At 38.3% G+C, this 288358-nt stretch overlaps 14 protein-coding genes across 23 annotated transcripts in view; 6 read left to right on the top strand and 8 right to left on the bottom strand.

Annotated features, from left to right (window-relative positions):
- The window catches only part of aicda (activation-induced cytidine deaminase), a 2675-nt gene extending 171 nt beyond the window's left edge, over positions 1–2504 (bottom strand). Inside the window, exons 1-5 of the mRNA XM_053495112.1 lie at positions 2454–2504; positions 1492–1657; positions 1053–1332; positions 111–226; positions 1–21 (exon numbers count right to left, since the gene is read on the bottom strand). The exon at positions 1–21 is cut by the window's left edge and continues 171 nt beyond it. Of these exons, the coding sequence (XP_053351087.1) occupies positions 1–21; positions 111–226; positions 1053–1332; positions 1492–1657; positions 2454–2473 (603 nt within the window). The 5' untranslated portion in view covers positions 2474–2504. The remainder of the gene's footprint in view (positions 22–110; positions 227–1052; positions 1333–1491; positions 1658–2453) is intronic.
- Positions 2505–6704: 4200 nt separating this feature from the next.
- nat14 (N-acetyltransferase 14 (GCN5-related, putative)) lies at positions 6705–9335 on the bottom strand. Of its 2 annotated transcripts, none has more exons than XM_053494864.1 (3): positions 9087–9335; positions 8397–8512; positions 6705–7809 (listed from the first exon to the last, which is right to left on the bottom strand). In XM_053494864.1, the coding sequence occupies exons 2-3, from the start codon at positions 8475–8477 to the stop codon at positions 7021–7023; spliced, it is 870 nt and encodes a 289-aa protein (XP_053350839.1). In that variant the 5' UTR covers positions 8478–8512; positions 9087–9335; the 3' UTR covers positions 6705–7020. The 2 variants fall into 2 exon arrangements, with proteins under 2 accessions (XP_053350839.1, XP_053350840.1); XM_053494865.1 differs by lacking the exon at positions 9087–9335 and adding an exon at positions 8836–8942.
- A 1220-nt stretch (positions 9336–10555) lies between these two features.
- znf628 (zinc finger protein 628) lies at positions 10556–19743 on the bottom strand. The gene is made up of 7 exons (XM_053495220.1): positions 19491–19743; positions 16747–17304; positions 16592–16664; positions 15302–16366; positions 14774–15140; positions 14345–14499; positions 10556–13497 (listed from the first exon to the last, which is right to left on the bottom strand). Exons 2-7 carry the CDS (start codon positions 17124–17126, stop codon positions 11236–11238), a joined length of 4302 nt encoding a protein of 1433 aa, XP_053351195.1. The 5' UTR covers positions 17127–17304; positions 19491–19743; the 3' UTR covers positions 10556–11235.
- A 1080-nt stretch (positions 19744–20823) lies between these two features.
- Positions 20824–27444, bottom strand: il11a (interleukin 11a). The gene is made up of 5 exons (XM_053493657.1): positions 26940–27444; positions 26107–26267; positions 23383–23475; positions 22961–23122; positions 20824–22376 (listed from the first exon to the last, which is right to left on the bottom strand). Exons 1-5 carry the CDS (start codon positions 26944–26946, stop codon positions 22203–22205), a joined length of 597 nt encoding a protein of 198 aa, XP_053349632.1. The 5' UTR covers positions 26947–27444; the 3' UTR covers positions 20824–22202.
- Positions 27445–51326: 23882 nt separating this feature from the next.
- Positions 51327–68263, bottom strand: rasip1 (Ras interacting protein 1). Of its 2 annotated transcripts, none has more exons than XM_053494659.1 (16): positions 67877–68263; positions 66797–66931; positions 65795–66246; positions 65335–65595; positions 64448–64680; positions 63887–64033; positions 63261–63465; positions 59579–59877; positions 58865–59026; positions 57706–57746; positions 55349–55503; positions 54725–54837; positions 54328–54622; positions 53971–54134; positions 53541–53682; positions 51327–52534 (listed from the first exon to the last, which is right to left on the bottom strand). In XM_053494659.1, the coding sequence occupies exons 2-16, from the start codon at positions 66916–66918 to the stop codon at positions 52356–52358; spliced, it is 2970 nt and encodes a 989-aa protein (XP_053350634.1). In that variant the 5' UTR covers positions 66919–66931; positions 67877–68263; the 3' UTR covers positions 51327–52355. The 2 variants fall into 2 exon arrangements, with proteins under 2 accessions (XP_053350634.1, XP_053350635.1); XM_053494660.1 differs by having other exon boundaries at positions 66797–66927.
- A 6798-nt stretch (positions 68264–75061) lies between these two features.
- Positions 75062–82418, top strand: LOC128520555 (cytochrome c oxidase subunit 6B1). Its single transcript, XM_053494841.1, has 4 exons — positions 75062–75148; positions 75774–75905; positions 79792–79892; positions 82188–82418. The coding sequence occupies exons 2-4, from the start codon at positions 75800–75802 to the stop codon at positions 82239–82241; spliced, it is 261 nt and encodes an 86-aa protein (XP_053350816.1). The 5' UTR covers positions 75062–75148; positions 75774–75799; the 3' UTR covers positions 82242–82418.
- A 5924-nt stretch (positions 82419–88342) lies between these two features.
- LOC128520347 (solute carrier family 2, facilitated glucose transporter member 3-like) lies at positions 88343–100542 on the top strand. Its single transcript, XM_053494545.1, has 12 exons — positions 88343–88470; positions 89067–89167; positions 90088–90189; positions 90679–90839; positions 93171–93411; positions 94332–94494; positions 95031–95218; positions 95525–95629; positions 95856–95960; positions 96892–96984; positions 98757–98960; positions 99358–100542. The coding sequence occupies exons 2-12, from the start codon at positions 89141–89143 to the stop codon at positions 99583–99585; spliced, it is 1617 nt and encodes a 538-aa protein (XP_053350520.1). The 5' UTR covers positions 88343–88470; positions 89067–89140; the 3' UTR covers positions 99586–100542.
- A 12587-nt stretch (positions 100543–113129) lies between these two features.
- Positions 113130–133815, top strand: LOC128520348 (solute carrier family 2, facilitated glucose transporter member 3-like). Of its 2 annotated transcripts, none has more exons than XM_053494546.1 (11): positions 113130–113220; positions 114720–114812; positions 114993–115153; positions 116415–116655; positions 116776–116968; positions 117180–117367; positions 117988–118089; positions 118300–118404; positions 122533–122595; positions 123020–123220; positions 132449–133815. In XM_053494546.1, the coding sequence occupies exons 2-11, from the start codon at positions 114720–114722 to the stop codon at positions 132674–132676; spliced, it is 1575 nt and encodes a 524-aa protein (XP_053350521.1). In that variant the 5' UTR covers positions 113130–113220; the 3' UTR covers positions 132677–133815. The 2 variants fall into 2 exon arrangements, with proteins under 2 accessions (XP_053350521.1, XP_053350523.1); XM_053494548.1 differs by having other exon boundaries at positions 113161–113220; positions 114720–114798.
- A 1200-nt stretch (positions 133816–135015) lies between these two features.
- On the top strand, positions 135016–196430 carry ephb6 (eph receptor B6). Of its 2 annotated transcripts, none has more exons than XM_053494472.1 (19): positions 135016–135125; positions 160029–160093; positions 163384–163650; positions 168756–168919; positions 169266–169561; positions 175689–175844; positions 177828–178099; positions 179555–179636; positions 181402–181526; positions 182212–182374; positions 182946–183060; positions 183194–183249; positions 184601–184717; positions 186271–186518; positions 186648–186866; positions 187650–187799; positions 188462–188646; positions 191490–191645; positions 195272–196430. In XM_053494472.1, exons 1-19 carry the CDS (start codon positions 135068–135070, stop codon positions 195375–195377), a joined length of 3000 nt encoding a protein of 999 aa, XP_053350447.1. In that variant the 5' UTR covers positions 135016–135067; the 3' UTR covers positions 195378–196430. The 2 variants fall into 2 exon arrangements, with proteins under 2 accessions (XP_053350447.1, XP_053350446.1); XM_053494471.1 differs by having other exon boundaries at positions 160029–160099.
- A 6562-nt stretch (positions 196431–202992) lies between these two features.
- On the top strand, positions 202993–212878 carry trpv6 (transient receptor potential cation channel, subfamily V, member 6). Its single transcript, XM_053494423.1, has 17 exons — positions 202993–203079; positions 203729–203890; positions 204778–204875; positions 204966–205088; positions 205179–205319; positions 205479–205577; positions 206301–206476; positions 207879–208025; positions 208173–208252; positions 209312–209447; positions 209617–209703; positions 209942–210018; positions 210144–210309; positions 211520–211586; positions 211700–211968; positions 212078–212184; positions 212610–212878. The coding sequence occupies exons 2-17, from the start codon at positions 203760–203762 to the stop codon at positions 212872–212874; spliced, it is 2169 nt and encodes a 722-aa protein (XP_053350398.1). The 5' UTR covers positions 202993–203079; positions 203729–203759; the 3' UTR covers positions 212875–212878.
- Positions 212879–212979: 101 nt separating this feature from the next.
- Positions 212980–223818, bottom strand: LOC128520265 (CD209 antigen-like protein C). 4 transcript variants are annotated; one of them, XM_053494429.1, is made up of 8 exons: positions 223691–223817; positions 222630–222842; positions 220050–220160; positions 216084–216182; positions 215125–215202; positions 214832–214983; positions 214566–214666; positions 212995–213590 (listed from the first exon to the last, which is right to left on the bottom strand). In XM_053494429.1, the coding sequence occupies exons 2-8, from the start codon at positions 222730–222732 to the stop codon at positions 213440–213442; spliced, it is 795 nt and encodes a 264-aa protein (XP_053350404.1). In that variant the 5' UTR covers positions 222733–222842; positions 223691–223817; the 3' UTR covers positions 212995–213439. The 4 variants fall into 4 exon arrangements, with proteins under 4 accessions (XP_053350405.1, XP_053350404.1, XP_053350401.1 ...); XM_053494426.1 differs by having other exon boundaries at positions 222630–222818; XM_053494428.1 differs by having other exon boundaries at positions 222630–222795.
- A 6717-nt stretch (positions 223819–230535) lies between these two features.
- LOC128520057 (cilia- and flagella-associated protein 58-like) lies at positions 230536–232962 on the top strand. The gene has a single exon (XM_053494074.1). The coding sequence runs from the start codon at positions 230536–230538 to the stop codon at positions 232960–232962; it is 2427 nt and encodes an 808-aa protein (XP_053350049.1).
- A 4781-nt stretch (positions 232963–237743) lies between these two features.
- Positions 237744–247296, bottom strand: LOC128520264 (natural killer cells antigen CD94-like). 2 transcript variants are annotated; one of them, XM_053494424.1, is made up of 10 exons: positions 247138–247296; positions 246894–247034; positions 246190–246321; positions 244777–244908; positions 244085–244195; positions 242223–242321; positions 240683–240760; positions 240358–240509; positions 240143–240240; positions 237744–238472 (listed from the first exon to the last, which is right to left on the bottom strand). In XM_053494424.1, the coding sequence occupies exons 2-10, from the start codon at positions 246994–246996 to the stop codon at positions 238322–238324; spliced, it is 1056 nt and encodes a 351-aa protein (XP_053350399.1). In that variant the 5' UTR covers positions 246997–247034; positions 247138–247296; the 3' UTR covers positions 237744–238321. The 2 variants fall into 2 exon arrangements, with proteins under 2 accessions (XP_053350399.1, XP_053350400.1); XM_053494425.1 differs by lacking the exon at positions 244085–244195.
- A 34537-nt stretch (positions 247297–281833) lies between these two features.
- LOC128520020 (CD209 antigen-like protein D) lies at positions 281834–287808 on the bottom strand. 2 transcript variants are annotated; one of them, XM_053494029.1, is made up of 7 exons: positions 287681–287808; positions 286076–286208; positions 285777–285875; positions 284373–284450; positions 284031–284182; positions 283808–283905; positions 281834–282348 (listed from the first exon to the last, which is right to left on the bottom strand). In XM_053494029.1, the coding sequence occupies exons 2-7, from the start codon at positions 286173–286175 to the stop codon at positions 282192–282194; spliced, it is 684 nt and encodes a 227-aa protein (XP_053350004.1). In that variant the 5' UTR covers positions 286176–286208; positions 287681–287808; the 3' UTR covers positions 281834–282191. The 2 variants fall into 2 exon arrangements, with proteins under 2 accessions (XP_053350004.1, XP_053350005.1); XM_053494030.1 differs by having other exon boundaries at positions 281834–282342.
- Positions 287809–288358: the final 550 nt, after the last annotated feature.

Here is a 288358-nt window from a genome sequence, read left to right as displayed (position 1 = left end):
CAGGTCCTCACACTCGCTAGGCTGTAAAGACAAAGACATGGTTAAGACGAAGACAAACTCTAAAAGTTAAAGGTAGTTAAATTAGGAATAATTCATTTTTTCATTCGTACCTGCAGGATTCGCTGTAGTTTCCGGGAAAGTCTGATAGAGTTCTGGTGAAGGCCGTCCCAAGCCTTAAAAGCCCTCTCATTACGAGCCACAAAGGTTTGCCAACAGTAGAAATAATCTGTGGAGAAAGAGAATATGGCACGGAGGCACAAACTTACAATCTCGTAATTAGAAATTTGTGCTGACAGTAAACGTCCATTTGTGCTTACAGGAAATTTGTCAAGAGTAAATTTAAGGGTTAGGAATAGGGTTTTGCCCTCTGCGTGTATTGCCCAGGCCCAGGACTTACCATATAGTAAGATTCCCCGAGACACACACACAAACACAGACATACACCCAAGCTGAAAAAAAAAATGCCTGTCCTGACGCAACCCTCCCATTTTATCCGAGCTTGGGACCGGCACTGCATCCAGTGGCAGGGGTTTGGGCACTGGCTGGGAATCGAACCCCCAGGCCTTTTGTATGGATATAATAAAATGGGTAATTAGCCATAAAGGTTCCAGTCTCACTTCTACATGAAATGTGAAAACACAGCAAATTAAACCATTTTCTAAAGTGGTGTAAATATTAATTTATCTGATCATTTGCAAACTATGGGTCTTATACAGGCCTTCATTTTAATTAAATATATGTATTATATGTACCTTATCGCTGATCAAATCTATGTATTTCACTAGGTTTTATTATACATCTGGAAGGATTACAGAACCCTCCCAGGACCCTCACATCACCTTCTCTACAGACAGCTTCATGTCCTGGTTGGGGTTAATGTTCATCTTATAGCTTTATTGATGATATTGCACACTGTTTGAGTTAGGTTTAAATGTAGTCATCACTCCAACCTTGACACCATCTAATGTATTTCAGTTCAGCTTAGGCATTCACAGTTGGCTGTTCACAAAGATTCAGAGAAAGCCAAAGATTAAAAAATATATATATTTTACCTTTATAGGTCATAACAGTCACCTTCACACCTGCCCTTTGCAAGCAGCGGAGTCCCTCTCGCTCCCGACTGTCCTCCCGGTCGCAGAAGTAGAGGCGAGAGACAAAGATGCGTAGCCTCAGGTTGGGAAACTGAGACATAAAGCGAGAAAGGCGTTGGGCACAGTTTGAACAGGGTGACCAGGAACAGAACCAGGTGATCGCATAGGCCACTCTAATACCATCCACACCAGAACCTAAGAAACCCGGACACAATACCCCAAGGTAGCTCAGGAAGAGAAGCTGAGGGGAAGAAAAAGGATTTGATGCATTATGTACTGTTATTAATATCTATATAAGGGTTTAAACTAACAAATTACAGGTTAATGGCATTGCATTTGACTTTCTCCTGCAATCTATTTTTCTTCATGCAGTTGCATATTCCTACCATTCACATCTTACCTCCACGTGACAGCCAGAGCGATTGCGCAGGTGCCCAAAATCAAGGGAGAGCGAGTCGGGACTGTTGCGTTTCTTGACCACAAAACAGAGGTAGGTCTCGTTCCTCCCACGTGCCCAGCGTACGTTCTTATAGTGGTAAATAAACTTCCTCTGAGTCAGCAACACTCTGCAGCAAAGAACAATAGTTCACATACCTATTAATAGTCATGAGTGGTGATAAATAATATCATATTTATATGTTGTAAAAAGTTGGAAGATGATCTCAATTTGAAAAACCATTTACAATATTTTACATAATTAATTTTTTTAAAAATGTTTTTAAATACTTATTTAATTTAATAAATTAAAATATTTTCAGTTTTTAATTATTTTTAATTATTGTAACTTTACATATATAATTGATTTATAACAAGAATCATAAATATTATAGTAAAATTATGATACATTATATGGCACAATTAACAGCAACAACAACAACAATAAATATTAATAAATAATAATAAATAATAATAAATAGTTAATAGTTTTATAATTTGTTAAGTGAAAAGTAAAAGGCTTTGCGCATCTGAGGATTTGGCTTTTTAAATTTAAATGTCTCAGGCACTCATGCATGTAGGAAATGCTACAACATAACAACAACAGCTATACGTAGATATAGAGATTGCGCTGTGCAAAACAACACACACACACACACATGCACATGCACACACATCTAGCACTCTCAGTTTCATCTTCTCTTACTGTAATATTTAAGAAATATTTAAAAATGCATTGGCATTCAGCATTGGATATATTTCCATTCATAAAATATTACATTTTAAATGCTCCTTTTTTTATATATATATATATATATATATATATATAATTTCTGAACTCTCCATCAGCAGCTGGTTTTATGGCATGCACAGCTGCAGCATTTACACTAGCTTTCACAGTATTAAGGGATTTTTTTTTTTACTCACCTGTCCAGTTTGCTCATCATTCCGAAAGATGAAACCAACTCAGTGGTTGAGTCATGCAAAAATGAGTGAGAGTTTTGAAAGTGAAGTAGAGGAAGAAGGAGGTATAAAAGACGTGTGACATATTGATACAGTCGACTGAAAGGTGGTCCCTGATTGGGTGATAACAGTTTTCAAACTCTAGTTAGGAGGGCTGAAGTTAATTCTAACCGACAATTTTAGAGAGTTGTATTAATAACAGCTGTTATTTAAAGGGACTTGTAGAACAGTTCTTACCGCATTATGAAACAACAAACATTGGACAATGCCTGCATGTATTAACAATCACGTAATAGTCTGTTATTCCGGTGGACGAACAAATGGATTTTTATATTTTTATATTCACACACTGATCAGTCATGCAATTAAAATCACAGAGAAGTGATATGAATAACATTGATTATCTTGTTATAGTGGCACCTGTCAAGGGTTTTTTGGCAAGATATTATTAGGCAAGAAGTAAACAGTCCGTTCTTGATGTGCTCGAAGCAGAAAAAAAATGGGAAAACTTATCTACCTATACGTCCTGCAACACTGTAAAAAATGTTCAGAAATGGTTGGAAGTACATGACAAAGAGTTTAATGTATTAAAAATTTCCCAGATCTCAATCCACTTGAGCATCCGTATGATGTGCTGGAGTGAAGCTTTTGTACGATCAGCTTTTTAAAATACATTGCGCAACCAAAAATAAATAAAATAAAATAAATATAATTATATAAAAATAAGTATAATTATATAAAATAAATCAACACCTGGATTTAACGAAGCAAATAGATAAGAGTCTTCCATTGGATATTTACTGCAGGGAGTAGTTTTGCAGTTTAACTGCAGTTTCAGCTGGCACCAAGTTATTTAACCGTTACTGGTACTGTAGGTGAGGGCTGGTGTAGTGAGTGGCTTCTTTTTTCTTAAACAACCATGTCCGAAGACATATCCTGTGGTCGTGGTAAAGATGTTACTCTGTTTCAGAAGGGTCAAATTATTGTTCTGCACCAAACAAAGAAAACAACTAAGGATAAACTAACAACTCACGGCTATGTTTAATAGTAAAAGTGAGAGCATGCACACAATGCAAAGAGTGCTAATGGGATTGGAACTAAACAGCTGTGGAGCCTTAAGAAAACCACTTATCAGTGAGGCTAATCTGAAAAAGACTTCAATTTGCTATAAAGCATAAAGAATGGAAGTGATCCACTCATCATGACTAGTGCCTACTGTACAAGCCAATGGAGGGAAGTGTTATGATTTTGGAGTTTCTTCTGTTAGTCAATTCTAGAGTTAGCATGTTATGTGCCCAAAAAATAAGGTCAGCTGACTACCTCCTGAATCACCAGGTTATTTTATTAAGCATTTTTTTCTTTCCTGATGGCACAGGCATATTCCAAAATGACACATAGATATTCTATCATTTATAAATGATAAAGGAATGTGTTAGGAAGCATGGGACATCATTTTCTCACATGGATTGGCCACCACAGTGTTCCGAACTTAACCCTATTGAGAATCTTTAAGATGTGCTGGAAGGCTTTACACAGTGGTCTGACTCTTCCTTTATTAATACAAGATCATGGGAAGAAATTAACGAAACCCTGAATGGAAATAAATGTTGACATTGAAAAAGCTTATCTGTGTGATGCCATGGTGAATGTGTGCCATGATCAAAGCAAACCATGATGCAACAAAATACAGTGCGTGACTATTTTTGGCTGGGCAGTGTATTTATAATGTTTTTTTTTTTTAAATAGAAAGTAGTGTTAAATACTTTTTTTAAATAAACATACACAACACTACTTCCTTTTTCCTAATGATGGAAAGAATTTACTTATTTATATAAATATTTAATTGCAAAGAATAGGATATTTTTACACAATGGCTCTTGACCACACATTAGTCTCTTAAGTGTTTGACGTGACTTGTAACCTTTTTTTACTCTCAGATGTGCGTCACAAAACGCAGCCTGTGGCGTAACCATGGAAAGCTGGAAATTTCCAGAACCCTTGCACCCAACCAAGGAAGACTCCAATTCACTTTTCCCACACGGCCTTTAATCATTCCCATTATACCTTCTTCAGCATTCTGTTTTTTTTTCTTTCGCTATTGTTTTTATTTTATTTTTTTTTACCTGGGTCTTTCCCTTTATTTTTTTTCCCATGAACATCATGTGAAGTAAATCCAGTAGACAGCTAGATTACCTTCCAGACAAAGTGTTTCCAAAGAGCTAGATTACATTCTTTCTTCAAAACACACATTCCTTCACTCACTTGAGACCTCTTCACCACAAAGAAGAGCCTAGAAATTCAGCCTGACCACATGACATCACAAGTACTCAATGGAATGCATAAGCACACATATCGCTGCTATTATGGATCCTATTCATTTTGACTGGGTGCAGTTGTTTTCGAAACTCTCTCCTAGTTTCAGTACAGTTGGCATCATGTCTGAGTCTCACTCTAACTTACCCTTTAATGCACTCTGTGGCCAGGGAAATCACCGTTTCCCAAAGAGCTCCCTCTGATCTCTTAATCTTTATTTGTTTGTGTGTGTGAGGTAGACGAATGAAAAGTGTATGTCTGATTTTTTACATCTGTCTGCTCCCACGATTCAGCCTTAAATCTTTGAGGTCCAGCTGGATTGCTGGTTGTTGTGTTCATTTGTGTAACAGAGAACAGTGGCAAAAGAGAAACACTGTGCCACACACAATGTAACCTTCATATCATTGCTCTTGATAATAATAATAACAACAACAACAAGAAGGTGAACAGTCACTATGCATAAAGAAAAACAATACTATTATATAAATTATTTTTATTATATTTGTAACTGACACTAATAACGAATATTACTGATCAGCCAAATCTCACCTTTCTTCAGTTTCTGCCTACACCTACACAGTCTGTTTACACACATTCACACACACACACACACACCATGGGCAAGAGCGGCTTAAATGCATCAATTGGCACAGCACGTATGAACGAATTAGGGCAGGAAATGCAGAGTCATTCTTTCCGAAACCCACCCGCCCACACACACACACACATACACACACAGACACACCCCCGAAGACCTATCGTGCAGACAAACTCAACCACAGCTCCAAACACACTTTTCCAGAGCTGTGAACTTGCATCTGTTTCCTGAAGACAATAATAGGTATACTTTGGTTAGGGGACACACTTGCAGGTGTTTACTAATGCGGGCTCCGGCGCGGCAGAACAACAAAGCCCACAACAAACAAGGCACGGTGCCAATTCATGCGAAAGGAGATACTGCAGTGATAGCCTTACTAACTACGAACTTGTTGATTACCTAGCTGTATGCTGTGACCTGTTTAAAAAATTATCCAACCTTGGAATGAGTAAGAAATTATTACTCAACTCAAACTCTTGTTACTCAAGTCTGTAATCTGTGTCTCGCATAACTAAAACCTACAGGTATTTCTGATTACAGTGAACCAAGTCTTGCGGGAAGCAAAAAAAGTCCATCGCTGTTCACTACAGTCGGCCATATGCGTTTGCAAATGGCAATAAGTATTAAAATAATCTGCAGATTTGTAACTAATTTATGTGATTTTTCAGAGTGACATGGTCATTAAATGGTTATTTCTGCCCTATCATGCAGGCATCATTTTCGCTGTTACAACTCTCAATGAAATTATTAACAATGAACTCAATTTTGTCTGAAGATTAGCCTATAAAGATCAATTTTTATATCATGACACTGATGTTTAGTGCAGCTCCAGGTGCACTTTCTCACCACATACACATAACTGTACAAACATCCGGTGGTGAATGAGGTAGTAGGTGACACATATATTTCACAGAGTGTGGTTAAGGTAGAGAGATAACCACATGCATCAACTTCAGAAACATACATGCTTGCTCACTGCTGTTTAATGGCAAACACAAAGACTTGCAACATATATAGTATATATACAGCATGCTTTGTTCTCTTTTCTTCAAACGTTTGTTTATCGATGTTGACATCTATAGTAGGTCTATCGCTGTTAGTCAGTTTACCACAGCACAACCACAGTCTGCACATATCTATACCTTTCAAGCGTGAAAGAGAAAGCTTTACATCTTGAAAAGCCTACGTCCAAGTCATATTGATATTAAGACACTTCACAGTTCGGTTTGAACCCATGCATTCAGATAAAAAAAACATTTTGTGACTAGTAACGCTACTGTACATCATTAAAAGCAGACTGTGAGTAAAACCAATCTCAGAGAAAATTTATTTAAATCTTTTTTTTCACAGACAAAAAAAACATGGCAGTTCAGTACTAGTCTGTTACAGTGCAGCAACATAAATAAAATGCAATGAAATTAATAAATAAAGACAAAAATAAGCAAAGAAAAAAATGTCACACAACAAATAAACAGTAATAATAGACATTTTAAATTAAGAAATTGTGTCATTTTACTCATTGTAGTGATTTTACAGAAATTTAGTAATCTGTAATGTCACAAATTACATAACTACTTCATAAGTTCAAAATGTAGTTAGAAAAGATATGCCCGCTCACTGCTATAGCTCTTTAACGAACACCTTTGTCACTGGAAAGCCCAACCAGCCTTTTCCTGGCTCCTCATAATCCTCCTCCTCCTCCTCACCTTCCACCCCAGAAGTCTCTCCCTGGAGTCGGTAGCCCAGTTTTCTGAAGAAAGCCTCTCCTAGTTTAGAAGGGAAGGGCACGTGAGCATAGACCCTGTGCACTCCACACTGCTTGGCTCTGGACTCCATGCTCTGGACTAGGAGCCTGCCGAGCCCTTCTCTACGGTACCAGCTCTGCACTACCAGCCTACAGATACGGTACACGCCATGCCGACTCCAGCCATCTCGTGCGACGCATCCAAGCACTTCACCATCCCTGTCTGCGACCCAAACTTCCCCTGCAATACGGGCCCGTTCCTTTAAATCATCTTCATCCACCATCTCTCTGTCTTCAGCCTTTCCTTTTTCCACCTCTTTGCTTTTAAACTTCTCTTTACCTTTTTTGCGACGTTTGGCTTTCTCTTGGTCAGTCATAAGCTTGGCTTTGGCAGCATGTGGGTTTAGTATGTCTGGTTGGGAACTAGCATGGTAGCTGCTGCCCAGGTAGTCCCAGTAGGGCCTGCTGGAGCCCAGGATACCCATGGACCGCGGGATGGTGAGCTTGAGGTATATGATGAGAAGGAAAACAGGGATAAACAAGGCTAGCATAAAGGAGTGCACTACAAAGCGGAGCACAGAAGAGACTGTGGCGAGCAGAAGGACTGCTAATGGTCTAGTAATGAGGTGCAGGATAAGCCGGTTCTCCATCCCTTCACATCCTTGCTGTACAGACAGAAAGAGGAAAGAGTGAATGAAGCAGAAATTATGCACGATAAATAAAGATTAGGTAATTGTTACTTTGTAAAAACAAGCCGAAGACAGGAGATTTGAAACAAATATGCACTATATGGACACAGTATTTGGCCAAACTTGTTAATTATTGAATTCTGGTGAGCCAATCAGACCCCTTATCCTCTGTGAAGAGCAATCTTAATGTTGTAGCACACCAAGACATCATGGACAATGCTATGCTTTCAAATTTGCTTGGTGAAGATCCTTTTCTATACCAACATGACTGTGCCCCAGTGGACAAAGCAAAGACTATAAAGACACATTTTGAAGAGTTCAGTGTGGAGGAATTTGAATGGCTTGAACAACCCCATCGAGCACCTCTAAGATAAACTGGTACGGAGATTGTGAGGCAGACCTTCTCATCCAACATCAATGCCTTCCAAGAATCGCATAGCTGCAAAAGGGGGGACCAACTCCATATTGTATGGAGTATATGTATGTAGATACAATGTTATTGCAGATTTGGCAAAATAACTTTGGTCATATAGTGCATCTTCATGATTATATTAAAAAATTACCTTGATGAGAGCTTTTACAGCCTCAATATCCTCCTCTTTCATCCGCCGGAGCCCTACATCCCCCAGGTCTAAGTGCGCCATCTTATTCAATCTTTACGGTGATTTAAAGCCGGGTCCTAAAGAAACAGAGAAACAGGATCACTGACTGAAAGTGTACTAGAGGTTTACAGATGCCCTTTATATTTCTGTTACATAGCTTTTCGCATATATCTAATGGATGTGCATTGTGTCACAATATGTTTCGCATCAAACGAGAATAAACATTTTTGTGGCTAGTTATAACCCTGTCAGTAAATCGCATACTGTCCCTGGTTCTATGCGTTTACGGAGCAGACTGCGTTAGGCCAACGCGATCCAATCGTGCGGTACCAAATATAGACCCGAGGGTTGAACTAGGCGCTAAGACAACACGATATCAATGGTTTTAAACCCGACTTACTTAAATACAAATAACGCATGCACAAAAAACCGTCATGCACTTTTATTTCCAGTAAACTTCTTTATCCGGCATGAAGACGCTCTAATAAGAAGCTCCTGTGCGCATTACGCTTGCAGCGTGGTATGATTAGGAGTCTGTGACTAGCGCTGTTCCTCTAACAAATGTTTTTTTTTTTTTTTTTTTTTTAGGAAAAAGCTCTTGTTTAAACCGACATTGTGCCGTGGACCAGTCACTGCGACTCACCTACTTACCTCAGAAATCAGTTTTCATACAAGCCTGCATAGTGTTTACAAGCTGTAACTGCGCTGGTGGTACCGCTATACGCTAAGCGCGCTTTCGGCGTATCTGCTTTCGTGAATCCCAAAGTAGCGTAAACGCAGCAGGCGCATCATACCGAATCAGCAGCGTGACCTTTCACGAGCCTAGGGGTCATCTACTAGGGCTGTGGATCAGCACCCACCTCCCGTTACGGTATTCTCAAATTGTCATTCTGTATGTATCACGATTTTTTAATATTCCGATTCGATATTACACCCCCCGCGTTTTGTTAAAATTTGGAACCTTCAAAAAAGTTTAATAAGTAATTAAATGTAACCAGCTCCTTATAACATTACTTTTCTTCAAATACAAGAGTATCTCTGTGATCCGCCATAAGTGTTGATTAGCATTTATTATTGAGCGCGCGAGTTGAGTGACTGCGAGCACGTGGGGCTTCTAACGCACGCGATTTTCAACTAATTGGCGCGCGCAGTATTTTCAGACTGGTATAAGCGTACTGTATGTAAAGCGTGAGTTTGAAATTACAGTGGTACCTCGGCATACGAAGAATGCAGCATTTTGTAGCCTTAAGTATTTTCGCCCTTTAGAAAAGAAATTTTGGAAGAAATCATTTTTGGCATTTGAGCAAGCCGAACCGAGCCCAACCCAGTAAGTGGCGCATATGTCCGGGAGCCGCTCAAAACGTCAGTGGGAAGCCAAGCAAAGCATTTTTACATATTTTTTGTGCATTTTGTGCAAGATTGAGTAAAGACATAGCACCATGGGTCCCAGGAATGTTAGCAAGGACGGTAGCAATAAGAAAAAGGAGACACTTTCAGTTTCATTTTTAAAGCAGCTGGTGCCAAGAGGAATCATAAATTAAGGTTAAGTGAGGGTTAATGTCTATTAATGTTATATTTTACTTCATTTTTTAATGTTTTGATATTTTTATATGCAATAATATGATAGTAGTGTTGGAAAGTCGTAATATTGGTAATATTTTGGGGTGGCTGAAAGGGCTTATCTGCTTTTACATTATTTCCTATGAAAAAATGCATTTCACAATATAAAATTGAAAGAAAAGGTAGATCAAAGCTCTTACCGTGCAGAATTTTTAATAATAAAAAAAAAAAGCTCTGAAGCTTCTGCACTCTGTACAGTATCATTTATATCTGAGACTGATCGTCCAATTACCAGCCATGGCCAATCAAACTGAAAACCAGCCAATTCTATTCACTGGCCGATCTACTTGCTCTTCACTATTATAAAGGTTTTGAAGTCAATGTGGAGATACTGTACGTAAATCGTCTCACAAAAGAATCGTGATTTATCACCAAATTGATTCCCCTGATCTTTATCATCCACAAATAGCATTTACCCCATATACCTCTTACACAATTACAAATTATTACATAAATAGGATAGTATGTGAGAATAGTGTAATAGGTACTGTTTTTGCTTATTTATTTTTTTTATTTGACATTATTTTTATGTCCAAAGTGCAAAATTAACTTTTAAAAAATGACTGACAGTTTGTTGAGCATGATAATTTACTAATATTAACAATTATAGTGAAACTAAACAGACTATAGACATATTCACAGTTCTTGTTCATGTTACACTTTGGCCGTCAACATGACAGCATATTAGTTTACAGTTGTCCAACATTCTTCAGCACATCATCTTGTATTGATGTGTATTCTTAAAAAAAAAAAACATATCTGTGGTGTGTGTGGTGTATGAAACAACTCCCTCTATGGGCTGGTGAGGAAGTCTCACCTAATTCTAGGTAATGCAATGTCTAAAACACTTCAATACTGAAGGAAGAGGACAACATAAAAAACATTAACCATTGCACCGAAAAACTATTTTACCACACACATTTGCCAGTCGATTTTTGCTAAGAAGCATGACCTTCCCTTTCATTTCATTATCCTGATAGCTGAAAGTTACAGACCTAAATGACTGCTTTAGGTTAAGTCACCTGGATCATAAAAGGCATAATTAAAAATCGGTGTCTCATCAAAGACTCAGGTTGCTGGTAGTTAGTAGTGTGCATTGGTTAGTAGGAGCACGTGCGTGTGGGTTGTGTCTTGGAGCTCTTCACAGGCTTCATTTGGAGATTCCTTCAGTGCTTAAGTGTTAGGTCCCATTCACGCTGGCTGATAGTCTGCTCTCAGTTTCCAGCATCTTCTGCTCCTCAGATGCCACTTCAGGTGATGCAGTGCCTTCTTTGTCCATGCTCCTTAATCCTACTGAAACTCCTTCTGTTCCTTCCGTCAAACTGCTGGTACTAACCTCAATAATAACTATACCTTCCCCTCCCTCTAACTGAAAAATGCTTCCCATTTGCCCTGCTCCTGTCCCAGTGACTCCACCAGGACTGCTAAAACTGCCCCCTGTCTCAGAACTGCTGCCCCCACCTTCTATTACTGCAATCATTTGAACACTTTCTCCACTCCCTCCGCCTGCATCTATTTTGGCCTCACTGCCTAATTTGAACACAACCTCCTGTCCACCAAGAGGCATTAAGGCTTGGGCAGAATGACAAGAAAGACCCAAATCTTCACTAGGGCCATCAGGAAAACCAGAATTTGGTGGGATGTCATCATCACTTTGTGCATCTGTTTGGAAATGAAGAACAAATGATTTCTCTTCCACCCCAACACCTTCTTCAAACCCTTCCAATCTTTCACTTTCTCTTGCTGCACTCCAATCTTGAAGCAAGTTAAGAGAAACCATGCCAGTCTTCTCCTTATCTCCATCACCCTCCATCTCTTCCTCTGACTGAAATCGAAGGACATACGATTTCTCCCCTCTGTCTTCACTTCCTTCTGCCCCTTGTTCACTTTCCCCTTCAAAATGCAACACATACGACCTTTCTCCCTCCACCCCTTCATCCATCTGTACCTTTACCTCCATCTCAGCTCCTTGCGCCCTCTCCTTATTCTCCTTCTCAAAACATAGAACAAAGTGCTCCTCTTGTAGAGGATCAGTAAGCTTCTCCACTTCCTCTGCAGCAGATGCATTTTTAAGGTCACCTGTCAAAATACAGTGGCTGTTGGTTGGAGAAGTAGTGGGTGTTACTGCTGATACAGTGACTGTAGCAGGAGTAGAAGGTGTGTTAGGCACAGGGTCTAAGTTCAGTGGTGGTACAGATGTTTGAATATTAGACAGCTGGGACAAGGTTGTTGATGATGCAATAGAAGTAGCAGTTGTGGATGTTGAAATATTGGAAGGAACTAAACCTTGAGTTGCTGGGACAGATGCTGTCTGCACCAAGGACCCTGATTTCTGAGTTTTAGTTTTGCGCCCACGTCTGGTTCTAGGGCTCCTGGTGTGGCTTAGGGTTCCTAAAATTGGTTTAACTGTTGTGTTTTGAGATGGGGCAGTGATAACAGGAGCACTGTTGTTGGTAAAAATAAACCTCTGCTGGGTCTGGAGTGGTTGAAACTGTGATAACTGGGTTTGGGCTGGAGCTAAAGTGGCTATCTGTGGCACTGATGATACTGTTTGCACCAAGGGGAGGGCCTGTGGTGTTGAGGGAGCAGAAAGAGGATTCCCATTGGATGCTGTGGGAACTAGAATGAGACTCGGCTGGCTCCCATTGGTGGACTGGCACTGAAGAAGCAGGAAGTTCTGGGATGGCAGTTGTGGTGGTGGAGGAGGTGGTGGAGGTGGTGGTGGTGGTGGAGGAAGAGGAGCAGGCCGTGTGGGTGTTGGATTGGACAGTGGGATCAGCTGCAGTCCTGTAGGTGTCTGTATCATGAAATAATTTTGTGACGTGTTTGGAGGAATGTCCAAATTTGATGGTGAGAGAATAAGTGTGGAATTCCCTTCATTAGAAAACAGAGAATTAAGCCCTCCTGCTGCATTCATGTTTAGACTCAGAGTAGTGGTTGACATGTCTGAGGTCCCGCTGCCGTTCTTAGCTGTTTTTCCCGCTTCTTTAGTGCACGTGGCCCCTCCACCGCTGCTATGCGTCCGCAGATGGCGCTGCAGGTAGGAGTGCATGACGAACTCTTTGCCACAGCGCTGACACTTGTAGTCTTTGCGTGAGGAGTGTGTGCGTAGGTGAAGCTGAAGATTAGAGGAGTGTGTGAAACTCTTGTGGCATTGTGCGCATTGGAAAGGCCTTTCACCCGAGTGTGTGCGCTCATGCTGCTTTAGGTTGGAGGTTTGGGAAAAGGCCTTGCCACACACAGAGCAGGCGTGTGGTCGCAGGCCTGAGTGCAACTGGCTGTGTCGCCTCAGACAGCTGGTGTTCTTGAACGATTTGCCACATTCTTGGCACACATATGGTCGCTCGCCAGTGTGCTGCCGCAAATGGTACTGGTAATGCGAACTCCACTTGAAGGTCAGAGGGCAGTAAGGACATTGGAAGGCTCGCACTCCTGTGTGCACCTGCACACACAACAGACAAGAAGGTGAAAGCCTGGATTTGTATTAGCATTTGTAATAGTTATAAGTAACCAGGTGGAAGAAAAGGCATCACATAAAGTCAGCAAAATAATTACATCTGATTAACAAATGCTAACATTAATATTTGTAAATCCAAAGTGTGAACAGAACTCAAAGAAATCCGAAATCCTACTATACTCTGGTCATAACATGATTACATACTTTGTTAATTGGCATGGTTATCACCATGGACCACCCGATACGATATTATCAGTATACCTAGGTGCCGATTAAATTTGTGTGATACAATAAGTATTAAAATTTTATCAATATTCTGACTCGCTGTCTTTTTTTTTGTTTTTCAGATTTCATTACAAACTTAGCAGCTAATTCACACCTACCATTCTGGGTTGCTGTGCTATTATGGAAGTATAACAGTGCCAAAATTGCTCAAAGTAAAAAAGCACGTTGAATTACATGAACTGAACTAAACCTTATTGCAATAAAAATGTTTAAAAAATCTTTACAACATTTCCTGTAAATGTAAGTCAAGCATTTAAAATTATATAGAAAAATATTGAACCAACCAAATAGCTGTTCGAAAATAAAATTAATGGTTAATGTTATTTTTCAACCTCACAAATTCAGGCTGCCAAAGTCAGGTATTAAAATTCAAGCCAAATTTCAGGAAAAAAAAAAAAATTCAGGCCATCACATCTGGGATATCACAGGAAGATTCCTGCTTTCTGCTCCCTGTGCAGTCTACTACTCGGGGAACTAACTACAACCTTCAATGTAAACATATATCAACTTAAAATTTATTTTAAAACATTGATTTTGCAGTGTTTACCCTTTGATGTATGGACAGTAGAGAAGATCTCTTAAAGCTTTTTCCACACTCTGTGCAGCGGTATGGCCTCTCTCCTGTATGGTCTCTCATGTGGTAGCGCAGACCTGAAGAGCCCTTAAAGGATTTCCCACATTCCAAGCACCGATATGGCCTCTCTGTGACCAAGAAAAAGAAAAACAGTGACAGAGAAGTCTTAGACATTTTAGGAATTAGACACTCAGGAATTATTAGCAGTCCAAGATAAAACACTCTTCATTTCTTTAATAACATTTTTTGCCTTGAAATAAGGCATAATAACCAGAACTAAGTGAAAATTAGCAAATAAAACACTAATCATTATGGTTGCATTTTCTTGTTTTACCTTTTCCCAGATTCAGATTTAAGAGCATTTAGGCATCCACTCATCTTTTAAGAACTCGTATAACTCACCATTATTTGCAGCAGAGCCTTTGCTCCCACCTCCTCTTCTTCCAGTCTTCCCTGATGCCCTGTTGGTTGGTTTCACAGCTTGCTTCTCTCCCTCTTCTGTGACAGCAATGAGGCTGACATGGATTTCCCTTTCTCCCTCTGCCTCTGGCTCCTCTGCCTCTCTCTTGGAAGAGGATGATGAAGACAGGGGCAGTGAAAGAGACAGTGAAGGAGGGCAGACAATTTCAGCCTCTGCCTCAGTCAGCAGTCTCTGCTCCTCGGTGTGTGAGAGCTGGTGGGTAAGAAGGGACGAGAGTAGGGGGAAGGAGCGGTCACACACAGAGCAGCTGAATTGAGATCTGGACTCGGACAGTGCCAGAGGGTGCACCTGGTTGAAGAAGAATGCAGAGAATATTTCACCCATGACAATCATGATAATAATTGTATTTCTATTCTTTTCTAATATTAGTATTCTCGCACTGACTCTTGAACCCCAAACAGGACCTTAGTGGTCATGCAGTGTTCTCCATATCAATTAGTACCACTTACCTGTGCAATATGTCTGCTCAGTGAGCTGCTGTTCTTGAAGCTTTTACTGCAGTAGGCACACTCTGTTGTGTCCACTATGGAGGTGGGGACATCTGAGGGCATCTGGGCCACGGAGCTGGTAAAGCTCTGAAGCAGGTCATATTGAACCTGGCTGGCTCCACCCCCAAGACCACCCAATCCAAGCAGTTCTGTTCCCTGCCCTGTCTCTGCCACTGTTGTGGTTTCCACAACCTCCTCAAAGTCTGCCAACAAGGGGGCCATCCCAACTAAAGAAACCCCACCTCCCTGAGCCTCTATGTCATCACACCTGGTGTCTTCACCCCCATCAGCCACCCCCAAACTATGTAGATGCAAGGCTTGATGTTCTTCCAAGTGTGTTTGGGTTCCAAATGTTTCGCTGCAGCTACCACAGCTGTACAACAGCACGTTAGAATCCGTTTCCGTTGACTCCTCTATGCTCACCTGTACATGCTCTGAGCCTGTGGCGGTCAAGACATTCTGACTGCCTTCAGCTGAGGACTCGGGCACAGGGTGGGATAAGAAGACCTGACTGGTTCCCCCTTCCTGCCCACCTACAAGGCCCACCATGTCTGATATTGTCATTTCAACCGCCTTCAAATCGTCTGAGGTTGCCCCTCCGAGCACCACCTCAACACTTGCCGGTGACCCTACCTTTCCTGTCTTCCCCACACCTTGAGCCTTGACCTCTATGTGAGAGTTGCGATGAAGTGCCAGGTTGGAGGAGTGTGTGAAGCTGCGACCACACTCACCACAGATGTACGGCCTCTCGCCGGTATGTATGCGCATGTGTTGCCTCAGGTTGGTTGACTGGCTGAAAGCCTTGCTGCACACCATACAAACATAAGGCTTGACACCTAAATGCACGTTCTTGTGTCTACGCAGGCTGCTGGAGTTCTTGAAGGCTTTGGGACATCTGTCACATGGATAGGGGCACTCGCCTGTGTGTTGCCGTAGGTGATATTGGTAGTGAGAGCTCCACTTGAAGGTAAGAGGGCAGTAGGGACACTGGAAGGTACGCAAACCTGTATGCACACTGCGATGAACCTAAAAATAAAATGAACAGAAAATAAACCCAATTTAATTGGCATCAAAACATGTGTTCTCTCCCCTCTTCCTCCTCACGTTAAATCCTAATAACAAAGTAACTGTTAAATTATACATTATCGATGAAACAAAATGCATCTATTCATATGCATATGGTAGGTCTGCTCTGTATCTGTTGTTTTACAAGAAATGCTGGTGGCCTTGACACTACCAGGTATTGCTTACCTGGAGGAGAGATGACCGCTTAAATGCTTTACCACAATCCTCACATTTATAAGGTTTCTCTCCTGAATGAGACCTAGTATTAAGTGGAAAAAAAAAATTGTTAAACACATTAAATCATCATTTAGATTTGTAAAGTAAACCGTTTAATATCTTACCTCTGGTGATAAAGCAGAGCTGATGAGCCTTTGAAAGCCTTGGGGCAGAGGTTACAGCGATACGGCCTTTCGTTGTTATGGCTACGCTGATGGTGTGCCAACCTGGAAGACCACTTAAAACTCTTCCCACAATCTAGACACTGGAAGGGGTGTTCAGGATTTTGGGATCCCATCGTCCCAGGAGACGTCGACGACGTTACCATTTCGACGCTTGTAAGCACGACAGTTTCTGTCCCCTTCTCTTCCTGTCCACCTTTCTCTTCATCGTTCTCCTCGTCGTCCACTGGGGGAAGGAGCGATGGAAAAGGAGAGAGGGAAGAGGGAGTCTGGCTGGGAAGAAGCTCAGTTTGGACAACCAGGGTAGCGACTGAGTTGGCCATCGTACCCTAAGAGCAGCGAAGGGTGCTCTGGGTTGGAGTGCAACTGACTAGTTTTGTGGACCCTCCTGATTTACGGTAGCCATTCCAGATGTTTAGTGAAGTGCAGAATATGATGAGAATGATGATTTGTATCCCAGCTGAAATAAGTACTGAAACTTCTTTACTTCAGTTTCCAGAACTATATAGATAAAAATAATAATAATCGAGCAAGTCACATTAGTACACCATTTCACACAACTCATGAATCATGTGCTTAAACCAAACATAAATGTAGAGATGCAGCTGTAGCCTAATTCTCCCATTAGTCAATTATACCAAGTCTTGTTATAAGCAGGTAGAAAGGCTGTTTAGCATTGTGTGTATTCTTGTTCAACTCATTCTTTTATGCAATGGTTCACAGCACCACATGGGTAATGATGTCATACTTCACACTTCTATTATAAAGTTTTTGATTTTTTTATGAATGGTGCTTTACAAGTGAAAATTTTATTTTATTTGTATAACGTTTTTAACAATGATAATGGTCACATCTACAAAGCAGCTTTATAGATTGAAAAAATATGGAAATAAATTAGAAAGAAATATGAGGACATAAAAATATATTAAATTTAAATATTTAAATATATACTAATACAATTAGTTTGTCCCTAATGATTAACCCGAGGGTGACAGTGGTAGGATATATTCCCTAAGATGACAATAGGAAGAAATTTTGAAAGGAACCAGTCTCATTTGGATAATATCAGACAGTATGATCATAAATCATAAAATTTCTGTCCCTAACTTTTTTTAGACTAATGTTTTGTTCTGTTAATTTTTGCCAAATTTAAAGAAAGAATACTAATTTAGGTGAACATCGCAGCCATGCTTTATCAGCAGTAAGAGATTATGTGGGCTTTAGTGTTGAAAGAACACTTCAGAGAAACAACTAAAAGGACAATGAGTGCATAGTCATGTAAAATATTTCCTATAAATGTTTTCTAAAGCATGTTTGCATTTCTTTGAATTCAGCATAAAACAATAAATTTTTTAGAATTTATTTTTTTGTACCTGTAATTAAAAACAGTATCAATATAATTTTTTTTTTTAATTGCTTAACCTTATGTGGTGTACGTACAGTATGTTTCTCTTTATTGTTGCCTAATGACTAACGGCAGTAAGGGGTCTGGGTTCGATTTCCACCTGTACGCATGGAGTTTGCATGTTCTCCTTGTGTTTGATGGGTTTCTTCTGGGTACTCTGGTTTCCTCCCACAGTCCAAAGACATGCAGATTAGTTCAACTGTAAATGAGCGTGCGAGTATTTATGTGTGTATGTGTGTGTGTGTGGCCTGCGAGGGATTTCCTCATGCCCTGTCCCCTGTGATAGGCTCCAGGCCCCCCGACACTCTGTATACAGGATAAAGCGGTATAGACGATGAGTGAGTATAATGTGAACTGTGAACTTCATACTTTTTATCGAACAGAAAGAGGTCTGGATCTGACAGTCCTCATATGAAAATCGCACAAGCATACACATTCATAAATTTTCTCCTGAATTAAGAAATCTTATCATTCAGGCAAATATAGTCAGGGAAAAATTTCATGTCTTTAAATGGAAACATTCAGTTCTCAAGAGGTTAATGTTAAATCTGTTTGATTTCTATTTCCCTTAAAAAAAAAAAAAAACTTCAACTGAGACCAATCTCTCTACATATAGGGGCCCAAACATATTTACACATACTTTAACAGTTGTTAAATTGTTGAAGCCCTTTTTATTAAACTTAAATTCAATTATGTGTAGTATTATATTTCCACTAAAGACGTCAGTAGTCGTATCATCGTTAATGCAATGATGCGACAGTCGGAAGCGAGGCATATATTTTTGCATGTTGAAGTGTGTATACATTTTTTATATTTCATGTATATTAACTTTATTGTGTTCATGATAGGAAAAACATATATATATATATATATATATATAGTGCAATAATCTCTGTATAACATGTGGCTTTTCACAGCATATTTATCATTTCAAAATGATCACTATCTTAAAACAACAAGGTCACGTGACTGAACATTTACCCACAATCCACGTGCTTTAAAAGCTATTCTGTGCTGTACTTCACCTAAACAGACTTTGACTGTAAGGTGTGTAAATGAGTAAAATGATGTAAATAACCAGGCTGATAAGTGATGAGCATTTCCCCTTTAAACTCCCTCCTCCTCCTCTTCCTCTGTCCCTCCCTCCTGTTCTGTATCGGTGTCCCTGCTGCGTTGTCTCGGGGAAATGAAAAAACCCAAAGATTAAGACAAAAACAAATCAACTGCCAGACACCTACACTCCGCGTCATATATAATATTGTACGAGTAAACCTTTGCTCACCCAGCCTGGCGGATTCCTGCCGGTATTAGTGCAGTCCCGAGCCGGCCTTCCCGCATCCATCTCACTGCCCGTCTGGGTTTCTCACGCCTCGCGGTATATCTCCATATTTCTGCACGTCCACGATGCACGTTATGACTTAGCGGTAATTACTAATTGTACTAAACAGTTTTGATGTATTGAAATGAGGCTGGAGTCCGCAGTGATACTCCATACAACCTTAACAATAATGTCGAGCACAAACTAACCAACAGTCACCCGCCTGCTTCCGGCTCTCAGCAACGCGCCACGCGATTGGTCCGTTCCTCCTCCTAACTCGCGCATGCTATTGGTCAAAAAGCTCAGCACTAATAAATTGATTCAAAAGGTCTACAAATGTTCTCCAAGAGGGTTTAAACTCATAATAATTTTAGTTTGGGATTATATCCCGTTATTGTTTAGATCTTAACAAGCTGTTAACAGTGTGTCTGGGAAATGTAGTTTTTAAGGCGAGGCCTGTTGCTCATCATAGTGCCCACTATCCTGTACATTTGAACATTTCTTCACTGATCTAACACACCCACCTCTCCCTGAGGAAGGACTGTTTAATCGAGTGTGTTAGAACAAGTGCTAAAAGTGGGTATTCCAGGGCGTGGGTGTCGCTAGACCTCTTTAACTGGAACACCAGTTAAAGCAAATCTTTTAACAAGCATCTATATTTTGGCCAATTATTTTTGTTCCATCCTCCATAGACCTTGAGTCTATCCCCGGAGACTTTGGGTACAAGGCAGGGTACACCAAATCTGCATGTCTTTGGACTGTGGAAGGTACCCGGAGTTCCCAGAGGAAACCCATCTAGCTGGGAGAACATGCAAACTTTATGGACATAGGAAACCTGGTGCTTACCTCTAAGCCTTGTCTCTCGCACACACACACAACGGGCAATTTGGAATGTCAGCTTAACCAACATGTTTTTAAAATGTGAGAGGAAACCAGAGTACTAGGAGAAAACACACTTAGTACAGGAAAACACGCCATAACCGAGCCCCCAACTTGGAAGGTGCACGGCCACAGTGCTACGCCACCATGCCGCCGAAGATTAATTCACATTTCAAATTAGTATAGTATTTTATTCAATCAACAATGTCAGTGCAATACAGTTTAATTCAAAATACATCACAGCATAAGTGTGTTTAAGTCATGCATTAACTTCCCCAGGATTGGGTTATATCTAGCATCACTTCTGCTAGTAATTGGTACTATAGATTCAAGGTTTCCACCAGGTTCAACCAGCAGTGGTTCCTCACTAGATGGCACTAAAACAGGTCAAAATGTATTAAGTTTAGGCTTTAACCACCAAAAGCTGACAAAAGATAAAAGCTAATTCTGAGACAGTCTTTGCCATTAAATCCTTTATTGTATCTGACACATCCTTGACACATTTTGGTCAAACAGTAATGTCATTTACAGCATGTGAGGCGATGCAGTTGAACATTAAAATTTCATTAGCAATGATAAAGTCTGATTATAAGTAGTATAAAAGTATAAAAATTACAGAAGGCTTGCTTCTTTTCAGTGAAAATAAATAACACGAAAACATAATAAATAGTATATCAAAATATGAAAAAAAAAAATAAAAACAGAAGAATTTTGATATTGCGATACAATTTCCAGAGCAAAGGGCCTTATATTATAGAAAACTATAATATAAAACACATTTGCACTGTACATATAACAATTTACATTCAGGGTGTTGCCTGTACATCAGTACATTACCAAATAATCACGATAACACAATACATAGTATTTTAAGGCTTGGGTTGGTTTTTTTTTTTCCCTTTCATTTAACATTGCCTAAAAACATGTTAGCCGTCAATGCGTTTCATCTGAATTGGAGGATCCAAAACACAAACCCAAATATACTGTGCAAAGAAGGAGACAAAAAATGGGAGAAAAAGGCAGCAATGGTGTAAGGTCAGTGCTTTGTGACACTTTTTTCCCCCAGTTTGCCAATTTATCTTACGCTAACAGACACCTTACAAACCCAGCAATATTGCTACATCTAGTGGCAAAACAATCTAGGTAACAATCGTGAGCACTTGCCTCTCTAATAATAATAAAAATAATTAAAAACAATAATATAATAATAATAATAACAGAAAAGGGACAAGAGGAAAAATAAAAATTTTTTAAAAGAAGGCAGTTTTTTTTTAAGAATGGCTAGAAGACAGTATTATAGAAATGAAAGAAATATGGAAAACAGAAAGACAGTACATTTTACTTTTAAATTTAAACATAACTGGTAAAGAAAATGACGGTGATTTTTTTTTCCTCAAAGAATCAAATAAATAATGACACCAAATAAATAACTAAATAACCGCTTAATAAATAAATAAATACATAAATAATGAATAGGCTGATTTAAAAAAAAAGATAAAGAGCGAGCAAAGAAAGTGAAATTTTGATGAATTTGCGCAGATGATCAGAAGCAGGCTGTTGGCAGTGATGTGTCGCTGTAGTCCGAACACACACAACAGTGGCAGACAGGTGGCGCTCTCGTGTTTGCACTGTGGCTTCAATGTGCCTATGACTACAGATCAGTGTCGACACCGTCGCTGCCGTTTGATCAGCTCACATATGCACCAGGCTGGTAGTTCATAGAGGGTTGAAGGAATGGTCATTTGCTGTAGTGTAGGAATGGTGAGCCGTGATTGGCTGCGGGTTTAACGGCAGCCCTCATGCCTGCATCTTAGACTTGAGGCTGAGGAAAGCACGTGCTGCCCAATCACAGAAATGCCTGAACCTTTGAAGGAGCACCTGTGAAGACTGATTCATCTCCCACTGCGAGGAGGGTTGAGGCGGGAGGGAGGGAGAAGGTACGGTGATCCGAGGGGCATCTACTTGCAGCATCTGAAAACAGATATGCAGAACGGCATATGTCAAAGGAGACTAAAAATGTTATAAAATTATTATTATCATCATTATTATCAATGCCTTAAGCTTGGGTTTTAAATGATGTCTTACAGTGCTATATATACCACCAGTCAAAATTTGTTCAATATATGCAATATATTTATCAAATATGTATCAAATATATAAAAAAAAAAGTTTGTTCAATATATGCAATAATCTCCTATAAACAGTGGATCTTGAGATGCGTCTACTATTTATGCTTTGTAAAGCCTCCATAATGGCTCTAACCTGAGGTCATCATGTATCATGGTGCTTGGTGGGTTTTGCAAATGCACAATACTGTTCTTTTAGGAACTATTCCAGAACAGCTGATCTTTGTGTCTTAAAACAACAACTACTTGTTGGTGTTGATGAATTACCCATCACCATATGATATTTATTTCAAAGTTAATGAAATGTTATTTCAAAGTAAAAAACAAAACATAATTGCTCTAGCAGATGGAGAATAATTCCAAACATTTGTCCAATCTTTTGACTTGTACAATATATACCACAATATAGTGTTGGGCTTTTTTTGTTACCTGGCGTTGTAGTAGGCCGATGAGACTCTTAATGTGCGAGATCATCTCGCTCAGCTTTGATGCTGTGGAGTGATGGTGCTTCTGTGTCACCTTGTTCAGCCACTCAAAATGGTGCTCGAAATTCTTGAAGTCGGCATGGAGCTGAGAGAGTGTAGGCTTTAACTGCAAAAAATATAAATAGTACATTTGATTAGATTAGGTATGTACAAATTCCAAACCAAACTATTGTAATTCAGCCTCGAAAAACACTATTAGCCCCTTCTTTTATAGCCATGATGACATATATAGTTACTTTCAATGACATAACATTTTGCAAACAAGCTACTTATGTTATCTTACAATCAGTCAAAAGTCGCGTAACCGTGTGCAAAATTAAGAGATTGATAAACCACACAGCAGACAGAGTCTGGCTAAAAGTTTACCTCCAGTGAGCTGAGGTCATTGGCTCTGCTGTTGATGGCTGGAAGAGACTTGAACCTGTGGTGGTCGATCACTGGCTCACCCTTGTGGTCGTTCTGAAATAGAGGGCCAAAAGGATAGAAAAGCCTTCAGTAAACAGATAAAACACATGCTCACAAGGGAAACGCTGTCCACAAAAGCAACGTCATGATACTGTGCAGAATTTCCCATGCTTAGAGGTGACCTGATCCAAGAACAGCACCCGGTGACCGAAGTGCTAAAACTGGCGACCTAGCGAAGATGCCTCCCGCTCTCGAATCAGTAGCAGGAGGCATCATCCAGCAACACCACAGAATTACAGTGCATCAGAGTCACCGAGAGTTCACCAGGGTACAACCCTTGAAAGTCAACAAGAAAAGTTTGTGACCTGAAGCCACAGGATGTTTTGTAGAGGAAGAATAACAGCATTTGCAATGAGTAAGGCTCTTGGAGCAGAATACACAACATTGGGATGTAGGGAAACTCCAGGGTCAGGCCTAAAAAAAGGAGCAATGACATACAGACCCAAAACAGGCCCCTTTTCTTCATTCCGACCACTAGAGGGAGACAGAAACATTTACAGGAGAGGTTGTTAGGCAAGCAGTGGTTGGTTTTGGTAGGATAAACTGCTTAGCTCCTGTTTGTTAATGTGTTTAAAGGGCATAAACAAGAGCTAAACTGTATTGCTATGCATGTAGTTACTCCATTCATGGCCAGGAAAAAAAATACAGACATCAGGAGCACATATGTAGTGCTGATCAGCTGATTAGGCGACAGGTGTAACGCACACTATGCGTCATCGAGGTGTCATCAGATGAGAAAAACAACATTATGAGCTTCTCAGGGCATCAAAATCCAATTTCCTCTTCCATTCCTTTACTGTTTGTCAGTGTCAATGTGTTTTTTCCTTCTTGTGTTGTTGCTGTTTTTTTGGAAAACATTCCACGATGCCTTGTTTTCTTTCTCTCATTACGAAAGACGCAATCACACATTCCATCCACTGCTTTCGTTCATTACTCATTGCTCCCTGTCACTGCTTTGAATCTAACATGATCTTTCCTCCTAGACATCCATAGTGTTCCCTGATCCACAACACACATAGGCGTTCACATCCTCCTGGATGCTCGCCTCACTCCACTGCTTTTTGTCCCCCTCTCCTCCTATGTTCCTGAATGCAAATCTGACAACGTGATAAATCTACCTGATTTCTATCGGAACCTTTTGCTGTGACAACCGAAAAGCTAAACAAGTAATCCCACACCTACACAGCCCACAGCTATTTACAACACATACACACATATATATACACAAACACACAGCCAGGCAAGCACCGAATGGAGTAAATACACCCTCACAAACTAACACACATTAACACATTCTGTGCGTGCAACCACAGCAGGCAGCACACATCGTTTTTATTGCTTTCTTGTGGGGACTTTCCATCAACTCCCAGCTATTTTTCTTTCCTAGGCTTGACCCCTGTAAAGTATAACTCCACGCAAGAAGAAAAGGAACCGAAAATAAATCCGACTTAAAAACTAACAAACTACTTCCCAGAGTGGACAGGGCCTTTTGTCGCAGGTTGCGTCTTTGATAATCATCTGCCTTCACATCTGGCGTGCAAGCACAAAGCGATGCAAACGAACACACCAAACATGACTGCATCTAATCTCCCTGGAAGCACATAGACAGTCAGGTTCGCATCAGTCTGGCTGCATCTCGACGTATTGCATACACTGGGAGTGACAGAATCCCTGATCTGATCTTGCATGTCATACCTGAGTGCATTCCCAAACCATGAAAGGGAGCAATATAACCTCAGATACAATCAAATTCAGCAAAAGAGGATGAGGTCAGAGTTTTTCGAGCTTCACAAGAGTTTTGCAGTCTGAGGGAGGCAAGGAACATCAGCGCCGCATAAAGCAATGCTTATGGTACTGCCTCACCTTTACAAGTCAACCAGAATGGAAGACTGTACTGTAGATTTTTTTTTTTCGCCTGGCTTGTGCTTGTAAACAGGCCTTCGGAAAAGCCATGGCAACGCAAGGGAGGACGTGCTTATGTTTCCGTGAGCGAGTTATAGCAGGGAGGCCTCTCTGAGGTGAAGGAAGGGTAGAATGAATGGGTTCAGTGCCCCCTAGGCTCAGACAGACCTCAATCACCTAAGAACCTGCCAAAAACCAGACCAAAAACCTGTCGCCTACTGGCACACGCTCTACGACCCAGCATAGGAAGGAACCCCAGTAGTGGATTCAGCAAGGTTCAGTGTTTAAGGCTTTACTACTGTTCTAGGTTAAGTTAAGTTTAGTCTGGGATGATGGCCAGTACCGGGCCCAAGTCCAGATCTCTGTTGTTTTAGCCTGATGGAAATGAGCGTTATCTGCACCCTCACGGATTCAAAGCCACCGCAACCTGCCACCCCTGCACTCACCATGATTAATGCAGGCCAGATGAGTTTGAAAGGCCACATGTGTGAGCTCAGAGAGAAAGAAAGGGAAAGAGTGCTGTAGCTCAGCCAGATCCCACATGCTGAATGAGGCCAATTTGAGATCTGAACACCATCAGCATTATTGAGAACGCACTGAATTCCCCCTTCTCTCACACACACACACCTCAGTCCCTTGTGCCAGGGGTTGCTTTTGTTGCCTTGGCTTCACGCCAAGCTCCAGCGTCATGTCTACTAATAAAACAATGATTAATCAACTTACGATCAGGTCGTGGGTCATCTTCTGCAGATGCCTCGTCTGGTTGGTCAGCTTGTCGAAATCGGCGTGCGGACGTCGCGCATGGGCGGGGAGCGCCGACGTAAACAACGGCAGCTGAGCCAATAGGACGGAGAAGAGCAGCGAGGAGGAGGAGTCGAGCAGCACTGCGGGGGGGAAGAAAACACCGATTGGTTCACGTGCGTCCGTCTCATCAGCGAGCGCACTGCTTACAAATCCACGCGGGGTTTTGTCCCGGCGCAAACACACACACACACACACACACACACACACACTATATCTATATCAGAGCTGGATCATGCATCACTCTGATAGATATGAGTTCTGCCAGGTGATCCCTGCGATCTGGAGACTTTATTTCGATGTGTGTTCCGATCTAAGACTGTATGAACATGTTCTGTTACTGCTGATAAACCTGACTGAACCGTGAGTGCATTTCGCTGTCATCCTGTCAATCCTGTCTACTTGTCTACTCTTTCTCTCTCTCTCTCAGTCTCTCTCACACACACACACGCCCATCAAACTGAAAGCATCACACATTGTCTTATTTAAAAAAAAAAAAAAATCGCAATATAAATAGATGGTAATGAACATTACAAAAAGAAACATTGTTATAAATATAAATAACACAGTGAGATGAAAGAGAGAGAGAGAGAGAAAGAGATCTTGTATTATGACAATAAATAATAAATTAATCCAAGAAGCAAGAAACAAATAAATGCAAGTAGCAAGAAACCAATAAATGAAAAAAGTGTTCGATAAATCATAATAATAATAATAATATGAATAATGAATAATGAAATATATTGAACACTTACGTTTCATGTTTGTTCAGATCCTTGACGCAAATAAATATGTTGCAAATAAATATTGAGTTGGATAAATAAATAAATAAAAGAGCGTTTAGAAATAATAATAATAAATAATAATAATAAATAAACGGAGTTCCGGCTCTTTGTCACGTGCTCCGAACTTCGTCCTCTTCTAATTCTTCAGTGTCCGAGCGGCGCGTGCAGAGTTAGATAGAGAGAGAGAGAGAGAGAGAGAGAGGGGGAGAGGGGAAGCCTGAGGGACTGAACAGAGGAGAAGATGGAAAGGTCCTGAGTGGATGCAGAAGTGTCTAATTTCTCCCTTTTAGAACATTTCGATTGAGCACACCAGCCTGGAACAGACACGCGAACACAAGAAAGGATGGAGAAAGAGAGAAAGAGAGAGAGAGGGAGGTGTGGAGACAGACAGACAGAGAGAGAGAGGGAGAGAGGGATGCGAGTGTGTGTGGTGCAAGTAATTTTTTGCGCAGTGAAATGTTTAGGCTTGTTTAAAACTTCCTTTTATAAAGACGTTCTGTATGACACATCCCTGAGTCACCGTGCTTCATTCATAAAAAACACACACACACGCGCACGCGCACACACACGCGCTCCTCTCTTTCTCTCTCTCTCCTCCCGCCCCTTGCCTTGCCTCTCTCTCTCTCTCTCTCTCTCTCTTTCTCTCTCTCTCTCTCTTTAATTTCAACATGTAAAAAAAATGAAATAGTACATTTTTTTGCTGCCAGTTGCTGCCGATCTCACTTTCTCTTGCTCTATCTCTCTCCCTCTGCTATCTCTCTTCCTCTGTGTCTATCACAGCAATCTTACTCTTTATCTTTTCTTCATTTATCTCCACATCTCTTCCCCTTTCTCTGTGTATCATTACAAAAAATTAAAAGGCCCATTGTTTCATGTTATATCTGTCAATCTGTGCTGCTCTCTCTCTCTCTCTCTCTCTCTCTCTTCTCCATTCACACACTCTTTCATTCTCTCTCTTTCTCTCACTCTCTCCTATTTTAACCTCAAGAATATAAATAAACAGTTAGTTCAAATACACCACATGTAGTCTAAAATAGATCATCTAATTCACGTTGAAATATAAGGAATGGACATGCACAGACACACACACATATACACACCTTTATCCCCCCCAAAATTTTATTTTAAATTTGAATCCCCTTTTTCTGCGAGTCTTTCTTTCCAGGTTGAAATAATGATTAGGGGGAAAGGTGTGCTGTCTGGATACAGCAGTGGGGTCTATAGGTACTGTACAGTAACAAAAAGACTGATCCCACAAAACAGACAGAGAGACGGAGAGAAAGAGAGGGGGCAAATTTAGCATATACCAACACACAGCTCTGGAAACACTCAGTCACATGCAGTAGAGCATAGGAGGCAAAAAGAGGCAGCGAGGAGTTTCCAGAGAGTGGGAGAGGAAGAAACAGAGGGAAGGTTAATTCAGCAATATACATATATCAAATGTGGAAGATTATACCATTAATAACCCTTAAGACATCCATACACACACACACATTCACAAAGGACTCATACTCAGACACCTATGTACACACATTTTTTGCTCACATGTAATTGTTAATTCTCTCACTGTCTCATTCACACACACACACACACACACACATGAGGGTGTGGTAAAAAGGTCAACTCTGGTTTGTTAGGTCAGAGAAGAAAGTGAGTGAGCATGGGAGAGGGAGAGAGATGGAGGGAAGGAAATAGATGAGTGTGCAGGAGCAACGGAGGAACGGCGGGAGATATTGACACACTCTCTCCTTTAATTTCCCCACATCAAAGGCCCGTTTGAAGACACAGCTGGGAAGAGAATAAAAGAAAGAGTGAAGTTAGTCACTCCAGAACTCTCTCTCTCTCTTTCCCTCTCTCTCTTTCTCTCTCTCTCTCTGCCCTGATGGGGGTCTCTTGGGTGGCTGAGTGTGTTTAACTCTATAATCAAGTGGTGGCAGAGGTGTGTGTGTGTGTGTGTGTGTGTGTGTGTGTGTGTACATGTGTGTGCGAAACTGCGTTTGTGTGGTCCTCATGGTCAATCACCGATCACTTAAAACCCACGAAGGAGGAGCAGACCCATTAGTGCATTAGTTGTGTCATGTCATTCTATCTCAACACACACATAGATACACACACACACTCACACACGTGCACACACACTGCCACTCATACCCTCCTCAAGGGGGGAAGTGAGCCACAGGTGGGCAGCAGTTAGTGTCCAGACATCCTGCTACCTCATTACAGTATGACACACACACACACACACATTCATGTAGCAGCGTTTACACACACACTTACACACCTAACGTAGGTTCTTGCCCACACACAGCCAGACCCCCACGTTCAGCAAAAAGGCCCCCCTTTCTCACACCATTTCCACATCCCTCTATCCACACACACACACATACACACTTCTGTAGACCAGTACTTTTTAAGAGCTTCTTTTGAACTCGCATCACCTCCGGCGAGAGGGCAGAAGTTTAATCGTACTAATTAAACTCCTAATTAATTCATACAGATGGTTAAAAAGCTAACTTCAAGAGCTTACCGTCAGGGGAAAGCCTTTCTTTCGGGCCAACTTGCAAAATCTAGAAACATTAAAAATTTACCTTTATTAAAATATACCTGTCCTGGCTTTGGGAGCAATAAACATATCATTGTGGGCCAGCAGAGTCTGTATGTGTATAGGAGTGTATTCCAATGTTACAATACAGTGTTGAGTAATATACACCAATTAGCTATTAACATTAAAACCAGTAACATTAAAATCATCAAGCTTTTTTTGTCTGGCACTAGGACCTTGGCAACTGATCTTTGGGGTGCTGTAGGTTGGGGAATGGGGCTTTCGTGGACCGAATGGATGTTTGTTCGGATTGGGATCTGGGGAGTCTAAAGGCCTGGTTGGTGACCTTGGGCTCTTTACCTGCTGTGCCATGTGGTGCAATGGGCGCTCTGGTGCTTTTATATTGTGGCCAGCACTGACCTTTTTTCTGCGATTTGTGCTGCAGACGGGCTGGCCTTTGGTGATCAGTTTTGTCAGCTCACATGACAATTATAACGCCACACATTACATTTTAAACCAAACTCTTACCTCTCTTTTGTACTCTTTTATACTCTTTTTATGATCCTCACAGGGGCAAAATTTATGGAAGGTCCAAACCGTCAGATATTCTGGAAAATGTTGCTAGGATGCTAGTATATATATATATATATATATATATATATATATATATATATATATATATACATAAACACATGCCCACCACACAAATTGCACAATGTAACAGTCACATTCCAGTAGATCTGAATGTGTCCACTCTGACTGTACTGTACAGGAGGGCTGCCAGTGGTATTCCGAAGATTATTTGTGGAGCCACTGAGTAGGTCAGCTAGCATGAAAGCCCTTTAAAAATGTCCCGTCTAGACCTGAAAAATGAGCATGTATGTGTCAGTGAGTGTGAGCGTGCATGCCTGCATGCGTGCGTGACCTATAAATCATTGCACTGTTTTGAGTCAAATTTCCACCAGCCTAAATAAGATGGAACACATAGCTTGATAAAATGAAATGGAACGTTTCAGACTTTCTCCTGCATCAGTAAATAAAACACAGTGTTTAATGTTACCCTGTTCTTTAAAGCTTCAAAACACCGAAGCTCTTAGGCCATCAGATTAGACGCTCACATAACGCGAAGTCGCACGCATTTTTGTTGCTTTTGTCAGGAACACAGAGACACATTCGCACACACTACAATGCAAACAAATGTCCAAATGATTGCTATGACACAGCTCAGGATAACAGGAAGAGCACCTGAAGGAGAACACGCTCATAACTTATCGTTTCTCAACACTTGCGCATCATTTCCTGCAGGGAATGTCCTGATGTAAAGAAGAGGAAAGAGGATGAGTGAGAGTGGGAGTCGGAAGTCTTCCACGAGCGTGCGTGTGCCTGTGTTTGTGTTGAGATTGTGTTAATATTTACTCTCATATTGCTACAGCGCTACTTTTCCCTTCTGTCAGATCTTACAACACAGGGAAGATGAGCGTCCCAGCTGGCTCTGTCACCACGACAACTTGTGCCCCCTTCCAGCCCCGCTTCCTGCCCCCTCCTCCCTTTCTCCCTTTAAAGACGTCAGAGAACATGTGAGTGTGGAAATGAGTCTGGGAAAATAGAAAGGGAAAGGAAGAGAGAAAAAAAGAATGACAAATTGTGGGGGGATCATTGGGCAATTATGTGATGTCTCAAAATCTTCTCTTCTCACACATAAACACGTGCACACACACACCACACACCACAGAGACACGCAAACACAGGCACGCACAAACACAATTGGCATGTATGTAAACTATCCAGTCACACTAGGTCAAAGGCGGAAAGGGAACAAGAAAAAAGAGAGAGAAGCCTCTGTTGTGGTATAAGCAATCTACATCCCACCGCACTCATAAAGCAAAGTTAATGAGGACTGTTACTGAGCCAACTGCTTCCCTCACACTCACACACACACACACACATAGACACACAAAGAGGGCTGGATGTAGGCCAGGCAGCGCTCGGTACCACCGGGTGATACCCCTCAAACACTTTTCTGCAGATGAAAAGTCTCTGCTGCCGGCTTATTCTGATTACACTCCCACTAGATCAAGTTACAAAAAATTTTCTAAACGGTACAAATCATCCAAAAAATCTGGCTTCCGGTCTCCAGAGTTTGGCAGCCAGTGTTCTCTGATATTGCCCTGACGCACACTCGTACGCACTCGTACTTGCCCTCGGTGATGCAAGTCAAAACCTGGATGCAATCTCACTGGTACAGTAGGACACCGCGCCAAATTGCTAAGCACACTGGCGTTTACCATTACACTTTCTCTGTCTCAGGCTGGTGGAGAAATGGTGGAATGACCACGATGGAGCAATAAGACAGAGCATCGGGAAGCCTGGGGGGGTGCGGTGGTGGGAAGAAACAGTGTGGAGAGATGGAGTAGTAGAGGCAGCGCACGCAAAGGGAATTTTTTTACTGGATAGACAAGTCTTTTCCACCCTCTCTCTCTCTTTCTCTCCCTCTCTCTCTATTCCTCTCCACAGAGCCCTCGCCATCTCCAAAGCCTGGTAACATTTTGCAGCCTGGATTTCAGTCTGTGAACAAGCCGACACACACTTTCACCAACACACCCCTGATCCCGGACTACCACACACACACACACACACACGCACACACGCAAACACACACAGTTGTGCATGTCCCTTCTCCACTTCTCAGCCTGCCTAAACATTCTTTCCTTGCCTGTCATTGTATGTGGCGTCTAATACTTTTTCTCCAAGTCTTTCCCTCTGTCTGTCTGACTCTCCAACACACCCCGTCTTTCTTCACATTTGTCGATCTTTCCTGCAATCTCTCCATCCTTCCGGCTCTCATGGGAAGAGTAGGTGTTGGACGCAGAGGGCTTCACATAAACAGTGGGCAACTATACAGTAACAGCAACAACAACAGCCGGATGTCAACAAGACTGAAGAATGTAAACAGGTCTGGCCATCGGGCTAAAACTAAAAGGACAGTGAAGCAAGATTTGATTATCATCTCAAATCCCTCTCTCTCTCTCTCCCTCTCTCACCCTCTCTCTGTTGTAAATGTACTCCAGGAATTCTGCTAGAGTCATGGACTGACAGGGAGCCAAAGGCTAAACAGTGAGAAAAGAGCTGACAAAAGGCCGAAAACGAGAGTGAGGGAGTACAAGAGGGGTTATTTTTAGCACATTCTTTCTTGTAAAGAGAAGCTCCTGGGAGATGATACTTGCGCATTCTCTACGTATTTGTCAGGCCTTGCTGTATGTCTGGTAAGGCACAGAGCATGTCAATGACCCCCTGGTTACCCTCCACTTACCGGACCTCAAGATAACACATATATACACTCACACACATACACAGGGTACTGGGCAATACACTCCCATTACTGGACACCTTCTTGTCTCTGCCTGCGTCACAGTCCCAGTCTGCGTGTTATTCTTTAAAAGAATCTCATGACTGAAAAGCAGAAGAGCATAGTGGGGAGGGGTGATAAAGAGAGGGAGGAGTAGAAGGACAAGATAGGAGAGCCAGAGAGAAAGAGTTAAAAGCAGTCATTTTGATCCAAGGGGGCCAAAGAGACAAAAGAGTGGAATGCTCTGACGTCACACACTTGTCCCATTGACGAAGCTTGCCACATTGCCATGACCCAAATAATCTGAGAGAGTACCCTTTAGAGAACGACACAAGCGCATAGACCATCCATATGCAATCAACAGAAATTGCAACAGTGTGTGCCAAACCCAGAAAGTTATTCCCATAGTAAAGTCATCATTTACATACAGAGAAAAAAGGGTACTAAACTGGACCTTTCCTTGTCCCTGGCGTTGTACAAGAGCTTGGTGGTGCAGTACAACATAAACAAAGTAACCTCAAACAAATTTAAGACATTGACCTATCACTCTTAGCTTATCATATAGGCTACTCACTGTTGTTGTTTGTACTGTACGGTACTTTGACGGTACTGATCTTTTTTTTTCAATCACTTTTAGCTGTGATTGCAGGACACAATATGTTAGCCAGTTCATGTCCGGAAAGGATTCCTCATGCTGCCAGAACTGCTTTTTCACAGTTCGAGGCCTGGAATATGCCTGTGTCATCATAGAAGAAAAACTCCATTAATGTGATAACCAGGTCATTCAAAACATTCCGGGCATTAGCTTCATTTTATTGCCAGCATTACTGAGACTAACTGAAGCATTAACAAGTGATTTTCTCATGGCAGCTTTTCACACAGCTGTTTAGTCCCAATCAGGTGAGTTCTTATAATAATATTGTGTGATTATGGAAATGCTCTTACTTTTAATATTAAACATATTTTTGTGGTGTTAAAGAGTTCTTAAAAAAGTTTCAGTAACTCTAAAATCTCCTTAGATGTTTTCTTTGCTTGATGCAACTAAATTATTTGCCCATTCTGAAATGGTAACCGATTTTTTTTTTTTTTTTTACCAGACAGTGTATCTTACAACAGAAATGCTTTAGTACATTATAGACACTTTGCATTTAGATTGTGTCTTTGTTTGCCAAAAACAAACAAACAAACAAAAATATTCTCTGGCTGCAGAGAGTTTCTAAATTTGCCTGGTATGGTGTAAAAACCATGACCCTGTCATGGATATTGGAGCAAGTTTGGGGCACTATGATTCTAACCCTAATGGGCCATTACTGGAGCTTGCTGCACAGCTTTTTTTGACCACTAAGTCTAATAATAACTTTGAGAAGCTAAATAAGGAAGTAAGTAATACAGATGAACAATGGAGTTGTAAATAAGATCATTTTACCAAGATTAACACCTAAATGGCTGACGCACTTTATACAATGTTGCTCAGCCTTTCCTGTGAGTGACTGTTACACATAAGGTACATATTTTGATATTTTGTACCATTTGTATAAGTTATATAAATGTAGAACCTAAAATCTATTAATTGTTTATTTAATATTTTATTTAAAAAACTAAAACATCAGGGATAACAGAAGTTAGCTGTTTTCAGTAAGTGTTTTTGTGTTACTGAGAAATATATTTTCTTTCTAACATTACATCTGTGCATGATGAGAGGAATGAAAATAAAGCCTGCTTGACTTGACGTGACTTGTTGTATCCTTTACCTGGAAAGGTGCATGTAGACTACTATTATAGCTTTAATCTAAAAACTAATTATGGTTCATTAAATGTACTTTAAATCATTTTAAAAGTAGATGATATCAATGTTTCCAGGTAAAAGTTATATATTAAAGGTACAAAATATGTATTATACTCATATTTTTTATGTACACCTAGTCTATATCCTAATTCACTGTCATTAAAAAAGTATTTTTTAGCCCACATTGGCAGTATAGTTATATCATTGCTATAAGCAGCATATTTATTGCTGTACACAGGCACATGTGGCACAGGACTCTTGTTAAACAGATCAGGGGTGATCAGAGGATAATTGAGTCCACCAGGCAAATTGAAGTTTAAGTGTGCTTGCCCTGTCCCATTTATTGCTTCCCTCCAAAAAAAAGGTTGTCAAGTTGGTAGCCAAGGATGTGTAGTAACAAGTGGTAAACTACATGTAGTCAACTAGATAAGTGCATTGATAAATACTAGTTCAATACTAGAATCAAGTTACTATCTGTTTATTACTTTCCACTAACAAAGTTTCTAAAGTAGTGCCCTGTTTGTGCCCCTTTCAACAGTCTTTTGGCTATGAGATGTGTTCTGTGTTTGTATCACAGTTAAAAGATATTTCTCAGGTCTTGATAGCATGTTTTTTCTCTATCTCACATTTATTTCCATATGCCTGCATGTTCTAGATTCTGAAAAGATCTTATCTCTCTTATCTGTGCATTATCCACCTAGTACACATCATTCTCCTGCCAACCAGACCACACCTCAGAGAATGTGTTTAGTAAAGCAGGTGGTGGGACTTAGAACAAGGAACATTGCACCACTGTTAAACCCATTGAGCTTAAACGTTTTATTGTAAACGTGTTACCATGTATACAAAGTTTTGTGGAAGTCAGTAAGGAGTAAGGGTGTTGAATTTACTTGTGCATGTAGCTGCTATGAAAACTAATAATAAAACTAATAACCTATTAAGCATTTGCTTGTATCTGGCTACTAATTAAGCAACCCCTGCAAATATAATTTTGGGGAGTGAACTTACTCTTTATACCTTTTATCCTGTATGGTCATGGGTGGGTTGGAGCTTATGCCAGAGGACTCTGGGCATAAGGCAGGATGCACAGTGGACGAGATGCCAGTCCATCGCAAGGTGGAAGCATGCACACACTCAGACATTCAGTCTTACTTAATCTACATGTTTTTGGACTGTGGGAAGAAACCAGATTACCAAGCACTTGGGGAACATGCAAGTTCCATGCACACAGACTTGAGGTGAGACTCGAATGCTTGACTCTGGCCACAGTGCTAAATCACTACGCCACCATGCTGCCAAGGTAGTGAAATATTCTCAGCAATTATCCTGCAGGGCAGTGGCATCTTAGTGTTTTTGGCACTAGTATATTAGGGACAGTGGCGGATTTAGAAACAGTCTCACAACCAGACTAATCTTGGCAAATACAATGCTGTGGTCAAATACTGAACACAGACAAAGTGGCAAAAAACAATTAACACTTGTGTATAAAAAGACATAAGTTAAAAATCCCTAACTTTACACCTATATGGTGGCTTAACAACCTGGGTTTGTCTAATATTGAGGCCATTACTAGCAAACTATGTAAACATTTTTACTGTGTCTAATGCTGAACCAGCAGCACACACGCACTATCGTGCCAGTGTCACAGCTGTGCTGTAAATGCTCCACTGCATAAATAATATCTGATCAGCTGTGCTTCTTTGGTGGTCGCTTTCTTTGATGGACAATGTAGAGTCTGTAATTTTATACATACAGATTACATCTATTTGGTAGGCGCATCAAAGAAAATTACCAATAAGAATAGGAACAAGGTATACCCTTTGGAAATTTGCCTGGATTTGTTCCTAATAAAATGAGTGTGATCACCATCCAAGTAATAATAACAGACAGACAAACATTCAGCTTTAACTAATAACACACAAACCATTGTGCTTTTTTATTGAACATGCTGCTTAATCATTTACAGTCTGGCCTGGAGCATGTGGAGCCTTGTACTTAATAATTGGTAGCTTCTCCTTTACCAGCAATAACCACCACTGAACCACCATCAGCTGCCGATCAGAGTGATGTGGTTTGTAGTCAGAATAAGGTTTCATTGTTGAGTAAAGGAAAGAGACCACAGACGTAACGACTGTCTAATGTCTCAGGTTTTGCGAAAGATATATGTAGATGTATATTACAATGTACCAGTCACTTAATAGGAAAACCAGTACACCTGCTCCATTATGCAGTTATCCAATGAGCCAATCACAGGGCAGCAGCATTTATAAAATCATGCAGGTCCAAATAAATCTCAAAACATCAGAACGTAAAAATAAAGTGTGATCTAAGTAACCTAAACCATTGTTGGTGCCAGATGGTCTGGTTTGAGTATTTCAGAAACTGCTGATCTCCTGGGATTTTTTCACACAACAACTTCTTACACAGAAAAAGAAAAAAAAAAACATGTACAAGTTTTGCACGGTAAGGCAACTTGTTGATGAGAGAAATCAGAAAAGAACCAGATGCTCCGAGCTGAGAGGAAGTCTATAGTAACTGAAATTTTAATTCTTTATAACCACAGTGAGCGGAAAGCATCTTAGAATGCACAACATATTTACCTTGAGCATGTTTAATGCTAAAAAAGAATGAGTTTTATTTCCCTATCTGGATCTGTCCAGTTTTTGTGAGTCAATGATTCCATCAGATTTTTCTTCTTGGCTGATTGGAGTGAAACCCGATGTGGTCTTCTGCTGTTGTAGCTCATCCACCTCAGGGATCACTGTTTTGTGCATGATAAGATGCTTTTCTGTTCACTACAGTTGTGAAGAGTGATTATTTGAGTTAAACTATATCCTTCCTGGCAGCTCAATTCAATCTGGTCGTTTTCCTCTGACCTCTGTAATCAACAAGGCATTTCCACCCACAGAACTGTATCTCACTGTTTTGTGTTTTTCCCACACGATTCTTTGTAAACTAAAGACGTTTCGTGTATGAAATTCCCAAAATTCAGCACTTTTTAAAATCCTCAAACTAGCCCATCTATTGCCAACATCTGTGCCATGGTTAAAGTAACAGAGCTCACAGTTTTTCTTTATTTTGATGTTTGAAGTGAACATTAACTGAAGTTCTTGTCTTGTATCTGCATAGTTCTATACGTTGCACCGCTGATAAATGATTGCCTGATTAGATAACTGCATGAATGTGCAGGTGTACAGGTGTTCCTAAAAAAAAAAATGTAAAAAAGAAATCAGTGTTGAGCTGAGGGTGGCATTCTGCTGTCATGTTTTAGATACACGTCTTCACTTAGTATGATGCATCACTGCAAATGAATAAGTTATATCTTTTACCCCGTGATGAAACGTGACTATCTTCATGGGAGTAGTCTGGGTACAAGGATTCGCACTGGGAATGGGAACAAAGTTGGGACAAAAAGGTTATTTGTGTTGGGGAAGAGTCAGACGTGGACAAAGAAAGACCATATATTGCAAGCCGTCAAAGAAAAAATGATAAGTGCATGAGTGGGTGGCATTGGTCAAACTTTCTGAGGGAGTAAGATTAACAAGTCATTGTCACCCATTGAAGCTGTTTTGTCTGTTAAAACATTTTATGTATTTTACCTTAGTCATCTGTCAGAGTGTATATATTTGTGGTTGATTGAGTACAAATAATAAAAATTTGTTTGAACTCAGGAATGGATGGAGGCGACAGCAAAGGCTCTTGCCTCATCCTACTTTGGTAAATAACCCCCTCCTCTTTGCTCATTCATTCAGTCTGCATCATCACTGGAATGTGTTATGTGCCCTGCATATGGACAGATTTATTTTTAGAAGTCAGTTTACATTCCCAATTACCCTCCCACTCATGGAAGCTAAAGGTTCACCTCCATCACTGTCCTCAGCTCTTAAAAAAAGATTCAAGTATCTGGTTCTTATTAATTTCCACTTGGTCTGTCTCTTTCATCCTCTCTCCCTCTTTCTCTATCTCTTTCTCTCTCTCACACACTCGGTTTCCTGTTTTAACCTCTCCCAGGTATGGTAGGAATGAAGGGAATGACACAATCATGGATCAAGGGAAATTCCCTAAGGGAAGGACAGGAGGAACTAAGAAGCTGACAGAAATTTGGCAGTAGGATTGGAACAAGGGATGAGAAAAAGGGCAGACGGAGGGGTCGGCCGGATGGGCGAGGAGCGACAGAGGATGAGAGGGAGAGCTAGAAGGAAAACAACCCTCTTTGATGAAGCCATGTAACACTATGCAGAAGCTGGGCGGCACGCAACTTGGCCTTGGAACGAGTCAATTATCCAGGAATGAGTCAGTACAAATGAAGCCTGTATCAGAAGCTTTACCTCTGTCTGCACCTTCAGAGAGATGGAGACAGAGAGAGGGTGTGTAGCATGAAGGGAGAGTCTGAGAGGGGAAGTGAAAAATCAGAGCAGGCAGAAGACAAATACATCAGATTATAGGACCGCCAAAGTAGTTTCCCCCTGTTCCCTCACGTTACATCACCGTTTACACTGCCACAGGCCGTGCGCAGACGCATGCCATATTTCTCCCACCCAGCACAGAGGCCCAGAACACACACACAGGTCTGACATCACACCCATCAGTCTCTGATCCCACTTTAGACTCCTATATTTGGGCCTAATGTGATGAAAGGAGAAAAAAGAGTGAAAGAAACATATTTTGGGAGGAGGCAGTCTGTAGTGACAGTGAAGAATGATCTGGTACAATAGTATGAGATAGACATACAAAAAATGGAAGAAACGTGGGAGAGAAACAGAAGGAAAACAGATCCACCAGGAACAGAAGATAATAAATGAAAATTACATTATGAAATATTTTTCCCAACACATAGAGCAGGTCATTATGATAACTTCAAATTTTTCAAAAGTACCGAGCACTAGTTAAGGGAACAAATAAAACACTGCAAATGAAAGAGAAAATCTCATTGTGTGAGTTTTTTAATATCCTCTCTGAGCTTTACTAATGTGTATAATAGGTTTATGTATATAATTATTATATACAGTATATATAATACTTCCTTAGATACCCTTTTTTTTCCTTCATGACAAAACTAAGTAAGAAATAATCTATAAGAAGAATTTTAATTATCAAAATATTCTGATTGACAGGAAGAGCAACATCTGGCCTGCTCTTATTACATGTTTTATAATTCAAGTAAAAATGTATTAATTTTCAGTTTAATCTTTAAGGTTTAACTTAAAGGTCAGGGTCATGGGAGGATCAGCAGTCTATCCTAAGAACACTGGACATGAGGCAAAATGTCCATTGGAGAGAACCATTCACTCACAAACACACACACACACACACACACACACACAAACCCACACGCTCATTCCACCTAGGGTCAGTGTCACAAGTTCACCTATTGGCAAGTTTTTGCAAAGTATGAGGAAACCGGAGAAAACCCACGCAGACAGTAACCCGAGCTAAGAATTGACGAGCACAATTCTTTCCTTACAAATTGAGCGTGCAAATTCTGCCAAGTCACATGAGCAGCAGATCTTTAGTGGGCGAGTACTGTTTTAAATTCGGTTTTCCTTCTCAAAATATGATCTTCATTACGGATATACCTTATAAAAAAAAAAAAAAAGGTGAGTAAAATACAGTCAGTGTTTCAAATATACAGATCAAAATCATCGTTCGCGATCGTTTGCATATAATGACTCACAAACGTGACTGCAGCGTTTCAATTTGTCTCTGTCATTCAAGTGTTGGGTAATGATATATTTCCTGACAAATCAGGAGGAACAAACGGCCATGTTATCTCCCCATCAGGATGAAAGGAAGAATGTAACGATGGCTTAATGTTTTCTTTATCCAGTAGTCACTGATGTGGAGAGAGCTGTCTTTTGGCATGGTATTAAGCCCCACCCTCTCAGTGATTTACAAATGACACGCTGTAATTTACTTGAATGAGAACGCATCACGGGAGTTCAGCAGATGATGTCAGAGGGCTTTCCACAGTTAAAACAGAGCCGTGAACTTTCGCGCACATACACGTGCGCTTACATGCACATGCTGACACACACACATAGAAAACTTTTCAATAGACTTCAATAAAACTAAGACGTCAGCTAGTAAAAGAGGGCTATTTAATTCACCTGCATGTCTCAGGTTACTACCATGACAGCGCCACAACAGAGTTCAGTGAATGAGCACAACACAATAACCCGTTCTTCGGCACCTATCACCCTAAGTGTAAATGAATCAGAGTGGAAGTTGTTCCATGCAATGTGTTGTAATGATTTCAGTTACAAAAAGACATGTTATGTGTCGAAGCAGAAGCATTGAATGTGGTAAAAACATACTGAAGGTCATTGACTCTTTCAAGCTTCCAGCACTCTGAAGGGTTTAAGTGCCTATTAGAGGATTGTGGACGCCTAATAAGACTTGGACATGGACATGGCTGCAGTCATAGCCAGGACCCAGAGATCCTCCTTGTATTTTAGAAGGAGAGGAATGGACAGTGTGTGTATATGTGAGTGAGCGAGAGAGTGAGAGAGAGAGAGAGAGAGCTCCCCTTTCTGACACTAATATGGAAAAACTTGTTTGGAGTGAATACGAGTGCAAATATTATTCTTCCTTGGCCCAGGCGGCCGAATCGGGCTGGGACAAAAAGCCCAAAGACTTTCTCAGTACCTTCAAAGGGAGCCTACATAAAATAAACACGGCCATCAGATTACAGGCACTAACTCGGCTCAGTGTTAAAACCGGGGCAGGCGCGCGCCTAGCCGGTAACTGTGGGGTCCGTTCAGTCAACACGATGACGCAGGATGGAACAAAAGTGTGACAGAAAAAGCAAGTCTGTCGGAACACAGCCCCAGCCCACATCACCGCTGACCCTGCTGCCCAGACCTGAAGAAAAGAGGAGCGAGGAGGGGAGGGGAATACAAATCAGAATTGCTTGTACTGTTAGAATATACAAGCTATACTAAAGGGTTAGAAAAAAAAAAGAGAAAAAGGAGCCACAGGAATAGGTCGGGAAATGAAAGCAAATGAAGAGTAAGGGTTAGGGCGGAGTGAACCAAACCAGATGAGAGACATAGGGAATGAAGGAAAAAAGGTGAGAGACAGCAGAAAGGTAAATGGATAGACGAGGACAGGCAGAGACTGCCCGAATAGAGAAAGTAATCATATTTAAAGGTGTGTATGTGTGTGCTGAGGTTTTTGAGGGTAACCCCAGTCACCCCTTCAACACTGGACAGCCTCTCTCTGACAGTATGACATCACAGGGCTCTTTTATATGGCAGGCCGTGATGACGTAATCAACCTGGCTGGAGGAGAAAGTGAATGTGTCCCAGGAGAGAGGCTGGGTGTTTCACTCGCCCTGAGTCTAACCCCAAACAGACAGACAGACAGACAGACACACAGTATTATAATCCATGAGTTGCTATATTTCCAAATGCAAGAGTCATAAACATTGATTAAATAATTACTCAGATGCAAAGAAATGCTCCTCACACATGCAGTAAGTGTCATCCGCACGCACACACAAGCGTTCGTGCACAGCAGCAAAGGAAACTCTGGGCGGTTCAACTAGACTGACCACAGTGGCTGCAGACACAACCAATGTGTGCAAGCACACACATGCACACACACACTCTAGAAGAGTATACTTTCCAATCAAAACACTCGTGATCTAGAAATGTTTTGATATTCTGCATTTTATGGAAACATGATTCTGTTTATTAAAGACATATTTTTTATAAATTCTTTCCCACTGTACGAACTATACAGTAAGTTCTTTTTTATCCCTCACCACCTTATTAGGAATATCACTGTATATAATACGTCATAAAGTCAACTATTTAAACACACTATTTAAATATCTTTCGAATATTTATAACAGAAAGAGAAAGAAGTCAGTCATACTGGACTTTTTCATGTTTTTGGCAGTAAGCAAGCCATGAAGACATTTCTTCATTTCAGCTTACTATGTTGTCAGAGAGAAAGAAATAATTGATTGCAATTGCATGTTTGTTTCCTGTTTCACACAGAAGGGTTGAAATCATTAATGTCGTCTGTGATTCAGAATGACCCTGTGATGTCTCAGTATGCTCTATGTTCATCAGCCCTGACTCGACCCCGCCATGGCCCAGGCTGAGGGAAATTTTATTTATAAATAGCAAAAGAGGACTTTATATTTTCACTCAGTGTCTGCCGCCTTAAATGAATTTATGCTAATGAAATAATGATGTAATCAGCACTTGATCGTCTTGTCACCCTTATGACACAGCAGCTTAAGTGCTAATTAAGTGTTACTTTGGTGCCGTCACCTGAACAATAAAGGCCTTGGCCTGGAAATTCCCTCTGGTGCCTAATCATGGTTTTGGAACTGGAAAAAAAAAGACTAGGGCAGATTGCTACAGATTCCCGCAGTGTAGTGCCTATTGGCACTCAGGCACACACAGAGTGGGTAAGCATCTGATTATAGCTGCTGGGCAGAATAGACACACTCACACCAAAGTTCACACAACAAGGTCAAGACACCCAGCCCTACAAATACATACTATGCCCAATCATTCCCCGCCTCAAGTTTACTGACTCAGCTGTTGTGTAGGAAACTGATGGCCTTTGAAGACGGGAAGAATCTATCATTACTTGAGAGATGCAGAAAAGGGAAGGAGAGGGAGAATAAGCGCTCCATTGTCTACCCAGTTACCCCTCCTTCTGTCCGCCATATCCGAAACATAATTGTATTGTCCTAATTACAGAGAGGTTCTTGAACAGGTGTGGGGAGCTGCACCTGGAGTGTGCAAGTGTGTGTGTGTGTGTGTGGGTGTGTGCGTGTGTGTGTTTGTGGTAGACTCACAAATGCGTGTATGGCTGAATGCACATACACTTGTGTTATTGTGTACCATCTGTTAATGTGGCATGAGACGTAATAGTACGTACAACACTACTGCAAATATAACAACTATAGTAAGCAATGTTACTGATACATGACTAAGGCTACATACAGTATGAATAAGTATAGTAGCAAACTGTTTCAGATATTTTCTAAAAGAGTCCTAAATGCTCACTTTAATAAAGTCTCTTGTCTCAAAGAATACAAGCAAGATAGAGACATCCTTTAATGGGCAAACTTTAGTGGGCCAGTCTAGCCCGACTTAAATTGACAAATTAAATGATAATTTTGCTTTAAAAACTTTTTTTATTTACTTGAATTTTGTTCATTTACTTTCCTAATATTAAATATTTTTTTTTTCCTAATATTGGACACTTATGAAATGAAGAAAAGTTGACTCAGTGTACTCAGTACCTAACGCAGTGACAGCCAGAAAAAAGCTAAAGTAATTTCCTGATTTGATAAAAACTTGATGGTTGTGCCCGTGCCCTCCCATTTTATTTTTTAAAAGCAAGGAGACCTAAAGTAAATTGTCATAAATGTTACTAAGCCTTGTATACCATGCTTTTTGACCTGTTTTAACCCTTTGATTTTAATTATACCTTTGCCCAGTTCAAATTCAAATTAAAAGTTTTATTTGTCACATACACAACCATACATATAAAGTATGATATACAGTGAAATGCTTACATGACTGTTTGTGACCTTGAAAAGGAAAAAAGGAAGTAAGCAAGCAACGTGCTAATAGGAAATAATAAGAAATATTGAATATATAATCTACAATTATTACAATCAAATAAAATGAAGTAGAAAGTATGTAAAGTATATAAAAATGTAGGAATGTAAAAAAGTAAGAATTGTATAAATAAACTGTATTAAGGATGTGGAATGTGAAAAAATTTCAATCAGCCTTAACAGAATACCTCGCCTGGTATGGGCACAGAGGACGAGATCAACATTTAAAAAGCCCTCCTGAATCATACATGAGTTTCTTCAGGATCTTGTGCAGGCCCAAGTAAAAATACTTTAAATCCAAAAGGTGCAAGACAACCTAAAATGACTCGTGGAACAAATTAAAATGCAACTTTCAAACCAGCCAAAAGGAGCAACACCCATACCCACTATCAACCCAATTTCCCTTAGCCTGTTGGTTGCATGGCCTGACAAGTGTGCATGGCCTACCTTTACTTTGTAGGACTAAACAACATGAGAGAACAAGAGACAATAGCTCGGTTCTTTACAATGTCTACAGGGAATGTATTAAAGTGGACTACTGCAGCTTGGAACCAGGGTGTTGACCATGAGTCTTTGATCATGCACCAGAATGCAAGGAAGTGGCAGAACAACTGCTGTCAATATGGCAAGAAAAGCGTCAGAATGTGCTCTCAACTTCTGCATACTTGCGGCTGGCAGCAAGTGGGAAGAGCCGCATTGTAGGGCGGGGAAGGGACTTAACCCGGAAATCCTCTCTGAGTTGGCATGCTGGACAATGTTTCCCTAGATGCCCTTATGATTATCTGTCTAGACACTGATGTCTAGGAAACCCAGCATTAGCAGAGTGGCGGAAACCTTCAAGATTTCAGCACCGGAACCAATGCAGCTAGGAAGGGTTTGGACGACAGAATCAGAGAAACAGCACAAACGATGAGAACAGCTCTGTTACTATTGTGGCTGCCAAACGCGTCATAACCCATTGTCCTATTAGACTTGATCAGGAGGATCACAAGTCTGCGCCAGAAAGAACTTCCACACCATCAGTTTTTAAACCGGTGAGTCAGACACTTGTTAACTCTCTTTTTAATCTCTGTTTAAGAGTACAAGTAGAACACTTAGCTATTACGTTTGTTGTTTGAGGGGTAAATTGACTTGAGTGCAACTGAGAATTTTATGGACAAGGACACAGCCCTAAGACATCACATTTCATTAATTCCACTACAGAACCCACTACAGATGTAAAGCTGTAGATCTACAATAAAATCTACAGCTGTAGGATGCAAAAACATGATCCTGAAAGGGCAGAGAAATTACACAATGTTAAAAAATCTGCTTGGCGTGTTGCGTCTCTAAACCTCAAATTATAGTGGCACCCACCATCATTGAAAACCCGAAATCCCAAACAAGGACCTTTATTTCCCCCAGGGTATAAATCATTTTGAGAAGTATTCAGCAAATCAAAGGTGGGTAGTCTACCTCCTTATTGACTGTATGACTATAGCATTAAGCTTCTCAGTGGAGTCACCTATGTAACGCAATTTCTCCACTATCACAAAAAGAAACCAAGGCTATGGAGGAATATATTTCCTAAGCACTAAAGCAAGGGGGCATATGACCCTCCACATTACAAAGCTCTCAAAGGGTTTTTTTTTTTTTTGTTAAAAAAATATACAGCAGATTAAGACTGTGTATGGACTACCAGAAGCTGAATAAAGTCCCAGTGAGATATCACTATTTGCTGCAATTTGATACAATTACAAGGAGCTAGGATCTTCACTAAGCTGGATTTGCGCAGTACTTATAACCTGGTCCAAAGACTAAAAGGAGGCAAGTAAAAGAGTGTTCATCTGCTTTATGGATTACTGTATATTCTACACCAGCAATCTTTTAATGTTTCACTAATTTGTAATTGCCTACATAGATAATGTATAGATATATGTATATACTACACATGTGGAACTTGTAAAGCAAGGTTTTACCTGCCTGCTGAAAAATCGACTGTACATTAAGAAAGCAAAGTGTGTGTTCCATTACAAGAAAATATATGTTCTGGGATATGGTAATAATCCAGAGGGAGTCAAGATGGACAAAGACATAGTGGCATTGGTGAGGAATTGGCCTACACCAGGCTCAATAAAGGAACTATGATGTTTTCTGGGGTTTGCAAACTTAGACTGGCATTTTATAAGGAATTTCAGTATAATAGCTGATCCACTTACTAATCTCTTTTTTGAAGCTAAAATGATGTGGAATGTAACTGCACAACAGGCATTCTTCCAATTAAAGAAAGCATTTACAACTGCGCCAATACTGAAACATCCCATTCATCCAGACCCTTTGTGGTAGAAGTAGATGCCTCTAAATTTGGAATCAGCCCAATGCTATCACAAACATTTGTTACACCCAGTCACATTCATGTCTAAGAAACTCACGCAAGCTGAACACAACTATGATGTGGAAAATCCCAAACTGTTAGCAGTAAAATTTGCATTGGAGAAATGACGGCAGTGGTTGGAAGGAGCTGAACATCCATTTATTATTCAAACGGATCATAAGAATCTGGAATATATCTAGTCCGGCAAGAGAATAAATGCTCGCCAAGCCAGGTGGGCAGGTGGGAACTTTCTAATATCTTATATACTGTACTGGAACCTAAAAATAAGAAAGCTGATGCCTCCCAGAAAGGGCAACAAAGATAGTATTGTACTGAAACAACAAATTGTGCAATCAAAAACATAGGATATGTGAAAAACAGATTAAGGGCTTTTCAGTAACTTGAATTCCAAGACAGAGCCCCAGGTGTAAAAAAAAATTAATTCCTAAGAAATGACGCAGTCATCTAATCACGTGGGCTCATTCATTACCCACAACATCCAGGGTCTCTCAGAACCTATACCCTTTTACAGGGATCTTATTGGTGGCCCAACATGACAGCAGATATTAAATGGTATGTAGATTCCATTCATCATTGTACACTTCATCCTGTCCGCAAGCCCACCCGCAGGTAAATTGTTACCTCTACCAATACCAAGGAGACCTAGGCCAAATTTGTCTTTGGACTTTATTGATGACCTATCCACATCACAGGGGAGCAATGCTATAATGATATTAATTGATTAAGCGTAAAAATTAGTATGCCTAATCCCACACCACACCTAACCTCTGCACCACATGTTAAACAGCAGAACTACTGTAGTGTTTAGTCAAATGTGCTCAGATTCTTTGGAATTCTAAAAGACAGTAAATGTCTGGGGACCTCAGTTCACATTAAGAGTGTACAGGTCAGCCTGACTTCAGGTTGTCATCCCAAAACAAATGGTCTAGCAGATCATACAAAACAAGAAATTGGTAGATATTTAGAAAAATACTGCGCCCAGAAACAGAAAGATTGGGCACAATTTTTACTGAGTGGAATATGAATAAAAATCCCTCATTCAGACATGAACTAAATTCCATCTACTCCAACAGACCAGGCCCTTGTCAGAGAGAAAGATCAAGAAGAAATAGAGTGCTGGGGGTGTGGGGTTCTGTCAGGACCGAGTCCTGTGCACTTAACAATGGCATGCAGCATAGAAACATGGTGAACAACATTCAAGGGCCAAAAGACTTCTAACTATCACATCTGTACACAATTTAGAGTATTTAAGAGACACTCCAATCCATTCTCAGTGTAAAGTATATATCCTGTTCTGAATAGGTCATAACAAAATAAATCTTTTTCACCTGGTACAATTTCTTCATGGTCTACTACTGTTCTAACTATTTAAATAATTTAAGCAGACTAGCACAGTGGCACGGATTGTAGTATTGGCGCAGTACAAAGGATTCTATGGTAAGATGTAGTTTTGGTACATGTTCGAGTGGATTTCCCCATCCCCATATACCCAAAGGAAAGACAAACAACCCACAGGTTGTCGTTGGTCTTCCGGCTGCTCCCGGCAAGGGGTCGCCACAGGGGAATATCCAGTCCACACTACAACTTGGCACAGGTTTTTATGCCGTATGCCCTTCCTGACGCAACCCTCCCATTTTATCCGGGCTTGGGACCGGCACTGCATCCAGTGGCTGGGGTTTTGGGCACTGGCTGGGAATCGAACGCGGTCCTTCCGCATGGCAGGCAAGACACCTACCACTGAGCCATCAGTGACCTACAAAACAAACCACAGGTAGACTGGTTAAAAAAAATGCCTCTTGATGTGAATGTGTGTGTGTTCATGGTGCCCTGCAATCATTCAAGTTGATTTGGGAAGGCTCTGCACTCACTGCAACACCATGATAGGGCGGTTTCTGAAAAATTAGAGGCTCTAATAGTAGCAAAGACTCGACAACTCCATACTAATATCATCCCTTTAGAATTTTATGTTCAGCAAGCAAAAATTTACCAAATAATGGTTATTATTTAGTGTACGCTAGCTTGCAGTTAACAGTGATGGCAATCACTGTATGATGATGAAGTCCCTCCAAAAGTCAAGGTTCTTTGGTTGAGGACCCTCTAACACCCACTCGGCTTGGAAATATTGTGACTGCGTAAGGTTAGTAAGTCAGCCCTCGCCCACAAAAAACATATGAACCATTTTCAACCAAGTCAGAAATCATCAATCCCATCCATAATGAGTGGATGACCTGTTCCGAACAGCCGCCGGCACAAAGTCTCGCTCACAAACCACACAGACTGTAGAATCAGAAATGGCATAGTCACTTAATTGATTAAAGTTCGACCACAGGGCCACGAAGTGATGATTCACAAATCTACAAGTGACTTACGTCTGAGACTGAGCGTGCATGGAGCTTTTTTTTATTTTTTTCAGGATGAAGCCTGAGGGAGATCAGCTAATCAGAGTCCACTATGATGTAATTAGCTCTCATGGGATTGAGCGTTGCTTACCGTAAAGAGCGCAAGAGTCGAGTTGTCAACAGGAAAACAGGCTCTGCACTAAGTACAATGGGTGAAGTAACAATATCTTTAGGCTATCTGTCAAACACTGAGTCTGGAAAGATATAAGCTGAAAAATAGTTTTGTGTCGTATGTAAAACCGTCATTTCTTAATCATACACAAGCAAATACTGCTACCACAGTGTTACAGTGCTATAGCATTCTGCCATTAACAGAGTTTGTTTCTGGTAAAATGAGGGCAAGATGCATATTAGTTCATTTTGACTCAATATCAGTGCAATAGAGCTACAATACGACATGAACTGCTGCATGTTCTCGCCACAACATAAGAGATAGCTTACTTTCACAAGTGTCTTGACATTGAGCTGCTTCCTATCTTTATCTCCTGATGAGGCACAACCCAGAGAACGTTTGGCTGTGTCCCAACTGGTACTGAGATTACGTTAAGGCAATATAGGTGATTTTAAATGTATTGGGACAGTTTTGGAATATTTGCAATGTGTAAGTTTTATTTCCATCAAAAAAGGAAATATTATAATTTATATCCCTAAAATTCTTGAGGGAATGAGAACCTAGGATACAAATTGAAGAAAAATGTTTCTATTGTATTCTAAAGAAGCATATCAGTCATTTCAATGGCAATTTGAGAGATTTTCTTATAAATTTCAACTTGTATATCCACTAATTATGTTTTCTAGGATTCAATCCCAAATAGGATAAAATGCAAAGTGTATGGTGTACAATGCCTTGTTCCACACACCATGTAGTCAGAGGGGGTAGAAGATATTTAGCATTGTATCACACGTTAGCTGTGATCAGAACAACATGGGCAGTTCAAATGCAATTCAGAATGACCAAACCTTAACCCTAGTGATTACTAAGGAGAATAAATGTTGTTTAAGATGACATAACATTAACAGATGTGTTTTCTTGCTGAAAGTGCTTCCGGTTTTGGCACACAGCTGCTCTCCCCTCATTTCAGTACTGCAGACTATACAGACCTACTTTCACACATGTTGTGACCAATAGTTAGTCTAATTAATGATTGTAAAAACGTGACACACAATGATACATAAATTTAAACATCCCAGTGCTGTTATGCTTTATACCACCACTCGAATAATGTCCCTCATCTGATCCGATTACTTTGGTCAGAACTAACTTTGGAAAAATTTAACTAGTTTTATTGTGAGGCCACAATCACATAAGTTTTGACTTGCATTTACCAGGTCAGAAAAAAAAGTGCTGTACAATTGACAGGTCAATAACTTGTATAGTAATTTATGGTGTTCCAATTAACTCAAAGTTTGAATCTTCCTAAATTCTATGTACATAACAGAACATAACAAATCTTTAGACTTTTACATTTTCATTTACATCCTGTCATTTGTCTTTCGAACAATTATCTATCTCGAGAAAGAAGAGTCAATGAAGTAATTGTGTTGTGGTTTGTGACAAGAAAGTCCATTCAGTAACCTTAAGGTATGTCCCAGCTGCCATGTATGACACTTAGACCAATGTGAACATAAATCTGTTATAATCATGCAACTTTAAAACAATACCAAGTAAAATGTGTTTAGAGTTTATAGTGATGATATGTCTTCTACCCACCAATGGCCAATCCAATTCTAGGCCTGATCCTATCAGCACTGACGTGGAAAGATGTCAATCCAGTACAAGCAGATATATTGAGTAATTAAATTCTGGTGGGCCATGACAGTAAGAGCTATTATCAATATCCTGCTTTTATGAGGCTATTAGATATGTGCATTATTTTTTAAAAGCTGATAATGTTTATTGTTTATTACGTCATAGGCGTATTTGTCATGCTTTGTTTTGGTTCTTTGATTCTTGGTTTGAGTTTAAATTTAAACTGGGTATCTTTGGTTGAAGTGATAAGATCGCCTATCTGTGCAAATAGAACAGTATAAAGTGTCAGAATTTATTTATGCCTTTTTAAATTGGCAGGGCATTATTGAATCATGTTCAGGGATTAGACTCCACCGAGTGAATTTCACTTTTGTCTACTGACGACAGACTGGATGAGCTCATCAGACCTCACAATTGTCTTGCTGACCTGTTACTCAGCAGGATCTGTTGGTAATAATTCGTCTATTAAACCAGTGTGTATTGGGACTGTGCGTATTGCTATCACGCCCCCCAGTGTTCATTAACAAAATGACACATGCAGCGCCACAGATTAAGAACAACCTAAGACATATGCAAAAATAAACTGGTCTCATGACAATCATTTTTATTGGCAATATGTGAACATATTAGACATGGATAAAATATTTAATGCATCTAGGTGAACCTTGTCAGTGTATTATGAGGTCAGTGTATTAAAGGGAGAAGCAGATGTTTGAGATGGGTCGGGAGTCGAACATGTTGTCAGGGCGGGTGAGATCACGGATAACTCTGAATCATCAACTTTATAGTGCAGAGAGGGGACCTGAAGGGGGAAACTGGGACACCCTTAACTATAAGTGAGGGTGAAAATTCTTACACCACAGGGAAAAGGATGTCAGGTGTGTTGCACAGTGTATCTATAGTAACAATAAACAACATAAACAACTCAAATTCTTATTTTAAATATGGCATGTGTATACTATGATTATAACCTTTCTCTCTCTCTTTCTCTGTCTCACTTCTCTATACCGCTTATACTGTCTCGGGTTGCGGGAAGGGGACTCGTGGCACCAGGGAGGGTACACCCTGGATGGAGTGCCAAACAATTGCAGGGCATTTCATATGATATTAAGTGTTATACTGTGACCTTTAGTGTGCATTAGTGTTTATTTGGTCTAGTTGTCATCACCAACAACAATGTCTACATTGCTTAAAAAAAAGGTAAAAAGAGTGAATATACATTAAATTCGTTAAAAACTTAAGTAAAGTAACCACTGCAACCAGGCAATGATTAGTCAACTTTATGTGAATATGTAACATGAGAGATAATTATTCAGCATCATGCACAAGTTATACAATGTATCATGATTCTATTTGAGTTTGATTTAAAACAATAATGCGGGGACCTTATGTAAAGTGTAACTTTTATAGCATTTTGTTCCTTTCTTAAAAATTTTACCACCCATGTCTATAAAAAAAAACTCAAGCATTTTATACTTACTTAAAAAAAAAACTGATATGTATTGCAATCTTATTACAGATGATATGTATAAGACAAGACTTTGGTGTGTGTTTGCATAAATGTAAGCATCGCTAACCCCATAGATTATGTATTCTACTACTATAACCTAGTTCTCTGATTGGCAGGAGGTTCTTCCTGATCCAGACCCCACAGGAAAGTCCGCAGACGTGTTACTTCCTTTTGGAGCTCAGGGTTTGGGATTGGCTGAGTAAGGTCCAAGCTTGGCGTTTCATTGGGCAGGATGAGAGGTGGATGATCTAGGAAGCTCTCAAAAATATCTAAATGTAAAATATATAAATATATAAATAAATAAATAAATATATATATATATATATATATATATATATATATATATATATATATATATACATACACACACACACACACACACATACATATATATATATATATATATATACTCAGCAAAAAAAGAAACGTCCCTTTTTCAGGACTGATAACAACAATAATGTTGTAAAAATCCAAATAACTTTACAGATCTTCATTGTAAAGGGTTTAAACAATGTTTTCCGTGCATGTTCAATTAACCATAATCAATTAATTAACATGCACCTGTGGAATGGTCGTTAAGACCTTAACAGCTTACAGAAAGTAGGCATTTAAGGTCACTGTTCTAAAAACGCAGGACACTAAAGAGACTTGTCTACCGACTGTGAAAAACACCCAAAGAAAGATGCCCAGGGTCCCTGTTCATCTGCGTGAACATGCATTAGGCATGCTGCAGGGAGGCACGAGGACTGCTGATGTGGCTAGGGCAATAAATTGTCATGTCCGCACCGTGAGACGCCTAAGACAGTGCTACAGGGAGACAGGAAGGACAGCTGATCATCCTCGCGGTGGAAGACCACGTGTAACAACACCTGCACAGGATCGGTACATCCGAATATCACACCTGCGTGACAGGTACAGGATGGCCACAACAACTGCCCGAGTCACACCAGGAACACACAATCCCTCCATCAGTGCTCAGACTGTCCGCAATAGGCAGTCCATGAGGAGGAGATGCACTGCAGGACTTCAAGCAGCTGGTGGCCACACCAGATACTGACTGGTACTGGTACTTTCATTCAGGGCCACATTGTGAAACATTTTTAGTTTATGTCTTATGGTGTTGACTCTTTTAGTGTTCATACAAATATATACACATTAAGTTTACTGAAAGTAAAAACAGTTGAAAGTCAGAGGACGTTTCTTTTTTTGCTGAGTATATATATATATATATATAAAATTTGATCGATAATCCGTTGAGCAGAATCAGCTACTTACCGCCTCCAAGGTCGGTGCCTGGTGGTGGAGCCCAACAGGAAGGTGGAGCTCTGGCTGGTCCTAGCTTATAGTGAGTCAGTAGATGGTGAAGCTGTGCAGGGCTTAACAAGGCATGCTCGTCCTGTAGGTTGGCCCAGGATGACTGACAAGAGAGCCAAAGACATGGAAAATTAGATTTTGACGCTTGGCTTTGAAGATCTTACCAAACTTCTGTAAAAAGTGTTTTCTAAGGCAACGACTTTGCTTAGAATTTGGCTCAAGCCCTAGGCCTGTACCCTTTTAAACACATTAGTTCAGTGTTTAAAAGAAAGCTCCAGTTTGGGTCCATTCCAAGGACACTGAAATGACCATTCTCGAATGTTCTGTTGCATTTATCCATATGATATAATTTATCACAGAGGATATTCCACTTTTGCTCTTAGACTTTTACCTGGATAAGGCGAGTCTTAGGAATGCACAGGAAGTTGACAGTGTTTGACAGCTTTTTAAGGAATTCTGAGGCAATATCTCCAAGTCCCGCTCCCTGTAGCCAATCTAGAACCAGGTCCAGATTAGTGCGAATCTGCACCGCACGTGACCAGGAAAACAGACTGTCTGGAACAACAGGAAGAACACAAGCATGTTAAGAACAGCAGTAAACACAATACACATTTTTCATTTTATATGCATAAAAGTATGGATTTTTGTGCACTAAATGAAGCTTTATCATCACTCGGGTTCTTTCTCTCTCTCTCTCTCAGCATATACTAAGTTAACAAAGAAATATAAAACACTAAAGTGATGCTACCTCTCTCAAGCAGGGTGTTAAGGAGCGATGTGTTGGTGAAGAAGAACAGGTAGCCGAAGGTCTGGGAGGTGAGAGGGGGAGAGAGGCAGGCTTCACGTGTCAACTGCAAGGAACAGCGATACACTTCCACCAGCCCTGCTACAGTAGGGGGTAGGTTCGATACATCACTTTCCTCACTGCCCTCTCCTTCACTTTGGTGACTATCTCCATCTCTCGCGCCAGGCTTCTCCTTCTCTTTTTCTTCACCGGAGAAAGGGTTGGTGTCAAGTAGAGCAGGGAGGAGGGAGTACAGGGTCTAATGAAGAGCAAGAACAAGAAGATGCAGTTATTTCCTTTGAGCTGTCAGTTAAACCTTTAATATCTTAAGGCACTATACTGTACATGAACTGCCTTTTACCTTGGTCAGGTGATAAACACACTGCTGGAAAGTGTGCATGATGACATCATCCAGCTGCGCCAGTGCATCAGAGCAAGTGTCCATATCAGCTGACAGAACAGGGTCACCAGGCGCTAAATGTAAGCACACGACAGAACTTACGTATTTATGAAAATTGGAAGAGATCCATGGGAGTGTATTTACAAATCAGAGATATATTTATAAAAGTATATGAGAAAGGAAGAAGGTCAGATTAGGCCACAGTGTGTATTTTAATGCCTTCCACACAATAGAAAAAAATAAGCAGCAATTCAGCACACTAGATAGCCGATTATTTCCATATGCAAGTAGTTCCAGCACAGCTTTGTTTGTTTTACAGCTGCAAATAATTAGATAGAGGAGAATATAAAGTGCATGTCTGTTTTGACTACTGTGTTGAATACAAACAGCAGCATGAGAAAATGTGATGTGGAGACAATGATTCAAGCCTACAGAGACATAACAGTTTTATCTTGCCAGATAGCATGCTGTGTTTACTTTTTTTTTTTCATATATTACGTATTTATATTTTTAGACTGAATGCACATTGTGTAAATGTACAGTATCTGTTAGCTGAGATAAACTGCTTCTGCTTTTTTTTCTCACCCTCAAACTCCCATTCCTTCTCCAGAGTCTCCACTTTGACCTGGAAGAAGTTAAGGAGCTCTGTAGCATTGGACATCCAGAACATGAGAGGTCGGAGGTCAGAGGAGAGATTCTGCACGCTAGGCGGAGGAACGTCAACCTCGGACTCCGGAGAGCTACACACACATATATACGCGCATGATTATGACCTCAATAAAAATGCAAAACACATTTATTTATTCTATTCATGGAGAGTAGTGGACTGATGATGATCCAAAAAATTAAATATGTTACTGATATTAATTGTATTAATCAGAAGGCAATATAAAACACATAAAAGAATGTAGATTTGAGTTATGCAGAGAGGGGAACAAGGGAAGTTTAAAGGGCTTTGAACAATACAATTCTAATTCTAATACAATCATTTGCTAAAACTAGCTATGAGGACACATACTGTAAGTCTAAGAACCTGCCAATTCAGAAAGTTTTATACTGCAGCCTTCCAATGCAACAAAATCAGCAGTAATGTCTGATACTCAACTGACCCAAGGACCTGAAATAAGTAGGGTATTTAAGTTTGTGCTTGGACTTAATCTTCCGTTACCTTTAGCTCCTATGGTGCTATTGCAGAATAACTTTTTGTTGAGAACCACCAAACATCTGAGATATCTACATATAAAAAGTCTGTGGACACCAGACTATCAAACCCATACATGAGCCTTCCCTAAACTGTTAAAAACACAATTATATGATATGTCTTTGTATGCTGTAGCATTCCAGCTTTCCTTTATGACGACAAAGAAGAACTCTAAACCTGTCCCTGCATGACAATGCGCCGGTGCACAAACCGAGCTCCATGAGGATGTTGGTTTGGCAAGATCGGAATGGATGAACTCAAGTGACCTGTGCAGACTTCTGACCTCAAGCCCACTAAACACCTTCAAGATGGGCTGCAATTCCGAATGCAGCCAGTGTCAGACCTTTGTGTATGTTCTTGTGCTTGAACAAGCACAAAAAACTTACTTAATCACCCACTCATCGTCTATACTGCTTTATCCTGTCTATCTCAGGAGACTCAGGGCATGAGGCGGGTACACCCTGGACAGGGTGCCAGTCTATTGAAGGCAACACACATACACTTACATGATCATTCACACACTAGGGGCAACTTGGGAACACTAATTAACCTAATCAGTCTTCGGACTGGAAACCCACCCGGGAGAACATGCAAACAGTGCATAAGTGTCTAAAAACTTCTGGCCACATAGTAAATTATGTAAAATGGAGTGTGTATCTCCCATAATAAAAAATATGAGCGTTTATGAGGACACTTAGTGTTAGTTGCGGTAATGTTAGCTGGTTGCAGTAATGTTAGTGGATAAATTGTACGTGCCATTTCAGTATGCTTTTACAGTCATCAATGATATGCAAGAAAAAAAAACACAATGAGTACATGCACAGAGAGAGAAAATTGTTAATGCAACACAACTAAGTAGTCCAATCTAGGTCAAAATGGAAGCAATGTACTGTGTAATGCACATTCAGCATTACGATATATTTTTATTGTATATTTCATTATTGTATAATTAATGAAATAGGTCACATTTCCACAGCATGAAACTTATTAAAACTTTAAATGCAATCTCTCAGGCACTACAGTAGGTTAGACACATAACCCACTATTACAGTATATTCTGTAATATTCTGTCTATATTGTTTTATTTTTTAGAATAAGGCCAGCCCACTGACCCCTATTCCACAGAAAAGCCAATGCAGATAAGTTGCCGAAAAAAAGTAAATGCTGGATATATATCTTAGAAAGATATCAGAACACCCAGTGCATCACAGCCTGCTGCGTATAAGGTTTAGCAGGCAAGGAGTTCAAGGTGGTTGACCTGTCTTCCAAATTCCCCACATCCCAATCTAAGCACCAAATTGAGCTCCTGGGGGATGCGGCTAGACAAACAAGTCCAATGCACGTAGGCCCCACGCTGAAACTCACAGCATCCCAAGGATCCGCTGCCAATGTCTCGATGCCAGACATTCCGGCAAGTCCCCTTGTGGGTTAATGCTTCAAGGGGGCCAGAGCTGCCCAGCAACACAAGGGAAAACTAAAACCTGCAGTATGTGGGTTTTCACTGAATCAAATTAATCTTCTAAGCATAATGTATGTTTTTTTTTTACAGTTACATTTTTATTCTAAGGTTTATTATTCAGTGAAGCTACATTGCATTGTAAGTGTGAGGTGAGAAGGTGTGGAAGCATTCACTGTTTCTTGTAGTTTAGAAGGTGAAGGTGTTTACGGATGAGGCTGTGATAAACAGGATGGCATGTCAAGCAATTCACATACAAAAATAAGATTCAGAGGTCGTTCTTACGTTTGTGTGGGATGTTTGTCTCCAAACTCTTTAATGTTCTCCTGAAACATGGATAATAACACATACAGAGAAAAAGAGAGAGAGAGAGAGAGAGAGAGAAAGAGAAAAGATTAGAGCAGACTGGGATAAATGTTTGGGTGGGTATGTTTGGCAAATGTGTCCGGACAATGACAGCACATTTTCCAAATGGGTGGAAATGACATCAGTCAACCTCTGTTTACAAACTCCAGCAAAATACCAGTGAAAGCCCATGTGTGTGCAGCTGTGGCTCCTCAAACCACAGCCTTCTCCAGGCCCGGCTCTTCATAGCACACACACATGCAGACACGCACACACACCCTGTTGTCATCAAAAATCTTTTTGCTGCAATTCTGTTTCAGTTTTATCATTTCTTTTCTTTACTCTAGATGTCCTTACATGTGGTCTTAACAGAACAGTGGCATAACAAACCAAACATGTATCGAGGGTAACAAGTGCTGTTTATTCCACTGTGCTGTTGAATCCTCGGTTCTGATTGGACCGAAAGAGTTGGTCAATATTCTATGACTCTGACAGTACATAACATGTTTATGTTAATGTGTGCATTTTTATACATAAGTGTTTCTATAGCAACAGCTTACTTGTTTGGTGGATGCTATAAATAAGCAGAATTACAAAAAAATGGTGTAAGTTTTGATCCGGTTGGATTTTCTGTGAGGGGACATTTATTTAGCATTTTTGGACGGATTCTCCAGTGTAAGTGCTTGTAACTGCCGGAGGTAATGATGCAACTTCAACTTTCTTACAAGTTTTCAGAATGTGTTTTTCAGTTTGAGTAACATGACAAGATGCATCTTTTGTATTATGAACATTAACTAAAACATTCAATGTGTTGTTCTTTAATAAATTTAAATGTATAGGCAGGTTGGCAAAATGCTGTGCTAAACAAGAAGTAAAACACTGTCCACAAAGTGGATATACTGAATAAAAAAAATCACTTTTTAAAATGATAAAATATAATCAACTTCATGGTGATAATGATATTGCACCAATCCACAGTTGCTTATTTGTCTATAAAAGCATGCCCAGAAATGTTTTATTCCTCCTATACTGTATAATTTGTAAAAACAAATTGTGAAAGTAAAACAAAAAGAGATGATAACAGATTCTATATTCTCACCCACACAATCGCCTTTATCTGATTGGCTGCCTTCAACAGCAGCTGGGGTGTTAGTGCAGGATCCAGATGTTTGGAGGCATGGTCAATCATGAGTGACAGCAGATAAGCTGGTGCTAACGGACCTCCACCTGAATCTGGAGTCGAATTCTTTGAGATAATTTCCTAAAACAAGAATATAAAGTAAACAAGAATGTAAAGTCATTGTTTGGTAGCTGTTGTTGTAGTACTCTGGTCAAATAATGACGAATTAAATTGTACTGTAGTTGTAGTTTTTTTTCTTTTAAAAAGTATTACGGTAAAGTAACCTCACTTACTTATCTTCTATACCGCTTTATCCTGTATTCAGGGTCGCAGGAACCTGGACTGCAAGGTGGACTACACCCTGAACAGGGTGCCAATCCATCGCATGGCCCATACACATACTATGGGCAATTTGGGAATGGCAATTAGCCTTATCTACATGTCTTTGGACTGTGGGAGGAAACCAGAGTACCCAGAGGAAACCCACCAAGCACGGGGAGAACATGCAAACTCCATGCACACATAGACGGGAATCAAGCCTGGCCGGGAATCGAACCCAGATCCCGGAGGTGCAAGGCAACAGTGCTAACCACTATACCACCTAAAGTAACCTAATTAAAATAAAAATAACTATATATACATGTATACAATTGCAGCTATAACTAACAGTAGCATGTATACCAGTTATTGTACCTGTAAGAGGACATCTGCATGATGTGCTTGAAATTTCAGTACTGCCTCAGTCGATCCCAGATATTTTCTGAGAACTTCCTGTCTGTCCATCATGTTCCCAGGGCCAAAGGAAATCGTCGCGTCAGCTTGCACCGGTAGAGCCAATGCTAGTGGTGGGGCCGGGGTCACTCTGGGGTCACGATAGAGGAAGACGAAGTGGCTGCCGAGACCAATGAGATCTCCAGGCTTAAGGACAGCCTCTCTGTACAGCACAACTCCATTATGACTGACAGCCCCTCCTCTGAATGGGCGCAGCAGAGCTATGGGAACAATAGCGAGTAGTTTAATGGATCATGAGTTCAAACTGATTTGCCGTTTAAATATTTTTAAAGAATGGCTCTAAACCAAAATGTTACTAGGCCAGGAGTGCACAGCTGTATTTTTGGTTCACTAACAGTTTTCTTGGTCTAATGCATCTAATTCAAGCGTACCAGTTATTCAGAAGACAAACTGATGTCTCCAGCAAAACAGCTGGACTCAAACAGCTGGAGTCATTGAATCAAGGTGGCTCCATAAACACAAAGTAATAAACTGCACTTTTTAAATGCATATAGTGAAATATATACAAAGGTCTTAAATGTTCTAACAGAAGCTTAAACATTTACATATGCTTAATCATTTCACTGTGCTATGATATCTTCACTGTGCTATGATATCTTTAGTGAAACAATACAGGTGTCTAGGAGAAATTTTATGTAGAGTTGGTTCATGTTACAATAACTGATTGTCTGCCATAGTAGTACATTACTGTAGCATTTTGTAACCAATCTATTTGTAGTTTTAGAGCAAAAAACGTATCAAAAGAAGCAAGAGGTATTAAAGGCAGTTATAAAATATTTTTGCATATTTATGCATGGTTTCTTTAAGTCACAAAGGTATTAAATAGCACAAATGGCAAAAATTTATGTCTATCGAAACACTAACTATAACTCCAGGTTTTTTTAATAGATATATATAAAACAATATAAAGGTTTTAATTTTCAATGCAACAACAGACTTTTATCACGTTTCGCTGTTAAACCGTGCAAATGTGTATTATCTTGTTCAGAAACTGTCCGATGGCTAAATGAAATAGGTTTCATTTGCTAGGGGTCAAAATATCTAAGACCCAAAGCTGAAAAAAATGTGATCAGTTTGTTACAGTGGGTAAAAAACTCCATTTTAGTTTTATATTAATGGTCAACTTATTGGGCTAAATCAAGCAAATAAAACAATTTAGGAGATTTTAGATTATTGGAACTGGGTTAAAAACCCTTCAAAACATTATCAAAAACTGAGAGGTTAATGCAGAACCATCTTGTGAAAGAAATGTGGTCGAAAAATAGATTATAAATGAAGATCACTTAAACACGTGGTGAATTTGCATGGTAAAATAAAAATCTACAGTAACCATAGCTCTTTTTAATAATGAAAGTAAGAGCATTACCATACAAACACACAATGTTATGAGATCACACAACATTGGGACTGGATAAGAAAACCACTTGTTAGTGAGACTAATCAGAAAAGGCTCCAGTTTATTAGAGAGCTTAAAGATTGCACTTTGGATGAATGGGAAAATGTCATGTGGTCTGATAACCCCAGGTTGAGCCTATTCCTGTAATCAAAGCTAAAGGTGAAATGTTAGAATATACAATTTCTTTTGACCAGACACTGTATGTCCCTCAATCTAGATTAACCTAGTTTAATCACTATATAAGCAAAGTACACAACTGACAATAACACCCAGTTCGCAAACTGTTGACACAAATTTAGAAACACACAATTGCACACAATATATTTGCATTACAATTGCCCCACAATGGAACTAAGAAACTGTTGTAGCATAACAATAGCCCTGTTCATATACTGAGGTCAGTAAAGACTTGGTCTACTAAGGCTGGTTTGGAAGAATTGGCTTATTTAGAATCCTGACCTCAACCCACTTCACACCAGGCCTGATTGCATGATACCAGTGCACAACCTCTTTTGTGTGAGGCTAAATGCAGTCACAATCAGGGCTGGTGCCAGGGCAGGGGGTAAAGGTCTCCAAGGGAAGCAATGCTTACAAAACCAATGAATCCCTCAATTTCTAATCAAGTAGCATTACACTTGCAATTTAAAACAAACCCCTTGAATTTTTCCACACATAAATGTATTTTATTGGAATTTCATGTGATAGTTCAACACAAAGTGGTGCATAATTGTGAAGCAGGAGGAAAACGATAGCTGGTTTTCAATTTTTTTTTTTTTTTTTTACAAACAAATATGGGAAGTGTTGCATGTATTTGTATTCAGCTCCCTTGAATCAATACTTTTCAGAACCAACTTTTGCTACAGTTACTGGTACAAGTCATTTGGGGTGTGTCTGGCAGCTTTGCACATCTAGATGGTAAATGTTTCGCTATTCTTCTTTACAAAATAGCTCAAGCTTAGTCAGATTGGACGGAGAGCATCTGCGAACAGCAATTTTCAAGTCTTGATACAGATTCTTAATTGGATTTAGGTCTGGACTTTTACTGGGCCATTCCAACACATAGATGTGCTTTGATGTAAACCATTCTATTGTAGCTTTGGCTGTATGTTTAGTGTTGTTGTCCTGCTGGAAGGTGAACCTCCACCCCAGTCTCAAGTATTTTGCAGACTCTAACTGGTTATGTTCTAAGATTGCTATATATTTGGCTTCATCCATTTTCCCTTAAACTCTGTCCAGTTTCCCTGTCCCTACTGAAGAAAAGCATCCCCGCAACATGATGCTTCCACCACCATGCCACTTATGGCTTACCTTCAACAATGGCTTTCTTGTTGCCATTCTTCCATGAAGGCCAGATATGTGAAGTACATAACTAACAGTTGTCCTTTGGACAGATTATCCCACCTGAGCTGTGGATCTCATGGGCCTTATGGCTGCTTCTCTGATTAATGCTCTCCTTGCCTTGCCGCGCCATGTCTTAGTAGGTTTGCAGCTGCACCACACTTTTTTCTGTTTTCAGATAATGGATTGAACAGTGCTTCGAGTTGGTCAAAGCTTGGGATATTATTTTATAATCTAGCAATGCTTCAAACTTTTTCATAACTTCATCCCTGACCCATATGGTGTGTTCCTTGGGCTTCATGATCGTGTTTGTTCACTAATGTGCTCTCTAACAAACCTCTGAAGGCTTTACAGGACCGTTGTATTCATACTGAGATTAAATTACACACAGGTGGACACTAATTACTAATTTAGTGACTTATGAAGGCAATTGGTTCCACTGGATCTTAGGGGTATCAGAGTAAAAGGGGCTGAATACAAATGCAGACCACTCAAACTTTTTAAACAACATTTATCATTTCTTCCACTTCACAATAATGTGCCACTTTGTATTGGTCTTTCACATAAAATCCAGATAAAATACATTTTACGTTTGTGAATGAAACATGACAAAATGTTTAAAAGGTCAAGGGGTATGAATTCTTTTGCAAGGGATTGTATCTGAATGTACTAGGTGAGCATTTGGGGGCATTGCACTCCCTGCCCATGTGTAGAACTGTAGATATTCGATGATCATCTGTCTATATACCTTTGACTATACCGTCACAATAAGAATGATTTCTGCTATACTGTGTTTGGAATTTATAGATTTATGATATGTGTTTATGAGGTCTGGGACAGCTGTAATACCTTGACCGAAGGGCTGCTCAGGGACAGCTGTGTCCCTCCTGACAAGAAGGTGACGGACGAGCAGGTCAGGAGCTGAGAGGAAAGTATCAACTCTAAGAGCCCTCTTCCCTTTCCGTTCCCTCTCTCTGTCCTTCTCCCTCTCGCGAAATGTCGGCTTCCGTCCGAAAACGTGGGTGTGGCTCGCCATGATGTACAAAACAAAATCCTGATTGAACAAGATGTAAAAACCAGAGTCAGAAAGAGAAGGAACAGAGGTGAAAGAGAGAGGGATGTAAAGAAAAAATATTGTTGCTATTTTTAGTGTGGTTGATAAGGAGTATCGAGCCAATCTTCAAACTTAAGTTGATCAGAAAGGCAGATGCGATATGCAATGAAGTGCGTTACAGTTTTCAACAATGTGGTCTTGTGTGAGATCATTGTGCAGTCAGGCAATATGGAGACACAGCGGGTTTATAGAGCTATTGTGTAGCCTGTGTGGGCACTGAAAGCTTCTGTTTAGATGTTGTGTGCTCTGTGCTCAACGCCCCATCCAAATGTATGAAAGAAAAGATGGTATGCTGTGATAATGGGGATGCAGGTATGATGTCAGGGGGAGCAGTGTGATAGGGTTGTGCTGCATGTCTAGCCTTGCTTTGGTCATAGCCCTGTAGTAACAGGAAGTAAGGACGGTCTGTAGGTGGAAGGATCAGGCTCTGGGACATCACTTCTAGGTCACAGGCATCTTTATCGTCTTCAGCTGTTCGTGTCTCATCCCCAACCCGTGGTCCAGTCACCTTTGGTGCAAAAGATATATGCTGCTTATTAAAATATTTAAAATCGCCACATTCAGTAAAACAGATCAATTAATGCAAAACAAGTCTTCATCAGATCCTATATCATTTTTTTATATATCAATTTATAACAAACTAAGAAAGTAACGACTCATCTGAGATTGCCAGTGACATCTTAGAAACCTGACTTGGAAAACATGATCCAAATATTCAATAGTGTAAAAATGTGGGATTTGCCTGAAATGGTACATATATTGTTGATTTTTGTACTTAATCAGGACCCAAGTTTAAACAGTAACAAATGTTTTATTTTATATGTAAAACTATTCTGGAGCCACAGGAACCCAATCCCAATGCAGTTCATTGATACTTTTGTATTTCCCAAGTTCTCCTTCTGTGACCCTCTGTAACTCTCACCTGTCCTGGCTCTGTTGCAATCATGCTCACAATGTTCTTCCTGTCCTGTGCTCCACCACTGCCTGTTGCATTGCCACTACGTCTGGAGTCGTTGTTGGCCTGGTTTCCTTGTCGACGTCTGAGTGTCAGGTTCATGTCACTGATGCTCCTTCTGAGTTCAGTATTGCGCCCCCGATGACCTCGTTCCTCATCTGGGCCACCACCTGAGGCCATGCGACTCCGTCTCCAGCGCACTGTATGTAACAATACAAACAGTACATAGCATGTTTCATTTCTCTTCTATCAGTTCTACTCGCTCATTCTCTATGCCAGAAAGAACATGCACATCCCTGAAGACTCGGAGTGCCATAAGAAAACACACTCACACACCACAGGCAACTTGGAAAAAATTGAATAGCCTAATCTGCATATCTTTGGACTGTGGGAGGGATCCGGAGTACCCAGAGAAAATCCACCAAGCACACACAGACTCAAAGGCACACAGACCTCAAATCCTTGACCTTGGAAGTGCGATTACACAGTACTAACCACTGTACCACTGTGCCGCCTCCTTTGTTTCTCATTTCATAAAATTTTAGGCTTAAATAAAATAGAGAAAAGAGAAATACTCAATTACAGTGGAAAGTTTGCTTTTGTGTTTTGCAGCTGTTTTCAATTTCTTAATCTGTGTGGTATATAAACAAAGTTCCATATAAACATTTGTGTTTATGCATAGAGATGTAATACATGGGCATTTATTTGCGAAGGTTTTTAATATACTCTGCCCCCATGCTGCAAAAGTTTATACATTTTTTTTTTGTGTGTGTGTGTGTGTAAAAAGGACATTCATAACTGTATCTGGAGTTTGTATCGTAATTCCAATACATTCACTTTGGTCCTTTTCTCACCTTGGTAGTTCTCTCCTTCCCTCTCCCTTTCCCTCTCTTTTTCTCTCTCCTCCCTCTCATACTCGTCACGCCGCTGGATCTCGAATCGACGTTCGAAGCCCTCCTTGGGCCTCCACATGTCGACTAGCAGCAGGGGACATTCCCAAGGTGCTACACCTCTCCGGCATTCAGTCTGCCATTGTAGAGCTCCATCTGCCTGCTGAATGGGCTTTCCAATGACATCACACAACAGGAAGTCCTCTGGAAAATGCTTCTGAAGAGCTGAGCAGGTGCACAGGACATTGTGACATTTTAAGGAAGTTACATTAATACTGGCAGGTAGAAGATCTAGTACAAGTTGTAGTTGAGCTACGTTGTGTTCTCAGGCGAATTTTTGGGTTGGGTTTTTTAAAAAGCGTTAACCTATGATACCCAGAACTCTCTATGGTCTATAACAAGAAGTGATGTCTGGCAAACTTACCTATGTCATCACTCTCGTTCTCCCGCTCTCTCTCAGTGTATCGGGTGATGACTTGTTGGATGAGCTGTTGTGCTGTAGAGTGGATATTAGCCAGCAGGCTACGGTAGTTAGCTCCACTTGAGAGAGCATCTCCATAAATTTTCACTAGACCTGGGGCAGATGATGATGCAGGGGGCAGGTAGTGATGCTGTGATGGAGTGGCTGAATGAGCCCACAACTCTCTCTCACGTTCTCCAATGGCTCGATCACGATCGCTGTTGGACCGCCCTCTCAAAAAGAGGTGAGACAGTCGCTTGGCACGAGACTGCTGATTGGCTGGCCGAGGACGAAGGACGGTGGGGTTAGGTGAAGGAGAGGGTGGAGCAACAGAAGGACTAGAGAAAGACAGGGCAGCAGGAGGTGCTGGGGGCGGGGCCTCAGGCACAGAGGCTGCATCTGAGCTAGTAGTAGATCTGAGGAAGCAAATGTAAAAAAATTTAGTTTCTTATAAAGGAACGACAAACATCCATATACAGCAAAGTTTGGGTTTCTCGTTAGAACATTTGAGTTTCTTCACTTCAGAAACCCTACATCATACGCAACCACAGTCATAGCTTCTCCCTCACAAATCACAAGTCATAATGTCCTTACCAGCAAGAAATGCATTAAATATACGCTCGCATTTAGTGAAATTAATATGTTTCTTCTGTGTGATCAAAACCAGGCATGTTTTTAAGAGAGTTTGAAAGTCTTGCCTGCATTTTTGAACAGCTCAACAGCTATTAAGTTTCTGTTTAGGGTTTTGGAAACAAATTAAGCGTTTGGTGAAATGTCTCTTAGGGCCTCACTGTTTGCTATAAAATCTGGAGAGTACTGGTGCAGGAGTGGAGAAAGACATTCACTGTCCTTTGTGTTTCATTGCATTCCATCACAGAAAGAAAAACAGACATATGTATTACAAAAACACAACACCACAACATTGCAGATTCATTTTCCCCTCCCTGTTACGTCCAGAACACTGACTTGACTGATGCTGCACTTGGCCAACGTGCTCCCAGCTTGGCAAAGTGTTTCCGCGGGGAATTTATCCACAAACCCACAGGGAAATGGAGCTTGCTGAAGCGAGGACTACCAGACTCCTCCATCTTGGTAGTCTAGCTAAGAGAAAACAACAAAATATAAAACAATAGAGGAAATTGTAAGATTAAGCGAGTTAGATCGAGCAGATAAGGACGAAGATAAAAACATGAAAACTCATGAAGGGTAACACAACAACAACAAAAGAGTTCACTGAGCTCATAACATGAGTCATCTTTTAAGATTTTAATATCGTTAGGATTTTTTTTCTTTTTGCTTGTGATTAATCTTTTGCTCCATTGTCCTTGGTCAAATCAGCTTACAGTGTCTGAGTTATTGGCAGTATATGACATCAGCCAATAGGCGACAGGAAATCCTGAAATATCCTTTCGAGTAATCAGGACGTGCAAGGTCGAACATTTTTCCTGGTATTTTCAGCTTTAAGTAAAACCTCAGGAAAGCAAAAAAGTACTTTGATGTTTTTATGAAAAATGACTTTTATTATTTTCCAATCATGTCTGCAAATTGAAGAAATTGGTTTGGCTGTGCAACTCCTGAATTAGGCATACATCTGAGATAAAAGCTGTCAGTCCACACCAAGGAACCAACATAGTGTTAGTAGTATTGGTATTTTATTAAGGCCTTACCTTAAAAACCAGATATAATAATTACTAGAAACATTAAAACATGACAATATCATAACAGTTTAATAGTATTAAAATTGACAGTCTGAGGCCCTGAACAGCTGCATTCACATTGCAAGCACTTTTATTGATCAGTTTGCCTTTATTTCGTATGAAAATCTTTTTAAACATTTGTTATCTGACTCCTACTGACATTTGAGACTTGATTTTTGAGACATTTTGACACTTGACATTGATATAAAAAATAAATGTCTATATAAAATTTAGTCTAACTTCAAAGTAACCAATTTAAAAACAATTAAACATTGAAAAATCAAATGAAAATACGAATTACATTTCAAACAGTTTTTATATGAAGTATAAAGTAAGCATTTCCTCTCACCAGCGGATGACACTCAGTCTGACTCACTCACTGCGACACGTTTGGATTAAATCTGATAAAATCTCCTTAAACAATGCTGTCGTCCTGATGATTCTTGCTATAGCAAGCAAATATATTTAAAACCTTTCGACTTTTAATCCAAGTTTTGTGTCCTTATTTCAAAGAAATGATGGTTGATAAGTCCATTTTTTTGGAACGGCCTTACTATGCTTGATCCCGGATTCTCTCCAGGCCAAATCAATTTTCTGGTTCTCCAACCATTTCTTTAAAAAAAATAAAAAATACTATTTTAAACACATTTCCCCACACTTCTAAACGTCTTCTTTTGCTTTTTCTCTGTTTGGCTGCCTCGTTTGTTCTTTCACTCCTGATTTGTGCCTATAGATAGAGAAGCAGGCCCATTGTTCTTAGTGACAGAATTTCCTTCCCCCCTTTCTGGACAACACCTATATCCTGAGAGAGAGAGAGAGAGAGAGAGAGAGAGAGAGAGAGACGTATAATGTAGAAATATTATTTTAAATAAAAATGGACATGATGTGAGCCAGGAATTCAATGTCACATTAAATACCACATTATAGTGTTGTACTGGGTCAGACTGGACACATGTAAGCTCTGTAGATTATATATATATATATATATATATATATATATATATATATATATATATATATATATATATATATATTATATAAGATGGTTTAAAACTGCAGGTGCAATAAAGCTTTGCTACAGTAGTCAAACATATCACTATTTATTCATATACCACTTATCCTTATACAGGGTCACAGTGGCCTAGAGCCTATCCCAGTAGACTTACGACACAGGGGGTGGGTACACTCTGGACAGGGTGCCAAACCATGGCAAGACACACACACTGTTGGTAATTTGGGATCGTAAATGAGCGTATAATTCTGCATCTGGCTGTGGGAGGAAACCGGAGTACATGGAAGAAACCCACCAAGCATTGTGAGAACATGAAACTCCACACACAAATAGACCTAAGGTGGGAATTGAACCCTCAACCTTGAAGGGCCAAGGCCACAGTGCTAACAACTACATCATCGTGATGCCAAATCTATATTTTGCATTTATGCTGAAAAGGTCTACTGTTGCCATTTAAGCCCCCAGAGAAAGGATATTTTACATATTGGGTGAAAGTATTGATCCAGTATTGATTGTATTTTTTTATTTTTTTTTTTGCATTTTTACCATAATCTTCCCAGTCACTGTACCTGACCAGTTTGAGAGGAATGTTTTTTTGCTTGTTGAGGCACCTATCAATCATTTAAGCATAGAAACATCTAACTTATGGCATGAACCAATGAAAAACAAGTGCAGATGATGACAGATGATCAGGCTGGTGTTTGGTATAATAATGATGCTGAATGCTGAGCGGTTGGAACAGACAAGAGGGGAAATGAGGTTGCTGCTGAGGTTTTTACATTTTTTAATTGTATCTTTTGGCACTTTACAGCCTGTCACAATAAAAAATTATTCCCATTTATTTACATAATTTTATTTAATAAATATGAAGAAATTGGGGGAGGTTAAGGACTTTTGCGCAGTACTGTATGTACAGTAACAGTAACAACAGACCATACTTAAGTGCTTCAGTTTTTTTTTTCCACAATATGGTGAACTTCATTATTTCCTCCAAGTGACAGAGCTACAGGTGGGAAAGCTGTATCTTTCTGCACATATTAAAGAGAGTCCACTAGGGACACTAACAACCCTATTGTAGACATTCTGCTTGCCACAGCATGTGTTATACATAGCATGTTTTATTTAAATCAGGTAGGGTTTTTTTTTTTTCTATGGATTTTTTTCTATAGGAAATAGGAAACTGACAGGAAGTTGATGAGAGAAAGGGACCTGTGACCTTTGACTTTGGCAACAACAGGATAATGGTGACAGGAAGGAGGGATTGTGTGTGTCTGTGTAAAAGATGAAGAGAATGAAGAAAGAAAGAAAGAGCAGTAGAAAAATTCATGTATGAAAAATAATTTGTACCAACTTACACTCCACTCTTAGATTTTTTGTTTTCCAATTGATTGGTGTTAATGTTATACCTGATCACATCACATCACCACGCACACAGACACAGAGACACACGCACACACACAGACACAGAGACACACACACGTATACGGAGCATTGCCGGTCAGAAATTCAGTGAGCTGCAGGATCCTCAGACAGGAAGCTCTGACAGCAGGCTGCGAAGGCTCCTGTGCGTCATTCAGACTCGCTCCTCCAAGTTTGTTTTTGGCAAAGGAGTGAAAAGTTTTCCTGACTGGATGGCTGGAGGAGAGAATGTGCATGGAATGAATGAGTACAGTACAGTTGTGTGTTCACCGAGCTGGTAAACGCCAGACTTTGCAGCATATTGCAGCACTTTCCTATTTTGGAAGGATACTGTCCCGTTGGTAGTTGATTTAGAAGCTGACAGTGCCCTGCAAAGGCAAAGAACAGTTACTACACACTGGCTCAAAACACATCGTTCACCCAGAATTCTTTGGTCAGTGCTAATTTGGAATCGGCTGAATATTTTAACCCCTTCCACTTTTTTGAACGTCACAGTCTGTGTGGGATCACAGCAGTTCAACTTTAATGATTATTACAGTGGCCAATCCTCACAGAAGCATTTACATTGTTAAATAATATTTTCTAATTTTAAAGAAATTTTAGTCTGATCTAAAATACCTCATATTGGATATTGGATTCAAGGGCTTGAGTATCTTCAGGCCAGGTTCCAGAGCAAGATTGTTTTTTCCCTTACTTATATCAGAATGATATTTAAAACCAGTGATATAATGATATATAGTACATTTACATTTACAGTACAATACATTTAAAGTAAAAAAAAAAAACGACTCAAGATGACCAGCACTGTGTTTTGATGGTTAGCAGAATGGCCTCACATCACCAGGTTCGAGGGTTTGAGTCCTTCCCCTGGGTTAGTGTAGACTTTGTATGTCCTCCCACAGTTCAAAGACATGCAGATTTAGGGTAACTGGCATTTCCAAATTCCCTGTAGTGTGTAAGTAAGTGTGTTAGTTTGTGTACGTTTGTGCCCTGCGTTGGACTGGCTCCCCATCCAGGGTCCATCCGAGTCCCCTTCGACAGGCTCTAGGCTCATGTGTGTGTGTGTCAACTGCTCAGGATATTAGAATAAATTAATGTCAAGGTATATTCAGAGAAATTTTGACCTGTTGTGTATGTGAATTATATCCATATGAGTGAAATGAATGAAAAATGAACATACAAAGAAAAATAAGACAATGTCAGGATTTCAGGAAAATGTTCATCTTTGAGAATGAAATATTATCATTATGTCATTTAAGGACCTGCAGGATACGTACAAAGTTACAGAGTGCGCCAATGACTGAAATGTCTGGTCATTCTGATGTTGCTGGAATGAACGAAGATATGTTGTGGTTTCTCCAGTAAAGTTTTTTTTAATATATTGTGGTGTCTAATGTGATCGGCTCTCATACTGGAGCTTCACACACCTCCTGTGCCTCTGTGGGAACTAGTGAAAAAGGCATTCATGTTAACTGTCTCTTTCTGATCAGACATAGCTCCCAGGCTCTGTGTCCAAAAAATACACACACACTCTGGGTAATGCATTTTCCCCCACACTGTTAAAAGATATGTGCTGTAGGTTGATTGATGTTTCCAAATTGTCCATAGTGTATGAGGGCATGCATGCTTGTGTGCCTTGTGATGGTTAAACACCTCATCCAGGGTGTCCCAGAGTTACGAATGACAACTGCCTAAAATGGAAATAATATTAAGGGACTTAGGGGGTTGGTTTCACACCTTCATTCTTTAGAAATTTCACCACAAGTTTTTCCCCTCTTCCGGTTTGCCTTAAATGCACCTCATATATTATTTCTCATTCTATGGTATATGTATATGAGCTATTTTGGCGGCTTGTAAGATATTTGTAAATATTGTATATTGAATTTGAGTTATTATAAATAAAATAGTAAATATTCTTTGCTACTTATTTGTCTTAACTTTAACGATATGACATTAAACATGAATATAAAATTATATCCAACATTATGTAAGCTAGCGATACAGCAAGGAAGGTTAACAAACATAAATGTTACTGGCCAGAACAGCATATATTCACAGTGTAATAAATAATATGTGGTTTATTTCGGAGCATTTCATAGTGTGAGTAATTTTACAAATTGCATTGTTAAGATTAGATAAGATAAGATAAGATAAGATAAGATAAGATACGATATACCATTATTTATCCCACAGTGGGGAAATGTCTTTGTCACAGCAGCATAGAAAAAAAAACATGCAAATATAAAGAAGGGGCAGTACAGTGTATAAATACAAAATAAAATAAAAAAACAATGCAATAGTTACACTTTTGTTAAAACAAATCGCACTTTGTCCAACACATTACATTTGGATAATATTGCACAGTTTAGAATGGTGTAATTGCACATTTGCTATTGGAGAATTTAAAAAATATATATTGTAAAAATAGTATTTAAGATATTGCAACTATTGTAACTATATTGTAAAATTGAAGATATTGTAACAGTATGTAACAGTATACCACAGTGTGTAATATGGAGACTGGTTTACTGGGAGCAGCTGGGGGTACAGGCTTATTCAGATGTAGCAGTAGGGAGAAAAGACCTTCAATGTCGCTCTTTTAGACACTTAAGATGTAACAGTCTGTAAGTGAAGGAGGTGCTCAGAAATGAAACTGTTTCATACAGGGGGTGAGAGTCATTCTCCAGCAATGATGATAGCTAAGCTACCATGCTCCTTTCTCCCACCTTCTGTACAGTATCCAGGGGAATCCCCAGAACTGAGATGGCCCTTTTTATTTTATCAACTTTATTAACTCTTCCTGTCTGCAGTAGAGGAAGGCTGAGGCTACCACAGACAACACAGAGTCAAAAATGCTCTTCAGTATAACCTTAGTCTCCTCAACAGAAACAGTCTGCTCTGCCCTTTCCTGTAAATTGCATCTGTGTTGTTTGTCCAATCCAGTTTGCTGTTCAAATGAACCCAGGTATTTATAATAGTCCTCTCTTGCAATGTCCTTTCCCTGAATTTTCACTGGTGATAAATAAGTGTGTTTGTGCTTGTGGAAGTCTACCTCCAGTTCCCCTGCTAAAAAAAATCCAGCATAGACCGGCATGATTTATATGCTGGATAATACTGGTTAATGCTGGTTTGATGCTGGTTTAGCTGGTGAACCAGCATAACTGATGAAAGACCAGCATATCTAAGATGATGAAACCTTACCGCCAGCACCTCTACTGCTGGATAGTGCTGGTCTGGTGCTGGTTTAGCTGGTGAACCAGCATAACTTCTGGAAGACCAGCATGCCTGCTAAAAAATCCAGCATAGGCCAGCATGATTTATATTAGATGGTATTTGTAACCATTTTAGCTCATTATCTTGTTTTTTAATAGCTAGTACTGAAAATAGAGTGTGATGTAAATACATGGACCGTGTAGTGTTAGCTTTAAATGCATTTACATACAAGAGACAAAAATAATCCAAAAACATGTAAAAACAATTATTTTACATTTATTAAATACCTGCAGGCTTGACTAAAACACAACACAAACCTTTTATATAAATGCACTGACAATGAATGGATATTTGTAAAAAGGTGTTGTTGGTCTTCCGGCTGCTCCCGTCAAAGGATCGCCACAGCGGAACATCCAGTCCGCACAACAACTTGGCACAGGTTTTTACGCCGGATACCCTTCCTGATGCAACCCTCACATTTCTCCGGGCTTGGGACCGACACTGCATCCAGTGGCTGGGGGGTTTGTAAAAAGTAATCAATTGACATCACTTAAAACTAAAAAAAAAAAAACAGCATAGACCATCATAGCTGGTCACCAGCTTGACCAGCAATTCTACCAGCATATGTATTGTGTTTTGGTGCTGGTACTGTATGCTGGTCACTATGATGGTCTATGCTGGATTTTTTTTTTCAGGTTTAAGTGATATAAAACCGTTTTGAATCAGTCCTCTGTCCTCCATGCCACCATTTTACTTGAGATCAGGCTGACAATGGCAGAGACGATGGCAATGTTGTACAACGTTAGATGTAGCTTTTTTCTCCCTGCTCCTCAGTGACCTGAGTTGATGTCAACTCACCCCCTGTCTCCCATGTCTTACTTCTGAGTAAGAGACCTTCCGAGTCAGTCCCCTGTCTCACTCACAGACTAGTATCAAGGCAATGACAAGGTTAATTAACCCACACAGAGACATGAAAAACATGATGTACAAATGAGTGTCAGGAAACCGATTGTGGATAGATTATCATCATTCTGAAATGTTTTCATTTTATTCACTGACTGTTTGCTTCTGTCATACAAAGCACTCTATCTTAGTAGTCCAACCAATAATGATTGTTTGCATAAATTTCACTGAAATGATTTTCAAAAATACAGAACAAATGGCGTTCCATATCGATTCAATACAGAATAGGTCTTTTAGTCTTTTAGTTTCCAAATATGGGACAATTTTGTGTTTTACTGGACGGATGGCAACCCTAACCTAACCCTAAGTTCTCTGGAATAGGCTCCAAGGCCCCCTGTTACCGTGAACGGGACAAAATTTGGAAAATAAATTAAAGACATTTCTTCATATACTTAATGTAATTTGTAACACAAATACTCCTTTATCCAGGATACAGGCTCCCCCAGGAGGGGCTGGAGTCTTTCACAGGGGACTTAGGCCACAAGACAGGGTGCCAAACCATCACAGGGCACACAGACACACATTTTTTTTTTAAGAATATCTAGCCTGCGTGTCTTTGTACTGTGGGAGGACACCGGAGGTCCCGGAGGAAACCTACCAAGCGGAAATTGAGCGCGGACCCTGAATGGGCAGTGCTAACCACTAAGCCACTGTGCTGCCATTTGTAATGACTCGTTCACTTTAAAAAATAAAAATAAAAATAGCAAACATAATGGTAAAAATCCTGAACCTAACAACAATTGCTTTATCCAGGGCACATAAAATGTCTAGTTATCAAATAACTAGACAAGCTTTATCACACTGGCGATATCTGATATTGCATGCTATAACACTAAACAGTATGTCACACAGTAGATTCAGTATCACTATTCTGGCACACTATTCAGTATGGTAGTGTGCATACTTTGCTTCCGCCGCAGAGGAGAAGCCACGCCCCTACTTTCCCTCAGAGTTCCCATAATTCAGTGCGGTTCACTGTTCTTTCAAGGGGATTCTTCGCTAAGGACGCGTTAGGTAGGCCCCAGCCCTGGCTAATTTTAAAGCTTTGCTGAATTTGAATTTAATTCTTTGCTAGTAATTCACAATAATTAATTGATATTTAAGTCAGTCGGCTACGTAATGCTTGAATCGTTCAAAATAAAATCATTTTTCCGGAATGAGAGCAGCACAGACGTTAGGTAGTAGCTAGCCGGCTAACTGACGTGGTTAAATGGCGTTTAACGTTAGGGTATGACTCGTGCTGATTAAACGAGATAAACTTTGTTCAAAATACGGCGGAATTCTGTTTAAAGCAATTACATTTTATATGCTTAAGCTACTTACTCAAGGTTGTTTCACAGTTTGACAGTGTATGTTGACCTCTAATCATGACCCGTTGGTGCTAAAGACAGTAGTTCTACCGTACACAACGTCCTGTGACGTCTCTCAGCTTGGTTCATTTAAATAGACATTCTTTGTATTTATATGTGGTGCCTTTATGACTATGCACTGTTGAAAGGAAAAATACAGTTCGATTTAGTTGTTAAGTTATACGATGATTTTATATAGGTAAAGTAATATATAATCCCTGGTAGAAACCAGAATCTGGTGATATTGGTTGTAACTAAATCATGTGTGTTAACTGTGTACTTGTTTGTAGTTTTTGGACCTAAGTTCTGATCAATCATGGCTGGTGTGATTGAAGAGAAGATTAAGAGTTACAGAACTGCTCCGTTCGATTCTCGCTTTCCCAACACTAACCAGACACGGAACTGCTTCCAGAACTACCTTGGTGAGTTTAGAATGTGTTAAATTAATTCTTAACCTCTCAAAGTCAAAACTGCTGATGTGTTTGAAGGTCACATATTTCTAAGGTTTAGCTTCCTTAAATATACACTGATCAGCCATAACATATCACCAAATGAATTAACTAGCACTGATTACTGTATATACCAGTAAACTTGTAACAGGAACTTGCGCACCCAAAACTTATTTCTATTTGTGAGGACTAAAGGCCAGCTTGGCTAGTCCGATCTCACAGAAAAGCTAATGCAGCACAAATCACTAAAAAAAGTCAGCACTGGCTACAATAGAAAGGTGTCAGAACACCCAGTGTATCAAAGCCTGCTGCATATGAGGCTTAGCCGGAAAAGAGTGTGAGGTTGTTTACCTGGCCTCCAGATTCCACAGGTCTCAAACTGACAGTGTATTCATGGGCCTAAAATGTCTCATCCATGGATGCCCTACCGAGCAAACCTCCACCGAAAATATTCGCTGCTAACGTCCCTGTGCCAGACATCCTCCAGAGGTCAGGTGCTATCATTCCCCCAAGAGTCATACTTATGGTTACCCCAATGACACAAGGAGAACCTTGTTTTGCATGTTATTGCTGATCGGTGCAGGTTTTTATGATTGTTTTATATGACATTACAATCATTTTATTCACCTCCTTTTAAGAGATACATTGATTTCATTTTTGTTTTTCAGGAAATATTTACCTCCTCTCCATGAGCAAGCCAACGCTATAAGGTTCTTTGGCTACATTATGTAAAACCTCAGGTGTTTAGACAAGAGGTTGCATTAGACTTTCTCAGTGTCTGTTATTTTAACAGACATATTTCTAAAAAAAATGTTACCTATTTTAATAAAAAAATAAGATCTTTTATTTCATTTTTTTTGTCATTCGAATTCGTAATGATTAATTAACCCTTTTATGCATGAATTATGAGAACCTCAGTCAAGATTTATTTTTTCTTAATTGTTTTTATTCCTCTCTTGGCTTACAAATAAAATGCAGTTAATTTTTTTCATAAACCTATTTTTCATGGAGTTAAAAATATGTCTACTCAGGTGGACACCATGCTTTTGAACCAAAGAAATATGCAATTAACAACCCAATAGAAGAAAATGATATACTGTGTAAAAATAAAATTGAACCAGTTATTATAATTTGGCGTAACATCCAGGGCACAAACAAAACATATATGTTTGTTTTCATCAGTTAACAGGTGCTAAACATGCCCTTAGAAAAAGTGCCGACTATAATATATTGAACTAAAAAAAAGAAAAAAATATGGTTTGTGGGTCATCAAATGCTCTTTCCTTTGCCTTGTTTTTCTGGCAGCCATTCATCATCACTGCTACTGGCATCATCCTCACTTGACTCAGATGGTATATGCTCCAATATCCTGTAGACCTTCCTATCACGCCCTACATTATAATAACAAATATCAGTTAAATTTATGAAGAAAATATCACTGCATATCAGGTTTATCAAGCACTACAGGGTGCGCAGGACCCTCCTGTTTTCCTAAGGATTTTTTCCCCACCCTTTTGGGCTTTTTTGGGGTCTTAACATGCTAGAAAATTGGCAAACAGGTTGGAATCTGCTGCCATTAGAATTCCTGATATGCGTGCAGTTTGCTGCATAGCTCATACACACTTGCACGTATGCACCCGAAACTCTGTACCCTTTACGGTAGAGCTCATTGAGCCGAACAAGTTTCGCGCTGCATGTCTTGGGCTCAACTCAACAGGAAGTCAGTTATTTTGGGTTGTTCACAGAAACGCACCCGATAGATTTAGATATACTCCTCCTAAGGAATTTATACCATCACCACTAAACCAGGCTGATGTGATCTAAAAACATTGAGGATGCAAAATTTTTGCATTGAGGATGCTGGATTTTTGATATCTCAAACGGGTCAGTCGTAACATTATATTCAGTGACGCGTTTTTTTTTCTTTCTTTTTACTGTTTTTATTTAATTTTTTTCTATTCTACACACATACACATCAAATGTTAACACATGCGCGCGCACACACACACACACACACACACACACATCTTACACACACTAACGCTCTCAACATATTTAGGGGCCAAACTGACATCAGCCCTATATAGTGTGTGACGTGTGCAAGTTCTGTGGTGCACCTGGAGGGCGATGGGTTTTTGTAGGTCTTAACCCACTCAAAGAACGCACAGATTGTGCAGTGCGCCTGGGTGGCAATGGCGCAGGGTGCTTTGGAACGTCATTGTTGCTTGCAACTATATTAGTATGAATTGCAGTTAAAATATAGCCAGTGATGCATGGCGTCCAATAGAGTGGACATGAGATTAATTGCAAATTTATCCATACACAAAATAAATGTTTGGACATTTTAACAATCTTAATTTTATTTTAATCCTTAGATGTTACTTGATGCTAGCATATTTTTTTTTATCCAGTAGTGGTGTCCTGCTATAGGAGTTACAAGATATTCTTGGCATGTTCTGCATTTCTGACTTGTGGTGGCCATCTTTGATTTGAGTTAGAAAAAATGCACTTACCGTGATTGGCCAATAGGTGGCAGTGTATGGGCTGATGGGATGCTTGTGCTCCACTGTTGTGGCCTATATGCAAATATAACAACAAAACCCCTGTATACACAAGAGAACAGCTTTTGAATAGCTGTCCACTGAAGTGACCGTTATGCATGAAAGGGTTAATAGAGAATAAGGTTATAATGTCCCTTAAGGGGCATAAGAAGAACAGATGAACAGACTCACTGACCAAGGTTGATTTTTATTTTATGTATGCACAAAGCAAAGTAATACTGTATATTTTATTTTAAACAATGGTGTAGGGATCCAAAATATGCAATAATCTCCTTTAAAAAGTTGATATTAAAATGTTTGTCTATGCTCTGTAAAACCTTCATAACAGCTCTAACCTGAAGTGCTGTTATTTGGTGACTTTTGAGGCTGGTCCCTTTAACTGAACCCTCTGCTCTGCAGCAGAGGTCAATTTTGGTCTTGCTTTCCTGGCATGGTCTTCATGAGAGCCAGTTTCATCATGGTCCTTGATGGGTTTTGCAAATGCACTTGACACTACTATTCTTGCAAATACTATTCCAGAACCTGACCCACATGTTTTAAAATAACAAACTGTTTTTACATAATTACCTAATGCCAAATGTTTTGTGTTAAAATCTCCAGTATTGTTTTAGAATGTACAAAATACTGTTCCTAACCTGTCAACTAAAGTTTTTCAAAAGTCTAAGCATTTCTCCCAGTAAATTGAACAAAAATTTGCAAGACTAATTTGTGCTCTTGACGTGCCAGTGATGCAAGCAGCTGCCCTTCTTGGTGCAAACAATTAGCCTACCAGTGTGATGGTTAAAGCCAGCCATACAGTGAATTTATGGTTGTGAGATCAAGGTCAAGACTTGACAATTGCTAATAAATATACACACAACCAACAGATGTGTGAATTACTTTAAGTTCGAATGAGTGTTTTGAAAATGATAAACAGCCCTCAGGTTTTTCCATCATTGTTGGAAAAAATTCAATCAGTGACTGACGGCATTTAGTGAAAGTAACCCACTTGGCTGACTCCAAGTGTTATTCTGTGCAATCGTGTATTTGAGATCAATATTGGGTCAGTGAGGGGAAAAAAAGGTATTTCTTGCATCTGTTTCTGTTAAGTTATTGAAAAATGCACTTTCTTGTCCAGAGTTACTGTATTTATTAATTTTTTCAATTTTCTTGTTAATGTTGCAATTCAGTGTCCTGCATCTTTGGCTAGTTTAAAACAAACGTGTTGCCTTTTTATCCAATGTCTCATTATTACATACATGAAAAACTGATACTGATACTCTTTTTGTTAATTTTGGTGCACTTTTTTTCTTCTTCAGACTTTCACAGGTGTAGTAAGGCACTATCAGCAAAAGGACAAGATGTCACTCCTTGTGAGTGGTACCAGAAGGTCTACAAGAGTCTGTGCCCTATCAGCTGGGTAAGGCTCTTTTTTTATGATCTGACTTGGCACCAAATATTAGTCAGTGGTAGGAAAATAAGCCATCATTATCCCTATGGAAATTAAAGATTTTTTATTTTTTTTTCTGTGCCGTTATTGGACTGTTGATGTTTACTGGATGGACATGTTCAGCTGGAAACAATACATGCCTTGAATGATGTTACTGTAACCTTGTTAATTACAGTTGGTGGCGACAGGAAGAATAACAATAAATTACCCAAATGCAATATAGACATAACAGGCACAAGTAAAACAGATAGTACAAAATACTCACTAAACATCTAATTAAAAAAAAACTTAATATGAGATTCCCGTCCAGGTCAGCAAAAATGCGTCACACATTTAATGCGGATCTCCCCTTATACCACACCCCGAAGCTATTTTATTGGATTCAGATGCAGTGCTATGTTCATGAATCCAGTTTGAGACCAATGCTGCTTTGTGACATGGTGCATGAAGTAGCCATTAGAAGATGGTAAAATATGGCCATAAAGTGGTGCACATGTTGAGCAACAATACACAAACGGGCTGTGGCATTGAAGTAATAATTGGTATTAACAGGCCCATAATTTGGCTGGAAAACATTCCGTACATCATAACACCACTTGCACCAACCTGCTCTGTTGACATAAGACAAGTTTTTTGTTCACGAATTCATGTTTGTGCCATGACAAACATTGTGTTCTCTGTAGTTTAGCCAAAATAGAGGTTCATCAGACATTTAGTGCTTTCTCGGATCCTAGCACACCTATTTTAACTATTCAACTAAGCCACAGTCTTATATGAAATGGATAGGGATGCACCGAAATGAAAATACTGGGCCGAAAACGAAACCGAAATTTTTGGATGCACTTGGCCGAAAACCGATACCGAAACCGAAAATGGCTTCATTAAAAAACACGTTTAAAATATTTTCTTTTTGTTTGTATTAAAAAAACTACAAATTAATTAAGCAATCAAACTTTTATTGATAATAAATAACAGTAATAAGGCTGTTTAACAATAACAAAACTTGCTTCCAAGTGCTTCCAAACCGCCGACATACTCCGTGTTTGATGCGTAATGACAGCGCGAACGAGACGGGAGGATGGGAGAGGCGTGGCGACAATTTCGGCTTTTATTTTCGGCGCTTTTTTACGTTTCGGCCGAAACCGATAACGCTATTTCGGCCGAAAATTTTCGGCGGCCGAAATTTCGGTGCATCCCTAGAAATGGATGTTGTAGAGCAGGGAAACCACTGAAATATGCAGGGGACTAGTCCTCTAGGAATAAGATTGAAAACCATGGCACTAAAAACTGTGTGAAAATCACCAAGATTACATTTTCCTCATTCTAATAGTTGATATGAATATGACCTAAAGCTGCTGGCGTGTATCTATATGATTTTTTTTTAAATAATTTTTTTTATTCCTTTACTGTGCTCCTGTCATTATTGATCAGGTTAACAGTTTTTAAGCAGCAATTGATTAAAGGAACAGTTTATCAGTGTTTAGTAAGTGTAAATCGAGTTTTACACACAGACGCTCTCATACAGTATGACCCATTTGAATCACCATCTATTGTGTTAAATCAGAAAGACTATGGTCAATTCTTCAGATAAACCAGTGAAAGTCCGAGATTTTTCTATCCATCAAATCTTAACAAATGTTTAGACAAACTTTAAAGCTTTCAGCCATTGTTTCTGTATTGAAAAACTGCCATCATGAAGGAATTTTTATGTAGCCTTTGGCCAAAATGCTTTAAAGAATAAACATTACAACACTTAAACTGACTGCTAAATACAATAAAGGTTTTCCACCTGGAAAGTGATTCTCTAAAGCCATTTAAAATTTTGCGGGTAATTTTAAAACTTCTTGTTCATCAGTAGCAATACTATAGGACTATTTTCTGATGATATAAGACTGATGTCACAAAGATGTTACCGACAGTTACCTGGCTTATAATTCATTGTCTCACCTTATCCCCATGACTCCACTTATGCTCTGTGATTTAATGTTAATGATCTAACCTTTGTCCAGAAACTCTGCTTCCCTGGTTAGGAAGAGAGTGCATGAACTCAAAGTGGGGGCATGACTGTTTCTTTTCATAATCCTGTAATTTCCTGTAATCCAAATTTCCCTCTTTAGGCTGTAGTTGGTAGCAGAGGTGTGGTCAGTTAAGCTTTTATTAAGAAACACGTTTATCATCAGAGTTACCAAACATCTAATCCTAAATAAAAAAAATACATTTCTTGCAGTTTTTACCATTAATACATGTTTTCCCCCCTTTCTGCAGGTTGAAAAGTGGGATGGACAAGTACAGGATGGAAACTTCCCTGGAAAAATCTGAACAGCTTGTGGTCACCTTAAAATTTTTTTAGATTACCTCATTTCTAAAGCATGGTAACTTTGGCTTGTGACATCTTGTGATCTTTGACCTACACCTTTCAAAGGTTCACACTGTTCAGTTTTGTCACTGTGTCTTGACTCTGGTTACATAATAAAGACGCACAATGTAATTCCTTTATTTCTCAGAGTATTTGTACATTTGCTTGGAAAAATGTATCTGTTATTCTTAATAGCATTTAATGAAATGGGTCTAACTAATCAAACTTGGATATGAATAGATTTATTTACAAGTCTTTTAGTCTAGGTCTGGGAATAAGTGAGACTTTTCCTTCTAAGATTTTTTTAAGGGCAATTAAAGAATATAAAACGGCAACTGAGTCAACACAACTGTAAATTAATGCTTTATTTATAAATGCTTTATTATATTTTCCATTATTGGATATCTTTGGCATAATGAGTCTAAACATTTCTCACTTATTTTTTGTCTTGGCTGTGATCTTTCATTTTGAGTCAGAAATGCTTCACTTCTGTTTTTCAGTCCCTTTTTTTAAGGGTTTTTTTCTTTGGCTGCCATTCGTGCCATCTGTGCGCTCAAACTTTGTATACAGTTTTGTGGGTGTCAAGATGCAACTAAGCTGTGTCGGGAATAGTGTTTCCATGTTAGGGCTGATCAATTTACGGGCATGTACAAGTATGAAGGAAATGAAATCAGCTTTTTTTTTTTTTTTTTTTTTAAATCTTCAATTTAGACACAGCTTACTTGAGGATTCTCTTGGGTTGGCAGTTAATGCGTGCTGTGGTCAGTATAAAGTAATTGTAAGCGGTAAAAACCTGCTACAGGTGCTGGGGTCAGAATTATTTGGTGCGTAGGGCATCTAGAGGTTTACTAGGATTTTTAGAGGTTAACTGGGGATTTTTTTTTTATTTTATTTTTTTTATTTATGCAATTATTTTGGACATTCATCCAATTCTTATTTTTATTTATTTTTTGACATGCATAATGATTAAGCTTACTTAATGTTTACATACACTAAGGTGTCTATCTGTAAACCATCGGTCAGTTTCCAGAAACTGAAGTACAGTAATTTTTTTTTAAAAAAAAGGAAGCTTCTCATTGGCCAGTTCTAACAATTAGGAATTAATGTAAAGTAAACCTTGCAGTCATAAAAGGACTGCCTTTACAGTCTGACTTTTTGCTTATGAAACGATGGGTTAGTCGGTCTAACTTATTTTTCTGAGCTCAAGGCTAAGTTAAGAGTAACTTTTTTTTTTCTTTATAGAAATCAAAGAAGACACAGACACAGCATTGTTAGGAAAGGGTTAAAAGTGCACTCCTAGGGAGGAATGAAAGGCTCAACTGATTCTTAAGACAAACTAGTTATCAGGTACCAAAAAGTCTATCCCCTGAACACTTTGTCAGATCCTCAAACCATTCCTACATTATTTTGCAGAATGCATTATCCTACTGAAAGTGTCCACTGCAATCAGGAATGCTTGGACTGCAAAATCTTTGGTGTTTTGTGTCAAGTAACATCCACATTGCACAATGCCCGGACCCAGAGTTTTTCAGCAAAACATTTCCCAAAGAATGTTGTGTATGAATCCTTCCTGTAGTGGGTCCTGCTGCCATCTATTGCCCATGGTGTAAAAAAGTGATTTATCAATACAGGCCACTGCTGCATGGTCCAGTTCTGATGTCTATGTCCCCATTGTAGGACCTTTTAGTAGAGGACAGGGGTCAGCATGGCACTCAAACTGCTCTGTGGCTGCTACACAGCCCCATAGACTGCAAGATGGGACACTGTGTGGGTTCTGACACCTTACTATCATAGTTAGAAATAACTTTTTAAAATTGTGTCACAGTAGGTCTTCTGGGGAATTGGCCCAAACATGGATCAATGAGCCTTGGAGACTCATTGAATGCTTTAGGTAAGTTTTGACTACTGTACACCAGGAACACACGAAGACCTGCTGTTTTGGAGACGTTCTAACCAAGGTCCTTAGCCATCACAATGTGGCCCTTGGCCTCTGAGCACCCTCAGATATTTATGCTTGCCCACTTTTTCTCCCTTTAGCATATCAACGTCAAGAACATACTGTTTACTTGCTGCCTAATGGAGTATCTCACCATTTGACAAGTGTCAATGTAAGGAGGTAAACGATGCGATTCACCTCACCTGTGCCATACATGTATGGTAAAATTAAATTGTTTTTTGAAAAGTCTTAGCCCTGGGTGAATTTAACCTTGGCTTTTCCTGCAACTTCTGTAGCAAATCAAAATACAGGAAGTATAGAAGAAAATAAACTGACCTGGTGCTTGCTATGCTTTTTAAAGTTCAAACTCAGAGTAAATGGAAATTGTATTATCTCTTTGCCATAAGGTCAGTTTAATGGCACTTTTTTGTCATATCGAACTGAACTTTTCTCTGCAATTCTGATATTTTGTTTTATTAAAATTAATGAACCATTGCCTTTCAATCAAAAGCATAGATAATCATCTTGGCATAGGCCATGTAAGTTGCTTCCAATTTAATTATGAAATATTATGTATTCATTTTATTTTATAAAAGTAACAGAGTTGATGTTTGCAACGAAACAAAACATTGAATATCTTTACTGTACCCTGCTTTATCCTCTTAGTCTTCAGGGATCCTGTGACCCTTATGTAGGATACAGTGGTATATATGATGAGTGAGTGAGAATAATAAATTGACATAAATATTAAAATTTGTACCAGAATAATGGAACGTGAAAGGCAAATGCCTGATTTTTTTTTTTTCATGTTACTTTTGAAGCATCACTTTATGAAGTCGTTATAGAAATTGACTTGAAGATTTTTTCATTTCGGTACATAAATATCTGGAATGACGATGTAAAAGTATTTTTTGTTTGTTTAAATTCATTAAAGTAGTTTCTTTTTTAAGCTTTAAGAACATTTTGATACTCATCAGATATTTTACAAATGGTACATAACTGAATCAGGTGAGTTGGTTAATGTAAGATGTGGCTTACGGTTAATGTAAATCATAGCATTGCTCAAACCAGAGGCAACAGGAAGAGAAATTCTGATTCACTTAAACTTACTGTTTAAAGTTTTTTCCCTCTAGTTCTTGTTCCTGTGCTCCAAACTTGGCACACAATGTCTTAAGAAAGCTCGATTCCCAGAAGCATTGGCATGCTGGAACAGGTTTGGACCCATCAGTTCAAGAGAAGGAAACACTGTAATGCTTTGCAATGCATACAAATACTTTCTAATCATATGAGGTTTGTAAATTGTGTATGGTGTGGTGGTGTGTGGGTGGTTGGGTGTTGATTGAGTCAGGTGTCCACATATCTTTGGCTCTTTAGTGTAGTTCTAGTAGCAGAACACAAATGTGACAACAATGCTATCTCCAAAAAAAAAAAAAAAAAGCTGTTAAAGGGGAAAAAAGGTTTCAAAACTTCTCGGTATTACTTGCAACACCTAAATGTTTGTGCAATAATGAAACCACAAAGATTGCAATATTTCTTTACACCATTTAAGACTTCATATTGACCACGCTGGCGGTCCTACTGTATGGCAGCAGTATCCCAAACTTAAATATTGTGATTAAAAGAAAGGAAATCTCCCCCCCCCAAATGCTTGGTGGGTTTACTCCAGGTACTCCACAGTCCAAAGACATTCCCATGTGTGCACAGTGATGGATTGGCACCCCATCCAGGGTGTACCCCACCTTGTGCCCTAAGTCTCCTGGAATAGGCTAAAGGGCCTCCGTGACCCTGTAAACAGGTTAAAGCAGTATAGACGATGAGTGAGTGAGGAAGAAGAGTTAGGATGGAGGGGGAGGGGAAGTGGGGTGGAGACACTGGACATTCAATTCAAAACTCCTCAAAAGGATAGTGGGTACATTTATGAACTAAAGTGAACTGTAGTAAAGTGTAGTTCATCTCATCATCTATACCACTTAGTCCTGTATACTCTATGCCAAGAAAGCACTGGGCACAAGGAGGGATACACCCTGAAAAGAATGCCACTCCATTGCGTGGGCACACACACATGTACATGCTCATTCACACACTACGGGCAAGTTGGAAACGCCAATTAGACTAATTTGCATGTCTTTGGACTGCGGGAAGAAACTAAAGTACACAGAGAAAACCCACCAAGCACAGAAAGAATATGCAAATTCCATGCACACAGACCTGAGGTGGGAATCGAATCCGGGCTCTGGAGGTGCAGATGGACAGTGCTAACCACTAAGCCACAGTGCCACCTAAAATATGGTTACATTATATTATTTTCTGTTTATTTTATATGAAACAGTTTTTATACCATATGTCCTTTATGACACAACCCTGCTTTATTCAGCACTATTAATGTAACCACAGTGACCGGGTGTGGTGCATTGGCCAGAAAAAGAACCAGGGCACCTGTGTGGCAAGTGAGGATTTTACCACTGAATCATTAATGCCTACAGTCTTTGGGCATAAATAATAGGTAATAATACTTAATAATAATTCAAGATCTCAGAAAAGTGCATTCCAAATCAGTTCAGGCTCAAATCATGATTACAGTCAGACATGGGCTGGGGTCCATGATGGGCTGATGTCCAATGTAACAACGTTTACTTAAAGTTTATAGATTTTGTTCCTATATTTTTCCCTAACCGAGTAATAATTATTATTAATATACTACTACTACTAATATGAAAAAGGAGATGAAAAAATAAGAGGAAGAAGAAATAAGGAAAGTGTTTAAATGGTTTGTTGTTTTTCCGAGAACACGCTCGATGCAGCATCCTGCCTGGTGTCCATCCCCATTTTAGAGTCAAGACTTGCCATAAAATGCATGGTGGTTTCTAAGAAATTTCGAAACATTTTTTCCATCACTCTCTTTCTTAGAATTGTCCCGCAATATTCATGTGGCAAAGACGTGAAAAAGGTCAGTAGTGTAATGCATTATAAACAAAAATGTCCGTCAATTATTTCACTTATTAACATTTTTTTTTTTTACTTAGCTTACAGTTGCAGAAAAATTATCACACTTTGCAATCTGCGAATCAAAGGCAGCAACAGGCTAAATTTAATCTTACCCAACTTAACCATATCTAACTTCTGAAATATAAGACTGTATATGGCCAGTAAAGTTTTTGAATACTGAATCAGTTGCAAGTATTAGTGCATTTTGAAATCCTATTCCACATTTACTCCCACTTTTGCTGTTATAATAACCTGTGCTCTACTCAAAAGAGTCTCCACTAGATTTTAGAATGTGACTGCACAGGATTGCATGTTCAGAAACAAAAGAATTAGTCTTAGAATTAGAAGTCTGATGTTGGATTAGGAGTTGCAGGAATGTCAGGTACTGAGACTTGGTACACAGTCAGATGTTCAGCAGGGTTAAGATCAAGGCTCTGTGCAGGTGTTTAACTTCTTCAGGGTTGGAAAACCTTCTTGAACCTCGTTTTGCGCACACACTTTGGGTACTGTCATGCTGGAATAGGTTTAGGATTCTTAGTTTCAGTAACGTAAACGGTTGGGAAAGGTCCACATATATTTTATAGTAGATGTCAGAACTGCATGCCTATTTTGTATTACAACCATTATAAATAAATGGGCACTAAGATCTAAATGGAAATATACATTTTTTCCAAAAATGTATAAGGGTGTAACAGAGGTTGGGGTGGGGTGTCACTTTGCGACAGAACATATTAGAGACAGCAGATTTGAAATTAATATTTCACATCATGCAATTAAAAAGGAATTTATAGACATCACTGCCCCAATGCATCCAGGGAGTAGTAAGTCACTCTTTTGCCTGAAACACATTGTTGATGCTACTTAGCCTTCTAATAGAGAACTGTTTGTTTACAGACCTCTGATCTTCCTCCTACAGGCTCATGCACATGACTCTAATGCACGCCATGTCGCATTGTTGTGGATCTGAGAGTCAAAAGCTTTAATTCATACAGCAATTTGAAGTGGGATTGAGTGTAGGAGGCCTGATTACACAAGTGACATATCAATGCCTAGTGCGGACGTGGTTGACGTGACCAAACTTAACTTCCTACATTTTGACGACATGCTACATCCAGACAATTTAGTGCGCTCCGAATAAAAAAAAAGGGCACATAACTTGCACAATAGGAAGTGTACCAGGAAGCTTGTTGGTCTAACATCATATAAAAATAAATGTGCACGAAGTCAGTCATCACGTTATAACAAGGGACAGTGCGATTACTTCAAATCAGGTATGTCTTTGATTTCATTCTGATTTATTTGCTTTTCGCTCTCCATATTTGTAATTCTCGTCACTGCAATCTGGGGGACATCCTATGTGTTTAATAATCTTTCTCAAAGAACTGTGAATATATTATACCTTTAAAATGATATTGTGTAAAGAATTGGATCTTAACAACTTTAGATGTTCCTTTAAATCTACTCCAAAAGCTAAGGCATACCACATACAAGTTCTCCAGGTAAAGTACATACTCAGGTAGCAAAAGTTGTGCCCCCATTGTTAGCATCTAATTGGCACATAAAAGTACAATATGGTCAAATTGTTTGAGATTGTACCAGGACATTGCCAGGTTATATCGATTATTATATCCAAATTTCTGTTATTGTTTGACTCTTGATCAATTAGTTACCTTTCACATAAACTGTCAGGTGGTTTAGGTATTAGGTTAAAGCATTAATAGTTACGTCTGTAAGGTTGAATGTGTTGTTTTTTTCAATGCATCTTTTATCTTTTCATACGTTTTCTGATGCAAGACCAGCAGCTTGATGCAGACATCAGTTAATAGAGGAAATAGCTCTTCTTCTTTCTTTGCCATTTCTTTTTTAGAGAAGGAGCGTGTGCAGCTTGACAGACAACTAGGGATTAAACTTCATAAATTCGGATTTATAACCAGTGTGAAGATGGAGAAGGTGGGAGATGGCACTAATGTAAGTTGCATCACATTGCATCAATATTGCTTTGTAATATGCATCAAAGGACGTATGTGAAGTACATGTACTCTGACCATATCACTTTTTTCTAAGTTGGTATGCTAGTGCTTATGCTTTATTTTTCATGCATATTCTTATTCATAATGGTGGACTTATGCACTGCAACCACACAACAGCATCCTTCCTTAGTTGATGAAAGTCTTATCACATCCTGTCACCGGAAGTACAGTTGCTCTGAATTAGATATCAGACTAAAGCACAAGCATTTTCTTTTTCATTAAAACCTATGTAAACAGCACATAGTTTTATTATAACACAATATTGTTTCGAGTATGGGGGGCATGGGTATCAGCATTTTTTATTAGGTTGGGAAAATTATGTTGGACAACATTGCAACACAGGACAGACAATGGACTTTCTTCATAGTTAAGGGATGTGTCTTTACTGAAGCCCAAGAGAAGATCACTTTTTTCAAGATAAATCTTTAATTTTGTAAAGATTCATAAATGCAAAAATGTTTTTAAGTGTTGAATATGTTGAATAGTTGAATAGTTTTATGTACAGGATGGAATCATTTTAACGTAAAAAAACAACCAGGCAGAGTTTCTTTCAGTTCTTCCTATGTTTGTCTAGATTGCTTACTGTAATTAGCTTTCTAGCTTGCTGTAAAAGAGATGTTTTTTCCCAACAAAATAGGAAATGCAGAAATGAACAATGTCTACACTGCCAGGATTTTGGAACAGAGAGCGGGAAAAGATAGAGAAAAAGAGCAGTACACATGCATATACAATAGATATGTAGACATACATGCTGCGTGTGTACCTTCCTTACCAATCAACTCACTTCCTGCTCTCACATTTTCTCATCCCTTATCTTCTTCTTGTGCATTGATTTTATTTATTTTTCTTTATTTGCAGAGAAAGAAGATCACTGGTCATTTGGTTTTCTGTGTCTGCACGGCAGTCATCGGCTCTTTGCAGTTTGGCTACAACACAGGGGTCATCAATGCACCTTATGAGGTATAAAAATCATCATCATATGATGTGTATATATATATGTTTTACATATGTCCTTCTTTAGACACCTTAAACTCTAAACGTAGAAATCGCTATTGATGGTCTGGCCCCTGGGGATGAATTCTCGATGCACAATGTTGTTAATGTTGAAAAAGTTGATAGGCATAGGAGCTGTAGACCTTCTTTACCTTGTTCTGTCATGGAGATGATGGGCTATTGCTTCGACTCAGAGTCGAAGCAAATTTTCCCAGTTTAAAGAAAAATTCACATTCTCTGGTCAAAATAGCATCGGTTGCACAGCTCTCAACGTACACAGGACGATGTCTTTCTGCGCACTGACTTATGGCGGTCGGTGCTCTCTGTGATCTGTGGACACGTTACAAAACTAGTCACCAAACATTTTGATACCACCTCATATGTCTAGGTAGATGTTTGCTTGTGAGATTTGACCTCTCCCTCTCCGTCTCTCATTTTCTTTGCCAAAATGAACAGAAAGTACAGTCCTTCTTCCAGGATGCACATAGGGAGCGCTACGGGAAAGCTATGGATAAATCCACGGTTACTACTCTGTGGAGTTTCGCTGTAGCTATATTCAGTGCTGGTGGTATGATTGGTGCTCTCACTGTAGGAGCTCTGGTCAACAAATTCGGAAGGTGAGTGATTGAGAATAGCAGTTTACTATGTGAAATAAAGTGAACCATGTGAAAGATGTTTTTTAGGCTGAGTAAGACACTGTTATAAAGATATGCGACTAGTGTACTTAAAAATAATCCACTACAGTGTAGAGTGATAATACAGTGTTGATGTAATAATTGTTACTTGATCGTATCTATCAGTAATCCATCTATTAAGAAATAAATATACTCTAAGCCAGTGGTTCTCAAACATTTTCTGTCATTCCCCACTTAAGGGGGTGGGCGAATTTTCAAACCCCACTTGTCAACAAAATGATAACGAAAACGACCAAGTGTATTTTTTATTGAAATATCAATTTCTAAACCAATAAGATCAAATAACGGCAAGTTCAAAACAGATAAAATACACGTGCAATTGTTATAACAGGCTTACTTCGTCACTTATCTTTAGCTTTCTTTCAAAGAAGTCGAGTGGCTTATTAACAAGACTGGGGTGTGTTGTCTCTAAGTGTCTTCCTACTTTGTTGGGTCTCATGCTGTCTGCTGCCAGCGGTTTAAGACACAAAACACACACAGGTCTCTCCTCTGCCCTCACCATCCCCACCATGAATCCAAGCGCAACATATAGGCTTCATCATAGGCTTTTTGGTTGATTAGGCTGATAGTGCTGAATCACCTGCTTTTTTGTGGTCCATGTAACAAATGTATCCATTGACGTTATTATGCTCACTACATACAGTACGCTACTGACCCGGTGTTATGCTCTAAAATGCCCCCCCTGCCACACATAATCTTTTTCAAATAATATATTAGAACATAAATTCATAGGTTTATGGTTTACAAATTACAAATTATAACAAATGAATTTAATTATAAAATAAGCAATATAAAAAATGTTGTATAGGGGAAAAATATATAATTTATTAATTTTTTTTTTTTATATACAACATGTATATTTTTATATTGCTTATTTTATAATAAAAATCGTTTCCTATAATTTTTCACCACAAACAATATTTATTTAGTGCAATTTGTGATAAACAATTTGTTATTTGTACATTGACAAACCCCTACAAAATAAATGTGCCATAAAATAATCATTTTTGGGGATTTGTATTAATCGTCTCGACGGCTGTCACGTGCCTAGGGTTAATTATAATAGTAATAATATATTTGATAATAATAAACCTTTGAATGTATGTCCTAATATAATAATTGATAGAGATTATGTAGGGGGGGGTCAATCCGTGGCAGGGGGGCACTTTAGCGGATAACACCTGTTTGAGTCCGCGGTAAAGTTAGTTTGATATTCGCATCTCCGAATTCAATAGCTGCGTAAATAAACCCATGAATAAGATACCCAGATATATTTCCTCTCTACATTGTCTTTCAGCTACATCCGCCTTAAATTATACAAGTTTAAAAGCATAAACACCATTATTATCTACGGCGCAACGAATGATTTAGGGATCATCACAAAATGCCGCACACCAACAAAAAGCGTAGAACGATACTGATTTTCCCTTCTGTTCAGCGCCTGAAGGATCAAAAAGCAACTTTGTTACCACACTGGAAACTAGAAATGCCAGACTAGTACTGTCTGAAAAAATACAGAAACATCAGCATACACATTGGAATAAATAAAATTACATACATATTACCGAATGTTTCCTTATATATATTGTTCCTCTGCAATTAACATGCCGACGTTAAACCGTTATTGTTGCACTGTGGTTCCACTTTTTCTCTAAAGTTATTTTAATTTACTTGTATGAATGATCCATTTCTTTGCACATGATTGTTTAGTTTCGAGTATCCGATGTTTATTGTCAATAAAGAAAAGCATGAATTAGAATAGGTACTTTCCTATTATTTTCCACTAATTCCCTCCCGTTCATTGCGCCCCACCTGTCATGCCTGTATTCCCCACTAGTGGGGCGCGCCCCACACTTTGAGAACCACTGCTCTAAGCTATGACAAGTGTGACAAGTGACAAGTATTTAAAATATCAAATAATCAAATAATTTAATCAAATATTTCTTGATTAAATAAATAAACCAATGCATTTAATACATGTGGGGGTGACGTGAAGACTTTTTCCCAGAGGAATCCAGAAACTAATTAAATGCAGTGCAAAATTTGTAAAATATATGTATGTGACTCACACTCATAGGACTGTCTTAAAATATAGAAAACCTTTGCAAGCTCATTATTTAAACACAGTTGAACCGTTATCACATTTTGATTATTTAGAAACTATACTGACTTAAACAATCATAGAATACTTTGCACTACCCAGTCCTTAAGTCATTAAAATACCCAGTCCCTTTTTTCTGTTTTTCCACGCAGACGCAAGGCGATGATCCTGTCCAATGCCTTGGCTCTGATCGGGGGTGCGCTCATGGGCTTGTCCAGTGTGTCCCGATCATATGAGATGGTGATTCTCGGACGCTTGGTCATCGGCGTCTTTTGCGGTCTCTGTACGGGCCTGACTCCCATGTATGTGGGGGAAACTGCACCAACAGCACTAAGAGGAGCATTTGGCACACTTCACCAGTTAGGGATTGTCATTGGCATACTCATAGCGCAGGTGAAATGGGCATCTGAACAAACCGCCATTACAGACATGTTCCTACATTCTCACTTTAAACTTTGTGACCTTGTTTGTATGTATTATTGCTTAATTGTGACTTAATACTGTATTACACACCTAGGCAATTTCATTTTTTGAAAAGAAAAACTGCATAGATGTGATCATTCAGGTCACATCTGACTTCATTTTATTGCCACATAACGTTGCTTAATCTAGACCGGACCAACGAAAGCATAATCATAACACTGCCTACAGAGACTAGTACAGTGGCCCCTACGCATGACGGGGGCATCACTTTATGTGCTTTTCTTTTTACCCTAATATCTTTTTTTACCATTGCTCCAAAGTTTAATCTTTGCCTTGAAATTTTCAATAATAACCAATTATATTATGGCCAACCAGCTGTTTTACCCCAATCATGCGTACTCTCAAAGCATTCTGTGCAAGACCATAATCTTGTGTGTGAGTTCTACTGTTGAAGCTTTGCAATGCAACTTCTCCAAAAGCTTAACGACATCATACACATTTTTTTCTTAACCACACTTCTTCTGTGACAGCTCATCATATTTCCAGATTTTAATAATGCATTGGACAGTTCTGAACCCTGTTTTAGTAATTTCAATGTTTTCATTGCTTGATGTAGGCCAATAATTTGGTGCTTTTGAAATTGCAATTTTTTTTTTTTTATCAGGCAGTGTATATAGTGTACTGTGTGTATATATGTATATATATATATATATATATATATATATATATATATATATATATATATATATATATATATATATATATATATATAAATTCTAAAATGTAATCCTATGCTCCTTCATTATGTTACCTAAAACTTCACCGTACTAATTCTACTGTTCTATGTTTATAGTACTAATTGTACTGTTATACTTATGTCATTGTGGCAGATCCTTGGTTTGGAGAAGTTGTTAGGTTCTGCAGATCTTTGGCCATTGTTGCTGGGACTGACGATTTTGCCTGCAGTACTACAGAGCATAATGATGCTGTTTTGTTCAGAGAGTCCCAGATACCTGCTCATCAACCTGCAACAAGAGGAAAAGGCTCGCATGGGTAAGAGGTTATTCTTTTCACAATTAGAGCTCATCCAGAGCTTAAGCCTTTTGCTCTGAAACCAGAGAATACCAAAGAAACCTACATGGACATTAGAAGATCAGGCAAAAAATGAAACGCAGCCAGTAGCTTTGGGATTGGTGCGGAGATGAGCTATGGAGTGGCTATGCTACCTTCTGCACCAATGTCTATAAACTGAACATGTAAAATAGGTTCATCTTGATATTACAGAGATCCTTTGAATGTCAATTTGGTTTAAGGGTTTGTAATTATAAAAACAATAGTGTAGTGTGATAGATGGAGTGTTTTCCTCCATCCATAGAAGTGCTTTTATGTATATTGAATGTATATAGTATATTTCTATTAAAAAGGCAAAAAGCTTACAAGAACAAATGTATTGCTATAAAGTCTCTAGATTCAGCCAAAGACGTATCTACTGTACTGCTGAATATTACTGGCTATTTATCAAAATCAGGCTAGCACAGCTTTTTAGCATTTAAATAATAATTATTTATATTATATTGTGTATGTGTCAGTTTTGGTGCGTCTTCGTGGGAATGATGATGTCGAAGATGATATTCGTGAGATGAGGGAAGAAGCCAGTAAGATGGCCATGGAGAAAAAAGTTTCCATCATGGAGCTGTTCCGCAACCCCGTATACCGGCAGCCTATTATCATTGCCATCGTCATGAACCTCTCTCAGCAGTTTTCTGGAATCAATGCTGTAAGTGTCATATGATTTACCTCACTAAAAATCAGCAACACAAGTGATTAGAGTAGCTTCTAAAATTGCTCTAAAATTTGTTATTCTACTCAAGACAGCAGTTAAGATGTTATTGAAATTAGGGATATGGGAGCCATCAGATGCCCTCTTTAAACATGATCTACTGGGTCCTACTTAAACTCCTTTACATGATCTTAAAAATTTCCAAAGTGTTAAAACTGCATGGTGTATTTCTGTCTCACTCATTACTTCCACTTTCCCTTTTTTCCTTTAGCCCATCACTATTGTTTTTTTTTTTGTCTTCAGGTGTTTTATTACTCTACAGAAATCTTCAAGAAGGCAGGTATCACTGAGGCGATATACGTCACTATTGGAGCAGGAGCAGTCAACACTGTCTTCACAGTAGTCTCTGTAAGTGCATGTCACTTCTGTTAGCTCATGTTGGGGTGCGCTGATACAGGCTTAAACATTAAAAAGAATATTATTATAGATGATAATAATCATTTCCATTTGTTCTTTTTAGCACTCTTGTGTTTTAAATAAGCCATGCACAAGATATTTTGCCATATAATTTGAGCACAATTTAGAAAAATCCTTAGAACTACAGTGTCTTAATCTTATCTCTGCTGGACATCAGCTCTTTCTGGTGGAACGGGCAGGACGAAGGACACTTCAGATGATTGGATTAGGTGGAATGGCTGTTTGTGCTCTTTTCATTACCATCTTTCTTCAGCAACTGGTGGTAAGTTAAAGATAACATTTAAATGTCAGTGATTGTCACTGTTTCCACACTTCCTGTTTATTTGTCACGCTTTTACTCAAACATTTCTCAGTTTCTCATCCACTACTAAAGAAATAATCTTTTTTCTTTTAGCCCTTTCAGGCATAATTATTTAGACTCTTATTCAGATTTTTTTAAATTTAAAATCGCATGAAATATAAATTTAGTTTTTGTCTGAATATTACTAGTATTAAAAACAAATGAGTAAATGAGTTCATGAGTAAAAGGAACTAAAACTTTCTAAAACTGCCTATATTATTATTATTATTATTACTATTATATTATTATTACTATATTATTATTATTATTATTATTATTATTAACAACAACAACAACAACAACAACAATAATAATAATAATAATAATTATTATTATTATTATTATTATTATTATATTTTTATTTTAAAGCTTTCTATCAATCTTTCTATATCCAATTTCTTTTACATGTTGTTTTATAAAATGTACTGTGGAAGAAAAATATATTTTTTACATTTTATTTATAAACATTTAAAATTTACACAGTTGGACTTACAAAAAGAGGATAAAAATAATCTAAAACACCACAACAACAAATAATAGGTTCTTAAAAAAAAAAACTAATATGACAAATATAAGACAAATAATTTGGAGGTGAAACAAGAGTCATTAATAGAAGGTCCACAAGTGTGAACACTATGCATGAAAGGGTTAAACTGCTAAACCTAGTCTTACAAGATAATACTTAAATATTGAATTTGGTTGAATGCCCTAATTGAATAGTTGAATTAAATGAAGAACATACTATGATTAATGCACTTCACATAAGCTTGTAAAACATTTACTCCATTACTTATACCTGTATTGTTAACTTGTATGCCTTTTTGTCATTGGACTTTTTCATGACCATAATTAGGACCCATGTGTACAACAAGCAGACAACCTTTCTAAAGTTCCAGTCGCGAACAACTGCAATGTCAATGGGACATTGGGACCAACATCAGGCGAGGTTAGTGTTCACACACATAAAACATGTATTATTTACTTTGAAAATGGTCATGACCTACAGTATTTTCACGTAAGTATTTTAATCAGAACAGACTGGCAACATCTGGCCTGATCAGCAGTAATTTTCTTTTTGAAAAAGAAGGGTGGTGTAAGCCTTCAATAGGAAACGATTAGTCACGTAAACACTTCTATGCTCGTGGTCTGAAATGGTACTGAATTATTGTAACTAATCTTAATGCAAATACATCAATTAGTTCTAACCGAGTAATCTGATTGGGCAAGAGGCATTCCATGAGTGGGGGATATAGAGCATAACAGCAGTTGGGACATTTAACTATATACATCACTCCACGTCATCGTTAGGAGGAAGAGCATTTACCTGCCAAAACACTAGCTTTCTACACTCTTTGGGATTCAACCCCGGAACCCGGAAGTTAGCTGACATTCAACATGGCTACAAGTGCATTACAGCTGTGCTGATATTTAGAACAACAGCACTCCCTCTCATGTGTTTATTGCTTGAATGAAGTATAACTATTGACATGAGATACAAGTATAACTAATCTAAGCTAAAGTTTTGAAAAAAAAAAACCCTCTTACCATTATACTATGACCATCAGTCATTAGATTCACAATATATACAATACCAGTCAAAAGCTTGGACACAAGTTTGGATTTATTTTCTTTATTCTCGAACAATACTGAAAAAATACATATGGCATTAGACATATAGAATAGATTTGGAATAGTTCTTACAAGAACAGTATTGTCAAATGCATTTGCAAACTTTATCAAGCACCATGATGAAATTGGCTCTCATGAAGACTATCCCAGAAAAGCAAGACCAAAACTTACCTCTGTTACAGATGAGAAATTTTATTAAGAGTTACCGGCCTGAAAAATCACCAATTAACAAACGGCACCTCAGATTTGAGCCGTTATAAAGGCTTTACAGAGCGTATGTAGCAGACACATTTTAATATTAAATGCATATCACATTATTGCATTATCTGGATGCCTTCAGCATTGTTTTACAATGTAGAAAGAAATAAAAATCACAAAAGAACATACCACAGAATTAGAAAGTCTGAACTTGCGACTGGTAGTGTATATGCACAATATTTCACTTTCAAAAACATAATATAGAGATTTATAGAAGTTATAGAAACTTTGTCAGTTACTTATTTAAAGCTTAAATACCCAATAACCATCAAAGATTTGGTTTAGTCTGTTCAATTTTTCATTCATCGCTGTTAAAAACAAGCCCTTGACCAATCCAAATATCCACTAGAATAACTGCAAAAATACATGAACAAATGAATGATTGAATGAATGAAATTTGAATCTAAATTTTAATTTGAAGAATTCAGGTGCCTTCCAAGCTACTATTGAAGACGGTAAAATATATATCATCAGGAGGTTTAAAACTATCATCAAAGTGGGCATTTACAGTACCTTCACCAAGATGAACATCCCCTTTCAGCTGTCAAACACAGCAGTGCTGAATAACAGGAACCCTTCCTGCTTTAAACAATTGCACAAAAAGAATGGACCACTTATGACCATTATCGTTTAAATTAATAAAACTTATCGACAAATGGTAAAATTCTTTATTAGACTTGGATGGTCTAAATCTGTGTTGCTGCTTATTTATTAAATGGATCAGTTCTAATGTTGGGCCTTGCAAAAGAATTTTTTTTTTTTTTTTAAAGAAGCCCTGTTTTAAAAGCAAAGAAAATAATTTTTGTTTTGTTTTTTTTACTTATTTTCCAGAATTCAAGCTCAGTGATAAGCTACTTCGCCATCATTGCTGTTTTTGGGTTTGTGGCAACTTTTGAGATTGGCCCAGGGCCAATCCCATGGTTCATCGCAACAGAACTCTTTGCTCAAGGTGCGCGACCAGCTGCTGTCGCTGTAGGCGGCTGCTCCAACTGGACAGCCAACTTTCTCGTGGGTCTGTGCTTCCCACCTCTGCTGGTAAGAACATTACATTTTTTGTTAATGGCAAAATTATTTAACATTCTTACTAAACATGGGACAATACCCAAAATATTTTCTCTTTCGCCAATTTTTTTAATTTTTTTTAATGATTTTTAAAAAATCCACGAGTGTTATCTTATCACGTGGGTGCCTAGTTCCTCTCACATGATCAGACAACACTCATGCGTAATTTTATAAAATGGTGTTAATGTGAATGTTTATATAAAACAAATAGGTGACTTAACTCCTTAAATCCTAAATAAAGATTATGCACTATACCAAATGAAAGCCTTAAAAACTTTTGTTAGAAAGAACTTTGAGCATAAACACAAGGACCGAGGTGATGGAGAACACCAGGGTGACCCTTTCGCCTTACTTTCTTTCTTTTCTCCAGAGCGTGTGTGGACCGTATGTCTTCATCATTTTTCTCGTCCTTCTTGTGTTGTTCTTCCTGTTTACCTACTTCTGGGTTCCTGAGACCAAAGGACGGACCTTTGAGGACATTGCCAGCGCATTTGCTAGAAAGGCAGCTACCAGCCCCACCGAGTTTACTCAGAAAGAGGGTGTGGCCAGTGTGTCAGTCTCCTCCCCCACAGAAAAAGTTGCGATGGTGGAATTATAGTTGTCAGGAGGTCAGCCAGACTGGAGTTAACCCATAGAGCTTAGACCAAAGATTTTATTTAAAATTCTCACTTCATCACTCCTCATTACAAACAGTTGATCTAAAGTTTAGTTCTAAATGAGAAAGCCTGTTGTAATCCTCACATTGTAAAGACGATCCATAAGAGACATGCACGCATTACAATATAGCTTTGCCTAATAAAAAAAAATAAATGCCTGAAGCAAACATAAACTGTTTTAAATGCAAGCCTTTGTGTCTGAAATGAAGCAGGAATTATACTGGTCTTACTGATTTTGGAGACCTAATGTTCATGTTTTCTTGTTTTCAATGAATTCTTAACAATTTTTAATATTTTAAGCTACTGTACACCACTGTCCTTATAATTGAGCACCTTTAAATCTGAAAATAGGAAATTAATAAACATAAACAACTTGGAAAGTATTTAAATAATAATTTTCCTTGCTATTTTGCTAGCTTCCGGCATTCTGGAATAGCTTTGGGGTATTTTCTTCATCCAATAAAATTATTAGAGCCTTGCACTAAGATATGCTATATGGTCCTTTTGCTCCTAGCGTGCTGTAATCTGCATTTAACTAGTGCAGTGTACTGAAAGTCATTCCGTAGTTTTTTTCTTTATTACTTAAATTACACTGAAGTTAAGATCTTTACCTTTAACCATTTTAGTTTATCATTAGTTTCATTTTAAGCTTCACAGTTTGTAGATGTTTGTGTACCTCAGAGTAAAATAAAGCTGGTGACCTTTGCAGAAAAAAACCTTATACTGTACAATACCTATAATAATACACATCTATTCTTTAAACTTAATCAGGTTGTTTGCTGAAGCTAAGAGACTGCTTAGAAACAAAGATTTGTAAATATTTTCTGTATGACATATGATGATGTTTTTATAAATAAGAATGAATGCATATATGCATAAATAAACAAACAAACAAACAAACAAACAAACAAACAAACAAACAGGAAATGTTTTACACATATAGTTTACACTGTGCACAACTAAACCAGTGCTTCAGTCTAAATTATTAACTTAAACTTTCTTTTTTGTTGTTGTTGTTGTTTGTTTGTTCAATTAAATTAAAGTGTTCGGGTCAGTCTACAGTTTCACATAAGCAGACTATATATTGCAGTATTATTTCTATCTTTCTTGATTTATAAGCATTTTTATCACAATATAGATCAGTAATGCTACTGTATGTTAATGTTCCTTGGTTAAGACACCATCATGGATAATGAATGTTTGGAAACTTACCATTTTTTTATTGGTAACACATTAATGCAGACAAAACAAACAAACATTGTATATAAGAATATGATGGTGCCTAAGACTTTTGAACAGTACTGTAATTCCTGTGGTGCCATTTAGACCAACAAATAAACGTTTTGATAATAAAATCATCTTCTCAACTGTTTGAAAGATTTGACAGAGATGTGGGCTAAAGGGAACTGTTCCCATTGAGTCCACTAGGGGGGCAGAATAAAGCAATGAGATTTAATGTACAAATGAACTAGGCTTAGGGTTTTACAGCAATGAAAGTGAAAATTCATACTATCACGTTGTGTTACCTTTTATGCTATTTGTAATCATATATATGATATAGGGGAGGGGGGGGGGGGGTTATCCCAGTTAACTCAGAGCAGAACACATGGATGTGATGCCAACCCACTTCTGAACACAGACACATGCGCACATACTCACACAGGCATCAGTCAGCCTGACAGTGTGTGTGTGTGTGTGTGTGTGTGTGTGTGTGTTTAAATTGTGAGGGAAACTGGAGTACCCAGAAGAAACTACCAAACATGGGGAGACATTGAGGAACATAAAACTCTAGATTGCCCTGTTATTTGTCACTAAACTGACTTTTTTGATCACTCGATGTAGTTTGGCAATATTGTACTTCGTGTAATGTGGCCTGTTGCCTAAAACGTTTTTGACAACTACATCTTCAATGCTCACAGTTGTAGTACTGGTTATGTGCAGCAGGGGGCTTACTTTCATACTCCAGTATGAGACCCCAGTACAATGCATGAAGTCTGTTTTAAATCAAACTTGCAAATAATTAAATTGCCGTTCTGTGGGGCTAAAAAAACACATCTCGATAGGGAAACAAATTCGAAACAGCACACACCAAAATGTGCTTTTAGCAGCAACTTCAGTTAGAATCAGTGCAAATAATATTGACGTGATGGCACTGGCACTCCTCATAGCTGTTAATCATTTTAAAATAACACATAAGACTACCTAGTCTGTCTCTCACTGAAGGTTTAGTTATGTACAGTAGCATAGTGGAAGCTTTAAACATGATGATTATCTGTTTGAACCTTCCTGCACAATATTACAATAAAATGTGGTATCTTTAGTGTCACTATGGAGCAACAATATTCAGAATAAAAAGCACACAAAATAAAACATAAACCTGTTAAAGATTAATAAAAGAAAATAACTGCTATGTAAAGTTATGCGTGTTTCCAATGCACATGGCTGGTAGGGCTGGTATGCTTTAGTTAAAAATCCCCATGCTGTAAGTAGAGGGAACACAAAGTGTATCATGTGAAAATTAAGTTTTCTTGTTTTTTTTTTTTTTTTTAAAGATGAATATAAAATAGTAAATTAATACATTAGTCCCCAACATACAAATGAGTTTCATTCCGTGAGTTTGTTTCTAATACCAGATTGATTTTATGTCCAACAAACATTGTATAACACAATATAAAACTAACATGTTCAGTGATCTTGTCCTTGTTCTTTAAAATCGTGTTGATGGTTGAATGATTCATGTTAAAAGAACAAGCAATGTCTGCCAACTTTTCATCTCGCTTCATTCTCTCAATTATTTTGTCTCCCTCATTATTGCTTGCCGCCTCTTAGTACACCGGACATGTGATCTTACTTTCAAGATTTAAAATGCTTGAACACATGTTTGTATGCTCGAAAATTCATAACTCAAATGTTCATATGTAGGGGACTTACTGTATTCTTAATATATCATTTGTTCAATACATTTTGCTTGTTCATATATTTTTAGCTCAATTAATATCATTTATTTACAGTACAGTGGAACCTTGGATAACGAGCACAAACCATTCCGGAAGTGGGCTCGTATTCCAAAACACTCGTAAACCAAATTTATTTTTCCCATAAGAAATAATGGAAACTTAAATTATTTGTTCTACAGCCCAAAAATTATAATACATAAAAATTATTAATAAAAAATATTAAGTAAAAATAAAAAAATTTAACCTGCACGTTACCTTTTGTGCACGCAGGCGCTGTGTATGTGTGTGCGTGTGTGTGAGGATAGAGTAAGTGGAGACTCTTGCTTTCAGCCCCTCCTGTCTCTATCACCGAACATGTTAGTTTTATATCCTGTCTCTCCCTCCTCATCTTACACATTAAAACTTTCTTCTCTCGTTTGAACACACTCACACACACATTAACAGAAAGACTGTTGTTCTCTTCTAAATTATTTAAGCTTTTCCGTTTTTTTTTATGTTGCTCGCGACAGTGTAACAGCCCGTTAATTCATGCTCGTGTAAAGATGAGATGGACAAACTCATCGATGCCTGTCCTTTCTTTTATGTTCTGCATTGTCAGGTTATAGTACAAACTTTCGGTGGATCCTGCACTTAAATCCAACTAAAGCAGCTTGCTCAGTGAATAAACAGACCAATAGCAGAATAGGATATACAGTGGAGCCTCGGATTACGAGTAACGCGGTTTACGAGTGTTCCGCAAGACGAGCAAAGATTTTTTATACTGAAGAACAAAACTCAGGCTCTATATCCTAACAAATCTCGCCTTCGCGTTCACACACACCGGACTGCATTACCCACAATGCATCTCCCGCACTGGACTACACTTCCATAAACCGATGTCATAAATCAATGTCTCTCCCCCTACACTGTTTTATCTAAAAAAAACAAAAGCAATAAACATCGCTAAAGACACTCGTGTGAGCGCAAACTAACAGAATCACTGCTGTAAAGTAAAACAAACAAACAAATGACCCAGCACCTTACCTCTGAAAATATTTGCGACAGAGTTTCTTCAGAGAGCAGGGTGTGTGTCTTTGGCCTTCATTTCTGTGTGTGTTTTTGTGAATGAGGGTTTCACACACACACACACAGCCGCCACAGTGTCTAATTACGCTCACATGCGCGCGCACACACACACACAAACACACCGTGATGAGGAAGAAAATCGATTTTTAACCTCGGTATTGAGAATTTCTTTTGCCTTACTCGCGCACACACACGTATTATAAGAAACAGTACACGCGCTGTACACACACGCTTCCGAACACAAAACAAAATATGTTTCACACACACACACACGTAGTCACAGTGTTATAGTAAACAGTACACGCGTGCACAGATGTTGATTATACCAGTAAGAGACGAGCACTAAGACCCAGCAGGGGAGACGATTCCGCAGCGCAAGAGAGAGAAAAACCGTTGGCTCAGTTGTGATCACGTGACGCTCGGCATCAAAACAAGAAGCGCATGCGTGAAACATGATACTCAGTGCTCGTAAACCAAGAAAATACTCGTTTTTCAGGTTAAATTTTATTAAAAAAATCTTTGCTCGTCTTGCGGAACACTCGTAAACCGCGTTACTCGTAATCCGAGGTTCCACTGTATATCCTATTCTGCTATTGGTCTGTTTATTCACTGAGCAAGCTGCTTCACAGGAAGGAGGATTTTATGGAAGCACTGGGGTGTCAGGGGAACAGGTTGGAAGTATAAGTGCCTCTTAACAGAATTTTGCTTAGTGCTCCAGGAAGGTTACATTCATCCCTGTGTACATGCCTTGGGCATTGTCAAGCTGGAACTGATTTCTGCTTCTTAGTTCCAGAAATGTTATCATCAGTGTTGTGCATGAATGTGAGTGACACAGTCTTTACTTATTCTGTTTGTAGCATTTAAAATGAGCTGAAAAAAGCAGTAAAGGCAAATTCTGTGTTTTTAAATACTATACATTGTATTGACTGTCCATCATCTATCTAGGAAACTCTGTAGTCCAACCAAGGATCGTGGAGACCAATGGTGACTATAGTATTTATTCCCATTTTCACAACAAGTGGTACAACCTTCCATCAACATTCACACACTATGGACATTTTGGGAATGGTCATTATCCTAATCTTTATGTCTTTGGGAAAATTTAGTACCCAGAGTAAGATGGGGAGAACCTGCAAATTCCATGCACACAGACAGGAATCAAACCCGGACCATGGAGGAGCAAGACAACAGTGGTATAAATGCAAACTAGTTTCTATTAAGGTGTGAACTGAACTTTGAGCTACCTTTTGTGTAATGTGAACTTGCACAAGTGGTTATTACACACAAAGTCACCCTCTGCAATTGTGTTCCTGTGTGGCAACAGGTGAAAGTCCACATTTGGGGATGAATGTTATAAATTTTTACGTAAATCAGTTTTTTTTCTTTTGTGTCCACATTCTTTTCACTTTATTCTGCATGTGCCATGTCAAAGCCGCATGTCAGTTGCAATAATACACCCTAAAAAATACTGGGTTAAAAACAACCCAGTTTGGGTGAGACCAATAACATAGACCAATGCTAGGTCTATGTTACCACATAAATTGGTCAAATGTTCTACCCAGATATGGTTAATTTTAACTGGAATGTTGGGTTAATACTACCTCACAATAACACAAATAGGCTGAGGCAACTTCTACAGTACAGAGCAGGATCTCTTTGTGACTTCAGATATCTTTTCTGCAGAACAAAACTATCCAGCCCTGGTCTCATTTTAACATACAAACACTGTCTATGACTTTTTAAAGTAGGCCTCACGATTTTATAGCAACATTACAAAAAAAGTTTTATAAAGGAGCATCTAGCATCATGCTAGCATTACAGTTAACACTTCACCATCTTCGTACACCCTGCAAACATTCTACAAAGAAAGCTAAAAAGCTCAAACATCTTAGCCGTTTCTTTCATACACTGGTGGGGTTCTTTGGCTAGCTACCAGCTATTGTCAGCTAAATTATCTTACCTCAGACCAGCCTGAAAGTTTGTGTGTAACCTTAACACGGTAACAGTAATAAATGTTACATATAGTGATATTTTTTCAGTCATATGTGACTTAGGTGAGTGAACATGTATATACAGGCCCTGTATTTAACGTCATTTTCCCTTTAAAGCACGAGAAGGATAACCGTCATCAGCGGTGTGGGAGCTCAAAAGAGAAGACACGAAGCTGACAGCCGCTGAATACACTGGTGACCTTTGGGGGAAGGACCAAGCAAACTTCAACCCAGCAGCTGGGTTACACAAAAACTACCCAACTCTCTGTAAATAACCCAGAAAAATGACCCAACAGAGGCTACCCAGCGTTTCTTAGTGTGTACCATTATGAAACAAGGGTACAAGAAGGTCAAAATCAGAACTTTATGAAATTCGCATTCCGGCAAGTCAGTTGCGACCCAACCAACACCTCGTATAAGGAATTCAACAATTTAGGCTAATAAAGTTTATTTCCTACTTTTGTAAAAGAATATATACCTATCAATAAGTCATTCGTTTCTAATCTATTTGGAGATCATGACAGCGATCCTGGCCTGAGATTACAACCAAACTAAATAGTTTGCATGTTGGCATCATTGTAATGGTAACGATGATAGCCGGGGAGCGTATGGTGTTATATTAAGAGTTCAAGTTGAAGGTTATCACAGAAATCAAGTGTTCATTATTCAAAATTAGCGAGTTGTCTTACTATCTATCAGGTGTTCTAAAGTGTTCATTTTCCATCCTCAGTCAGTGTACATCACATCCCCTGTGTGGTGAGGATTTGGCGATCCAAATACGCAAAGAAAATGTCAGTGTCTCTGACGCTTTTTTGTGCCAAGGTTCAGGCAGCCGATTGAATGCAGACCGTGCCATTTCCCAGACTAGGCTGCTGTGTATTTTGACTGTCCAATGGGCCATTTACATGTTGCATCTTTTGCCTGCTCAATTTTGTTATTTTAAATATGTCGCTGCAAGATGAAAAAATGGTTCAAGCACACCGCACATCATTTGACAATAAAATCAATCCGCATTACTCTTTGTCCTCCTGGATCAGCTGGTGAAATTCTCCATGTTTTCCCTTATGTTTAAAACATGCCTTTTTTCCTCACTTGATCACAAATAACATTTTTAGATGAATGGCAACTTCGGGCACCATGTGACTTTTACTTCTAAATCATTTTAATATTACAGTGTCTTGTGTTATCCTTTAATTTATCTTTTAATCCTTTATTTGTGGTTGCTGACGTAGCTTCCTGTTTTCGTATCGTTGCCGCGAAAGTTTGCGTTTGTGTTAGCGTTTAAATTACATACTTTTTTTCATTTATACAATAATAATATTAATAGCAACTAGTTTTTGCATCTCACACTATTTGGCTTCGCCTTTTTCTGCGCTTTTTGGAGAACGCGCGAGTTTCTTTTTCTAAAAACAACAAACGGAATTCAGCTCCAAACAACTACAACTCCGACTCAGGTACGTTATCATGCCCACTATTCAGCTTGTTCAGTGTGTAGAGTGCAGGATGTTTAGACATTCTTCCTCCGTCGTTAGTAATAATTTTATTTGTGATAGGTGTGTGTTAGTGAGCACTCTGACGGAGAAGATATCAGCGTTAGAGGAGCGCATCCAGACTTTAGAGAGGGTTAGAGAGTGTAAGAGCAGTGTTATTCCTGCAGCGGACAGTCTGGGTGCCACAGGCGGAGATAACCAGCCCCCGACTCCGGCATTAGAGCCCTCACAGCGGGGCGAGTGGGTGACGACTCGGCGGCATACTCGTTCAGCCAAAGCTAACGCTAAGGCTAGCCCACCGAAGCACACCTCTTCTGCGCTTCACGTGTCCAACAGGTTTGCTCTCCTCAGTGATGCACCCACTGAGAAACCTGAAAGAGCTCTGGTTATAGGAGACTCTATAATGAGACACGTGAAATTAGCCAGACCTTTAGGGGCACCAGCGGCAGTGGTTAGGTGTATCCCGGGAGCCAGAGCACCGGACATAGCAGGTAATCTCAGGGCTCTAGGACAGCACAGGTTCTCCAAGATAGTAGTACATGCTGGAGCTAACGATATACGCCTTCGTCAGTCAGAGGTTAGTAAGAATAACTTTATAGAGGTGTTTAAATTAGCGAAGGCGATGTCCGATGGAGTAGTATGCTCTGGTCCCATCCCAATGAGACGTGGTGACATAACTTACAGCAGGTTATGGTCGCTGAACCGCTGGATGTCCAGGTGGTGCTCCGAAAACAACGTGGGCTTTATTGATAATTGGAAGACCTTTGAGGGCAAAGCTGGCCTGTTAGGGCGGGACGGTGTCCATCCCACTCGGGAAGGTGCTGCTCTCATTTCTTGTAGTATAGCTCATAGTCTCAGAAGAGGCCTAGTTAATCGGTGACAATCCAGAGCCCAGGCCAGGGAGCAGACAGACAGGCTAAACCAACCGTCTGCTAGCTGCATAGAGTCGTCACTCAGGGTTCACTCTATTGAGACTGTGTCTGTTCCCCGAGCTAAAAACAAATTTAGAAAGACTCAGAAAGTCTGTTTTAGTAATTTAATTAGCATAAAGACCACAAACTTGGATCAGACTGAATGCGCAGCCGGCACCTCTGATCTGAAGCTAGGACTGTTAAATATTAGATCTCTCGCATCTAAAGCAGTTATAGTTAATGAAATTATCACAGATCAGGAGTTTGATATACTCTGTTTAACAGAAACCTGGATTAAACAGGACGAGTATGTAGCTCTAAATGAAGCTAGTCCTCCTGGATACAGCTACATACACCAGCCTCGGTTAACTGGTAGAGGAGGAGGCGTCGCAGTTATTCACAATGATAATTTGACTATTGTACAAAAACACGGACACAAATTTAATTCATTTGAAATTCTTTATAGTAACATAAGTGTATTTAACTATATTAAGTCAGCTCAGTCGATCCCGCTAATTGTCATTTACAGACCTCCAGGGCCGTACTCGGAATTTCTTAGTGAATTTGCAGATTTCCTCTCAAACCTAGTCGTTTCTGTAGACAAAGTGTTAATTGCTGGAGATTTTAATATTCATTTTGAAAACCCAGAAGACCCTCTGAGAACTGCATTTATGTCTATACTGGACTCGGTAGGAGTAAATCAGTGTGTAGTAGGACCCACTCATAAAGCAGGTCACACTTTAGATTTAATAATATTATTTGGATTAAGTATAAGAAATTTATTCACAATACCACTATCTGAAGTTATCTCAGATCACTATCTTGTCTCAATTCAAGTGTGTCACAATAATAATGTACACACAGCGCCGCGCTACCGTATGAAACGTACATTCACATCAACTACCAAACAGAGTTTTATCAGTAATCTCCCAGAGTTCCCAACTTCGATTAGATCACCGTCTGACCCCACAGAACTCGATCAGGCGACTGAATATTTAGAGTCGACATTTCGCTATACCCTAGATAATGTAGCTCCAGTCAAAAGAAAAATTATTAGAGATAAAAAACTTGCTCCCTGGTATAACGATCACACGCGCACTTTAAAACAGACCGCTCGGAAATTAGAACGTAAATGGCGTCAAACTAAATTACTAGTATTTCAAATAGCATGGAAGGAGAGCATCCTGAACTATAGAAAAGCTCTTAGTGTAGCTAGATCAACATATCTCTCCACTCTTATAGAAAATAACAAAAATAATCCTAGATTCTTATTTAATGCTGTAGCCAAATTAACCAGAAATAAGACCACTGCAGAAATCTCCACAACAACATCATGCAATAGTGAGGACTTCATGAACTTTTTTAATAATAAAATTGTAAATATTAGGCATAAAATTGAGGTTTTGAAACCGAACAATGTAATTGATGCAGATGTTAATCTAGCCATGTCAGACCAGAACCTAGAATACTTTACTCCCCTTGAAGAGAATGAACTAATTTCACTCATCTCTTCTTCAAATTCATCAACCTGTATATTAGATCCTGTACCGACACATTTTCTTAAACAGATAGTACCAGCAATAATAGAACCCCTGTTGAGAATAATTAATTCTTCACTCAGCATTGGATATGTTCCAAAATCTTTTAAATTAGCAGTTATCAAACCAATAATTAAGAAACCTGACCTCGACCCCTTTCAGCTGTCCAGTTACAGACCAATATCAAACCTCCCCTTTATCTCTAAGATCCTGGAAAAGATAGTAGCGGAGCAGCTATGCTCATATATACATAGAAATGGCATACATGAACTGTATCAGTCAGGATTTAGGCCTCATCACAGTACAGAGACAGCGCTCGTTAAAGTAGTAAATGACATTCTATTGGCCTCTGATTAGGGTTGTGTAACTATGCTTGTATTACTTGACCTCAGTGCAGCTTTTGACACTGTTGATCACGCTATTCTTCTTCACAGATTAGAAAATGTAGTGGGAATTAAGGGTACAGCCCTCTCCTGGCTCAGATCATATCTGACCCATCGTTATCAGTATGTAGACCTAAATGGTGATTATTTTGCATGTTCTCTAGTGGAGTTTGGCGTTCCGCAGGGTTCAGTTTTAGGTCCACTGCTTTTTTCCCTTTACATGCTTCCTCTGGGCAACATAATCTGTAAGCATGGTATTAGTTTTCATTGTTATGCTGACGATACTCAGTTATATGTCTCAGCAAAACCTGATGAGAAAAAACAGCTTACTAAAATTGAGCAATGTGTGCAGGACATAAGAAATTGGATGCTAATTAACTTCCTTCTGCTAAATCCGGATAAGACAGAAGTTCTAGTCATAGGACCGCATACAGCTAGGAGTAAAATTTTAGATCACACCGTAACTTTAGATGGCCTTTCTGTTCCATCAAATGCAACAGTGAAAGACCTTGGTGTGATTATTGATTCCAGCCTTTCATTTGAAGCACATGTAGATAATATTACCAGGATAGCATTCTTTCACCTCAGAAATATTGCCAGAATAAGAAATTTATTGTCGCTAAACGACGCAGAAAAACTAGTTCATGCTTTTATCACCTCTAGGTTGGACTATTGTAATGCCTTACTGTCTGGTTGTTCAGCTAGATGCATAAATAAGCTTCAGCTAGTCCAGAATGCAGCAGCGAGAGTCCTCACCAGAACCAGAAGATATGAGCACATCACCCCTATCTTATCTTCACTCCATTGGCTTCCTGTGAAATTTCGCATTGATTTTAAAATACGACTCTTGACATATAAAGCATTAAATGGTCTCGCGCCGCAGTACCTGAGCGAACTGCTAGTGTCTTACGATCCGCCACGCCTACTTCGATCAAAGGATGCAGGCTGCTTGTCAGTACCGCGTATTATGAAAAATACAGCTGGGGGCAGAGCTTTTTCTTACAAAGCCCCAAAGTTATGGAATAGTCTTCCAAATAGTGTTCGGGACTCAGACACAGTCTCAGTGTTTAAGTCCAGGCTAAAAACCTATTTATTTAGCCAAGCATTTTTATAAATAGATTTGCCATAGGTAAAGGAGCAGATCTGGGGGACTCATGGACGTAGAGTATTATGGTGAACTGGTATGTTTGGATGCTGTCTTCCTCACTCTCATTGATCACTCAGGTTTGCTGACGGTGAGGTGATTGTTTGCTTTACATGTCAGGAAGCCCTCATGTTTGTGTTTCCTTCTGGCTCTCCCTTTTAGTTATGCTGTCATAGTTAGTCCTGCCAGAGTCTCTGCTTGCACTCTACAGTTAATATACATTCACATTATACATTGTGTGACTGTGACCATACCTAACTGCCATCTCTCCTCTTCTTCTCTTTCCCCCCCTCTTTCTTTTTCCTCTCTCCTCCTGTCCCCCCCTTTCACTCTTTCTCTCTCTCTCTGTCGAGCTACACATGTCGTTCCTGAGCTGCCAGTGATCCAGACTCCCTCTGCCCTCCGGACCTGTCTGACCCATCCTGGTGCCCCGCTTCTGGCTGAAGATCTTGTCACATGGATGCCCCGTGTGTCTCTCTGGGATGCGTCTGGTGTCTGGGAATGATTCTCTCTACCTAGAAAATGGTTCTGGCCTTGACTGGTGTTGGCAACTGTTTCTCTGGGGACTTGACAGTTCGATAGTTCATGACTGGAACTTCTTACAAGTCTACCTGGGTCTTCAATAACTACCTGGACTCCATATTAACATCAGTTAACATCAGCTATTATAGCTGAACTGCCTCCCACCCTACACACTGTATAAATGCAGATCATTTACTGCTTTCTGTTTCACCCAAATGAGGATGGGTTCCCTGTTGAGTCTGGTTCCTCTCAAGGTTTCTTCCTATTACCATCTCAGGGAGTTTTTCCTTGCCACTGTCGCCCTCGGCTTGCTCACCAGGGACAAACTGACCATTTTGATTCATACAAATTCACATTTCATACAAACTTAAATAATTCTTTTGACTATGTAAAGCTGCTTTGCGACAATGAAAATTGCTAAAAGCGCTATACAAATAAAATTGAATTGAATTGAATTGAAATTATTCAGGCATGAGAACAAATACACTTTGCTTATTTACTGTAGTTTGTTTAGGCATGTAAATCATGTAACATCTTTTTAATGTTAAAAGGTGGAGCTGTTCAGGTTTACAAAAAACATTTGCAAGCAAACAGTGCCATTACTTTTACAGTAACTTGGACTATATTTTTAAATGCATAGAATGTATAGTAAGTGGCTTTAAAGTTGGAGATGCTTTGATTTAAGCACCTGATTGCAGTGAAACAGTGGCATTTTTTTCCACTAGCCTTGAATATATTGTTTAGGGATGCACCGAAATTTTCGGCCGAAATAGCATTATCGGTTTCGGCCGAAACGTAAGAAAGCGCCGAAAATAAAAGCCGAAATTGTCGCCACGCCTCTCCCATCCTCCCGTCTCGTTCGCGCTGTCATTATGCATCAAACACGGAGTATGTCGGCGGTTTGGAAGCACTTCAAAGTTTCAGATGAGGACAGCAAAGTTGCAATATGCAACATTTTTTTAATACAAACAAAAAGAAAATATTTTAAACATGTTTTTTAATGAAGCCATTTTCGGTTTCGGTATCGGTTTTCGGCCAAGTGCATCCAAAAATTTCGGTTTCGTTTTCGGCCCAGAATTTTCATTTCGGTGCATCCCTAATATTGTTGTCTCAGACTGCCTTAAACATGAAAGTGCTGTATGTTGCTCACCGTTCGGTCCAGACCTTAAATAAAATTTAGATTTAGACCTTTGAATATCAAGTTTTTGATCTCATGCTGTAGGGTGTAAGATTTGCCCCAATGGTAGCATCTCAAAAGCAAGAAAAAGTACAACTTAGTACCGTTATTTCCCAAGGTGCACTGGTATGTTACAAGGATGTTTAATTTTTCAAATATCTAAAATATCTTATGTGTTTTTTCCCCCCAACATTTTTGTTTTAAATTCATCTCATGCAACAGGAGGTCAAAGTAGAAACCTGCCCGATGATATGAGTTTCTTTTAGCTCTATCCCCCTCCCATTTCATTTAAAGCCTCATGCCATTTCCTCTTTCAGAGAAGGAGTTTATGCAGCAGACACAGAACTGAGAATTGCACTTCATAAGTTTGGATTTATAACCAGTTTGACGTTGGACAAGGTGGGAGATGGCTTTTTATAACTTCTAGGCTATAATTAATATTAGTTTTCAGTTATTTTTGTATGCAACAAAATATTCCTTAAAGAAATTTTAAATATAATTCTCTTTATACGAGTGTAAAGTTTCAACAATTTTGTTACACCTTTTTTTTGTGTGTGTATTTCTTTGTAACATGTTTAACTGTGTTTAAATCATGAGCATCCAAATCAACTCTTAGAAAAGCCCTTTGTGCATTTCAGGTTTTAAACAGATTTTAACACACACTAAATATAGTTTTTTAAAAATATATCACATTCTATGTCTTACCTATATAACAAAGCTTAACAGATTTATTTTTCAAAACACTAATTTCAAAAATTACTCTTGTAACTGTTCTATAGTTACCTCTATACTGTAGTTACTTAATATTTCATATTTACCCCAGAAATCGTCATGTCCCCAGGACATAGGACATGGGAAACTGCAACAGTAGAATTACTGGAAACAATTTATTTATTTATGGGGAATACATAGGGCGTTCAAGTCAAACCAGGACCTTTAATAATGTAAAATAACAGAACACACCATTATTTATCTATATAATCCCCTGCTACACTAATCTACTTATTCCAGCCATATGCCTGCTTCCTATTTAAAACGCTGTCTTCCCAGGAACTCTTTTAACAGCCCTTCTTTTAAATGGCCTGGTTTGATCACCAAGGGTTTTCTGCTTTTGCAAAACAGTGCATGACCTCATACTGCCAAATTGACCACTTGCACATTAAAAAAACTCGGCTAGGAGTTATTGCAAAATCCATGTACAGTACTGACTTTGCTCCAAGCGATTTCCGCATATTTGGGCCATTAAAGGAGTTCTTTGGAGACCAGCATGTCTAACGTGGAGCAGACAGTCCACTCATGGCACAAGCGCACTGAGAAAACTTTCTATCTTGATGTTATCCAAGCACTAATAAAACTCTGGGATTGGTGCATTAGTGTAGCAGTGGTTATTATAGAGATAATCAAAGCTTACTTGCATACTTGTGTTCCGTTATTTTACATGTTTAAACCAGTTGCACTTAAATGCACCCTGTAAATAAATAGAATAAATAGATTTAATAGTAAGGGGATATGTCTTTAATATAAAGGTCATTCAACTCATTTAGATGATTATTGTTATTTTCCCTTTTTTTCATCTTTCATCTTTTTTTTTTAATTATAAATGCGAAACCTTTTCTAGATAAAAATCCCAAAGTATTTAAGTATTCAAAACCAATTGGAGTCTGTTACAGTTCCTATTTAAAATTTCTCATTGTTTAATTTATTTTGTAGATGCAGAAATAAGGAATGTCTAAAATATTGTATGTTGTATGCTGTGTATATTGTATGTACAGTACACCATAATCAAATCTCTTGGACACCTTGTGTTTTATTCAGCTCTTTCATATTTTCTCATTCCCATTCTTCTTGTGCATTTATCTTTTACTTCATGAATTCTGTTTATATTCCTTAATTTTCAGATGACTGGTCATTTGGTGTTCTGTGTGATGACAGCATCCATTGGTTCACTGCAGTTTGGCTACAACACAGCGATCAACAGTATATTTTTTGTGGTATAATAATACAACTACCACTACCACTACTACTAAGAATAATAATAATGCATTGTCTAAGTTAATATCTTACAAAATATTACAAAATGCATGTAATATATAGATAGATGTTTGCTTGGGAGATTTACTATGCTCTCTCTCTCTCTCTCTCTCTACCATTTGTCCTACTGAAATGATCAGAAATTAGATTCCTTTTTATTGAGGACATCGCTGGAGCGCTATGGTCAACCCATGGATGAATCCACTGTGACTACAGTGAGGTCTTTGGCTATAACTATATTCCATGCTGGTGGCATTATTGGTGCTCTCTCTGTGGGAGCTCTGGTCAACAAGTTCGGGAGGTGAGCAACTGAGGATGAAATAAAGTGATCCAACAGTTCGTTTCTAGGCTGAATGGGCCACTGTTAAACAGCCTGGAGAAAAATAATCTGCTACAGTTTGGAGTAATAATACAATGTAAACGTGTAGTATTTAAAGGGGAGATAAAAAGTAAGCTACAGTAAGTCATTCAATAAGAATACTGTAATGAATCAAATCATTTATTTTATCCCTTTCTTATCTACACTTCTAATACATTGCCTGGCCAAAAGAAAACTCACTGTTTGGATTTAAATAGGATAATACTTATAATGCAATAATATGCATCAACTGTTAAAAAATATTTTAATCCTAAATGATGAAGTGAGTAGCTTTTCATTTTAAGCAATTTCCCTCTGGGACTAATAAAGATTTTTGAATCTTGAATCTTGAATCTTTAAACAACCATTTTAGAAGACACATTCCATGATCGTGAAAAAAGACTTGTGTTTTAAAAGGGTAAAATGATTGCCTTACATCAAGGGAATAAAAACAGCTAAGGAAATTGCTGAAATTATTGTAACTGGATTAACACATAAACATTTTAAGAAACAGATGTCGCCAGAAAAACATAAAAACAGACCGTGATCGCAGCTCAAAAACAAAGATCTTACAATATCACTGCTCCATATAAAAGTAAAACCTTGAATTGCAAGTAACCTGATCTGTGAGTGTTTTACAAGACAAGCAAAATTTTAAAATAAATTTTAACTTGTTAAACAAGCAAGGTCTTGATATACGTGTACAGTAGTACGCATTTGCCTGGGCTGCCGAGTGTCACGTGATCACAACTGAGCCAATTTTTGTGGGGTTCTCCTTTCTCTCTTGCGCTGTAGAATTGTGGGTAATCGGCTCCCATGACCAGTCTCAGTGCACGTGCGTCACTCGTATAGTCAACATCTGTGTGCACGTGTACTGTTTACTGTAACCTTGTGACCAGTGTCTGTGCATGCAAGACACAATGCAACTCTTTATTACCTTCTCTGTACTTCTCAAAGCATCCTCAAAGCAAATACTGCATCTAATGTACTCTTTCTAGGCATGAAACCATATTGCTGCTCACAAGTGCCTTTACAAATGTAAATAATTCATTTGATTGTGTAAAGCTGCTTTGGTTAAATGTCTAAAATGTTATTTAAACTAACTAATATTTAGATTTTTTAAATAGGTAAACTATTACATTTTGATAATTTATAAATATTATTGACTGAAACCCAGGTGTCCCCTTCATCTTTTTTTACACAGACGTAAATCTATGCTCCTTTCTAATGTCTTGGCTCTGATCGGGGGTGGGCTGATGGGCTTGTCCGGTGTTTCCCGATCATATGAAATGCTGATCCTCGGTCACTTCATCATTGGCGTCTTCTGTGGTCTCTGTACGGGCCTGACTCCCATGTATGTGGCGGAAATTGCACCGACAGCACTAAGAGGAGCATTTGGCACCCTTCACCAGTTTGGGAGTTTACTTGGCATGCTAATAGCCAAGGTGAAATATGCTTCTTTGTGTGAGTGTGTGTGTGTGTATGTGTGTGTGTGTGTTTGTGAGAGAGAGAGAGAGAGAGAGAGAGACTCACCATAATTATATTTACTTTCGTTATTGTTGCAGATCCTTCTTTTCAAGGAGGTGTTAATTTCTAAAAATAAATCTGAAGGAGATGAAGATGATTCTTATCTTTGGCCACTGCTGCCATGCCTGACAGTTTTGCCTTCAGTAATGCAGATCATAATGCTGCTGTTTTGCTCTGAAAGTCCCAGATACCTGCTCATCAACCTGCAGCAGGAGGAGAAGGCTCGCATGGGTAATTCAAGTCTTCTCTCCCTTGGGTAAATTTAGTGTAGATAATCTATCTACTGTATTGTTTTTTGAATAGGGTCAATGGCACGTATATTGCACTTGTAGCTCACATAACATGGCAAGACATTTGCCATAACTAGACTCACACAGCTTCATTGTATTTTTTTCTGCATTTGCATAATATTTATGTAGCCTATGTATACTGTATATCTCAGCGTTGGTGGGTCTTCATGGGAATGACTGTATTGAGGATGATATTCAGGAGATGAAGGAAGAAGCCAATAGGGTGGCCATGGAAAAAAAAGTTTCCATTCTTCAGCTTTTCCGTAACCCCATTTACCGGCGGCCTATCATCATCACCATCATCATGAATCTTTCTCAGCAGTTCTCTGGAATTCAGGCTGTAAGTGGCACATCATTTAGTTAACTAAGCTTCAGCAACACAGATTATTAAAGTTGTTAAAAGCCATTCCTATTACTGTATTAGTAGCCCAACTGCTTCTCCCCCTGGAAATAACTTCAGCTCCCCCTCAAAAATATTAGTTTGTAAACATTAGTTAAAATTAATCTACTGTAAAAAGTACTGTTTTTAAGTCAGGATTGTGATTCGGTTTCTTGGAGTAGACTGTAGACACACCATGTCTCATAAACTATAACAGTATAAAGCTTAGCCTTTTCATTGTTTGCACCAAGAGATCCAATGCATCATCTCCTACTTCACAATTTCCCCAGGAACTGTCTCAACTCCTACTGTTATATAACTTGTTCTTTTATCTTAGATGCCAGTTAAGATCCTAGTAACGTTAGGGGTATGGGAAGCACCTGATGCATCCTTTAAACATTATTCTTAACATAGTTCTTTCCATGATATGGAAACATTTCCAAGATATTAAAATTGGATGATGTATTAATAATGGAATTGAAAATGCATGGTGTATTAATAATGGAGTACTGTTTTACTCACTTTTCGTTCACCACTTCCTTTTTCCTTACCTACTGTACATTTTCCCTCTTCGCTTTCAGGTAGCTTATTTCTCCTGGTTGATATATGAGAGAGCATGCATCACTAAGAGTGAAGTCTTCATTACACAAGAAGCTGTTTACATTATCTTCATATTGTGCTCTGTAAGTGCATGACACCCCTGTAAGCTTCAAATAAAAATTATGCCTTCAATGAAAGATGCCATTATTTTTAATGTGCAATGTTTGTCAGTTCACAAACAGAATGAAAAAAAAAAATGTCCTCTTCTGTCTCTTACACAATTTACAAAATTACACAGAACTATCCTGAAGTCTTATCCTAAATCTAATCCTAAATTTGCTGTTGGCCATCAGCTAATTCTGGTGGACTTCGCAGGACGAAGAAAACTTCATTTGACTGGATTGGGTGGAATGGCCATTTGTCTTCTTGTCATTATCATCTCTGTTCAGCTATTTGAGGTGAGTTACTGCTGACATTTCTTTGCATTGGCTACAGTTTACAGACCTGCTGTCCAACTGTCAGGGATTTTAGTCAAGCACATACAGTGCATTTGAAAATTTTATTTTATTTTGGGATTTAATTCAGAAAGTAAAACTCTCATCTATTCTAGATTTAATACATACTGTATAACGTGTAATATTTCAAGCCTTTTTTTTGATAATTACTGCTTATAGCTCACGAAAAATTCTCTATAGCGTTCATGGCAAGAAAGTAGACTGTCCAATCAAGTACAGTACATTATATCATGGTCAGCAAACCAGTTAGTGGTAATTTTGACAGGGGAAAGTCCAGCTGGAAAAGGAAATGTGGCATCTCCCTAAAGCTTGTCATCAAATGTAAGCATAAAATCTCCTGTTAGACACAGTGCATCAACACTAGCAGATAACATGGCACCTCACATCATCACCAGTTGTGGAAACTTCACTCTGGACTTCAAGCAACATGAATTCTGTGCTCCTCGTTCCTCTGGAACCTTGATTTCCTACTCAAATGCAATATTAACATTTATCTGGAAAGAGAACTTTGGACTGCTATATGTTTCCCGATAACGCACACGATTAGTGCGAAGAAGACTTTTAAGATATAGCTTACATAAAGTGATTACTTTTCGAACTGTGTTCGAACTGTCCCTGTTTTAAGTCGCTGCCTCCTACGTTTAACATTACAAGGCGCTGTTTACAGTGAAGGTACTGAATTAGCTGACATTGATTGCTCAGGAATCGATTTTTCATTCCTTTTGCATGACAGCATTAAGAAAGACAGCACTTTCTATGCAAATTAAACTTTGCACAAAATTATTCAAATAACATTTATTTCAACATGGGTTACTTATAACCCATAATAGACAAATATGTAAATTAAAACACCAAACTGTCGCTAATATTCGTCGCACAGGTGCGGACTGGGACCAAAAAGTGGCCCTGGACTTCCTGGCCCACAGCAACCCAAATCATAATACATTGGCTTATTAATGTAGAGATAAATTTTTAACAACAGTTACTGGTATAAAAATATACCACAATACAGATATCAATGCTATTTAAAAATATTATTTAAAGTATCACTGAACATATATTGGGTCATATCAGTAAAACAAAGAAACAAAGAAAATAACATCAAGACAAACAACATATAACATTATAAAGACAATATTTTAAAAGGAATGGCAATAAAACTGAACAGGTAAGCTGAAATAAAATCAGTAGCAGCATTAGCTCACGCTAGTAAACAAGTTATTTATTTAAATTATTATGGTAGTCAATATTGATTTGAAATAATGCTGCAAAACATTTTTTTTTATTAATATTGACTACCATAATAATTACTAGCACGAGTTAATGCTGCTACTGATTTTATTCCAGCTTACCTGTTCAGTTTGATTGCCATTCTTTTCACATGGCTCTGGTAGATCAGGGGAGAGGTGTTGGTCATCATCAGCAGGCACTGGTTCATCATCACTGACCTGCTGCACTTACAGCTTACACTGATGAGTGGTTTATCTTACGCTGCATCACGATGACCCCCCTGGGAAATGTTCATGATATCTCACAAACAAAAAGACAAATTTTTCTTTTCCTCATAAAGTGTATACTTTTTCATGGCACTGCACATGTAGTCGGATTGTTCCACTTATAGCACTTTTAAAATCATACTAACTTTACTGATATGAATAACTTTAAATGATGAATGCTTTTTAACACCCTTGTGACTTAATAAGAGACAATGCACAGCATATTTTCTAACAGCCTATAAATGATACATTTTTGGCACACAATACTGCCAAAATGTCTCATTTTGCTGTCAAACTGTTTATAAGTCTCCTGGGTCTCTGTGAGACTGGTGCTACTGGACACTGAAAATATTATCTTTATCTTCTTCTTTGTCTTTCGGCTGTTCCCTTTCAGGGGTCGCCACAGCGAATCATCTGCCTCCATCTAACCCTATCCTCTGCATCCTCTTTTCTTACACCAACTAACTTCATGTCCTCTCCCACTGCATCCATAAATCTCCCCTTTGGTCTTCCTCTAGACCTCCTGCCTGGCAGTTCCAACCTCAGCATCCTTCTACTGATGTATTCACAATCTCTCCTCTGAACATGCCCAAACCACCTCAATCTGGCCTCTCTGACTTTATCTCCAAAACATGTGCAATTACATCGCTATGGGAGGGGAGATGAATATAAAGTATTTTTAAACCGATTACGCCACCCCGAGGTTAACCGGGGAAATAACCCAAATAAGGAACACAAGTTCGTTAGGCAAAATAAAGCAGAGAGACAGTGGTACAAATGTACAAAACTTTATTGTAGTTCCCAATAAAACAATTTAAAAACATTTAATAGCATGCAATGCTAGGTATCAAATGGCCATCACGCACACTATAGGTGGAACAGGGCACTCTGTGTACTCACATCATACAAAAGGAAAAATAAAATAAAACACACTTACAAGCAAAGAAAAAAACACACAAATTTCAGGCACCGGCTTCCCAGCGGCAGGGGCAGGCTAAATGAGGTACAGACCCTAAGGTGCACTTTACACACATCCACATACACTCACACAAAGTGAAACGGGAATACAATCAGCACTGCACTCCACACAGTTACACTACCACCAGTACTCAGAGCTAGCTAGTTAGTCTTCCAGTCCAACAGTTCCCAATATGAACTGACGCATGTAACATTAAATAACCAAATTAACCAAATGAAACACAATATAAAAAAACAAAAATAAAGCAAACCAAATGCTCTTTACATTAAACACACAAAACGAAAAATAAGAAAAGAACAAAAATTAATAAAAAAAAACAAAACAAAAGAAACAAAATACTTTAGGGAAGGTTTCTATCCAACTGTTCGCTGGATCAGTCATATCCAATTCAGAGTTCTCCGGAAGCTACATCACAGCACTCTCCGCAATACAATCACACATGCAGATAGCCCAAACAGGCCTTTAAATAGTAGCAGGGCAACTCCAAATCACTTACCCAGTTACAAAGAAACTAAACCCAAAAAACAAACAAAAAAAACCACAACCAACCGGGGGAGCAGTAGGAAAAACAGGAGAAACACCAGAGAAGAAAACAGCAGGAGAAGAAACAGCAGCGCCACATGTAACATGCATTGTCCCTCTGATGAACTCATTCTTGATCCTATCCATCCTTGTCACTCCCAAGGAGAACCTCAACATCTTCAGCTCTGCCTCCTTCAACTCTGCCTCCTGTCTTTTCTTCAGCGCCACTGTCTCTAAGCCGTAGAGCATTGCTGGTCTCACCACTGTCCTGTACACCTTTCCTTTCATTCTCGCTGATACTCTTTTATCGCACAACACACCTGACACTTTTCTCCACCCATTCCAACCTGCCTGTACCCGCCTCTTCACCTCCTTTCCACACTCTGGACCGTTGACCCCAAGTACTTAAAATATTGTCTTTATATGTGATTTTATATGTTGTTTGTTTTATTGTTCTTTCCTTTGTTTCTTTGTTTTACAAACATGACCCAATATATGTTCAGTGATACTTTTTTAACGTTTTTGTATTGTGTTATATTTTTATACCAGTAAGTAGTTTTAAAAATTAATCTCCACTTTAATTGCCAATGTATTATGATGTGGGATGTGGTGGGCTGCTGGGTCCAGCCTTGCTGTCCCTGACCACTTATAGGCAGAATCTGTTCATTTGAAGCATTTCAATTTCAATTCAATTCAATTTTATTTGTATAGCGCTTTTAACGATTTACATCATCACAAAGCAGATTTCACGGGATTTACCTCTAAAGCTTTTCTTATTTTTGCAAAACTTTTAGCTTCACCTTTTCTTTTTCCTTCTTTTTCATTCATTGAAATTATTATTAATTTGCTAAGAGAAATTTGCTGTTTTGAGAAGGATCAATATTTTTCCCTCTATAAATTAAAAGTGGAGGGGGGCGTGTTTCACAACATGGATGCTCTGTTGATGTTTTTTCAACTCAGAAATCTTTAAAAACATCTCATAAAACTTTTAAAACTAAAAAAAAAGTTTTACATATTTTTTTACAGTTATAAAGTATATTTCTTAATACTGCATTTTTTAATTTTTATAACCAGGGCGATTACATGTGTCAGCAACATGCAGTGAACCTCCCAGGGGTCCTGGAGGTAACACCAAAGGTTAGTGTTCAAACTCTTAAAAAAAGCATTTATTACCTGAAGTACTTTAAAAAATTTGTTTACCATTTAGGCCTACACCCTAACTTCCATCCCTGATAGTAAGCATGGTTTGCTTGGATGCCACACATTCGGTTGGTAGATTTGCAAAAAAAAAAAAAAAAACATGAAATCAACATGGAACTAGAGAATTCGTAGGTCTGAAAAACTACCATAATTAACCGAGGAAAGAACAGCATGAATAAGGTAAATAATTAAACTTAAATTGTAGTTACATGAGAACTATCAACATGCAGGAAATCAGAATGGACCATAACTGTCAATTGAACTGTTCCATTTAATGTAACTCTCCAACACCGCAAAGTCTACAGAACCCACCCTTTACAGAATGGTTAAATTATGTTTGTCATTTTTATTCCTTTTGCAGAGTAATCCTCTAGTGGTAACTGTGGCCACTGTGGCTGTTTTCACATTTCTGGCTATGTTTGTGATTGGCCCGGGGCCAATCCCATGGTTCATAGCAACAGAGCTCTTTGCTCAAGGTGCACGGCCAGCTGCTGTCTCTGTGAGCGGCTGCTCTAACTGGACAGCCAACCTTCTGATGCTTCTGTGCCTCCCCTCTCTGCTGGTAAGAACACTTACATTTTTGTTTATGGCAAAACTGTTTTACATTCTAACTCGAAATGGCGCAATGCAGAATATTTTCTGCTATGATTTATCTTTAAACAAAAACTTAATTTCTTTAAAAAAATGAATTAAATTCTTAAAAAAACAAAACAAAAAGAAACAAGACAAGCTACGAGTCCTAAAATGCCTGTTTTTGTAAACCAAACAGTGATTTTTTTTGTAAAGTACTCAACAAAACCAAAGGTCAAAGGTTGCGTTAGCAAATCCTTCCCTAGAAAAGACTTTAAAGCAAATAAAAAAGGTTTATTAGATCTAAAACACTAGAAAGCCAAAAAACGTATGCTTCTCTCAAGGGGTCGCCACAGCAACAAGAACTTTGACACAGGTTTTACACTGGATGCCCTTCTTGATGCAGCCCTCCCATTTTATCTTGGCTTGGGACCGACACTGCACCCAGTAGCTGAGGTTTAAAAGGCTAAATGGCAACCATAAACAGAATAAAGACTGTTCATTCTCTGTTTTTCTATTTGTAGAGAGACTTTTTGAAGCTCTGTTTTTAGAATCTCAAGTCTGGTTTTGTCTTCTGTCTTGGTGTGTGACATTACAGTGACATTTGAATGCAAGGCAAACCTTATCAGCTTATTGATGTTTAATGGTTATGTGTTTAAAAATTACTATTTGGCAGAAGAGGATTCCAAGGGTGTACATTAAGCTAGAAAACCTCTGAATAACTGCATGCTCAGTTTTATGTGCATGGAACATACAGACATTAAGTATATTGTAAACTCTTGCAGAACTTAGTTTGGGCTGTTAGTGATGTTGTGAACTCTGTGTCAACCACATTGGCCAGCATGGTCAGACAGTTTGTTTTATTTACAAAGTATGGCTAGATTGCTCAGACCAAGCGCTTTGTGTGTGTGTGTAACATGCCTAATACTATTGGGGATATCTACTGCACTCATGTATACATCCAGGCACCTCATGAAAGCGAGCATCTTGTGGGCGATGGAACTAATCATTACAAACTGCATAATGAATTAGTCTAGGTCTATCCATGATGCATGTATCCTGAGGAAGAGCACTCTATATAAAGATTTTAAACTAAGCAACCAGGATGGGTTAATGTTAGGAGGCGGAGTCTATCCACTCCTACAGTACCTACACTGATGACCCTATTTTCTTGTAGGTAACACATCTGAGCAAGGATGTTTCAACAGTGCTAATTGCAAAAAATTATGTAAAATGGAGCAGTTAAATGAAGTTCTGGAGAGGTGGTTTGCATGCTTTAAATATTTGTAAGTGGAACCACAGGGAGTGTGTAACATAAAACTAGCCTGCATTGTCCTACATAACATTGCTACCAGGTGAAACATCCGGTGTTCATTCGTAAGCAGTGTTGGGGAAGTTACTCAAAAAAAGTAATCTATTACAAATGACTGATTAATACTTTAAAATTGCAATTTGATTACATTACTGATTATTACATGTAAAAAGTAATCAGATTACTAATTACGTTACTTTCAAGTTACTTTGAAAACATTTTTCTTTTTTTTGCATCACATTTTGCAGCACATTGGTATAGTGATAAGCGCTATGGCTAAGGTTGAGGGTTCTAGTCTTGCTTTTGTGTCTTTCTGCATGAAGTTTGCATGAGTTCTCCCTGTGCTTGATGGGTTTTCTTTAGGTACTCCTGTTTTCTCCCACATCTGCAAAGACATGAAAATTAGGCTAACTAGAATTTCCAGATAGCCTGTAGTTTGTATGTATGCTTGTGGCACCCCATCCCCTGGCCTTCTACCACCCTGAATACGGATAATATAGGGAATGAGTGAGTGTGTGTTTTAAATCAAGAGCCGTTTGGGGGATTATTTTATGGGGACAAAACATATGGGGGACAAAATAATAATAATAATAATAATTATAATAATAATTAAAAATAATTATTATTACTACCAATATTTAGGTGGCATGGTGGTTTAGTGGTTAGCACTGCCACCTGCAAGGTCCGAGTTCGATTCCTATCTGTGTGTGCATGGATTTTGCATGTTCTCCCTATGCTTTGTGGGTTTTCTTCCATTTAAAAGACCTGCAGATTAGGGTAACTGTTGTTCCCAAAATTGCTCATAGTGTGTGAATGAATGCGTAAGTCTCCTGAGATAGGCTCCAGGCCCCCCGCGACCCTAAATACAGGATAAAGTAGTATAGATGAAGATTAAGTGAGTGAATAAGAGTATTATATATACTCAGCAAAAAAAAGAAACGTCCTCTGACTTTCAACTGTTTTTACTTTCAGTAAACTTAATGTGTAAATATTTGTATGAACACTAAAAGAGTCAACACCATAAGCCATAAACTAAAAATGTTTCCCAATGTGTCCCTGAATGAAGGGAGGCTCAAAATCAAAAGTACCAGTCAGTATCTGGTGTGGCCACCAGCTGCTTGAAGTACTGCAGTGCATCTCCTCCTCATGGACTGCCTATTGCGGACAGTCTGAGCACTGATGGAGGGATTGTGTGTTCCTGGTGTGACTCGGGCAGTTGTTGTGGCCATCCTGTACCTGTCACGCAGGTGTGATATTCGGATGTAGCGATCCTGTGCAGGTGTTGTTACACGTGGTCTTCCACTGCAAGGATGATCAGCTGTCCTTCCTGTCTCCCTGTAGTGCCGTCTTGGGCGTCTCACAGTGCGGACATGGCAATTTATCGCCCTAGCCACATCAGCAGTCCTCATGCCTCCCCGCAGCATGCCTAATGCACGTTCACGCAGATGAGCAGGGACCCTGGGCATCTTTCTTTGGGTGTTTTTCACAGTCGGTAGACAAGTCTCTTTAGTGTCCTGCGTTTTTAGAACTGTGACCTTAAATGCCTACTTTCTGTAAGCTGTTAAGGTCTTAACGACCATTCCACAGGTGCATGTTAATTAATTGATTATGGTTAATTGAACATTTTTTTTTTTTTGCTGAGTATATATATATATATATATATATATATATATATATATATATATATACTCAGTATATGTGTATAAAACTCTCATTCACTCACTTAATCTTCATCTATACTACAGTACTTTATCCTGTATTTAGGGTCACGGGTCGCTAGCCCGTCTACTTTATCTACACTCTTACAGTTAGACAAATCAACTGCAAAATATAAATAAATGTTTATATGCAACATATATTTATGTTTTATTAAATTACTCCTAAAATCCATCTTGATTTTTTTTATTGTAATATCTTTCTTTTCTTTTTTTAAGTAAATGTATCCCAATACAGTTTTAAACTACACAAGGTTTGATCTAGATGAAAATCAGGCTTGAAATTTATGATCAACCCTGTACGTACATGTTCTTCACAAGTTCTGACGCGTGTCCCTTTAGTTACACAGTGTCACACACGACTTCAGACGTTTCGTTGATTCCTTTGTCTCTTGTTTTATTTTCAACATCAAAGTACAACAGTTGTTACAGTTTCTTGCATAAATCCACTGTAGTCACGACAAGTCGCTTGCTGTGTTCTGTAGAGTACAGTTACAACAACTCATTTTACTGTATCTTTTAGCTTACAGTCTCAGGGTCAAAAGCTTGTGTTCTCCACACCTTTCTGTATCCTTCCGTGTCTTAACAACAACTAACAACTAACGTGCGTGATAGACATGCAGCTACATAACTGTGGGATGATGTCACAGAACACCTCATGAAATGATGTCACAATACAAATTATGAGTATGATACTTAATGCTTAATGCTTAACTAATAGACTTAATACTTAATGCTTAACTAATAAAATAGAAATAAACACAACAACAAATTTATAAAAATGAAATATGGCTCTTACATTCCAGCCCCTAATTGACAGGCAGGAGGACTGACAATTAATTTTTTTTTTTTTTAAACGATAGAGCCATGTAGTTTTACCATTCACATTAATCATCACTTTAAACCTTCTAAATGTATACTATGGAGATAATGCCATTGTATCCAGCCTCAGTACAGGCGCTTGTTTCATGACTCACTGTAGCAGGAAAGGTATTAACTGTTTCAGTCTCATCAGCCTTTACGATCGCTTGAGCTGTGTCTTGTGCTGCAATGTGTAGCATGCGAGGATGTTTCTTTGAGCACAACTGACATGTAATTTTCTTTGTGCAGTCTTTGCTTAAGTGTCCTTTTACTAAACAGCCAAAGCAGAATCCATTCTTTTTTAGAAAGTCCAATTTGACCTTATATGTCTCATTGTTAAACTGGTGGCATTCATCTAGGGTATGATCTTTCGCACAGGATGCACAAGGTTTAGTGAAGGCACTAATAACTAATGCACCACTACTCCTTAATGTAATTGAGTCTTTATGATTTTTACCAACCTGTTTTACGCCGCTTGCAAAGCTGCTACCTCTCTTTTCTTCCATTTTTTGCTTGAATCCTGAAGGGGATTTGTTGCTGTGTTTTTTACCACTAGTCGAAACGTTCAGGTCTCCAAAAAGTGGGTGAGACATTACCTTTGCTTCTCGTTCTACGAATTTCATCAGCTGCACGAACTTAGCTCTTTCCTCATTGCGCTCTTCGTACTCGTATACGTGGCTTCTCCATTTTTCACGCAATTTGTAGGGCAGTTTTGAGGCAACACTCCTCAAGTTGGTAGCATTGTCTAGCTCATCCATGTAATTAATGCTTGACATGGTATTGTAACATTGTACTAGGAACAGGGAGAAAGTTTTTAGCGACTTTCCGTCCTCTGACTTTATTTCCGGCCAGTTGAGTGCTTTTTGCATCAGCGTTGTAGCGATTATTTGTCTATTTCCGAAATTGTCATGTAACAGTCTCATAGCCTCTGCGTAACCACGATGTTCTGGCATGAGCTGGCAGCTTGTCACTAGGTCCCTAGGCTGTCCTTTAGTATACTGCTCAAGAAAGACCAGCCTTTCCAGATTGCTATCAGTTTTGGTTTCGATGGCATGTTTAAAGGCTATTACAAAGGACGTGAACTCAAGAGGGTCACCATAGAATAAAGGAACGTCGCGCGGAGGTAAGGAAAGTTGCCACTGACTCTTTGCAAACATTTCTGTAAGATCTGCCTGAATTGGCATCCTACCCTGAGGCTCCACTATGTCAGTGTTGTAAAGTGAGTGTTTGTTACCTTGGGTGGGCCGTTCCATTAGGGTGCTTGACATTATGGGTTTGGCACTCACTGGCATGCTTAAGTGGGTTGCTCGGAGGCGTGATGGCAGCTCGAGGTATTCCGTTGCCGAACTGTGGTTGCAGTGGTCGTTTTGCTCTGGTTCCGGGGGGCATGCACCACTCGTTTCGACGACCACGCTCCGTCTGGCAGGATGTTGTTTTTTACGGTTCTGGTAAGAATTTAGTTCAGCATCGGCCATTGCAAGCGCCGTTTCCATTTCCAGCCTTTCCTTTTGTGCCTTTAATTGTGCTTGTTTAGCCTTTAGTTGTGCTTCCTCAACCTTTAGTCTTGCTTTCAATTGCTCTTCCTCAGCCTTTAATCGTGCTTCCTCCAGCTCCAGCGCCTGCCGATCTCTCAAAGTTGCTGCTTTAGCCAGCAAAGCTGCTCTGTTGTCTTCTGCCTTTTTTAGTCGAGCTTCGGATGCTGCTGACGTTAAGGACCTCTTGGATGCCGCTGACGTTACGCTTCCCTGCCTTTGGGGGGCGGGCGTCTTACGCTCCGCCATTGACACACTGTCGTTTGGCGAAACTCCATCGTCAACTGTTTGAGACAACTTAAAGCGATTACTAGTGTCCGCGATCCACGACTCCACTCTTACCATGAATTCTGAGCAGCGTGTTAATCTAGGGTGATACCAGTGCTGCTGATCGGTTTCACGCTCTTCATCCTTTGCGCACGATCGCACTTTTACATTGCTTTTAATAAAGTCATTTAGCAGCGCTTTGTATTGGCGGCGCTTGGCTTTAACGTCATGCAAATTACAAGCATTGTCCATAAGCGCCTCTAGTTCATTGTATAATACAGTCAGCTGACTCCACTTGCCTTCTCTGGCGCTCTTCAGTTCGTCGAGCACCATCACCTGCTCAGATTCGTGTGACATGGTGAAGTTTAAGGCAGGCAAGTCCTCTTCTCGCTTTCGGCTTCGGTTGCTCGTTGGCAGTCGATGCGCGTTTTTGAATCGCACGCGCGCTCTTCACTCCACGTTCACACTCTTAAATCACTTATCTTTATTTCTGCGGCGGAGCAAGCTTTTGACTTTAAATTGTACGTACATGTTCTTCACAAGTTCTGACGCGTGTCCCTTTAGTTACACAGTGTCACACACGACTCCAGACGTTTCGTTGATTCCTTTGTCTCTTGTTTTATTTTCAACATCAAAGTACAACGGTTGTTACAGTTTCTTGCATAAATCCACTGTAGACACGACAAGTCGCTTGCTGTGTTCTGTAGCTTCGATAGATTACAGTTACAACAACTCATTTTACTGTATCTTTTAGCTTACTGTCTCACGGTCAAAAGCTTGTGTTCTCCACACCTTTCTGTATCCTTCCGTGTCTTAACAACAACTAACAACTAACGTGCGTGATAGACATGCAGCTACATAACTGTGGGATGATGTCACAGAACAACTCATGAAATGATGTCACAATACAAATTATGAGTATGATACTTAATGCTTAATGCTTAACTAATAGACTTAATACTTAATGCTTAACTAATGAAATAGAAATAAACACAACAAATTTATAAAAATGAAATATGGCTCTTACAACCCAGTGATTCTTGAGATCAGGGACAAAACATGTCCACCAGATAAAACACAGTTTGTGGGTAAGAAAAATACTTAATATTACATATACACTTAGCCAGAAGACTGAAAAGGATAATGAAAGCACAAATAAATATTATTTCATGTTGTTTTATAAATGTTTTTCATTCTAAATGATATGATATGTAAACAGTGTCTGTAAAAACCCTTGTCCGGAAGCAGGTGTCATTACATTACAATAGCTTAAAAACAATTAAAAGTAATTTTAAATTAAATGTTATATTTACTATGTGTAAGTATTTCAGTAATTAATTTAATGAGCATCAAAAGTTAAAGCTGAAAAACTGATTTAATGTAGTTTTAAGACGATTTAACTTGTGTCCTGGGGTTTTGTCAACACCGTCAGACCTTTTTTTAAAATAAAAAAAAAATCAGTAATTAATGAGGGCAGCTAAAAGTCTGAGGACCCCTTTATCACTTCCTTGTTCTTTGAAATGCCATGAGACCACTCTAGCTCTGGTTAGTTTTTTAATATTCTTTTAATTTTATACCTACTTGTTAATACTTTGCATGTCACAACCATAGTGTGTCAACACCATAAACAATGTAATGTAAGATTTCTATGGAAATTTCTGTTATAAATGCTTAATTTAAGTAAAGTTCAAAGGTTACAAGCAATGAATGATAAACAAGATGGCTCATGTGAGAAGCACATGTGTTATGAGAGGAAACATGGTATTTTGTCAACTCCGTCAGATGTCAACACCATCAGGATTTATGTCTGACGGTGTTGACAAATGCCATTATGTGCATTATTCCTCATTTTAGTGTAGTTTACTTCAATTATATTACTAACCAAACATTTGATATTACTGTTGCTCAGTTTTATGTGTTGAATTTTAACCAATTGCCATATAGCTTTATGTTTTAAATTGAATCTCATTTTCATAGCCTCTCGAGTACTTTATGTAATAAGGTGTTGCTTATGATTACCCATCATTTGCAGCTTATGCTTATCCATCAAGAAAGTATACTGACATAATGGTATGCATTTTAGGCTTGAATGGCTAGGTAGAAGCTATCAGTTGAGGAACGAAAGAGAAGGAATAGGGAGTATCAAAAAAGAAGGGGACAAAAAAAATTATAGCCAGCCTGAGTAGAAAGAAGAGTTGCTGAGAAAGGAGAGGGAAAGGTGGAGAAATAGGGTGAAGGAGGGCAAAATAAAAAACATCAGTGATTTGGAAGAAAGAGAAAAGAGGTATAAGAGAAGGTTTTGGAAACAAGCACAGAAAGAGTCAAGAGAACGCAAGAACAAAGCACAGGAAGGCCAGCATCGAGACACCCCACCACAGAGTCCTTTGGACATCGGTTTTGAGGAGCCAAGGAGTAGTAGACAGCTAGTTGCTGGTGGACGGGAAAGACGCAAAACTAGAAAAAGACACTCCAGAGAGATTAAAGCACTGAAAGACAAACTTGACAAGTTAAAAAAGAGAGGGACAAGCTGAGAAAGCGACTTGAACGTGGAAAACGTATTCAAAATGAGAAAACACAGGACTCACCTCGAACCAAAACAGAGATGATGGTTCAAGGGAGCCAACTCAGAAATCCTTTAATCAAAAGATCACTGCTCTTCCACCATGCAATGACTGCAGAGCTGAGAAGAAATGCTCCTCGTTTATATAATGTGTTTTGTTCATATCTTGCAATGTTACGATATTTGTGAGAGTTCAATGTTCCTTTTGAATGAAATATTTTTCTGTTTCTTACAAGCTTGTCACCACCGTCAGTTTAGTGTCAACACCGTTGATGCCTTGTCAACTCCGTCAGAATGATATATTGTTGTTGTTGTTTTTAAAGATGAGCTGTTTTGTTCCCTCAAGAATATTTGTTATTAAAATGGTTGCATTTTTAAAGTTATTGTGTAATTTTTATGCTTCTAAGTATCACTGTTCATTATGAAAATTAAATGATAAATTTATTAGTCCATACAACCTAAACCGCGATCATTAAACATTGATTAATCTAACCTTTAAAAGGTAATATGATTCATTTAAAAACATTTTTATGTGATTAAGACAATTAAAAAATGCTAAGAGTCTAAATATCTGTGATAACTTAATTAAAAATAATTTTATAGCCATTTCTATGTGTCTGATGGTGTTGACAAAAATCCAGGGCTGATCCCGCAAACCTCTAATTTATATAAAAAAATTTAAACTGGGAGATTGTTCCAAAACATGGTTACATAGCCAAACCCTCATTTAACATATATGTGTACACTGGTTTTTAAAATGATGAAGTTTTTTTTTTAGAAAATCAAAACCTGTTTTGTCCCTGATCTCAAGAATCACTGAACCCTGATTTCAAAATTCGATCTTACTTTTGGACAACCAATTCAAAATTTGATCCATCTCCATAGCTGAAATCTGATCTGATTCCTTTTGAACAACTAGGCTTAGGGAATTGAAATTAATCACTCAACTTACAATTTTTTCCCCTCTCTTTAGAACTCGTGTGGATCATACGTCTTAATCATTTTCCTTGTGCTCCTTGTGTTGTTCTTCCTGTTTACCTACTTCTGGGTTCCTGAGACCAAAGGACGGACCTTTGAGGATATTTCCAGTGAATTTGCTGGGAAGGCAGCTACCAGTTCCAACCAGTCTTCCCAGAGAGAGGATGTGGCCAATGTCTCAGTCTCTTCCCCCAAAGAAACAGTCGCAATGGTGGAATTTTAGTGGTCAGGAGGTCAGCCAGTGCTTAGACCAAAGATCTAATTTAAATTCTTAAAATTATTACAAGCAGCAGAGAAAAACTGATTAGTCTTCATTATAAATTAAAAAGACTGTTGTAATTAACACATAGGGAAAATTTATATTAAAAAGGAAACAATCTATTTTAATTATGATGGGATGCACTGCCAGTTTAGAGGATGATGTACTAAAGATGTGTATGCAGATGAATACAGCTTCACTTTGGCTAATTAAAATGCCCGAAGCAACATAAACTGTTTTAAATGCAAGCCTTTGTGTCTGAAACAAAGTAAACAAACTGCACTACAATCAGTTTGTGACTCTTATTGTTCCAATTTTTCTTTTAATAAATGCTTAACAACACAATCTGGCAGATGATGTAGTCGCGGAATGGTTTCTTCTGACATTCAAATTAATTAAGAAACAACCAGCCATTCTTGACCTAAAAAACCCCCCAATATAATAATAATAATATATTAATATAATAATAATAATAATAATAATAGTATTAAGTAATGTGCCAATTTAAAGTAAATAATTACTGTACTCTCAACTTCAAGATATCTGAACAGTTGCTTCATTACAGTAATCTTCACTCTATATTCTGCACTTTGAGGCAAAAATATATTTACGTTTGTGGTTGTAATGCGACAAAATGTGGAAAGGTTTGAGGGGTATAAATACTTTTGAAAGGCACTAAAATTCTGTAACCTTTATCTTCTGTTTGATTAAAAAGAGACATTTCATATTTTGCTAAAATGTATGCATTGCTTTTTCTGATACATTAAGTCAATCAAAGATGGGTACTAACGCTAGTTTTAAATAAATTATTTAATGACTCCTACCTGTTTGCTTAAATTTAGGTGGTGACTTGTTTTTTTGACCAGGCAGTGTGCATAATTTAAACAATATAGTGTTTTAGAGCTTCTCCTTGATTTATTCAGTTTAATACTTAACTACTATTCAACAAAGTAATATTCTTAGTTTTTTTTGCAAAAAATTTTTAAGAGTTAAAGTGTGCAGTTCTTTTGTGGGCCCACAGTATTATGTTAACAGTTTATGCTTTACTGGTTCTAATGTCCTTGATTTATCGATTTATTACCATTATCTTTATGAATCAATTATGTTTCCCTTGGCTGTCACACTTCTTTTTTTTTTCTTTTTTTTTTTCAATAACAAAAACTGTTTTTGTTAAACTGTTAGTGATCATTTTGCAATAACAGTATTCCCCATAGTGTTTTCTCCCTTTTACTGTATAACACAGATTAAAGAACAGAACTGAAGAACTCTGGTGGTCTGTTACCAAAAAAGTTACCTTCTTCATTTAAATGAAATTATTTATTATGCAAAATGAATGTTTAATTTCATTATACATGTAGAATTTACATACACTTTCAGTAAAATCAATGTTGATAATCCGAAGTGAGAACATTTATATTCATCTGTTATACATTACTAAACGTGTGTGGTATTTTATCTAGCTCATCTGACATTGGAGTCTAATGTGGTCATTTTCAAAAATAAGTTTGACACACCTGTTTAAATGTTATGTACAGTAAATTAGTACTTTGTCAAGTGAAGCTGTTGTACTTGAAATGTGCAGCAGAGGGCGCTGCCTCCCTACCTGCCTCCTTACCTCCTTTACTCTACGAAACCATGCTTAAACTGGAGGTGTGTGTGTGTGGGCTTAACAAATGTACCCACAAGGTGGAAATATTTGTGGCAACATTTGGCTGGACCCCATAATAATATGGCTTAAACTAATCTATCACTTTAATTTAAAACCTTAAGGAGCAAAAATGGTCAAGGATAATAAGACAAATTAGAAAAAAAAAGGACTAGCCATTGTGTGTGTGTGTGTGTGTACACATACAGGAAGAAAAAAACCTGCCATACAACCTTGTTATAAAATGACCAAAAACTGAAACGACACGTTACCTTTAAAACTTCCCTCTTCACTGCATTGGATTTCTTCTCCCAGGTTTTTCTTATACTGCAGATGCCAAGACATTCGGCTGATTGGTGTATTAAGAGGATGGGTGTGAATGCCAGGGACTCAGTGCCTTCTACATGTTTCAACAGTTTTTGTACAGACCAGCCAAACACGTTTTCTTTCATGCAGTCTCTCTCTCTCCCTCTGACTTCTCACTCATAACCATCATACACAGTCTCTCCTCCCCCTCCACATCTCTCTCTCTCTCCTTCTCCCTCTCTCTCTCTCTCTCTAATCAGAAATCAAAAAAGAGCACACCGACTCCTCCTTCTATTCCTCCGCTCTCCCTCTTTCTCTGTCTTCTGCTTTTTTTTCTCGGATGCCCCTTTACCACTCATGTCTTCTCTCTCTTGTCACTCTTGCAGTGGACTGTACTGACAGAAATGTGGACAATCCTCCTCTCGCTCTTCCTCTCATTTCAGACCGGTTTGGCTGAAGAAGGTAAGGAACTATTACACTTGTTGTGTGCCTATGTGTGTTTGTAAATGTGTGCACAAGAAGTCCAAATGCCAGTACATGCACATAAGGTCTGGATCTCTAGAATCACACCTGAACGAAGGGTTTTGAAGCTGTAATTTTGTGTGCGTTCACAGACAGATGTTTATACAGACATTTTTATTGTATGCATTTTCTTGGATGTGTGTTTGTGTTAACAGATGCAAAGACAACTACAAATATTGCTGATACATTGTAGGATGTGTATAGAATGCAGAGTTAGGTACTGCATGCAGTTCAATGTGTGCGTATAGAAGTGTATAAGATGTAAGGAATAAACAAAAAGCTGTATGAGCTGGAAAATAGTCAGTAACAGGGTGTTAACAGAGTTACTAGCCCTAAATTGATTATTTTGCAATAACTGTATTCCCCAAAGTGTTTTATTCCTCTTCTAACACAGTGTAAAGAACAGAACTGAACATATTTATACTAACACATACCGGTATATATGTAACTTATATGTAACCTCAAAGAATCAAAATACATGTATTAATATTTAAATGTTTAGACACTGTGTGTGTGTGTGTGTGTGTGTGTGTGTGTGTGTGTGTGCCCTGCAATGGTGTACCCCACCTCATGCCCTAAGTCTCCTGGGATAGGCTCCAGGCCCCCTGCGACCCTGTATACAGGATAAAGCAGTATAGACGTTAAGTGAGTGTTGAAACACTAAATCTTTTACTTAGTTAAACCAATCTGTATGACCAGACAAATCTCAAGTTTTTCTTTTTTTAAGCATGCAAACTTTTCACAAACATTTAAATATATTTCTGAAAGGCTTACTTATTCACATGACTACCGATCATTATATAATTTGAGGATAAAACATGAATGACACAGTTGCAAAGAAAGAGACACAAGCAAACATTAACATTTTGCAAAGAAGAGATGAAATGTGGCACCAAACACTTTTTAATCAAAGTAGAGTTCACATGGGACAGCACTTTGAAAGATGTTGAAAGATGGTGATCAATTGACTTTTTACCCATTTTGCATAAATTTGTATAAATTAATCGTTGGCAATTTTGATTTCTAAACCAAAAACAGTCCCAAAAGGCACTTTGCATCTACTTTCATTTACATGTGAAAATATCCAGGCGAGGTAATTCAATAAGATAAGTCAAATACATTTTGTTGTGGAACATCTGTGAAACAATGATTTAGATATAACAGCAGAACCAGAAGTCATTCACTCACCAGCGTTTCCTGGTGATACCTGGTGCAAGTTGACATGATACAAAAAACCAGGACTTTGTCTTGAAGACCAACAGCTTTACGTCTTAACACAGTTTAATAATAAAACATACATATGTACATATAGAGTGCCCATCATTTACATCCCATTACCATATAAATGTATAGGAATGAGTGCAATAAGAAAAATCTTGCTGCTGTTATATCAAATTATGCAACATAAGACAATACCTGTACATTTACATTTGGGCATTTGGCAGACACTCTTATCCAGAGCGACTTACATTTTTATCTCATTACACATCTGAGCAGTTGAGAGTTAAGGGCCTTGCTCAAGGGCCCAACAGTGGCAACTTGGTGGTTGTGGGGTTTGAACCTGGGATCTTCTGAACCGTAGTCCAATACCTTAACCACTGAGCTACCCCTGGCCCCTGTAGTATTAATGAACAGATAAATAAAGTATACCAGTTCTTGAAAGTATCCCAGCTATCAGCAATCCTTTTTATTACTCTGTCTGATTACACCATTACTCACAGTAAGAGCTGTTAAATGTTAAAAGTATTTTTATGATTGTAGTTTTAAATGCTGCACCTCTGTCTGCTTGTTTTCTGTTAGCAAACCTAATAATTATAAAAATAGATTGTACACTGACAATACTGTAAATGGTGTATTAGTGTATGAAGATTTTAGAATGTACAGCAGTGTGAGGAAGTGTATGTTAGGGCACACAAAAGCTTCGACTGGAGGCGTTCAAGTCAAACCAGGACTTATTCTGAAATTTTTTGAGAGTCACAAATCCAATTGACCTTTACTAAAGATTTGAAGCAAAGTAAAGTGATGAGACTCTTACCTGCAGCAAAACATTTGAATGGTTGAACAGTGAATTCCTAAAGGCTGTATGTCCATGTATGACGTTCCCAGCCGAGGTGGCTCGGAGCCCACTGCAGTAATTCTTGTTAATATTCAGAGAGTGGAACTGATAAAGGTGAAAGTGAAAACTGATGAATAATATGAATACCAACTTGCAGAAGGGATGCATCTGTCTTTTGGAACTGTACACATAATCGTTCCTGAGCACCACTTTCGGCATGGAGTTATTGCCACGTCCCAGTACAGTCCTGACCTCGCGCCGAGCCATTTCTAATGTACATGTCGTTAAAGAAGTTCCTGGGAGGCCAGCATTTCAGACACGAAGCAGGCAGTCCGATCATTTCACTGGAGAACTGAGACAGTCTTACTACTTTGATGGTATTCAAGCATTAGTAAACCCTGGGATAAGTGCATTAGTGTAGCAGGGGATTATATAGAAAAATGAAAGTAGTTTTTACTATGTGTGTGTGTGTGTTCTGAAAGGTTAAAACTACAGATGGAATGATCTCATTTCCCATTTTAGGCCTTGATACTGATAATGAAACCCTGACTCTGGAACCATCAGCTAATACCAATGCCTATATATATCAGCAGAAAAAAATAAATTATACACTTCAGGAAAAAAATGGTATAATGTATATTATATTAATCATAATATTATCTTATATATATGTGTATTTTTTGGCAGACTCTGTGGGTACATATACAGAGCGTCACATGATCACAACTGAGCCAATGTTTCTTCTCTCTCGCGCACTATGGAATTATGGGTAATCGCCCATGCTCAGTCTCAGTGTGTGTGGGGCTACTTTGTAAGATGAGAGGAGGGAGTACACAGTAGTCCCTCCCTCCTCCTCTCCTCTCAACCCACACACACACACACACACACACACACACTAACGGAAACACTGCTCAGGATTTTTAAAAAGGTAAAATGCAGGTTATGTTTTTTTATTTTACTTAAAATTTTGTATTAATTATTATTTTTATAAATATTTTTGGGTTGTGGAACGAATCATCTGAGTTTCCATCATTTCTTACAGGGGAAATTCACTTTGATATACAAATGTTTTGTTGTGTAAGAATACTTTTGGATCAAAATATGCTTGCAATCCAAGGTTTAACTGTGTATGTGTGTGTATATACATATTAGAAAAATGCAAAAAATAAGTTAACACTTAAAGGGTAAATATCTTTTCTGTTAATTATAGGATTGGCCTACATTATTACATTCTTTTATTTTCTTTAAAACAATGTTTTTAGTAGCAGTCCTGGATATCGGAAGGAAGCAATTTCTCATTGAAACTGCTTGTTGGTGAATGCAGGGATTTGGATGCCTGTTAAGTATATAAATGACCATATTTATATGTGTGTGTGTGTGTGTGTGTGTGTGTGCTTTTGTGCGTGTGTGCATGCATATGTCTGAGTTGTCATTGTGTACGGGACAGGGCTCTGTGTGCACTGCCAAACCATCTTCACTCATTACAAAAGCAGAGAGGACAGGGCCAGAAGAGGCTGCATAATCAGTCATGTAACCTTTGTCTCGCTCTAACCCTGGTGGCCTCCCTCCCATTCGCCTCTTTTCTGATGATATTATAACTGTTACAGATGACCCTCCCACTGCCCTATTCAGTTCTACTGTACAGCTGTCTATCCTTCATTTATGCTTCTTATCCTTTTCTTTTCCTTCTTATGTGATTCTTTGTTGCCGTGTTAAGTGTGATTGCTCAGGGAGAGCGCTGACGTGTGCTCAGAGGTTTTATGTTAGCATTATGGGCCTGTGATTATAACTGTGGTTTTGCAATGATAAGAAGATACGGGGCTAAATTAAGGGAAATGGATGGAAATAAAACAGCATGAGGCTGGTACTGATGAATTAAGGTCGGATTTTGTGTGGGAGAAAGAAAGAGAGCGGGAGGGAGAGAGAGAATTTCGAATTCCTGAGCACGTTACATGAGGACATTTTAAGTATGCCTGTAAGTAAACTTTTAGTGTTGTCGTGTGTGTGTGTGTGTGTGTGTGTTTGTGTGTGAGACGAAAGAAAGATGTTTGCACCGCATGTTGAGCGTGTATATATTTCTACTGTTTACTTTAATACTATTACTTAAGGTTCATTAAGTAAAAAGTTCCAAATTTAAAGATAATCTTTCAGATGGATACGTTTAGGTTCTCCATCAGTAATAAGCAGCCAATAAAGTAAGTTTTTGCAATTATTTAACTTGCGATTAATGTTGATTGCATTGTTGTGTATAAAGAAGATGTTGCATTTATTCTGTTTGTTCTCTTTTGTTTTTTGCATTTGTAATTATTATTATGCCTTAAGTTTTCACGGCATGTTAAGACTGGATGGTGATGAACCTTTCATTAAATTGCCAGTCTTCAGGGAATTTTCATGCTCGTGGAATTACTGGGGGGAGCTACAGAGAGAAAGAGAGAGAGAGAGAGAGAGAGAGAGAGATCCCCTAATGACGTGGAAATTCTAACTTTACTAATGCTGAATTAACCCAGTACACTCATCACTCTGCTACACGTTTAATCGGTGTAAACTAGCCCTGAAACGCCCCGACAGTACACACGAAATGTTACATTATTGAACTGAACTAAATTCCCATCTTTTTCGGAGACTGATTTGTCTTTAATGGGAAAATGGTTCCTGAGTATATTGGCACCATTAACACAATAAAAAAATACAATATACAACATCAATTTAGCACTAGACACCGAACCACAGCAGCAAATAGATAGGCTTTGGTGGAATACAGTAACACAGATCAAGCATTTGTTTAGTGATAGTTTAATAGAAAGACTTCCATATTTTTCCCGAACATTCTGAGTACCACATATGCAGCTTATCTCCATGTCATGTAATTAATGCAAATTTACAAACTGTATACCAAAAACTGGTATATATGCTCAAATTCAAAATCTGGTACTAATTCCTTCAGATGTTTTCATGCACATTTGAATTCAGCACCAATGACAGGTTCTTTTCTTGGCACTACTGTTGAGCACAAGTATGCATTTTCACATCAATAACAGTTACCCACAGTCAATCATAATAAAATATAATAAAATGTTACTGTCAATTTCTCCTTTTTTTCTTTAACATTTACTAAATAATATGTAAAAATTTCTCTAATACATATCACCTAACAGAAATGCCGTCTATAGGAAAGGACAGAGCAGACTCTACTTCTTGAGGAAACTCAGGTCCTTTAATGTCCGCAGCAAAATGTTGAAGACCTTTCATCTGTCTGTTGTGGCAAGTGCAATATTCTTTGCTTTCCTCTGCTGTGACTGCAGCAACAGAGGAAGTGACTCTTAGAAACTCAACAAACTCCCCTGGAGTGTTTGGAGTTGGTAGCAGAGAGAAGGATGCTATACAAACTGTAAACTCATGGAGGCCACCTCACATCCCCTCCACCACCCACCAGCTAAACAGCTGAGCACTTTCAGTAAGAGACTGCTTCAGCTCCACTGTGACACTACAGGAAGTCTTTTCTGCCAACTGCAATTAGACTTTACAATAACTCTGCTCCGGGTCAGGAGAGGGATCTCCTTTTCTGACATCACAATAAATACACTCATAGACATTCTGTCTTCATTGCACTATGGTCATTCCATTGTTCATTTCACCCTCTCTTTTATTTATAGTTGCGGATTACTGTATATACTTGCTGGTTCATTCTCCCTATTACTTTTTTACCTTGCTGGTACACCTTATATACAGTTTAGTTCATGTCTGTATATACATTCATGCATGTGTCCATAGAAACAGTGTACTAATATCATTTGACACCATTTTTACCTATTTAATTCATCTTTAATTGTAAACAGTGTATCCTCACTGTAGTTTTTGCTTGTTGCTTACTTGTATCAGATGTGAACTGGCTGCTGTAAAGTCATATTTTTATCCATCCATTCATCCATCCCTCCATCCATCCATCCATCCATCCATCCATCCATCCATCCATCCATCCATCCACCTAAGCAAGCATATTTGTTACTTGTCATTGCACCCATTCCAATTCAGGTTGGTGCCTGCCCTTTGCCAAACTAACTGTAGAAAGCCAGCATTGTCATTACAGTAAAATCAATGTTGACTCATGCTATCATGGAAAAACCTGCTGCAGCCTCTGTAAATTTAAACATACATTTACATTTACATTTAGGCATTTGGCAGACGCTCTTACCCAGAGCGACTTACAAAAAGTGCTTTAAAGTTTACATCATTGGATACTGACATGCATCATTGGATACTGTACACTGGGTTAACTAGGTTAATAAATAAGTGCCATTAGTCCAACACAACTGGGAAGAGCTTTTTTTTTTTTTGGGGGGGGGGGGGGGTTAATTCAAGTACTGGAGAAACAGATGCGTCTTGAGTCGTCGTTTAAAGATAGTCAAAGTCTCAGCTGTACGGACATCTAGAGGAAGTTTATTCCACCACCTAGAACAGAAAAGAGCCTGGATGAATGTCGCCCTCGATCCCTGAGAGATGGTGGAATGAGGCGAGCAGTGCTGGAGGATCGGAGGGAACGTGGTGCAGTGCGTGGTGCTGTTTGTGCTGATTGTGAATGAACTTTAGTTAGTTAGTTAGTTAGTTAGTTAGTTAGTTAGTTAGTGTCATAATCCTGTTCAGATATCTGCCTAATTTGGTCAGGTTGACATGCGCTAGCTGATGCTGCTGATTAGTCTACATGCAGATGATTAACTACACCACTTTTTTTCCCCCGCTGTTAATAATTTACAATTTGTGGTAGCTCTGATATAAAGCCACAATTTTACTTTTACTTCCAATACTTAAATATATTTAGCATCAGGTATAACCTGGTCATTCAATACATTCAGGTCATCAGCTGACTTTATTTTATTACCACATAACGATGCTGAGCCTAGAGCTGACCAGCTGAAGCAACCTCAGATCATAACACTGCTTCCAGAGGCTTGTACAGGTTGCACTATACATGATGGGTCATGTGCTTCCTTTCTTACTCTGATGCATCAACATTTTGGATTCACTCTTCATTTGGAGAGTTTTTGACTCACAGCGGCAAAGCACCTGATGTTCTCGAGTTACAGTGTGCGTGTCTGATGCCTCTGGTTTCCAACAGTCATAATAGTATTGGATTGAGTAAGATATCGTTAATGATATTGTTAAAGTGTAAATGAGTGGGTGAATGTCTGTGTATGATACCTATGGACTGGCATTTCATCCTGAGTGCATTCCTGTTTTTAGCTTTAAAGCAACCCTGACCTTGATAAGGCCTTACTGAAGCTGAATAAAGAAAGCAATTAATTTTAACCAAATCACCTACTGTTATATTTTTGGGGGGTTCAACGAAATGAGAAAGCCCATGCAGCCACGGGGACAATATGCACAGAAATGAACTTAGGACCCTGAAGCTTTGGGGCAGCAACACTACAGTACATACTTCTCCACAGTGCAGAGAATGCATTTATAAAATATTTCCGAATGACATGTGCCAGTAGGCTTTAATAAAATATTCTGCATCCAGCAATTCTTCACATTTTATTCATTCATCTTGCTTGTTTCTAAATGCATAATTTAAATGGAAGGGTGGCAGGTTCCTGCCGATCCAATGTTTGGCATCGGACTATCCAAATCATGTCGCATGCTAAGATACCCCACAGTGTGGTGATAGGTAAAATGAGCTTTTTGCTACCACATTGCGTGATGGTCAAAACATCAGGTCACTTTCCTAGGCACAGACACCCTGCCCAGCTGCTTTGTTTGATTATTAATTAGTCAGTGACTTGACCCACTCTTTACTGCGTGAAAGTGTGTGTGTGTGTGTGTGTGTGTGTGTGTGTGTGTGCGTGTGTGCACGTGCCTAGGAGAGCAGTGTGTCTACAGGGAACATGTGAATGCTCACTGCAGCGTGTTTCCAGCTGAAAGACAGCTGAACATTTTAAAAGCCTGGCTCCATTAAGAGTCTTTACCACCCACAGCTACAAAGCAGTAGGGTTCTAGAGAACGAGGGAGCTGTGGAGGTGCAGTGGAAGGAGAAGGGGTCATAGGAAAAGAGGGCCAGGGGACGTTAACCTCATATAGAGAGGCGTGGCTATTGGCTTCTGTCTTGGTGTTCACCTGGTGTTTATTTTTGATGTCTCTCCTGTTGCTGTGTGGTAGTACACACTACACACACACACACACACACACACACACAAACATATATATATATATATATATATATATATATATATATATATATATACTATATACACTTATATATATATATATATATATATATATATATATATATATATATATATGTATGTATGTATGTATTAGTGTGACCAGCTTAAAGGAAGCCGCTAATATAGTGTAACTCTTGCTATGATGAAGCAATCTGAACCAAAAAAATAAGCTACATACCTTGATGTATGGGAAATCAATTGCATTACAAACTTGCATGATATATATACTCAGCAAAAAAAGTCCTTTTTCAGGACTGTGTATTTCAACAATAATGTTGTAAAAATCCAAATAACTAAGATCTTCATTGTAAAGGGTTTAAACAATGTTTTCCGTGCATGTTCAATTAACCATAATCAATTAATTAACATGCACCTGTGGAATTGTCGTTAAGACCTTAACAACTTACAGAAAGTAGGCATTTAAGGTCACAGTTCTAAAAACGCAGGACACTAAAGAGACTTGTCTACCGACTGTGAAAAACACCCAAAGAAAGATGCCCAGGGTCCCTGCTCATCTGCGTGAACGTGCATTAGGCATGCTGCAGGGAGGCATGAGGACTGCTGATGTGGCTAGGGCAATAAATTGCCATGTCCACACTGTGAGACGCCTAAGACAGCGCTACAGGGAGACAGGAAGGACAGCTGATCATCCTCGCGGTGGAAGACCACGTGTAACAACACCTGCACAGGATCGGTACATCCGCATATCACACCTGCGTGACAGGTACAGGATGGCCACAACAACTGCCCGAGTCACACCAGGAACACACAATCCCTCCATCAGTGCTCAGACTGTCCGCAATAGGCAGTCCATGAGGAGGAGATGCACTGCAGTACTTCAAGCAGCTGGTGGCCACACCAGATACTGACTGGTACTTTTGATTTTGAGCCTCCCTTCATTCAGGGACACATTGTGAAACATTTTTAGTTTATGTCTTATGGTGTTGACTCTTTTAGTGTTCATACAAATATTTACACATTAAGTTTACTGAAAGTAAAAACAGTTGAAAGTCAGAGGACGTTTCTTATATCTGTAACATAACACACATTATGTGTGTATATGTATATGTAGTGTGTGTATACTGTATAGTGTGCGTATAGTGTATATAGTGTATAGTGTATATAGTGTATACCACCAATAGTGGATTGCGAGCGGTTGGATTGCGAGTAACTTGGTCTGCGAAAGGTTGCCCAGACGAGCAAACTTTTAAAATAAATTTTAACTTAATAAATGAACGAGGTCTTGATATACGAGTAGTGTGCATGCCCTTTATTTGCCAAGCGTCACATGATCAGAACTGAGCCAATGGTTCTTCTCTCTCGCACACTGAGGAATTAATGGTAATCGTCTCCTATGCTTAGTCTCATTGCGCCTGCATTACTCAACATTCTGTGTGGCGTGTACTGTTTACAATACCATTGTGACAGTGTGTATGTGTGCGGAAAGCAAAAGCAAGTGTCATTAGAGAGGTTCCTTTTTAAAGATCCAGTTTCCAGAGTCTAACTCTGTTAGAAAGCACTTATTCCGTTAGTGTGTGTGTGTGTGTGTCAACTAGGGACCGTATTTTTTCCCATTTTGCAACCTTTTTGATCTATGGTCAAAATTCACACTACAGGCAATTTGGGAACGAATGTCAGGAAAACAGAGGCAAACTCCACACACACAGACTCGAGGCAGGAATCGAACCCGGACCCTGGAGGTGCAAGACAACAGAGCTAACCACAAAACCACTGTGCTACCTATCTATAAATATATAAATTGACTAATCTCTCATGCCATCAATGTACTGGCTGCATATATGTCACCTTTGTCACCTATCCTTGCACTCTGTCATCTAGCCAGATGAAACACACTTTCGGTGATGAAGCTAACCCGTTAACCCAAAGGTTTATATTAAAAGATATTTTCATATTAAACCTGAGCTGAAAAAAAGATACATGTGCATGGTCTCATTAATAACCCAGGCACACTGCAGCAAAATGTACTCCATTTCAAGTATTTATCTAAATGAAACACACAGCAGCAGCAAGATGCAGTGCTCTTTAATACCATCTCCATGGATTGCCTTCTCCCTGTTCATGCTCCAGGATGATGAGTTTTTGCTTCAGTGCACTTTAACGCTGAACTAGCCATCACTTTTTCTGCCTAAACAGCTTTAAACATCCGTATGTTGCATCCATTCTTTTTAGATGCTTTGTTGCACAAATTATTTATTCCCTGACGCAGAAAAAAACATTTATGATTTTTTTTAAGGATCGATTTAGCATTTCAAAAAGGACTACAGTAGTGCATAATATATAATCAAGTAGCTACTTTACCATGCCCCCCTTACCTTTTCCAAGGAACCCATATGATCTGTAGTAGTGATTAGAGCCAGGAGTCATTTCTGTTTCTAATACAATGTTTTTAATGGTGTTGATTAATTTCCCATAATCGCATAGCTCTAATAATACTGCTGAGTGTAACTTTAATAATAGGTTTATAATAATACACTTATTCTAATACATTATTGTCTCTATAGTAACAACTCATTTGCCGAGATTTGAACGGTGGATTGGAAACAGGATATTTTCAACATTTAAAAAAAATTGTAATGGTTGATTTACTGTAGTATGTTCTATAAGGAAATGTTGATTTAACATTTAAGGTAGTAATGAGTCTTGAGCACTATGTGACAGTAAGTTTTTTTGACTACAAGTGAAAAAGAGCAGATTGTGCTTTTCTGTTTCTTATAAGGCAAGAAGAGTCATGAAATGAGATGTCGTGAAAATGACTGCTAAGAGCTAATTCCATCAAATTAAATGTCACTGTTGGCTGGAACTAAACAGTCTACATAACCCTTTTAAAATTGGAGGATTTTGTGATTATAAAAAAAATAAAGAACATAAACATGTCAGATCTTTTTCCCCATTCAACGTCTCATAGCAACCAACAACATTCAAGTGAAAAACACAAAATGTTTAATAGTCTGGCTGCATGAGAGTGCACACCCTTTTAAACGTTGTGGCCGTTCATTCAAATGTGATTGTTCAGTTAAACAATATCTCATGAGCAAGAGTGTTAACATGGCTGTGACTTGCCACAAGCCTGCAGGCCTAATGCTATTGGTAAGAAAAACTGTGTGTGTGTGTGTGTGTGTGTGCGTGCGTGCGTGCGTGCGTGCGCGTGTGTGTGTGTGTGTGTGTACGAGTAGGTGTACAGCCTGGGGTGACTTTTTGCAGATAGTGGCATCAGGAGCACCTTAAGGGGGATACAGACCACCTCCCTCCCCAACATACACACACACACACACACACACACACACACATACTCATTCTCCTTCTCTCTCTCTCTCTCTCTCTCTCTCTCTCTCTCTATCTCACTTCATGGGGCACTCTTCTGTTTTTTTTTTTTTTTTTACTTTGTCCTTGTACTTTTTTTTTGGTACCGATAATTCAGTGTGAGAATGTGTGTATGTGTGCATGGTGTATGTGTGTGCCTGAAGCCACTCCATCTAGTAAAGGTGTTAAAAAAAACAACATTTTACTAGTCACATAACAGAACTATTAACCTCGTATCCTCGCCTGAAGCATGACGGCGTAATCAAGCATGAACTAAAGTGAAGCGTGTTAACACGTCTGGAAGGCAAGAAAAGAGGCAGACACATATAATTCGGTGAGAACAGAAAACATTAGCCCTTTGCGAGCAACACCTGCACTTGAGTGAGAATGAGAGCAAGTCTGAGCACTCAAGTGAACACCGCTGTGACACCGAGAGAGACAGAAAACCACTAATGTAGGACACCCATTCCGAGAGAGAGAGAGAGAGAGAGAGAGAATGATAATACAGTTTATTCATGGTAATTCACTCTTCTATTAGCGTCAGCAACATGGAAATGAAAGCTGGCAGGAGGTACTTAAGAGATAATAGAAGTAAAGAGAGGGACTTTCGATCATGGAGTCCATCTATCTCAATCTCTTTCTTTCTCTTTCCTCTCTGTCCACGTGTCACAGCTTTCAAAACAAAGTGACTCTTCTTTTCTCTCTCACATCAATAATAGAACTTAGTGTAGCCCTGTGTTTAAGCTCTGACAGTGGCCTTCTGTCACTTTAGTGATTAATAATACACACACAAAAGAGGGGGACAGAGAGTGAGGTAGAGAAAGAATAGTGTGTGTGTGTGTGTGTGTGTGTGTGTGTCTGTGTATCAGAAGCATATGAATGACCTGTTGGTGCAGTGCATTACTGTTGCACTTCGATGGGCTTTTTTGCCAACAGAGCAATTTATGCTTCCATCAGCACTGAAAGTTTCCTTCATGTACTCTGCCTGAATAGTAACAGGATGAGTATAAAGACCAGCATGACTGCACCATAGAGGTGAAGTGTCTGGGGTGTTGCTCAAATTAAGGGAATATTTCAACATTTTTGAACGAAAAAATATAAACCTTTTCATGCAATCTCGAATTTCATGCATAGGCACTTTGCAAAGAGTGTTGCAAAGTGCCTATGATAATATTTCACACAAAACATGTTTTCCACTAGGCTTCCGGTTTCCACAAAGCAACAAAGCAACATTATGTTTTAAAATAGAACACATCTAATCTTTATGTGGACTACATTACCACTCTGTCATCATTTGAATGTCGCTGGTCCTTATCCACAGTACAGATTTAATGATGTCGATATAAATATTTATTACCGCCTACTGAAATGCCCTCCGAGAGCATATGGGAGCATGTAGGCAGCATACATTATTTTGAAAGCCCGGGGCTCCCAAAAGCCTCGAAATGACTAAAGGTCCCATATTTTACTGTTTCTTTAATAAGTTAACATAGTTCCCAGATTCCCCTAAAATGTCTTAGTTGATGCTCCACCTGAAATATTCTTTGATAATGCATTTTTTTCATACCTCAAACTCCCTCTGTTTTACTTTTTTTTCAAATGTGCCATTCCAAAGTTTAGGTAAATGAGCTACTGCTACTGTAAGTAACACCCACCAAAGAACAGCAGAGCTGAGCAACATGCCAGGGGAAGACCTATTTTTATATGAGGTCAAATTTGGTGAAAATCTAATTGGCTTGTTTAAGGCCCAGACAACATAAAAATATAGGGAATGGACTAAAATATTCCACCTATATTCCCCAATTACTACTACTTATAAGAACTTTACTATAATAGTTTATTAAATATTTACATGAACTTAGATTTTTAGATGGTATTTGAAACTTTTTCTGAAGTTGAAACTACTTTAGGAAGTAGTATGACGTATCAGTACTGTATCTTATCATCTACGTGATAGTGGTAAATTATACACACACAAAATGTAATAATAAAAAAAAAATATCCCCCCCCCCCCCCCCCCCCCAAAAAAAAAAAAAAAAAAAACCCTCTTCCCAGTTGTGTTGGACTAATGGCACTTAGTTATTAACCTAGTTAACCCAGTGTAAGTATGTATCCAATGATGTAAACTTTAAAGCACTTTTTGTAAGTCACTCTGGATAAGAGCGTCTGCCAAATGCCTAAATGTAAATGTAAATGTAATGTAAATGTAAAGAATTAATAAATCTTTTATGTTAAGGAATCCATCAGTATAATAGATTTTCATTATCTATCCTGTGTACAGGGTCGTGGGGGGTCTGAAGGGTATCCCAGGAGACCTACAGTAGAGTGGGGCACACCCCTGGACAGGGTGCCAAACCATTGCAGGGAACACACATACACACTCATTTACACTCTTTGGCAAATTTGGGAATGCCAATTAGCCTAATTTGCATGTCTTTGGACTGTAGGAGGAAACTGGAGAACCCAGAGGAAATCCTCCAAGCATGGGAAGAACATGCAAACTCCAGGCACACAGACCTGAGGCGGGAATTGAACACAGACTGTGCAAGGCGACAGAGCTTACCACTACGCTATTGTGCCGCCTATTATAGAATATTATTATTATTTAATATGCATGTAAATAGCATATTAGCAGACTGAGGTTGGGATGTCACCACATACATTCCTGGGGTCAGAATAGCCTGGGACAAAGATGAGAAATCAGTGGTAGAAGTGGAAAGTGTCAAATAACACATTAAGAGAATAAATGTACTGTATTTGTCGCTGAGAGTGAGAATTCATTTTACTGAGTTTTGTACGATTGACATTGAAGCCGTGACAACTGATTGAAACAGTTTTGTAATATTTCACTCATAGCTTCATTTCAATGAAAAATTTTCAGTTCTTTTCAAAGTGATTTTGCTCAGTGAAATTCTCCAGTGTGCTCAGTTTAGAAATTCAAATTCTTTCTTTCTTTTCATCTTGGCTTCATACATTTCTAAAAAGACAATTTCTGAACTCGAATAATGACTCACTGCTCAAAATTGTGCTCATGTTTTGATGGCTAACATTACTGGCCCTAAACAGGATGTGCCTTCTTTTGTGACAACAATGGCAGACTAAAAATGGTGCACTTTCTTTTGTATTGTAACATGTCTGGTGCTTAAAACATTTTCAAGATGAGCATGTTTAAAAAGAGATACAGAAATCATAATTACGCTTTTTTTTTAAAATTCTTTAGTACATTTAAACAACGAGATCAAGATTAAACAGTGAAGAAAAAAAACGCCTACTCAACATGATGTGTACTAAATTCTCATCACAGAGAGCTGCTCTTGATTTATTGTATTAGCGAGAGCGCACGCTGCTGAGTTTGGATGTGGGAGAGTTGAGGCTTGTCCAAATCCTCTATATAGCTATGAATTTTTTTTTCTCTGTGGTAATTTTGTGAAAGTCAGCATTAGGAGAAAGAGTGGTGGTGTGGGTTGCATCACACAATCTAGCCCTAGCCATCTTTCATGCCGCCTCTGACAGTTAGAAGAGGTGAAGCACAATTTCTAAAAACTAGTGAAAATTAAATAAATACTTTACTGACACAGCTTAGGTGTGTGTGTTACAGTAATTTTATATCCAAAAAACGTATTGGCTTTGCCAGGAATTAATTTCAGAGTGAAGAAGAGGTGTTGCAGTGCTTGCACCTCCAGGGTCCGGGTTCGATTTTCGGCCAGGTTTGATTCCTGCTTCTGTGTGCATGGAGTTTGCACACTTGGTGGGTTTCCTCCGGGAACTCCGGTTTCCTCCCCAAAACAAGCTTATTAGGGTAATTTTTGTTCCCAAATTGCCCATAGTGTGTGTGTGCGTGTGTCGCGCGCGTGTGTGTGTGTGTGTGAGACCTGCGATGGGTTCGCACCCCATCCAGGGTGTTCCCCACCTTGTGCCGTGAGTCTCCTTGGATAGGCTCCAGGCCCCCATGACCCTGTGTACAAGATAAGGTGTTATAGACAATCTGTAAGTGAGTGAGTGATAAAATCAGTGTGTGAGCTGTACAGTCATGTTGGTAAGTACAATATGTGCTGGCATTTTAACTAAATGTCATACTGTATAGACATTTTACAGATACATGACAAGCGTGATTGCAGTCACAACCATGGATGGCAGTGACACCATTATAAGAATCTGGAAAAGATCCTAATTAAAAAGTTTATAATTATCCATAGAGGGTTATTCTCTTGTATTAAAGAGGGTATTTTGTAAGTCAGGTATGTTGTTATAATATCAGCATTTAATGGCTGGTTGTGTAGCCTTACGCAGCTGCGTTAGGCAACTATGTGTTTCTGTTGATTAAGTTTTGTATTTCGGAGATAAAAACTAACAGAAAGATCTGTCATGTGCCACACAGATAAATAGGTACCTGAGCAATTAATAGCTTTCATTCTGCTGACTATTTTCATACGCAGTATGTTGTGGTGAACTTTGTCACCTATTTAAAAGTCTGTGAAAATTAATGAAGAAAAAAGCAAGGATATTAATTTGCCTAAATTAGCCTATTATATAGGCTAATATTTTTTATATTTTTATATTTAATATATTTTATATATAAAATTTGCCTATTAGTTTGATTTATCGCAATTTCAATGCATTTACTTCAGGCAGTATACAAATGTGAGTTTCATCCTGAATTTGGCTTTTGATTGCTTTTGCATTCAGTGCTTCTGTTGCAAAGGAATCTGATGTGCTTTGCGCTTCATAAAATGAATTTAAAGTTTTCTAATTACAGCTAACTAACTGTTTTTGGGTTAAATATACCCCAAATAGAGTAAAAGGAAAATCGAAGGTGTACAATCCCTTGTTCCACACACCAAGTAGTGTCCTTGATCAGGGGTTAGAGAGGGATTTGGGATTCAGCTTTGTGTTGGAAGTTTGAGTTAGTTTTAAAACACAATGCGGACAGTTCAGAGGCAATTTGTAATGACTTTAAAGCAATTACAAAAGAGGACAATGTGTTGTTTAAGATGACATAACTTTACCAAAGGTGGTTTCTTGCTGACAGTGCTACCGAGACTGGTTTTGCATGTGGGGTTTTAGCACTGGGATCTATTAAGTAACATCCTGTTTTACTGTCCAAAAGTGGACAGATGTTGTGCCATCAGGTGTACAGTAGCAATTAAGTCATCCATACAGTTTGCAGTTTTCAACAAATTTTGCCATATTAACTGAAGGAATTATTTAGAGCTAGCCTTTTCCTTCATCTCATTTATTAAATATATAAACCTCCTCATCACTGAAGATTTATGTATTTGACATTTGAGGGGTTAAATAAGGAATGGTAATTATTAAATGTTTTGACGTTTATAAACATCCAAACAGCACAAGACTGTGCAAAACATGTTATTTGAGACATATGTAATCATGTGTGTTTGTGTTATGTTAACCACCTTTCTAAATATTTCAAATGCTCTTCCATCACCCTCAGCCCCCACATGCACTTGGTTGTAGAGAGAGTGAAACAATAGAGTTCACCAGGGTCTGGTATAATTATAATTAAAAACCAGGAATAAAGGCACAGAACCTCCCTCTCACAAGCAGGGGCAAATTTAGTTTTAAATTCTTGCCAGTATTACTGCCACAACCTTCATCGTTTTATATTGTTCACTTCTTCTCGGTTCATGCATCCTTGAAATTTTTTAAAATATTTTAATACCAGCCTGGAGTAGAACAACATTAGAAGCACTTGACATTGTGTATAGCAGAGGATTTGTTTTATTGCTTTAGGTTCGAACTTTAACAGGCTTATGTGAAAATTGACAAAATCAAATTTGCCCTTTTACACGCATTGTGTTTAGGATGCGCATGCGGAGTCACATACCGTTTGCATAGACCTCATGACCTCACACACAGCTTGTCTGAGCTGCTGTCTGTGTTGCTGAAATAAAACGGAATATCATAAACCATCACAACTCATTCTGCTACATGTTTTACTTGGAAGATTTCGCTATAAATGTCTGTCTGCCAAAACCCCACAACACAACTGCAGTACATGAAGCTGACCGATAGATAGGCAAAAAAGGATTTAGTCAGCCACCAATTGTGCAAGTTCTCCCACTTAAAAAGATGGGAGAGGCCTGTAATTTTCATCATAGGTATACTTCAACTATGGGAGACAAAATAATAAAAAAAAATCCAGAAAATCTTATTGTAGGATTTTTAAAGAATTTATTTGCAAATTATGGTGGAAAATAAGCATTTGGTCAATAACAACAATTTAACTCAATGCTTTGTTATATACCCTTTGTTGGCAATGCCAGAGGTCAAACATTTTCTGTAAGTCTTCACAAGGTTTTCACACACTGTTGCTGGTATTTTGCTGGCCTATTTCTCCATGCAGATCTCCTCTAGAGCAGTGATGTTTTGGGGCTGTCGGTGGGCAACACAGTCTTTCAACTCCCTCCAAAGATTTTTTATGGAAGGAGGTTTTCAGGCAAAATCTCACAATACATGGCCCCATTCATTCTTTCCTTTACACGGATCAGTCGTCCTGGTCCCTTTGCAGAAAGACAGCCCCAAAGCATGATGTTTACACCCCCATGCTTCACAGTAGGTATGGTGTTCTTTGAATGCGACTCAGCATTCTTACTCCTCCAAACATGAAGTACTATTTTGGTTTCATCTGACTATATGACATTCTCCCAATCGTCTTCTGGATCATCCAAAAGCTCTCTAGCAATATGGGTTATCCTTTAGTATAAAAGAAGGTATTTTGTAAGTCAGGTACGTTGTTATATTACTGTATCAGTCTTTAATGGCTGGTTGTGTAGTTTTAAGCAGCTGCCCTGTTTGTTTATGCAGAGGAATGGCCCTGGAGAGTGGTGTGGTTATGTCTGTCAAGCCATCTATCTGTCTGTCTGTCTGTCTCTGTTTCTCTCAAAATTTTGGATTTAGTGACATGTCATTTTTTTTAAAATGTTTAACGGTCAAACCATATATGAAAAAGTTTCTTTGTTTTCCCTTTGAAGTTTAATACCGGAATATCCCTACTGTACGTTAAACAGTAAGTTAAAGAGTCTGTCCAAATTGCCAGATCATCAATTACCCATATTTACCACAGGCAAGGTTATATAAAATTATGCAGAGGAATTTAGCACATTAAATCACACAGCATGACTTGCAAATGCATATTTACCAGAAGCCCTGCAGCAGAATAAAGCTGCTCCATAAATTTAAAAAAGGACTGTTATAGTGGAGTCTGATACAAACATGGGTGAAAGAAAATTGTAGAAGCAGGTGGTAAAGTTTTAGGTTGTGCTTGCCAATACTTCAAGGCACATATCTGGCTCTCAGCACCCTCCAGATGGACTGAACATATTTTAGCTATGAGCTGAAAAACCTTTTTTGAAGCATGGCCACAATGAAACTACTGAAGCTGGTGCCTCACCCCCTTCCTAACAATGACATTGCTCTCTGTGTTTACTGCCCTTTCTAGTAGCTTTAGGGTTATTTAAAATATGGCTGTTTTACAAAAAGTCCTGGACAGAAGTTAAAACAATATGAAACTATCACCTTACTTTCCTTTTACAAGCAAAAGTAAAAGTCATTTCTTTTTTTTTCTATATATGAGATACACAACTTGACCGCATGCGTAGACTATATATATCCAAACTATTCACTTTGTGGATCCAGACCTCACACTGAGATGCATGATAGCTGTGGAAAGAGAAAAAGCTTATCCATTGGTACAGTACTTGTTAGACATTATTTTTTAAATTAATTGTTTATTAAATTAATTGTTTATTAAATTAATCTTGTCATTTATATTGCTAATTCCATCTCAGCCCTTAAGATTTAGAATTGTCCAGTGTAGTTGTGGTAACAATTTACTTCAACTGATACTTTAATTTGGTGTCTTGCTGTTTATGCATCTATCCAGGAACCTTTGGGACCGTGGAGGCCAATGGTGACCATTGTATTTGTTCACATTTTTACAACCGGGGTAGGACCTTTACCAATTTGTTACGAACTAACCGGGATGAACCAGTAGACTTAGCAGTTAGCCCGAGTAGCGTGGATGGTGAACCAAACGCGGAAGTAGCGCGAGTAGGCAGGATAACCACGGGTAATACTATTAGAACTCTCTCGGAACACACACTCGTCAAGAAGAAAAACCCAAAATAGGTAAGTATTCACAAATACGATGCAAAGTATTGGACGCCTCTGCCCCAAAGGCGCGCATCAAGGATCCGACGTACGATGTAGGCGGGACCACTGTCGATGATCCGGGTAGGAGGAGCAGGGGGTGGGTGGAACCATGGGAGAAGTAGTGAATGGTTTAAGTTGGGATGTGTGGAATACCGGGTGGATCCGAGGCGCCGCAGGCAGCAGGAGCCGGTAGGGTTTACACGGAGGGTGATGCGATAAGGTCCAATGAATCTAGGCGAGAGCTTCCATGATTCAGTGTGGAGGTGGAGGTTTCTGGTGGAGAACCATGCCTTATCACCTAGGATTGTGCATTGTACAATTGTCCCGGTGGGTGTCGACGGCAATGCTGGGTGGTGTAGCAGATGTTAGCTTGTTGGATGGCTCGATTTGCCTGCGGACCAACTGTTGGGCTGACGGCACGTCAACCTCCAGTTCTTGGTGATCAAACATTGAAGGTTGGAAATCGTGGCATACCTCAAATGGGCTTAGATTTGTGGCAGAAGAGATGTGGAGATTATGGGATAGTTCTGCCCAGATGAGGTAGCGAGCCCAGGAGCACTGGCAATCGGCAATGAAGCACCTCAGGTAGCGCTCCAGTTGTTGGTTGGTCCGCTCTGTCTGACCATTAGTCTGAGGGTGGTATCCTAATGACAGACTGCAAGTGGAATTGATCAGACGGCAGAAGGCCTTCCAGAACCGGCCTGTGAACTGGGGCCCCCTGTCCGAGACGATGTCTTTTGGGAACCCATGCAGACGGACTACATGCTCTAATATCAGCTCGGCTGTAGTTTTGGCTGACTGGCCACCAGGTGCATGGCCTTGGAGAAGCAATCGACGATGGTTAAGATGGTGTTTTCCCCTTCAGAGACCGACAGGCTCATGATGAAATCTACAGCAATGTGTGTCCAGGGCCGGTGGGGAACTGGGAGTGGCTGGAGCTCCCCTGGTGTCTGTTGATTGGTATCTTTAGCCCTGGCACACACTGGGCATGCCTGGACAAACTCGTTGATGTCCTTCACGATAGAGGGCCACCAAAATTTCCACTGGATAAATTGTGAGCGCTGCGTGTACCTGGATGTCCTGAGAGGGGTGACGAGTTGCCCCACTGAAGGACCTCCACTCTCATGGGGCTCAGCAGAGTGGTGCGATGATTCATGGTGGTGGAAGAACAGGCGCGGGGTCCGCCCGGGGGACGTCTTCCTCGTACTGGCAGGAGAGGGCATTGGCCTTGGTGTTCTTGGACCCCGGGCAGTATGAGAGATGAAAGTTATAGTGTTTATAAAACATAGCCCATCGCGCCAGTCTTGGGTTGAGCTGTTTTAGGTTTCTAATAGTGATCAGATTTTGGTGATCAGTCCAGACGATGACTGGCTTCCTGATGCCCTGGAGCCAGTGATGCCATTCCTCCAAAGCCCACTTTATGGCCAGCAGCTCGCGGTCCCCTACCTCGTATCGCTGCTGAGTGGGGTCAAATTTTGTGGAGAAGAAACTACATGGGTGGATTGGGATATACATAGGAATAGGGTGGTGGTGAATCGGCAACACAGTTCCTTAAAGACGGAGATGGCAGCAGGACTGAGGGTGAAACGATGAGATGATGGGCGGGTCAGAGCGGTTAGGGGTGCTGCAACCATACTGTAGTCCCAGATTAAGCGACGGTAGAAATTCGCAAACTCAAGAAACTGTTGAAGTTGCTTGAGGGTCTTGGGTAGTGGCCAATGATGCACAACTTTCAGTTTCTGTTGGTCCATGGCCACACCCTGTGGCGAGATGACAAAGCCCAGGAACTTGGTGGAGCGCTTATGAAAAGCGCACTTCTCCAACTTACAGTACAGTTGATGGGCTAGAAATCTCTTTAGGACCGCTCTGACATGTTGAATATGTTCTTCGGCTGTGCGGGAGTAAATAAGGATGTCGTCTAAGTAAACGAATGCCCACCAGCCTAGCATGTCCCGGAGGACATCGTTCACAAATTGTTGGAAAGCAGCGGGGGCATTACAAAGTCGAAAGGAAATGATGAGACTTTCGTAGTGTCCTGTAGGAGTGATAAAGGCCATCTTCCACTTATCGCCTTCTCTGATGCGCACCAAGTTGTTGGCGCTCCAGTGGTCCAACTTTGTAAAAATGGTGGCACCAGAGAAGGTGTCCAGGGCTGAGTTTGTAAGAGGCAGTGGATGTCGGTTTTTGATGGTGATGTTATTGAGCCCTCGATAATCGACAAATGGGCGAAGTTCATCGCCTTTTTCCTTCACGAAGAAGAACCCCACGGTGGCAGGTGAGGAGGAGGGCCTAATGGTACCTTGGCAGAGAGTGCTGGATATGTACTTAACCATCACCTGCGTCTCTGTGGATGAAAGTGAGTAGAGGTGGCCGCAGGGTGGAACGGTGCCTGGTTGATGGTCTTTTGCCAGATCGTAAGGAGGAGGAGGGAGATGTGTGGCACGTTGTTTGCAGAAGACCTCAACCAGGTCACGATAGGTGGTGGGGATTGCGTTGGTGTCGACGTCAAGGGCCCCAGACTCCCTAGAGCACGTCCCAGCCGAACCCCATAGGCAGAGTTCGGTGCATTCGGTAGAGGAGAAGAATCCGGTTCTGTGTCCAAGAGATGAGGAAGTCATGTTGGATCATGTTGGACCAGGGATGTCCCTGCTCATGATGTTGATTGATAGAGAGGGTGATGGGTTTGGTCCAACGGTGATGGGGCTGGATGGAAGGGGCCAGACCTTAAACGGGCTGGGATAATGCCTAGACTATTTTCCCCAATTCCTTGGCATAAGAAGAGTTACCTGCGGCACTGGAGTCGTTAAACGCAGTGCTTCTGACTCATTTGTGGCCAAACTGGAGATGTTCAGCAGCGGTCAAGGAGGCACGTCCTACTTGCATGGGTTCCCCGGCTCCGGTGTTAACCACGGCGGGGGGTGGAGAACTGACATATCCAGGACGGGAGGTGGTGACGAGGGATGGTGCTTTAGGAACCGTGCTCTGTGCAAAGAAGGTCGAGTGTCTGGGGTGGCATGGTTGGTGGCAGGGTTCGAAGGGCTGGTTTTGGACGAGATAGCAGGCGTTGGTTGATCCGGAGGGCTAATTGAATAAGACCCTCCAGCGTAACGGGAAGCTCTCGTCCAGCTAGCTCGTCCTTATTGCGGGCGGCCAGTCCCTCGTAATAAGTCATCCGGAAGGCGGCGTCTCCCCAGGTGGTCTGAACTGCTAAGGTTCAGAAATCAGCGGTGTAGTGGCTCACGGATGACACTCCCTGCCGCAGGTGGTATAGCTTGGTGTTGGTCTCCACCTCACCGGCAAGATGTTCGAAGGTGAGTTTTAGCTGATGGTTGAATTCATTATATGAATGAGCCGTGTCTGAATCTGAGCGAAGTACCGCCGTGGCCCACTCTGCTGCCTGCCCGGACAACAACGAAACGAGAAGACTGAGCGGTGTGATGCGTCTCCTTTTATGCTTTCTGAATCGCGACTGTACTACTTCCGGGTCCTAGTGCCGGTCGCGGCGCGAGTGCGCATGACACAATTAACCTAATGTGCATGTCTTTTGACTGGGCAAGGAAAACAGAGTATCCAGAGGAAAGCCACCAAGAACATGGAGAACATGCAAACAATACAAAAGTGTTTTTCCTTAAATTTGTCTTTTTTTGTTTCTACAAAATTTTCTAATTCAATTTCGAGTTTTATTTGTCACATACACAATCATACATGGTGTAATATGCAGTAAAAGGCTTATTTGAATGTCGATGACCTGAAATAGGAGGATTCCAAAACAATTAAAATATTGCACTAGAAAATGCATTTAAACTAAAGATATACTGTAATTTTCAATAAAATAAAAAATAAATAAAAATTAGGCTGAAAACTTTAAAATTCACAAAGTTATGATCATGACCAACTCATATGTAAGACGAAACATTTCTGAAATTCAGAAAAAGCCTTACTGGCTAACACTGTCATTATATGTATTCTGCATACTTTATGTAGGCTTTATTTAGGTTGAGACATCGATAAATCATAAAATTATTAATTACTTATCTTTAAAGGTTAGCTTGCTTGACTGGAATTGTCTGAGGTAGAAAATCAATATGTTTAAAGTAAATATATAACGGAATTGTTCAAGGGGCAAACGTAATGCAACATCACAATAGAAGTTATAATGCCTTACTGTACATCGAAGCCTACTGAAATTAGTTAAATCTCATTTAATTTAAATGTTTTTCTAATACTCTTGTCATCACTATTTCTGATGTAATGACAATAGAAATTTCAACAAAAAAAACATGCAAACAAATGGATTCTGTCAGTCTTATTGCTTGTTGTGCTGCGGAAATTAAAGTGCTCACTAAAGCAAGTTGAACTCGCTCATCAATTGTTTTAAGCTTCGGTAGCTTCTCTACATTAGCATTCTTACTCAAGCGCTTAATCATTGCGTGGATGGGACATTTATAACAAGGTTATATGTTGGTTTAAAAAAGCATGAACGTGAGTGGATTGTAAAAATAATTCATTTGTATACAATGAAAAATTTCAGTATAAAAATTTTTCTCTTTTAGTCCCTATATAACTTTATAATGGTCTGTCCTAAATATAGATTTAATAACAGAGAATTTGGAAGATACTACATATGATATACCCTCATTGGCCACAAAATAAACACAGTGCACCTGATCATTAATGCAGTTATTCACCGATACAATCTTGAGTCAGCCTTCATGTTAGTTCAAACCAATTTGGTCATTCTCCTCTTCAAACTCTTCACTTAAATCACAATTTTCCTCAATATGATGTTTAATTTTACAGCTGTAACATGAGTTGCACAATTTGGTGGTAATGAAACTGCATAAATGCGTAGGTTTAAAGGTATTCCTACTGTATTAATGTGGCATGTGAGTATATACTGTATGTAACATACTTACAGTTTAATAAATGTGTATTTGTTCATTTGTTTGTATCTAACATTGTATATTGATTGACATTTCTGTAGCTTATTTTCTGTAGCTTTCTATATTGATACAGGAGAGATTTATACATTAGATCTTACATTTTATGCAAATTTCTCTTTCTCTCTGTGAGTGATGCTGCTGGACACCACAGAATCCACTTCTGAACTTGGTTGGACAACTTATCCTGATACTGGGGTGAGTGTAAGTAGTCAGTCTATCTATCGCTTTCTTTCTCTCTCTCTCTCTCTCTCTCTCTCTCTTTCTCTCTCCCTGTGTGTGAACATGTGTGAGCACTATTTCAAGTCCTACAATGACTCACTCACTCTTAAAAGGGTAAAGCCATTTTTCAAATTCTTTCTGCAATTAGTGGCATATAGCATAGTCGTTCTTATAACTTCAATTTAGCACTTTGAGGAAAAACATGAGTAAAAAGCATGGACACTGAATTAATATTATTTTATTTAAAAAAAAAAAGACTTTCAATGTCTACGTAAGGGGCGTTATCCTAACGTATTAGTTCTGGAAATGTGTGTTATATATCTTTATTAGAATTAAATGAAGAGAATTAGGATATGATATGAGCGACAACCCCTCAATAAACCAATTTTATGCATGTACAGTCTATGTATAGTATGTTCCGTATGTACTGTGTATGCCATGAGTGTGTGTGTGTGTGTGTGTGTGTAAATGGTTGGAAATAGGCTTTTTCAGTGGTGTTGACAGCTCCCATTGTGACTGAGATCTGTTAATGTGACCCAGGGGCTCAGAAAAAGCGAGGGAGGAATAAAGACCCGGGGAGGCAGACATGAGTTTATTCTTCACCTTTATTACTCACAGTCTCTTCAATCTTTCATCTCTAAGGAATCTCTCTCTCCGTCTCTCCTTCTGGCTAAGTTGCAGTATGTTACATTGGTGATGCCAATAGTCCAGTCAGATATGCTGCCTTCATGCCCTGGAGCATCTTAGTGACTGAACTACAGATGAGCACACTACTTCTCTCTCTCTCTCTCTCTCTCTCTCTCTCTCTCTCTCTCTCGTATTGATCCACTTTTATATACCTGAGCAGTGACATGTAGTGCATACTCCACAGTCAACATTTAGCTTTTTCTTTTTTTGCTTCATTTTTCTTCCTCTGGTCATTTTTTTTCTTGTCTGTTCTCTTCCTATCTCTTTTGTTGTTTGTTCAGCAGCCTGTTAATCTATCCATCTGTGCTTTTATATAATCCCCTCCTCGATTCTATCACCCCCCTCTCAATCTGCCTACTTGTTTTTAACACCCGTTCTCCCGTTCGAGCTGCCAGTCCCTATCTCCTCATCCCCTCTTCTGTCCCTCAGCATTCATTTGAATCAATCACACATCTCAGTCTTGTTGGCATCCCCCGCTCTTCCATTTGTCTGTCCTTTTATCCTTGTTTCATGTAGCAGTTGTTTCCCATCTCTGTGTGATTGTGTCTGTGTGAGACTTGTCCTGGAGTAATCTGGTATATTTTCTCTGAGTTTTAGATCAGATTACATTCTATTGCTTTGAGAAGGGCTTAATCTGACATGAGGAAATTAATAGAATTGAAGGTTTGGGCCATACTCTATTTTTGTATATAGGACACAAAATAAGATATACTGTACAGCACAGTGCTGACACATTTAAATGCCACAGAAATATGCTTACAAATTTTATTTACAGCTGGTATCCTGGTTAAGAGCAAATTTTAAAAATGGCTTGGGTAAGAATTAATACTTAATTAAATCAGGTGTGGTTAGGTAATATTTTATCATATCAGCTTTTACATATATTGTTGTGCTTTTGGCTGCTCCCAGCAAGGGGTTGCCACAGTGGACCATTTGATTTGCACATACTGTACTGTACATGCTTGGCACAGATTTTATGCCGGATGTCTTTCCTGATGCAAACCTCCCATTTTATCTGGGCTTGGGAGCAGCATTGCATCCAGTGACTGGAGTTTAGGCACTGGCTGGGAATCAAACCCGGGCCTTCAGCATCGCAGGCGAAACACCTACTGTACCACTAAGCCACCAGCGTCCTATCATATCAGCTTCTATATATAAGGACATTTAATTCTATTTTAATTATAATTTCATATATTTTTTCTTTTTATGTGTAGAAAACAATGACAAAATGACAAAACAAATTTTTCTTTATATGGACTTTTTTTGGATGCACACTCATGCCTTGACATAGTGTTTGTATTCCAGCAGCAGAGCAATATATTAATAATTTATGATTATATTATAAAGTGCATACACTTGCATTTATGTCTTCACAATTAGTAGACACAACTTGTCCTTAATTTATGAAGGAGTTTACAGCACTGCGGCAAGTCTTGAGCCACCTCATCTCTTCATATGAAATTAAATTAAGTTATGCAGATTAAATCAAAGAAATGAGAACAAATATTTTTACAGCGGGAGGCTAAAAATGCCTAAACATACAATATATAAATATAGAATAAGAAATGGCAGTTTATGCAAAATCCTCAGCAGCAGTCTCATTCCTGCACTCATCTATTTCAACCACTCAGCATTAAGCATCACCAGTACATCAATTCATGCCCCCAAGACACCCCCCCCCCCCCCAAAAAAAAAGAAAGAATAATCCTTTCCAACAGTGTTTGACTGATGGTACTCCTAGTTAGTAACATAGGGAGTCAGTGTAAGTATATTTAATAATGAAAACTTTAAAGCACTCACGTAAGTCGCTCTGGTGAATTTATGATCAGGTACAGGGACTAGACTGAAAATGAGAGAAAACCTTGCCAAATATGAAAGACAAAAAAGTCCTTCAGGAAGCCTAGAGCACTACATTAAAATTTAAAAGAAATTCTGGCTCTTTGGAAGCAAAATCCAAAGAAATTGGCTCCTTGAGTGCTGTAAATTTAATATGATGATAAATATGACATAAGATGATGAAATCAGTTATAAGTCTGGGAACTAACAGTAGGCAGTAAATGTGTGATTGGGATAAAGAAGAAACATTGGACCATACATGCCCTGAGATTTTATTAAAATTATTAGAATTAAATTAAGAGAAGAGAATTAAGAATTTAAATGAAAATTTTGCTTTTCATACTGTTGCTTGACATTGTAGCACAAAAATGTGTGTGTAGAGGGAAAAGTAGCCAGTCATTTTGTCAAAGCGTGAACATGGAGTAATGTAAAAGCAATCTCAGATAAAATGGGGGTGAAAATAACAATTTGTTGAGTTTCAAGATTTTGAATGTCATTACGGGCCGTGTAACATGTTCCACCCACATCAGCATTGGCATGTTCATTTCTAACCAGGAAAATTGCACCTGAACATAATCTGGGAAAATTTGATTAAAACCAACCATATTAATGGTAAACTGGCATTTATAGCACTACGCTTGTAATACACTACAATTGTAAAACAACAGAGCCCTATGATTTTAAGGAAATTTTATTCCACCAATAAAATGTATTTTTTTCAATCCATCTTTTTCTGTTTTTAGTGGGATGAAGTGAGTGTACTTGATGACAAGGGCAAGCTTATCCGCACCTTTGAAGTGTGCAACGTCAACCAGCGCCTCCATGACAACTGGTTGGCTACTCCCTTTCTGTACGGTCATTCGGCTCCTCGGATCTTTGTCACGCTACGATTTTCCGTCCGTGACTGTGCGAGTTTGCGCTCACCCTCACCGACCTGCAGGGAGACGCTCACACTGTACTACAGGCAAGCTGACTCTCAGAGAGAACTGGAGAAAACCTGGAGTGCAGAGGTGAGGACTACAGTACATAGAACTACTTGAGTAATATGTATATAAATCCAGATGAATCCTGATCACTGAATTTTTTGGAATCTTGAATATCATCAGATAATAAACCTCAGGCTTAGGTGGGCTGAATGCACATTCACAAACAGGCATTTGGCATTTTATAATACACACCTACACACAGTGCTGGAATTGACACACTTGGCAGATGAAGAGGCATGGTTTTAAATTTGTCAGGCAGACCACTATCCATAATATAAATATTTGTTGTAATGCTAAATCATATACTCTACAGTTTTTCTGTCACTAGACACTTTTTTAAAAGTTTAAAATCTCTTTCTTGCATATTCAAATACAAAAAAAAATACTTAATCACTGATGACTATACAGGTTGAAATACATGGTATGAATATTAAGTGCCCCACTTTACCAATATTTACCCTAGATATACAGGGAGTGGTGTAATACAAATGCTATTTGCCTCTTCCACTTGTACTGTATGCACTCACAATCTCCCATGATTGGCTAGTGTTGCTAGGGAGCCCTACATTTTATATTTTTATTTGCAATACCTAACAATGGATGCACTTTGTCAGTGCACCTGACTTTAGCTGATATTTTGCTGTGTTCAGTTTATCAAACCCATGCATCAGACGGAAAGGACCATTCAGGCTCACTAGTGGGCACTTCACTATTGACAGCACAGTTGTGACACTGACATGGTGAATTTGTGTGGCACCAGTGCAAATGCTAAAAATGTTAAACACCTCAGTGTAACTGCTATGTTGTAAAGATTACAAAGCTACAAAGTGTAATTATACGGTGGTAAACCATATATATATACCTTTTAAAATGAACAATAAAGCCAATTTATGCTTCCTAACGTGCATTTCTTTTTTGTGATTCTGTGACTAAAACTGGCATCTCTGAGTATTTGAAAACGTGTTGTTTTTGGCATCTTGTTCGGCACTCCCACACAAACTGACATACAACAACTCTCAGCCTGGCATACAATCTTCTGTGTAATTTACAGCCAAGAATAAGAGTGATCCAAGTGGGGTTGTTGTCTGGATAGTTTAATCTCCATGCTTTTCTGATTCCTGTAAAATTATATGAACTTGATTTCCCATTACACATTAGCTAAATGACAGGCGAACTGACATTGTTCCTCCTTTCTTTCCTGTTGTAATGTTCTTGCTTAAGAGCACCTCATGTGTCAATGGAAAAGAAATTTGCGATGTTTTAACACTTCACTTAAACTCTTGCCATGCTAAAGTAATATACAAGTAACTACACTCATAAAAAAAAAGATTTGCATTGCCTGACAATGACTAAAATTACCTAACAATCCACACTAACTAAGAATTTTGGCCATTTCTATGGTATCAGAGGGCAACTCCTTCCCATGTCTTACTAGTTCACACCCACAAGCTAACTTTACACTATAAAATGACATTAACCAGGTGTAAATCCCACCTTTGTATCTTTTTCCAACAGTTACTCATGCAGAGTCACAAGCCAGTGTTACCTACAATATTCCACATGATTGAGCTCACAGATGCCCGCATCCATATTCCATACCCCTCGCCTTGAGAGCATGGCCAGATGGTCATGCCATTGTCAATAAATTGAAAGTCCAAGTATAATGAATGCGTTTCTTTTACGCTAATCTGGAGCCTAACGATCCATAATGTTGAAACAAAGAAAACAGGTGGTCAAGCCCAGCAAGTATTACACATGCACCTAAGGTACTAGAGACTCACAATACACAATATGATTTTGTAATGAAACAAACAAACAAAAAAAAAAAACAGAACGGTATAAATAGACAACTGAACACTGACCAAGTAAACACTAACACATCAGTGACAATTTGAAACATATAGCATCTGCTGTATAAGAGGCCTTGCCCACATTAGCAAACAGTTCATGAGAGCATGCTAAAATGAAATCCCTGATGGTTCATGATTGCTCGACTATGTGACTTTACATGCTCTAATCTTTTACAAATTGGCAGTGCCACAAAATGTTACAATGCACTCCCAAAGAACTTACAATCTACTATCAACTCTACATTGAACTTTCCTAAAACTTATGCAACCCTCCTACAACCTGTCACAAACTGTCTGCAAGTGTTCATAATTGGCCAGTTGATGAACTACAATACAACACAATTAGTCTAGATTTGTACTATTTCTCACACATTTTATGCAATATGTTAAGCCTATGTTTTATTAGTCATGGACAAGATAAAAAGCAGCACAATTTTTCATTTCTACCTTTAGCTCACCTATTAACAATGACATGGATGCCACATTTCAGAAGCAATCTTTTGAATATTCTTAATGAATCCACTTACTCACTCTCTCTCACACATCGTCATTACCGCTTAATCCTGTATTTAGGGTCGCGGGGAGCTTGGAGCCTATCCCAGGAGACTTAGGGCACAAGGCGGGGTACACCCTAGACAGGCAGCCAATCCAAGTGACCTGTACTCTAATGAATTTCCTGACAATCTCCGCAGGATTTGGTTTGGTCTTTATAACTGGATTTCCTTTTCATGGTAACAGTACAGGTGAATTTTTATGTAACTCATCTGTTAAAATTATAATAAACCATCACATTATGCATTGGGGGTGCATGACAGGTGTCAAACTGCAAGCTGTCTGCTATGCAGCTGCTTTTGCTAACTAGCTAACTGAAATTGTTGTAGAAGGGAACAAGGGATATTGTTAGTGTATGGATGATGGAGTTCAATTTAATGCAGTCTAACGTTAGCATAGGAGTTAGCCCTAACCATCGTAGCATTTTAGCTAAGATAGCTTGTTTGTGGTAACCCTAAGGAGGCCTGAATGAACAAACCTGTTGAATTTTCTAACAAAACGTTAAATATGGTTTTATTACTTAAATAGCTCTTCAAGATAAGTTACATTTTGACTAAATGTTCAATTAAATCAATTAATAAAAACTGTAAGACAAGTTTAATAACAAGTCTAATTGTCTAATTATCACATGACTGGAAGGTTGGATTCCAGCAATGGCATCATCTGAAGCCGGGTCTTAGGACTCAGTGAGAGGAATGTCTTTCCTCCCTGTCAGTCTCAGCATGTGCTATCTTGAGCCTCAGTACTAAAAAAAAATGTAGTGGCTTGTTTCGTATGTATGTTTGAAAAGAAACTAAAGGCTTTGCTCTTCTTGGTAGATCTTTTGCAATAGCAAAGAACTAGTCATATTGTGGAAATGTGCAATGTTTAAATTGTGGAAAATTTGGGTCAAAATTAGTACAAGGTAACACGTAGTTGTACAGATTGTTTTTACTCAATAGAGACAATAATATAAGGTTATTTGAGGCTCACATTCCATGTGATTAAATTATTAATCACTAATTATTACAAATGCAACACACCATCAAGTAGTGCCAAGATGTGCAGGCAGAACATCCACTTAGTTGTTTTAAGTCAGAATCATCCTTTTTATTTACTCAGTTGTGCAATTAATGCAACTCAACCTTCTTGCTTTGAATTTAACCTCAGAAGACTCAAATGTGAACATCACATTGTGTGTATATTAAAAATTTTAAGATTTCTGGGTCCCTCAAAATTATAGACAAAAATATATTTGTCCACCAGTCAGTTTGAACCAGTGTGCTAGTGTGTTCTCCCAGGATCTGGGAAGCGCCACATGTTATATTCTCTCCAGGTGTAAACATAGTGGTAAAGAGGTGTGATCACTCAAGAGGCCAGTAAGATGAAGCCATGAACTTGACAAAATAGACAGTCTATGCTTGCTGAATTGTCTTACTCTGTACAATTATACATAACTAATAATGTAATGTTTTCCTTTTTTTTTTTTTATTGACATTCCTTCACTTTTCTTAGTTTAGCTTTAATTCATGAGACATGGCATTACACAGCATTCAGGTGTAAAAACATTGTTTAAAGTCTTTTGAAGACACAGTTTTAAAAGTTGATGCAAAGAGAGTCTCAGCAACTTTTGTGGTTTAATTTAGTTAAGTTTAGTTTGTGGTTTAGTTTTCCTTAAAGAATTTAAAATGTAATCAAAACCCCAGCGTTATGAGAGGAGTGAGCTCAGAGAGGGGATCTGAACAATGATAGTCTGGGATTTGCACTGCGTTCTTGCAGTAAGATGCAGAATGCTCTAAATTTTATTTTGAAACATCCCATGATACCTTTAAAACACTCTCCAAAATTATGTTTGTATTCTTGTTCTTGTTCTCTCAGCCTCAGCTAAAACATTTAGGACATTTGTGTGTATGACACTACACTATACTGTATAAATACATAAATATATATTTTTTTATTAAATAGTGTAGCTTGGTAGTTTTCATAACTACAGTTGCAAAAAACTGGTTGAACCATATTCAATCTACATAAATAAACATACAAAACTTAGCAAATTGAATAGAAATAAAAACGCATAAACCAGGCCAATGGAAATGAGAAAAAGAGAATACCCAAGAACTTACAGTGAAACTCTTGATATCCTGTAACAACACATTAAACCCAGGTCTTAAAGTTACAAAACTAATTGAAAACAATCAGTAACACTCAACATAAAATACATTTATGGTTATTCAGTCCCATACAGTATGAAAACACATGTTTTAATACATGAAGATGCTGTAGGGAATTTTAAGTCTCACTTAACTATTTACTGTATATAAATACTGGCAAGGAACAAGATCACATGGAGGTGGGTGGCAGAGCAGTGGGCAGCAATGCTACTGTAACTCACACAGCTTCAGGGTTCAGGTCCTTCACTCGCTAAACATGCTGGTAGGTACTGTATATTGGCATGATCATTTGTTCCTGGGTGAAAAAAAGTATGAAAATGTTTATGCATAATGACTTTCAATTGACTGGTGTGCCATCCAGAGTGTATTCCCACCTCATGCACAGTGTTTCTGGCACAGACTCCTGATCCACTGCAAACCTGACCAGGAAAAAAGCAGTAACTGGATATGAATAAATGAAAATGTAGCTAAAATGTAGTTTAAATCCTGCATAATCATTTGAGTTTTCGGTATGGAGAAAGCAAATTAATTTTAATTGGTGATCTCTCTCTCTCTCTCTGTCTTTTTTTCTCCTTAGCCTTCCAGCGGGGATACCAGAGAAGGTTGGGTCAAGATAGACACCATTGCAGCAGACAAAAGCTTTAGCCGTGTTGAGCCAAGTCTTCCTCACCAGTACAAACCAGACCGAATGCGCCGCATCAATGTCAAGACACGCAGCTTTGCCCCCCTCACACGTCGCGGGTACTATGGCAACTTCCTTTGACCTTTTCATGGTCACCTTCATACCACTGCATGGTCCAATGCTGATATGTGATGGGTCATTGTTCAGAGATGAAATTAAACTCTGCTGGGTTTGTGAACCATCGCACAAAGCTATTCAACTGAGTAAATACCAATGTGTTCCAGTGCAAATATTTGCATGAATAAAGTCTGGATTGATAGAAAACTGGCAGTGGGAATTAATCGCTCCACATTACCTTGTTTTTTTTTCCAGCTCTGAATGACATAGATGTATTTAGTGTATGACATGTTATTTTTTTACCTTCATAAATCTCTCTCTCTTTCTCTTTGTCTCTTTGTCTTTCAGATTTGTCTTGGCTATAGTAGACAGTGGAGCATGTGTGTCACTCATGGGTGTGTCCATATTTTACCGCCGTTGTCCAGCAACAACTCTGTATCTGGCCTCCTACGTGGCCACACCCACAGGGGCTGAGCCTACAGCTCTGGTGCCAGTGACTGGGACTTGTGTACCTCACAGCCAATCCCAGGGCGGGACGGCGCCCCGGATGCACTGTAATGCGGAAGGTGAATGGATGGTGCCTGTAGGAGGTTGCACATGTGATGCAGGATATGAACCAAATCATAATGGCTCTGCTTGTCTTGGTGAGTTCTGTCATGCTTCACTGAGACATTTTAAACTTCGTAGTCTATCATTACGGGTTTTTACTTAATTTCTAAGAGTTTGAAATGTTTACTTTTACATTCATTCTTTTGACAGATGGTTTTGTGCACACTAAGTCAGTTAAACAGCTGGGAGTTAAGGATGTTCAGTGGCCATCAGTGGCTCTTAGTTAGCACTGGCACTCTGAATACATACTGTTGTATTTTTTTGTTGTATATCAATAGTATAGAATCTTTCCCACTGGGTTCAGTTCCTATAAGATGCCTGTATATACAATCCATCAGTGGTTTTCATACCTTGGACAAGACATTTTAATTGGATTTAAAAATTCATATAATGAAATCTGAATAAAAATAATTTATATACAAAACACTATAGCAGGCACAAGGACAAACCAAGCCAAGGTAACCAAGATGCACAGGTTTAACGTACAGTACATGCCCAACTCTGTGCCCACACCAATAGAGCATAAGCATGTTGTATGTCTTTGTTGTGTCATTGTGGCTCTGAATCAATAGTCCATGCACACTCTTGTCACTGTAAGTATAGTCTCTGCTTAATACAGAAGATGGTGTGTATGTGTGTGTTTGAGTGTGCAATTACAGTGGACAGTGTATGTGGTGGGGTAGTGAGTTGCACACATTTGCTTATGGACAAAGAGGACCATCTGTAGCAGCCAGTATTTTTTAATAATGTGTGTCCATGTGTATCTGTGCCAATTTGTATATATGTATGTCACTGCACTGTTTTTCTGCATGTCTTTGTGGCACCCTGTACAGGTTTGTTTAGCTGTGCATACTATGTATGTGTGTGTGTGTGTGTGCGTGTGCGTGTGTGTGTGTAGATGTGTGTTCTTTCATGACTCTTGCCCTTGACTGCTGTATGTGTGTATGTGCATGAAAACTGTTTATATGAGCTCTTGAGATGAAATGAAGAAGTAGCAGCAACAAGTGCATTTCCTCCCAGAGGACCAGCGACAAGGGTGGAGCTTAATTTTTGGTGCCATAGTGTAAAATGAGAGGAGAAAGTGTCTCGGAGAAAAGTCGTAAGAATAGAGAGTACAAGTGAGCAAAGAAAAAGAGCAGGGCGAGACACATTTAGGTCACGTTGATGTATTGGCCACTCGACTGTGAACAAATGACAGAAAGCGCAGGGGAAGGGGTCCAACATACAGCGAGTGGACGCAAGTTAATGACGCGAGACTTAAGCTAGCATAAAGACTGAAAAAGAGTATGGGAAAAGCTGAAGTTGCGCATGGTGTAGACAAACACAAGGATATTTTAAGACATGAAATGCCAACATGACATTAAATTCGCAGCGACTATCAAGGTTCCGAAATTTCAGCTCCGCAAGCCGGTCCACGTCAAGGGAGCAGGAAACATTTTTGCCCATCTGAGGTCAAACTTTAGAAACACCCACAAGCCCAGTGTTTCTAGACTATAAATCATAAGTTGCATGTTACATTTGACGTTGAATACACACATACCAAAACGTTTCTACATGTTTCAGGATAATGTGATTACTCTCTGGCCCTCTTGCACGTTCACCATGCAACAAATGTAAGGGAAAAAATAAGGGCCTTACAGTATATGGATATTCTCATTTGATCACACACAGAGAAGCTTTTTTTATTGTATGATCACGTGTTAGGCAGCCACTCAAAAAAAAAGGCACATGCACATTTGGGCAGATGGAACACTCATGCCATCTCTCTCTCTCTCTCTCTCTCTCTCTCTCTCTCTTTAGTAATTGCAAATCACCCATTCTGTATTGTGTGCAGTATAGATTCATGTCATATAGATTTACATATGATTCTTTTTATTTAGTCACCTTTATCTTTGATTGCAGGACACAGTGTTGTGGCCAGTTCTGAAGCAAACCTCAGATCATAGCCCTGCCTCCAGAGGCTTCTACTGTGGACACTATGCGTGATGTGTGCATCATTTCATGTGCTTTACTCTTTCCCCTGGTACATCCATCACTCTGGAATAGATCTGAACTATCAGATCACATCAACTTTTTCCATTGCTCCAAAGTCTCCCAAAGTGCTCTTTTTTACACTATCAGATATAGCTATGATTTTTACTGTTGATTTTTCACAATGCAACTTCACTGAGTGTTTAAGTGATCTCCAGTTATGATTTTTTTTTAAGACCACATTTCCTCCACAAAGTTGGTGGTTCCAGATTGTCCTTCCAGCTGTTGATAATGTGTTGAAGGGTACTTATACCAATTTCAGTAATTTGGAAATATCCTTACTTGTTTTATTTTCTCAATGCAGACCGATAATTTGACCCTTCTGGAAATTTTTTTTGAGGAAGGCAGTGTATAAAACATAATGTTCTCTGTTCAGCATCAATCAGGTATTATACTATAATGTGTCTCTGACTACAAATATACAGTAGATAATAGAACTTAATGAGGTCTGAAGCTGCAGGATGTCTATAGTGGATACGGACTATTTTTTTGCTTTTTTGATATCAAAATGGAAGAACTCATCTTGTGTCTGGATCCTGAGTCCAGTTTTGCCATCTGTGATTTTGTTTTCAGATCACTGCCCAGCTCAGTCTGCTAGATAATGGGTTGTTTTGCTAAGGTAATGCGCACACACAGAAAGGGCAAAGAAAGAAAAATGGAAAATTCTAAGTAAGGAATAATACTGTTCGTGGTTTGTGTGTGCACTCCCTCACTCACTCATCATCTATACCGCTTTATCCTGTATTCAGGGTCATGGGGAGCCTATCCCAGGAGGCGTGGGTACACCCTGGACAGGGTGCCAATCCATCGCAGGGCACACACACACATACACAGACTCATTCACACACTATGGGCAATTTGGGAACGCCGATTAGCCTAACCTGCATATCTTTGGACTGTGGGAGGAAACCGGAGTACCTAAAGGAAACCCACCAAGCATGGGGAGAACATGCATCTCCATGCACACAGAGACATCGAGCCTGGGCGGGAATCAAACCCGGACCCTGGAGGTGCAAGGCAACAGTGCTGTGTGTGTAAAATAGACCTTTATTCCTTTTACACTACCACAGCAATTTGCAAACATCTTTTTTTTTTTATAAAGAATGGCATGCTTAATAATTTAACCATTTATCGTTACATTTATTGTTGTGGAATATCTGTGAAACAAGTTCGTTCATGTTAGCAGTAACATAAAACCAGCTACAAAACTCATCTCCTCACCAGACCCTATTTTTTGCCTATAAATGATGATAATACAAAAAAGATTATTGCAGCTCTGTCCAACTTTCCTGCAACAGAAAGTCACAACATAAACATTTCATGCATTTTTTTATGAATAGTAATGAATTTTAATATACTGTACATTGCCAGACCTAAAAAGAAGTATTTAATTAAAAAATGTTACTGAAACTGGGTTAAGGACTGTCCAGTGCATTATTAAAACCTGGAAGGATAGTGCTGAATTTTCAACTCTACAAAATAAATGTTGTCAGAAAAAAATATCACAAGACAGAGATTGGAGATCACTTAAACACTCTGTAAAGTTGCATTGTAAAAATTTGAACGAAGAAATCACGAGCTCAGAGGATTGGGACTAAACAGCTGTGTGGCCATAAGAAAACCACTTTTTAGTGAGACTATTTATAAAACTAATACTGTACCAAGGCTTAAGTTAGAGAAGGAGCACAAACATTGGACGCTGGAGCAATGGAAAAAGTAAATATGGTCTGATGAGTTCGGACTGACCCTATGGCTGAACAATGGGCACATCAGGGTAAGAAGGGAAGCACATGAAGCGATGTACCCGTCATGCATAGTGCCCACTGTACAAGCCTCTGGAGGCAGTGTAATGATCTGGGATTGCTTCAGTTAGTCAGGTCTAGGCTCAGCAACGTTGTGTGTCTAAAAAATTCCATAAAAATTAAGCTACTCATGTGTAACTTACAGCACAGTTAAATGATATTTTCGCATATCCCAGTTATAAAGATGGTGGTTAACCAGAATACAGCGCACCTAGAGCAGATAAGGTTAGTGAGCCTTGCACAAGGACTTAACAGTGGCAACTTGACGGTGCTGAGGCTTGAACCCCCAACCTTATGTAATGTAATGAATGACCAGGGTGTCACATCTATGCAGTTTTTCTTTCCTGATGGCAAAGCCATATTCCAGCATTGAAATTGTGAAAAAGTGGTCCTGGGAGCATCAGGAATCATTTTCACACATGAACTGGCCACCATTTGTGTGCTGTAATCAAAGCTAAAAGCTGCAAAATAAGAGTGTGTGACCTTTTTTCTGCCAGGCATTGCCCATGCCTGTGTTTAAACAGAACCAATTAGAATGTTTGTAATGATTTTGAACATGATCAGTAGAAAATCATAGTCATTATTCATACATCACCATTAGGTCCTGTGACTATTTTCATTCCGACAAAAGGTGCTTGGTTCAGTTGTGTTTGTTATGAATGGGGCTTCTTTAGTGTATTTTGCTGCATAGAATTGCTGTAGTTAAATCAACCAGGGGTAAGTTCAAATGAGTTGCATTGCTATTGTGTTGGTCCTCATTTCAGTGTGAATCGGGCGATCAATTATGTAGTTTCGACCAAGGCTAATTGTATTTTGGTGTTTGATGTAACACTACAGTTAGCCATGGGCAGAGGATATATCAAATGTTGACAATCCTATCAGGCCCTAATAGTCTTTCCATTTAATGGCACCGATGTAGAACAGCATAACCACGAAGTATAATAAAATCAGAAGAAGGATGATTAAAACAAATGCGAGTTTGAAAATCAGCTTATTTTTTTGGGCACGGTGGGGAATTATAGTTTGAGAAAATGTGTATGTTGTTATGACTGTGTGTTTGTGTCAGAACACAGCCCTGGGAACAACAGAGAGAGAGACAGGGAGAAATTGGGTCAGCGATCTAAATACCACATACAATGTCAACGTCAGATTATACACTCCACTGATATTTCTCTCTCTCTTTTTCGGTTTGCTGCATTTCCCCTTTTGATTTACGACATCCACTAATTCCTTGTGTACAGTCTCTGAGAATAAATTATATTCTCTTTTGTTGATACACCAACTATTTTTTTAAGATGTAAATCCTGGGGTAAACTGAACCACCACAAACACACATCTTTTTTTTCTCTTTGATCTCTGCTCCCTCGACTGTCCTATTTCCTTTCACTATCCTGTTAGGCTGTAGGCAATTTTACATCATTTGATGCATTCAGTCAAGTGAGGGTTTGTGGGCTTCTTCCATCAATAAGTTACATGCGCTACATTCTCTTTCTGGAATAGCTGACAAATAGCAAAGAGACCCTGTGTCCAAAATATTCAATAGATAACAGAAGAAAAGGAAGGTGCCGAACTTTTCCTAAAATCTTATTCTGGTGTTTATCAAATTACAGGAAGGAAAAAAAGTCAGAAAAGGAGTGTGTGAGAAGCTGTGATTAGTAAATGATGGGGAGCTGAGAGATCACCAAAAGCCAGGATTTTTTTTTTGTACTTTTTTTTCACCACTTTGGAAAAATCACATAATGAGTCCCAACCGCATAAAAGATGAAAAACAGCTCCCCATCGTTTTTTTTCTACCCCCTTTTTTTCTTCCTCTCTTGCCTCTCACAACAGTGCTGGAAGCGAATCACAGATTTGGTAGAAGTGAAAACAAGGAAAGGCTTTTATCTTGGGGAGAACTGCAACACATTCTTTTTTTTCTTTCCACTTTTTTGTCTCTCTCTCTCTCTCTCTCTCTCTCTCTCTCTCTCTCATGCTCTGACGTGTCCCACTCCGGCACATGCACACTACTGAAGGCTTGAAAAGGTGTTACACTTGTTGAACAATTATATGCTCCTGTGTGAGATGTTTAAGATCCAGCACTATACACACCTTCACATGTATATTTGCTTCTACACACACTCACCTGAGCCTGCTATTCTGTCTCTGGTGTTATTATGGATTTGACATTTTTAAGTTGATCTGGAATAACAGGGGAATTCAGCTCACCTTTGCAGTGCTGTGTGTCTTCTGCCAAAAAAACAAGGCAAAATTCTCCATATGCCACCAAACCCTGCCTGTCATTCATTTCTGTATCTTTTGTGTTTTCAACCGTATCTTTTTTTGCCCTCAGCCTGTCAGATGGGCTTCTATAAAGCCGTGTCAGGTTCGATTTCATGCACCGAGTGTCCAGCTAATAGCAGAACCAGCTCGGAGGCTTCTAAAATGTGTGAGTGCCGCAGCGGCTTTTACCGGGCGCCAAGTGATGCCAATACTACCGCTTGCACTGGTAAGGACAACAGGACTATTGCACCATGATTTTACAGATTACAACAGCTGCAAAGCAAAGAATAAACTTAATTAAACAAACAGTATGAGTTCTGAAATAATATCCCGGGGGCTCAGGAGAGCAGGATTATAATCATGGTCCTTGGCTGGGGGTAATAGAACAGCCAGACATTATGTAACCAAAGCAAAGCTATATTTACCAGATAAACAGGGGGAAATGTTGGCTTCCCTTGCAAACGCAGCCACAAAGGCCGGAGAAACAGCTTAAACAAGATGAGAAACAAAAGAACTATTGGATAAAATCAACAGAGCGCAAGTGGTGAGGTGATTACCAATACTCTAATTAGTTACTGCAATCTTCTCTAAAATGATGAAGCCTAAGTAGGGCAGGTTGAACTGAGACAGCCCAGGACAGTTATTTATAGTCTCATAATCTATATGTGTACTTACTATTTTATTTATATTTGTACATTCATTATTTGGCTATATTAATTATTGGAGATGTACAGATTTTTGTTGCTGGACTTTTTATGTACAGTACATAGTATTATTTAAAATGTGTTTATGCATCACTCACACGAGTGCAAAAAGGCAATGAGGGTTATGCATTAAAATTAATAATAATAATTAATGAAAATCAAGGCTACATAGTTTACCGGTCTGCTGCATGATATACTTATTATGAAGTATAAATGTAACATTTCTAAATGTAACACTATAAACACCACATGACAACATACATGCAGTCAAGAGTAGCCCATTATATGAGGGGCATTCATGTCAAACTGGGACTTTTGAATGTACAGAATAACAGACCACAGTTGAGAATAATACATTTATTGATCAAAATAATCACCTGCTTCACTAATGCACGTATCCCAGTGTTTCACTAGTGCTCGGATACCATCAAGGTAGAAAGTTTTCCCAGTACGCCAGAGCCATGATTGGACTGCTTGCCATACATCTGAAATGCTGACCCCCATGAACTCCATCAACGGCCCAAACATGTGAAAATCACTTGGAGCGAGGTCAGGACTGTACAGTGGATGTGACAACAATTCCTGAGTTCCTGTAATGTGCAAGTGGTGTTGGTGAATGATTGTGTGTACAGTTTCCACATGCAGATGCGCCACAAGTTGGTGACAAGTTATTCATCGAATTTCAAGGACCAATGTTTTCCTTGTTAAATGTTAACAGGAATGACGGCAGTTGGCTCTAAGTCACCTGGGCCGCCATCTTCATTCACGGATGTATGCCCTTCTTTAAAACGTTTACACAATTTAGATGTTTTACTGCAGTCTCATTACCGAACTGTGCTTAAAGTCTTCTGAAAATGTCAATCGGTATTACTTCTCCAATCACGGGAAATTTCATCACAAGTCCTGGTTTAACTTGAACGCCGCTCACACCAAACAGCGATAACAATAAAACCCAGAAAATCAAGCCCAATGTTGTGTAAGTTTCCTTTGTGGCACCAGGGCAGCTCTGGCCCCTCAGGGTATGACTCCACAAGGGTGGAGAGGGGGGGGGGGGGTGTCTGGCACCAAGATGTTAGCAGTAGATGCTTTAAGTTGCAAGGTTCCATGGATTGGACTTGTTTGTCCAGCACATTCCATGGATGCTCAGTAAGATTGAGATCTAGGGAATTTGAAGGCTAGGTCAACAAACCGTTTACCTGCCAAGCCCCATACATAGCAATCTACCTATCATTGTCAGCATTAACATTTTTTGGCAAATTTGTTCTACATTAGCTTTGCTATGGGATTGGACTGGACAGGCTAGCCTTTTCTCCACATGGGCATAAAATATATAATTTTATTTAAAATCGATAATTCAGTTCACATAGTTATTGTGTTGGTGTTATGGTTAATTGGTGTGGGTGTGGGTGTGTGTAAAAGTGTAAAGAAGCACATTCTTCAAAGTTCTGTTTAAAGACTGAAATACTGGTTGGAAACTTTAAGTAAGAGTGTGCTTGTCTTACCAGCCCCACCTTCTGCCCCCGTGTCTCTGTCCTGGGAGTATGAGAGCTTAGAGGCTGGGGTGTCCCTACGTTGGAAGCCCCCACTGGACATGGGAGGTCGAAGCGAAGTGACATATGGGGTGGTGTGCAGAATCTGCCCCTCGGCCACTGAGACTCACCCTGGTGCCTGCTCCTGGTGTGGAGATTCTGTCACTTATACACCCCATAAAAGTGGCCTCAGACAAACGAAAATCACCCTCAGCAACCTACTTACGCAAGTCAACTATCTTGTACAGGTATGCATGAGCACTCATAGCACAGGAACAATCCATCAGACAGAACATCATCAAAGTTTCAGTGTGTATAAATATGTAATGTAAGGAAACAAATGTGTGAACAAAACATACAGTTATCCCCAGAACATAATAAAAAGCTAAAAGCTTTTATTACCAGGAGTCCTTTAATAAAGGATTTAAGCTATATAAGGTATAGCTTAAAAGTGTTGACTTTGAATACATTAAGGAGTGCGTAGTGCTTAGACTGTGTATAGATTTATTTTTTCTTTGTTCATGCTCATTTGTTTTTAACTCATTAAAATGTTTTAATTTTTATTGCATTACGGCTACAGTTTTTTTTTTTTGTTTTTTTTTTTTTTTATTATTTAGAAATCAGCTTGATGCTTTTTTGGTCATCCAAGCACTGTAATAATATGATAAGGCACCTAATATAATTTTAACAGATTCCAAAAATAATCTAAAATCATTATTTTCATTAGATTAATTATTTACAGTTGTTCAAGATCACATCAATTGAGCTCTTGAGAGATTGCTCTCATGAATATTTGTGAGCTTATGGTCTCAGACTCCCCATTTAAACAGTTTTAGGTTATTACTGTTTTATTTGTAAAAAAAAAAAAAAAAAAAACACTGGGCGCTCCTGTGTGGTGTGACAATTTCGAAACTCATTACCTTTCCTTAGAGTTATTATAAAAAATAAATAAAAAGCAAATTTCAGTTTAAATCATTTGATGCTCAAAAAAAATAAAATATGGCATGGTTCAACAGTGATGCGAATGAGATAGAGAATTTACGTGTGACAGTGTACTGGTACATACTATGATAAAGAAATCTAAAATGGATATATGTCATTAAAATTATGTTTAACTGTTTAGATTATGAGGTACTGAGGTATCATATTTTATTTTTAACACTTGTAAACCAAGACAATTACAAACCTACATAACTACAGTACAGTATCCCCATTATCCATGAGTAAAAAGAAAATGACCAAACAAGCAGTCAAACCCGTGTCTTAAAGTTTATTCTGACCCAGCCTCAGTAAGCCTTTTGTTCCTGTTTATAATATTGTCTATAAAAGACACTAACCCCATTTTACAGTTATAACTATATCTGAAATTGAATGAGCCATATCTGGCTGTGAGAAGAAAGCAGTGTAATTTGATGTTCATTTACAGTCCATTTGCTAAAATTACCCTATAGGACTATCTGTCATTTCCCAGACAGATATAGAGGTCCTTCTATTTGTATAAAATCTTTTTTATTCTGCAAACTATGTTTTTAGTCAAAGTGAGAATAAATGGGTTTTTCGTTAACCATGTTCAGCAGTGATGTATTGAAGATTAAGCTTGTTGTGCTTTTTCACAATTAATCTATTCTATTCTCATATGCATTACATTATGAAAAAACAGCAACATTGAACTTTGCATTATTTGTCAAAAATGTCTTTTGTAGGTACAAGCTATGAACGATGTATCTTATCTCAGTCCTTTCCCACCACAGTTTGCTAGTATCAACTTCACCACCAGCCAATCAGGTAAGTTTTACATACTTTGATGAAATGGATTGGTGTAATCAGTGTGTTTGTAGCTGAGTATATAGATGTGGGTGTACACCAACAGCAGGAGCAGCTAAGTATTTTTAATGTAACCCCAGTTGTGAGTCACCCCACTATGTCTCAAACATTGCACACCGGATCTGTATACTGTATATACTATAGCGCCTAAACAAGCATTAGAAAAAAGAGAGAGTTTTCCTTTTTCTCACTTTTGTTCTTACTGTAGTGCAAACAAACGACTTATGTATAGAAATTATCCACTTTATCACCCTTTACCTAAGCGAATTTTACAAATATAATGTATATTTAAAAACAAATGGCACATCATAAACTTTGACACACTGAATATGGCAATTTTTGTGCATTTAAAAAATGATCATATTAGACAAGACTTTGGGTTAAAAAAAAGTGACAACCCAAATAATTGTCATGCTTGCTACAGTACTCCTTTCTATTAATGGGGCAGCATAATTCCTGCACCAGTGGCTTCTTACAGTATTAGCACTTGCTCCAGTTCACATTTTAACCAATGTGTGCAATAATAAGCTTTAATTAGAGAGTATATAAGCAAATCAGTGTAACCTTGGCTTTTATCTGTCAAGTAGCAGGCAAAAGCGGTCAATAGTATTTACATGGATAGTGAAATGTATGGAATTGTGAATTTAAATTGTATGAAATTTAAGATCCAAATTCGTACTGTACATATATCAGATGTCCAACAAATTTGGATCTCCAATGGTAGCTGGTATCTACTCCATCTGCCATGACAGACAATCCACCACTGATTAAACCATACATCTGATGTCAGCATGTTGCTGTGTGTCAGATTGTTTCTTTTAATTTTTGGTACCATTTTTTAAAATCCCTGGTTGTTTTTAGGTATTTACAATAATTAATTACTGATTAATAATAATGTCCATATATTATATGCACTGTTTTTCTTTAGACAACATGTCATATGTTATTAGTGTATTTTCCTTGGACTTGCACTTCTCTCGGGCTCATCATTTCTCCTCCTTGGCTTTGAGCTGTGGTGGTCTGGGTCACGATATCCTGTCAGGTCATATAATGCTTAAGAAAGCAGAAAAAGGAAGAGGTTAATCGTTTTGGCAGTTCACAGAAACCTTTGGCATAAACAACACAATTCAAGCTCCCCTACACCTGAAATAGACAAAGATGTTTCGTACTCGCACAATTTTTTCTTCCCGATCTCACTCTCTTTTCTCCTATTTTTGTCTATTCGTGCAGAGCTTTAGTTTGCACCCATCTACAGGTTTACTTTGTATATATTCCTATACAGTACTGTTATGGTGTAACACTTATTTAAATGTCAAGTGGTCTATACCAGTACTTGATGTAGAATGGCTCTGCTCTAAAACATGATTGCTTAAGAGTTAATGAACCTACGTGAGGAAATGTTTGTCCCTGAGCAATGAATGAGTAATGAGGCATCAGGGTCAGGACAGTCTTCCACTGTTTCTTTATAACTGCTATATGCTGTATAAACTCTGGCAATCATGAGATTTTCTTTCCTAAATTATTTACACATCCATCTTGTTAAAGAGTGCATCTGAATTAATTAATAATAGACAAATGTTTTTTGTTTTAAAACAATTCTAATCCCCTTAATTAACAATTACTATACCAAATCAGTGGTATTGTGTTTTAATATGATTATATTTTGATGCCCCCATGTGGTTACAGTGATAATAGCAGTCATACTTACTGCATGTCTCTTTCCAAGTACCTTCTGAAGTTTCCATACTGCATCAGCTCAACAGTGCTTCAGATTCTATTACTCTGTCCTGGCCTCAACCTGACCGACCCAATGGAGACATCTTGGAATACCAAATCAGATACTATGACAAGGTCTAATTTACCTCATCTACATTATATTTTACCCTCATAACAGTGTCTTAATGCTATAAAATTTCATTTCTTTGAAAGACCTCAGTGAATATAACAGATGTTTGGACTGTTTAGCCATGTTGAGACTTATTAGTCAGGTCAAGACATTATAAGAAATTGTTATCCTTAAATTATCACTTTCCAAAGCTTGTATTAATAATGAGCAACAATGGGCTCCTGCAAGTAGTGAATAAGGAGCTTGAAATCCTTATAAATTAATGACAGCCCAAGAATGTCTTAAAAGTAAAAGCATTTTGCAAGAAAATGTGTTAATGTTTTTAAAACATGAGAGACTCTTAGCTGGCTAGAAAAAGCACCTGAATTCTGTGATATTGGATACCAAAGTGGGTGCTACTACAGTAGGGAATGACTTACAGTAGTAGGATGTCCAAACATTTGCACTTTCCACAATTACCTTTTTGCTTTTTTTGAATATATAAAATAAGTATGCATTAACATTTGCAACTAATATTCTTTTAAAATGATTTAAATTCTATTCATAATAAAATATGTAATTTTGCAAAGGGATGTCCACACTATAAATATTAGCTGCCCATATTTAGAGCAAAACTATTGTGTTTGTGATCTTTTGTATAAATCAGGATTAATCCAAGAGCACTAAACCAATACCCCTCTCTCTCTGCAGAGCTCTGATGAGAGCAGTGCAAACAGTGTGTTTACCGAGACCAACACAGTGACCGTGGCTGCTTTGAGCCCAGGCTCCATTTACGCCTTCCAGATCCGAGCTCGCAATGAGAGAGGCTATGGCCCTTACAGCAATTCAGTTTACTTCAGCACTCTGGCAATGGGTACACATTACAAAGTCTTCCACCTACTTTTGACCTTTCATACAAGCGATCTATCACTTTGGAGGCCTGTTTTAAGATGTCATCGGTATAACATAGTTATCTGTTTCTTTCTAATATTCCATCATCATGGTTTGTACCAATAATCTGTCACTATAGAGAGAAATCTTTGAACATTTCTCAGATATTCTCTTACCCTACAAAAACATGACAGTAGGTGATTTTTTTAAATAATACATTGGCTATAAAGTTTGTGACTTTCACTATGCATCCCAATCCCATACCATCCAAGGTCTATTCCTGTCCTACTCCCATTGTTCCTACTATAGGCTTATGGACGAAGATGACTGAATACAGCTTTTTATGCATAAGACATACATTTTTAAAATTATAAGTACTGTAATTTCCTCATGGCTCTGATTTAGTTCTGTACTTCACATGAAGCAACATTTTAACCCTATTACAGTATCTAAGCAATCAGAAGGTCGTGTTTATAGATGATATGGCTTAGATCTCATTTAGAGCATTCATGCAGTCTGTTAAATTTTTTTCATTGCTGTTTTTGTCACTCTAGAAGAGCGGTCAAGGCAAATTCAGAGCCATCTGCCTTTGTTGGTCGGGTCTGTGATGGGTGGAGCTGCATTTCTATTAGTCGTGTCAGCAGTCATCATCATGTTTGTCTTTAGGACGTAAGTCTAAACTGAAGTTTTTCAATATCTCTCAATAATCAACTGTATTGAGTATTTATAATACGTAGGTAATAATATGGTTTAATGTTGAGAAAAAGTATATATTTTTTTAATTGTATTCTTACTTCAACAGGAAAAGGAGAGAGAGCCATTACAGTGACAGACTTCAGAGATATATTAGCAACCGAGGTAAGTGTAGCGGCACGGTGGTGTAGTTGTTAGCACTGTCGCCTTGCACCTTCAGGATCCAGACTCAGATTCCCAGCCAGACTCGATTCCCATCTCTGTGGGTTTACTCTGGGTACACTGGTTTCCTCCCACAGTCCAAAGACATGTAGGTTAGGTTGATTGTCATTCCCAAATTTCCTGTTGTGTGTGAATGAGTGTGTGTTGCCTGCGATGGATTGACAATTAGCAACTGAGGTGAGTGTGTCGGCACGGTGGTGTCGTTGTTAGCACAATCGCCATGCACCTCTAGGGTCTGGGTTCGATTCCCACCACAGGGTCCATGTGCATGGAGTTTGCATGTTCTCCCCGTTCTTGGTGGGTTTCCTCCGGGTACTTCCGTTTCCTCCCACAGTCCAAATACATGTACTGTAGGTTAGGTTGATTGGGGTTCCCAAGTTGCCCCTATTGTGTGTGTGTTCTGAGATGATTTGGCTCTCTGTCCTCGTGCCCTAAGCCTCCTGGAATAGGCTCCAGGTCCCCGTGACCCTGAATACAGGATAAAGCGGTATAGAAGATGAGTAAGTGAGTGTATTCTTACTTCAACAGTAAAAGGAGAGAGAGCCATTACAGTGGCATACTTTAGAGAAATATTAGCAACCGAGGGGATTTGGCGACACGGTGGTGTAGTTGCACTGTCGTCTCGCACCTCTAGGGTCCGGGTTCAAAGTGCATGAAGTTTTCATGTTCTCCCTGTGCTTGGTGGGCTTACTCTGGGTACTCCGGTTTCCTCCCACTGTCCAAAGGTATGCAGATTAGGCTAATTGGCATTTCCAATTTGCCTGTAGTGTGTAAATGTTATCGTAAGTCCTACCACAGTTGTGAAAATGGGAATAAATTAAATGGTCACAATTGACTTCCACAGTCCCTAAAAAGGTTTACGGATGGAGGTGTGAGTGTGTTTGTGTGTGGATGCTTTATATTCTTTCAGGTCTAATGTAAAACATCACAAAAAACTTTTTCTTTTAGCACAACATGATATTTGCATTTTTGGAGCATTTGTGTTCAGCTTAAATTATGATGTTTTTAAATGCATATTTCACAAAATATTAACATATCAAAAGGTACAGAATTATATATTCTAATTCAATGTTCTGAGTAGGTATATAAATCTTTAGCTGCACGTTAATTTGTCTTGTTTGACAGATAAATAGGTGTGTCTGGTGCTATAAGTATAAGCACATATTTTCCAAGTGTTTGCTGCTGCATCTGTATGATGCTTGTGTTGATGTTGTGTGTTCCAGAGGTCACATTTATGAGCTGCTATTTTAAGCAATGAAAAATTAACATTGGCTTTGTGTTTTCATGTGTTTAGCCGGGGTGAAATATTATGTGGATCCTTCCACTTATGAGGATCCGAGTGAGGCAGTCAAAGAATTTGCCAGAGAAATTGACCCTGCTCACCTGAAGATTGAAGAAGTCATTGGTGCTGGTGAGTAAACAGATAGGGGTTTACCTGGGTGCTGATATGTGCCACATTGTGGAACCGATAGTCATATGCCTGTGATTAAAAATAAAAATAAAAATAAATAATAATAATAATAATAATAATAATAATAATAATAATAATAATAATAATAATAATGTCAATTATTCTCCCTATGATTAGTAGGTTTCCTCCAGGGAATCCGGTTTCTGTCTAATGTCAGATTCATTATTAAAAAGTTCCTTGTTATTAGAATGAGAAAAAAATCTTCCTAAATTCTGGGTTTAAAGAAGGGCAGAAAGTATTGATGTGTTATTCTTAAACTGAGTCAGATACGTTGCATTTTTCCATTGACTTTATTTAGATGACATTTTTTTACTGCAGGTTATTATTTAGCACCACAGAGCTGCTTTGAAAAATACAATCAAAAATAGTTTATGCCCAGTACCCACTTGTATATATGCTACGAAACACTACAGTTTAAAAATCGCAGCTTGGTGCAGCAACAACTACATCAGAATAATAAGGCACTGAGAGCAGAAAACTAAATATGCCAATCGTTTAGTACGATAAGGCCACAGGTAATGCAGTTACGTAGCCCTTAAAGCTTAGAGCGTTTTAGTCAATATCTGTACTACTATTTTTTTTTTTTATTAATATAGTGTATATAGTGTTCCGGATTGTGCAGTATATAGTGACATAATTTTTTTCAGCACAAAATAGGCAATATAATGTACTGAATTTTAGTTCATTTTAACCAACTTTCCCAAACGCGGAAAAATTAAGACCAGTCTGAAGCCCACCCGTTAACACACACCAGAAAGCCCTTAACAGAAGTACTTTTTTTCAAATCATCATTGACCTATGCTGAGTTGCTAGTATGTATCTGTGCCACTGTGACCAACAGAAGCAACCGCAGATGCCCCTACTGGCTTGTCATCATGATCCATAGAAATTCTTGAAAATGGTAACTTGGCTTCAAGGTGAAATTAAAATAGGCCAGCAGTAGAAGTCACCATTTGCTTTTGAAAATGTAGTGCAATTGAAGTGCATATTGAGAATTACAATACATTTGTCAAAAATATCCTGAGGAGAAAAGAAGCGAGAGAGAGAGAGAGAGAGAGACTAAAGAAGAGCTAGTGTGTAATTGGATATGAACTAACAGTGACTAACTTTGACACATATTGTAGATTATGTACGAAAATGAAAATGTGAAGCTGCCACAGATAACCAGCAGGCCTGTGGGAGACAAGTCCAGCGTTAATAGGAAAAGGAAGTGAATATTAATGAAAATAATGTGACAAGAAATAAAATGGAAATATGGAAGGTTTCAGGAAGAAGGATATCATGAAGTATATAAAACTGCAAAATTTTAAATAATGAAAATAGAGTGAGTACATATTTTTATTTAGTGTTATTCACCATATATGCTGTTTGTAATGTTAATCCAGTGTCATTCTTTTTTTTTTCTTTATATCTGTTTTGTCACATTAGCTGTATAGGTTTGCTGCATTCTGCAGTATCATATCTTTATGTTTCCCCCCTCTCTCTCTTTCTAGCTCAATTTGGTGAGGTATCCAGGGGCAGATACAGACCTTTGGGTCGTAGAGAAGTGCTAGTAGTGGTGAAGACTCTGAGATGGGGAGTCACAGACCGTGAGAGAGGGATGTTCCTCAGTGAAGCTGGAATCCTGGGCCAGTTTGATCACCCCAATGTGCTGAAACTTGAGGGTGTGATCACACACACTCCTCCTGAGCGCATCATTCTGGAGTTTATGGAGAATGGCCCCCTTGATGCCTTCCTCAGGGTGAGATGCTTATTACCACAGTAGATCATACTGTAAATTAAACATGAGCTTACACATCTGATCACATCTCATTTCTATTGTATAAGTGATATCTCTGTGGTCATTATTTCTCTTGCTCACATGTTCCAGGAAAATGAGGATCAATTCAGTGTGTTGCAGCTGGTCGGTATGGTAAGAGGCATCGGAGCAGGAATGTGTTACCTTTCTGAGAGGAACTTTGTGCATCGTGACCTTGCAGCTCGAAACATTCTGGTGAACTCAAACCTGGTTTGTAAGGTCTCAGACTTCGGTCTGTCACGACTCATGAAGGACTTGGACCACAATATGCCCACCTACACTGCATCACTGGTGTGTCCTAGAAAACTGAACTGAGTCATATGGACAAAAATGTTAAATTTGGTAAAAAAGGAAATTTTGTCAGAATTTTGTCACTTTAGTCAGATTAGTCATACATTTGTGTCTGTATTTATATCAGTATTTTATATTATGTTTTGTAAACATTAGGCCACATTTAAATTAAATTAGATTAAATTAAATTAGATTAGATTGGATTAGATTAGATGTACAATCTTTTTTGTCATTGTACAGCCATAAACAGCACCTAACCAGAAGTGAATAAGTGGCCTATTTACAATAAATAAATACAATGGGATTATACAAACAGAAGATGCATTTGGTATTTGGTAATAGAGTTATTTTATATATATATATATATATATATATATATATATATATATATATATATATATATATATATATATATATATATATAATAACACATGTATTTATATATATATATATAAATACATGTGTGAGTTTTTATTTGTACAGTAAATATAGAATATGGATGGAATAATGGAATAATTAGTAGTGCAAAGATGAGCATAATTATTGATAGTGCAAAGATGCATAGTGGTAAAATATATATTTTTAAAATAATTAATTAATTCATTCAGTCATTCATTCATTCATACATTTATTCATTTACAGTCGTGGCCAAAAGTATTGAGATAAAAGGTTTTTTTTTTTTAAGACATTCTTATCATTTTTAAATTAGACATCTTTGCACATGTAGACACCATATTTTCATAAACTATAAACTACCAAACTTTTTTCATTCCTTTTCCTCAGGGTTGTAAAATACCTATAAGGTGGACAGCTCCTGAGGCTTTCCAGCATCGCAAGTTCAGCTCAGCTAGTGATGTCTGGAGCTTTGGGATCCTCATGTGGGAAGTAATGTCATATGGAGAACGGCCCTATTGGGACATGAGCAACCAAGAAGTAAGGCTTGTGTTTTGTGTCTGTCAGGCCTTATAGATCTTTTTGTAAAGAACAGACAGTAGTCTGAGAAGAAAATTATAAATTGATTCATGGTTTTTATGGTCATAATTATAATTAACAACATATAGCAATGTAATTAACAACATATAGCATATGTGTGTAAATTAAAAATTATTTGCACCCCAGCTATATTAAAACTTATGTTGGCCTCGTTCTCTTATCAGCGTTCCTGTTCAGTCTTCTGTGTATGCTTACTGTGTTTGTGTGCGTTGGGAGTGAATACTGAGATGCATAGTGTCACCAACAGCCTCCAGCCAAAATCATGGCATCTGACTGAAGCAGTATTATTTATTATTCATATTATTATGTGACATGTGTACAGTATCTATTTTTAGAACAATTGTGGTACTAAGTTTACCTTTGTGTGGAATGCTTTCTTTGCACAAATATTTTCCATACAGAAAAGTACAAGTGGGTGACACAAGAGTCAATCTAATTTTGTTTTAAATAAAATCCAGCAAAAATCCAGCATGTGTGCCCACACTCAATAAAGTCATCCCTACTGGTTCACTGACAAACAACAGAGGAAATGCCAAATGACATATGTCACTAGTACTTACCTACAGTTTATTTAATTTATTTCTTGATTTCTCTGTCTTTAGGTAATGAAGGCAGTGATTGATCAGTATCGCCTTCCCGCTCCTAGCAGTTGTCCTCCTGCTCTGCATGCTCTGATGCTGCAGTGTTGGCAGGCTGCTAGACAGGATCGACCCAGATTTGACTCTCTTCTCTCGTCACTGGACCGCCTCATACGTCACCCTGCATCCCTGAAAGCAGAATATGCTCGGTATGACAAGATCCGCAAACTGCATCTACCATCAGAAATATAAGGGGTATCAAAAAGCTTTGAGGTTTCAAGTCCAGTCACTCTTGCCATACAGGTTAGTTCTCCCTCAGACACCTTAAATCCTGGCAGTAAAATTGGCTATTTATGATCTGGCCCCTGGGGATGAATTCTCGATGCACAATGCGGCGGGTGTTGAAAAAGATGATGGGCATGCAGTTGGTTGAGCTGCGGACCTCAAATTAAAATTTTAATTTTATTTATCACATACACAGTCATACATAGTACGATATGCAGTGAAATGCTTACACGACCGCCGTGACCTAAAAAAATAAATAAATAAAAATTAATTTAACAAGAAATATAAAAAAGGAAAAGAGGCAAGAAATAAATTATATCTTAACTATAAGAAAGTTGAACAAAATATACAAGTTTCCAAGATATAAAAAATATAAACACTGAGCTAAATCTGTACAGACAAAAATGAATTTAAATGCAAATAGTAGGTGGAATGAATTAGGTGTGCAATTGTCCTGAAGTGTGCAATTGAGCATTGTTTGTGCAATATGCGTGCAAGTGTGTGCAAATGTGCATTGTGTGTGCAAATGTGCTATGTCCATGATTGTCCGGTCTACAGTGCCTAGGGGTGTGTGCACAGATGAGTAATGTCCATGAATTTCCATTTGTGTGGAATGTTGCAAAAACGCTGAGATGATTAGTCCTGTGTGTTAATCTGGTTGAGAGACCGTATCGCCTGCAGGAAGAAGCTCCTCCTCAGTCTCTCTGTGTTGGCCTTCAGCGAGCGGAAGCGCTTTCCTGGCCGCAACAGAGAGAACAGTCCATTGTTGGGATGGCTGAGGTCCTTCACGATCTTCCTGGCCGTGGTCTAGCACCGCTTGCTGTAGATCGAGTGCAGATTAGGGAGCTCGGTGTGGATGGTGCGCTCAGCTGAACGCACGACCCTCTGTAGAGCTCGTCTGTCCTGCATGGTGCTGTTCCCGAACTAGGTTAAGATGTTTCCCGTCAGGATGATCTTTATGGTGCATGAGTAGAAGTTCCTGAGCACCTTGGAGGGCAGTCTAAAGTCTCTCAGGCGTGGTAGAGATGCTGCCCGGACCTTTTTCACCACGGTGTTGATGTGGCAGGATCATGTCAGGTCCTGTGAACACCGAGGTATCGGAAGTTGTCCACTTTCTCCACTGGGCTCCTGTTGATGACGGGGGTCTGGTAGTTCCTCTCTTGCTTTGTGCTAAAGTCCACTATCAACTCATTTGTCTTGCTGACGTTCAGGAGGAGATTGTTCCTCTGGCACCAGTTTTCCAGATTTCCAACCTCCTCCAGGTAGGCTGTCTCGTCATTGTCAGAGATCAGGCCCACCACGACAGTGTCATCAGCAAACTTAATGATGGTGGTAAAGTTTGAGTGGCCAGGCAGCAGGGGGCTCAGAACACAACCCTGGGGGGCTCCAGTGCTAAAAGTAAGTGAGGCTGAGACTTGTCCACCCATCCTTACTGCCTGTGGTCTGCCAGTTAGGAAGTTGGAGATCCACTGACACAGTGATGAGCTGAGTCCCAGGTGCTCCAGCTTGGTGGTGAGTGTGGAGGGAATTATGGTATTATAAGCAGAGATGTAGTCGATAAAGAGCATTTTAACATAATTCTCTTTCCGAGTGTCCAGGTGAGTGTGTGATGTGTGGAGGAGATGGGAGATTGCATCGTCTGTGGAGCGGTTTGGGCGGTATGCAAACTGTAGTGGGTTGAGTGTGTCCGGTAGTGAAGAAATGATGAAGTCCTTGACCAGCTGCTCAAAGCACTTCATCACTACTGAGGTAAGGTCTACAGGGCGATCATCATTGAGGGAAGCAGTCTTCGGGACAGGAACATGAAATGATGGACTCTTTGAAGCATTTGACTGAGATGAAGAGATGTTGAATATCTCAGTGAACAGGTGCTAGCTGGTCTGCGCAAGCTCTGAGAATGCGACCTGAGATGCCGTCTGGTCCTGCTGCTTTCCTGGTGTTCACTCTCTTGAAGTCTCTCCTCACCTGCCTCACCTTTTTCGGTCATGGAGATAATGGGCTCTTTCACTATAAAGACTGTTGCTTCATCTCACGGTCGTACCCATACATCCAAGTTTCGTCATAAGTAATGATTCTCGGCATAAAGGACAGGTCATCCACTGTATGCTGACAGAGTTCTTAGCGGACTTTGATGTAATCTTCCTATGTCAGCTGCCTGGGAACATTTTAAAATCACACAAGGATTGCCTGGACTGTTCCTTATGACTCATTGCTGCATCGCCGTAAAAATGCCGAAACACGTAAAAACGACTTTATGGCATTTACCCAGTTTCATGCAGAATTTCACATTCGCACTTTGCTCTATGCTGTCCATAATAAAATAGCAGACATGGTAATGCACATGGTCAGAATTGCACAGTTGTACAGCTCCCGATGTACACAAGATGATGTCTTTTGGCATGCTGATTTATTTTAAGGTCGGTGCATCCTGTGACTGTGTGTGCAGTCTTGTGTTGCCATCTGTTGGCCTGTTACAAAACTAGTCTTGAAACTTTTTGATACCATCTTGTACCAAATTCAGTCCTGAAGGGGCCAGTGACCAGCACAGTTTGTAATTCACCAACACCTAAACACATCCACTGAACCTAGTAAATAACAGACTAGTTAAATCAGCTGTGTTTGAGAAAAAGAATCACCAAACTGTGTTGGACACCGGCCCACCAGGACTGGATTTGGAGACCCCTGGTTTAGACAATATTTTTATTCTGATTAATTCCGGCTAAAGCCTTCTTTCGAATTAAATCCCTCTTAACACATTCTTTTTAAGCCCCACCCAACCCCTGCTCAGCCCCACCTCCAGAGATCTATCAACAGTGACGACAGTCAGCGAGTGGCTAAGTGCGCTGAGGATGGAACGCTACATGGATGATTTTGAGAGAGCACAGCTGGACAGCCTGGAGAGAGTGAGCTTGCTCACCATGGAGTAAGTACATGCAGCATACAATATAACCCTTAAGGCTTTAGTGGCACAACACACCAGACAAAATTCAAATCAGGCATGTTCTATAATGCTTTTATAAAAACCAACTAGTTGTCCACATTGATGCACTTTAAGAATTTAAGTAAATAGAGTACTATGCTAGACAGTGCAAAAATGTATTCAGCTTAGACTTGTACCGTATGAGGCTTCTACAGACCCACTGAGCTAAATCAAGTAGCTCTTTTTTAAAGTTGCTGTGTGTTTAACACAGATTTGACTCTTTTTTGTGCAGGAGCCAGCCACACGGCTACCTGAAACTAGGTCTATGGTTAATCAGAACTGGAACCTGAACAATCCCTGTAACTGTGTAGCCTAATCTGGAACTGTAGTCAGTCTGTAGTGAAGTAAAATGCAATACAATGCAATTAATCAGTTTTGACCACTTATTAACTGAATTTTAAATACTTGTAAAAGTAATCAAACAGAATTAAAACCTTGTTTTCAGTTACCCAGGTTGTTTTCAATGAATCAAAGCCAGAGCAATTTGTGTAAAGCCTCTTGTCACTCATATTTCATCATTCATTGGCATACAGTACCTATGACTGTTATTAGAGAACAGTGGTGTGAACCTGCGTGAGACTGTCACAGTAAAGGTATTATCAATCTTCAGATAAATGGCCACTCAGATTTGGTTGTACATGAAGTATCAACTGGAGGTCCAATAGGAATACAAACCAACACACCAAGTAAGAAATACAGCAAGTGGAACAACGCTGTTGTCCCCTGTGTTAACATCCACTACATCATATTTCTGTGTAACTGAACACTCAGACAGAAGCTTTTAGAACTCTTCAGACAGTCCGGACATGCTCTCATCCTAGCTTAAATTGTGACTATGGCGCATTTTTGATAGACAACTTGGTTTGGGACAGGAGGCCTGCATCACCCTTTATTGGCTAAGTCCAAAGTGTGATAACAGCTTTCATCTTTGGCCTGGCAGTTTCACACCCATTCACACCTCCAGAATGCAATGAGTTTATTGTGAGCTTAACGAAGTTTGTACATTGGTGTGAATCACACGTTGTGTGTGACTCTGTAATTGCCAGAGAATGTGCCACCACTTTTTATTCTTTAGATGTGTGGCCAAACGATCTGTTGTTATAATTTTACACACTCTCTATGAACAGGGTTAAAGCATATTCACTGTATATACAGTACAGTACATTAACTTTAGCACTAAGTTAAACGACTGAGGAGAACATTGTTCTTCATGACCAAGAATTACTTTTCTCTCATATTAAAAGATTTGTGAAAAAATTTATATACAATCACCAGACACTTCATTAAGTACACCTGTTCAGCTGCTTGTTATTGCAAAGGGGTTAAAAGGTTGAGGTTTAAACCAAGCATCAGAATCAGTAACAGTTGTCAGAGGAGAATGGTCAGACTGGTTTGAGCTGATAGAAAGGTGCAAGTAACTTTAATAGCATCTCATTACAACTGAGGTATGCTGAAGAGCTTATTTCAATGCACAACATATGAAGCAGATGAACTACAGCAGGAGAAGCCCACACCAGGTGCCACCCATGTAAGCTGAGAACATGTACTGTAACTGAGGCTTTAAATTGCATGGGCTCACCAAAATTGGACAATAGAAGATTAGTAAAACAATGGCACAGCATTTAGCACAAATAACATGAAAGCATCGATCTGTCATTCCTTGTATTAACAGTTCAGGGTAGTGGTCATGGTGTAATGGTTTGGGGGATATTTTCTTGCCAAACTTTAGGCCACTTAGTACCAATTGAGCATTGGCTAAATGCCAGTTAAAGTCATCTCAAAGTGTTTAATTTAACGTGACAATGAGTTTACTGAACTCAAATGGCCTCCACAGTCACCAGATTTCAATTCAGCAACTGTATCATACCATCATTCCTAGACCATAATCTCTAAAGAATGTTACACTCACCCGGTTGAATCTATGAATTTAAGAATAAGAATTAATTCAGCTCTTAAGGCAAAAGCAGGTACAAGCCTGTACTAACATGATTTCATTCGGTCAGCATTTGCTTTGATTACAGCACACAATGTGCTAGCCAGGTCATTTGTGAAAATGATTCCTCGTGAAGCAGTTTTCACAATTTTAATTCTGAATTATGTCTGTGACATGGGGGGGGGGGTACTCTTTAATGTGATAAACTGGTTATTCAGTACATTCAGGTCATCAACTGACTTAATCAATTTTACTGCCACATACTGTAACATTGCTGAGCCTAGACCTGACCAACTGAAACATCTCCATATCATAACACTGCACTCAGAGGCCTGTATAGTGGGCACTATGCATGATGAGTACATTGCATCATGCATTTCTTCTTTTACTCTGATGCTCTCAATCTGAACTCATCGGACCACATGCCATTTTTCTATTGCTCCTTAGCAAACTAAAGCTTTTTCTGATTTTTCTTACTGACAAGAGATGTTTTTAGTCCAAATCTTGTGCATTTTCATCACATTGTGTGCGTATGGAAATGCTCTTACTTTCACTACTTTGCCCACAGCTGTGTTTTTTACCCTGCAACATCAAGTGTTTAGGTGATCTTCATTCATGTTTTTCTTAAGACCACACAGCTTTTTAGTCCCTAACCCTTAACTTCTCTTTACATTGTGAGTGTGAAATTTTACTAAGCACTTACAAGTGATATTACCTCCTACCACACTCATTCAAAATGTTTTTCCAACAAAACATTTTTTCCACAAAATTGATGTTTCAGTGCTATCCTACCAGGTTTTGTTGAAGGGTTTTAAGCCAAGTTCCAGTATCTAATTTTAAATCTAATTAGTTGTTTCTTTGCTTGATGCAGCCCAATAATTTGACCCATCTGAAATTATTGCTTTTTTGCCAGGCAGTCTGTTTCCATATGTAATGTACAGTACAATTGTGTAATGGGTTGATCATTCCCAGTTCTGTAGCTGATCTTTCATTCTTAAAACCATCTTCTTTAAGAACCACACATTGGGGAGCAGCATTTTAACAACCCTGTTTGCTTAATCTGAAAAAGCAAATTGCTTGTAAGCAATTTTATGTCATAATGGCAATTTGCAGGACAAAATTCAAGCCAGCAGGAAAGGAAACGTGCAGGCAACTATAAATATTTTTAATCACAACCTATGCAAGACAGATCAAATTATAACATTTCATTTAGTGATTTTTTATGCATGTTCACTTACCTTGTGCTTTTTCTCATTGGCCATTTCATCAGATACCTCAGGACCACCAGGGTCCAGATATTATTTGGATCATTCTCTTCACAGCAGTGAGACTCACTTTGTGGTGTGTGGGTGCATGTGTGTATGAGTGTATCAGTCACAGCAGTGTTGCTGAAATTATAAAAAACTGTGTGCACTTCCTGAACCTTGTTGGTGCATGTAAACAAATTATGCATTCCAGTACCTGTGAAACTGTAGATAAGATAAACAGTGTTTTTTTTTTACTGAATAAACCTGATCTCTCTTTTTTTTCATTTTACCTTGTTGTAGTAAATGCTGAACACAATGCTGTACCAATAATGTCCTCTATTATTCTCTTTTCCTATCTTCTACGCTTATTCATTGTCTGTATGTTTCAGGGATGTGCAAGCTTTGGGGGTAAATCTGTTGGGCCATCAACGGAAGATTGTGAATGCAGCTCAACAGCTCAGGACTTATCTCACTCAGGGACAGGTGGAGGTGTAGAGGAGTAGAGGATTTTTTCCCTTCTTTCTAAAACACAGATGTCCAGTCCATCATACACAGCAGCCCAAGCCCTACAGCACAGGGAGATTCAAAGGACTAAGTGTAATGGCATGATAATGTCATATTATATTATTTATTTGCTCCTCAATCTGCTTGTTTAGGTGCCTACACTGCTCTCTTTTATCTTGATTGTTCGTTTTTGTCTGCCTTTTTTTTCGAAATACCCCCCACACAAACACACACACTCAAATTACCATTCTCCATTAATGCATATCGTATAAAAAAGCAGTGAAAGTTTAACAAAAATAAAGTCAGTCTTCACTATAGTCAACTGCAATGACAGTCGATGATATTGTTTGTCACGAGTCCAGTTAGAACTTTTAATACGAATTTGAACCTTTGTACACTTTATTCAAGGGCTTTATGTCTCTAATGATTATGCACCCTACATACATAAGGCTGTTCATTAGTATTTCATTAACCAAATCTCATAAATTTGTTTTGAATTAAGGAACACTTACATCTGTGCAGGACAGTGAAATGAAGATGGTACAGCTTCTATGATTTTATTCAGTTGCTTTGAACTAATTAATTTCAAGGACCAATCAGAAAAATTAATAAGAAAAGAAAAGATAATTTATGTCCCTTCTAAACAGCAAATAACCAATTTTTAACAACATACTAAAACCCTTTTAGTTTTACCCACTTTGCAATTTCTTAGTCAAACATTAAGTATTTATCTTTGTACATGATTACATTGCAATTTTTTTTGCGGTGATTTTTTTTCCAAATATAATTGAAATCGCTTAGAAACCAGCTTTTTCTTACGGTATATTAAATAACATGTGCAGGTCACTGCTGGCTCCAATTTCATAGGCAAAGGAATGCCAGTACTATCCACAAAACATCTAAGCTTTTTGTCCAAGTGACCCGCTACGAAATGAAGGCATACACTGCTGGTTCATTCATTTTATGTGCATGATGGTCAGATTCAGGCACTGTTAGCACTAATATAACATTTGGGTCACTTGCACAAAAGAACACAGGAAGCATCACATATGTGCTAAAATCAGCATTAAGACTTGATGGTATTAGGGAATGACATATTTTTGTATTTTTACTATGATTTTTTTTTTTGCCTGTACTTATATTGCTTACTTTTATGGTGTAAACTAAGTTACATTGCTGTAATATTTTTGCATCAATAAACAGAGCGAGCATAATGTCCTTCCCTGATTATGTATTTCAGAAATATTTGTAAAAAAATGCTACTAGATAGAAACAGAATGATGAATATAATTTGCAATAAACTACAGTATATGTTTGTACCCAACATAGGTTTTTTTGTAATATATGATTAAAATCAGAGAAAGACTTTATGCTCACCCTGTATTATAAGAAGGCCCTTATTTGTGCACTCATATTGTACACTGATTTTTGTATTTTTAATTTTTTTTTACATTCACATTGAAAGGTAAGATCTCAGTGTTAGTCATAGACTCACGGTCTAAAACAAACGCTGTACATTTTTCAGACACTATATCGTCATCTGTCACTTTGTCACTCTATCATAGGATTCATAAACAATTTCAGCCACATTAAGTGGAGCTTCAGTGGAACTTAATCAAGACCACAATAGACAGATAATCAAGTTTAGTGTCCTTGAGTAGCGTGTATTTTGCTAGTAGAGAGCAAGCCTCTGCATTCCACTGTACAGAGTAGTTATTAGAAGTTGTTTCATAAATCATGTTTTTTTGTAACATACATTATGTTATATCAAAAGTTTAGCACAAGTGCACTTATTTAGCTCTTTGCAATAGGTTTGCTGTAGCACACATGTAACTATTTCAGTGGAGAGTTAAAGTATTGGTTTCACTCGTTTTAACTGATTATTTAATTAACTAGAATTATTAGAATTGAACCAAATGAATTATAATGCATAAGATTTAGCTTTGCAGTGGGGTACAATGTTCATCTGCTAAGATTATTTCATTCGCCACATTTTTGTTCCCCTGTACAATGCTGTGTGTTGCTACCAGTAAGGTCTACTGACATTCTATATATATGCCTTTTTTCAAGACATGACAGTTGGCCATTTTTATTTCTTTTATCTGGACCAGCATAAATTATCCCATGTTTTAATACAAATTATATTATTGAAACAAACTTGAATCTTTGAAATACTTTTAGGAATTTTTAAGTTATGTCTCCTTTTGTGCACTTGAACTGGCATGGACTCCAAAGGTTTGTGCAGAATCAATGCAATTTCTAATCAAATCCGTCAGATTATCATGTCAGAAGGCATGCTTCAAAAGAAAAGATGAGGCATGAGTAAAATCTGACATTTTCTAGAAACCAGTCTTCACCAAAACATCAATGTCAAAAATTTGCTTGTTTATGCTGGTCCTGATGTAAGAAATAAATCAGCATATGCATGAATATGCTTCCTAAAAGCCACTGACACCCTTGTGCTCAATGGACCATTGGATCAAGTACACAATGTCCATGTCTGTGGCCCTTATCTTACTCATATAACTTGCAAACTCATCAGTTCAGCAGCAGCATACTGTAACTTGATGCATGCAGGCCGGAAGGAACAAAGGATTCTGAAATATTATTGATAAAAGAGTGACTATGCTGTAACATATATTTAGTTTTCACACACCAACATAATTTGTTTATCATAGTATATGAAAAAAGCTCATGAATTTATACTTCTATGTCCTCTGTGTTCTAGTTGTTCAGACTTGAAGGTTTTCTGCAAGTCTAAAAAGAAGGGAAATATTCCCCATTAGATCTTTGTACACTAGCACTGGCTTAAAAACCCAAGTGGCACTTGAATTTTTAATTAATTTATTTATTTTTTAAAGGCTCATTTAGAGTTAGAGAGAGAGAGAGAGAGAGAGTAAACCATGTAATATGTTCTCAATAACAGTGCCACTCATTTGCTTAAAACTATTCATATAATGGTACAAATACAAAATCATAAGTGTACAGTTTAATTTTTATTTAATAACATTGCTCCCCCACAAGAAAGGAAGAATAAAATTGAATGAATGTTTTCATGAGTGAATATTTAGAATTTAGAATTTAGTAAAAAGAAACTTTAAAACAGTAAATAGTTATGGTATAGAGCGATAAAAGACAAGCGATAGGAGACAAGTCATTTAATACATTTAAAAAAAGACATAGTGCATAACTGCATTATATGTTAGATCTGATTAAAGATGCTGATTAAACAGCATTAGTTGCCTCATAGCATAGTCTGTTCCAGACCTCACCCAAACCCCAAGCTCTTCCTTGTCCCTTTTACCTGAGAAACATTACATATGATTATATGATCATTAGGGTGAGCTCCCAGAGCCATTCCATTCTGCATGTAAAATCACACTACAACATTGTACACATCAAACAAGCCAACGGGTATATTTTAAGTCAAGAGACTTCTCAACAAAGAAAGAGAAAAGGACAATTGTTTTTGTGCACACTTGTGTCTTGTCAGTGAGTGAGAGTTTTCACAGGTGCACCTGAGTTTGTATAATTTGTTACTGTTTACCAATATTACACTACTGTGAGAATTTCTAAAAATAAATAAATGAATAAATAAAATATTTTTATTTATATATATTAAAATACTGGTCCAATGTTTAATGCAATAAAAATCTGTATGGCACCAGGATGTTGGTAGCAGATACTTTTGGCTGTTGTGGATTGTGTGGTCGTGATTGGACTTGTTTGGCCAGTGCCTTCCAAGGATGTTTGAACGGAATGGGATCTGAAGAATTTGGAGGCCAAATTGGCAGTATTGGGCCCTGTGCATGCTGGGATGTGGTGCTCTGGGTGTTCTGGCACCTTTTTCTGTTAGATCCAACTGGTGAGCCTTGGGTCGTCATGGTCCTGTTATCAGTTTACTGGTGTGTAATTGAAAATTAATGTTAATATGTTAATGGTATGTGTGTGTATCTTATGGCTGATCTGTATATATCAACTTTCCAGGCTAAAATCTAATCATATCTTCAAAACTACATATTATCATTATATAATCAAAACTACATATCTTATCTAAATATTGTAGGAAAGCAAACCTGAAGAAGTCTGTATTATAGTGAATATAACAGTATACATTTAAATAAATGAAAAAAACTATAGCAAATAAGCAACATATTTATTTACACTGAATTAATTAGCTTATAGTAAACTTTATTTACTAACCATCAGGAACATGTCTTTTCATGACCCAACATTCTTGCTACTGTCATGTAATGCCCTGTTCCCATAAAACACTGCAGGTCAGCAGATAGCTCCTGTTCTGTCTTAGTCAGCTACAGATTGAGAGATCTGATCAGTATCCAGCATGAGATCTTAAACCACTATATGGGTGAAAACACAAACAGCTATTCTAAAATGGGGTCATTGCCTAAAAGTGGAAATGCATTTCTTCTACCACTATGTCCTACAGTACAAGGCTGAAAAAATATCATTTCTTTCAGGTAATGTCCTACATATGTATAGGCTAATTGGTAGTATATTTGTAAGCATTAAGTACTGTAGTAAATTTAGTATTACTTACTTCATATAGTTTATATACTTATGTTTCCATATTATTAGGTAGACAATTATTCATTTCATTAAATGGTCAGCTGTCTCATGCATGCTAGTAAATTAGTTTATTATTATTTATTCCCTAAAATAGTTATTTAACCAAGTTCAGATTTGTAATTAATTACTTATAGTAAAGATTTGAGTCTAATCCTATGCAAAATTTACAAGAATTAAAATGACTGAAAGCATGTTTGTTAAATATTGTATTAGATAAATAACATTACAACAATAGGACCATTAATCTGCCTCCTAACACTGACCACAAAAACGTTCCAAAAAATAGTTTCTCTCTCTCTCTCTCTCTCTCTCTCTCTCTCTTTTAATGATTTAAGTTTATGAACTTCCAAGCTTGAAAACATGTTAGATAGTGATAATTATATTCAACTATTAGTTAAAGTTTTCTATGGTAAATACATTAACGACATTTTATACATACATTGTATATTTTTTTTACTTTCATGCAGTAGATTTTTGCAGAGTTTTACACATAACTGCTTAATAATATAATTCTATCACTACCACTAAAGTATCACTTCTACTATCACTTCCATTTAAAGCATAACTTTTCATTCATTTGAAGGTGAAACAGATAAACATCTCTACAGCAGTCCTGTGATTTAAACTCACAACCTTCAGGACACTAGCACAGACTGTAATATTGTAGACAGTGACTACACATATTTCTAAATAATTGGTAAAACTCTTTTAGCTACTTCCTGTTCTTTTTTTAAGTTGTATACAGCTTCACTTTTTAAGTCACTATCAAAAATGCTGAAGGTATAGTACTACAGAAAAACATGGTGAAAAGCCTTCCTGGACCAAATACCCATAATGATATAGAGGACATTGAGTGTTGCAGTACACAACAAAACCTTTACAGAGCCAAGTCTGAAACAGTCATTAGGTCGTAGTAAACACCTAGCTGACCTGGACTCAGTGCAAATACTAAAGATAGTGTTGCACAGTACCTTCTTAAGTCATTCACTCATCCTTTAAAAAGCAGTTTGCTGACCACTATTACTCATTATTCGAGCTGACTATCTCCCCGTTTGCCCTGCTGTCTCTCTTTCCCCTCATGGATCAACAAACACAAACCATTTAAGCTAATAAATGACTAAGAGACAAGAACACTTTTTGTTGCGTGTGGACATTAAAGCTACATGATGTAGGCTTCCACTATAGAGATTATCTTTGGCTCATCCCTCCAGATCCCCTTCTTCAAATAGCAACAAAACTTTTCTTAACGGCCTGAAAATATAATTAAATCTGAAGCTTGTTTTCTTCCTTGTTTCCCAACAAGCTTTCTATTGATGATTTTTTAAAAGCACCTTATTAACACCCGTATTAGCCTATACATAATTTAAACTTAAGTACAGTGGCATCCTACTGTACTAGCCTACTGTTAATACTGTATAAACTTCATATAGTAAAGCAAGTAACCTATCTGAAAAAAAGAGATTTGAAGATCCATTTTGCATGGCTGGGTGTAAAGCAGGAAATTAAAAATGATAAATAACTGTACAGTTTTTTTTTATTAAGTGTTAAATGTTTAAATGTGGAGATTGATCCTATTTGGGGGGTTTATTAAAAAATTAACTAAAGTGTGGAAATAATTTATGTATAATTTATGGGCACATCTCGGCATGCGCAAGTTATCGAAACGTGAGATGGATGGTCTAGGAGATCACGTTGGGATCCACTCTCATCAACCTAAAACAGGAATCTGAGGCTATCAAGGGCACAAGCCCACCCAAACAGGATAGTTAAATATTAGATTAATAAAAATAAAAAATAAAAAACTTTTTTTTGTTTTGTTTTCAACAGCACAGCTTTTATTGAGTTTTTATTTTATTTTATTTACACATCAATTCTAAGTTATTCTTAAACCATCAGCGAATTAAGCATATTTACTGAATAATGGATTTTTAATTGGAGCATAATAATGAACAAAATAAATGGGACACCCCATATTATTCTCGCTTAAATGTTATTAGAGCTAATAGTTAATTTTGTTTGTCATGTTAACCTGTGTAACAGCTCTAAAACACAAACAAGCTTTCAAGACTAATTCATACTGTTGAGTATAAACAAGTGCAAGACAACATAAACAGTTATTAGACTACTGTAATTCGTGGCACAAAACAATGCGAAACTTGAGTGGTGAGTCATTTACAGCAGGTGTTCTGCCAATCTATGCTACCTATCATTTTTTGCTATTTAACAGTTAGTAGTACTGGGACATGTTTTGTTCATTTTGTTGATCATGTTTTGTTGATTACACAGTGTATTTTTCATATCAGAAAATTCTACCCTTACGTTCTTTGATAAATATTTTAAGTATGAAAACATGCTCCACTAACTATTATATTCCAATTGTAAATGAATTTTTGCAATAGAGTAGCACAAATCAGTAGACTCTACTATTAATTTATGCTATGGTAGCATTTTTTGACACGACAGCAATAATTGGAAGAACACCAGATAGTTAGAACCGGAGGAGGTCACCCCTCATCTGGGCCTGAGCAAGACTGGATATACTACACTGGCCTGGAGTTTCTAGTCTTTTCTGGAAAAGAAATGTTTTAGGTTTATATGTTTAAAACTTGTAATAAATATCACCAGGGATGTGGGCTTCATAGGAGGACTGGAAATAAGAAGCTTGTCCTTGGTTTCTAAAGCTAAACTTTTCTCAAGACAATTATTTCAGGAGTTGTCAGTGGTCTTTAACATATTCACTTATTCACATATTCTACCATCTCAGTAAAATGGCTATTCAGAAGAGGGAACATGGAAACATTCTGGCACTTTCCAAGACCTAGTTTAGACATTTCTCCACCTTAACCTCCCTTCCCATAATGACCTGTAAATCTCATGCTCTTTTTCTCATATTTAATCTCACACCTTTCTCTTTATTTTACTTCTCCTTCTCTGTCACCCCTCCCCTGGACCTAAAGCACAGCCTCCATATAAATACTGGTACTGTAGCACATCACACTACTGCTTATTGTGTATTGTTGTGTCAAAGGAACTCCAGGACTTTATCTGAGTTGTTCTTCATTTTAAAAGCAATCATTTTGTGGATTTTAACATTTTACAGTGGGTAAGTTCTTAGAGTAACTTTTGGCATGTCTTTAAATTATTTATATAAGTAATGATTTATGCTTAGCAATGACAATAAAAAATATATTTAATTTTGCAAAACTTTTTGTTTGCAAAAAAAAATACTTGTAAGTAAACTGCAAACCAATTACTTTGTTTAAATTATTTTCAAAATATATGTGGAAAATGTGTTTAAATAAATTATTAATCATTAACACTTGATATAACTAATTATTTTAATTAGAAAAAAATGTTTAAACAAATTCTTTCTACATCCTATTTGTTTTATTCAGTTTTGTTTATATAGTGCTTTTCACAATGGTCATTGTCACAAAGCTGCTTTACAGAACGCAAAAGAAATGTTAAATAAGTATGAAATGTGTAAGAATTTCAAGCAAGCCAAGGGTTATGGTGGCAAAGAAAAAAAAACCTGAAATGGCTATAGGAAGGAACCTTGAGAGGAACCAGACTAAACATGGAACCCATCTTCATTTGGTTGATAACAAATAGCAGTACTGGGTGTCAGGAAGCTGGACATTCAGTACAACAGAAAAGGTGTTTTTCTCCTTTATTGGAGGCTCAGGTAAATAACAAGCATGATATGTTGAAAAAATTTTTCTGAATCGTGCACTATTTTGTCATCCTGTCAGTTACTGAAACCAGACAACTTCTCGGAAGTCCATGGCTTCGGTTCTTCCACGGTCTGCTTCAAAGCAAATAGTCAACTGTTGGAATTGCCTTAAACTCCGAGTCAAAAACAGGAAGGACTGGGATGAGGTGTTGGATGAGACATTCCTTTCCCAGTTGAAAAGGTGAAACAAACACCATTGTAATCAGTTATTCTAACAGTCTTTATAGTCTTAATAGTTATGGTTGTGTAATAACGAGAAAATTATACTGTGCATTGTAAATAAATGATGATAAGTGCATGTGCACAGAAATGCTCGCTAAACTAATAAGTACAGCGTTGGCCAAAATGTATTGAAACAAAAATTAAATGTAATGTTTAAAAACATTTTCAATTGTTTTTAAATAATGACAATAGAGATAATAAAATGTATTAGTTTATGCAGTGAAATTGCTATACAGCAATCAATATTTAGTGTAAAGTCCATTATTCCTCAAAACCTGCTGGATCTTGCTGGGCATAAAGATGAACATACGTCTGCAGTACTCTTGTGTCACCTGCTTCCTGATCAACGTGTACAGACATTTGCACCAAAAGTTTTCAATTCACTTAAGAATTTCCTAGTTCAGTCATTTTGTGTAGAAGTGAACACCCCTGCTTCAGAAAGTAAACGTCTAGCCACATATTTATTTCATTCGTTAACTAAACCAGTTAATTTTAATTAGCACAACTCTTTTTACCATTGGCTAACAGTCTTTCATGGGTTTAGTTCTGGAGAGGACCCATGCCATGGGTCCAGAAGCTAAATTGTCACATATCCAGTTTTTCACTAGTTTTTTTAGTTAAGTAGCACAACTATAATACATAACGAATGTTGTCTTAATACAGTTGAACACCAATATAAACCAGTATCACAGTTATGGTTACTTTTTTCTTATAAACCATATAAAAATCCTAACTAGTATATATTTATAATGTAATTTATTTATTATAATTTTGACAACTTATTAAACCTGACATTCATCAAGCACATGGCAAATGTCTGTTTTTTTTTTTTTTTTTGTCCATTAGAGTAAACGAAATCCCCTTGTTTTATGCAACAAAGTTGAACAATGTGGGTTGCATTAAGAAACTGCTGGATTGTTCTACAACTAATATCTTTGAAAGAGGTAAGTTGAGTTGGATGAACAGTCTTTTACTATAACATAACATACTTGTAAGTTAAAAGCCTGTAAGTGTTTTGTGTCTGTGTGTTTCAGGTGCACTAGGTGAGACTGCTTTGCACGTGGCTGTAATGAATGATAACTTTGAGGCAGCTGTGGCACTAATGGATGGAGCACCAGAGCTCATCAATGAGCCCATGACCAATGAATTTTATTATGGTAAATATACATTCTTACACTTAACCAATAAGAAATACAGAGATAGAAGCCATGAAATATTTTTGATTGTTTGCTGCCTTCTTCAAATAGGTTTAACAGCACTACATCTTGCAGTCATTAACCAGAATATTAATCTGGTTCAGGAATTAATCAACAGAGGGGCTGATGTAGTCACGCCAAGAGCGACGGGCATTTACTTCAACAAAAGAAAAGGAGGACTTTTTTATTATGGTAATTAAAAGCAAAATGTGAAAGTTTGTCTGAAAAAAAATATATGGAAATTCCAATGCACTTTACTGATCCCCAAAGGAGAAAAAATAATAAGTAGCAAAATTTCAATTTATATATAAATATTTGAGTTAAATTAATTCTAATGTTGTGTGATTTTAGGTGAGCACATCCTGGCCTTTGCCTGCTGTATTGGTAATGAAAAAATCATCTCCATGCTGATAAAGGCGGGTGCTAATATTCAGGCTCAGGACTCCCGCGGTAAGAGCAAAATATGCAAATTCATGCAATTTACAGTCCAATCCACAGAGGTTGTAATAGTTCTGAAATTGTATACTGAAAGTGCAATTACTCGTCCAAATAAATACACATTTACTTCACTTAGGTTAAAATAGAAAATTAGAACAGCAGAAATGACAGCACAGTGGCTTAGTCACAGTTGTTGGGCTTGAATCTCACTTTGAGTCTGTGTGTGTGGAGTCTGCATGCTCTCCCTGTGCTTGGTGGGGCTCCACCATCCACTCAGGTTTTCTTCCAAAGACAGATGTGCTCTGAACTACCAGAGATAGGTTTAGCCCCCCGAATAGCCCTTAACAGAATGAATAAATTGGATGAATAAAGAACAGTTGCAATGTACTTGTTTAAAAGTAATACAAATAAAATTCAGGGAACATATCTGTGTAAGTGCTGATTGTAAATCAGCACCCATTTTACCAAGGACCAAAAGGACATGGGAAAACAGAAAGACTCTCTAACAATATCCTTCTTCCCAAACTCTCAAGTGGCTAGCTAGCATGATAAAAAACGATTTAGTTGAATGTTAATCCAGCTAGCTGGCAGATGTTACAACAATCTTAACAGATATAACAAAGTAATTGCACTTTTCTTTACCACTTTTAAAAACTGCAAAAAATACAGTGTGCCATACATGTTTCATTCAACTTCCTTCACTTGTCTCATTCGCATATTTTTGGCCTTATCCAGGGAACACTATTCTGCACATTTTGGTTTTGCAGCCCAACAAAATGATTGCATGTCAAATTATGGACATGCTCCTGGCACTAGATGCTGAGCGGGAACCCACAGTGCCGTTAGACATGGTGCCGAATTACAAAGGGCTTACGACTTTGAAGCTCGCTGCAAAACAAGGCAACGTAGTGGTGAGAAATAATATACTTCAACCTTGTTTCACACACAGCTTTCTTACACACACTCTCGCTGTTCTCGTTGGTAGTACTACAAAATTATACATTTCTTTACCTGTTCATGTGTACGTTCATGCTGTTATTTAATCATTCAACCATATGGTAGGAGCACAGTGCATAAAATCATGCAGATACAGGTCAAAAGCTTGTAATGTAATGTTCACATCAAACAACAGAAAGGGGGGAAAAGTGTAATCTCAAACATATTGTAGCATGGTTGTTTTCACAGAAGTAAAAAAAACAAAAAACATCCTGTGTGTGGAGGTTCAGCATATCAAAATGCACATCAAACTCTAAATTGGATGGGCTACAGTAGAAAAAGGTCCTCTAGTGTTAGCCAAGAACAAGAATCTGAAGCTACGGTATACCAGATTGCACAGAACGGGATACCAGGTTGTCCAGTTTCAATGAGCCTGAGTCAGCTGTAGAATCAGATTGTTGGCCTTACAGGAGTGGATCCCAATTTGTTCTTCTGCTGGTGGAGACTATCCACCTCAAAATGTTATGTCTTGTACGTGCTGAGATGTTTTTTCTACCCACAGTTGTAAAGAGCGATTTTATTAGTTACTATACTCTTCCTGAAAGCTTACACCAATGCAACCATTTTTGTCTGACCTCTGTTATCAACAAGGTGTTTCCACCCACAGATCTGTCACTAGGTCTAAAAACTAGTAGTTTTTGTGCCAGTCTGTGTAAATTTTAGAAAAAGAAGATCAGCAGTTTCTCATATACCCCAACCAGATTATTGGGTACCAACAACCATGTCATGATCATCATCTCAGAGATTACACTTTTCAACAATCTCAACATTTTTTGTTTGATTCTAATAAAATAGACAGTAAATGTTTAAAGAACACAGATCATTGCCTGTAACAGGACTTACATATTAAATAGCAATGAACGATTCCATTCTTTTATCAAAACAATAGGAGCATTTTGTGCATCTAATGAGGATGAAAAATTTAATTATATGCCGGGAGCTGCCAAAAGACCAACAACAACATTATTTATATTTAAGAGATTGTACTCATTTTGATCTAAGAACAACAATATCTAAAAAATATTTATCTTGAAAAATACATTTTCACATACAGTTGCAGTCATGTAAAAACTTCCTAACACGGGAACTGATTTTGAGTGTCTATTTCCAAAAATATTGTTTATTTTGTTAATGACTTCAATAAGTATAATCATCATTTTGTAATCAGCTTCACAGTTGTATTTCTGTCAAATTAAACGAGATAGATGACCTAGCAAACTATACAAGAACAGCTGCAAGAAAACAGAAAAAAAAAACATATTTAGGAATTATTAATATACTGCGATGACTGAGGTCATGTCCTTTCTCCATCACCAGGCTTTTCAGCACATTGTGAACCGCAGACGCGTCATCCAGTGGAGCCTGGGGTATTTGAGCTCCTACCTCTATGACCTTACCGAAATAGATTCTCGCACGGACGATGTCTCTGTGCTCGAGTTTATTGTCTCCAGTCAAAACAGGAATGTAGGTGTGAAATGTGAACTGAATTTAAAAGAGAACAAATCTGCAGTATACTTGGCTTGCACTCACTTGCTTCTGAAATTCTCTCACTACTAACACCTTTTTCCAGGTTAATTCTTATAAGGTTTACATTTTATTTTTCGTACACAGCCCAGAAAAATACTAGAGTTGACTCCTGTTCAGCAGCTCATCAATCTCAAGTGGAATCTTTATGGGAAATTCTATTTCAGGTAACAAAAATATAATGTATAAAGAAGGACTATGCTTATACAATGGCACTGCTGGATTCTCAAATCTGATTTGTTTGAAAGGCTTGATTAATATTCTATAAGAGTAACAGTCAGATAGTATTGCTGGCAGATAATTAAAATTCTATTTATATTATTATGCTCATTCTAATTGTCATTTTTATTGCAAATGAATTGTGGCAGATGCTATGCAGTATAAAAACCGATAAAAAACAATGTGATAGTATCACAACAGTGATGTTCTGTGACAAAATCCTAGTGATTTGTAATAATAGATTATATAGAAATGATTTAATGATGACAGCATTTTCTCGAAAAAACATGCCTTCCTTCCTTCCTCACCCTCTTCCTTTCTCACTCCCTGTTTTTCTTCCTTCCTTCTGGTCTTACCCCAAGTGAGGGAGCTGCTCTATTATAATTGAAAGCAGGGTGCTCTACAAAAATTACTTTAAACATTGCTAAAGTATAACATGTTATATATTATAAATAAAAACTGTTACCATGTTTCTGTGGTTTAAAGGTATAAAGACATTTTAGAATGTGCAGTTATTTGACAATAATTAAGGTTGCCATGGTAACAGCCTAATAAGGATTAAAATATGTGCCACATGTACTTTACAGCAATAAAAGTATTTTTTCGCATATCACAGTTAGGTAGCTGCAGATAGCGCACAGGGTAGGTAGATTTAAGGCCTTGCTCAAGGGCTTAACAATGCCAGCTTTCCAATGGTGGGACCTTCTAATCCAGTAAGCCATAACAGTTTGAGCCATCACTGCCCGCTTTTGCCCTGTTATTATTGTCCTGTTGTGTTTTGTTCCTTATTTAATACACGCTTATCCTTCTAAAGTAGGTGCTCTGCAGTGATGCATTTGTCACGTTTTCTTTGCGTCAGTGGAAAAAATCACGCGGAACATCACATTATCTTATTACACTGATATGTCAGATATGTTGTGTTTTGTAAACATGCTGCCCACAGTGAGAGACAATGTGCTGGTCTGGTTTCATGCTGGTTTAATATCATGGGAAATGTTCTTATACAGGTTGCTGCTGTTGGTGTACCTGCTGTATATCGGGACCTTCACTTTTTGTTGTATGTTCCGCCCTCTAAAGGATCTGCCTCTGAATTACACAAAAGCACCTAATGACGCAACCATTTATATGCCGAAAACTCTAAAGGTAGATATATAGATGTGTGTGTGTGTGTGTGTGTGTGTGTGTGTGCGTGTGTGTGTGTGTGTGTGTGTGTGTGTGCGTGCGTGCGTGCGTGCGTGCGTGTGTGTGTGTGCATGTTTACCTCTTCTTCCTTACATATTTCACACTACTTGATGTTTATGTGTGTGTACAGGAGAGTTATGTAACTTATGAGGATCACCTGCGGCTGGTTGGAGAGATCATCAGTGTAATAGGAGCCATCATCATTCTACTACTGGAGGTCCATATACACATATAATTAAACACAGTTTCACAATAGGAACTGCTCACTGCCATGCATTTAAAGCAAGAAGTCAAAATAATATCTTATTAATATTTAATATTATTAATATTATTATTGTCTTTTTAACATAGTTGAATTAGATGACAAAATTTTAGTATTTCTTTTAAAACAGTGAAATACTAACGTTTTATGAAGTCATCCTCATACCACATGCCTGTGATCTGATTATGCTCAGATACCAGATATCCTGAGGGTGGGAGCAAAGAGATATTTTGGTCAGACTGCACTTGGTGGGCCCTTTCACATCACTCTGTAAGTCTTATTTACTTTATAATGTCATTGATTCTGTTACACTCACTCATACTCATGTTGCTATATGGATAATAATTATTGAAACCTTCCCTGCTAATTGCTCTCATGTCTATTTTGGTGTGTAGGATAGCCTATGCAGTGCTGGTGGTGTTTCTGTGTGTACTAAGACTCACTGAGATGCCAGGCGAGACCTCACTGATGGCTGTGTGTCTGGTATTGGGCTGGTGCAATGTCTTGTACTTTGCACGAGGTTTTGAAATGCTCGGGCCTTATGTCATAGTGATCCAAAAGGTAAATGGAGCACCTTGTCCTTTTAGATTTTTCTTTTTTAATTTCCTTTTATAAATAGAACACATATAGAACCAAATTACATTATTTTAACTTTACATCAATATGTCTTTCTTTAATTATGTGTAAGTTTGTTGAAACAAACATTTTACTCTAGGTAATAAATAAATAAATAAATAAATAAATGAATAAAGGGAAAATAAAAAGTAAATGTTAGTGCAATAACTTTTGTAAGTTTGTAATGATTTATTCACGCTCTTCATATCATATAAAATTAACTATACACTGATCAGCCATGACATTGAAACCATACAGTAGGTACATCACAGTCTATGTCACCTTTGTGCCACCAAAGCATGCTTTGGTATCTATTACCAAAGAGATACATTAACTTTTATAGGTTGCAAGGTGAAGTCTTCATCAATGGTATCAATCAACCAAATAGAGATCTGGGAAATTTCAAGAAATATTAACACCTCACCTAACCATCCACATGACTTAAAAAAGAAAACATAATTCATCAGCCCAAGCCACTTTCTTTTATTGCTCCATGGTCCAGTTATGATACACACATACCCAGTGTTGGTGCTTTCCATTGTAGGAGGACAGAGTCAGCATGGTCACTCCAAGTGGCCTGCAGCTAGTAATGCAACGATGTAAAGTTTCCTTTCTATTACAGTACAACCAGTATTAAACTTGTTAGCAATTTGTACTACAGTAGCTTTTCTGTGGGATCGAACCAGAGCCTTAAACTCATCAGTAAGCCTTGAACACCTATGACCACCAGGTTGATTGTCTTTTCTTGTCCAGTGCATACCAGGAATACATCAAAAGACTCGCATTTTTTTAATCACACCCAGTCACGCAGATCCTTACCCATACTAATTTTTCTTGCTTTCAATATCTATATCTAAGCATGCCATGGTTAGTTCTGTATATGCCATATTAGCACCAGACAAAAGATCTAAAAACACTGAAGCAGCAGACTTCAGAAAAATTAACAATGTGTCATTCTCAAAACTTTTGACCATGGCTGTATATTCGGCTCTTTCTCAGGTGCCATTTTAACAAGATAATCAATGTTGTTCATGTCACCTGTCTGTGTTTTTAATGTCATGGCTGATTTGTTTATTTTCCACATGTCCTGATAATATCTTGCTATAAGATGCAACCAGCTACATATTTAAATGCCCTTTTTTTTCCTATTTAATAGATCATATTTGGAGACTTAACCAAGTTCATGTGGTTGAGTGCCATTGCTCTCTTAGGATTCTCCACAGGTAAATAAAACACTTGTATACACAATTAAAATCATGGTAAATTAATCCAGCATTTGACATCATGATAATTTTGAACACAAGCTTACCCTGTCCTTTTCCCATCTGCACTCTAGCTCTGTGGACTGTGTACATGACTCAGGAACCTCTATCTATACCACAGATGCGCTCATACCCCATCACACTTTTCACTGTTTTTGAACTGACTGTGGGTCTAATCGATATGCCTGTGGACCACACCGTATGGACTCACCCTGTTGTGCATGTGGTATTTTGCTGCTTTAGTGTTGTGTCTCATCTCCTCCTCCTCAGCCTCCTTACGGCCATGATGAGTGACACACAGTGGAGGGTTGGACAAGAGCGAGATGAGCTCTGGAGGACCCAGGTAAATAAATTAAAAGAAAGAAATGGCGAACCTACAGTACACAAACTGCTTTGAGGCATGAAATATAATGTTGGATAATTGATTACAGTTTACTGTGGGTTTTGCACAGGTGGTAGCCACCATTCTTATGCTGGAACATCGGCTGCCGCGGAGTTTTTGGCCAAGGCTGGGCATGTGTGGTCTGCATTATGGCCTGGGAGACCGCTGGTATCTCCGGTAAGAAACGCAAGCATGATGACCATAATATTTCAATTATGACTGTAATATTTTAACCATATTAAACACATCGTAATATTAAGTTTTTTTTATTGTAATCATAATACTGTTCTCCCTGTGTACACAAGGGTTTCCTTTGAATTCTACAGTTTGCTCCCACCTTCAGAAAGCTTGAATGTAAATGGATTGGCTGCAATTAACTGCCCCTAGATGTGAATCAGTTTGTGACTATATGTGTTTCTGGTGCCGCAGTAAATCCTTTCAGGGTTTATTCCTCAGGCCAAGTGTTCATAGGATAGGCTCCAGATCCACCGTCATGATAAGATGTTTACAAAAGATAAAAATTATAATGAGAATGTAAATAAAAGATGAAAACATAAATAAAAGATGCAAACATTTCTCATTTTACATTGTACTTATTTCAGAGTGGAGGACCGCAATGACCAGTTTATGCAGAAGGTAAGACGCTATGTGAATGTGTTTGCAAAAACTGATGACTCAGACAAGAAAGACGGGCATGAGGGAGTTGACATGGCCCATGATGCAGCAGACACAAAAAGCATGCAGAATGACAGCACAGATGCCAAAAGGAAATCATTGATTTGCTGGCAGATTGTACGCCACAGCCTTCTTGGTTTAGATCTAGAGAATGAGGAGCATTTGGATGCTCAAGAAATGAAACCTGTTTGAGAGATGAATTTTATTGAAAGTATATTCATTGTGTACAATTGTACAAAGGTATATTCATTATGTAATCATTTTGTTGTTTTATTGAGTAAACACATGATTTTATATGAAAAAAAAAAATCACATCACATAGAAATTATGTGGGTTAGAAAAGGGTGAATTACAAATTTGAAAATTAAACAGTAGAATTTTAAATTGAATCACTTTGAAGACAATGATGTCTCACTACTGATTTAATGGCAGCTACAGTATATAGGTATACATTTAGTTTTATAATACATTCTTCATAGGTTTTTAGTGCAAATAAGGTTTCAAAGAAACAAGTGCAAAGCAATTTCATATGAGTGCAATTGAAAGCCTTAGAATTTACAAGTAATATGCGCACAAAGTCACTTTCTATGAATACACTTAAGATGTCTTATTTTCTCAGTCTGTCTACTTGATTGTTTTTGTGTGCTGATTCTGTATTTGTTACTGTTTATAAACTTCATTTGTAAAAGACATGTAATAGAGTAAAATGATTATATTAAAAGTAAATGAAGTGGATATACTTTAGGTGGTGTAATGGTTACTTTTTCTTCAATAAAGAAATCTGGCATATGTAATGTGCGGTCGCGGTACAGGGGTTTGAGTGCCAGTTGTTCGTGTATGGCATCTGTCCTTTCAGCATTGTGCAGGTGCCTTGAGGGTCCAACACTGGCTGGTCCTGGGCCCAGTAGCTGGGGAAAAAAATAACAAAAACAAAAATACTTGTTAAATTACTGACTGGCCCCTTATCCATGTAATTATCCTATTACCCAACAGTGGTAGATAGAGGTCAAGAGCTTCAGTAAAATTACATAGAAACATCAGAATGGGGGAGAAATGATCTCAATGACTTTGACCATCTTTGGGACTTTCATACACAACATTTACAAGAGTTTATATAGAATTCAGTGTGCAGCAGTTCTGTGGGAAAAAACCCATTGCTAATCAATTTAGTTTAGAAAATAATGGTTTAAGTTTGAGCTAACACAAAGACCACATATTTATATCTCACATAATCAAAATTTACAATTTTGGTGATCAGAAAATCATCTCAGAATGCAGGTTGAACCATGAGTCGAGTCGGCTACAACGGACCACGAGTTCCACTTCTGCATAGAATATGAATATTAAACTACTGTGGACACAGGCTCACTTGTACTGGACAGCTAAACATTGGAAATGCATTAGCTTGTCTTTTTGTGTTGTACATGGAAAATCCCAAGAGAGCTAAATACTCAAATGTGTGAAACCGACATCCAGTCTGATGTGAATGTTACCTGAAGCTGCTTACACATATCAGTATGATTTTATGCATAGCATGGCTGTTACACAATTGGCTGATTAGATAATTGCATGAATTGAGACACAATACTGTAAGCAATACTTTTTTTCTTTTATTTTTGTACAAAAATATTCAGTCATAATGTTGAAGGGGTTGAGTTAGTAATCAATAGATGTAGCTGAGTTGAAAATGACATATTGTGAACCCCCACTGCTCTCTACATCAGTGGAATGAGACCACTATTGTGACCAGCAATTGTGATTACCACTGGATCAGTTTCAGATTATACTGATTATATTAGATTTTTACTGGCAATCAGTTTGCTGATTTAATAAGCAGTCCACCTGTAGAACCTGTAGTAAGACACTTAGCACTAATGACTTACTTCTTGGTTAGTGCGTTATTGTTAACCCACATCCACTGCTTATTTTCGGAATACTGCAGTCCAATCCAGTACAGCAGGCCCCGAATGCGAGATAGAAGTCTCTACAGTAATAAAGACAGAAGTTTTAACAGTAAGATATACATTTTAACTTGCCATGACAGCAGGTTGCTTTTATAGTGGTGTCTGTTTTAATTTAATTGATCGATCAATCGATTGATTGATTGATTGATTGATTGATTGATTGATTGATTGATTTATTCACTGACCTGCTCGCTTTCATTGTCAATGACCGCCAGGTCTCCACCCTGTTTCTGACATGACTTCCTGCTCTCCTGCCAGCTAAGACGCTCCTTCGCTAAGAAGTAGCAGGAGTTGTTAACTCTAACCCAGTCCTTAGGACACTCAGAGCACTGATACTCTGCAGAGGAGCAACAGGTTTTAATACATAGCTCATAAATTCTACAAATATACATAAAATTAATTTACACAAAGAATAAAACCTGTTAACCTGTTTTTTGTTATTGTTGTAGTTTTGAATGTTAGGATGTGTGTGTTTTACCTTGGTTTGAGGTGTAAGGTATTCTCTCTGTTTTAAGGGAGAGAGCATCACAATTCTGGCAGGACTGAGGTTCATATACTGAGGTTTGGGCATTGAAAAATTATACAAGAAAAAAATATGATTTTTTTCAGTTTTTAGATAAGAAATGTAATACATATTTAAATTGCTCTATTACAGAAATTCCTAATAAGTATTATTAGTATGAATATATTTGATGCAAATATAGAATATATACACAACTGTTCATCAATCAAATGATAAGTCAAGAGCTAATATACAAAATACATTCCTAATTTTGATATTAAGTGCAAAAGGGCCAATACAAAACTGTATTATTAGCTTAAAGTTATTTAAAATGTATAGCATAAATTTGAAATAACACATGTATTATCAATTAACCAAAACTGTCGTTTCTTAGTTTTTGTTTTTTTTTATAGTATCAAGAGAATATTTTTCTATCATATTCAGTGATGCATGGTGGTACTGTATTTCATTTGTGCACCATCTAGTGGCAAGAACAAAAATTAACTAAACATGACACCAAAGATTTGTAAAAAAAAAAAAATAATAATAATAATAAAAGTGCCAGTGACATGAACATACTGTACTACTCACTCACTTACTAATTAGCCATCCCAGGAGCTTAAGGCATGAGACAGACTACACCCTGGAGTGCCAATACATCAGGGCACACATATACACTCACACACGCACACTCATTCACGCACTACGGGCAATTTGGGAACGCCTAACCAGCATATCTTTGGACTGTGGGAGGAAACCCACCAAGCACAAGGAGAACATGCAAACTCCATGCACACAGAGACGGGAATTGAGCCTGGCCGAGAATCGAATCCGGACCCTGAAGGTGCAAAGCGAGAGTGCTAACCACTACACCACCGTGCTGCCTGATCATACTATATGATAATAATAAAGTCTAAAGCTAACTCCTTACTTACACTTTACAACCAGAGCAAGAACCACAGCCAGTAAGACCAAAGTAAGAACGATGAAAACAGCCGAAATCCACTTGAACAGATAAAGTTTCTTGTAAACATCTAAACATAAACAGAAATAAACAATTAGTTCAACCAAGAGTGTGTAAAAACAACTGAAAATAGCAGTGTGCTTATATATGCATTTTATTTTTCACCCTTCACCAGATTCCATTACCAGTTTCCTCTTTCAATTCTCTGGTTTCATTGTATTGTGACTTTTGAAGTAATTTTTCAAAAACTAAATGTATTTGTCAGCTGATCTGCTTGAAAATGTATTTTGTATTATCAGACTTTGGAATCATATTTTCTTGCAATAACAGCTTAAAGGTTGGCTTTTGAGGTCCTGCAATTTTAGGTAGTAATAGATTGATAGATTCATTAGATTGATACCTAAACTTTAGCATTTCTTAATGTACGTAGAACTTGGTCAAGCTACATACTATTGTGTAGCTTACTGTAGTAAATGCAAAGTAACCTACAGTATGTAGAAAAGTATTTACATCAGTACATTTGTCAATTACATCATAAAATAAGCATAAAATTATGTAACTTAGTATTATGGTTTTTCTCATGACTGATTTATTTTATTTCATATTAAAATTAACATAAATAAACTTGTGAAAATATATAAAAACATGGTTCACAAGCACAAGTTTTAATGTTGCTAAGTTTGATTTTTAAGGTTTAAAAATTTGATAAATTTTTGATACAATGATATATGTACAGTGATATATATATCACTGTACATACTGTACAATTATATATATATATATATATATATATATATATATATATATATATATATATATAAAAATTTTTATTTATTTTATATTATAAACTTAATTTGCAAACCTACACTTTCTTGTCCAAACCTGTAAAAGATTATTATTATTATATTATAATTATAATAATTCTTTATTATTTAATGCATAGTAAATATATTGTAAACATAGTATCTATGGGTTAACCAGAATCCAATTTTTTGTTATACAGTCCATTAAGCAAAAACACTGACTGTACAGTTTGCTGTTTGAAAAAGAAAATATTTATTACTCATCAAAACTTCAAGGTTGGAAATTCTAACTGATAATTCTAAGTGACATTATTTTCACTTGAACAGGGGTGTTCAAATCCAATCCTTGAGGACAAGTATCCAGCAAAGTTTGTAATTCACCAACACAACTATTATACCGTGCACTTAACAGATTGAATACATTAGCTGAGTTTGTGCAGATAAATCCTCTAAAATGCTGGACACAGAGGTCAACAGACAAGGTAGACAACTACTTGGAGCCCAGGCCTGTAGGGGGCCCCCAAGGGCTTAAATAGTTTACTCTTTATAAGATTATGATGATGAATGCTGGTTGGAAGGACCTCTGCCAATACTAGAAAAACAACATGCCTTTCTTTAGAATTGCCTCTGGCTGGTCATTTGCCCTCAGGAGCATGGATTTGAGTAGCCCTGGCTTCAAAAATATTGCGGCAATGTACTTTGTATGAACTTTTGTCTTTTTACAGCTGTATAAATTCCTAATCTTGAAGTGATATTTCAACCTATGAGGTCATGTACTGACTTGACATGTTTTTCCTTGTTTGTTTAACTGAGCATACAAGAGTTTATTAGGTTAAGAAACTTAGGTGTTTTTCTTTAATATTTGTTTAAACGTTTACAGCATTGTACAGCATTGTAATTATTGGTAATAAATAAGTATATATATACTATATAAAAATAATATACTTAGTATATATATACTATATAAAAAACTGTGTGTATATTTTTTCATAAAATGACATAAAATGGCCCATTCCTCCCCCTGTGTGTGGGTAACTGGGATCTGTCATTTAAAGTATTGTATTTTTTGTGTAATATTGTACTGTATATTCATGTAATATTTATAACATAAAATAACCATTCTAAACAGCAATGCATACATATAATTATGATCTAAGAAGATAAATATATTAAAACTTAATAAATTATTAATTTATTTATTTATTGCAAGACTACATAGTCCAAATATTCCCTTCTGTTATTTAAAGTTGATTATAAAAAAACTGAAACCAGTAGAATAGCCTATGCTCAACTAAATAACAACAAAATTACATCCCTTAACTAGCATTAAGGGCCTCTCACAAATGCCAACATGCTTATTTAACATCCGACTGCCCAACTTTACTTACAGTACCCGTTATAACATGCAGAACACACAACACCTCTATTTAAAACAATTTTAAAACATAAATACAAATCATTTAAAGTAATCAAGAAAATTATGCAGCATTAATGAAACTCTATTTGGATCACAGCATGCCCTGAATCAAACGATATGGTACGAATCCATGTACCATCACACCCCTACCATAACACACAGTACTATGAAACAGTATTTGCCTCCTTCATAACTAGATTTTATGGCATACTGTCACACTTAAATAATTGAAATCAGCGAACAATTTTAATAATACACAAAGATAACCTGTGAAAACTTTTGCAGCTTCGGTACCTGGACAACTTGCGATAATTGATGAAACTATGAATTTTGTGCTCAACCAGAAAATCTTAAAGGAGAATGTCCGGCCATCAGTTCGTGACCTCAAGCTCAAGTGCATTTGGGTTATGCAGCAGGACAATGATGCAAAACCAGCAAGTCCAGCAAAGTCCCCATCTAAATGGCTTAAAAAAACAAATTAGAATTTTGGAGTGGCCTAGTCATAGTCTGAACTTACTGTAAATACCATTGACATGACCATCTTGTTTGTCTCAAATGGACATTCATGCTTGAGAACCCAACAATGTGGAATTAAAAAAATTCTGAAAAAAAGACTGGGCCAAAATTCCTCCACAGCGATGGGAAAGACTCATTGCCAATTATCACAAATTCTTGATGGCAGTTGATACTGACAAGGGTGATATAATAAAAAAAAAGGTTTTTTTATTAGGGATGGCAATTACTTTTTCAAATAGGGCCAATTAGGTTTGGACAGCTTTTTTTCCCTTAAAAATTAAATAATCATTTAAAAACTGCATTTTGTATTTACTCAGGTTATCTTTGTGTAATATTAAAATTAGTTTGCTATACTGTATGTATAGTCAGTAATTTATCATAATGCTTTAAGGTATTGTGATATAATGATTATGTGCCAAAGTAATCTTGTGGCTGTGGCTAAATTAATGGCCCAATTAGTAATATGACTGAAAGTTAAAAAAGAATGTGGCTTGATGGTTCATAGCATAATGTTTTGTTGTGTGTTAGTTTGTTGTAGACTTACCATCTTATGCTTATATGTGAAAAAATATATATTAAAAAAATCATCATATGATTATGACTCAAGAATGACATCTTGAGATTTTTTTCTTATTGCTAAATGATAGATTGTGCAAGGATTTCCTGAATTATTGTGAAATAATTCTCTGAAAGTCAGTGTCATAGCCTCAATATTTGCATGACTTTTTTGTACAAACATATTTGTACATAGTTAAAAAGAGAAAAGGGTTAAAAAATACATTAATATAGCATCAGTGAGCAGCTTGTTTATCATTCTTGCATTTATAAAGGCTTCGATCACATGTGTCATAAATTGCTATGATTTATGTAAATCTTTTCGAGAAACATGACATATTGTTTTAAGGGAACCAATGGCATCACTTTCACTATAAATAACAAACTGGCTTATTTCAGAATCACTCTTGGCCTGCAGTTTCTGTTCTCTTTTTTCTATTTCTGCTTTATCACATCATTGCAAAGTGGATATCCAAGACAGCTAAAAATTTGCAAGGATCATAAATACTTACACTTACACTTTTAACATTTCTTATTCAACCAACATATAAGCACCTTCTTAACTTATCTGTATATTTGTGCCAGATCCGTAGCTTATTTAAACCTTTTGTTTAGTTAAGTATGGTTATATTTGAACCTCTATTACCTTTGTCTTGTTTTGGAGTGGATCTGATCAGCGCAGCTGTAGAAAAACTTTCTGATATATTGCTGACTTTGAAGTATGCATTAGTTTCTCCTTCTTCTTCTTGTGCTTTTTCTTGATTTTTTTGTGAGTGTTTATGAAGAAAAAAAGGTAAAGTCAAGGTGGTTTAAATATGAGACAATAATAAAATTTCATCATTTATTTATTGGTTTGTAATGAGAAATAAATTCCAATAAAACCAAAACATTATTAAACATTCAATTGTATAGCAAATGCTATAAATAATTAGTAAAATGTGAGGGATATTATCTGTGTGTGAAAAATAGTTTAACATAATCTGTGGTTAAAGACTTATTATTAAATTAAACCTTTTAAGCTGAACTTAATATTTTAAATGTGCAATAATGATGAGCAGTTTCTGTTTGAAACTACTCAACTGAAATTGTATAGGTTTGACAACTTTACAGTAGGTGAGATAATCAGTTTAAATATAAATAAAATTATTTATTTGCATAATAAAATTAGTAAGCATCAACTAAAATGCTCCATTATTAAAAAATAAGCTTATTAATTTAAAAAAAGGTTTTTTTTCTTAGTTTAACATCATGTGAAAAGTGTACAGCAGATTTTTTTGTTTGTTTTTTGTAAATACCTTTAGTACATTTAGTCCTATTTATTATAATTTACCTTATTTACTGCTACACAATCAATTTTTTCCTTTTTTAAAACCTTTTAGTTTTTTGTGTGTTTAAAGTTTGTTTGCATAGTAAGAAATAACAGAATGCATATACTGTATGTAACAAAGTTGTTTTCCATAAGTACTTCTTATGGTTTTAGCCTTTTTGTAATCAATTAAATATATAATTTATTTATTATAAAGCTTTAACACTCCCTTTGACAGTTTTAATTGTGTTTTTAATGGAGGTTTGCAGTACTTTTTGCAGGTTTTATTGTTAAGAATGTTTTAAATGTAATGGGGGTAAAGGTAACGTTAGGGTATGTACAGGTATGTTACTTTTTATTTATTAATAATTCAATCCCATATACTAAAGACTTTTTTTCATTACACACAATCACCACTCATCTTGTAAATTAAACATGAATAAAAAGTTGAAATGGACACCATGGAAACACATAAATTCTAATCTCATCCTTCAATTTGATTAGTTTAGATTTCATCACCAATTGTTTTGTAGGTTAAAGCGCTATAATTTTTGTTATGTATCAATATTGTTTTGTTTTATTATTGTCATTTTAAATTATTAGATTTTAAATGTATGCACTAGTTTTCATCTTCAAAAAGTTAACTGTAGACTACTGCTATATGGTTAAATTAAGATTGCCTACAGGTTAGCATGGTAGAGTACAGGTACACTATCGGTTTATTAGTTCTGCAATAGACTCTTATCCAGGTTTTGTTCCTGCATTACACCCATTGTTTATTATCTACCAAAAATTTTGTTTCCTCAACTGGTCAAGGTTCAGTTTGCTTTTAAACAATGGAAGACTGTTTCTAAAATGAACACGGAAATGGAATCTGTGACCCAGTCATTCTGGGCAAAACAAATAATACAGATGGAGCGTTTTACTCACTAACTTTGAGTTAAAATATCCTGATCAGGATCTCAGTACTGCTGATCATACACCATACTGTATATTACTAGCAATTTGCACCACTGAGTACAACTCAATTGTACTTTCAACCACAAAACTTTCCCTGAAACAAATCCTACTTGTTTTCAGGGAAACATGATTTGTCATGTCATCCAACTTTGCCTTAATAGATGCCATTGTTTTATTAAATCGTTGCCCATTGAAGACCCAAAACAGCAAAACAGAAAAAAAAATAATGTCTCCAATTCACCCTACATAGAGGTGAACTTGCTATGGCAGCCATATAAATAAACATTTGGGTCGGGTTGGATTCTTCAGTTTGTATTACACAAACTTAGCTTATTCTGTTTTTTTCCTTTTTGTGTGTGCTTTTCTACCTTTTTCTTTTTTCTTCCTCTCTTGACCTTTCTCACATTTAATAGGAAGAAAAAAGTAATAACCATGTGTGTGGTTTAAGTCTTAAATATAAGTATTTTTAAATATATTTTATATACATTTTTATGAATCCGCTAACATTTTTAATCCTTTAATCATTTGCAACAATTAAATGCTGAGTAAAATGTGATTTATATTTACCTGAGTGTGTAAAATGTTTTTGACATGATCAGGTCCAATGGTTAGAAATTATAAATGATCTACTTAAAGTATTTTTATTAAATAAAATGTTGCATTATCAGGTCAAATTGTCAGTTATCAAGCTAAATTAGACTGTTATCAAGTTAGGTTATCTTCTTAGGTTAACATCAAGTCCAATGGTCAGAATTATTTATAATTTATAATAGTTTTTTTTGTTGTTGTTGTTGTTGTTGTTGTTGCATTTAACACATTTTATACACATGCATATGGTAGTGATGTGATTCGGCAGGTTATCAGGAAAAACAGAACAAAACTGGGACCTAATTAAAAATCCGATAAGGTTGTGGACTAAGGAGCTTATCGTTTACCGCATAGGTTTTTATATTATCTTACCTTTTGTCCCTTTAATCTGGCCTTTCTCTGCAGCCTTATCTTCTTGTACGTCTGCCAGAGTGAGTTCTCTCATCTCTACCGAAGTCACTTCCTCTGTGTCCATGGTCTCTCAAGTTCTGTTCTGATCTTGTCTTGTGCGTTGTTAGTTGGTACTAGTAAGTGCTTACTTTAGTTGAAACAGGAAAACCACTGTTCAGAGAAATGCACACATGACTAAACCCAGGTTAATTCTTATTCCATGCTTTTGTTTTTTTTTTTTGCTTCACACTATCTCATTACACTTTTATCCAGTAACTTCCACTTTCTTTTATTGCTGCATTTAAGGAAAAAGATACCTTCTTCTAAGAGCCCAATATTCAGAATTGCATTGTTCAGTTGTCAGGTTTCCAATTACACACAGTCTCCCAAGAGCAAAAAGATTTCAAAACTTACTGTGCTATCTTTTAAGTATCTTCTCTTATGCTCTCTTTTTCTCTTAAACTACCACCGCTGATTTATCTGTATTCTCCTTGCTCTCTCTATATCCCAACCTTTAATAAACATTTTTGTCAAGGCCTGAATTATTAATCTAAGTACTATATAAACATCTCTGTTTTGCTAGACTTGGGTGGACTGCATTACAGAACAGGCTTATATTTAAATCATGCTGACATCTTGCAGACCAAAGACACAGTAAAAATGAAGAGAGCAGCTAAACTTTTGTTACATGTGGTAGATTTGGATTATTAAAAATATAGACTTTTTTTTCTAGAAAAAAACTTTTCTCAAAAAGTTTTTACTCAGTTCTCAAAAGTTTAACATAACATCCCAGGTCTTTTTTCTTTTTATTTTCAAATAATCTAAACTTAAAACAAGTAAGGCAATTTTTAAATCAATATCACTATCAAAGACATAATTCTTACATCTATTCTAGTTAAGATATCATTTTTGTCAACTAAAAACAAGAAAACTTTCTATTTTGATACTGCACAACTTTTAAAAAACAAAAATGCAATAAGTTTCCTCTTATTACAGATTCTGTGAAAATTTGATGACATGTTAAAAAATAAATATGAAAATACCCATTAATCAGCGTTGTCTATGCACAGGTATGGATCTTCTGTAATCCAGTATCGCTAATTCACATTTTCTGTGTTCTGAGACCAGAACTATAAAGCACGCCCTCTAGAACCAAGAAATATTCTTAGGAATCAACAAAGATACATTTATAACACCAGGGCTTTTAAAATCTGATTGGTCAGTTGGTGTTGATTTATATTTTTATAACAGCAGGCCTGACAGTTGTGTTGGTTCTAATTCAAATAACAAAGTTTTATAACTATTATAATGTAATAAATTCACTTGTCTCACAGACATTGCACAATCACAACATAGAATGTAATCTAAAAGAGTTAAAAAATTAACCATGTTGTTTATTCAGACATGCTGTAATGGAAAAACAAATGATGGGGTCATGTTTAAGAAAAGATATGTGTAGTTTACATATTAAATATGTGTTTTTTCTCATAAAAACATGATTTTGTTTAAATAAATTTCTATTTACTAGATAGAATAATGTAAAGGAAACATGATCAATTCATGTAGTATTACAGGTTTTTTGTATTCGTGTAGTATTTTGATACTTTACTTTACTTTGATAAAAAAAAACATTTCTTGAAATTTCTTCTGCTTTTATCAAAACAGAAAACCTCAACTTTAAGCCACATGACTTCTCTTGCATCATAACCATAATCTTATTCTTGATGTTTAAATAGTATCACTCATCCATAATACTGTAAGTGTTTGCCACATGAAAATATAAAACCAAAGTTCACTTACTGCCGTACAGAAGTGAAACAAAACTTGCTTAACTGCAAACTGCAAAACTATTCTAACCGAGCTAACTTATGTAGCTAGCTAATGCACTTAGAAAAGATAAGAAAGACTTTGGGGTTTTGTATTATGCAAATTGTTGCATATGTTACTCAATAAGTAACTCCTTACCTGGGATCGTGCATATCTATGCAAAAAAAGGCACTGATTCTATCATACATTCAATCAGGAAGTGGTAAAAGTGGTGGGAGAACTCAATTTGACTATGTGAATTGATTGCCAGACCATAAGATTCTCTTACTTTCCAGTGTTTTTAGCCTGAATAACAGCTCCTGCAGTGTTCCTCCAGCAGAAAGAATTTATAATCTATAGATAAAGATATAATGCATATAAAGATATAATGCATGAGAAAATTATTCACCATCATCATATTCAATGACTTAAGGTTCTCAACATGCACTGTTATCTGGTCTCTTGTCATGTGCTCACCAAAATCCATGTGGGTAAAATTAACAAGCATTTGGCGGTACTATCTGTGTCAGGCATGACTGACAACCAAAATTGTTTGTCAAGGATAAATAGTGGTAAATGGTTGTTTAATTTTTTTTTTTTTGGCCACGCTTTTGTATTTTAATTTAACAACACTAAGATTTAAGTCAATCACTTTTCCAAAGCACTATATAAACCATTTCAAATTAAGCACTATGAGGCTTTCTGATTTCAGTTGAAATCTGATTACAACACCCTGCCCATCCTAATCAAGTCCTATTATTTTATTATTTAATTTATCTTTTATTGCCTACCAAAATATAAAAAGTGCTTCCCTGGAATTGTTTTCTCTCAAGAGAAAGGTTTTGTGCATACACACTAAAATTCTCGGCCATTTATTTCTTGCACAAGACTTTTTATAAATGTACTAGTGCTGATTTGGAAAGGCCGAGCCCTTTGTTATTTCAGCAGCACCTTGTCTATTGCATGACTTTAGTTGAAAATATGTCAGTGTGTATGTACTGTATATGTATTTTTAGCAGCAATTATAATATACATACATTCATACATACAATATACATATAATGATAGTAGACATTTTTGTGTTCCAATACATTAAAAACATAAAATAACTTACCGTATACTGAGGTAGGAAACTTTGAATATTAAGCAAATTTTAAATGTCGATCCAGCTTTAGTTAGGTGTGCAGCTCCACGAGTGCAACTTATCTTAGAAAGCCAAAAAACATGTTTCTGGATGGGGAATTCCACACTGTAACTTTATTCTCACAGGATTAAATATCCCCTATACACCCCAGGTGTCCATGACTCTACATTCGTTTGTTATACATGAAGTACAGAATAAAATTACAGTGTGGAATTCCCCATCCAGGAACATGTTTTTTGGGTTGGGAATTCAACACTGTAATTTAGACTTGGTGGTGGAACAAGGAAGTACAAAAGTGTGTACAGAGGAAGAGGTAAACAAAGAAGAAGTGGGACACTGAGAGGACTGAAGGTAGTAGATATGAGTACAGGAAGATGCAGCGTAAGGTGAAGTTAAAGGTGGCAAATACCAAACAAAGAGCATATGAGGACTTGTATGCTAGATTGGACAGCAAGGAGGGAGAGGTGGATCTGTACAGGTTGGCGAGGCAGAGACATAGAGATGGGAAGGATGTGCAGCATGTCAGAGTAATTAAAGATAGAGATGAAAATGTACTGACAGGTGCCAGGAGGGTGATGGGAAGATGGAAGGAGTACTTTAAAGAGTTGATGAATGAGGAAAATGAAAGAGAACAAAGAGTAGAAGAGGTGACTGTTGTGGAGCAGGAAGTAGCAAATATTAGTAGAAGTGAGGTGAGAAGGGCGTTGAAGAGGATGAAGAGTGGAAAGGCTGTTGGTCCTGATGACATACCTGTGGAGGTATGGAAGTGCTTAGGAGAGGTGGCAGTAGAGTTTCTGACTAGTTTGTTTAACAAGATATTGGAGAGTGAGAGGATTCCAGAGGAATGGAGGAGAAGTGTATTGGTGCCGATTTTTAAGAACAAGGGAGATGAGCTGTGGCAATTACAGAGGTATAAAGCTAATGAGCCAGACAATTAAGCTGTGGGAAAGAGTAGTGGAAGCTAGGTTAAGGGCAGAGGTGAGCATTTGTGAGCAGCAATATGGTTTCATACCTACAGTAGAAAGAGATGCATCAGATGCAGTATTTGCTTTGAGGATGCTGGTGGAGAAGTACAGAGAAGGTAATAAAGAGTTGCATTGTGTCTTTGTAGATCTAGAGAAAGCGTACGATAGGGTGCTGAGAGAGGAGCTGTGGTATTGTATGAGGAAGTCTGGAGTGGCAAAGAAGTATGTTGGAGTGGTGCAGGACATGTATGAGAGCTGTAAGACAGTGGTGAGATGTGCTGTAGGTGGGACAGAAGAGTTCAAGTTGGAGGTGGGTCTGCATTAAGGATCGGCTCAAAGCCCCTTTTTGTTTGCTTTGGTGGTGGACCAATGAAAGATGAGGTTAGACAGGAGTCTCCATGGACTATGATGTTTGCAGATGATATTGTGCTTTTTAGTGGGAGCAGGGAACAGGTGGAGGAAATTTTGAAGAGGTGGAGGTATGCTCTGAAAAAGCAGAGGAATGAAGGTTAGCCGCAACAAGACGCAATACATGTGTTTGAATGAAAGGAACCCAAGTGGAATGGTGAGGCTACAGGGAGCAGATGTAAAGAAGGTGCAGGACTTTTTTAGTACTTAGGGTCAACGGTCCAGAGCAATGGAGATTGTAGAAATGAGGTGAAGAGGTGTGTACAGGCAGGTTGGAATGCGTGGAGAAAAGTGTCAGGAGTGTTGTGCGATGAAAGAGTATCAGCAAGAATGCAAGGAAGGGTGTACAAGACAGTGGTGAGACCAGCGATGCTCTATGGCTTAGTGGCACTGAAGAAAAGACAGAAAGCAGAGCTAGAGGTAGCAGAGCTGAAGATGTTGAGGTTCTCTTTGGGAGTGACAAGGATGGATAGGATCAAGAATTAATTTATCAGAGGGACAACCCATGTTAGATGTTTTAAAGATAAAGCCAGAGAGGTTAGATTTAGGTGGACATGTTCAGAGGAGAGATTGTGAATATATCGGTAGAAGGATGCTAAGGTTGGAACTGCCAGGCAGAAGTCTAGAGGAAGACCAAAGAGAGGATTTATGAATGTAATGGGAGAGGAGATGAAGTTAGGTGTGAGATAGGGTTGGATGGAGGCAGATGATTCGTTGTGGTGACCCCTGAAAGGAAACAGCCGAAAGACAAAGAAGAAGAAGAAGTCTTTAATTCTGACAGTATTAAACTGTCAGACTTTTGACTATAGAGTAGGAGCCAGGTTTCCATGTCCCTACAGTACATACATAAGTTATACATAAACTGTAGAAGCAAAACTACTCCTTGTTAGTCTTCCACAACAAAAATTATGTGTTGCCTTGTGGCATTATTTGGTATTACAGTGTAGCCCCATTACAAAACTTCTAATTGTTACAGTATATTGGACAGTATTCGATTTTTTTTATTGGAATTATTGGTATGGTGGTTCACCAATCCTGTAATATGGGGCAAACAGTGAGAAAAAAAATAGAGTTAAATAGATTATGTCCCCCTGGTTTTTCTAGTCCATCTACTGCATCTAAAACGTGTGTGCCCTGAGGTCCATAGCCTGTAATTGGATCATTGTTTTATTTATAGGAAATGCTTTTATTTTCACTAGTTTTTAAAATGTACTGTATGATGAGGACCATTGAAGTCCCTAGCTATAGAATTTTAAACACTACAAAATAATTTACTCTTCTCCATCAGAAGGGTGCAGCTAGAGAGATGATTGTGCAAACGCCTAATTGACAACACTGGCTAAAAATGAGTTTCCTGAATATCATACCATGTCTGTCTGAGACTCTGGCAACAATACATGATTGATATTGCAGTTTTTTAAACATTATTTCCATGTGATATAATGGTCATAATGATAAATTATTCCACAATGGAATATCCTTTATTAATATGAACATGTGCTGTATTCTGTAAGCTCAACACTACTTTGTGTGTGTAATAGTCATGGGTTATATATATATATTATATAAAATTTACCATAAGCTGTTGTTGACTGTAAAATGCCATATATGCCATCCAACTGTAATGCCTTATGTTTTGCAATATTTTTAGCAATGAAATTTTGACAACCACAGCTGGTATCTTATTGTGAACTTGAACTTTGCAATAAAATATGCTCTAATATAATATACAGTTATACTGTGTTTATCACTGAGACAGACTGCAATTTGCTTTATATCACATCTGTTGTTTTAAATGTTTTATAGCTGAATTATAGTTGTTCCTTCTAAAACAAAGTGCTATAAACAGGTTCATAAATTAGCTGTGTCTCTCACAGTAATTGTAATTTACTGGATAAAAAAAAATTATATAAAAAATAGTTTGACACACACTGTGTGTATGGTATATGTACACCCATACATACAAAAAACATGTACATATACAGTATAATGTACATACATACCATTTTGACTATGGATAGATAAATTATATCATCACAACATAAAACATATCATAAAATTGAATATAAGTGCGTTAAAAACAAAGCTCTTTCCAATTTTGATTTAAATCAGGGCTATTATGAGAAAGACAATCTGTTCTTAAACTTTGTTTTATCCTTCATTCCTTCTGTCTACAGGTTGAATCTAAATTTATAACAATTATATGTTTAAAAAAAGGGTCATGTTTCCCCACCATTCCCACTCTATTTATAAGAACATATAGAGCTATCTTAGATTTTCTGGGAGAAAAGAAAAAACAAAGTATGTTTAGGAGGTTCAACTGCGCGCCACTGATGATCAACTCATACTTCAATGGTTGCACAATCTAAGTTTGCACATATTGTATATTACCATAAATACATCCTATTTTTAATACCTAATGCAACTTCACGAAACTCACTTATTTTACAGTATTCGTTATTTATTGTAAAATAAGCCACTTATTAATGCACTCCTAGTTATATGCTCATTGGCTTTGTACAGGTACTTTGCACAATGACAATGCTAAATCTAATCTACTCAATCTAATTTACTAATTATTAATTTTTATTTTTCAAACGCACTATTTCCTTGTGACCGAGGGTTACTAGTTTCCCATCGCAAACTCTGTAAATGCGCTTCTTTACTAAGACAATATCTAATACAGAAACGGGACGACGCCGTAAAAAGAAACAAGACGTTTCTACAAGTTGAAAAAAAACAATGAAATGCACATAATACAACAACATCTGCTAGGTTTAATTGCTTGTATTATTAATTTGAACGATTCTAAAGCAGGTTCTAAACCCGCTAAAGCAAATCACACTAAACAACCGCGAAAAGATCTGCCTCCTGAATTCGCTCACAAACAGGAACAGCAGCGCGCCTACGCGAGTTAGGGACCGTCTGTAAAGTACTGTCCGACTACAATACGGATAATATTAATATAATAAATAAATAAACATGCGAATAAATTAATACATATTTACATACGTAGTGTAGATGTCATGTATGGTAGTGTATTATGAAATTGCATATTATTACTTTCTATATTTATTAATAATTCATAAGTAATAATTCTATATTTTTCTACAATAACCTCCAGGTCATTTGACCTATTGGCTCGAAATCTATTCTAAAATGTGTGCCACATGTCCTGCAGACTCTATGCAGTGTTATTTTTGTTTATGAAACGTTATCAATTTGCATATTTATTATCATTTCAGTTCATGTGACGTATTGGCTCAAAATATATTCTAAAATTTGTGCCCGCATGTCCTGCAGAGGGTACCACCCTTTAACAAAAAATACAATAACAAAACGCGGCGCACCGACGCGCAGCGCAGGTCACGTGACTTTGAGGTTCCTAGACGGCCTGCGAGGTATTCGATGACTCAATAAAGACTCAACGCTCATCATAATCAAGGGGTACATTTTATAAACAGACCTAGTCTCACATACAGCATAGTTTGTCATTTTAAACTGTGTTTAAACGAGTTGGAAAAGTTTTCTTGTTTTAGAACATTTGCTTGAAACGAGAATCATTATGGAGGACAATGCAAATACTACAGCAGTGGATAGTAACATGTTCGAAGCTCCAGAGAAGGAATTTCAGGATGTATTAATTGAACATGTAGGAGAGAAGAGTCTTGAGAAGTTAAGTGTAGAATATGAAAAGCTAATTGCAGCTCTGAAGAAGTCGCAAGAGAACGAGAAGAAGTGGATGACACAATGCCGAGATCTGAAAGCACAAATAAGGTCAGACGCCAACAAACTAGAGGCAGGATTGCAGCGATCTCACAAAGACCAGCTCAGCATTAGAGGACTGAGAAAGGAACTCAGCCAAACTCGTGAAATGTTGGATGTGGCTCATGAGAAGGAGAAGACAGATAAAGACACAATTAAGACTCTACAGCAGGAAATAGATGATCTTACTATACGTGTTGAGCAAGGAGCTGCTTTAACTGCAGCTGAAGCGCGATGTGTAAATGATCTAATAAAAATGAAGGACCAGGTAACAGCTGAGAGAGATGAGCTTCTCTCTGAGTTAATGACTCTCCGAGACAATTTTGAAACGGCCACGACTAAGCAACTTGAGGCTGAGGAGGCAAACTTGAAGAATGAAGAAGCCATCTTGCAGCTGCAGCAGAACATCCAAGAGTGTCAGAATGAGTGCTTGAAGGAGATCCAGCAGAAAGAGAAGCTGGAAGAAGAATTAAAAGAGCTCCATGCAGATGTAGAAGCCCAGCTTTTGGAAATTAAAACACTGGGCATACAATGTCATGACAGCAATGAGGAGCGGCAAAGGCTGGAGCAGCAGCTCCAGGAGCAAAAGATTCTAAATGAGAGAGTCTCCAATGACCTGGAGAAGATGCAAGTGCGTAATACCAAACTCCAGCATGAGAATGAACAGAAAACGCTCAGCGTAGAGATGCTCAATGTGGAGAATACTCAACAAGCATCTGAACTTAGAATGGTTAAAGAGAAGGTGAGTCAAATGAACCAGGAGTTTTCAAAGCTGACTAAGATAAGGGAGGCCACTGACAAGAAGTTACACCTGACAGAGGACCAAAAGCTGGAGGTGGAACAGCAGAGAGACACACTAAAGAATGAGATAACTGGTTTAAATAAAAAAATTGAAATGGCACAAAAACAGGCTGACAGTGATAAGAAAAAAATAGATGCTTTGGTCCGGGAAAAAGACATGCTAAGTAACAATGTAAAAAAGGCAGCAAATGCCACTGAGAAGCAGTTAAACCTGGTCAAGCAGCATGAACAGACAAAGAAGACACTGGATCAGAAAATTCTCAACCTCCAAAACGAGGCACAGAAGCAGGATAAGATCATTTCTCAGCTGGAAAAGGAGCGGCTTTGCTACATTAGCAAATGCAGTAGCCTCACACAGAAAGTTTTATCAAATAAAGAGGAGCTTAAAGTGCAACAGGTGGAGAGTGAGGAACACAAGAAGAAGAGAGTCGAGACAGAAAAAAAGCTCATTCAGCAACAGAAGCTCAGCGAGTCCATCATGGCTGAAAGCAAAAATTGTAGCGAAAATCTGCATGATGCACAAAATAGCATAGCAGAATTGAAGCATAAGGTGAAATGCATGAGCCAAGAAAATGGTCAGCTTACAGAGGAGATCAAAAGCAAAGAGGCAGCACTGGTCAAAGAGCATCTAGAATTCCAGCGTGTAGAGAATGAAAAGGAAATTCTAAAGGCTGAGCTGCAGAAAATGAAGCAACAGGGCCAAGAGACCAAGCAGTATATGGACAATCAGGAAGAACAACACAACAAGTTGCAGAAAATCATAGCAGATACTGATGCTGAGAGGGTGCAGCAGAAAAAAGAACTGGAAAACCTACTTAGTCAGAGGGACATTCTCGGAAGTCAGATCACACGGCGTAATGATGAACTGGCACTGCTTTATGAAAAGATTAAAATCCAGCAGAACATTATGGACAAGGGCATGGTCGAATACAATCAGAGGATGGAGGACATCCGCCTTCTCAAAATGGAGATCAGCAAGCTGCAGAAGGAGAAAACGGACCTACAACAGACTATGTCTGAGATGGAAGACCTCAGGATAGAGCTGGACCATGTGCAAAAGGAGCTACTTAAGGAACAAGCAAAGTGTCGAAGTTTGCAAGAAGAACTTGAAAATCCAATGAATGTTCATCGTTGGAGAATACTGGAGGCAAGTGATCCAAATACCTTCGAGCTGATTCAGAAGATTCATTCTCTTCAGCGGAGTCTCTTAACCAAAAATAAAGAGCTAGCTGAGAAAGAGTCTCTGCTCCAGGAGAATAAGAAGCTGTATGTGCAACTAAAGCACACATTTGATCTTCAGCCTGGTCCAGAGGCAGCTGAACAGCTTCAGCTCTACAAGCAAAAGCTAAGGGAAAAAAACAAACAGGTCAAGGCACTGTCAGCCGAAATTAACATGTACAAGTCTCGGTCAGAGGAGAAATCCTGAAGAGCAGTACAGAACCCAGAGAAGTACAGGGCCTGATGTAAAAGGATTGTAATGCATATCTGGATCCTGTTGTACATAAGGAGGCCTCATGCTAAAATAGAGCAACACCTAATGCCTGAATGCTTGCTTATTTTGGCATGACAAATGTTAACATTTCTGTTGCCAAAGCTGTAGATACAGATTTTTGCACCAAATGAAAATTAACTAGTGAAAACTCTCTGGCACAAGAAGTTATAGCAGAAGATCTTTGAAATTCTGTAATATTTAGGTGGATGATACATATTAAAGGAGCATCCACATAAATGCCAGGATCCAAGGATTTCCAGAAGAATTTTCTTCTCATAGTTAGCACCATCTCTTCATAAGGTAAGCAATGCACACTCACCAGGCTATGCACAAAATGTTAAAGAAAAAAGTGATTAACAAGACTAAGCCACCTTTACTTGCTCCAGGGTCCAGTTCTTGTGATCGTGTGACCATTGTAGGTGCTATTGGTGGTGAATAGGAGTCAACATGGGCACTCTGACCAGGACTGCACAACACCATACACATCAAACTGCCTTTCATAGCCTGTGTTATTGATTTCAGCAATTTTTGCTAGACTATGTTTTCTGTAGGATCTCATATATAAGGGTGAGTTGAAAAATTATCCACACCCATGCTGTAGAATTTACTTTAAAAAGTCAAATACATCATTTTCTTTTTAACATAGTGCTCTTGATTTTCAATACACTTTGAACATTAGTCAACAAGCTGTGCTTTTTCTTTCGTAGAGCTTCTTTCAAGGGACCAAACATGTGAAAGTCAGATGAAGCAAGATTAGGACTATGAAGAATGCTTCAACACCTAAAAATGAAGTTTTTGCAGAGTGTTAACAGTGTGGGCAGAATTGTGCAGACATGCCTTGGCATGCAAGATCACAATGCTCTTGTGTGACCCAATTGTTAGGTAAGAATTGGGTTTAATTACAACTTTTTAAACTTTACTCAGACTAAGAGATATACATAGGTTACAAAATTTTGAAATGTATTTCTATTTTTTACTTATCTTTTAAAAATATAGGCATTCATTGTAAAATAAAAACAAACTAATTCAACAACCCGACTTGCGATATAAAAAAAAAAAAAAATTCTGAAACAAAAAATAAATACAGAAAAACAATATTATACACAAAAAATCAGCTTACATTCATGCATATTAAAATGTTCACAAAAACAAAAGAAACCACAAAAACAGCTGTAGGTAAACCAAATTTACAACTACTAAAATAGCTACTTCTAAACTCCAATAAGAGTAGGAAAACAGTCGGTTCCAAACTTTAGCAAGTAGACACCAAACAGCAGACTTCCTTCCCACATTACCTAATGCATTCTGCCTTCAGACAGGTTTAATTTTGGCCTAAACCCTGGGACAGGAGCTGTTTGGATAACAGCATAAAATGCAACAACACCCAAAGGTTATTAAAAAAATAATATTAAACTTAAATTTCTTTAAACAGTGTTAAGCTTTGGTGTCAACAGGCTATTAGGCCTACCTTATAACATAGTTGTAAAGAAATGAAGAAGCTGACCCAAAATGCAGCCAGAAAACAGAACTTATACTCTGAAAACAATATGTGTTTGGATTACTCTAAAAAAGGATCATTATATTGGTATCAACATAAAATTTTATCTGCAATAGGCACACACCAAACACCAACCAGTTTTTAAACTTTGTTTTCAGGTTCAAACAATGAGATTGTCACCTGCCTGTCTTAAAAACAATTTTTCTTATATTACCCAATGCCTTTTACCACCAGACAGATTTGATTTCAGCCTAAGCCCTGGAAGAGAAGCTGTTAAAGGTATCTTTCAGATAATAAATAAATTCTAAGCATAAACAGCATAAATTGCCCCCATGCAACAACAACTAAAGGTTATAAAAAAATTATTAAAACTAAAAATTTCTTTGAACAGTAACTGGAAGTTAAATTATGTCAAGTGGACTTCTTTTCTTGTTGGGTCGATACGTTTTACTACTTATTCAACTACCTTCTTCAAGGTAAGTTGGCAAGTTCTTGTATTTGAGTACTTCAAGGTCAAATAATCCTTAATCAAAGGATTCTTGCCAACTTATCTTGGGACAGAGAGCAAATTAATGGAGCATTTGTGCCCAGGACATCGCATTTACCAGACAGATCTTCGTGGATGCTTTTATATGCTGCGGGTGACCTCAAGATGGTGAGGATTTATGCACCGCCAGCCATGGACAATTAATGCGCCCCCATACCCTGTGTTTAGTGGAGCTGGCCATGGTACTGAATGCGCGTTGTGTTTTGGGGAAGCAAGGAGTTTTTACATGGTAAGTGGTAGTGCTCATAAGTCTGCCATCACAGTACTCCCCAAATTTGAGCTCGTACTGGGTGACAAGAAAAGGACATGGCCCCTGGAAAAGGAGCCATGGAGTGGTCCTGCAGTGAGAAGAACCAGCGAGTGATGCTTAGATTGGTGTCTTTCACTCTCGCCATCCACTGCAGGAGGGGATGCTTGATCAACAAGATAAAGTCCCTTTCTGTCAGATTGTAGCTTACTTCTTTAGCAGCCAATTTGATAACAAGGGCTTCTCACTCAAAAGCGGTGTACTTTAGTTCACTGGTGTGAGTTTTCTACTCACATAGGACTGTATGTTCTTTCCTGTCAAACTCCTGTCAAAATGTTTTTGTCTATATAAGACAGATGCAAAACAGCAAAAGCTGAGAAGCGCAGTAATAGTTCAATAGGGCACATACTGAAAGACTGAAAAGCAGCTTTGTTTATCAGGCTATAAGAGCAATAAACACAAAATTTCTCCAATGACCGACAAACTCAGCACACAGTTACTTTACACAGTCACTTTATATCATATCATTGCATTGGTATCATATTTTTACGACATAATTCTCACTCTCACTTATCTTCTATACCACTTTATCCTGTATTCAGGGTCACGGGGACAACATAATTCTGTATTGTTTATATTAATATTTATATTATATTGTATATATTTTATATCATAGTCTCCTTAGTCTTATTTTAATGATAATTTTGTACATACTTTTTTTTTTTTTAATCTGCAGTCTGGAGTTTGTTGCAATTGTATTTCACTACTGTTGTACTTGTACAAGCCTGTATGTGACAATTTCAATTCTTGAATCTTGCATATAACCTTTTAGAAGATTTTATGGTATAATTCATTAGCTTTCCACTTACTCTACTGTTGCAGACTAGAGTTTACAGGTCTCACTCATTCTATGACTGTGAATTGGCCCTGGCCAGGAACTTGCAGTTAGCACTGGGAATGAGGAGAAGCACCAGGCTGGAACTTGCAGGACTGAGCTGGCCGATAGAAGTGGTACATTGATGTTGTACCACTTGGGTCTTCTCCAAGTGTTCTTGAATAATGGGGAGCACACGGCTGATTTTGGCTTGCATTTGTTGGATGTACTCCACCACATATCAGAAAGGAGATAGCTGAAAATGGTACAACATCAATTTACCACTTCTATCGGCCAGCTCAGTCCTGCAAGTTCCAGCCTGGTGCTTCTCCTCATTCCCAGTGCTAACTGCAAGTTCCTGGCCAGGGCCAATTCACAGCTAATGATTAAGGACTACTTCCTCTGTCTGATACCATAGATGAATTTAACCTGCTAGGTCCCTCTTTTTTATTTACAGCTGAGGTGTGCACTTATGGCATATGGTGTCTTGTGGCAAAGCTTATTACCTACTTATTCAGTTCATAAATTATTAACTAATCAGACTAAAATTATAAAGACTAAAGGTATAGTATTTAAGCACAATTTAAGGATCCAATTTAAGGATTTGGACAGTAGGCCTTTTTTTATTTTGGACCTCCTGTGGAAAGGGCTTGAGTGCAATAACTTCCCAAATTTAGACCAAGATGGGATGCTGTGTGGTCAAGAGTCTCACTACCCAGATCACCATCAATTTCAATCTTAAACCACTGTCCACAAACTTTTGGCCACATAGTGTAGAATATTAATATTGTAACATTATGTAGTTTCCGTATCCCAAGATCACATTGTTTAGAAACAATTGTTTAGCACTTGTAAGTGGCGTGATTTCACCTTTGTTTACAGTATGTGAACAGTCAACAGAATTGAACGCCTGTGCTTAAAAACAAAAAATTTCACATAACCTTCAAATGCAAACAAACCTTTCTTAACACTTTTATGCTTCTAATACCTATTACATATACTTCACACATGAAGGTAACTTTTGATACATTAAATAAAACACACCCTTTACCCTGTATACCCCCTTATAATTTAAATCTGCAATTTCCGCATCCGCACCCTAATTAAGCAGACTGACCATCTGTCCATAAAAGAGATGCAATCATAAAAAAATAAATTAATGAAAAACACAAGTATGATGACCATTAATAATATAATTATGGCTACATTAATTAACCACATTATGATATTATAATATTAATCATTATCATAGTATTAACGCTTTACTTCATTTAAAACAGAATTTATGACAGTGGCATGGATAACTGCAATGGCTAGTTTATGCAAAAAAAACTGGCCAACTGTATACTAATGTACAGTAGTCTCAAAATACAGTACAACAACTCAGACAAGAAAGAGGTAAGCTAGAGCAACACCCAAGGCCCCAGACCCAACAAAAACAAATATTATTCAGAGTATTCAGGATGCAAAAGTGCTTTGCTGGCAGATTACATACCACAGCCTCCTTAATTTAGAGATCTATTTCAAGCATTTGAATGCACAAATTCAATTCAGTTCAATTCAATTTTATTTGTATAGCGCTTTTAACAATTGCCATTGTCCCAAAGCAGCTTTACACAAAGACGAGATCAGTCTGAGAGATGAAATACCATGATCATGGAAGTATACTGATTGTGTACAACTTAATAATTTCAGTATTTTATTGAGTGAATACTAGGAGAAACAAAAATATATTTTGCATTTAATTCATTTAAACAATACAATATTTGCTACATATAAAGACAGTTAGTTACAGTAGGTATACATTTAGTTTTGTAATACATTTAGCAAACATTCCAGGTCAAGTAAGGTCTTAAAGAACTGCAAATTGATTTTGTAGGAGGATAATAAAATGATTACAATTTTTAAGTAAAAGAGACAGTCATTTTCAACAAATACACTGAGCAAGTCTCATTTTCTTACTGTTGTCTATTTGACTACGTATCATGAAACAATGTCAATTTATATACTAATTCTGTATTTGTTGCCATTTAGGAACTGAAATTGTAAAAGTTGCAATTGTAAAAGTAAAGAAGTACAAAGATGATCAAGGCAAATGTAGCAGATTTATATTATGGTTATAGTAGATCACCCTTCCACTTTTAAACGTTTCTGGCAGATGTAATGTGAGGACAAGTAACAAGGGTTTACAATCCAGTTGGTCATGTAAGGCAAATGTCCTTTTAGCAGTGCGCAGTTGCCCTGGGTGACTGGGTTTGGATATCTCGGGTTCCAGTAGCTGTTAATAGAAATAAAAAATAAAATCTTGATTGATTACACAAACACATGACTTGACACTTCAACAGAAATATTTTACCGCTTTTCTAAATACATTCAAACATCAGAAATAGTGTGATACATGTTGTGCCAAAAGGCTGGTTTAAAGAAGTCAGAAACTGCTGATCTTCTGTGGCTTTCAAACACGAAATAAGTTAGACAAAATTCAGTGATCAGCAGAACATAATCATGTTGCTGATGAAAGAGGAATTTTCTTCCTTTTTCCCTTTACCAGTATATTTAGTTCAAGATATAAAAACACAAAGTTTTTATTAACAGTTAAGAATACATTTCTTACCAGTAACCAATGTGTTTCCTACTCTTTTTATGTATTAGAAAAAAATTGGTAAGTCTACTGATTCATTAACTATTAATCTATTAAAACTATTCTAAACAAAGAACGGGACTTTTTTTCTTACCTACGCATTCATGCAGTTATCTAATCAGCCAATCATGTGGCAGCAGTGCAATGCATAAAATTAAACAGCATTAAGCCTGCAGTAACCATAACATCAGAATTATTATTCTGTTCAGAAAAGAAGTGATTTTGACCGGGACATGATTGTTGGTTCCAAACAAGCTGGATTGACCATTTTACTAACTGCTGATCTGGGATTCCCATACACAAGAGTCTTTAGAGTTTACTGAAAACGATCCTATAAAGAAAAGCATTGAATAAGAATCAGTTCTAAGGATGCAAACACCTTGTTAATGAGAGAGATGACTTGGAATGACCAGACTGGTTTAAATCAAGTTCAGAAACATCATTTAATTAGAAAATTTCCAACAATATGATGTAGGTTAAACAATTTTAAAAGCAGAAGTGTCTGAATGCAGTTGTTGCTGCTGAAGGTAGCACAGTTAGTTTAGAAGTTTAAATGGCAATTTTGCACGAGTGTGATATACAATATACTGTACAGGTATAGTCAGATTGAAGAATATGGACATTATACTCATGCTTAAGCCTTCACCAAAATATTATCACAAAGTTGGAACCACACAATAATATTGTCTATCTTGGCTTGGTGTAGCTTTAAGATTTCACTTTATATATATATTTTTTATTTTTTATTTTTTTCCCCCAATTTTCTCCCCAATATTAGTCGTAGCCAATTCCTCCCCGTCACTAGGGGGCTCCCACATTAAGGCTACTACTACCACTCAGTCGGGAGGGCGAAGACTATCCGTGTTTCCTCTGAACTGCGTGACGTCAGCCAACCGCATCTTTTCGAACTGCTTGCTAACGCACCATTAGGGTAACACACTCGGAGGAAAGCGCTAGCCGCTCGTTCTGCGTGCGTGAGCTCACGCAAATGGTCAAGGCTCTGGGTTACTACAATACTCGGTGAAGACTGTGCAACAGCCAATTTGATTGGTCAGGCTGCTGTGCTGAGAATGATCCACCACTCAAAATTACCAGTAATCATTGATGGCTTTTCCTCAAACCCACCAAACAGGTCAGGGCTCTGGGCTTATATGGTTAAGGGCCTTGCTCAAAGACTCAACAGGGACAGTTTTGCTATGATTGTTCCTAAATATTTTGGCATTACTTCTGGGTTAAGAAAAATTCCACCCACCCAAAATATCCATAAAACAGCAGTTCTGTGATTAGAAACTGCACTAATGACTCACCTCTTGGTTAGTGTGGTATTGTTAACCCACATCCACTTATTTTCTGAATAATGCAGTCCAATCCAGTACAGTAGGCCCCGAGCATAAGATTGAAATACCTACAGTAAAAGACAAAATTTCTCACAGTAGGATATACATCTTTAGCCTGCCATAATGGAAGAGTGCTTTAGTGATGTCTGCTTTAGTTTGCCTGATTGATTGATTGGTTGATTTACCTGCGAATTTTCATTGTCTATAACAACCAGGTCGCCACCCTGTTTCTGACACGCCTCCCTGCTCTCATGCCAGTTTTGACGCTCCTTGGAAAAGAAGTAGCAGGAGGTGTTGACCCTAATCCAGTCCTTCCTACACTCAGAGCACTGATACCCTGCAGAGAAACACCAGGTTTAAACACACAGCTAACGGATTACACAAATAAAAATAAAGAATTCACACAATCAATACAAAAACAATAATGAAGCATTATTAAAAAAAAAAGAATAACTGAAATAGTAGAGCATTCAGGATGATTATGATTATTAGCATGTGATAGTGTTTTACCTTGGCTCACAGGATAAATGGGCTTCTTGTGGTCACTTGGGTGATCTGGACACTTCGGGATGGACTTAGTTTCACTTACTGGACACCAACAGAACAGAAAAGGTACAAACAAATTTAATGAATTATTTCTACCAACATTTCCAAGGTAACTTCTACCTATGTGCCAAAACCATAACATACTTTACAAAAGATATTTTATGTCAATATAGAAGAACAGGTATGGCTATATTTTTTTCCAACAACACAATTCACCAAACACTGGAAAATCAACAGCCAATTCCTGATATTGTCCCGAAGCGGGACAGAACGAGGTGAATCCAAGCGCAGATGAAGATCGCGACGTAAAACGGAAGCGTGCTCGGAATGCAGAAACAAGGGTCAAATGTCGGAGACACGGTCAGCGTAGCATCGGAGCCAAATCGTAAAACGAGAGCCGTAGTAAAAAGAGAAGGCTTTAGATCGGTAAGCGGGAAATTAAGCAGCGAGGCAACTATAAAAAAGAAAACCCGTGGTCGAAACGAGGAAGCGCGAGATAAAAAAAAAAACGGGAAATCAAAACAGCGAGGCGAACAAATCCGAAACGTGAGGCGAAAGACGAGAAAAAGAGAGAGAGAAAAAACGAACTTGCCAGCGTGAAGGCCATGAAACCAACCGCGAGAGTTTTTTGTGTCTAATTTATTACTCTTTTGAAACCATGGAAAGCAGCTGTGACTAAGACAAAGCGATTTCCCGCTGGGAAAAATTAAGTTTTTTGAATCTTGAATATATAGCATTGTATTTTATTTCATATTTTTTTTATTATCTGTTTTCTATTTTTATCTATTTTGAAAATTATATAAAACTCTTTAGAACATTCCTAGTGTAAAATATTCTTTATTTAACACCATCTTATGTTACTGCAAGTTTCTTCTTAGTATAAGGAGAAAGTGTATCCCGTATATTCAATGCTGTACAATGACGTTGCAATTGTCTGCCATCTAGAGGTAAGAACTGCAATTCGGATAAATGAACTACTTGGTTTCATTTGCAAATAGGACAGTCATGATAAAGTGTCACATGACATTAAAAAGAACTGGCCATTATAGACTCTAGGACGAATATATGTGGCGCATTAAGCACTTGTCAACCCAACAAATTCATATTTGCCTACTGTTCCAATGTAACACGTGCTGTTGGCGCATGATTTTAATAAAAATAAATAAATAAATAAGAAATTTAAGAATGTCAATACGTGAGACTAATGTTTGTATTCAATACATTCAATAAAAGTAAAAGTCATATGTGATACAATTTTAAAAAATTGTGTTTTAAGAGGTTTGTTTTTTATGATCAGCAAAAAAGTTGGTGGTAGCTATTGTTTTTTTGTTTTTGTTTTTTTTACAAAAATCTGGTGTAAGTCAACAAGTTATTAATTTTGTGTATGCACACATCTGATTCTTGCTAAATTTCAGTTTTGGTGCATAGTTTCTATGGAATTAATGGAATGTTGTTTTGTGTCACTCAGTGTTACTGAGTCAGTAATTTATTATGCATAACTTACACTTCATAGCCAGACCAAGAACCACAGCCAGTAAGAGCAAAGTGAGAACCAGGAAAAAAACAGAAATCCTCCTGTACAGTTGAAGTTTCCTGTAAACATCTAGACACAGAAGAAATACACATTATCACAACCCATGGCATGCAAAAATAACTTGAGACACTACGTGTTTGCGTGAGATTAGTTTTTTATCCTTCACCTGAGGTCCCCAGACACTTTCACCAGGGATCGGAGTAGGCCCGAATTTACAAAATTTTATGAAACTGATAAATCATTTAATTGTTAATTTATTGTCACTCAGTGGGGATAAATGCGCAACATCACACCAGTTTTGTAGAGTTATTTTGCATCTGTAGTAAAGCTTGCTGTTTACATGCTCTTTAATATATAATGCACACAGCATGCAAATTATACATTATTCCATGGTAACGGCATGGCATGTTGTGAAGGTCACACGCGCTTTAATTTTTGCTTTAAATTTATCACCAAAACCTAACAACACATTTAGTATGGCAAACTGTTCTAGCAATTCTGTTTATCCTATGACAATACACAATTTTGAGCTGAGACTGAGTCTTAATATTTTTTGCTGTATTTACAAGATATTGTTATTGGACCTCTTTGACTGATTTAATGAGGTGTATGTAGCCATTGCCCTGGAACTGCTTGCTAGAAATGTATTGTCGTCAAGTATTATATGTAAAATATGTATTGTACATAATGTATTTATTATGCATATACTGTTTGTATAATATCTACTACTGTTTACACTCCTACATATCAAAAAGTCAGCAAGCTGATTCAGGTAAATTGGGACAAGATATAGAATAAAACACCAAAATTGAATGAGGCATTGGCGTTCATATGTAACACCCTAACCTAATATTAGATTTTGATGTAATTAGTTTAGAAGCTTCTGATTGGTCAGTTGTCATAATAAGGACTATTTTTTTGTCTTTCGTACCATGTAAAACTCCACTCCGGCAAGGACGCAAAAAATTAATGCAGGACAGAAACAAAGCAACTAGCAAAGAAGGCATCAGGCACTTAATATTTAGATCCACCATTAAGACAGTTCAACATCGCCACAGCCTGAAATGCATACAAGGAAGACCTGCCTTGCAACATAACAGACCTAAAATGCATGTGATTAACAGTCATTTGGAGAAGTGTGCTCTGGGCAGATGAGATAAATATAGAACTGTCTAGCCATAAGGATCAGTGCTATGTGAAACATGGAGGTGGCTGCATCATGTTGGGGCAGTGTTTTACTCAGGGCTGCACAATTTGATTGCAAAAAAAATCACATTGTGATTATTCTGTGATTTTCATTTTAAACTGTGATATTTACTATTAAACGTACCATTTTTTATTCAAACATTTATCTACGCTAACAGCACAAATGATTTGTAATGAATGTTTGCTGATATTTATCACATCAAATTATATAAAAAAAAAAAAAAAGTTTTTAAATTCCTAACTACATAAACTCCTTACTAGGCATACATAACCTGGAATAAACTGCAGCCTTTTGCAATCAAATAATTGCACTGGTCCATTTTGTGATTTAAAATGTGATTAATTGTGCAGCAATGGTTTAACAGGAAAAAGACTGGTGTGCTACAGAAAATAGATAGCATCATAAGGAAGGACAAAATAACCCCAGAAATACAAAAGCACCTCAAGACATCAAACAGTCAGTTAAATCATGGTCACAACTGGGACTTCCAGCAGGAAAATGATCTAGACATGTATGTGTCTATGTTTACATGCAACAGAACTCATCAGACAGTTTAAATGTGTAGATATGCCAGAATATCAGTTTGACTGATTGGTTTTATTGTACAGTACTTGACCTATTTTACCTTCCTTGTCCCTGGAATTGGTCCCTGCAGACATATAAACATTTTCTGATGGTATGTTCAGTTTGCAGTACAGATCAGTTTCTTCATCTTCTTCTTTTACATTTTCTTCCTCTTTTTCAGCATTTATGGGAAGAAGAAATAATTAAATATATGAGAAGATTTTCCTAAAATTCATGTGTTTTGTCAAGTGATGTAATGTGAAAATTCTGTCAAAACATCATCAGGTCAAATTGATAGAGACTTTAACTGCATATTTTTATTGAAAAAATAATAAAATATGTTTTTTCCAAATATTTATATTTAGAAGATATTTTTTGTCTCATTAATTAATTTTGTCTAATGTATTGCAACCAAAATTATTACGATAGTATTATTGTAGTAAACGAACAGAGATAATGCAAAGACAAAATGACAGTGTCAAGTTGTTGCTATGTTACAGGCACACTTTTTACTTAAGCAATAGTTATATAGCATCCTGTACATTTTATTATAAAACTCTGTATTTGAAGCACTAAATGTCTCAAAGGGTCTAACCATCTCAGTCGCACTGGTGGCCCATGAGGTACGTTCTTATAATTTATGTTCTCTTTTTGTTAATTATGTAGTTTTTGCAATTTGCAATGTACTATATATCAGGGACAATGTGACAATTTAAACTTCAAGCGGTTGATTAAAATAAATTAAATTATTACCTTTCCGTTTGGAGGAGGAAGAAGGCTTTGAAACATTATAAACGTCTTCTGTTGGAGTTTTCAGTTTGCTGTACACATTAGTTTTTTCATCTTTTATGTCCTTTTCTTTTCCTTCAGCTTTTTTCTGAGCTTCTACAAGAAAGAAAAAAATGATGATAGTAATTGAGTAGTTGAGTAGTAGGACAAAATATCAGGCACTTATCTTCCGCAGACATTTTTCTGAGACTTATTAATTGATTTTTCGTACTTATTGAGACCTCAACAAAATGATGCTCGGTGTACTGTATAACATTTGAAGATAAACCTAATTTTTTGATCATTCTCATTCCTCTATACAAAAGCGTCTTGATGTGTGCCACATTTTTACCATTCATTTTGTTTTTTTTTGAGAAATAAATATCAATTTAAAGGCACATTTTATACATATGAAATCATTTCATGTTTTGGGGAAATTACATATTGGGTACAATAAAAAAGAATGTGTAGGCACAACAGGAGAGTGCTTTTTATCAAGTTCTGTATATGTTCTACTAACACACTTTAGTAGTACCCCTTTGCAGTTTAGCAACAGTCTGACCAGTTGTTGACTTTGTTTGCAACATCTTAGTTGCACTATTGATCCACGAGGTAATGGTTTCAAATGTTTTCTGTTCTCTTTTTGTTAATTTATTTTATTATTTATTATTTATTATGTTATTCTTTTTCTTTGCAAGACTCTTTCATTTTTCTTTGATTCAGGTTACAAAGTCAACTCCATACATAGACCTTATTACACTTAAATGGCATTGCGGTATTTAAAATGTGCCACTTTTTTATTTCTTTTAAGCATTTGTATTAAATAAAGTTTCCTTCATTGCTTTTAGAAAAGGAAGTAGGTTTTAAAAGTTTATCAACATTTTCTGGTAAATCATTTAGTTTGATGTAGACATTAGTTTCTTCTGCTTTTTCCCCTCCTTTTACTTTTCCTTCCTCTTTTTTTAAATCCTTTCTCAGCTTTTATGGGAATAAGAATTAATGACTATCATGAGAGAACCTTTCAAAATTTTTGTTGTAATAATAAATGTATCGTTACTGAATATTAAAGTTAATAAAATCAGTCCTTATAGTATAAAAAGGACAGCTAAGAAACTAGAGGAACAATTCAATTTTGCACATATAAATCATTTTATTCTTCATCCTCAACCTTTACAGTAAAAAAAAAAAACATTTTCAGTCTTTTAATTTTTTTTACATTAAAAAATTTTTTTATATGGAAATGAGACAGCTTGATATTTGCAGGGCTGTTTAAATCTTCAATTCATCTACTGCCAGCTTCATTATCCATTACTACACAGATTAAATGGGTATCACAAAAATTTTTATTGTCCACTTCATAGTTTTTTCAAGCTTTGCTTAAATAAATAAAGGCATTACCTTCACTTCCTTTGGGAGAGGAAGTAGTCTTTGAATCCTTATCAACATCTTCTGTTGGAGCATTCAGTGTGCTGTACAAATTACCTTCACTCTTTATTTCTTTTTCCTTCTTTTCTTCCTTATTCTCAGGTTCTAATAAAAAAAGAACATTTTTTTTAATATAAGAAAACAGGACAAAATATTAGGCACAAAAATCAGGAAAACCATTTTGCCTTTTTCGGCATCTTCTGCCATCAAGCAGAGTATTAACTTTATTTTTAGTTTAATACCAGCATGCCAATTTGACTATATAATTCTTTATACACATACATGCAAGATGTAAACAGACATGTTGCCATTATCATACTATTATTATTGGAATATACCCATCTAAAAGCCAAGGAGTGAAAATTCCAAATAAATTTCTGACTTCCAAGGAGTCAGGATTGTTGGTCAATCTGATGGTAGACCGTCACAAAGAGAAATGGCTTAAAATCTTGATCCACACCTTTCTACCATTAACATAATTCTAATTAATTAGGTGCAGAAAATGGGATGACTAAATAGTTTAAATGTGAGAAACTGGATAAAAAATGAATGCAAAAACATTCAAAGATATTTTTGGAGCTATTTTGAAAGCTTATTAGTAAGACGATTATTATTTGTACAGCCAGTTCAATTCAAGTCAATTAAATTTTCTTAAAAAATACAGATAAAAAATTTACCTTTTGTTCCCTCCACTTTGTTTTTCTCTGCATCTGTATTATCTTTTTCTTTTGCCGAAGTGAGCTCTGCCATTTCCACCTCAGTTGTTTTCTGTGGATCCATAGTCTTTAACTTGTTTTCTTGACCAAAATCCCTTGTGTCTAATAAAAGTAAAAAAAAAAATAATTATTAAACAAAAGGAACTATTATAATTGTCATGTCCACACAGATTAAATTCATGCACATAAACAATGTCCAACTTACAAGTACAGATGTGGTTATTTTGGTTGAAAGAGAATAATCAATGTTCTGAGAATTCAAAAGTGATTAAGCCCCTGTTCACACTCATCACATCTCCCTTGCTTCACACTTCCTCATCACACTTTTATACTGGCACACCAATAACAAAACACAGCCACTTCTCTCTTTCTTCCGTTGTTGCATTTATTTTAAAAAGCCTATTGCTACTCTTTTGCTAGTCTTGGGAAATACTTCTGAGAAATATTCTTAAGCCACAAATAATCCTATCATTCAAGCATTAAAAACATCTAACTTAAAGCATGAACCAGTGATATAAAGGTGCAGATGATGTCAGATGATCAGTATAAAGGTGAATGCTGAGTGGTTGGAATAGATGAGAGGGAAAATGGGGTTGCTGCTGAGGTTGTTACATAAATAAATTTTTTTTTTTATTGTTTTTTTTGTGTGTTGGCACTTTGCAGCCCATTACAGTAAAACATTTCTTCCTGTCTCTTTAATTTAAGCAAATGTGTCTAATACATTGGAAAGAGGGGTGGCGCATGACTTTTGCACAGTGTTGTAGATTCGCTTGGTCCAGAGCAGTGGAATGATGTGGGGAAATTTTTGAGGAAATTTCAGTCGAAGTTTGCGTTGCTGGGCTCAGCAAAGTTATGTGGCAATAAAATAAAGACAGCTTTTTTTTTTATTTACCTTCTTAATAAGTAAATAAATAGATACAAAAGTGTCCAAAGGTATTGAGGCAAAAGTTGAACTAAATGTTTTTATGACATTCCTGAGTTTTTAAAATAATGACCCATGGACATGTTATTTTATGCAATGAAGTTTCCATATAACAATCAACATTAGATATGTTCTTGGACTTTGGGCTGCTCCCATTAAAGGGTCACTACAGCAGACAAACTGATCCGCACAACAACTTGGCACAGGTTTTAAACCGGATGCCCTTCCTGATGTAGCTCCAGTTAAAAGGAAAATGATTAGAGATAAGAAACTTGCTCCCTGGTATAATAACCACAAATGCACTTTTAAACAAACCGCTCGGAAATTAGAATGCAAATGGCGTAAAACTAAATTGTTAGTATTCCAAATAGCATGGAAGGAGAGCATCCTGAACTATAAAAAAGCTCTTATTGCTGCCAGATCATTGTATCACTTCACTCTTATTGAAAATAAAAAGATTTTTATTTAGGCTAAATAAACTAGAAACAAGACCACTGCAGAAATCTCCACAACAACAACATACAGTACTGAAGACACTTTTTCAGTAACAAAATCATAAATATTAGGCAAAAAATTCAGGCTTTGAAACTAGACAATTTAAGTGATACAGATGATAAACACATAATAATAAACACATAATAATCACATCATAACCTAGAATACTTTACTCCCCATGAAGAGAGTGAACTAATTTCACTCATCTCTTCTTCAAAATCGTGTACCTGTGTATTAGATCTATACTGACACATTTTCTCAAGCGGATAGTACCAGCAATAACGGAAACCCCTGTTAAAAATAATTAACTTTGTTGCTCAACAGTGGGTATGTTCACAAATTCTTTAAATTAGTAATTATTAAACCGCTAATTGAGAAACCTAATTTTTAGTTAGATTTTAATATACTAATATTGACATATAAAGCATTAAAAGGTCTCGCGCAGCAGTATCTGAGTGAATTGCTAGTGTCTTACGATCCCCCACACCTACTTCAATCACAATCAAAGAATTTAGGCTGCTTGTAAGTAGCACGTTTTATGAAAACTACAGCAGGTGGCAGAGCTTTTTCTTACAAAGCCCCAAAGTTATAAAATAGTCTTCCAATTAATGTTCTGGACTCACACAGTCTCAGTGTTTAAGTCTAGACTAAAAACCTATTTACTTAGCCAAGCATTTTTGTAAATAGATTTGCCTTAGGTAAAGGTGCAGATCTGGTGGCCTCATGGACATGATGATGTTTTTAACCTTAATTGTATTTTTCTTCCATTGTTTTTTCTATTTTGGCCTTGGGTCGATGTTTACATCATAGTATACAATGGGTGTTTTGCCATTTATGTTTGGATTTCATTGCAAGAAATTACATGATGGAACTCACCCGTGCTGTCATGCACAGGACCTGCAGGGACTAGAGTCAGAACTCAGGCAGATGATGTTGCTGTCGCCTGGATCAGTTGTCACATCACAGTCGTTAGACGGAGACTATCACTGTCCCACCGGAGTCGCCAGAATTGTCATGCACAGTATTACGGTGAACTGGTATGTTTAGATGCTGTCTGCCCCACTCTCATTGATCACTCAGGTTTGTTGACGGTAAAGTGATTGATCTCAGGGAGATCACTTCTTCTCCTCTCTCTCTCTCTCCCTCTCTCTCTTTCCCTCTACCTGTCTCTCTATTGAGCTATACATGTCACTCCTGAGCTGCCAGTGATCTAGACCCCTCTGCCCTCTGAAGCTGTCTGACTTATCCTGGTGTCCTACTTTTGGTTGGAGATCTCTTCACATGGATGCCCCTTGTGGTCTGCCTGGGATGTGTGTGGTGACTGGGGGAGGTTCCACTTTTCCGACGATGGTCCTGTCCTCGGCTGGAGTTTCCTACAGTCTACCTAAGCATCCAATAACAAACTGGACTCCATTTTACCTTAAACACATCTCCTGTTATACTGAACTTCCAGTCTCACACAGTATGATGCAGATCAATCACTGCTCTCCGTTTCGCCCAATGGAGGATGGGTTCCCTGTTGACAATCTCTCTTTACATTACCTTTTAGTTGTTGTTGGCCTTTCAGCTGCTCCCAGCAATTGGTCATCATCGCACATACAGTACAAGCTTGGAACAGGTTTTACACCAGGTTTTAGTAAGAGACTCGTCCCCAAGTCTCCTGGGATAGGCTCCAGGTCCCCTGCAACCCTGTATACTGGGTAAAGCAATATATACGATGAGTGAGTGAACTCAACATTGGAAAGTTAATGTAAATATTGTTCAGAAGCAGGCAGCTACATATACATATAGGATTTTAACCAAAAAGGGCTGGGCATTTTGCCTGGAAAACAAAATCAGAATTAGAGATGAGAAACTCACAAGTCCTTTGAGTCACCTGAGTTAGCAGGGACTCTGACTGACTGAAACCCTAGAATCCATCGAATCCTTGACCTCATGAATTTGAGTCCGATATATCCCACGGTTCAAATGAATCAGCCAGAACACATATTGTATACACGGATAGTATTTTGAGTCTCTTTGGTTTCGGATCCTAAAATATAAAAGACTGTGAATCAAGAGTGGTTTACAGAAACCATAATATTGCATCTCTTTTTTACGCATATGGATGACTACGTCAATCGCATAGGCGTCACCGACAAAGAGGGTGTGTTTATGTTATGTCCCTCCCTCAATATTAATTAGTTTTGTCTATTTCTTCCGTGTTCTGATACACGCCCCGCCCCTGAATTGCCCCGAGATTGATCCTTTCGAATGAGCAAATTAACAATAATTTCCATGAATGGAACTGAAAGTTACACGAAAAGAAGAAAAACACTTTAGAGGTAAATGCTGTGAAATGCTTCAAATGAACAGATTATGGCTTTGGCATGAAGGAAAGTTACAGTTCCTGAGGCTCTGACGGCCCTAACATTACGGGACAGCGAGGCTGAATCCATCAGCCAACCACATCTCACAGCGTAATACATTGGCTCATTAAAGTGGAGATTTAAAAAAGTATATATTGGGTCATATTTGTAAAACAAAGAAAGAAAGAACAATAAGACAAACAACATATAAAACTATGTATAAAGACAATGTTTTCAGTGTCCAGTAGCACCAGTCTCACAGAGACTCAGGAGGCTTATAAACAGTTTGACAGCAAAATGAGACATTTTGGCAGTATTGTGATGTTTTTATTTATTTCAAAAGATACAGGACAATACTGCCAAAATGTATCATTTACAGGCTGTTAGAAAATATTAATTGCATTGTCTCTTAATGAGTCACAAGGGTGTTAAAAAAGCATTCATCATTCAATGTCATTCAGATCAGTTTATAGTTATGATTAAAAAAATGCTATACCTCCACCTGCCACTGTTTCATCCCAGTGGAACAATCTGACTACATGTGCAGTGCCATTCCTATTTCTGACTTTTTTCTCTTTGCATATTTGTCACACTTGTGTGGGTGGAATTTTATCTAAACACTTTTTATGAGGAAAAGAAAAATTGGTCTTTTTGTTTGTGAGATATCATGAACATTTCAACATTTCGCAGGGGGGGTATCATCGTGATGCAGCGTAAGATAAACCACTTATCAGTGTAAGCTGTAAGTGCAGCAGGTCAGTGATGATGAACCAGTGCCTGCTGATGATGACCAACACCTCTCCCCTGATCTACCAGAGCTGAGTGAAAAGAATCGCAATCAAACTGAACAGGTAAGCTGGAATAAAATCAGTAGCAGCATTAACTCATGTTATTAATTATTATGGTAGTCAATAACAATTCAAAATAACGTTTCTCAGCATTATTTTGAATTAATGTTGACTACCATAATAATTTAAATAAGTAACTAGTTTACTAGCGTGAGCTAATGTTGCTTCTGATTTTATTTCAGCTTACCTGTTCAGTTTTATTGCCATTCTTTTTAAAATATTGTCTTTATAGTTATATATCTTGTTTGTCCTGATGTTCTTTCCTTTGTTTCTTTGTTTTACTGATATGACCCAATATATGTTCAGCGATACTTCAAATAATATGTTTAAAAAAACATTGATTTCTGTATTGTATTATATTTTTATACTAGTAACTGGCGTTAAAAATTTATCTCTACATTAATGAGCCAATGTATTGATGTGGGCTGCTGTGGGCCAGGAAGTCCAGGGCCACTTGTTTGTCCCAGCCCGCCCCGGTACGGTCGTTGTATCCATAAGCTCATCACACGCTTAACTATTTTGATGGTGTTTGTGGGGTTAGAAACAGGGCTAGTGTGATAAATGCTGTTGTGTTCACTGATTATGTATTGCAACCGCAACACTAGGTGGCAGTGTCAGAATAAGTAGAGAGAGAGAAGAGAAGAGAAGGATAGGGATATAGGAGAGTATAAGTGTTCTGCTGCTGAGCTACATTTGGCAACGAGTTGTATGTTTTTTGCTTCTTTTTGCTGACTCAATATGGCTGGAAACGTGCATGTTTTTGCCGTGCCCGGGAGAGCCGCAGATGACCTTCGACATGTGGAATGCCGATTTTCAAAAATTACCCACTGGTAATTAATGCAATGGGTGCCGCTTGGCCTGAAGCTCGCAGGAGAGCTACATTGCTCCACTGTCTCGGAGCCGAGGGGCAACGGACTTTCTATTCGCTTCCAGAACAACCCTTGCCATGTGCCAAACACACTTAAGTGCAAAATCAATATCAGTACACCCGCTTCTCTTACCACAGAGCACGAACTGGTTGTTGACACAGGATCAGCAGTATCTATTTTGCCACACTAGATCTATATTCAGTACTTCAATGACACACCACTGCTTCCAGCTGTTAGTCAGCCAGTGACCTTTACAAGGAAGAGAATCTCTGTGCTTGGCTGCCTACAAGTTAAAGTGAGTAGAGGAGTTTTCACTGCCCCAGTCACATTCTACGGTGAAGGAGGGCACCTCTCTTTTAGGAAGAGATCTTATAATTTCAATTCAATTCAATTTTATTTCTATAATTTTCATTGCCGCAAAGCAGCTTTACACAGTCAAAAGAATTATTTAAGTTAGTATGAAATGTGAATTTGTCTGAATCAAAATGGTCAGTTTGTCCCTGGTGAGCAAGCTGAGGGCGACTGTGGCAAGGAAAAACTCCCTGAGATGGTAATAGGAAGAAACCTTGAGAGGAACCAGACTCAACAGGAAACCCATCCTCATTTGGGTGAAACAGAAAGCAGTAAATTATCTGCATTTATACAGTATGTAGGGTGGGAGTCAGTTCAGCTATACTAGCTGATGTTAATTGATGTTAATATGGAGTCCAGGTAGTTATTGAAGACCCAGGTAGACTTGTAAGAAGTTCCAGTCCTGAACTATCGAACTGTCAAGTCCCCAGAGAAACAGTTGCCAACACCAGTCAAGGTCAGAACCATTTTCTAGGTAGAGAGAATCATTCCCAGACACCAGACGCATCCCATTATAAAAGCCTTAAACATCTGCATCAAAGGTAACACTGTCCTCCCACCCGTACTTACCACAAATCCTGCATGGATTGAATCCAGCTGGCGTGATTGAAAAAATGTATGCATCACCTTGGGTTTCACCTATTGTGGACGAAAAACTGGCAGAATACGGATGTGCACAGATCTCTATAAACCAAACAAAGCTGTGATCACTGATTGCTACCCTCTACCTCATGTGGATGAACTGTTTGCGAATTTACAAGGTGCAAAGATGTTTTCCACAATTGATCTGGCTAATGCATACTACCAGTTGCCTCTCCATGAAGATAGCAGAGAACTTACAGCATTCATCACACATGATGGTCTGTTCAGATTTTTTGAGTTCCTTCTGGCCTTGCGTCGGCTCCCCCAGCCTTCCAGAAAATGATGGCTGACATCCTAAATGGCTTCCTAGGTGTTCAGAATTATTTGGATGACCTCATCGTCTATGGCAACACCCCTGTTGAGCATGATCAGAACCTCAACACTGTCCTTCAAAAGCTGAAGGAAGCTGGATTGTTTCTCAGTGAGAACAAATGTCACTTCAGGAAGATCTCCCCATGCTTCCTAGGTCATACCATTACTGCAGATGGCATTCTTCCTGACCAAGAACACATTAAGGCCATCCTGGAAGCCCCTACTCCATCTGATGCTGTTGCCCTGAGATCCTTTCTGGGCCTAGTATCCTGGTATTCAAAGTTGCTGCCTAACTTTGCAACAGTTGTGGCAGTCCTATGCATGCCTGTGCCAATGGAAAAGACACATTTACATGGACCCCTGCCACACAAAGCAGCTTTGAGGAAGTTAAGCAACTTCTTGTGAACAGTCCTGCGCTTGCTCTTTTTGGCTCTTTTGCGACCTGTGATTTCTACAGATGCGAGCGATTATAGATTTGGAGCTGTCTTTGCACAAGTACAGCCTGATGGTACAGAGAAGCCAGTGGCTTTTGCTTCTCGCACACTGATTGGAACAGAGAGGAGATATTCGACCATTAAAAAAGAAGCACTTGCTTGCGTTTGGGCTACAGAAAAATGGAGAACATATCTGTGGGGACGTCGTTTTACTCTCTGCACAGATTACCAGGCTTTGACAACACTGCTCAGCACAAAGGGATTCGGTCGAGCTGGAATGCGGGTTGCCCGTTGGTCTGCACACCTGCTCTGTTTTGACTACGATATTATCTTTCGACCAGGCTCTCAGAACTATACGGCTGATTGTCTTTCACGCCTTCCGTTACCTGTGCCTTCTGACTCTATCCCGGATGCAGAACCCGAGATGGTGGCACAGATTTATGCTGCTCTGAGCTCCCTGGCTGACTATGACTCTGCTTGCTCTTCTTTGCCTGAACTGTTAGCCCTACGCTCGCAAATTGAAAGGGGTTGGCCTCTCTCCGTCAAATTAGTAAGTCAAGGATAACTACATCCACAGAGGTTTAAGACTCATCGTGCCACTCTCCTTACGACACAAACTGATCACGCTTGCACATGAGAGTCATCAAGGGATTGTCTGCACAAAGCAACGTCTGCGCGACCTTTACTGGTGGCCAAAGATGGACTCACAAGTACGTTCTTGCATTGCTTCATGTATACTCTGCCCGGTTAATGATAAGACAGCCTCTACTCGCCCTGCTCCTTTGCAACCAGTCCCACTGCCTGATGGGCCATGGAAGAAACTTGGCCTTGATATACAGTAGTTGGACCCTTTGACACTGCAGTTTCTGCTTGCAGGTATGCTATCACGCTGACAGACTATTATTCTAAGTGGCCTGAGGTTGCCTTTTTACATACTGCCACTACTGAGGATATTATTCACTTCCTGCCATCTGTTTTCTCTCGTCATGGTAACCTGGAAAACATTGTCACAGACAGTGGTCCGCAGTTCACTTCAGCAGCTTTTGCCTCATTCCTGCGCACCCAAGGTATCTCCCACAGCCGAACATCAGTCTACTATCCAGCTGCTAACGGAGCTGTCGAGAGATTCCATCGTGCTCTGAGAAGCTGCATTCAAAATGCTATTCAACAGGCACAACCATGGAATGAGACTGTTATGAACTGGCTCCAGGTGTATCGTGCAACACCACATGCTGCAACTTCTCAACCTCGCCATATGAACTCCTTTATGGCAGGAAAATGCGCACCAAATTGGATATTCTTTTCCTGCCGTCTGCCATGTCTCCAACCGGATGTCTCTGCTCGTTATGCAGTTCAGAGGCATCAGAATAAAATTTAGCATTACACTGATGCTAAACGTGGTGCACGCATGCCTTATTTTCGACCAGGAGAGAGAGTGAGGATAAGGAAGCCTCATCATGTTCCTAAAGCTCATCCCAGATTTACTTCCCCTGCAACCGTGAGGAAGAGAATAGGTCCAAACTCTTTCTTACTGAGTGATGGGAAAACTTGGAATGCCTCTCTTCTTGCCCAGATTCCTCCTGTGGCTGGACAAGACTGTGACACATCTGGACTGATACATACAGGTGTTAGTAATTCCCCCTCTCACAAACAGCCACGTGTTAAACACAAGCCCAAGTGGCAAAAGGACTATGTCATGTCATAGTTGACCAAAAGAAAGTTGAGAAGATTGCAGTAACTGATTATTATAGCTAATACTGTTTACAAGGTTCAAAGTTTACTGATTATGCCCTAGACATTAGTCAAGTTTAAGTAAGAGTAATTCATTTATTTACATTGATGTCACAGTTACATGTTAATTCACCTTATGTAAGCTACCTTATTGCAGAAAGATTTACTTATTACGTTTGTTTCCTATTAGCAATCACTTATATACAGAGTGTGTTCCTTTACAGAGAGAGGAAATGTTGTGTTCACTGATTATGTACTGTATTGCAACCGCAACAGGTGGCAGTGTCAGAACAAGCAGAAAGAGAGAAGAGAAGAGAAGGATAGGGATATAGGAGAGGATAAGTGTTCTGCTGCTGAGCTATTGTAAATGTTTACTGTACTGGTTGTCATGTCTTTTGTTCTATTCCCTGGCCTGGTTATTTGGATTCAACCATAACAAATGCCAGTGTGTGTGTGTGTGTGTGTGTGTGTGTGTGTGTGTGTGTGTGTGGTTTTTTTTTTTTAATTATCTCAGTTGGTCATAATCCATATCTACATCACACCAACATTTAACACATATTTTTGGGGTTATGTCAATAAAAGCCGATTATAGCGCACTACACACAATCTTGGGAAAGTGAGATGATACGAATTCAGCCTGCTTTGACATGGTCCTTCCGCTAGAGGGCACTCAACAAATCCTTAGAATCCACACTGATACACACTAGGGAGTACCTCGGCTCTTTCACGGTTCACGGCTATTGGTTCATCTGATAAAATGACTAAAGTTGTATCTAGAATTTTAATGTAATATGAAACTGATATAATTTACCTTAAAATGACGAAGAAAAACAAACAAAAAATTATTATGGACGTCAACCTTTATCTAATGAGTGACATATACTTAATTACAATTAACTATTTAAATTTTACATAAAGCTGCACATGATTTAAGAAAACAGAAGAAAGAATTAAAATAATACGGTATGTCTGTTAAAAATGTGGGGAAAACTAAATTTTTTTAGTATTGAAATAGGCCTATTATGTAAAATATTAGTTGACTTATTAATGAATTTAAAAATATAATTTTAGATTTAAAATGTAATGATAAGTAACAAAACCCCTTGTAAAATCAGTAATCAATACATGCATGCTGTGATTTATATATATATATATATATATATATATATATATATGAAAAATATTTTTTCAATTTAATTCCTGAAAAAAGAAATACTGTAACATAACTGGCTTTCAAACATAACCATATAATTTACACAAAATTCAATAAGCAGCAGAGCATAATTGCCTTGCTTAGGTCAAAAGGAGAATTATCTTTCTTTTTCCTCTTACTATTATATTTAGTTCAAGAATTACATGCACACAGTTCTTTTTACTCACTCATCTTCTATACTGCTTTATTCTGTATACCTGGTCGCAGGGGCCTAGGGAGACTTACTGTAGGGCATAAGGTGGAGTATGAATCCTAATCCATCACAGAGTGTACACACACACACACACACACACCTCACATGCTCATTCATAAAAACCTCACATGCTTATTCATAAACTACAGGCCTGATCTGCATGTCTGCATGGTTGTCGGAGGAAAGTGGAGCACCTGGAGGAAACTCACCAAGCATGGGAAGAAAATGCGAACTCTATGCACACAGAGCTGAGGCGGGAATCAAACCTGAACCCTGGAGGTGAAGGTGACAGTGATAACCACTAAGCAACCATGCCGCCTGGAGAAATTTATTATGACAATGCAATGTCACATTCCTGCAAAATGCCAAAAAAGGTAAAAGAAGGCATTACATAAGTTCCTTGTTAAAGACACACAAAAAGAAAAAGCTTCCAGTGAGTCAACAGGTAAAGTGCAGATTAATTTGTATTATTTTTATTTCATATTTTATATTAATCATTTTTGCACATTATTATTAATGGTAATACCATGAATGGCAGCTATGCTAATATTTTTTCACCTATTCTTTCTTTTTAAAGGTTTCTTTTTTAATTGGTTTTATAGGTTTTTCTTTACCAGAAGATAAAGGCCAAACCTGTGAAGATCCTGAGGCATTCAGAGAAGGACCAGCTCCACCTGGATTCTGCTTCAAAAATGGTTAGGAGATGCACATGTTGCTCCTGAGCTTCCAGTGATCCATACCCCCTCTGCCCTCTGCACCTGTCTGGCTCATCCTGGTGCCATCTTGGTGCCAAACTGAAGTCCATGTTAACTTCTGTTATACTGAAGTTCCAGCTGCCTAACACACAGTATGTCTGCAAAACAATCCCTGCTATCTATTATCACCCAAATAAGGATGGGTTTCCATGCTGAGTCTGGTTCCTCTCAAGGTTTCTTCCTCCTGGGGTCAGAGTGTAAAGTCAGCCATGATAGAGAGCCCCTGTTTGAAACATGAATTATGTTCTCTAAAAAAAAAAAAAAAAAAAAAAACGCAAAGAAGGATGTCTGGCCATCAGTCCTGGATCTAAGGCTTAAGCTCAACTGGGTTATGGCTTGTAGAATTTGCACTGCGATTGGGAATTTGGATTGTACTGTTTTCAAATTTCCAAATGGAAACTTTCAACACTTAAGGAGGCAGAAACATGATCAAAGGATGTACAAAATTGTGCAAAAGTCTTTAATCATCTCTCATTTATTCAGATTTTGCTTCCAAAGAGCCAGCCTTTTTTTATGTAGTCATGAGGAATAGTTCTGAAGATTGCTCTTAAGTCACACAGTGACCTATGAATCACTCAAGCATTAAAGCATTTAATTTAAGACATGAACAAGTGACAATTTGAAGATGGGATTTTCTGATTGGTTAATCTTTTGTTTTGTTATAAAAAGGAAACCTATCTCTTCTGGCCTGGCTTCCCGTCGGAAATGTGCGCTAAAATGTTTTAGCGCCCATTTATTACATAAACAACATCCGGTGGGGTGGAGTTTCCATAAACTGTAGATTCCTTAGTAAAAAACAGAGACGAGATGGCAGTCAGCAACAGGACAGAGGACTTTATAAGCTGAAACAAAACTGTTATAGTGTTTTTATTTGTGATAAGTATAGTCTGAAAAAACAAAACAGTGGAAGCCTGGCTTCCATTAATTTCCGGAAGAAAACGTCCCTGATCTCGAGTAAGTAAGTTAGCTATTGAAAAGATCAGGACTAAGTTAATGACTTTTTTATTGTTTCTTGTTTTGTAGGAAGTTCAGCATTATGCATTATTTTGTTGAAGAGGTTATTATACTCTGCCTGGCCAAAAAAAAAGTCACCCTTTCAGAAGGGTCAAATTACTGTCCTGCATAAAGCAACAAAATACTAAGATTTGAAATAACTAAAATTGAGATAAGAATGGTTCAACACATTATTAAAACTAATAAGGAATGTGCTGATCCTTTATCTTCATGGAAGAAATTTGGTTAAAAAATATCATGAATGCAGATCACTTAAATGATTAGTAAAGATGCATAGTAAAAAAAATTACAGCAGAAATAATAAAAATAATTGCTTTTCCACATGCACAATGTGAAGACAGGACTGAGATTAAAACAGCTGTGTGACCAAAAGAAAAAAAACTTGTTAGGAAAAAAAAGCAACAAACGCTGGGATTGGACTTCGGAGCAGTGGAAAGGGTCATGTGATTTGATGAGTCCAGATTGACCCTATTTCAGGAGCGAATAACCATGACGATGCACCATTAAGCATAAAAACCATAAATCTACTCTTACCGCTGTTATTGCCCCTATGCTGACAACATTAGCCTAAACCCCTTGCCAATGCTGTTTCTTATTATGGTCATGCCAGAGAAGAGTATTTTAATTGATTAAGCCACAGAATCCTAACTAGCCAGTCATTTTACCTTGATACTTCTTCTTGAAATAGCCCATAAAGGACAGGTCAGTTTTTATATAACTTTATACTGTACAACCTAACTGTATAACAACACAAGCATGGCTACTAATGTATAATAAAAAATGTCGTCCGTACGTCTAATGTTTTTTAATTTTACGACTAGCTTCAATCCATGCAGTTGCCATTTCACCGGCCACAAAACAGCTAAATATATCGGATAAAATACAAACAAACAAACAAATAAATAAATAAATGAAATGGCAAGCCATGACCTGTAATAGACTCTTTCCTCTCCTGCGTCTGGCTGCAAGATGCGAAAGAACAGGAACGCAGGTGATGGCTTAGCATGGCTGTGTCCAATAACCAGCGTTAAAAAACAAATGACATTTTGTTTGTTGTATCGTCAATACTGTATGTCACAATTGCTCTTGTTATTGAACGCGGACGACTGAAATATCACCTGCGCCCCTGCCCTGTCCATATTGAAAGTTCTTATTGAAACTTCTCATTGAAAAAGTTATTTGGGTCAACGGTCCAGAGCAACAGAGAGTGTGGAAAGGAGGTAAAGAGGCGTGAAGTGTCAGGTGTGTTATGTGATAAAAAAAAGTATCAGCAAGAATGAAAGGAAAGGTGTACAGGACAGTGGTGAGACCCGCAATGCTCCACAGCTTAGAGACAGTGGCACTGAAGAAAAGACTGGAGGGAGAGAGGTAGCAGTGCTGAAGATGTTGAGGTCCTCTTTGGGAGTGACAAGGATGTATAGGATCAAGAAGGAGTTCATTAGAGGGACAAGCCATGTTAGATGTTTTGGAGATAAAGTCAGAGAGGCCAGATTGAGGTGGTTTGGGCATGTTCAGAGGAGAGATGGTGAATATATCGGTAGAAGGATGCTGAGGTTGGAACTGCCAGAAAGGAGGTCTAAAGGAAGACCAAAGAGGAGATTTATGGATGCAGTGAAAGAGAACCTGAAGTTAGTTGGTGTGAGACTAGAGGATGCAGAGGATAGGGTTAGATGGAGGCAGATGATCTTGGTGCATTGGGTGGATTGGAAGAGAGAAAAGAACAATTCAATTGAATTCAATTTTATTTATATAGCGCTTTTAACAATGGTCATTGTCTCAAAGCAGCTTCACAAAAAATTAAAGAATTTTTTATTTTTATTTTTTTTCTAGAAAAGAAAAGAAAAGAAAATATTTGGAAGTGTGTATGTGTGAGAAAAATGTGTCTAGATAATAATGAAATGAATGAATGATGAAAGAAATGTCTCTGATGAGCAAGCCAAGGGTGACGGCGACAGTGGCAAGGAAAAACTCCCTGAGATGGCAATAGGAAGAAACCTTGAGAGGAACCAGACTCAACAGGGAACCCATCCTCATCTGGGTGATAACAGATAGAAACTAGAGAGGTACATTTCCTGAAGAAAATGTGAGTGGTGCTTGCCGTGGCGAAACTCTGACCCTCCATATCTCTACGACAATGGGATCTTGATAGCAACATGCTAATATAGCTAGCATCAAGCTAGCACCATGCTAATCAGCTAAACATCATGCTATGCTAGGACCATTCTATACATGTGATTAGCGAAAAGTTAGCATAATGCTAGCGACATGCTAATAGCGTTAGCATCATGCTAGCGATGTGCTGATGAAATTAGCATAAAGCTAGAAACATGCTAATTTTGTTAGCATCATGCTAGAAAAATGCTAATCGCGTTAGCATCATGCTAACAGCATGCTAATGAGGGTGCTAGGGGGCGTGGCTCATGAGCATAATGATAAATGCAAAAGAGTGTCTCTACGACAGTCAGATCCACAGTTAAATCAATGTTAAGTCTGTAGGTGGTTAATTGCCCCCTGCGGGGGCAATTAACCACCCACCCCTTAGAAAAGTCACAGCACCCTGTTCCCGAAGATGGGCCGCACGGTTTGACACCTCACTCATGGGACTCAGTCAAAGTTGGTCTCAATGTTAAGTCTGTGGGTGGTTAATTGCCCCCTGCGGGGGCAATTAACCACCCACCCCTTCAAACAGTCAGAGCACCCTACTCCCGAATAAGCCGCACGGTTTGACACCTCATTCATGGGTCCACGACGAACGGTGCAAGACTCAGTCAAAGTTGTTCTCAGTGTTAAGTCTGTGGGCGGTTAATTGCCCCCTGCGGGGCCAATTAACCACCCACCCCTCTGAAAAGTCACAGCACCCTGTTCCCGAAAATGGGCCGCACAGTTCGACACCTCACTCATGGTACTCGGTCAAAGTTGGTCTCAATGTTAAGTCTCACCCCTTCAAACAGTCAGAGCACCCTACTCCCGAATAAGCCGCACGGTTTGACACCTCATTCGTGGGTCTACGACGAACGGTGCGGGACTCAGTCAAAGTTGTTGTCAGTGTTAAGTCTGCGGGGGCAATTAACCACCCACCCTTTCAAACAGTCAAAGCAACCTACTCCCGAATAAGCCGCACGGGTTGACACCTCATTCATGGGTCTACGACGAACGGCGCGGCACTAGTAATTTTTTTAAATTCCCATTATAAGTCAATGGGCAAAGTCGCCAAAATCCCCATTCAAATTCTATGGGGCAACTTTGGGGACCTCTCTTGCCCCGGGGGTCGAACTTATTCCCCTGTGCGGGGTATCATCTGACACAGGCTGCAATCCTCTTCAAATGTGGTAAATCTGACGTCTCTACAAATTTCACTCTCTGCGCTACAATCTGTCAAAGTTGGCCTCAATGTTAAGTCTATGGGATTTTTTGGCTGGTTAATTGCCCCCTGCGGGGGCAATTAACCGCCCACCCCTTATAAAAGTCATAGCACCCCATTCCCGTATAAGCCGCACGATTTGACACCTCACTCATGGGTCTATGACAAACGGTGCGGGACTAGTTACGCGCCAAACTTTTGTACGGAAGAATTTTGCAAGATAACAATAGTGATGCTTTGCAAGCACCACTAATAACATCATGTGTGTTGTGCAGGTGAAAGTTCAATATAACAGAAGTTGTGTAGATTCAGTTCAGCAGTAGGTGCAGAGGGCAGATGGGGTCTGGATCACTATGAGCACAGGAGCAGGATGTGTAGCTCCAGCCATCATAAAGCAGAATCTAGCTGGAGCAGGTCCTTCTCAAGATGCCTTAGAAACCTCGCAGGGTTGGCCTTTGTCTACTAAAGCTGGCACAATCTCCAGATGCCTCGGGATGGGTAGAAAAATACAGAAAAGATGGAGAAAATTAGCGTAGTTGCCATTCAGGATAGGTGTACTGGAGTATGAAGTTATGGGATGAGTTACGCGTATGCCAGATTAAAGAGCTGCGTCTTGAGTCTACTTTTGAATTGGGAAACCGTGTCTGCTCCCCGAACAGTGTCTGGGAATTTTAAAATTCTGGGAATTACCAGAAGTCCGGAGTTTTGTGATCTTAAGGAACGTGGTGGATTATAGCGTATCAAAAGACTGGTTAGGTATGTGGGAGCTAAACCATTTAAAGCCTTGTATGTAAGTAATACTATTTTGTAATTAATTCTAAATTGAACAGGTAGCCAGTGCAGGGATGATAATATAGGTGTTATATGATCATATTTTCTGGATCTAGTGAGAACCCTGGCGGCTGCATTTTGGTAGCTGTAGCTTGTTTATTGAGGATGCAGGACAACCACCTAGTAATGCATTACAATAGTCCAGTCTGGAGGTCATGAATGCATGAACTAGCTTTTCTGCATCAGATACGGATAGGATACTCCTAAGTTTGGCAATATTTCTAAGATGGAAAAGGGCTGTTTTTGTGATATTGGAAATATGATTTTCGAAAGACAAGTTACTGTCTAATATCACGCCCAGGTCTTTTACTGTTAAGCTGGTAGTAACAGTACTTTCTAAGAGTACACATTAAGATATCAGAAGAAATTTCTCTAGAGAAACAGATTAACAACTTTGAATAGATCATCAAATACTCAAAATCATTTTTAACATATATAAAGGAAAGCTCAAGAACCTTTCAACTGGAGCCCTTTTTTTACTATGGGTCAACAAAATCATAATCAGTCCAGTATTGAGTTTTAACGCTACAACCAGCATTCACAAAATGGATATGCAATATAATCCAACGGAATAAGCATGCACACCAATGTAAACAGCTTTTTTTCAGCACTGACAAGATCATAAAGACAGTACATTGTATATTTATTATCGGGTTTTCATGTATCAACTCAAAATTGGGACACAGTTGTTCCCCTTGTGCTTGGTGCTGTTGTAAATAAAAATAAGATCTTCTGGATCTGACCAGAGCATTAGATGATCAAGAAATCAGGAGACTCAGAGCCAGGCTTCAGCTGGAGAAGATAGTTTAATTTGCATGCATGCGTCAATCAGTCAGCCTGGGCAATGAAATCCGAACATAAATGGCAAAACATCCATTTTATACTACGATGTAAACATCGACCCAAGGCCAAGAAAGGAAAAACAAAGGAAGAAAAATACAATCAAGGTTAAAAACATCATGTGAGAACTAAGTAAACAAGGACACTTATCAAGTAAACAAGGACATGTATTAAGTAAACAAGGAACTTATAAAGATCACGCTGACATAAGTCCATTATTAATGATTAGTGCCATATTCATACAAAATATTAAGGAAAATTAGAAATAAATCCTTCAATTCCCCCCTGTGAATGCCCTAAAAGCATTCATAACAGCAAGCTTAATCTTTTGAAACATGTCTTACAATCCGTAACCACTGGCCAGGCGATTACTCGTTTACATATTCCACAACGGAATAGGACTTAGACTTCTAACCCGCGTACCGAGCATAATATAAGGAAAAGGTCACGTCAAATGTAGGCATTAGGCCTAGGAGTCAATATTATTGTAGTTTCTGCTATTTGAGTGTGTTTAACGCTTTTAGAGACACACAACCAACAGCAACGAATAGCCACATAAGCCAACAGAAGAATAAAAAAGAAAACCATGAAAGCTAATAGGATTTCACGGCCATATATCCACCAGGAACCTAGCCAGGCCCCTAGACCATCACTGTTGACTTGATCAATATGTATAACACGGTCACGTAACTCCTCTAAGTTTTTAATGTAGTGAGTTAGGTTTAAGGTAGGGTCAAAAACATCCGTACAACATTTAGGGCCTACAACTGCACAAGTACCCCCCTGTTGTGCTAAGATGTAATCTAAAGCAACTCGATTTTGCAAAATCATCATGCGATGTGATTGTAGTGTGGTAGATATCACACCTAGGGCTTGGGCAGTGTCATTAGCCAATTTCTCAATTTCATGAGATAGAATGCGGATCTGATCCAAACTAACCATAATACCATAATTAGGAATAAGAGCACCGAGTGATCTACTCCAGAAAGTCTGACTGCATGTAAAATATTCAACACATGGCTGAGGGTCATTAGCTGCAAATGATATCTCCTTGATTGGACTGTTTTCCTTATAGGAGCGTGTGTGAAGTTGATAACTCACTGGGCACTTTTGTTCATTACTACTAAATGTAAAAATAGCATCAACTTCAGAATAGAAAGCAATATCCGACAGCAGCTTATCTGTCACAGAGATAGGAATTTCAGATTGGTTGATTGACTCGGCAAAGGATTGATATCCCTGTTTCGTTGGTAAGAGTGTTAGTGTACCATTGTCATGAAGGTAAGCGTTTGGGGGTACCTTTTGAACTCCCCTCTCTATGGCAGTGTGCACTTTCCCGTTCTTATACCAAATGCATTCGACTTCCTTGCAATTTACTGGTCCACAAGAACTAGGAACATCTAAATTAATTTCTGAGCGATCTGTAGGAAGCCGGTGTATTAAAATTACATGCTGCGGAGTAGAATTAGGCTTACTCGTAACTTGGTTCTTAGGATTCGAGTGTCGAGGTCTCATGGCAGGAAGAAGATAAATTAAAGAACATCGGCCATTGAATCTCGCAGGTAATTCGCTATATGCGATACTTCCGCACAACCAGTAGGTACCAGAAGGAGCTGGAACGCGACAGAATTTATTAATTGAGAGCCAATTAACCCATGGACCAGGTTTAGAAACACAATCAAGTATAGAATGAGCTATAACTTTAGGTTGAACCTGAGAAATGTGTGAAATATCTTTTACCTGAAATTTACTGAGTTCGACGATAAAAGTGCACAATGGCTCAGAGATTTCACCCATAAAGGGAGAGTCCTTTACATGATTTTCAACACACCATGGAAATTTAGTCAAGGTAATGACGTCAGTTATACTATGAGAGGGAAGATAAGTCTGATTACAGGTGTCCACCCCTGGAGAGCAACACTTAGTGGCGACTGCTTGAGTTACATTATGACAAGTAGTTATGTTGAATTCTGATACATTAATATGCAATAAAGCACAAGTGTCACAGACTGAAATGGCATGTCCTGACCACGCAATGCCAGCAGAGACACTTACTGGATGAGGAATGCACACTTCACAGCCTGGGTACAGTGTGTTCTGAGTTAATGTAAACAAAGCATGGAAAGTGTTTCTTTTATCTAAATCAGCACCTGACACATCTACCCGACAGTTTAATATCATCAGAAGAGCGAATCTGAGTGAAAGTGTCCCAAATGTTAGTTTCCCCATTGTACAATTTGAGAATTTCCCACCACGTATTAACATTACCAACAGCTACACTCCCTGCATTGGAATCAAAACTATTAGCATACCACGGATAACTGATGTATGTTAGATTTTGTTGATACTTATTGAAAAACACTCTGACCTTGATTTTAGAATGCAACTGATATGTTTTTACGTTTTGACAATGTAATACAGGACATGCATTTATAGTTATGGCATATGCTGAACAAGTAATGGCCTTTACATGTCTCCCCCAGACTATAGGAGAGGGTAATTTTCTGAAATTCTTAATAAAATAACCTCGCTCCAGTGGCAGCATAAATGTGATTGTATAATGTGAACCCAGTGATTGTAACTATTTTATAATCACAATTTTGATAAGGTCTATGTGTGTAATCGACAAAATTAGCTTCTTGAGATGTGGTGGTGATGACAGCGAGGATAGCTGGATCTTGTTTCAGCACGGCACGAATAGATGTCGAAGGACGCTGAGGCGTGCTGTGTGGCCAGCTGGGAGAAAGCGGGAACCCGATGTATCCTGTAGCAGACTCGTGGTTATCTCGTATCAGCTTCTCCAACCTCCGGAATGCCTCGCTTGGTTGTTCCTGCAAAAAAAACACCACACACACACACACACACACAAGAGATACCAGAATCAGGTAGTAAACACAGAGATGGTGCGTTCTTTTTTTTTCTCCCTCTGTGAGTTATTTAAATGAAATCTTCTGAACCCTATGTTTTTTTTTTATTTTTTTAATTTCCCTACGTTGAAATTTTTATTAACTGGCAACGGTTCAGGATCCACCATACGACCACTGTAAAGGGTGACCATCTTTCCCTTCCTAACTTGGGTCCTGTCCACTGAGAGAAGTAGGGAGCGCTAACCGCATGTTGGGGAAAAGGGAATCTTCACTTCGAGTTTGACCCCCGCGGCCTAAACACCATCGGATCCTCTCAAAGCTCTTCTCCCAGAGCCACCCAAACTGCCCCTATTTAGGAGGTAACACCACTTTACAGTGTGAAGCATGAGTCCAGGTCTTATGCCCCTGACATAAAACTGCTGAATCGGTTACTAAAAGAACTTGAAATGGTCCTTTCCATTTCGCTTCCAATGGTCCAGCAGTGTGATTTTTGATCATCACCCACTGTCCTGGTACAATGGCATGGCCACCCTTCTCAGGTGAGGTCCATGCCTCTGAAACACGCTGTTGAGCAGCACTGACTGCATCAGTGAGCTCTTCACAATACTTCAACAGCGCATCAGAGGTCAGATGAATATCTGCCTGTCTCAAATCAAGTGTGCCTGGCAACGCCATGGGTCGACCAGTTATGATCTCATATGGGCTGAGACCAATCCCCCTTGTAGGAGATGACCGAATGCTGCACAGAACAGCTGGTAGTGCATCTACCCATGACACTCCACTCTGATGGAGCTTGGACAGTCGTAGTTTTAGTGTCTGGTTTTGTCGTTCAACCTGCCCAGAAGCCTGGGGCCTGTAAGGGCAGTGAAGCTTCCACTGAACGTTTAATAGTTTCATGACTTCCTGCACAACCTGTCCAGTGAAATGAGTTCCACGATCTGAATGAATACATTCGGCAATTCCCCAGCGAGGGAAGAAGTCCTTGACCAGTGATTTTGCAGTGTGCAAAGCTGTGCCTGTTTTAGTTGGGTAGGCTTCAACCCAGCGAGAAAATTGGTCAACCACCACCAACACATCTCGTTTACCTTGACATGGAGGAAGGGTGATGTAGTCGACCTGCAGGTGTTTGAACGGACCTGCTGGCGCTGGTGTGTGAGCTGCAGGGGTTGGCACTCCAGCTGCACTGTTGTTAGCCTGACACAGAACACAGCGTTTCACGACATCAGATGCGTGTGCACGGAACTTGGGGTTCCACCACGTAGACGAAAATCTGTGAACCATTGTCTGAACACCCACGTGTCCTAAACTGTGAATTTGTTGGGCCAAGTATGGCAGCAAGGACTCAGGGGCAACATATTTACCTCCCTTTGTCCAAGCACCAGCAGAGTCTAGGCTTGCCCCTTTATCAACCCACGACCACACTTCTAGTGCAGGAGCATTAGCATACATGTCCATCAGGGAAGATCGAAGTTGTTGTGACTCAACCTTCACATCAGCAGAGTTCGAGGTTTTGACGGCTGAGATTGTGATAGCGGGCAGCCTGCATGCAGCTTTGGCCGCAGCATCAGCCAGGGCATTTCCTCTGCTTTCATCAGTGTTTTTCGGACAGTGTGCTTTGACCTTGACTACTGCTAAACTTTTTGGAAGCTCACAGGCGGACAAGAGGTCAGAAACATATGAAGCATTTTTGATTGGCGTTCCTGAAGCTGTTAGGAAGGCACGTCGTCGCCAAATGCTCGCATAGTCATGTATTGTGCCATAGCAATAACGGCTGTCAGTGTAGATTGTGGCTGAACATCCTGTAGCCAAAACACATGCATTAGTCAGGGCAACAAGTTCCGCAACTTGTGCAGAGAGATGATCAGGAAGGCGACCCTGAGCTATAACAGCATGTAATGAGCACACAGCCCATCCAGCCCGTCTGCATCCATTCAGCACCTGGGCTGAACCGTCAGTAAACAAAACCATGTCTGGATTTTCCAGAGGAATTTCAGAGACTTTTGAAGGTGGTGAGTGTGAAAGCATCACACAGTCATGATCACCCCACGCGCCCTCATCTAAGGAATCAGACATTGCAGCCATCATTAACGATGAGGGGTTGGTGATCTTTGCCCTTTTCAGGGTGATGTTAGGAGCTGTGAGAGTATTGAGCCAATTGCTCCACCTTTGAGCAGTTACTGTGATCACACGAGCTGAGGACAACAAAGAGAGAACAGCATGAGGACAATGTACAGTGAGATGTTGCGTCAACACTATCGGAGCACAGGCAGTAACAGCTAAAAATGTAGCTTGAACAGCACGAAGACATGGACCAAAACCGCTAGCATTCACATCCAACTTAGCTGAATAGTATTGGACTGGACGCAATTGGCCACCATGATCCTGCATCAGACATGCAGTCATGAACCCCGCATGCTCATGCACATATTGGGTGAACGGCAGCTCAGGTTGCGCAAAACCTAAAGCAGGTGCAGATGTAAGAGCAGCTTTAAGGTCGGTAAATGCTGTTTCAGCTGACTCAGAAAACTGAATACTGTCTGTCTCATTTGGAGATCCTTTCAACAAATCATATAGAGGCTGAGCTATTCGGGCATAATCCTCAATCCAGGGGCGACAGTAGTTACACATACCCATGAATGAGCGGAGCCCTTTCACTGTTGATGGAGCAGTGAACATTTGTACTGCTGCAACCCGATTAGGGAGGATGGATCTCTGTCCTGCTGTTACTGATTGTCCTAGAAACTGTACTGAATTGGTGGCTAGTTGAGCTTTGGCAATGTTAGCTTTATGACCATGTGCACTAAGATGTGTCAGCAGCGCTAGTAACTCTCTGTTATGCACTTCATGATTAGGTGAGGCTAAAAGAATGTCATCAATAAATTGGACCAGGCTAGACTCCTTAACTGGACATTCTGGCTCTGACAGGTGACGCCTTAATGCTTGATGATATATTGTTGGGCTATTATGCAGACCCTGTGGCAGACGCGACCACAAATACTGATCACCATCGAAAAAGAAAGCTAACCATGGCTGGCTGTCTGGGTGTAAAGGAACAGACCAAAACCCATTAGCCATATCAATGACTGAAAACACTGTATGTGAAATAGGGATTCCATCAAAAACAGTGCTGGGGTCAGCTACTCGAGGTGGGATGCGATCAATGCATGTATTGGCAACACGATAATCGACTGTCAGACGCCAAAGAGTTTTTGGTGCATTTCCTGTTGCATCTCTCTGGGCCCCGCCTTTCCTGACAGGCCACAAGGGAGAGGAAGAGGAGCTATGTGCCTTAATCAAAATATCTCGGCTTACCAAATCAGTGATTACAGGCCGAATCCCCTCAATAGCTTCCTGTGAAAGAGGGTACTGTTTGGTCATAGGTGGGGGTTTTCCAGTGAGCCGCACTGGTTCAATGTCCAATAGACCACAATCGTTCTTATCTTTAGCCCAAATAGGGTGATTAGCAATCATGGGATCCATCACCTGAGATGTAAAAACAGAGAGTTTGGGTTCAGCTGCTTCAAAATCCAATTGCATGTGTAAACGTGAGATAACATCAATGCCCAAAATAGGGCAAGTATTAATTTCTGCTACCATTAGAGAGACATCTAGTGACCTAGGGCCAAAACATAAGCAGACAGGCTCTGTTATGTAAGTATGACAGCTTTCCCCAGTCACACCAGCAATGATAGTGTTTGATTTGGTTAAATGAAGACTCAGCTTCTTAGCCATCTCTAATGGAATTATAGAAACTTGTGCACCTGTGTCAATTAAAAAGCTACATTCCACACCATTAACAGTGATCACAACATACAGTCTGTTATCTCGCTCATAGGTAACTGGCTGCAAATAGGCTCTCACAGCTTTCATATCTAAAAAGACTGAGGCGGAGGGGGAAGAGGCAAACCAAGTGACGTTGCCTGGGAAGCACGTTGCAAGATCTGAATGATCTGCCCTGCCACGTCAGGCGAAAGAGCTCCGCCCCTCAAGTCAGGCTGAGAACCTCCAGAGTCAAAAGCACATTTCTGCTTTTTCATGTCTGCCTTTCGCTTCCGGCAAGCCTTGTACCAATGTCCGGGCTTATGACAATAGCGGCAAACATCACGTGGAACAGATTGAGCAGTGTCCACATCAACAGCAGCTTGCATCAACGCAGACACATGTGTTTTCACATTAGAATCTCTTTCATATGCTGAAAGACTGTCAGAAAGATCATTAAGTGTGGATTTCCGCCACTCAGGTTTCAGAAGCGGCAACACCTTGCGTAACTCAGCACGTAAGCCATCAGCCCACTGCGCAACGGGAATTCGGCTGGCCATCACCTCGTCTGTAGAGCTCAAGCCATTCCCACCATACAACATAAACACATGGGCATAGCGCTGAGTGTATTCAAGGACAGACTCATTTTTTGCCTGCTGACAATCCACAACTTTACGCCAGCATTCATTACAGTCCACAAAATCACGAATAATCATCAGAAGGTCATCAGAACACTTTTGCACAGCTTTTGCTGAAGTAAGCTTCTGCTTGTCCTCACAAGCCTGATAATAAGCTCTTAACTTATCTACTTCAGAGGGCAGAAAAATCTGGGAACTTATGGCAATCACATCCAGAGGGTGAAAATTATACAACTGAATTTTACGCTGCATCTGCGTTAAGAAAGGGCCCATGCCCATCTCTCTCGGATGTTTAAAGTCTTTTGCCATACGATCGACTTCAGCTGGACTCAGTGGCTTGTATGTGATTGTTACTTTTGAGTCTTCATCTTTTTTAGAACGAGACTCTTTTACAGCCATCGGAGCCACGCCGATGTGTGCTGGATCTAAGACAGTGTCTGAATCCTCAACCTTTGACTGCTCTCTTAATTGTATATCATAGCCAAGATTAGGGAGAGATGGAAACAACGGCTTTGATTTAGACAGAGATAGCTTCCCTGCTTGTTTTTCCAAAACCTCGAGTTTGGTTTGGAGAGAGTTAATTAAACACTGAGACTGCTCACATGTTTTTCGAGCAGATTTAGCGGCACTCTTATGTTTAGCGCATTCCTGCGCAAGTTTACTGATCTTTTCGTCACTCTTACGCTTCTCACAATCCCGCTCTGCAGCGTGTGATTGTATTAGAAGAGCATGCCACTGCCTAAATACTTGAACTGCAGCTTTAAGGTCTTTACGCTGCACACACCTTTCCAAAGCAGAAAAACATTGCTCTCTAGTCCATTTATCCTCATCTTTAACACCAAGAAATTTGCATAACTTCACCTTTTTCTTGCTACACAATTTATCTAACATCTGCCCCAATTCCTTCTCAAAACAGGAATCATCAGCATAGGGCAGGGATTCACAAACTAGTGAGGACCGCCGTCCGTCACACTTAGGATCCTGAAAACACGTTGCCATATTGTCAAACAATATTAAAGCTAACTCATTCAGTACTGAGAAAACTACACGTTAAACTTTTACTGATTCCTCCACAATCATCTAGCAACAAGGATTTTTGTACAGGATGGAACTCACCCGTGCTGTCATGCACAGGACCTCCAGGGACTAGAGTCAGAACTCAGGCAGATGATATTGCTGTCGCCTGGATCAGTCGTCACGTCGCAGACGTCAGACGGAGACCATCGAGCCCCACGTTGGGCGCCAGGATTGTTGTAAATAAAAATAAGATCTTCTGGATCTGACCAGAGCATTAGATGATCAAGAAATCAGGAGACTCAGAGCCAGGCTTCAGCTGGAGAAGATAGTTTAATTTGCATGCATGCGTCAATCAGTCAGCCTGGGCAATGAAATCCGAACATAAATGGCAAAACATCCATTTTATACTACGATGTAAACATCGACCCAAGGCCAAGAAAGGAAAAACAAAGGAAGAAAAATACAATCAAGGTTAAAAACATCATGTGAGAACTAAGTAAACAAGGACACTTATCAAGTAAACAAGGACATGTATTAAGTAAACAAGGAACTTATAAAGATCACGCTGACATAAGTCCATTATTAATGATTAGTGCCATATTCATACAAAATATTAAGGAAAATTAGAAATAAATCCTTCAGTGCGTTTCCTTCAAGTGCTCTGGTTTTCTCCCTAAGTCCAAAGACATGCAGATTAGGCTAATTGGTGTTCTCAAATTGGCTGGAGGGAGGGAGGGAGGGAGGGAGGGAGGGAGGGAGTGGAGTGAGTGGAGTGAGTGAGTGTGTGTGTGTGTGTGTGTGCTCAAATTGGCTGTAGTGTGTGTGTGTCTGTCTGTGTGTGTGTGTGTGTGTGTGTGTGTGTGTGTGTGTGTGTGTGTGTGTGTGTGTGTGTGTGTTTTTGCCCTGTGATAGATTGACATTGTGCCCTAAGTCTTAGGGATTGGCTCCTGGCCCCTCGTTACCCAGTATACAGCCTCGCCTGTTGGTTCTTCTCAACCACCTGCTGCTGTTGCAATCCTTATACTGCTTTTAACTGGCAAGGTACAGCATGCATGGAAAAACTGGTGTGCAGTTTCAATGCTCTCTCTGGCCCCAGAAAAGCAGAGAATCCCCAACAGGACAGTTCACCAGAGAGAAAAACCCAGAGATTGAGCCTCCCACCAATGGGACCATGCCCACTGAGCCCAAACCAAAGTCCGTCTCTGCACGAGGTTTCTGGGCCAGCAGTTCAAGCACAAAGAACCCAGCCCAGACACAATGAGTCCACATTGGAGGGGCACCCATTCCCACCCTCCTAAAACTCAATTATTCATGGGGATGCAAAACCATGCAGTCCTCTCCTGAACCCCTATGTCCATGGTGCTTGTCGGGAGAGGTGGGCCATGAGTATCACAGTAAGGGATTGACAGAGAAAACATACCATACCAGCAGGGGTGGTTCCTAATTTACCCGCCCCTCTTTTGTTGGGCAAAGACTGGCTGGGACTGTGTAAAAAGAAGCCCAAAAGGCTTCACAAGGAAAGTGCAGATACAGAGAGTAAGCAGTGAGGCTGAAGTTGACCTGCAAGGGCATGAGTATTTTCTAGAAATAGTGGATTATGTCACAACATATTCAGAAGCTTTATGTGGAAACATGATCCACATCCAGTTTCACGACATTCAAACTCCTGTTTGGAACAGAACTGTGTGAGCTGTTCAACCTAGCAAAAGAGGCATAGATAGAAGACTGCTTCCCGTTTCCTGCTGTAATCGAGTACGTACAGAAGATGTAGGCAAAAGTACAGAGCATGTTCCTATCGTGCTTTCTATCATGTGTCAGCCCATGAAGAATGCACAGGCCAAACAGCAAAGGCTCTACAACCGACCAGCACAACCTCGCAAGCTCATGCTTAGCAACCAAGGCCTCCTCATCCTGCCCAGCACAAACTGTAATTTCCTGGCACAAAAGCAAGGCCCCTTCCTCATCACGGAGCATGTAGGACCAGTAGACTACAGTCTGCAACAGCCAGATAAGCAGAAAACTTCTGACCTTTACCACATTCATTTATTTAAGAGATGGTCCACAAAAGGATACTGGCAGATAGCAATCTCTCCAAAAGCAAGGGAAAAGACCACAGTCAGTACAGAGCATAGCCACTGGTAACATAGAGTCTCCTGTCGGGCTACATGGAGCCTAAGCCACCTTTCAACATCTAATAGATATGTACTTGGTAAACATTGGATGTATCACGATGTGTGCTCTGTAAACATAGTTTTTACACCACTAAATACAGTACATAGACAATGTCATTATCCACTCATGCAACTGGGATGACCACATATTATACCACCTTCAACAGGGACTGGGGGGCTAAGAAAAGCCAACATGACAGCCAACCCCAAAAAATTCCACCACAGCCTTAAAGAAGCACAGTATCTGGAGTTTGGTCGGTGTCTACTTAAGCCCCAGGTAAAAATGTTAAAAGCTGTATAAAAATACTTACAGCCCAAGACAAAATAAAGTGTGTGCATTCTAAGGGCTAGCTGGCTAGTACAGAGGTGTCGAACCTAACTTTAACTTTCTCTCAGCACTCCTTTCAGATCTACTTTGAAAAGGACAGATTAAAACCCCACCTCACCCGTAACCCAGATTTCAAGTGTCAATTCATTGTTCACACCGTCGCCTCAGAGACAGGGCTCTGCACCATCACTTCAAACGGCAATTCATTGTTCACACAGATACCTCAGAGACAGCATGTTCAGGACCATGGCCAGCAACACAGCTTTTTAAAAGTAGGAGGGGGGGCTGCCCTAATCCTGCACGATTCAGAAAACAACTATGCTTTAAGGATTTAATGGATTCTAGGGTTTCAGTTGGTGCTCTTTAGTCGAATACCATATGAAAATGCTGACTCAAGTGACTCAAGTAATTTGTGAGACTCAGATCCATTCTGTGTATAAGTTCATAAGTATTCGAATTTATGATTAGTCCGGGTTTCTCCAGTTTCAACAGATCATCATGTAAACCTTTTCTTAAACCTAGGGGGTAATTTAATTGTTTAATCAACAAGATTCCTGGATCCCCGGCAGTTGGATGGTGAATTAGGCTGGTATTTTCTTTACTTTCTGTTTAAAATTTAGCAGTTACTCGATTTCTTCTTAGATTAAACAACTTGCTAGACTCAATGAAATACCAGAATATGATTTTGGGTGTCTTCTCAACAAAAAAAAAACAAAATAAAAGCAGTAAATAAAACAGTAACAACCCCTTATGTTTTCAGGAAGACAGATTAAAAAATTTTCCTGATAATATGCAAATGTTTCTGTTTTGGAATACCATAGTGAAATCGAAAAAAGAGCAAACCAGTTACAATACTATTCAAGTACTCCATTTCCCTTCAGAACTACGTGATACAAGAAACCAAAAAAACAAATATCCATTTCGGATGAGTTTATACTCGAAAAAACGTGTAATTCACACCATAACAGTATTTTGGTACTACAGCATATAGATATTAACTGCATATTCGGATCCGTTCAAAGTATACTTGAGTCAGTCAAACAGTTCAAATGTTCATAAGTCAGTCAAACAGTTCAAAAGTTTGATCGATCATTAACGTTGGGGCCCCTTCGTGGGTGCGCATTAAACAGACGATGAATTCCAATGTTAATCCCACATGAAAATGAATCCACTTACTTTCTCTGATGAGTTAATGAAACAATCGTTTATTCACCGAACAACACGAAGACTTAGTGTCCTTCACGAGCTGTCTTGAAATCCTAGATGAATCCAGCCAATTCACTTTGAAAGAAGAAATGCACGATCTGTCCCGGTTTGCTGCACTTTTGAAGACTTGGCACGGCGGTGATAATGTTTTTATCAGCAGTTCTCGCTCCTTACGAACAACTGTCTCTCCAGTCTCTAGGCCTTTGCATCACACACACACGTCGTAACTAAGTGCTGGACTCAATATTGCGAATGCTAATGTAACTGTAAACTGTTAATCAGGATGTCCCGTCCTCCAGTTTCTAATCAGCGAATCGAAAATCAGTAATCGGAATGTCCCTTCCAGTTTCTGATCAGCCAATCAGAATCTGGTAATCAGAATGTTCCCCTTCCACCTCTGATATGTTCCACCAACATTAATGCTGGAGAGCACACAGGGTTTTTCGCAACGAATTTTGATACAAAAATAGCATCATATTTCCAACATTTAATATATAAACATTTAACTGTCCCAACTTCTCATCACCCTGTTTTCTTTTAAAAGCTGATAGTTGGAAATAATAAAGATGTAGAAATAAGATAAAAATGTTGACGAATAATGAAGATGAAGAAATGAGATAAAAATGTTGCTCTGGGCAAGGGTGTATGCCAAATGCCATAGTGTAAATCAGGTGTGCTGGGAGCCAAGAGAACACTAAAATGTGCAGGTAAGGTGGTCCTCCTAGGCCACAGTTTTAAACAATATTTTAGTTCTTTTTCATTTTTTTTATTTTTATTTTACTACTATGGCCTACAGCAGCTCAAAATGTTAAAGGGTCTCAAGATTACAATTCACTTATTTGATTAACCTAATATGGTTAATACATAACAATAAAACTATAAAATCAGTAAAGACGTAACACAGAGTGTGATTGTGGTCTTGTCTGTTGGAGCGAATTTAAAAGCTAAAATGTATGAGCAAAGCAAATGGGCAAGAGCAAATTGGGTGTGTGTGTGCAGGTGAATAAACTTTGACACATCTTGAGGCTTCTAGAGTGCCATAATACATCTTAGACTATCCAAGACATTCTACAGTACACGGTTCGCAAGCGTCTCCCCTGCTGGGTTTTAGTGCACGTCTCTCACTGGTATAATTAACATTATACACGCGTGTACTGTTTCCTTTATCACTGTGACCACATGTGTGCGCGTTATATTTTACTTTGTGTTTGTGTGTACAGCGAGCATGGACTGTTTAGTATAACACACATGTGCATGTGTGTAAAGCAAAAGAAAGTCTCATTGGAGATGTTAAAGATCCATTTTCTCTCTCCCTCTCTATATTAGCCTGCACTTTGTCTGTGTGCGCGTCATTGGACACTGTGCCACTTCACACATACACACACCTCCTCTCGCCTTCACACACACACACACTCTCTCTCTCTAAAGGAAACACTGCGATTCTTTTCAAAGGTAAAGTGCAGGTTAATTTGTTTTATTTTTACTTTACAGCAGTGATTATATTAGTATGCGCTCATGTGAGTGTCATTAGCGATGTTCCTTGTTAATTCCTCCGATAAAACAGTCTTTCCGTTAATGTGTGTGTGTAAAAAACTCAAATAAGAGAGAATGCACGGTTACTGTGTAAGACAAGAAGAGGGGAGGGTCTTATTCCTCCTCTCCTCTTACTTTAGCTTCACACACCTACACAAACACATGCAGACACACACACAGTGCTGGATGGCTATATTTGCTCGGTCCCACATTCGCCGACACCTGCGGACCACCTTTTGGGCTGACGGTACATCAACCCCTGGTTCTTGGTGGTCGAACATCAATGGCTTGAAACCGTGGCATACCTCAAATGGGCTTAAGTTGGTGGCGGATGAGATATGGAGATTGTGGGACAGCTTAGCCCAGATGAAGTGGACCCAGGAGCGCTGGCGATCGGCGATGAAGCATCTTAGGTAGCGCTCCAGTTGTTGGTTGGTCTGCTCCGTCTGACTGTTAGTCTGGGGGTGGTATCCGGATGACAGACTACAGGTGGAATTGATTTTTGGCATAAGGAGTCAATAAAGTTGCCTGCGGCACCGGATACAATGAACGCAGTACTTCCGACCTGTTTGTGGCCAAACTGGAGGTGTACTTGGACCGTGAGATGGGAGATGTTGGTCGTGGTGGATAAGAGTTGGAGGTAACCCGGTGAGTTGCCCTAATTTCTCACCGTGTCTGGGCATTTCCCAGCCAGAGAGGGCAAATGTATTATTCAATAAGTAACACTGGTAAGTCTAATTATTCATTATATACAGAGGGAGCCATGTTAAATAGCTACGGCCGTGTGAATAGCGTGCGAATGGCGTACAGCTGCCATATGGATGCCGTAAATGATTATTCATTTACCTGGTGCCACCACTAAATGGCGCTTTTTTCTCAACGTTAACACGTTAACACAAGCCAGCAAAACAAGATTGCAGCAATCCGCCAGTCTTCCGCTCCCAACCAAACTCCTATGACAGAACCTCAGGACCTTCCCTTCCCTCCCTTAGCAGAATTCTCCGACCTGTCATCAGAACCATTCAGCAGATCATCTCGTCATCTAACCCCACCACCTGTTTATTAGACCCAATCCCTTTCACAATGCTCCATGCCATCTCACGAGACCTCCTTCCTTTCACCACAACCATCATCAACCATTCCATATCATCTGGTCATGTTCCTGCTGTCATATCATCACATGGATTTTCATACCATTGTTATGCAGATGACACCCAACTTACTCTCTCCTTTCCTCCCTCTGACACTCAGGTTTCCACCGGGATCTCAGCATGTCTGGCAGACATCTCATCCTGGATGGCTGCTCATCAGCTGAAGCTCAATCTCAGTAAAACTGAACTGTTGTTTATTTAAAAACATGGCAAATAAAGCTTATTCTGTTTCAAGCAAATGTCTATGTACCTTTTATTGTCATCTTTCCAATTTTATAAATTGCCTCTTATTTTCAGTTACGATTTCAAAATGCACTTTGAGGTGACACTTCAGAGCTCTTGCCTTGCATTTGTTGCACTTTCATACAATTTAACTAGTAAGTCTTACAGACTAAATTATATTAACTGTCTACAATTTTTAACTTTCACTGAAATGATTGCATGTTGGTACTGCAACATGCAATTTATGGTTTTTCTAAGCTACAGAAGTGAAAATCTGATTCAAAGGAAAGGTCATTAAGAAACTAAATATCTCACCCCCATTCACTGCAATAGTACAGAAAAGAAATACTATGGAAGTCTGTGGAGGATAACATTGTTCCAAATATCTTTGTAATTATCTGAAAACTATTTACACATTTAGCACATTCTGAGGGTGGGTAAATGATGACAAATTTCGTTAAGTGAACTATCACTTTCACCCAACTATTACAGAAATGCTACAGGTGTCAATACACTTCTATATGTATTGTGTCATGTAAGCATCCACCCAACAAGTGAATTTTAGATTAGGAACTGAGGTTATGCCACATAAAATGATGTATTAAGTGTTTAGTATTGACCTTTCTGCATTGTTTTCAACACTAATTAGTATTTTCACCCAATTAATCTTAACTCCTTAATAAACTTCTATATAATACAGGGAGTGCAGAATTATTAGGCAAGTTGTATTTTTGAGGAATAATTTTATTATTGAACAACAACCATGTTCTCAATGAACCCAAAAAACTCATTAATATCAAAGCTGAATATTTTTGGAAGTAGTTTTTAGTTTGTTTTTAGTTTTAGCTATTTTAGGGGGATATCTGTGTGTGCAGGTGACTATTACTGTGCATAATTATTAGGCAACTTAACAAAAAACAAATATATACCCATTTCAATTATTTATTTTTACCAGTGAAACCAATATAACATCTCCACATTCACAAATATACATTTCTGTATACGTTTCAGCTTGTGTGTCTTGTTCAGTGGTGGTCGTCTTTCAGCCTTTCTTACCTTGGCCATGTCTTTGTGTGCAAATCGATAGATGCAGCTTTTCACATCAGAGCTGTGAGTATAAATTTCAACTTACAAATACAAATATTAATTTTACAAGTTCTCACATTCGAATTTGCAAGCTCTCGGGTTTTGCTACTGTTTTACCTTCATAAATTACCTACTGTTTTTCAACAAACTCGGAGGTCCTCTGAAAGATCTAATCCCGTCCGAATGCGAATGTCTGTAATTGCCGATTTTTTTTTTTTTGTTTTCTTTTGTGTTTTGGTCAACGTGAACTACCGTACTATCTCTAGCGCGCCGGTATTCAAGTTTGCGCACCAATAATGGATGTAGAATTCACGCATCCTGGACATGTGCTCTTGTACAACGCTCACATGTAAAACACAGACACTCATACCTCCGTAATAAACACGGAGATGTTAGTCCCGTCTGAATGCATATATGAATTGACAGACTTCGTCTGAAAAAAATTCTAACTCAAACGTCGTTTGGAAAACTAGTCCCGTCCGAATAGGGCTTAAGATTAAAAAACAGATGTGTGCATTTTAGCAAATTCCTCTGCAACCCAGACTCTAAGCGGCAATTCATTGTTTACACAGACGCCTCAAAGACAGCGTGTGTGTGTATATATATACAAACCATACAAAATGATTGTGAAATATATCAAATAAGAAGAGTTTTATTAACAAAATATAAGCTTAATTGTATAAATTTGGAGCCATCAAAACACTTGCATTAAAACATGCAATTGTCAAAACTATCATTTGATCTGTTCCATGGCTTTCATCTGATTTAGTAAGGAAATCATTTAATTTAATAGTACTGTAGTTTTATATGATTATACACACCAGTCTCTCTCTCTCTCTCTCTCTCTCTCTTACACACAGACACAGACAAAATTCAATTTTATTTATATAAAGCTTTTAACAATGGTCATTGTCTCAAAGCAGCTTCCCAAAAATGAAAGATTTTTTTTTTTAAGAAAATGTATGGAAGTGTGTTTGTGTAAGGAATATATGTCTAGATAATAATGAGTTGAATGAATGAATGATGAATGAAATATATTTGATGAGCAAGCAAAGGGTGACGGCGACAGTGGCAAGGAAAAACTCCCTGAGTTGGCAATAGGAAAAAACCTTGAGAGGAACCAGACTCAATCAGGGAAGCCATCCTCATTTGAGTGATAACAGAAAGAAGTTATATGATAGAAGTTCTTTAAAATAATATTTCCATATTTTCATACTTTCTAATAAGAACTCTGGCGGCTGCATTTTGGACTAACCGAAGCTTGTTTATTGAGGATGCAGGACAACTACCTAGTAATGCATTACAATAGTCTAGTCTGGAGGTCATGAATGCGTGAACTAGCTTTTCTGTGTCAGATACGGATAAGATGCTCCTAAGCTTGGCAATATTTCTAAGATGGAAAAAGGCTGTTTTTGTGATATTGGAAATATAATTTTCGAAGAACAAGTTACTGTCTAATATTCAGATGCTCAAGTTTTCATCACTTGAGCATTTAGATGCAACAGTGATGAAAACAGTCTAAGACAGGGGTCTTCAATTCCAGTCCTGTAGGTCCAGTGATCAGCACAGTTTGTAATTTACCAAGACCCAAACACACCCACTGAACCTAGTAATTAATAGATTAGTTGAATCAGCTGTGTTTGAGAGGAAGAATCACCAAACTGTGTTGGACACTGACCCTCCAGGACTGAAATTGAAGACCCCCGGTCTAAGAGATGAAGTGTGATCATGGAATTATACTGATTGTGTACAACTCAATAATTTCAGTATTTTATTTAGTGAATATTGGTTTAAGAAGAAACAAAAATATATTTAACATTTACTTCCTGTAAAAAGTACAATATTTGTTGCCTATAAAAAAGGCAGTGACTTACATACATTTAGTTTTGTAATACATTCAGCAAACATTTTAGTGCAAATTTTGTCACTTTCAACAATTACAATTAGCAAACGTTATTTTCTCACTCTGTTCACTTGACTGTGTGTCATGGAACATCATTGTTTCATATACGGATTCTGTATTTGTTGCTCTTTATAAACTGCTATTGTAAAAGATAAGTGAAGAAGTACAAAGATGATAAAAAAAGCTAATGTAGCAGATTTATGTGATGGTTATAGTTGATCATTCATCCACTTCAAAACGTTTCTGGCAGATGTAATGTGAGGTCTTGTCACAGGGGTTTACATGCCAGTTGTGATTGTTTGGCCACTTTCCTTTTAGCAGTGCGCAGGAACCCTGAGCAACTGGATTTGGCTGCCCGCGGGCCCAGTAGCTGTTACTAAAAAAAAGAAAGAAAATCTTTATTAGTTACACAAACACATAACCTGACTGGGCACTTTAACAGAAATATCTTTACACCTTCCTCAAATACATGCAAACATCTTTAATACTGTAACATGATTGTTGACAATGACAGAGGCAGTTTTGCTTTGATCATGTGTGTAAATAACCGGGGGGGGCGGAGGGGACATGAAAAAAAAATAAACAACTCTAATTCCTCTATTGTGAAAAATATATGTATGTATACTTAAGATAATTGTGTAAGTAAAAAAAAAAAACGCAAAAAATGCATTTAGAACCAGTTGAGCTCCCCCTCTCCTTCCTCACAGTGGTTTGGCCCACTGCCTGCTTTCCCAGTTCAAGTCAACGATTCTCTTTAATGTAGTTGATGCAGCCTCATTCATAAATTAGTTGCGGCAAAAATGCTGATTACCGATGTCCGAACTGACACCACTGTATTTTTTTTTTTTTTGTATAATCAATATCCATTCTGTTCTAAGTGTCTTAATTAATTTTAAATACAATTTTAAACCTTTTTTATTCTTTGTTTTTATTGTTTTGATTATTTTTTATTATAGTTTTACTTTCTTTATGTAAAGCAATTTTAATTACCATTGTGTATGAAATGTGCTACAGTATAAATAAACTTGCCTTGCCTTGCCTTGCAGTGTCATGAATAAAATTACAGAGAAAAGAAAAATAGACATAAGATCATTTTTCAGTGCACCTAAACGCCAAGTAAGTAAGTAAGTAGTTCACATATTAAGGCAATTTGGCTTTAACAATGGGTGCTTATAAAAAAAAAACTAATGTCACAATATCAATCACAGGCAAAGGAGACGGAAATTATTGAGGGACAGGTAGACCAGGGTCAATCAGGTAACTGTGGTGCTTTTATTGAAGGGATAATGACAGATTTTTTTTTTTTTACATAGAGCAGTTACTGTAAATTGATTGTTTAATAATTGATTTTGTTACAAAACATTACTTATTTTATATATCTTTTTCACAATAACAGTCATGTTTACATTTTATTGTATGTTGATGGCTTGACCGTAAACAACATAACAAATAATGCAATTGTTTTAAATCTGCTTCGTCATTGAACCTGAGAAAAACTTTGAAAATAACCATAATGGCGCAGTCTCCATGCTACAATAATAATGATAGAAGCAAAGTTTTTCACTGTGGGGACATATCTTTATAAGCACAATTTGACTGTATTATTTGTGTCCCCTTCGAAAATTTCTCATGAGAAATTTTATATTTATTGCCCCGCCCCCCCCCCCCCCCCCCCCCCCCCCACACACACACACACACTGCTAAATGAAATTTACGCCCATGGCTTTGATTGTTTTTAAATATTTTGGTATTACTGCTGGGTTAAAAAAAATTCCACCCACCCGGATATCCATAAAATGGTGGTTCTGTGATTAAAAACTACACTAATGACTCACCTCTTGGTTAGTGCGGTATTGTTAACCCACATCCACTTATTTTCTGAATAATGCAGTCCAATCCAGTACATCAGGCCTGTATATTTCCATAGAAAATTCTACAGTAATGAAGACAGAATTTCTCACAGTTAGATTACATCTTTAACCTCCCATAACAGCAAGATGTTTTAATATTGATGCCTGCTTTAGTTAGCCTGATTGATTGATTGATTGATTGATTGACCTGCAATTTTTCATTGTTGATGACAACCAGGTCAGCGCCCTGTTTCTGACACTCCTCCCTGCTCTGAGTCCAGTTTAGACGTTCCCTAACAAACAAGTAGCAGGAGGTGTTCGTCTTATACCAGTCCTTCCCACACCCAGAGCACTGATTTCCTGCAGAAAAACGCCAAGTTTTAACACATTTTAGATTTACATTTTTAGTTTTAGTTAAAAATTATATAAATATACATAAAGAATTCACACAATCAATGAAAAAGAATAATGAAACATGATTATAAAGGACTAACTGACATGGAAGAGCATTTACGATTTGTATGATTGTTGGCATGTGATCGTGTTTTACCTTGGCTCACAGGATGACTGGGCTTCTTCTCTTCAGCAGGGGGATCTGGGCACTTCTGGATGGACTTACTTTCATTTACTGAAGTTTGGACATTAGGAGAACAGATGGTAAAAAAATACATTCATTATTTATACCTTTATATCCAAGGCAACTTCTATCTATTTGCAAAAAAACAGAAATATTATGGAAAATCATAACAAATGTTTAAGATATTAACATTGGAAAAATCCCGGTATAGTCACAGTTTAATTGTTTTGGATCTGAGATGTTGGGTAAAAATCAAATAAAGATGACTGCAAATAAAGGTATTTTTTTATTATTCAATTTATTTATTTATTTATTTTGATTTATGTTTTCTACACTAAATATTTTAGTCAAATCTTTAGGAGATCCTTAAAGTAAAAAAACATTTATTATTTAATACCATCTTACATTCATGCAGGTTTTTTCTTAGTATTAGGGGAAAGTTTCTCCATTACAGTATATTCAGTGCTATTCAACGACTTCGCAGTTGTCTGCCATCTAGAGGCTAGAAAAACAACTTGGATAAATTAACTACTTCGTTTAATTGGCAAATAGGATAGTCATGGAGAAGGGTCACATGACATTAAGAAGAGCTGGCCATTATGGACTCTAGGACAGATATGTTTGTTGCAGTAAGCACTTGTAAACTCAACAAATGTATAAAAACCATATATAAAAAATATAAAATTTTCAATATAGGACTAATGTTTTTTTTTTATTATTGTTGTTGTTGTTGGGCGGCAAAATAAGCTTGTAGAATTTGTAATGCAAAGAGAAACACAAACCTATAACCAGATGAATGCCACCAAAATGCATAAAACTATGGGCTTCAACTTCAAATCACTAATGATTAATTTTCTGCATTCACATTTAGATGTCCTCTGTGCAGTCAGTGAAGAACATGATGAAAGGTCACAAGACATTAAGTGCAACCAAAATTCAGAAATGATCCATAACTTAATGGCCTAAAACTGTGGTGCAAAATAAAAAAAAAACTATTTATACACCAAAATGTTGGCTATCATTTAGGCATTTGGCAGACGCTCTTATCCAGAGTGACTTACTTTTTTTTCCCCTCTTAGGATTACACATTTGAGCAGTTGAGGGTTAAGAGCCTTGCTCAAGGACCCAACAGTGGCAACTTGGTGGTTGTGGGACTTGAACCTGGGATCTTCCGAACCGTAGTCCTATGCCTTAACCACTGAGCTATCCCTGGCCTCATCTATCATTTCTCCCTCCACAGCATGAATAAAGAAGCTAAAATCTGTTATGTTTTCTTTATTTAAATGCAGGGTTGGGATAGATGTACTGTTTATATTTCCAGAAGCTCTAAGCTCGGTATTACTGAATCAGTCATCTGTTAACCGTTGCATTACTTACACTTTATAGCCAGAACAAGAACCACAGCCAGTAGGAGCAAAGTGAGAACCAGGAAAAAAACAGAAATCCTCTTGTGCAGTTTAAGTTTCCTGACAACATCTAGACATAGAAGAAATACACAGTTAGCACAACCTAGGGCATGCAGAAACAACTTGGGACACCAAAATTTTTTTTTTTTTTTTTTTTAAGATTTTGGTCCAAGTAGCTTATTAATGAGAAAATGATTATTTCTGGAATACACAATTTTGTCAATCCAAGTCTTTTGTTTAGGTTTTCTTTAAAAATAATAATGAAGTTACCCTTTGTTTCTTCCACTTTGTCTTTCTCATCTCTATAATATTTTACTTCTGCCGAAGTGAGCTCTTTTATCTCCACCTCAGTCGCTTTCTGTGCGTCCATATTCTCTCACTTGTTTTCTTGACCAAAACCGATCTGATAAAAGGCAAAAAGAAAATTTACTTAAACAAAAAGAACTATTATAATTGTCCTTTCAGTGGATACTCAGACAAAATTAATGTACTTAAACAATATTGGCTAGTGTTATTAATGTTCTGAGAAATTCACAAGTGATTAAGCCCCTGTTTATACTCATGATGTATCGCTCACTTCTTACTCCTTCATTACACATTTATATTGAAACACTTTTTTCTTAGAACTCAACTCTCAGAATTGCACTGTTTTCAAATTTCCAAATGGAAACTTTCAACACTTAAGACAGAAACATGAATCAAAGGATGTACAAAATTGTGCAAAAGTCTTTAATCACTTCTCATTATACAGATTTTGCTTCCAAAGGGCCAGACTTTTTTATGTAGTCATGAGAAATGGTGAGGATTGTTTTTAAGTCACACAGTGACCTATGAATCACTCCAGCATTAAAGCATTTACTGTAACTTGAGACATGAACGAGTGACAAACATTATCTTGTCATTACTCTGACAAATCACAATTTAAAGATTGGGATTTTCTGATTGGTTAATCTTTTGTTTTGATATAGAAAGGAAACCTTTCTCTTCTGGTCTGGCTTCCTCTCGGAATTGTGCGCTAACATGTTTCAGTACCCATTCATTACATAACAACTGCGGTGTATGGTGGGGTGGGGTTTTCATAAACTGTAAATTCCTCAGTGAAAATCAGAGAAGAGATTGTATTCAGCAACAGGACAGAGGCCTTTATAAGCTGAAACAAAACTGTTAAACAACGTTTTTTATGATCTGAAAAAACAAAACAGTGTAGCACTGGCTTCCATTGATTTCTGGAAGAAAACATCTCCATCTCTGATCTCGAGTAAGGGTGGGTCTAGCTATTAAAAAGATCAGGGCTAAGTTAATGACTTGCTTCATTGTTTCTTGTTTTGTATGAAGTTCAGCATTAGGCATCATTTTGTTGTCAAGTTATTATACTCTGCCTGGCCAAAAAAGTCACCCTTTCAGAAGGGTCAAATTACTGTCCTGCATAAAGCAACAAAATATTGAGATTTGAAATAACTAAAATAAGTGTGTCTACCTTTATAATAAATAAACAAATAAATAAATAACTAGTGACCAAAGATATTAAGACAAAAGTTAAATTAGATGTTTTGATGACATTTTGTAGTTTTTAAAATAATGACAATCAACATAATAAACATAGGTCATTTTATACAAATTATACGCAATTTATCAACTGCAGTATAATTTACCTCTGCGTGCTTTCTTTATTTCTTCCTTTTATTCTTTCCTATCACTAGGTTATAATAAATCTACTCTTCCTGTTGTTATTGTCCCTTTGCGGACAACATTAGCCTACGCCCTCGGCCGATGCTGTTTCTTATTATGGTATTATTATTATTATTATTATCATGCAAGAGAAGAGTATTTTTTAACTAATTAAGCCACAGAACCATAACTAGCCAGTCACTTTACCTTGATACTTTTTCTTAAAATAGCCCAAAAAGGACAGGTCGGTTTTTATATCCCAAGCTTTTCCTGAAGTCTGGGCGCGCGTGTCCTCCAGCTTTGCGTGCTGCGCGTTTCCCCCCCTTGGATCTTGAATTTGGACGCTGAGTGCAAGTTAAGTTTCACTCTGACTCTTAAGGGTGTGTTCACATTTGTAGTTTGGTCCTCTTGGTCTGGATCGAAGCATAAAATTATGCATTACTCTTGGTTTTCTAGTATAAAGTCCGTGTTCTCTTAACGATCACACCGGCATTTTAAACATCGGTCGGACCCAGTCATGTGGATTATTACATATGGTGGTGATTTTACCAGCTGAAAGCTCATGAAGAGTGATAATATAACGTTATACTGTACGTTAACAAACAACACAATCATGGCTACAAATGTAAAAAAAAAAAAAGTCGTCCGTGCGTCTAATGTTTTTATTTTACCACTAGCTTCAATCCGTATGCAATCGCCAGTTTCGACCGACCACAAAACAGCTAAATATACTGTATGCGCGAGCGCAAGGACGCAGGTGATGGCCCATCATGGCTGTGTTCAATAACCAGCGCTCAAAAACATATGACATTTTGTTCATTGTATCGTCCATAGTGAAAGTTCTTGGATGTTTATTAACGTTGATAGCAAGGTTAAATGTATTAT

This window comes from Clarias gariepinus, chromosome 4 (genome assembly GCF_024256425.1).
Source record: "Clarias gariepinus isolate MV-2021 ecotype Netherlands chromosome 4, CGAR_prim_01v2, whole genome shotgun sequence".
NCBI lineage: Eukaryota > Metazoa > Chordata > Actinopteri > Siluriformes > Clariidae > Clarias > Clarias gariepinus.
This window is presented reverse-complemented; position numbering and strand designations above follow the sequence as displayed.

Excerpts from the sequence above, each read along its gene's own strand:
- il11a (XM_053493657.1), bottom strand. Across the intron at positions 23,476-26,106 it reads AGATGACCCACGACCTGATC|AACGACCACAAGGGTGAGCC; the intron begins GTAAGTTGATTA and ends CCTCTATTTCAG. Across the intron at positions 23,123-23,382 it reads ATGACCTCAGCTCACTGGAG|TTAAAGCCTACACTCTCTCA; the intron begins GTAAACTTTTAG and ends TATTTTTTGCAG.
- LOC128520347 (XM_053494545.1), top strand. The coding sequence starts at position 89,141 with ATGGAGAAGGTGGGAGATGGCACTAAT. Across the intron at positions 90,190-90,678 it reads TCATCAATGCACCTTATGAG|AAAGTACAGTCCTTCTTCCA; the intron begins GTATAAAAATCA and ends CAAAATGAACAG. Across the intron at positions 93,412-94,331 it reads TTGGCATACTCATAGCGCAG|ATCCTTGGTTTGGAGAAGTT; the intron begins GTGAAATGGGCA and ends TCATTGTGGCAG.
- trpv6 (XM_053494423.1), top strand. The coding sequence starts at position 203,760 with ATGGCTTCGGTTCTTCCACGGTCTGCTTCAAAGCAAATAGTCAACTGT. Across the intron at positions 204,876-204,965 it reads AACTAATATCTTTGAAAGAG|GTGCACTAGGTGAGACTGCT; the intron begins GTAAGTTGAGTT and ends TGTGTGTTTCAG. Across the intron at positions 205,089-205,178 it reads GACCAATGAATTTTATTATG|GTTTAACAGCACTACATCTT; the intron begins GTAAATATACAT and ends TTCTTCAAATAG.
- LOC128520057 (XM_053494074.1), top strand. The coding sequence starts at position 230,536 with ATGGAGGACAATGCAAATACTACAGCAGTGGATAGTAACATGTTCGAA.
- rasip1 (XM_053494659.1), bottom strand. The coding sequence starts at position 66,918 with ATGGAGGAGTCTGGTAGTCCTCGCTTCAGCAAGCTCCATTTCCCTGTG. Across the intron at positions 59,878-63,260 it reads TGAGCAGCCCTTCGGTCAAG|CTCTGCTGCGCCCATTCAGA; the intron begins GTATTACAGCTG and ends TTGTTCCCATAG. Across the intron at positions 54,135-54,327 it reads TAACACCCTGCTTGAGAGAG|ACAGTCTGTTTTCCTGGTCA; the intron begins GTAGCATCACTT and ends CTGTTGTTCCAG.
- LOC128520555 (XM_053494841.1), top strand. The coding sequence starts at position 75,800 with ATGGCTGGTGTGATTGAAGAGAAGATTAAGAGTTACAGAACTGCTCCG. Across the intron at positions 75,906-79,791 it reads CTGCTTCCAGAACTACCTTG|ACTTTCACAGGTGTAGTAAG; the intron begins GTGAGTTTAGAA and ends TTTCTTCTTCAG. Across the intron at positions 79,893-82,187 it reads GTCTGTGCCCTATCAGCTGG|GTTGAAAAGTGGGATGGACA; the intron begins GTAAGGCTCTTT and ends CCCTTTCTGCAG.
- LOC128520020 (XM_053494029.1), bottom strand. The coding sequence starts at position 286,175 with ATGGACGCACAGAAAGCGACTGAGGTGGAGATAAAAGAGCTCACTTCG. Across the intron at positions 285,876-286,075 it reads CAAAGTGGAAGAAACAAAGG|ATGTTGTCAGGAAACTTAAA; the intron begins GTAACTTCATTA and ends TTCTATGTCTAG. Across the intron at positions 283,906-284,030 it reads TCAACAATGAAAAATTGCAG|AATTTTCTATGGAAATATAC; the intron begins GTCAATCAATCA and ends TCATTACTGTAG.
- ephb6 (XM_053494471.1), top strand. The coding sequence starts at position 135,068 with ATGTGGACAATCCTCCTCTCGCTCTTCCTCTCATTTCAGACCGGTTTG. Across the intron at positions 135,126-160,028 it reads GACCGGTTTGGCTGAAGAAG|TGATGCTGCTGGACACCACA; the intron begins GTAAGGAACTAT and ends TCTCTCTGTGAG. Across the intron at positions 168,920-169,265 it reads GCCCCCCTCACACGTCGCGG|ATTTGTCTTGGCTATAGTAG; the intron begins GTACTATGGCAA and ends TTTGTCTTTCAG.
- LOC128520348 (XM_053494546.1), top strand. The coding sequence starts at position 114,720 with ATGACTGGTCATTTGGTGTTCTGTGTGATGACAGCATCCATTGGTTCA. Across the intron at positions 114,813-114,992 it reads TCAACAGTATATTTTTTGTG|AAATTAGATTCCTTTTTATT; the intron begins GTATAATAATAC and ends TGAAATGATCAG. Across the intron at positions 115,154-116,414 it reads CTGGTCAACAAGTTCGGGAG|ACGTAAATCTATGCTCCTTT; the intron begins GTGAGCAACTGA and ends TTTTTTACACAG.
- LOC128520265 (XM_053494429.1), bottom strand. The coding sequence starts at position 222,732 with ATGGACACAGAGGAAGTGACTTCGGTAGAGATGAGAGAACTCACTCTG. Across the intron at positions 220,161-222,629 it reads CCAGATTAAAGGGACAAAAG|AAAAAGCACAAGAAGAAGAA; the intron begins GTAAGATAATAT and ends AAAAAAATCAAG. Across the intron at positions 216,183-220,049 it reads CACTCCAAAACAAGACAAAG|ATGTTTACAAGAAACTTTAT; the intron begins GTAATAGAGGTT and ends GTTTATGTTTAG.
- nat14 (XM_053494864.1), bottom strand. The coding sequence starts at position 8,477 with ATGGCGCACTTAGACCTGGGGGATGTAGGGCTCCGGCGGATGAAAGAG. Across the intron at positions 7,810-8,396 it reads CTGTAAAAGCTCTCATCAAG|CAAGGATGTGAAGGGATGGA; the intron begins GTAATTTTTTAA and ends CTGTCTGTACAG.
- znf628 (XM_053495220.1), bottom strand. The coding sequence starts at position 17,126 with ATGGCCAACTCAGTCGCTACCCTGGTTGTCCAAACTGAGCTTCTTCCC. Across the intron at positions 16,665-16,746 it reads GCTCTGCTTTATCACCAGAG|GTCTCATTCAGGAGAGAAAC; the intron begins GTAAGATATTAA and ends ACTTAATACTAG. Across the intron at positions 15,141-15,301 it reads TGAGCAGACATATTGCACAG|GTGCACCCTCTGGCACTGTC; the intron begins GTAAGTGGTACT and ends TTCTTCAACCAG.
- LOC128520264 (XM_053494424.1), bottom strand. The coding sequence starts at position 246,996 with ATGGATCCACAGAAAACAACTGAGGTGGAAATGGCAGAGCTCACTTCG. Across the intron at positions 242,322-244,084 it reads CAATTCCAGGGACAAGGAAG|ATGTTTACAGGAAACTTCAA; the intron begins GTAAAATAGGTC and ends TTCTGTGTCTAG. Across the intron at positions 240,761-242,222 it reads TCTTGGTCTGGCTATGAAGT|TAAGTGAAACTAAGTCCATC; the intron begins GTAAGTTATGCA and ends GTTGGTGTCCAG.